General features: G+C 45.2%; 3 protein-coding genes across 5 annotated transcripts; all 3 read right to left on the bottom strand.

Moving 5' to 3' along the window:
- Positions 1-7,214: 7,214 nt before the first annotated feature.
- On the bottom strand, positions 7,215-78,175 carry LOC139275777 (ATPase MORC2-like). 3 transcript variants are annotated; one of them, XM_070892977.1, is made up of 11 exons: positions 78,025-78,175; positions 66,474-66,612; positions 55,526-55,594; positions 49,503-49,769; positions 35,283-35,405; positions 32,958-33,003; positions 28,147-28,276; positions 22,979-23,113; positions 22,214-22,307; positions 21,127-21,313; positions 7,362-7,434 (listed from the first exon to the last, which is right to left on the bottom strand). In XM_070892977.1, the coding sequence occupies exons 1-10, from the start codon at positions 78,048-78,050 to the stop codon at positions 21,128-21,130; spliced, it is 1,215 nt and encodes a 404-aa protein (XP_070749078.1). In that variant the 5' UTR covers positions 78,051-78,175; the 3' UTR covers positions 7,362-7,434; position 21,127. The 3 variants fall into 3 exon arrangements, with proteins under 3 accessions (XP_070749079.1, XP_070749078.1, XP_070749080.1); XM_070892979.1 differs by lacking the exon at positions 22,979-23,113; XM_070892978.1 differs by lacking the exons at positions 21,127-21,313; positions 22,214-22,307 and having other exon boundaries at positions 7,215-7,434.
- A 2,490-nt stretch (positions 78,176-80,665) lies between these two features.
- Positions 80,666-141,372, bottom strand: LOC139275778 (ATPase MORC2-like). The gene is made up of 16 exons (XM_070892980.1): positions 141,346-141,372; positions 132,717-132,864; positions 132,574-132,627; positions 123,043-123,077; positions 116,468-116,536; positions 108,952-109,042; positions 103,736-103,844; positions 99,828-99,987; positions 98,848-98,959; positions 97,151-97,273; positions 96,237-96,316; positions 94,403-94,479; positions 89,998-90,089; positions 85,557-85,700; positions 82,248-82,402; positions 80,666-81,015 (listed from the first exon to the last, which is right to left on the bottom strand). Exons 2-16 carry the CDS (start codon positions 132,779-132,781, stop codon positions 80,873-80,875), a joined length of 1,509 nt encoding a protein of 502 aa, XP_070749081.1. The 5' UTR covers positions 132,782-132,864; positions 141,346-141,372; the 3' UTR covers positions 80,666-80,872.
- A 4,069-nt stretch (positions 141,373-145,441) lies between these two features.
- LOC139276111 (suppressor of tumorigenicity 14 protein homolog) lies at positions 145,442-245,934 on the bottom strand. The gene is made up of 12 exons (XM_070893616.1): positions 245,549-245,934; positions 242,908-243,070; positions 230,044-230,210; positions 221,677-221,747; positions 199,959-200,134; positions 196,883-196,918; positions 185,693-185,918; positions 174,555-174,688; positions 168,681-168,778; positions 163,738-163,847; positions 154,007-154,125; positions 145,442-152,137 (listed from the first exon to the last, which is right to left on the bottom strand). Exons 1-12 carry the CDS (start codon positions 245,648-245,650, stop codon positions 152,124-152,126), a joined length of 1,416 nt encoding a protein of 471 aa, XP_070749717.1. The 5' UTR covers positions 245,651-245,934; the 3' UTR covers positions 145,442-152,123.
- Positions 245,935-254,263: the final 8,329 nt, after the last annotated feature.

The following is a 254,263-nucleotide window of genomic DNA, read 5'->3' as shown; positions in this document are numbered from 1 at the left end:
CTGGGATCCCTTTGGACTCCCAACAGGTGGGCCTTCTGGTGGTCAGGTGTCATGCAGGTTATAAAGGGTTAAATACATAACATCACTCCCCCGTGAAGTCAACAGTACACTTATTTACAAGGTGAGACGATCTGGGGCTCGGTACAAATGTGGGTGTGGGTGGGTTGGTCAGTTCTTCACTGCACTGTTGGGCAGCCGGCCATGCCGGGCTGCTGGGGATGATGAGTTTGGTTTTGTGGTCAACCATGATGTCAGTTGACACTTGTGTGTGAGTTGGAAGGTGAGTTGGTGGTGTCCTCTTCGGGTTGTTCGTAGCTGTTGGTGAACAGTAATTTGATTTGGTCCAAATGTTTTCTGTGCTTTTGTTCATTGGCCAATTTGACCTGAAACACCCTACTCTCCTCTTTGGCTGTGACCGTGCCAGCAAGCCATTTAGGACCATGTCCATAATTGAGCACAAACACAGGATCATTGATCTCAATATCGCGTGACAAATTTGCACAGTCATGGTACACACTTTGTTGATGTCACTTGCCCTCCACGTGATTATGGAGATCAGGGTGGACAAGAGAGAGCCTTGTTTTAAGCGCCCTTTTCATGAGCAGCTCGGCTGGGGAAACCCTGGTGAGTGAGTGGGGTCTGGTGCGGTAGCTGAGCAGCTCTCGGGACAACTGGGTCTGCAGGGAGCCTTCCGACACGTGTTTCAAGCTTTGCTTGATGGTCTGAACTGACCATTCTGCCTGGCCGTTGGATGCGGGCTTGAACGGGGCAGATGTGACGTGTTTGATCCCGTCGCGGGTCATGAATTCCTTGAATTCAGCACTGGTGAAGCACGGCCCATTGTCGCTGACTAGGACATTAGGCAAACTGTGCGTGGCAAACATGACTCGTAGGCTTTCAATGGTGGCCATGGACGCGCTTACAGACATTACTGCACATTCAATCCATTTTGAGTAAGCGTCCACGACAACCAAAAACATTTTGCCTAGAAATGGGCCCGCATAGTCTACATGGATCCTCGACCATGGTTTGGAGGGCCATGACCACAAACTTAGCGGTGCCTCTCTGGGTACATTGCTCAGCTGAGAGCAAGTGTTGCACTGGCGCTCGCAAGACTCTAAATCTGAGTCGATACCGGGCCACCACACATGGGATCTGGCTGTGGCTTTCATCATTACGATGCCTGGGTGGGTGCTGTATAGTTCACATATGAATGTGTCTCTGCCTTTCTTGGGCAAGACCACGCGATTGCCCCACAATAGACAGTCCGCCTGCAGGGACAACTCGTCTTTGCGTCTGTGGAACGGCTTAATCGCCTCCTGCATCTCCACTGGGACACTGGACCAGCTCCCATGGAGGACGCAGTTTTTTTACCAAGGACAGTAAAGGATCCTGGCTGGTCCAGGTCCTGATCTGGTGGGCCGTAACGGGGGACTTCTTGTTCTCGAATGCCTCCATGACCATGAGCAAGTCCGCTGGCTGTGCTACTTCCACCCCGGTGGTGGGCAATGGCAGCCGACTGAGAGCATCTGCGCAATTCTCTGCCCGGTCTGTGGCGGATTACATAGTTGTATGCCGACAACGTGAGCGCCCATCTTTGGATGCGGGCAGAGACATTGGTATTAATCCCTTTGCTCTCAGAGAACAGCGATATGAGCGGCTCGTAGTCAGTTTCAAGCTTGAGGCCAAATAAGTACTGGTGCATTTTTTTTACCCCGTAAACGCACGCCAGAGCCTCTTTTTGACCCACGCTGTAGGCCCTTTCGGCCTTGGACAAACTCCTGGACGCATAGGTGACCGGTTGCAAAATCCCCGATTCATTAGCCTGCTGTAATACACACCCGACCCCTTATGACGACGATTAGTGCTAGCATCACAAGCTAGCACTAATCGTTTACAAGGGTTATACAGGACAAGCAGTTTGTTAGAACACAACAGATTTCTGGCTTTCTTAAAGGCAGCCTCTTGTGAATTCCCCAATATGTCATCCTGGAAGACCATTGTACAAGGAACCGACTTTAGCAGTCTCTCCATGTTCCGCTGGAAGATCGCCGTGGGCGACCGAATCCCGAACGGGCACTGGTTGTAGATAAACAGACCTTTGTGCATGTTGATGCAGGTGAAACCTTTCAAAGACTCCGCCAGCTCCTGCGTCATGTAGGCCGAAGTCAGTTCCAGCTTGGTGAATGTCTTCCCTCCAGCCAGAGTCGCAAATAGGTCGTCTGCCTTGGGTAGTAGGTACTGGGCCTGCAGCGAAAAACGGTTAATCGTTACTTTATAGTCCCCGCAAATTCTAACCGTGCCATCCTCCGTGAGTACCGGGACAATCGGAATGGCCCAGTCGTTGAATTCCACCGGCGCGATGATGCCTTCACATTGCAGCCTGTCCAGCTCAATTTCCACTTTCTCATGCATCATGTACGGGGAGCCGCAGCGTCGAGTCGGGAGGCAGAGCGGGAGATCGCTGAGGCCTACAAAAGGCCCGTCAGTCCGGGGAGCAGCAGCATCGAGTCGGGAGGCGGAGCGGGATTTCGCTGAGGCCTACAAAAGGTCCGTCGGTCCGGGGAGCAGCAGCGTCGAGTCGGGAGGCGGAGCGGGAGATCGCTGAGGCCTACAAAAGGCCCGTCAGCCCGGGGAGCAGCAGCGTTGAGCCGGGAGGCGGAGCGGGAGATCGCTGAGGCCTACAAAAGGCCCATCAGTCTGGGGAGCAGCAGCGACGAGTCGGAAGACGGAGCGGGAGATCCTTGTCATCTAATACTCCCTAATCATGTACAACTATTCTTTCAAACTCCTAACTGCTAATCTTTGGCCCCCCATTCGCCACAATACTTCTGCACCCTTTGATCTGCTCAACTAGTCTTACACCCACCTTTAATTCCTTGTCCCCAGCAAAACTTTTACTATCGCTCATACCGGTCGTTCCCCGACAATGGCTGCCATCATTGCTCCCTCGAGTCAATGGCGCAGACTTGAACATATTTGGCTGGACCACATCAAACACTATAGGGTCTCACTCTGCTCTATTAAAACTGCCCACTACTCCAGGGTCGTCCTAGCGACCAAAGATAACCCCCATTTTCTTTTCTTCATTACCAACTTCTCTTTAAACCTTTCTCCTGTTCTCCCTCCACTCTCATCTCCAACAGTAAGTACAAACATCTTATATCACTATGATCGACTAATCTTTCAGCTGCCTCTGCTGTTCCCCCCATTCCTCATGCCCAAACTAAATCTCCTTCCTCCTACCCCTCCAGGTTCCCCCCTGCCCTAGAATCAAACTCAAATTTTTCTCAAGCTATTCTCTTCATGACCTCTGAGCTCATCGTGTCCACAAGACCATTTTCCTGCTCCCATTGCCATTAAATTGCTGACCACCCAACATCCCTTCCAGGCTCCCATACCAGCCAACATTGTAAATGATTCCTGGTGCCTCGAACTCCCCGCTGCCTCCCGACTCGACGCTGGGCATTTTGTTGGCCTCTCCGACTCTGCTCTGCCTCCTCGAATTCCCCGCTGCCTCCCGACTCGACGCTGGGCCTTTTGTAGGCCTCTCCAACGCTGCTCCACCTCCTCGAACTCCTCGTCGCCAATTATTACACGCATAATAAAGGGTGAGACTGAGTACTGCATGTAATAAGCAAGTGTGACCTGAGCTCCTTTAATAAGATTCAACAGCGCAGGTACCTCGTGGGTGGCTTGCTTATATACTGTGCTGCCAAGGGATGGTGGGATCCCTTTGGACTCCAACAGGTGGGCCCTCTGGTGGTCAGATGTCATGCAGGTTAGAAAGGGTTAAATACACAACACCCATCCCTTTAAATTTTTAAAGTGCAGATGTCAGGCCATGTACAAGGCTTCTGCAAAATGCAGGTGGAGGACTAATTAACAAACCAAAACCGTCCTGATGACCCAATCGGCGCCGTGACTGGGATTGACTAGTGAGGGGAGACCCGCCCTGCGGGATTCCTGCCAGCTCATCCGAGGTGGGAGCTGCCAGCTTTAGCACTCCCTGTGGGTCAGGAGTGCTCCCCCCATCCATGCTGCTCAAGGAAGCCTTCGACATCCCTCAACACCGATCTCAAAACTCCCTCACCTCCCGATTGCGAGCCAACCCCCTTCCTATCGGTTACCACCCACTCCCCCCAGCGCTCCTGTTCGTGCGCCTCCCCCGCACCCACTTCATGATCGCAATTGCTACCCAGAGCTAATGCTAGTACCGGGAACCATCCCCAAGAGTCCCCAGCTGCAGCCTCCTGCTGCCAGCCAGGCTGTCTGCCTGACCGTATTCTGGGCAGGGAACAGAGCACCAAGATATTAATGAAGTTCTGCCGTTAAGTTTGGCAGGGTTTCTATGTCCCAAAGAATTGCTTGATTCTCCGGCTGATCTTGGCTTCCCTACACCCTCCCCGGCTCTGTTAATATTGGAATCAGACTTCTGTCTCAATCAGCTGCATACTCACGTCGGATGCTTCCTTATCTTTACAAGTCCCTCTTCTCTTTCGAACACTCACACAAAGCAACCCAAATTCAAACCAAAGGCCACATATTAAAGGTTCAATTGAAAGAATTTGAGAACTTAAGTGCAATGCAATGAAAGCAAAAAAGCCCCAAAATAAAGTGTTCAAAGGATCAGACAGGACAGTTCAACAGTACTTCTGCTGATTGTGTCTCTACAGGAGTGTGCTATACTCCCAAGCTTTTCAGCCACCCAGTGATGATGTTGCATCAACGAAGCAAAACATTAGAATTTGCATTGCAGCAAGATTACAGTTCCAGCTACATGAATGAGCCTAATAAGATTTGTGCCATGTAACAGTACAAGTCGCCTGCTCTCCCAACACAGACCCAATGGCAAATCTGGGACCAGTTCAAATCTAGCTTCTGTCCTCAGTTTTCTGTCCCCTCTGCGCCAGATACATTCATTCATAGGCAGTCCCTCAAAATCGAGGAAGGACTTGCTTCCACTCTAAAAGTGAGTTCTCAGGTGACTGAACAGTCCAATACGAGAACTGCATTCTCTGTCACAGGTGGGACAGTCGTTGGAGGAAAGGGTGGGTAGGTGGGGAGTCTGGTTTGCTGCACGCTCCTTCCGCTGCCTGCGTTGGTTTTATGCATGTTCTCGGTGTCGAGGTGATCAGTGCCCTCCCGGATGCTCTTCCTCCACTTAGGGCGATCTTTGGCCAGGGACTCTCAGGTGTCAGTGGGGATGTTGCACTTAATCAAGGAGGCTTTGAGGGTGTCCGAGAAACGTTTCCTCTGCCCACCTGGGGCTCGTTTGCCGTGTAGGAGTTCTGAATAGAGCGCTTGCTTTAAGAGTCTTGGGCATGCGAACTATGTGTCCCGCCCAACGGAGCTGGTCGAGTGTGGTCAGTGCTTCGATGCTGGGGATGTTGGCCTGATCGAGAACACTGACGGTGCGTCTGTCCTTCCAGGGGATTTGCAAGATCTTGCGGAGACATTGTTGGTGGTATTTCTCCAGCGATTTGAGGTGTCTACTGTATAGGGTCCATGTCTCTGAACCATACAGGAGGGCGGGTATCATTACAGCCCTGTAGACCATAAGCTTGATGCCAAATTTGAGATCCTGGTCTTCAAACACTCTCTTCCTCAGGCAACCAAAGGCTGCACTCACACTGGAGGCGGCGTTGAACCTCGTTGTCAATGTCTGCCGAGGTATGGAAAGTGGTCCACATTGTTCAGGGCCGCACCGTGGATTTTGATAACTGGGGAGCTGTGCTGTGTGGTGGGGTCAGGTTGGTGGAGGACCTTTGTCTTACGGATGTTTAGTATAAGGCCCATGTTCAAATCTAGCTTCTGCCCCCAGTTTTCTGTCCCCTCTGTGCCAGATACACCTGCACTACTGCCACACAGGAGCAGAATTTCACTCCTTCACTTGATGTTGTTAGCCACATTGGTCTGTGTCTGGAAACTTTGTCTGTTAATGGTTTTGTGCAATTTCTATTTCTATTAGTAAAGTATTAATGGTTGAAATCATCTAAAGGCACTATTATTATTGAATCTCTTTTTGGAACAGCAGTTACTTTGCTCACAGAACTCTGAGAATGGGAGAAATTGAAAATATTCTACTTGATTGTTGACATTAGGTTGAAAGATTCTGATCCCAAAGTAATTTGCATGGTATGAATAAATGCATCCATTTCATGATGTAATTTTGATTGTTTTTTTTAATGCAAAAACTGGTTAAATAAAATAGTCTAAAAACAAAAACCAAAATACTCTAAACTACTTCATTTACAAGCATTGTTCTGGATATTCAGCCTGTGTTGAAACAATTGTTCAGGTAACTGAAGATGCAGTTGAGGAGACTTTTAAAGGTAAGAATGAATGTATCAGGATCATGGAAAATAATTCCAGAGTATAGGATCATGAAGTTCTGCTGTCAATGGTGGATCGGAAAAGGAGAGGGAGGGGGATTCAAAGTAGGATACATTTAAATGTAGTTCCAACTTGTCAAGCTTCTGAAGTGTTGCTGGTGCTATTTATGGAGGAATGTTTGACAGTGAGTGCTATACATTTTGCTTGAACAAAAAAGACCATTGGTTTATTTTGATAACAAAGGTTGAATCATAATTTTTTTTAAATTTCCCTCCATTGACATGGCAACCAATATTTGAAAATTTAACAATAAACAAGCTGTATGTACATATCTAGTAACAAATAACATCCGTTTGTTACTTTTGATTATTTAACCAAGAAAATAGTATACTTTTATAATTTAACAAAATTTACTTTTTAACCTTTGTTAGAACATTATTTGAAAAAAAACAAAGATGTTACATACAAGTACAATGAACTCTTCTGTTGCCAATCATCTGCAACCATAAATTGTTTAATTATCAATAAAGCTTGAGTCAAGATATTTTGAACCTCATATTTCAAAGTTGCAAGTATTCTTGGTTAATAAAATGACAGGTGCCTAAAAATGTGGACTAAAAGAATTCCAGTATTCAACATGATTCATATAAAGCTTTGTTATTCGAACACTAGTTAGGTCTTACATTTACATCATTAGAAACTTGAGCAATTGAAATATTCTGACATGCTAACAGCACATATCAATATTAAAATAACAAAAATAAGCTTAAAAAAATGCTGACCAGAAGGTCTCTTCAGTCATTTTTATGGTTCTCTAATATATAAAAAGAAAACTAAAGAAATGGCATGACATTACTGATAGAAACAATAAGGGATTTATTTTCTTCCATTTATTCCCGTCTTGATGCTCACATTTTTTCACTAAAATTAGCAAATGGAAGGAGATAATCTTAAATGTTAGTCCGCGGTAACTGTTTGCAAATTTGAAAATGTTTGTTATTTTTAATTACTGACAAATATGAAGACTCTGTTTCTTCTTCGTAAGTTTTAACTAGCTCTTCCAAATATTTAGTTATCTTCAGTATGCAGTATAATTGGCTGATGAAAAATAAGAACATTTGAAAAATTAATGCATGAAAAAAATACATTTTCAATTATATGGACATTGAAATTTGATGATAATATGTGTATCAATAATGCTTCATTATGCAATAGATTTATTTTTACATTGAATAAATTATGGGCCAGAAATTGCGATCGGAGGCTTCCTGCGGACAGATGCCTCCAACCGGAATTTTTTTTAATTTTTTACAAAAGTACCTGGTGGTCTCGGAGGAATGTACGCTTCCGAGGCCTAGATGCGCAGCCCAGCGCGGAAGCCTACGCATCCCAGGGTGGGCCTGGACCACCAATGGAAATGGAATATTCTCATTGATAGTAATGGTGAGTTCCGTTTATATGAGCTCCCATTACTATCCATGAGAAAATCTCCCAACACAGAAACACTAATGCATAAATAAAAAAACACCTCACATATTTAAAATTAATTGAAATTGAATCAAATTAAATGTTTTAGAATTTTTTTATTTTTTTAGAAATTTTATAAAATATGTTTTAATAGGGTTAAAAATAAACTTACTTTAATGGACAGGGTTTTTAAATATAAAAATTAGTGATATAATTTAATTTTTCTATCTTTTAAAACTCTTACACTGGTAAAAGCAGGCCTTACAACTGCTTTTACGAGGCATGAGTTTTAAGGACATTCGCTGGGCAGGAGTTGGGCAAATAGCCCAAATTTCCGCCTGCGAAGGCCTTTCTCCCGGGGATGCGTGCAACCTGTCAAAATAAATGACAGATCGCAAAGTGCTTCACGCACCTAAACCCGGAACTTGCAAGGATTCTTCGGGCGCGTACACACATCGTACGCACCTGGAGAGGCCGTAATTTACGGCCCATTATGTTTGAGAAATGGCAGCAATGGTTTGCCCAAATGACCCAGGTCATTTCCACTGGGATTTCCAGCCTTCTCTGCCAAGTTCAGATGACTGCCCAAGATATTTAAATTGGTCTCCTCTCCCTGACCCGACAAACTTTAATGGGGTCAACTTCAAAGGTCACAGCAAGCTGCTGTCAGGACTGCCAGGGTAAAGGTAGCTGATGAGCAACTGAATGCAGTTTCTGCAATAGCCATCCCCCCAAATAAGGAACATACGAATATACAAAATGCAGATCTTTCCTGAAGTGCAGTACCCAGAATTGGTCAAAATACTCCAGCTGTGGCCGAACCAGTATTTTAAGATTCATCATAACTTCTTTGCTTTTGTACTCTATGCCTCTATTTATAAAGCCAGAATCCCATATGCTTTTTTAACTGCTTTCTCAACCTGCCCTGCCACCTTCAACAATTTGTGTAGGTGATTTGGAAATAGTTGGATTGGTTGAAAGTGTGTCTGTGTCTGTGTGTGGGTCAATTTTATCTTTGTATTTTGGATGACTATTAGTCACGATAAGGAACAATCTCAAACATCTGAAATAGCGTTCCCCTGAACCAATATGTTCATATTAGAACATAAGAACCTAAGAAAATAAGAAGTAGGAGCAGGAGTAGGCCATTCGGCCCCTTGAGCCTGCTCCGCCATTCAATGCGATCATGGCTGATCTTCTACTTCAACTCCACTTTCCTGCACTATCCCCATATCCCTTGGTTCCCTTAATATCCAAAAATCTATCAATTTCTGTCTTGAAGATACTCTCAACGACTGAGCCTCCACAGCCCTCTGGGGTAGAGAATTACAAACATTCGCCATCCTCTGAGTGAAGACATTTCTCCTCATCTCAGTACGAGATGACCAACCCCTTATTCTGAAATTCTGACTCCTGATTCTGGATTGCTCAGCCAGAGGAAACATCTACTCTGCATCTACCCCATCAAGCTCTAAGACTTTCATATGTTTCAATGAGATCACCTCTCATTCTTCTAAACTCTAGAGAATATAGGCCTAGTCTACTCAATCTCTCGTCATAGGACAATCCCGCCCATCTGGACAATCATTCTGGTGAATGTTCATTGCACTCCCTCTATGGCAAGTATAACGTTCTTTAGGTAAGGAGACCAAAGCTGTACACAATACTCCAGGTGCGGTCTCACCAGGGCCCTATATAGAAACATAGAAAATAGGTGCAGGAGTAGGCCATTCAGCCCTTCGAGCCTGCACCGCCATTCAATAAGATCATGGCTGATCATTCCTTCAGTCCCCCTTTCCTGCTTTCTCTCCATACCCCTTGATCCCCTTAACCGTAAGGGCCATATCTAACTCCCTCTTGAATATATCCAGTGAACTGGCATCAACAACTCTCTGCGGCAGGGAATTCCACAGGTTAACAACTCTGAGTGAAGAAGTTTCTCCTCATCTCAGTCCTAAATGGCCTACTCCTTATCCTAAGACTATGTCCCCTGGTTCTGGACTTCCCCAACATCGGGAACATTCTTCCCGCATCTATCCTGTCCAGTCCTGTCAGAATCTTATACGTTTCTATGAGATCCCCTGTCATCCTTCTAAACTCCAGTGAATAAAGGCCCAGTTGATCCAGTCTCTCCTCATATGACAGCCCAGCCACCCCTGGAATCAGTCTGGTGAACCTTATTTGCACTCCCTCAATAGCAATAACGTCCTTCCTCAGACTAGGAGACCAAAACTGAACACAATATTCCAGGTGAGGCCTCACTAAGGCCCTGTACAGCTGCATTAAGATCTCCCTGCTTCTATACTCAAATCCCCTAGCTATGAAGGCCAACATACCATTTGCCTTCTTAACCGCCTGCTGTACCTGTATGCCCACTTTCAGTGACTGATGAACCATGACACCCAGGTCTCATTGCAGCTCCCCTTTTCCTAATCTGCCGCCATTTAGATAATATTCTGCCTTCGTGTTTTTGCCCCCAAAATGGATAACCTCACATTTATCCACATAATACTGCATCTGTCATGCATTTGCCCACTTACCTAACCTGTCCAAATCACCCTGCAGCCTCTTAGCGTCCTCCTCACAGCTCACACCGCCACCCAGTTTAGTGTCATCCGCAAACTTGGAGATATTACACTCTATTCCTTCATCTAAATTGTTAATGTACATTGTAAAGAGCTGGGGTCCCAGCACGGAGCCCTGTGGCACTCCACTAGTCACTGCCTGCCATTCTGAATAGGACCCGTTTATCCCGACTCTCTGCTTCCTGTCTGCCAACTAGTTCCCTATCCACGTCATTATATTACCCCCAATACCATGTGCTTTGATTTTGCACACCAATCTCTTGTGCGGGACCTTGTCAAAAGCCTTTTGAAAGTCCAAATACACCACATCTACTGGTTCTCCCTTGTCCACTCTGCTAGTTACATCCTCAAAAAATTCCAGAAGATTCGTCAAGCATGATTTCCCTTTCATAAATCCATGCTGACTTGGTCGGATCCTGTCACTGCTTTCCAAATGCGCTGCTATTTCATCCTTAATGACTGATTTCAACATTTTCCCCACTACTGATGTCAGGCTAAGCGGTCTATAATTATCAGTTTTCTTTCTCCCTCCTTTTTTGAAAAGTGGTGTTACATTAGCTACCCTCTAGTCCATAGGAACTGATCCAGAGTTGATCGACTGTTGGAAAATGATCACCAATGCATCCACTATTTCTAGGGCCAGTTCCTTGAGTACTCTGGGATGCAGACTATCAGGCCTCGGGGATTTCTCAGACTTTAATTGCTGTTATATGTCTTTACTCTTATACTCAAATCCTCTTGTAATAAAGGCCAACATACCACTTGCTTTCGTAATTGCCTGCATGTTAACTTTCAGTGATTTGTGTACAAGGATATCCAGGTCCATCTGAACACTAACATTTCCCTATCTCTCACCATTTAAAAAATACTCTGCTTTTCTATTTTTCCGACCAAAGTGGATAACTTCACATTTCTCAACATTATATTCCATTTACCATGTTCTTGTCCATTCACTTAGCTTGTCTTTATCCCCTTGAAGCCTCTTTGCATCCTCCTCACAACTTACATTTCCACCTAGCTTTGTATCATCAGCAAAATTGGATATATTACATTTGGTCCCCTCATCCAATTTATTGATTTAGATTGTGAATAACTGGGGCACAAGCACCAATTTTTGCAGCACCCTACTAATTACAGCCCGCCAATCCGAAAATGACCTGTTTATTCCTACTCTCTGTTTTCTGTCCATTAACCAATCCTCAATCCATGCTCATATATTACCCCAATCCCATGAGCCCTACCTCTTGAGTAGCACCTTATCGAATGCCTTCTGAAAATCCAAATACACCACAACCACTGGTTCCCCTTATCTATCCTATTAGTTACAACCGCAATAAACTCGAACAGATTTGTCAAACATGATTTCCCTTTCATAAATCCGGGTTGACTGCCCAATCCTATTATTGCTTTCTAAGTGCCCTGTTACCACATCCTTAATAATAGATTCTAGCATTTTCCCTGCTACTGATGTCAGGCTAACTGGTCTGTAGTTTCCTGTTTTCTCTCTCCCTCCTTTCTTTAATAGTGGGGTTAAATTAGCTACCTGCCAATCTGCGAGAACCATTCTAGAATCAATGGAATTTTGGAAGATGACAACCAAAGCATCCACTATCTCTATAGCCACATCTTTCAAAACCCTACGCCATCAGGTCCAGGGGATTTATCGGCTTGCAGTCCCATTAATTTCTCCAATACTATTTTTTTACTAATACTAATTTCTTCCAGTTCCTCATTCTCGCTAGATCCTTGGATCTCCACTATTTTCAGGAAGTGTTTTGTGTCTTCTTCTGTGAAGACAGCCACAAAATATTTGTTTAATTGCTCTGCCATTTCTATTTTCCCATTATAATTTCTCCTGTCTCAGCCTGTAAGGGACCTACATTTATTTTTGCTAATCTTTTCATTTTCACTTACCAAGAGAAGCTTTTACAGTCTGTTTTTATGTCTCTCGCTAGTTTACTCTCATATTCATTTATCCCTTTCATCATCAATTTCTTGGTCCTCCTTTGGTGAATTCTAAAATCTTCCTAATCCTCAGGTTTACTGCTCTTTTTGGCAACATTATAAGCCTCTACCTTTGATCCAGTACTATCTTTAACTTCTCTTATTAGCCACGATTGGATCACTTTTCCTGTGGGGTTTTTGTGCCTTAAAGGAATATATGGTTGTTGTAAATGATGTATTCATTCTTTAAATGCTACCCATTGCTCGTCTACCATCATACCTTTTAATGTAGTTTCCCAATCTACCTTAGCCAACTCTCCCCTCATACCTACGTAGTTTCCATTGTTTAGATTTAAGACCCTAGTTTCGGATTGAACTAAATTACTTTCAAACTCAATATAAAATTCTATCATATTATGGTCACTCTTTCCTCAAGGCCCCTTTAGTATATGGCTTTTAATTAATCCTTTCTCATTGTATAATACTAGATCTAAAATAGACTGTTCCCTAGTTGGTTCCTCAACATACATCTAGAAAACCATCTTGTATATATTCCATCAATTCGTCCTCCACACTATTACTGCATATTTGGCTAGCCCAGTCTATATGTAGATTGAAGTTCCCCATGATTACTGCATTACCCTTGTTACATGTACCTCTAATTTTCTGATTTATACTGTGCCCTACATTACCACTACTGTTTGGGGGCCTATAAACAACTCCCACCAGTATTTTCTGCTCCTTGCTTCACTCAAACTGATTCGACGTCTTGATTTTCCAAGCCAAGATCCTTTCTACTGTCTTTATCCCATCAGTTATTATGAGGGCTACCCCTCCTCCTTTTCCATTTTGCCTATCTATTCTAAAAGTTAAGCATCCTGGAATATTTACTTCCCAAGCTTGGTCACTTTGCAACCACATCTCCGTAATGGCTATTGGATCAAACCTATTAATTTCTATCTGCGCTATTAATTCATCTATTTTGTTGTGAATGCTTCACAGAGCCTGCCCAGGGTTGATTTTCCTGGGCAGGCGCTATTTACAGACAGTGAGTGCAGAGCACCAAAAGTTAATTAGAATGACATGCACTGCGCTTTAGGAAATACTGGACTGCCTGGTGATTCTAATGGAGAGAACAGACCTGAGGCACTGCTGGAGGTGCTCCATTGGGCCCAGGTCCAGGATGTTTATGAAGTAATTTGGGCTATAAACGGGTAAATACATTTATAGCCCCATGGAATAGCCAGATTATTTTTGTTGCAGGTAAAAGGCCAGGATTTTTATCTGGACAAATTTGGATGAAATGTGGTAATTTTCTAATTTAATTTATGTGTGGCAGAACCCTTCTGGTTCACTAATATCCTTTAGGTAAGGAAATCTGCTGTCCTTATCTGGTCTGGCCTACATGTGACTCCGGACCCACAGCAATGAGGTTGACTCTTAACTGTCCTCTGAAATGGCCTAGCAAGCCATTCAGTTGTAACAAACCACTACTTAAAACAATAAGAATAAAACTGGATGGACCACCCAGCATCGACCTTGGCACCGGCTTCGGAGCCAACAACGGCACACCCAGCCCAGTCGACCCTGCAAAGTCCTCCTCACTAACATCTGGGGACTTGTGCCAAAATTGGGAGAGATGTTCCATAGACTAGTCAAGCAACAGCCTGACATAGTCATACTCACACAATCATACCTTTCAGCCAATGTCCCAGATTCCTCCATCACCATCCCTTGGTATGTCCTGTCCCACCCACCGAGGTGGCGGCACAGTGGTTCCAGTCGGGACGGAGAGGCCTGAGAGTCCTCAACATTGACTCCGAACCTCATGAAGTCTCATGGCTTCAGGTTAAGCATGAGAAAGCTTGGAAGAAACACTGAGGGTAGCAAGGGCACAGAATGTACTCTGGGTGGAGGACTTCAATGTCCATCACTAAGTTGGCTTAGTAGCACCACTACTGACTGAGCTGGCTGAGTCCTGAAGGACATAGCTGCCAGACTGGGCCTGCGACAGGTGGTGAGAGAACCAACATGAGCTAAAAACCTACTTGACCTCGTCCTCACCAATCTACCTGTCGCAGATGCATCTGTCCATGACAGCATTGGTAGCAGTGATCACCGCAGAGTCATTGTGGAGACAAAGTCCCATCTTCGCACTGAAGACACTCTCCATCAAGTTGTGTGGGACTACCACCATGCTAAATGGGACAGATTCAGAACAGATCTAGCACCTCAAAACTGGACATCCATGAGGCACTGTGGGCCATCAGCAGCAGCAGAATTGTATTCCAACATAATCCCTAACCCCATGGCCCAACATATCCCTAACTCTATCATTACTACCTTGCCAGGGGACCAACACTGGTTCAATGAGGAGTGCAGAAGAGCATGCCAGGAGCAGCATCAGGCATACCTAAAAATGAGGTGCCAGCTTGGGGAAGCTTCAACACAGGACTACATAGAAACATAGAAAATAGGTGCAGGAGTAGGCCATTTGGCCTTCGAGCCTGCACTACCATTCATAAGAATTAGGAACAGGAGTAGGCCATCTAGCCCCTCGAGCCTGCTCTGCCATTCAACAAGATCATGGCTGATCTGGCCGTGGACTCAGCTCCACTTACCTGCCCGCTCCCCATAACCCTTAATTCCCTTATTGGTTAAAATAAGAACATAACATAGGAATTAATTCAATAAGATCATGGCTCATCATTCACCTCAGTACCCCTTTCTTGCTTTCTCTCCATACCCTTTGATCCCTTTAGCCGTCAGGGCCATATCCAACTCCCTCTTGAATATATCGAACGAACTGGCTTCAACAACTCTCAACGGTAGAGAATTCTCCAGGTTAACAACTCTCTGAGTGAAGAAGTTTCTCCTCATCTCGGTCCTAAATGGCTTACCCCTTATCCTTAGATTGTGACCCCTGGTTCTGGACTTCCCCAACATCGGGAACATTCTTCCTGCATCTAACCTGTCCAGTCCCGTCAGAATTTTATATGTTTCTATGAGATCCTCTCTCATTCTTCTAAACCCCAGTGAATACGAGCCCAGTCGATCCAGTCTCTCCTCATATATCAGTCCCGCCATCCCGGGAATCAGGCTGGTGAACCTTCGCTGCACTCCCTCAATAGCAAAAACGTCCTTGCTCAGATTAGGAGACCAAAACTGAACACAATATTCCAGGTGAGGCCTCACCAAGGCCCTGTACAACTGCAGTAAGACCTTCCTGCTCCTATACTCAGTCCCCTAGCTATGAAGACCAACATGCCATTTGCCTTCTTCACCGCCTGCTGTACCTGCATGCCAACTTTCAATGACTGATATACCATGACGCCTAGCTCTCGTTGCACCTCCCCTTTTCCTAATCTGCTGCCATTCAGATAATATTCTGCCTTCATGTTTTTGCATTTATCCACATAATACTGCATCTGCCATGCATTTGCCCACTCACCAAACCTGTCCAAGTCACCCTTCAGCCTCTTAGCTACCTCCTCACAGCTCACACCACCACCCAGTTTAGTGTCATCTGCAAACTTGGAGATATTACACTCAATTCCTTCATCTAAATCATTGCTGTATATTGTAAATAGCTGGGACCAGCACTGAGCCCTGCGGCACCCCACTAGTCACTGCCTGCCATTCTGAGAAGGACCTATTTATCCCAACTCTCTGCTTCCTGTCTGCCAACCAGTTCTCTATTCACATCAATACATTACCCCCAATACCATGTGCTGTAGTTTTGCACACTAATCTCTTGTGTGGGATCTTGTCAAAAGCCTTTTGAAAGTCCAAATACACCACATCCCCTGGTTCTCCCTTGTCCACTCTACTAGTTACATCCTCAAAAAATTCTAGAAGATTTGTCAAGCATGATTTCCCTTTCATAAATCCATGCTGACTTGGACCGATCCCGTCACTGCTTTCCAAATGCGCTGCTATTTCATCTTTAATAACTGATTCCAACATTTTCCCCACTACTGATGTCAGGCTAACCGGTCTATAATTCCCCATTTTCCCTCTCCCTCCTTTTTTAAAAAGTGGTGTTACATTAGCAAGAACTGATCCAGAGTCGATAGACTGTAGAAAATGATCACCAATGCATCACTATTTCTAGTGCCACTTCCTTAAGTACTCTGGGATGCAGACTATCAGGCCCTGGGGATTTATCGGCCTTCAATCCCATCAATTTCCCTTGCACAATTTCCTGACTAATAAGGATTTCCTTCAGTTCCTCCTTCTCGCTAGATCCTCGGTCCCCGAGTATTTCCGGAAGGTGATGTGTCTTCCTTTGTGAAGACAGAACTGAAGTATTTGTTCAATTGGTCTGCCATTTCTTTGTTCCCCATTATAAATTCACCTGATTCTGACTGCAAGGGACCTATGTTTATCTTCACTAATCTTTTTCTCTTCACATATCTATAGAAGCATTTGCAGTCAGTTTTTATGTTCCCAGCAAGCTTCCTCTCATATTCTGTTTTCCCCCTCCTAATTAAACCCTTTGTTCTATTCTGCTGAATTCTAAATTTCTCCCAGTCCTCAGGTTTGCTGCTTTTTCTGGCCAATTTATATGCCTCTTCCTTGGATTTAACACTATCTCTAATTTCCCTCGTTAGCCACGGTTGAGCCACCTTCCCCATTTTAATTTTACTCCAGACAGGGATGTAAATTTGTTGAAGTTCATCCATGTGATCTTTAAATGTTTGCCATTGCCTATCCACCATCAACCCTTTAAGTATCATTTGCCAGTCTATTCTAGCCAATTCACATCTCATACAATCGAAGTTACCTTTCCTTAAGTTCAGGACCCTAGTCTCTGAATTAACTGTGTTACTCTCCATCTTAATAAAGAATTCTACTGCATTATGGTCACTCTTCCCCAAGAGGCCTCGCTCAACAAGATTGCTAATTAGTCCTTTCTCATTACACATCACCCAGTCTAAGATGGCCAGCCCTCTAGTTGGTTTCTCGACATATTGGTCTTGAAAACCATCCCTAATACACTCCATGAAATCCTCCTCCACTCTATTGCTACCAGTTTGGTTAGCCCAATCTATATGTAGATTAAAGTCGCCCATGATAACTGCTGTACCTTTATTGCACGCATCCCTAATTTCTTGTTTGATGCTGTCCCCAACCTCACTATTACTGTTTGGTGGTCTGTACACAACTCCCACTAGAGTTTTCTGCCTTTTGGTATTCCGCAGCTCCACCCATACAGATTTCATATCATCCAAACTAATGTCCTTCCTTACTATTGCGTTAATTTCCTCTTTAACCAGCAAGGCTACCCCACCTCCTTTTCCTTTCTGTCTATCCTTCCTGAATGTTGCATGCCCCTGTTATGTGCATGTTAAGCAACGGAAGTAGTATGCTTTCAACAGAGCTAAGCAACGGATCAGATCAAAGCTCTGCAGTCCTGCCACATCCAGTCATGAATGGTGGTGGACCATTAAACAATTAATGGGAGGAGGTGGCAACATGAATATACCCATCCTTAATGTTGGCGGAGCCCACGTGCAAGTGCAAAAGACAAGGCTGAAGTGTTTGCAACCATCTTCAGCCAGAAGTACCGAGTGGATGATCCATATCGGCCTCATCCTGATATCTCCACCATCACAGAAACCAGTCTTCGGCCAATTCGATTCACTCCAGGTGATATCAGGACGCGGCTGAGCGCACTGGATACAGCAAAGTCTATGGGCTCTGACAACATCCCAGCTGTTGTGCTGAAGACTTGTGCTCCAGAACTAACCACACCTCTAGCCAAGCTGTTCCAGTACAGTTACAACACTGGCATCTACCAATGTGGAAAGCTGCCCAGGTATGTCCTGTACACAAAAGGCAAGACAAATCCAATCTGGCCAATTACCGCCCCATCAGTCTACTCTCAATCATCAGCAAAGTGATTGAAGGTGTCATCAACAGTGCTATCAAGAGGCACAACTTGCTCACAAATGCTCAGTTTAGGTTTGGCCAGAACCATTCAGCTCCAGACCTCATTACAGCCTTGGTCCAAACATGGACAAAAGAGCTGAATTCCAGAGGTGATGTGAGAGTGACTGCCCTCGACATCAAGGCAGCATTTGACTGAGAGTGGCATCAAGGAGCCCGAGTAAAACTGAAGTCAATGGGAATCAGGGGAAAACTCTCCATTAGCTGGAGTCATATCTAGCACAAAGGGAGATGGTTGTGGTTGTTGGAGGTCGATCATTCCAGTCCCAGGACTTCACTGCAAGAGTTCCTCAGGGCAGTGTCCTAGGCCCAACCATCTTCAGCTGCTTCATCAATGACCTTCCCTCCATCATAAGGTCAGAAGTGGGGAAAGTTCGATGATGATTGCACAGTGTTCAGTTCCATTCACAACTCCTCAGAAAATGAAGTATTCCATGCCTGCATGCAGCAAGATCTGGATGACTTTCTGGCTTGGGCTGATAAGTGGCAGGTTACATGCCAGGCAATGACTATCTCCAATAAGCGAGAGTCTAACCATGTCCCTTTGATATTCAACGGCATTACCATCACAAATGTCACACCAACATCCTGGGGGTTACCATTGACCAGAAAATTTAATTGGACCAGCCACATAAACACTGTGGCAACAAGAGTGGGTCAGAGGCTGGTATTCTGTGGCAAGTAACTCACCTCCTGATGCCCCAAAACCTTTCCACTATCTACAAGGCACAAGACAAAAGTGTGATGAAATACTCTCCACTTGCCTGGATGAGTACAGCTCCAACAACACTCAAGAAGTTCGACACCATCCAGGTCAAAGCAGCCCGCTTGACTGGCACCCTATCCACCACCTTGGCAGATGCAGTATAATGTTGGAAAGTGTGAGGTCATGCACTTTGGCAGAAAAAAAATCAAAGAGCAAGTTATTATTTAAATGGAGAAAGATTGCAAAGTGCCGCAGTACAGCGGGACCTGGGGGTACTTGTGCATGAAACACAAAAGGATAGTATGCAGGTACAGCAAGTGATCAGGAAGGCCAATGGGATCTTGGCCTTTATTGCAAAGGCGATGGAGTATAAAAGCAGGGAAGTCTTACTACAGCTATATAAGGTATTGGTGAGGTTACACCTGGAATACTGCGTGCAATTTTGGTTTCCATATTTACGAAAGGATATACTTGCTTTGGAGGCAGTTCAGAGAAGGTTCACTAGGTTGATTCCGGGGATGAGGGGGTTGACCTATGAGGAAAGGTTGAGTAGGTTGGGCCTCTATCATTGGAATTCAGAAGAATGAGAGGTGATCTTATTGAAACGTATAAAATTATGAGGGGGCTTGACAAGGTGGATGCAGAGGAGATGTTTCCACTGATGGGGGAGACTAGAATTAGAGGGCACGATCTTAGAATAAGGGGCCACCCATTTAAAACAGTGATGAGGAGAAATTTCTTCTCTGAGGGTTGCAAATCTGTGGAATTCGCTGCCTCAGAGAGCTGTGGAAGCTGGGACATTGTATAAATTTAAGACAGAAATCGACAGTTTCTTTAACGATAAGGGGATAAGGGGTTATGGGAAGTGGGCGGGGAAATGGAGCCGAGTCCATGATCAGATCAGCCATGATCTTATTGAATGGCGGAGCAGGCTAGAGGGGCCGTATGGCCTACTCCTGTTCCTATTTCTTATGTTCTTAAACATTCCCTCTCTCCATCACCGGCATACCTTGGCTGCATTGTGTACCATCGACAAGATGCACTGCAGCAACTCACCACGGCTTCTTCGACAACACGTCCCAAACCCGCAACCTCTACCACCTAGAAGGACAAGGGCAGCAGGCGCATGGCAGCACCATCACCTACAAGTTCCCCTCCAAGTTACACACCAACCTGACTTGGAAATATATTGCCTTTCCTTCATCATCGCTGGATCAAAATCCTGGAACTCCCTCCCCAACAGCACTGTGGGAGTACCTTCACCACAAGAACTGCAGCGGTTCAAGGTGGCAGCTCACCACCATTTTCTCAGGGGCAGTTAGGGATGGGCAATAAATGCTGGCCTTACCAGCGACGTCCACATCCCGGAACAAATTTTTTTTAAAGTTGTGATTTGCATGTCGGTGATCTTCGTGTTAATTTAAAGGTTCAGCCTCCTATGAATGAATTTGTGCTGCTGTTGCATGGCTGGGTTGGCAGTAGTACTCCAACCAATAGTCCAGGTACCCTTGCAATCTGCCTTGGAAGAAATTAATAAGAGGGCAGCACCATTGTGCCACGTAGTAGATGCAAGAGCATGGAAAACCACCCTTCCTTTCTCTCCATCCCGCCTTCGTTCAGCTGCCGAGGTCCTAAAGTTTCCTCCCTAAACCTTTCTGCCTCTCTACCTCTCTTTCCTCCTTTAAGACACTCATTAAAGCGAAATCTTTGACCAAGCATCTGCCTTAATATCTTCTTATGTGGCTCAGTGTCAAATTTTGTTTGATAAAGCTCCTGTGAAGTGCCTTGGGATGTTTTTATCATATTAAAGGTGCTATATAAATGCAAGTTGTTGTTGCAGTAATGTGGTTTGTGGTTTAACTGTAAGGCTTCTTATTTCATTCTGCCATGGAGCAGTTCTACAGTCAGGGGGTAGAAGAATTCCAACTTTCTGGTAGGAAAACAGTTGTTAGTTGCTCAGGAGAGGGTCAAGCAAGTGGCTTCAGCAGTTGTCAAGAAGGTTTTAGGTTGTTTCCCCTCATTTGCCTCCAAGTAAACTATATTTTTTTAAAAAGGCTGGGGGGGTGGGGGTCGGCAGTAGCATAGTTACTACTAATTTGAAAACTGTTAAATAGAAGTACACCACGGTTTACATACATTATGACTCTTGTTCAATAATTGCAGTGATCTTTTGATAGAGTTTCAATTTCTCTCTCGATTTTTTCAGCTTTGTTTCAGCCTGCTGTATTTCCTGTTCCATTTCCTGAGCTCTTGTAATCAAATTTTCACATGATGATTGGCATTGTTCCCTTAAACTTTTCTCATAATGGATAAAGTAGTGATCCTACATAAAAATAAGTGCACAATGATTAGCTAAATAAGAAGGAAACAATTTTAAGTTTGTAAATTTTAAAATTGATAAACTTAAGAATGCAAGGTCTACAACACTACTAGGGGAAGGGGGAGGTCAGGATCAAAGAAATTAGGAAGGGAAATTCGTGTTCTGAAAGGACAGCCTCCAATTACTATCTGTTTGGAGATATCCACTCACCGTTCAATTCTGAGGCTTTGTGAGAAATATGCCTATCAAACAAACAAAGTGGCTACCATTCTATTTTAATGATAAAAACTAAATGGAACAGAGCCACCACACATCCCTAACATGACCACTGACTTAAGAGGGGCAGAGCCAGGGACAATTCAGTGGGATGTGGTCGGTAGAAGTATGCCTTGTCAGACCAGGTGCATTTTGGCGACAGGGGTTGAAGTGAGGCCCACCTGGGCTTCAACCTGGACCCCTGAGGAAAAGCCAATTGAAAAAAAATATATTTCTCAATTTAGCCCACTTGTCAAGATGGCAGCTGAAAGCACCACAAAGTTGTTTCTGAAGAAGAAACTTGGCTTACCCTCCCACCCAAGACTGATACTCTCCACTGGACTTTCCAGCACTCCTAATATGATGAATGCACTGGATGAACCCCTGAGTGGTGTGGGGTCTGTTAATGGTAGGCTAATTAGGCAATCTCCCTTGACCCCAGAAAGATCTCCATGGCAGGCACTATCTCAGGTTAATTGCTAGGCTCATTGGTTCCCGGATTTGCTGGGCTGCAGCCTTTTTTATTCTGCACAAAAAGGGGTAGAGAAGCTAACATTTTACAATTATACAGTAAAGGTTAACAATGATTATGGTAAGATCTCTTTCACTGTAATATGTTATACTGCAAATGGCTAACAGTACACTTACCAAGGGGAAAGTAACAAGTTCTTCTGCTCTCATACAATTAAGTTTCTCCTTTGGTATATGGTAGTTTGGTGGTATAAAATGACTCAAGAGATTCCTTGACATCAATCAAAAAAAAATCCTTTGTTAGTTATATCATCCTACACCGATGCTTTATTTAAAATGCAACATTAGGGGTCACAGTCTCAAGATAAGGGGTCAGCCATTTACGACTGAGATGAGGAGAAATGTCTTCACTCAGAGGGTTACGAATCTTTGAAATTCTCTACCAGAGAGCTATGGATGCCTAGTCATTAAGTATATTCAGGACTCAGATCGATAGATTTTTGGGCACTAAGGGAATCAAGAGATATGGGGATAGGGCAGGAAAGTGGATTTGATGTAGAAAATCAGGCATGATCTGAATGAATGACGGAGCAGGCTCGAGGGGCCATATGGCCTACTCCTGCTCCTATTTTGTTATGTTCTTCATTCAAACATAGCACAGTTTAATGCTTTTCAACATAATATAAAAGTGCTATCAGTTGTATAGTGTGATTTTCAAAGTTTAAATTTCTAAGTTCTGAATTATGGTATAGTTTTTTTTGGCGACACTAGAGATATAAAACTCACTGATACTTGAAATGTTTTTTTCTGTTAAAGATGCTATATATATGCAAGTTTTTGATGCAGATGAAATATAATAGTAATCATGTCACATCTTCAAATTTCATCTATGACAGGCAACTTGAGCAATTTAAAATATTGGAACATTAAAAGAAAACCTACCGAAAGCAGATTACTATTCCTTCTACTGTTTCATTATTGATATCAGGCTTTGTAATATCCAAGTGTTCTGCAATACTGCAAGGAGCTGAGAGTGAACTACCAGCAGTGGTGTCCTGCACATTTTCATTCTGAAATCTGCGTAATAAAATTATCAATGCGACGCCAGCAAAATGGTGTGATTTGAATCTTCTTCAATAAGTATTCATTTATCTGATTATTCATGGTTTCATATTTCTCCATTTGCCGTATTATATTTTACAAGAAAACGGACTAAAAATAATTCAACCACCATTTTATGATGATGACAGTGCACAACATAGAATTTTAGAATGATTATAGCACAGAAGGATGCCTTTTGGCCCATCGAGCCCGTACTGGCTCTCTGCAAGAGCTGTTCAGCTAGTCCCACTTCCCTGCAAATATTTTTCCTTCAGGTACTTATCTGATTCCCTTTTGAAACCACGATTGAATCTGCCTCTACCGCCCTTTCAGGCAGTGCATTCCAGATCCTAACCACTCACTACGTAAAAATGTTTTGCCTCATGTCGTCTTTGGTTCCTTTGCCAAGCACCTTCAATCTGTGTCCTCTGGTTCTCGACCCTTCTGCCAATGGGAACAGTTTCTCTCTATCTACTCTGTCCAGATCCCTCATGATTTTGAATACCTCTATCAAATCTCCTCTCAACCTTCTCTGCTCTAAGGAGAACAACCCCAGCTTCTCAAGTCTACCCATGTAACTGAAGTCCATCATCCCTGGTACCATTCTTGTAAATCTTTTCTGCACCCTCTCCAAGGCCTTCACATCCTTCCGAAAGTGCGGTGCCCAGAATTGGACACAATACTCCAGTTGAGGATGAACTTTTATAAAGGTTCATCATAACTTCCTTGCCTCTATTTATGAAGCCCAGGATCCCCTTTGCTTTTTTAACTGCTTTCTCAACCTGTCCTGCCACCTTCAATGATTTGTGCACATATACTCCCAGGTGTCTCCCTTTAAACATAGAAACATAGAAAATAGGTGCAGGAGTAGGCCATTCGGCCCTTCTAGCCTGCACCGCCATTCAATGAGTTCATGGCTGAACATGCAACTTCAGTACCCCATTTCCTGCTTTCTCACCATACCCCTTGATCCCCCTAGTAGTAAGGACTTCATCTAACTCCTTTTTGAATAGATTTAGTGAATTGGCCTCAACAACTTTCTGTGGTAGAGAATTCCACAGGTTCACCACTCTCTGGGTGAAGAAATTCCTCCTCATCTCGGTCCTAAATGGCTTACCCCTTATCCTTAGACTGTGTCCCCTGGTTCTGGACTTCCCCAACATTGGGAACATTCTTCTTGCATCTAACCTGTCTAACCCCGTCAGAATTTTAAACATTTCTATGAGGTCCCCTCTCATTCTTCTGAACTCCAGTGAATACAAGCCCAGTTGATCCAGTCTTTCTTGATAGGTCAGTCCCGCCATCCCGGGAATCAGTTTGGTGAACCTTCGCTGCACTCCCTCAATAGCAAGAATGTCCTTTCTCAGGTTAGGAGACCAAAACTGTACACAATACTCCAGGTGTGGCCTCACCAAGGCCCTGTACAACTGTAGCAACACCTCCCTGTCCCTGTACTCAAATCCCCTCGCTATGAAGGCCAACATGCCATTTGCTTTCTTAACAGCCTGCTGTACCTGCATGCCAACCTTCAATGACTGATGTACCATGACACCCAGGTCTCTTTGCACCTCCCCTTTTCCTAATCTGTCACCATTCAGATAATAGTCTGTCTCTCTGTTTTTACCACCAAAGTGGATAACCTCACATTTATCCACATTATACTTCATCTGCCATGCATTTGCCCACTCACCGAACCTATCCAAGTCGCTCTGCAGCCTCATAGCATCCTCCTCGCAGCTCACACTGCCACCCAACTTAGTGTCATCCGCAAATTTGGAGATACTACATTTAATCCCCTCGTCTAAATCATTAATGTACAGTGTAAACAGCTGGGGCCCCAGCACAGAACCTTGCGGTACCCCACTAGTCACTGCCTGCCATTCTGAAAAGTCCCCATTTACTCCTACTCTTTGCTTCCTATTTGACAACCAGTTCTCAATCCATGTCAGCACACTACCCCCAATCCCATGTGCTTTAACTTTGCACATTAATCTCTTGTGTGGGACCTTGTCGAAAGCCTTCTGAAAGTCCAAATATACCACGTCAACTGGTTCTCCCTTGTCCACTCTACTGGAAACATCCTCAAAAAATTCCAGAAGATTTGTCAAGCATGATTTCCCTTTCACAAATCCATGCTGACTTGGACCTATCATATCACCTCTTTCCAAATGCACTGCTATGACATCCTTAATAATTGATTCCATCATTTTACCCACTACCGATGTCAGGCTGACCGGTCTATAATTCCCTGTTATCTCTCTCCCTCCTTTTTTAAAAAGTGGGGTTACATTGGCTACCCTCCACTCCATAGGAACTGATCCAGAGTCAATGGAATGTTAGAAAATGACTGTCAATGCATCCACTATTTCCAAGGCCACCTCCTTAAGTACTCTGGGATGCAGTCCATCAGCCCTGGGGATTTATCGGCCTTCAATCCCATCAATTTCACCAACACAATTTCCCGACTAATAAGGATTTCCCTCAGTTCCTCCTCCTTACTAGACCCTCTGACCCCTTTTATATCCGGAAGGTTGTTTGTGTCCTCCTTAGTGAATACTGAACCAAAGTACTTGTTCAATTGGTCTGCCATTTCTTTGTTCCCCGTTATGACTTCCCCTGATTCTGACTGCAGGGGACCTACGTTTGTCTTTACTAACCTTTTTCTCTTTACATATCTATAGAAACTTTTGCAATCCGTCTTAATGTTCCCTGCAAGCTTCTTCTCGTACTCCATTTTCCCTGCCCTAATCAAACCCTTTGTCCTCCTCTGCTGAGTTCTAAATTTCTCCCAGTCCCCGGGTTTGCTGCGATTTCTGGCCAATTTGTATGCCACTTCCTTGGCTTTAATACTATCCCTGATTTCCCTTGATAGCCATGGTTGAGCCACTTTCCCTTTTTTATTTTTACGCCAGACAGGAATGTACAATTGTTGTAGTTCATCCATGCGGTCTCTAAATGTCTGCCATTGCCCATCCACAATCAACCCCTTCAGTATCATTCGCCAATCTATCCTAGCCAATTCACGCCTCATACCTTCAAAGTTACCCTTTTTTAAGTTCTGGACCATGGTCTCTGAATTAACAGTTTCCTTCTCCATCCTAATGTAGAATTCCACCATATTATGGTCACTCTTCCCCAAGGGGCCTCGCACAACGAGATTGCTAATTAATCCTCTCTCATTACACAACACCCAGTCTAAGATGGCCTCCCCCCTAGTTGGTTCCTCGACATATTGGTCTAAAAAACCATCCCTTATGCACTCCAGGAAATCCTCCTCCACCGTATTGCTTCCAGTTTGGTTAGCCCAATCTATGTGCATATTAAAGTCACCCATTATAACTGCTGCACCTTTATTGCACGCACCCCTAATTTCATGTTTGATGCCCTCCCCAACATCACTACTACTGTTTGGAGGTCTGTACACAACTCCCACTAATGTTTTTTGCCCTTTGGTGTTCTGCAGCTCTACCCATATAGATTCCACATCATCCAAGCTAATGTCCTTCCAAACCATTGCCTCAATTTCCTCCCTAACCAGCAATGCTACCCCACCTCCCTTTCCTTTTATTCTATCTTTCCTGAATGTTGAATACCCCTGGATGTTGAGTTCCCAGCCCTGATCATCCTGGAGCCACGTCTCCATAATCCCAATCACATCATATTTGTTAACATCTATTTGCACAGTTAATTCATCCACTTTATTGCGGATACTCCTTGCATTAAGACACAAAGCCTTCAGGCTTGTTTTTTTAACACCCTTTGTCCTTTTAGAATTTTGCTGTACAATGGCCCTTTTTGTTCTTTGCCCTGGGTTTCTCTGCCCTCCACTTTTCCTCATCTCCTTTCTGTCTTTGCTTTTGCCTCCTTTTTGTTTCACTCTGTCTCCCTGCATTGGTTCCCATCCCCCTGCCATATTAGTTTAACTCCTCCCCAACAGCACTAGCAAACACTCCCCCTGGGACATTGGTTCCGGTCCTGCCCAGGTGCAGACCATCCGGTTTGTACTGGTCCCACCTCCCCCAGAACCGGTTCTAATGCCCCAGGAATTTTAATCCCTCCCTGCTGCACCACTGCTCAAGCCACGTATTCATCTGCGCTATCCTGCGATTCCTACTCTGACTATCACGTGGCACTGGTAGCAATCCCGAGATTACTACTTTTGAGGTCCTACTTTTTAAATTAGCTCCTAGCTCCTTAAATTCGTTTTGTAGGACCTCATCCCTTTTTTTACCTATGTCGTTGGTACCAATGTGCACCACGATAACTGGCTGATCTCCCTCCCTTTTTAGAATGTCCTGCACCCGCTCCGAGACATCCTTGACCCTTGCACCAGGGAGGCAACATACCATCCTGGAGTCTCGGTTGCGGCCGCAGAAACGCCTATCTATTCCCCTTACAATTGAATCCCCCCTATCACTATCGCTCTCCCACTCTTTTTCCTGCCCTCCTGACTTGTACCCTTTAGTTTATATTGCCTCTCCTCGTTCTTCCTACCAAAATGTATCAATTTACACTTTTCTGTGTTAAATTTAATCTACCACGTATCCACCCATTCCACCAGCTTCTTGAAGTCTATCACTATCCTCCTCACTTTTAACTATACTTCCAAGTTTTTGAGTCATCTGCAAATTTTGAAATTGTGCCCTGTACACCCCAAGTCTAAGTCATTAATATATATCAAGAAAAGCAGTGGTCCTAGTATTGACCCCTGGGGAACATATGCTCACAAACCCAGGTAAGATCATCCCAGTTTTTCCTGTGATCTTTCTCTTTGATATCACACATCCATTGAATGGGGGGGGGGGGGGGGGGGGAGGGGAGAATTAGATGTAAGGAAATACCAGTTCATTCAATTCATAGAAAATACTGAGTTCACTTTTGTACAAATAATAAACTTAAGGGTTTAAAAAAAGTAGTGGAGTGTATAGCTTCTGCTAAAAACCCAAGAACAGTAAAACCATCTCAATAGTTCCATTTAATTTCACTGAAAAACAAGACTATTAGCTCACCTTTCACTACCAAAAGTAACAATTACATTTTCCTTTACTTCCCAATGAAAACATGGTTGATATATGAATCCACCAGTATCTCCATCCTTCAAAGGTTCTTTCTTCACTAATGCTTGCATCATGTATTTGCCTGTAAATGAATGAGTTAATAGTGATTAATCACAATATGCAGGAGTTGGAAAAAAGTACTACAGCAGTCCCAAGTAGTGCAACAGGACCCACTGCGAATACAGATCAGAATTCTGCATTATTGACACCAACTAATATCTGCAATTAGTTCTAGTACACCTGCAGAATGCTCTTGACACAGCATGGAACAGTAGTCAGTCATAAACCAGTATAAAACAATCATTCCATCATAGGTGGTCCCTCGAAATCGAAGAAGACTTACTTCCACTCTAAAAGTGAGTTCTCAGGTGACTGAACAGTCCAATACGGAAATTACAGTCTCTGTCACAGGTGGGACAGACAGTTGTTGAAGGAAAGGGCGAGTGGGGAGTCTAGTTTGCTGCACGCTCCTTCCGCGGCCTGCGCTTCTTTTCTGCATGGTCTCGACGACAAGACTTCAGGTGCTCAGCGCCCTTCCGGATGCTCTTCCTCCACTTAGGGCGGTCTTTGGCCAGGGATTCCCAGGTGTCAGTGGGGATGTTGCACTTTATCAAGGAGGCTTTGAGGGTGTCCTTGAAATGTTTCCTCTGCCCACCTGGGGATCGCTTGCCGTGTAGTAGTTCCGAGTAGAGCGCTTGCTTTGGGAGTCTTTCGTTGGGCATGCGGACAATGTGTCCCGTCCAATGGAGCTGGTCGAGTGTGGTCAGTGCTTCGATGCTGGGGATGTTGGCCTGATCGAGAACACTGATATTGGTGCATCTATCCTCCCAGGGGATTTGTAGGATCTTGCGGAGACAACGTTGGTGGTATTTCTCCAGCGATTTGAGGTGTCTACTGTATATGGTTCACGTCTCTGAGCCATATAGGAGGGCAGGTATCACTACAGCCCTGTAGCTTGGTGCCAGATTTGAGGTCCAGGTCTTCGAACAATCTCTTCCTCAGACGGCCGAAGGCTGCGCTGGCACACTGGAGGCGGTGTTGGACCTTGTCGTCGATATCTGCCCTTGCTGATAGTAGGCTCCCGAGTAATGGAAAGTGGTCCATGTTGTCCAAGGCCGCGCTGTAGATGTTAATGATGGGGGTGCAGTGCTGTGTGACGGGGTCAGGTTGGTGGAGGACCTTTGTTTTATGGATGGTTAGTGTAAAGCCCATGCTTTCCTACACCTCAGTGAAGGTGTTGATGATGGCTTGGAGTTCAGCCTCTGAATGTGCGCAGACGCAAGTGTCATTCATGTACTGTAGTTCGATGACAGAGGGTGGGACGGTCTTGAACCTAGCCTGGAGGCGACAAAGTTTGAATAAGTTCCTACTGGTTCTATAGTTTAGTTCCACTCCAGCGGGGAGCTTGTTGAGCGTGAAATGGAGCAATGCAGCAAGGAAGATCGAGAAGAGGGTTGGCACGATGACGCAGCCTTGCTTGACCCCGATCCGGACATGGATTGGGTCTGTGGTGGATCTATTGGTCATGATCACGGCTTGCATAGCATCATGGAGTAGGCGGAGGATGGCGACAAACATTCGTCATGGGGTAGCCGAAACGGAGGAGGACGCTCCATAGTCCCTTCACAGTTAACAGTGTCAGTCATAAACCGGTAGTTCTTCAATTTCTTTGGGCTGGTCTAAATTCTGTAGGGCGTGTATTTGTTTTACACACTACCCTGATTTTTTGATCTCGAAACTTATAGGGGAAAAGGACAACACATGGCACAAAATTTAGGCTTAACCCCATGTCAGTTTTATTACACAGAAAAATTAACCAAAACTACAGAACTAGACCTGAGAGAAATCGACTAGAGACATACAATTGCTCTTCCTGGTTGTAGCTTGTAAGTTCGTGGTCTGGTCGTTGGTTCCATGGCCGGTTGGTGGTTCTTCTGGCCCTTCTCTTCAGTGCTGTTCCTTCCGTGTACGTTCTGTACTTCAGTACAACACTTCCGTTACCCTGCTGATGGGGACGTGTACCCTTCTTCTACGTCCGTCTATTCCTTCCATCTGTTCTTCTTACATGTCCTTCTGTGTGTTGAGCTGCTTCTAGCTCGCACATTTTTATCCATGTTTTGACTGATCTCCCGCCACTGCGGTTTCTGATAAACTGTTTGTATCGATACGTTGCTTTGTGGTGATCCTGGTTGACTGACTGCAATAATGGACTCTACTGTTCCCAGTTTGCACATGGAGTCTGCGAAACTCAAAATGACTCCCCATCTTAATACCTCGTGTCCCCAGAAATGTGCATCTGTGGTGATTCCTTTGTTGTCCGGTCTTTTTGCAGACTTGGCGTCTTCAGTGGGCTTGTTTTTCCCCATCCTTGGCCAATCAAGTCCAGGGCCACATGTAACAAATCCATTGTTGTTATGCATAAAGTCAGTTTTGGTTCCTGACCACAGAGTGTCCTTAATTGGGGTGAGTCACCACCTGCCTAAGGCTGGCACCTTTTTGCTCCCATTGTCCAATTTAATTCCAAAAGCTTGTATTAATCAATTTTTAGTTCATGGTCTCTTTGTGCTTTTCTGAGGTTTAGTAACCTTACACTTTACAGGTCCTGGCCTAGATTCTTTTTTGCATAGTTTCTGACCCCAACTAGTTATGGATATTAGTAGATCTACAAAACTTACTTTGGCATCACTAGCTTTCCTTTCCACTTTCCATTCTCGGTCTCCCACTTCACAAAATCTTCTCACTCCTTCACTTCTGCATTTGTCTGGAACTCTCCTCCTTAACGCTTGTTCCTCTCTCACCCCTCCTGCTTTACTCCCATTTCTGTCTCTTTCCCTTCCTCTTTTACTTCATTTCTCCTCCACCTTCATTTGTTTGTTTCTTTCTTTACTTCAACTCTTTTTCTTCATCCTTTCCCCTGCCATTCATCTTTCTCCCTTTGCTCCCATTTCTTCCATCTCCTTCTTTGTGCCCATTCTCTCTACTTTTTTCCTTTTTACTTCTCACCTGTTTGCCTCCACAATGCTTTATGCTGTTTGTTCCATCACAATAGGAACATTGAGAGGTAGGGAAGTAAATTGGGTGGAATGCAGCAATCAAATAGTGGACCCATAAACTTTCACGGTCAGACGACACAAAATAAAATATTTCAGTATTTTATATAATATATGCAACAAACTATTTCTTCCTCACAGCAGCATGACAAAAGTACTTTAGAAAAACAGGCACGAGAATATAAGAAATAGGAGCAGGAGTAGGCCGTTTGGCCCCTTGAGCCTGCTCCGCCATTCAATAAGATCATGGCTGATCTGATCATGGATTCAGCTCCACTTCCCTGCCCGCTCCCCATAACCCTTTACTCCCTTATCGCTCAAAAATCTGTCTATCTCCACCTTAAATATATTCAATGACCCAGCCTCCAGAGTTATCTGGGGCAGAGAATTCCATAGATTTACAACCCTCAGAGAAGAAATTTCACCTCATCTCAGTTTTAAATGGGCAGCCCCTTATTCTAAGACTATGTCCCCTAGTTTTAGTTTCCCCTATGAGTGGAAATATTCTCTCTGCATCCACCTTGTCGAGCCCCTCATTATCTTATAAGTTTCAATAAGATCACCTCTCATTCTTCTGAACTCCAATGTGTATATGCCCAACCTATTCAACCTATCCTCATAAGTCAACCCCCTCATCTCTGGAATCAACGTAGTGAACCTTCTCTGAACAGCCTCAAATGCAAATATATCCTTCCTTAAATACAGAGACCAAAACTATATGCAATAGTCTAGATGTGGCCTCACCAAAACTCTGTACAGTGTAGCAGAACTTCTCTGCTTTTATACTCTATCCCCCTTGCAATAAAGGCCAACATTCCATTTGCCTTCCTGATTACTTGCTGTACCTGCATACTCACTTTTTGTGTTTCAAGGACCCCCAGGTCCCTCTGTACTGCAGCACTTTGCAATTTTTCTCCATTTAAATTATAATTTGCTTTTCTATTATTTCTGCCAAAGTGGATAACCTCACATTTTCCCACATTACATTCCATGTGCCACATGGTGTTCAAGCCTGCCTTTCCTTACACTGAAAAATAAAACTCAACAGCCAAAAGGGTGTTTGCAAATAAAAAGCCACTGAAAACCCAGTGCGCCACAACTCCTGCTTTAAAACCCCCAATATGACGGCCAATCACTCCCAAAACTCCCAAGGTTCCTGCGACCTTCCCGAAAAACTTCCAATGTGCCTGCAAATCCCCCTAAAATCTCCAAGGTGCCTGTAACCACCCCGCCAAAACCCACAGGGTATCCCACAAATCCTTTGATGAAACCCACAGGTTACCTACAACTCTTTCTTGAAATCCACACGATCCTCACAAAGGATCCTGATTGGATAGCTTCAACTGTTACAATCAGGAATTACAAACTAGGCAATTTGTGCACTTTCTAGGATCAAACTCAGAATTATTCAGCAGGTAAGAAGGGAGGCAGAAGTCAAAATTACTAGATTGTGCCATGATTTAGTCATTCCCTTGAAATTCCTCCTTTATGGGATACCACCACTGGTGCTTATCAGAACACAGATTTGTTATTCAGCAAAACCCACCTGCAGTAAGGCTACTCTTGAATATCTGTCGTTCTAGTTTAAGAAAAGTGATATTACACAAATTGAGTAACCTTCTAAGAGTCAACCATATTTGTTATGCAAATTAGGCATTCAAAAAATTAGGATGATTCATAACAGAGTAAATATATACATAATAGTTGCCTTACTTTTTGATGATGTAGGATCCTTACTGTACACGTTATTAACTGGAACCTGCAAGTAAATATAATAAATTATAAAAACAAGGTAAAACTCCTGTCACTGTTTAGTTGGTTAAGTTAAAGAAGGATTTAATAAATGTAATTTGTTTATAGATCACTCTTCCCATTGTTTTGATATCTAGTGGATCTTCTGTTGTGATGCTTCCTGTGAGCCAGACGTTTTAGAAGAATGGAGCAAAGCATTATTTCTAGAGACATTGACAACATCATTGGGGTGGTCCTGGGATCTGGCAGTACTTCAATGGTGTCTCACAGTCCAGCAGTATTTTGAGATGAACTCCTCGGGTCTGGAAGCTCTGGAAAGGGGCTCCTAGGTACACTGGAGAGGGAGTTTCTAGGAATACGAGGACAGGTCTGGGATTACTGAAAGTCAGATCCTGGGACCTAGTGACATTAGGGAGCTGGTTCTCAAGGTCTGGAACCATTGAGGAGGTATTGGATTAGGGAGCATTGGGAAGTTTGTGAACATTGAGAGGGGATCATGGGGTCAAGAAATGGTCTGGGGGAGTCTGAGCAGGGAGATCCCGAGGTCCAGCAGGACTTGGGAGAGGGTTGTGGAACAAGATGGTCGCTGGAAAGGGCCTAGAAAATTGGGACCTAAACTGTGGTTGGCCCTTTTGAACCATTCTTATTTGCCTGCCCTCAAGTATTTAAGTGTAAATTTTGTACCAGTTAAAATTATTGGGCTGTCAATTTTCCCCCCTGCTGTCTTTCACATAACAGCTGTTTCTTTTAATGTGTTGCTTTTTGTTTTTCCGTGGATTGAAAAATAGAAAATTGTAAGCTATTTATATAAATTAAGGATGCTTTTATTTGTGCTGCCAAAATGGCTGTCTTGTCTCTGATTGGTCCTCCTTGGAAGATAAGCCACACCCTGAAGTTTCACTGGAATGTGTAACTGGACTCGCCCAGCCCAATTTCTGACTGACTTTGCAAATTGTAACTCAATCTATTTTGATTTCAGAAGCCAGAGATAATCCTTACCCCAGCGCAAGTGCTGCCTCCCCCAGCCGAAGTCCCTTACCCCAGCGCAAGTGCATGACCTTACCTCCCTGCCCACCATTGATGGGTCATTGTATGTGGGTCACGGATTGTTGGGATTGAAGTGAATAGTGACAGCGTCCTGACTTCTGGATTTCATCCACTCCAATGATATCCTTGTAACACACGCGCCGAGCTTTCCGAGAAATTGGGTGTAGGTGTAAAAGGGGTTGCAAGTACATGATCTGACTTCCCTGAGTTTCCTCTCTTTCCCTCCCCCACCCCCATCTCTCTCTCTCTCTCTCTCTCTCCCCCCTCTGTGTCTCTCTCTCTCTCCCGCCGCTGCCTGCAGGCTCTCGCTGCCGCCCGCAGGATCTGAGGAACAACGTGGTCGGACTGATTGTGGGGCCCCATTTCCGGTTCCGGGCGGGAGGCATCGGGGGTGGAGTGAAGAGCACGCAGGCGCAGAAGGTCAGAAAAAGGGCAGTACAAATAGTCAATCTGATAAATTAATTACTTGCCTGAAATAAAAGGTTTCAAAATTAAATCTCCATTTTATTTCTAAGTCTTTTGGAAAAAGCACAGAAAGGCTCAAATTCTCACAGGATGAGGTGACACACTCTCCTACCTTGCACAGATTGTATTTTGAAAAATTCTGCAAACTGCACATGGACAAAAAAGCAGCGAGATGATTGCAAGCTCTCTCAATTATGGGGTAAAAATGTCCAGTTAAAGCCCAGGAGTGAGGCAGGCTGAGACCTTCCAGTACATTTTAATTATGGCATTAAAAGAAAAAGAGAGAACTGAATAGATAAATTTCGTATTGTTGTGAAGTAATTTTTGTACTTTTAAAATTTTGTTTAAACCCAACCTCCTCCACAATGCCACCCGATGGCCACGAAATGGAACTACAGAGAACGTCACTAAATGTGGATACAACTGATGTTGTAAAGCCCAAAGGACATTTGAAAAGGAAAAATGACAGAACATGGGGGGGAGAAACTGAACATTATTACACCCGTTTTTTTGGGTGGAAAATCAACATTGGAGGGACCAACTTTGGGTCGTGATCTCCCACGTCGGATCTCCCATGAAAGTGTGCCGGGTGCCAAATTGGAAGCCGGCAACTTCTGTGTCTCCAGCATGCCCGCTATAGTTTAATAGCTACTTTGAAGACGTCAGAGCAAGATATCTCCTCAACAGGGCCTGTGAATGGTGTTGGGAGATGAGGCAAGCAAATTAGACAAACGTATTTTTGAATTGTTTCATCAATGCTTCAAATATACTTACTGCAATTATTTCTTCTTTTGTCTTCTTTGCGAATTCTCTCTGCGGAATTTCAACTTTAAAGTTGTGTGTGTTGACTTGTTCTTTCTGAAGAGCTTGCAAATGTTTCTTTATCGGTTGGGAAGCCTTGGAAAAACAATTGAAATTCATTCCAAATGGATGAGTAACAATTCACATTATATAGGAATTATAGAAAACCTTGTCTCAGGTAATCTGAATGTCCTTAATATTCTTGGGGGGGTTGGGGCAAAATTTACCCTTTTTATAGCCCCATTAGTGTCTCCAGGGGGCGCTAACGGGGCGCAATGATGTTTTCGCCCGGGGGAGGGGGGCCTCCGAGGAAATTGCTGTCATCACCGTGCGTGCCGACCACTCACCATCTCACGTCGACCCCTTTTGTGCCCTGTGGAGGAAATTGCCCCGCGGGCTGAGAGGCTGGCAGACATCTGCCCCCAGGGTGCCCCTTAAAGGCCTTTAGTGCCCCGGGCCACCATCTTTATTTGGCGGCTGACTCTTGCGTCGGCCCGACAATGGCGGCCCTCACGTCAACTGGGTCACCATTGTGCAGCCCGACAGTCCTTGTTGGGTGCCGGGCTGTTGGCCCGGCCCAGTCGATTGCCTCCCTGGTGGCCCAGTGGCGGCACCAAAGTACCTGCAGAGTGCGCAGCGGCCCTCCCCTTTAATTGAAGGGGAGGGGGCAATGCAACGTGTCAGCTCTACGCAGAGCGCCCGTGAAGCACTGGCCCACTCCGCACGGTGCTGGTGTCAGCGAGAGCGTCTCTCAAAGGAAGCAGAATGCCAGAGACAGTGGTCCCTGAGGGGCACAAGGCTCAGTTTCGCGTTGGGGGCGGGATTTCCGGGCCAGAAGGTTACCGCCCCCAATTGGGGCGAAGAGCAATGTTTGATGGTGTGAGACATGAATTGGCTAGGATAGACTGGCAAATGATACTAAAATGATTCTAGAAGATTTGTCAAGCATGATTTCCTTTTCATAAATCCATGCTGACTTGGAATGATCGTGTCACTGCTTTCCACATGCGCTGCTATTTCATCTTTAATAACTGATTCCAACATTTTCCTCACCACCGATGTCAGGCTAACCGGTACAAACGGGTCCTTTTCAGAATGGCAGGCAGTGACTAGTGGGGTACCGCAAGGTTCGGTGCTGGGCCTTCAGCTACTTACAATATACATTAATGATTTGGACGAAAGAATTGAATGTAGTATCTCCAAATTTGCAAATGACACTAAGCTGGGTGGCGGTGTGAGCTGTGAGGAGGAAGCTAAGAGGCTGCAAAGTTATTTTAAAAGTTAAAAGTTGATAAAGATTCCCAATTTGTTTAAAATGTTTCTAAGAGTTGGTAAAAAGTCTAAGATGTAAATCAATAATAGCTTATAAAAGTTTCCCAATTTAAAAAGTTTCTAAAGCTTAAAATTGGGAAACTTTTATAATCTATTATTGATTTACATCTTAGACATTTTAACAACTCTTAGAAACTTTTTAAACAAATTGGGAATCTTTAATAACTTTTAACTTTTAAAATTACTTTGGAAGTCACCTTCCTAATGCCTGCCCCCCAACCAAGCCTAGGGTCATCTACCATCAATGGCGCTACTCTGCGCCGAGATTGTGGCTAACACTTCGCCGTAGGCAATTAGGCTTACAGAGCTGTGCCTGGTCTCCAGTTGTCTTGGACCCCCTTGCCACTGGACCAAGGCCTTGTTCAGCTAAGCCCGTGTGTTTGCCGGTGTGCAGCGGCCAACCCACGTTAAAAGAACTCACGCACAGGCATCTTCCACTTCGACAGTATGAAGTTCGGAACCTAGAACGTCAGGACCCTCATGGACAATCCCAACAGCAACAGACTGGAACGCCGCACCGCCATAGTTGCCCGGGAACTCAGACGTTTGGACATTGACATCACCGCCCTAAGCGAGACCCGGCAGGCAGGGGAAGGCCAGTTGAAGGAACATGGTGGAGGTTACACCTTCTTCTGGAAAGGGAAACCAGAGGCAGTCAGTCGAGGAGGCGGGAGCTCGGAGCAGCGTGAGTCCGGGGTCGGCGAGAGGCCTATAAAGGCCAGCGGGAGTCGAGCAGTTCGAGCAGTCAGTCGAGGAGGCGGGAGCTCGGAGCAGCGCGAGTCCGGGGTCGGCGAGAGGCGTACCGGTGCAGCTACAGGGAGAAGGCAAAGATACAAAGGTGACGTCACAGCCTAGGGGGTAAGTGATTGGCTGGTGATTGGTGAGTAGTTTTTCTTTTTCTTCTCATATTGGTCAGTAACTTTTAACATTGTTATTACCAGTTTAAGTGTATCTAAGGGTTAAGACATGGCAGGAGAGCTCGGTCGGGTGTTATGCTCCTCCTGTACCATGTGGGAACGCAGGGACACTTCCGGTGTCCCTGACGACTACGTGTGCGGGAAGTGTGTCCACCTCCGGCTCCTGACGGTCCGCGTTGCAGAATTGGAGCTGAGGGTGGATTTACTCTGGAGCATCCACGATGCTGAGAATGACGTGAGTAGCACGTGTAGTGAGTTGGTCTTACCGCAGGGAAAGGGTCCACAGCCAGATAGGGAATGGAAGACCAGTAGGAAGAGTAGTGCAAGGAAGGTAGTGCAGGGGTCCCCTGTGGTCATCCCCCTGCAAAACAGATACACCGCTTTGGGTACTGTTGAGGGGAATGACTCATCAGGGGAGGGCAGCAGCAGCCAAGTTCATGGCACCGTGGCTGGCTCTGCTGCACAGGAGGGCAAGAAAAAGAGTGGGAGAGCGATAGTGATAGGGGATTCAATTGTGAGGGGAATAGATAGGCGTTTCTGCGGCCGCAACCGAGACTCCAGGATGGTATGTTGCCTCCCTGGTGCAAGGGTCAAGGATGTCTCGGAGCGGGTGCAGGACATTCTGAAATGGGAGGGAGAACAGCCAGTTGTCGTGGTGCACATTGGTACCAACGACATAGGTAAAAAAAGGGATGAGGTCCTACGAAACGAATTTAAGGAGCTAGGAGCTAAATTAAAAAGTAGGACCTCAAAAGTAGTAATCTCGGGATTGCTACCAGTGCCACGTGATAGTCAGAGTAGGAATCGCAGGATAGCGCAGATGAATACGTGGCTTGAGCAGTGGTGCAGCAGGGAGGGATTCAAATTCCTGGGGCATTGGAACCGGTTCTGGGGGAGGTGGGACCAGTACAAACTGGACGGTCTGCACCTGGGCAGGACCGGAACCAATGTCCTAGGAGGAGTGTTTGCTAGTGCTGTTGGGGAGGATTTAAACTAATATGGCAGGGGGATGGGAACCAATGCAGGGAGACAGAGGGAAACAAAAAGGAGACAAAAGCAAAAGACAGAAAGGAGATGAGGAAAAGTGGAGGGCAGAGAAACCCAAGGCAAAGAACAAAAAGAGCCACTGTACAGCAAAATTCTAAAAGGACAAAGGGTGTTAATAAAACAAGCCTGAAGGCTTTGTGTCTTAATGCAAGGAGTATCCGCAATAAGGTGGATGAATTAACTGTGCAAATAGATGTTAACAGATATGATGTGATTGGGATTACGGAGACGTGGCTCCAGGATGATCAGGGCTGGGAATCAACATCCAGGGGTATTCAACATTCAGGAAGGATAGAATAAAAGGAAAAGGAGGTGGGGTAGCATTGCTGGTTAAAGAGGAGATTAATGCAATAGTTAGGAAAGACATTAGCTTGGATGATGTGGAATCTATATGGGTAGAGCTGCAGAACAGCAAAGGGCAAAAAACGTTAGTAGGAGTTGTGTACAGACCTCCAAACAGTAATAGGGATGTTGGGGAGGGCATCAAACAGGAAATTAGGGGTGCATGCAATAAAGGTGTAGCAGTTATAATGGGTGACTTTAATATGCACATAGATTGGGCTAGCCAAACTGGAAGCAATACGGTGGAGGAGGATTTCCTGGAGTGCATAAGGGATGGTTTTCTAGACCAATATGTTGAGGAACCAACTAGGATGGAAAGGCCATCTTAGACTGGGTGTTGTGTAATGAGAGAGGATTAATTAGCAATCTCATTGTGCGAGGCCCCTTGGGGAAGAGTGACCATAATATGGTGGAATTCTGCATTAGGATGGAGAATGAAACAGTAATTTCAGAGACCATGGTCCAGAACTTAAAGAAGGGTAACTTTGAAGGTATGAGGCGTGAATTGGCTAGGATAGATTGGCGAATGATACTTAGGGGGTTGACTGTGGATGGGCAATGGCAGACATTTAGAGACCGCATGGATGAATTACAACAATTGTACATTCCTGTCTGGCGTAAAAATAAAAAAGGGAAGGTGGCTCAACCGTGGCTATCTAGGGAAATCAGGGATAGTATTAAAGCCAAGGAAGTGGCATACAAATTGGCCAGAAATCGCAGCGAACCTGGGGACTGGGAGAAATTTAGAACTCAGCAGAGGAGGACAAAGGGTTTGATTAGGGCAGGGAAAATGGAGTACGAGAAGAAGCTTGCAGGGAACATTAAGGCGGATTGCAAAAGTTTCTATAGGTATGTAAAGAGAAAAAGGTTGGTGAAGACAAACGTAGGTCCCCTGCAGTCAGAATCAGGGGAAGTCATAACGGGGAACAAAGAAATGGCAGACCAATTGAACAAGTACTTTGGTTCGGTATTCACTAAGGAGGATACAAACAACCTTCCGGATATAAAAGGGGTCAGAGGGTCTAGTAAGGAGGGGGAACTGAGGGAAATCTTTATTAGTCGGGAAATTGTGTTGGGAAAATTGATGGGATTGAAGGCCGATAAATCCCCAGGGCCTGATGGACTGCATCCTAGAGTACTTAAGGAGGTGGCCTTGGAAATAGCGGATGCATTGACAGTCATTTTCCAACATTCCATTGACTCTGGATCAGTTCCTATGGAGTGGAGGGTAGCCAATGTAACCCCACTTTTTAAAAAAGGAGGGAGAGAAAACAGGGAATTATAGACCGGTCAGCCTGACCTCAGTAGTGGGTAAAATGATGGAATCAATTATTAAGGATGTCATAGCAGTGCATCTGGAAAATGGTGACATGATAGGTCCAAGTCAGCATGGATTTGTGAAAGGGAAATCATGCTTGACAAATCTTCTGGAATTTTTTGAGGATGTTTCCAGTAAAGTGGACAAAGGAGAACCAGTTGATGTGGTATATTTGGACTTTCAGAAGGCTTTCGACAAGGTCCCACACAAGAGATTAATGTGCAAAGTTAAAGCACATGGGATTGGGGGTAGTGTGCTGACGTGGATTGAGAACTGGTTGTCAGACAGGAAGCAAAGAGTAGGAGTAAACGGGTACTTTTCAGAATGGCAGGCAGTGACTAGTGGAGTGCCGCAAGGTTCTGTGCTGGGGCCCCAGCTGTTTACATTGTACATTAATGATTTAGACGAGGGGATTAAATGCAGTATCTCCAAATTTGCGGATGATACTAAGTTGGGTGGCAGTGTGAGCTGCGAGGAGGATGCTATTCGGCTGCAGAGTGACTTGGATAAGTTAGGTGAGTGGGCAAATGCATGGCAGATGAAGTATAATGTGGATAAATGTGAGGTTATCCACTTTGGTGGTAAAAACAGAGAGACAGACTATTATCTGAATGGTGACAGATTAGGAAAAGAGAAGGTGCAACGAGACCTGGGTGTCATGGTACATCAGTCATTGAAGGTTAGCATGCAGGTACAGCAGGCGGTTAAGAAAGCAAATGGCATGTTGGCCTTCATAGCGAGGGGATTTGAATACAGGGGCAGGGAGGTGTTGCTACAGTTGTACAGGGCCTTGGTGAGGCCACACCTGGAGTATTGTGTACAGTTTTGGTCTCCTAACTTGAGGAAGGACATTCTTGCTATTGAGGGAGTGCAGCGAAGGTTCACCAGACTGATTCCCGGGATGGCGGAACTGACATATCAAGAAAGATTGGATCAACTGGGCTTGTATTCACTGGAGTTCAGAAGAATGAGAGGGGACCTCATAGAAAAGTTTAAAATTCTGACGGGTTTAGACGGGTTAGATGCAGGAAGAATGTTCCCAATGTTGGGGAAGTCCAGAACCAGGGGTCACAGTCTGAGGATAAGGGGTAAGCCATTTAGGACCGAGATGAGGAGAAACTTCTTCACCCAGAGAGTGGTGAACCTGTGGAATTCTCTACCACAGAAAGTAGTTGAGGCCAATTCACTAAATATATTCAAAAGGGAGTTAGATGAAGTCCTTACTACTCGGGGGATCAAGGGTTATGGCGAGAAAGCAGGAAGGGGGTACTGAAGTTTCATGTTCAGCCATGAACTCATTGAATGGCGGTGCAGGCTAGAAGGGCTGAATGGCCTGCTCCTGCACCTATTTTCTATGTTTCTATGTTTCTATGAATGCTGCCTTCATGGAGTCGGCTTTGCCGTCACGAATGAGCTGGTTGACCGCCTCAAAGACTCCCCCTGTAGGGTTAACGAACGCCTCATGATTCTTCGTATTACCCTATCCCAGAACCAATGCGCCACAGTCATCAGTGCGTACGCCCCAACACTCGATGCAATGGATGAGGCTAAAGAGAGTTTTTATTCCAAACTCGAGATATCCTTGTTCCGCGTCCCCACGGGCAACAAATTGATCCTCCTGGGTAATTTTAATGCTAGGGTCGGCAAAGTCACAGCCCTCTGGAGAGGTGTGATTGGCAGAGAGGGGATAGGGAAAGCCAACCCCAGTGGTATCCTACCCCTGACAAAATGTCTAGAACATAAACTCCTCATCACCAACACCCTGTTCTGCCAGAGGGACAAATACAAGGCATCCTGGCAACACCCTCGCTCCAAATACTGGCACCTGCTTGATTATGTCATCGTCCAAGCCAGCGATCGCAAGAATGTGCGCATCACCCGCACCATGACAGGAGCTGACGACTGCTGGACGGACCACCGCCTAATCCGATCCATCATCAACATTAACATTGCCCCAAAGCAGAGGGGACAGCAGAAGCAGTTCCGCAAAAAAGTTAATGCCGGGGCACTTAGAGACTCAGCTAAGAGAGCCCTATACAGCCAGCGCCTCATAGCCAATCTGGCGTGCCTTGATGACCTTGAGATGCTGAATGCCCACAGTGCTTGGTCTGCCCTCCAGGCCTCTATAACCAGTGCCTGTGAAGAGACACTTGGTCACTCAACCAGAAAACATCAGGACTGGTTTGATGAAAATGATCAGGAGATCGAAGCACTAATAGATCGCAAGCGCAAAGCATTTCTGAGCCTCAAGCAACAACCCAACTCGGGAGCTGCAAAACAACATTACAGACGGCTCAAGGCTCAGGTCCAACAAAAAACCCGGGACCTAAAGAACAGGTGGTGGATGGGGAAAGCACAGGAGGTACAACAACTGGCCAACAGACACGATATGCGAGGATTCTTCACTGCAGTCAAGGCCACCTAAAGTCCAAATTCCCAAGGCCCCACCCCACTCCTAGCCAAGAACAGGGAAACACTCATCAAGGACACCGAGGCTGCCAGGGCCCAATGGATGGAGCACTTTGAAGATCTCCTCAATCAATACTCTGCCTTTGACTCAAGTGTTCTCGACTTCCTCCCGCAGCATGCGACCCGCCACCAACTCAGTGAAACTCCAACGTTGCACGAGATAGGCAAAGCCATAAAACAGCTGAAGAATAACAAGGCTATGGGTGCGGATGAAATCCCTACTGAGGCACTAAAGTATGGCGGAGAGGCGCTGTTGGCGCAGATACATGACCTCATCTCTCTCATCTGGAGGGAGGAGCGCATGCCGGGAGATCTCAGAGATGCAGTGATTGTGACCATTTGTAAAAAGGGGCAAGTCCGATTGCGATAACTACAGAGGTATCTTCCTGCTATCAGCCACTGGGAAAGTTGTCGCTAGAGTTCTCCTCAATTGTCTTCTCCCTGTTGCCGAGGAGCTCCTCCTGGAATGACAATGCAGATTTCGTCCCCTATGGGGCACAACAGACATGATATCTTTGCGGCGTGACAGTTGCAGGAAAAATGCAGGGAGCAGCGCTAGCCCTTATACATGGCCTTTTTCGATCTTACAAAGGCCTTTGACACAGTCAACCGTGTGGGTCTATGGAGCGTCCTCCTCCATTTCGGATGCCCCCAAAAATTTGTCAACATCCTTCACCTGCTTCATGATGACCTGCAGGCTGTGATCCTTACCAACAGATCCAATTCACGTCCGGACTGGGGTCAAACAGGGCTGCGTCATCGCTCCAACGCTCTTCTCAACCTTCCTCGCCTCCATACTCCACCTCACAATCAACAAGCTCCCCACTGGAGTAAACTACAGAACCAATGGGAAGCTGCTTAACCTAGGCCACCGCCAGGCCAGGTCCAAGATCACCCCAACCTCTGTCGTTGAGCTGCAGTCTGCGGACGACACCTGCGTCTGCGCACATTCAGAGGCTGAACTCCAGGATATAGTCAATGCATTCACCGAGGTATATGAAAGCATGGGCCTTATGCTTAACATCCATAAGACAAAGGTCCTCCCACCAGCCTGTCTCCGCCGCACAGTACTGCCCTCCAATCATCAAGATTCATGGCGCAGCCCTCGATAACGTGGACCATTTCCCATATCTCGGGAGCCTCTTATCAACAAAGGCAGACATTGATGCGGAGATTCAACATCACCTCCAGTGCGCCAGTGCAGCCTTCGGCCGCCTGAGGAAAAGAGTGTTTGAAGTCCAGGCCCTCAAATCTACCACCAAGTTCATGCTCTACAGGGCTGTAGTAATACCCACTCTCCTTTATGGATCTGAGGCATGGCTGATGTATAGAAGGCACCTCAAGTCGCTGGAGATGTATCTCCAACGATGTCTTCACAAGATCCTGCAAATCCCCTGGGAGGACAGGCACACCAACATCAGTATCCTCGACCAGGCTAACATCCCCAGTATTAAAGCACTGACCACACTCGATAAGCTTCGCTGGGCAGGCCACATGGTTCGCATGCCAGATACAAGACAACCTAAGCAAATGCTTTATGCAGAGCTCCTTCATGGTAAACGAGCCAAAAGAGGACAGCGGAAACGTTATAAGGACACTGTCATGTATGTAACCTTCATGTAACTGTAACCTTCATGTAACAACACTGCATACTGTATACACCTAAGAAATGCACACCTTGACCACAGGGGGTGAACTTGTGGGAGACACTCCTCACCTGGTCATCCAAGTATATAAAGGGAGGTCCCACGCAGGGTCATCACTTCTTGGTCCTGTGAATAAAGGTTTGGGTCACAGAGTGACCTTGTCTGCAGAATGTGCCTCATGTGAATTTATAGTAGAGTGTAAGGACATTACATTTGGCGACGAGAAATGGGAATCAATGACTCACGAGGATGGCCACCGGTAGCACAGAGGAACAGTACTGTGTTGGTGAGGACTGGGAAGATTTCGTTGAGAGGCTCCAGCAGAGCTTTGTCACGAAGGACTGGTTGGGAGATGCAACGGCTGAAGGGCGCATCTACTGACCCAAGACGTATGCGCTGATGAAAGACCTGCTCGCACCCGAGAAGCCGGCGGACAAAACCTGTGAAGAGCTCAGTAAAATGATTAGTGAGCACCTCAAACCAGCGAGCAGTATACACATGGCCCAACACCGATTCTATACACACCGATGTCGGGAAGGACAGAGCATACCGGACTTCGTTGCGGACCTTCGGCGCTTGGCCAGCCTCTATAAGTTCACAGACGCCTGCAGGGGGGCGATGTTAAGGGATTTCTTTATTGAGGGCAGTACCCGCTTCCGAGAGCGGAGGATCTTTTTGCCATGCTGGCAGGCGGCAAGCTGTTCACCAAGTTGGACCTCACTTCAGCCTACATGACCCAGGAACTGGCCGAAGAATCCAAGCTACTGACCACCATCACCACACACAAGGGGCTGTTTGTCTACAATAGGTGTCCGTTTGGCATTCGATCAGTGACCGCTATCTTTCAAAGGAACATGGAAAGCCTGCTCAAATCCATCCCTGGAACAATCGTATTTCAGGACGACATCCTTATCACGGGTCAAGACACCGAGGAACACCTCCACAACCTGGAGGAGGTGCTACGCCGACTGGACCGGGTAGACCTGCGACTAAAGAAGTCCAAGTGTGTGTTTTTGGCCCCAGAGCTCGAGTTTTTGGGCAGGAGGGTTGCCGCAGACGGGATCCGGCCCACCGAATCCAAAACTGAGGTGATCCGTCGTGTGCCCAGGCCCAGCAACACATCGGAGTTGCGTTCATTTCTGGGACTCTTGAACTATTTCGGGAACTTTCTGCCGAACTTAAGCACATTGTTGGAGCCTCCACACATGCTCCTGCGTAAGGGTTGCGATTGGTTTTGGGGGGGCTGTCAGGAACGGGCTTTCAATCGGGCGCGGAACCTGCTTTGTTCTAATAAGCTGTTGACTCTGTACAACCCCGTAAGAAATTGGTTTTGACATGTGATGCATCATCCTATGGTGTTGGGTGCGTGTTGCAGCAGAGTAATAATGAGGGCCAACTCCAACCTGTGGCTTATGCTTCCAGGTCGCTCTCCCAAGCAGAACGGGGATATGGGATGGTTGAAAAAGAAGCACTCGCATGTGTCTACGGAGTGAAAAAGATGCACCAGTACCTTTTCGCCAGAAGGTTTGAGTTAGAAACGGACCACAAGACGTTAACATCCTTGTCGTCAGACAGCAAAGCTGTTAATGCCAATGCATCAGCTTGCATACAGCGATGGGCTCTCACGCTGGTTGCGAATGACTACACCATACGGCACCGGCCAGGCACCGAAAATTGCGCTGACGCGCTCAGCAGGCTTCCACTGACCACCACTGAGGGGGCAGCGGAGCAAAGCGCTGAGATGGTCATGGCTGTTGATGCCTTTGACAACGCAGGCTCCCCCATCACAGCCCGCCAGATCAAAATCTGGACCAACAGAGATCCCCTCCAATCCTTGATTAAGAAATGTGTCCTGACTGGGGATTGGGCGCCCGCACACGGAGCATGCCCCGAGGAGGTCAGACCATTTCACAGACGGATGGATGAGCTCTCCATCCAAGCTGACTGCCTACTATGGGGCAGCTGGGTAGTCATGCCCCAGAAGGGAAGGGAAGTATTCATCAGGGAACTCCACAGCGAGCACCCTGGCATTGTGCTAATGAAGGCAATTGCCCGGTCACATGTATGGTGGCCGGGAATTGACTCAGACCTGGAACACTGTGCTCGCAGGTGCACAACGTGTGCCCAGCTTGCTAATGCCCCCAGGGAGGCCCCACTCAGCCCGTGGCCCTGGCCCACCAGACCATGGTCACGCATTCATGTAGACATGCGGGCCCATTCATGGGAAAAATGTTCCTCATTGTCGCTGATGCGTACTCGAAATGGATCGAGTGCATCATATTGAATTCGTGCACGACATCCACCACTGTGGAGAGTCTGTGTGCGGTCTTTGCGACCCACAGCTTGCTGGACATCCTGGTTAGTGACAACGACCCGTGTTTCACTAGCTATGAATTCAGGGAGTTCATGTTGGGTAATGGCATCAAACATGTCAGGACAACACCGTTCAAGCCAGCTTCCAATGGCCAGGCGGAACGTGCGGTCCAAATCATAAAACAGGGCCTGCTCCGGATTCAAGGAGCCTCCCTTCAATGCTGCCTATCGCGCCTCCTGCTGGCCTATAGGCCCCGACCGCATTCGCTCACGGGAGTCCCGCCCGTGGAACTACTCATGAAACGTATACTTAAAACTCGGCTGTCCCTCATTCATCCAGACCTGTCAGACATTGTTGAGGGCAAGCGCCAGTCCCAAAATGAGTACCATGACCGTAACACAAAGGGGAGATTTATAGAAATCGATGACCCTGTATTTGTTCTTAATTACGCTTTGGGGCCCAAATGGCTTGAGGGTACTGTAATTGGCAAAGAGGGGAATAGGGTCATAGTAGTCAGACTTAACAATGGACAGATATGCCACAAGCATCTGGACCAAGTAAAAAAAAGGTTCAGCATGGACACTAAGGAACCTGAGGAAGATCACGAGATGTTGCCCACACCACCGCCAGTGAACGAGCAACAAGAACTTTCAGCAGCATGCACAGTCCCTGCGGCGAGCTCGGACAAGCCGGAATCACCACAGGGGACAGAGACGCATGCCAAAGATCAACAACCAGAGCCCCAACTGTGGCGCTCCACGAGAGAGCATCGACCGCCTGAAAGATTTAATCTTTGACCCCATAAGATGTTGGGGGTGGGGGGGGGGGGGGGAGGGAGGTGATGTCATGTATGTAACCTTCATGTAACTGTAACCTTCATGTAACACTGCATTCTGTATACACCTAAGAAATGCACACCTTGACCACAGGGGATGAACTTGTGGAAGACACTCCTCACCTGGTCATCCAGGTATATAAAGGGAGGTCCCACGCAGGGTCATCACTTCTTGGTCCTGTGAATAAAGGTTCGGGTCACAGAGTGACCTTGTCTGCAGAATGTGCCTCATGTGAATTTATAGTAGAGTGTAAGGACATTACAGACACCCTCGAAGCCTTCCTGGTAAAGTGCGACATCACTACTGACACCTGGGAGACCCTGGCCAAAGACCACCCGAGCTGGAGCAAGTGCATCTGGGATGGCGTTGAGAAAGAGCGCGAAGAGGCCAAGCGCATGCAGCGGAAGGAGCGCGCGGCAAATCAGCCCCACTGACCCCTTCACTTGACAAATGTCTGTCCCACCTGTAACAGGCTCTGTGGCTCTCGTATCGGACTGTTCAGCCATCAAAGAACTCACTTTGGGAGGTAAACAAGCTAGTCTTCCTCAATTCCGAGGGACTGCCTATGATGAAAAGGCTGCAGGGTGATTTGGACAGGTTAGGTGAGTGGGCAAATGCATGGCAGATGCAGTATAATGTAGATAAATGGGAGGTTATCCACTTTGGTGGCAAAAACAGGGAGGCAGAATATTGTCTGAATGGTGACAGATTATTAAAAGGGGAGGTGCAACGAGACCTCAGTGTCATGGTACATCAGTCATTGAAAGTTGGCATGCAGGTACAGCAGATGGTGAAGGCGGCAAATGGCATGTTGGCCTTCATAGCTAGAGGATTTAAGTATAGGAGCAGGGAGGTCTTACTTCAGTTGTACAGGGCCTTGGTGAGGCCACATCTTGAATATTGTGTACAGTTTTGGTCCCCTAATCTGAGGAAGGACATTCTTGCTATTGAGGGAGTGCAGCGAAGGTTAACCAGACTGATTCCCGGGATGGCAGGACTGACATATGAAGAAAGACTGGATCGACTAGGCTTATATTCACTGGAATTTAGAAGAATGAGAGGGGATCTCATAGAAACATGTAAAATTCTGACAGGATTGGACAGGTTAGATGCAGGAAGAATGTTCCCCTTGTTGGGGAAGTCCAGAACCAGGGGTCACAGAATAAAGATAAGGGATAAGCCATTTAGGACCGAGATGAGGAGAAACTTCTTCACTCAGAGAATTATGAACCTGTGGAATTCTCTACCACAGAAAGTTGTTAAGGCCAGTTCGTTAGATATATTTAAAAGGGAGTTAGATGTGGCCCTTACGGCTAAAGGGATCAAAGGGTATGGAGAGAAAACAGGAATGGGGTACTGAAGTTGCATGATCAGACATGATCATATTGAATGGTGGTGCAGGCTTGAAGGGCTGAATGGCCTACTCCTGCACCTATTTTCTATGTTTCTATTTTAATGCTCTATTTCCAAACCTGGATCCAATATTCATAGTCATTTTTGAATCAAGAACCTGTTTATTCTCTTTATGAATAGTTCAACAGCTGACAGTGTGTTCCACAACTAACAATTCTAAATTTGAAGAAGTTATAGCTTAAGTCACATCCATCTCAGGATTTTCCACGCTGAAAACTATGTACCGTGGTTCTTTTTGCGAGTTCATTATTTCAGTTACATTTTAAACTGTTGAATCATGTTATCCCCAATCCCCACTCCCGTATCTGCTTTTTACGAATGAATACACTGAACTCTGTTTTAAAGATTACATATAGAAAGACATATCTAAATTTTTATTTCATATGAACCCAACAATGAATATTAATGATTCTGACTTTAGCATGAATTCTTAGACCATTTTAAGTTTGTCCCAAAGGTGATTATAGACAACTTTGTCAGTATACATTTTAAGGTTCAAAATTGTACCACTAAAACTGTGATCATCTGCAATTAGACATCAGTGTAAAAGTTACATTACCATAAATAGTTTCTCAATAGAGTTTTCTTCAGTAGAATGCACTGAAGTGTAGGATTGCTTTTCCGAGCTAACAGCAGCAGGCCTGGATTTCCCATGGATTCTTACTGTTTTCCTATATCTTGATGGTTTGGGGTATTTGTTCCTAGACAAGGGAATCCTTTCTGAAGATACTGATCTTCTGTCAGGTCGGGCATAATAAGTTGGAATTCGTCTTTTTCGAGTGGATGAAGATAAAGGAAATGGAGTGGATTCTGATGCAGAAATATCCTAAACAAACAATAAAGATTCACATTACCTTCTATACCCAGGAGGAACTGATACTAGCTTTTACAGCAATAACGAAGAAATAGGCTTGGGTGAAAAAATTGGTATCTGGACCTATCGTCGCATTCGGCACAACTTTTAGAAAATCCGTGTGTGTTATAGATGATACATCACCATCCAATGATATTAATTACCTTAGATTTTGGCTCAAAGATTCAATGAACCCCAATCTGTATCAAACAGCACGATACATCCCACATGAACTCACGAAAATATACTACAGGTATTAAAATGTTTGTGTCTAAGAATGTATGATTGCAGAAAGTACATGACTATAGAGTGTTATAGCATTGCTGGTAGGCCCATGCTAATCATAAGAACATAAGTATTAGGAGCAGGAGTGGACCATACTGCCACACGAAGCTGCTCCATCATTCAATAAGAAAATGGCTGATCGTCAACCTCAACTCCACTTTTCTGTCCAATTCCCATATCCCTTGATTCCTCTGGAGTCCGAAAATCTATCTATCTCAGCCTTGAATATACTCAACAGTTCAGCATCTACAGCCCTTTGGGGCAGAGAATTCTAGAGAAGCACAACCCTCTCATCCCAGGAATCCATCTAGTTATCAGTCACAAAGGGAATGGAATGGAGAGGAAGAGGGAGGGAGGGAGGGATGAGGAAGAAAGGATGATTATTGTGTTCCTAACACAGATGAGACTGCACACAGGGAGGTTAAAGTAACAGTGACCTCAGTCTTTATTAAGACACTCCAGAGTGAGGAACAGGCCTTAGGGGCTGGCTTATATACAGTGCTCCCAAGGGATGCTGGGATCCCTTGGGACTTCACGCGATGCGCTCCCTGGTGGCAGAACATGGGAGTGCATGCTTTACAGATACACAACATCACTCCCCATCTCCCCCCCCCCCCGCCAAAGTCAAAGTGAAAACTATTTATAAGGTGAGGCGGTCGGGAGCCTTTCTTTCCCTGGTGGACCACCTCGGTACAAATGTCTCTTCTGGTATGTTGGCTGTGCCCTCACTGGCATGTTGGCCCTGCAGGGCTGCTGGGTGAGCCTGGCCTTGTTGGGCTGTTGAGTGTGATGGGTTCAATTTCCTGGTCCGGGGTGGTGTCGTTGATCCTTTAGGTGTGTTGTGGGCTCGAAAAAGGTGGTGTCTGCTGTGGGTTGTTCAGGGCAGTCTGTGAACGCAGCCTCGTTTGGTCCAGGTGCTTTCTGCAAATTTGTCCATTGTTTAGTTTGAATACAAACACCCTACTCCCTTCTTTAGCTATCAACGTGCCCGCAATCCACTTGGGACCATGTCCATAGTTTAGCACATACACAGGGTCATTCAGATCAATTTCCCGTGACACAGTGGCGCGACCATTGTTTACATTTTGTTGCTGCCGCCTGCTCTTTACTTGATCATGCAGGTTGGGGTGAACCAGCGAGAGTCTGGTTTTAAGTGTCCTTTTCATGAGTAGCTCAGCCGGGGGCACCCCTGTGAGTGAGTGGGGTCTTGTGCGGTAGCTGAACAGTACTCGGGACAGGTGGGTTTGGAGTGAGATTTTCTGTGACTCATTTAAGGCTCTGTTTGATTGTTTGTACTGCCCGCTCATTGGAGGCTGGTTTAAACAGGGCCGAGGTGGCGTGTTTGATCCCATTGCGAGTCATGAATTCTTTAAATTCGGCACTGGTGAAACATGGCCCGTTGTCACTGACCAGTATGTCAGGCAGGCCGTGGGTGGCAAACATGGCCCTCAGGCTTTCAATGGTGGCGGTGGCGGAGCTTCCCGACATTATTTCACATTCAATCCATTTTGAAAAAGCATCCACCACCACCAGGAACATTTTACCGAGAAACGGGCCCGCATAGTCGACATGCATCCTCGACCATGGTCTGGAGGACCAGGACCACAAACTTAGTGGTGCCTCTCTGGGCACATTGCTCAACTGAGCACACACGCTGCATTGCCGTACACAGGACTGTAAGTCAGAGTCGATACCGGGCCACCACACGTGGGATCTGGCTATTGCTTTCATCATTACTATACCTGAGTGTGTGCTGTGGAGGTCCGAGATGAACGTCTCCCTGCCCTTTTTGGGTAGCACTGCGTGGTTACCCCACAACAGGCAGTCTGCCTGAATGGACAGCTCGTCCTTTCGCCGATGGAATGGCTTGATTGGCTCTTGCATTTCAACGGGGATGCTGGCCCAGCTCCCATGCAGTACACAGTTTTTTACTAGGAACAGCAGAGGATCTTGGCTGGTCAAAGTGCTAATCTGGCGGGCCCTGACAGGTGATTTATCATTTTCAAACGCTTCCATGACCATCAACAAGTTTTCAGGCTTGGGAGCATCCGCACAGTTCTCGGTGCCTGGCCTATGGCAGATGGTATAGTTATATGCTGATAGTGCGAGTGCCCACCTTTGTATGCGGGCCGAGGCATTAGTATTTATCCCCTTGTTTTCAGCGAACAGGGATATGAGGGGCTTGTGATTTGAGGCCAAACAGATACTGATGCATTTTCTTTACCCCGAACACACACGCTAATGCCTCTTTCTCGATCAGGCTGTCGGCCCCCTCGACCTTAGACAAGCTCCTGGAAGCCTAGGCGACTGGTTGCAACTTCCCCGCAATGTTAGCTTGTTGTAATACACACCCGACTCCATACGATGACGCATCACATGCTAGCACAAGTCTTTTACACGGGTTATACAATAGAAACAGCTTGTTGGAACATGAAATATTTCCGGCTTTCTCAAAAGCAATTACTTGCGTTTTCTCCCCATACCCAGTTCTCCCCTTTACACAATAACACATGTAGGGGCTCTATGAGGGTGCTTAACCCTGGTAGGAAGTTAATGAAATAGTTGAGGAGTCCAGGAACGACCGCAGCTCCGTGACGTTCTGTGGCCTGGGTGCGTTCCTGATCGCCTCTGTGTTGGCGTCTGTGGGCCGAATGCCATCCGTCGCGATCTTTCTCCCCAAAAACTCCACTTCTGTTGCCATGAAGATGCATTTCGACCTCTTCAGCTGCAGCCCTACGCAATCCAGTCGCTGGAGGACCTCCTCCAGGTTTTGTAGGTGCTCAACGATGTCCCGACCCGTGACCAATATGTCGTCCTGAAAAACCACCATGCATGGTACCGACTTGAGTAGGCTCTCCATGTTTCTCTGGAAGATCGCTGCAGCCGACCGAATTCCAAACGGCTATCTGTTGTAAATGAACAGTCTCTTGTGCGTGTTGATGCAGGTGATACCCTTCGAAGATTCCTCCAGCTCCTGCGTCATGTAGGTCAAAGTCAGGTCGAGCTTGGTGAATGTTTTACCTACTGCCAGCGTCGCAAATAGGTCGTCTGCCTTAGGTAGCCGGTATTGGTCCTGTAGCGAGAAACGATTAATAGTTACTTTATAATCGCCGCAAATCCTGACCGTGCCATCACTTTTGAGTATTGGAACAATTGGGCTGGCCCACTCGCTGAATTCCACTGGGGAGATGATGCCCTCGCATTGCAGCCTGTCCAGCTTGATTTCCACTCTCTCACTCATCATGTGAAGTACTGCTCGTGCCTTGTGGTGAATGGGTCATCCCTCTGGGACCAAGTGGATCCACACCTTCGCCCCAGAAAAGTTTCCAATGCCTGGCTCAAAAAGGGAAGGAAATTTGTTAAGAACCTGGGTACATGAAGCCTCATCGACATGTGATAGTGCTCGGCTGTCATCCCTGTTCCAGTGGATTTTGCCCAGCTAGCTCCTTCCAAGCAGTGTGGGGCCATCGCCCCGGACAATCCAGAGTGGCAGTTCGTGCACTGTGCCCTCGTAGGTGACCTTGACCATGACGCTCTTTGGTGTACGTTCTCAGGTTCGTGTGGATGGAGCTCAAGGCTGGTCTGAGTGCCTTGTTGCACCACAGTCTCTTAAACATCTTTTTACTCATGATGGATTGGCTAGCGCCAGTGTCCAGTTCCATGGCTACGGGTAAGTCATTCAATCTTACATTTAGCATTATAGGTGGACATTTCGGCGAAAATGTGTGCACCCTGTGTACTTCAGCATCTGCCTCCTCTCTCTGAGGCTTGAAATTGCTTTGATCACCATGGACCGATCTTCCCCTGCCACATGGTGGTTAGCAGGTTTTGTAGAGCTTGCAACTCGTCTGCAAGCTCGTTGGAGGTGCCCCATTGTTCCACAGCTCTTGCAAACATACCCTTTGAAGCGGCATGAATAGGCTGAATGGAAGCCTCCACAACGCCAACAAGGTGTGAATTGCCTTGCATTCATCCTTTGTTGTGGACTCTGAGTCATCTGGGTCACCTGAGGCCTGCTGGCAGTTGCAGACTCGTGGTTTTTGCCCTGTACATTTCTGTTCACAAACACTGTTCCAGTTAATTTATGAACATTGCTAGCACTTGTGTGCTGAGAGATTTGTTTGGTGTTATCACTGGCGGACATAAACGCCTGTGCTATCGCAATGGCCTTACTGAGGGTCAGTGTCTCTACAGTCAAAAGTTTTCGTAGGATAGGCTCGTGGCCAATGCCGAGTACAAAAAAGTCTCTGAGCATTTGCTCCAGGTAGCCATCAAACTCACATTGTCTTGCAAGTCGCCTTAACTTGGCGACGTAGCTGACCACTTCCTGACCTTCAGATCGCTGGCACGTGTAGAACCGATACCTCGCCATCAGCACGGTCTCCCTCAGGTTAAGATGCTCCTAAACCAGTGTACACAGCTCCTCATATGACTTATCTGTGGGTTTCACCGGAGCCAGAAGATTCTTCATGAGGCTGTAGGTCGGTGCCCCGCAGACCGTGAGGAGGACCGCTCTCCTTTTTGCAGCGCTTCCTTCTCCGTCCAGCTTGTTGGCTACAAAGTACTGGTCTAGTCGTTCGACATAGGCTTCCCAGTCATCACCCTCCGAGAACTTCTCCAGGATGCCCACAGTTTGCTGCATCTTTGCGTTGGATTCGTATACTCGTCGGCAGTTATTGCGTTCCTAACACAGATGAGATTGCACACAGGGAGGTTAAAGTAACAGTGACCTCAGTCTTTATTAAGACACTCCAGAGTGAGGAACAGGCTTTAGGGGCCGGCTTATATACAGTGCTCCCAAGGGATGCTGGGATCCTTTGGGTCTTCAGGGGATCCGCTCCCTGGTGGCGGAACATGGAAGTGCATGCTTTACAGATACACAACAATGTTGAGGGAAGGGATGAGGCGCAGGGAACAGAAGGGAGGAGAAAGGAAGGAGAAACTGCAGGAAGCAGAAATCGACAGGAGTGAAACAACTAAGGGAGGTAAGGAAGCAAAGGGGAGCACTGACCAATACGTCTTGATCTTTGTCTGCCACTCGCTTTCAGACCACCCTTGAGCCTGCCCTACTGCGTAGTCCCAGGTTTTTACTCTGTAGCTTGCAAGCAATGCTGCAGGAGACATACTGGTCATGTTTAAAAAAATGCTGACACTTTTTAAGCAAAAAACGATTCTGGTTTCAATGCAGCGCATGTAATCAAATCCAAGTTTAGTGAAACACACTAGTATATTAGCTAAAATTTCTGAAAATTGCTCTTTATACATTATCGCAAGAACTATCACCAATTCAATAAATTATATACATCATCCATATATATATACGTATACAGAAATTTCCTCCAAAATATGAAAAGGAAAAAGCAGTATTAAAGTGAGTTTGCAGGAAATTGTTATAGCTAGGTATATAAATATTGCATTGAGGTTGTGTGCGTATTTAAAATTACCTTAGATAGAGACTTGTTGCTCAAGTCAGATGGCAATTTGTATGTTAGAGGCTTGATCGGAAACGTTTTCTGCAAATCAAACACATTTTATTTTAAATCATCTTGTAAAGCTTCTAAGGTAGTGAAAAAACATAGGTATTTACTGACAGTATGTAAGCTGTAGGAAACAGAACTATGTAGCAACAAAAAAAAAAGTGCATTTATTTCGTGACTTTAACATGGAAAATGTCCCAAAGCACTTTACAGAGGAGGAGAAAAAAATAAAATAGATAAAGCAAATAAAGGAACAGACAATGAGCGATGGTGCGAAATTCAGGAAAGGTGACTGAAATCTTGGTTGAAAGGATAGATTGCAAAAAGGTTTTTAAAAAGTGAAGAGAAAAGAGAAGTGAAGTGATGGAACATAGCAAGAGAATTCCAGAAAGTAGGAGCACAGTAATTGAAGGCACAGCCACCAGTGGTGGGATGGAGGATGAATGTGAAAAAGGTTAGAATCGCAGCACCAAAGGATATAGCAGTGGACATAAGGCTGGAGGAGGTTGCAGAGAAAGGATGGGCAGAGGCCATGGAGGAAGATGAAGATTTTAAATCAATGAGTAGATTTTCAACTTGCAGCCCGTGTGCAAAATGCCACCTGTTATAGACACTATAGAAATAAACATAATTTCCACTGATTTCAAGATGAAAGTGTCTAGGCAAATGGAGTGACAGAAATGGACCCTCAAAGGTTTTCTAGGCCAGAGTCAGAAATGCTTTAAATCAGTCCAGTTATGAAAATACAGGAGAAGATAAAGAAAAAAAAGGAGAAGATAAAGAAAAAAAAGGGGAAGCTTATGACAGATACCGGGAACTCAATGCTGCAGAAACACTCGAGGATTATAAAAAGTGCAGGGATGCAGGCATTTGACAAGGTGCCACATAAAAGGTTACTGCACAAGGTAAAAGTTCACGGGGTTGGGGGTAATATATTAGCATTGGTAGAGGATTGGCTAACTAACAGAACAGAGAGTCGGGATAAATGGTTCGTTCTCTGGTTGGCAACCAGTAACTAGTGGGGTGCCACAGGGATCAGTGCTGGGACCCCAACTATTTACAATCTATATGAACGACTTGGAAGAAGGGACTGAGTGTAACGTAGCCAAGTTTTCTGATGATACAAAGATGGGAGGAAAAGCAATGCGTGAGGAGGACACAAAAAATCTGCAAAAGGACATAGTGAGCTAAGTGAGTGGGCAAAAATTTGGCAGATGGAATATAATGTTGGAAAGTGTGAGGTCATGCACTTGGGCAGAAAAAAATCAAAGAGCAAGTTATTATTTAAATGGAGAAAGATTGCAAAGTGCCGCAATACAGCAGGATCTGGGGGTACTTGTGCATGAAACACAAAAGGATAGTATGCAGGTACAGGAAGGCCAATGATATCTTGGCCTTTATTGCAAAGGGGATGGAGTATAAAAGCAGGGAAGTCTTGCTACAGCTATACAAGGTTTTGGTGAGGCCACACCTGGAATACTGCGTGCAGTTTTGGTTTCCATATTTACGAAAGGATATACTTGCTTTGGAGGCAGTTCAGAGAAGGTTCACTCGGTTGATTCCGGCGATGAAGGGGTTGACTTATGAGGAAAGGTTGAGTAGGTTGGGCCTCTACTCATTGGAGTTCAGAAGAATGAGAGGTGATCTTATCGAAACATATAAGATTATGAGGGGGCTTGACAAGGTGGATGCAGAGAGGATGTTTCCACTGATGGGGGAGACTAGAATTAGAGGGCATGATCTTAGAATAAGGGGCCGCCCATTTAAAACAGAGATGAGGAGAAATTTCTTCTCTGAGGGTTATAGATCTGTGGAATTCGCTGCCTCAGAGAGCTGTGGAAGCTGGGACATTGAATAAATTTAAGACAGAAATAGACAGTTTCTTAAATGATAAGGGGATCAGGGGTTATGGAGAGCGGGCCCGGAAGTGGAGCTGAGTCCATGATCAGGTCAGCCATGATCTTATTGAATGGTGGAGCAGGCTCGAGGGGCCGTATGGCCTACTCCTGTTCTTATTTCTTATGTTCTTAGAAAAGATATCAGGAAAGCAAAGAGAGGTCATGAAAGAAAATCAGGGGAAACTCAAAGATGTTTTATAAATACATTACGAGCAAGAGGATAACTAGAGAAAGAGTGGGGCCTATTAAAGACCACAAAGGAAATCTATGTGTGGAAGCCGAAGATGTGGGTATGATTCTTAATGAATACTTTGCATCTGTTTTCACAAGAGTGGGGCGATGCAGACTTTGCAATGAGGGAGAAGTGTGAAATATTAGACGAGATAAACATAGTGAGAGAGGAAATATTAAGGGGCTTAGCAGCTTTGAAAGTGGTTAAATCCCCAGGCCTGGAGGAAATGTATCCCAGACTATTAAGAGAAGCAAAAGTTGAAATAGCAGAAGCTCTGACCATCATTTCCCCATCCTCTCTGGCTACAGGTGTGGTGCCAGAGGACTGGAGGACTGCTTATGTTGTACCTATGTTTAAAAAGGAGAAAGGGATAGACCGAGTAATTACAGGCCAGTTAGCCTAACCTCCGTGTTGGGAAAATTATTGGAAAAAATCCTGAGGGACAGGATAAATCTTCATTTGGAAAGACATAGATTAATCAAGGACAGTCAGCATGGATTTGTTAAGGGAAGATCATGTCTGGCTAACTTGATTGATTTTTTCGAGGAGGTAACAACAAGGGTCGATGAGCTTAGAGCTTATGATGTAGTGTATATGGATTTTAGCAAAGCTTTTGACAAGGTCCCACATGGCAGACTGGTCACAAAAATAATAGCCCATGGGATCCAGGGCAAAGTGGCAAGTTGGATCCAAAATTGGCTCAGAGGCAGGAAGCAAAGGGTAATAATGGTTGATGGGTGATTTTGTGACTGAAAGGCTGTATCCAGTAGCGTTCCGCAAGGCTCAGTGCTGGGTCCCCTGCTTATTGTAGTATATATCAATGACCTGGACTTGAATGTTGGGGGTATGATTAAGAAGTTTGCAGATGACACGAAAATAGGCTTTGTGGTTGATAATGAAGAAGAAAGCTGTGGACTGCAGGAAGATATCAATGTACTGGTCAGGTGGGCAGAACAGTGACAAATTGAATTCAATCCGGGTAAGTGTGAGGTAATGCATTTGGGGAGGTCTAACAAGGCAAGGGAATACACATTAAATGTGTATGTATTTAACCCTTTGTAACCTGCATGACACCTGACCACCAGAGGGCCCACCTGTTGGAGTCCCAAGCGATCCCAGCACCTCTTGGTAGCACAGTATATAAGCAGGCCACCCACAAAGTACCTGCACTCTGGAATCTTATTAAAGGAACTTAGGTCACACTTGCTCATTACACGCAGTACTCAGTTTCCACCTTTATTATGAGTGTACCAATTGGCAACGAGGTAACGAACATCCGCGCGAAAACGCAAAGAACAGTTGGCATCCTGGAGAAGTTCTCAGAAGGGGATGATTGAGAGGCCTTCGTGGAGAGACTCGACCAATACTTTGTGGCCAACGAGCTGGAAGGGGTCGAGAACGCTACCAAACTAAGGGCGATCCTCCAAACTGTCTGTGGGGCAACAACCTATGGCCTCATGAAGAATCTCCTGGCCCTGGCAAAACCAACAGAGAAATCCTACGAAGAATTGTGTACACTGGCCCGGGAGCACCTAAATCCTAAGGAAAGCGTTTTGAGGGCTAGATATTGGTTCTACACATGTCAACGATCGGAGGGCCAGGAAGTGGCGAGCTACATTGCTGAACTAAGGCGCCTCGCAGGACATTGTGAGTTTGAGGGATTCCTAGAACAAATGCTCAGAGACCTTTTTGGACATGAGACAATCCTTCGCAAACTGTTGACTGTAGAAACTCCGAATCTAAGTAAAGCCATAACGATAGCCCAGGCATTTATGTCCACCAGCGACAACACCAAACAGATTTAGCAGAATAAAGAAGTTTCGGCCATTACTGTGCATAAAGTAACGTCGGTCTCGAGCAGAAATATACATGGCAGAACGTACACGCCGGCTGCTGCTGCATGACCTCAGATAACCCAGAGTCCGCCATCAATTGTTAATGCGAGGCAGTTAACACCCTGTTGGTACTGCGGAGGTGATCATCGGCCCCATCAATGCTGCTTTAAGCACTATGCGTGCAATGGTTGCAGAACAATATGACACCTCCAACGAATGTGCAGGTGAGCTGCAAACCCTGCAAACCACCACGTTGCAAAGGAAGATCATTCTACTGTGGATCAGGCTAAATTGGAGAATCGTACTGAGGAGGCAGAAGTGTGCGGGGTACACACATTCACTACGAAATGCCCACCAATAATGTTGAAAGTTGAACTGAACGGTATTCCAGTATCTATGGAGCTGGATACGGGTGCAAGTCAGTCCATAATGAATAAAAAGGCCTTCGACAGGCTGTGGGGCAAAAAAGGCCCAAACTCAGCCCCATTCACACAAAACTAAGGACTTACACCAAGGAATTAATTGGCAGTGCAGAAGTCAAAGTCTCCTATGACGGAGCAGTACACGAACTCCCGCTGTGGATTATACCAGGGGATGGCTTCAAATTGTTAGGCAGAAGCTGTCTGGGAAAAATCAGCTGGAACTGGGACGACATCCGAGCGTTTTCGTCCGTCGACGACACCTCATATACCCAGGTTCTGAGCAAGTTCCCATCATTGTTCGAGCCAGGCATTGGAAGCTTCTCGGGGGCGTAAGTGCAGATCCATTTGGTCCCTGGTACGCGACCCATCCACCACAAGGCACAGGCGGTACTGTTCATGATGTGTGAAAAAGCAGAAATTGAGCTGGACAGGCTGCAATGTGAAGGCATCATCACGCTGGAATTCAACGACTGGGCCAGTCCGATTGTCCCGGTACTCAAGGAGGACGGCACGGTTAAAATTTGTGGGGACTATAAAGTAACGATAAACCGTTTCTCGCTGCAGGACCAGTACCCGATACACAAGGCAGATGATCTATTTGTGACCCTGGCTGGAGGAAAGACGTTCACCAAGCTGGACCTGACCTCGGCCTACATGACATAGGAGCTGGAGGAATCTTCGAAAGGCCTCACCTGCATCAACATGTACAAAGGTCTGTTTATCTATAACCGGTGCCCATTCGGGATTCGGTCGGCCGTGGCGATCGTCCAGCGGAACATGGAGAGCCTGCTAATGTCGGTTCCTTGCACAGTGGTCTTCCAGGACGACATATTGGTTACAGGTCGGGCCCCCATGGAGCACTTGAAGAATCTGGAGGAGGTTCTTAGTCGGTTGGATCGCATGGAGCTCAGGTTGAAACGCTTGAAATGTGTTTTCCTGGCACAGGACGTCGAGTTCTTGGGAAGGAGAATTGTAGCAGATGGCATCAGACACACCGATGACAAGATGGAGGCCATCAAGAACACGCCGCGACCACAGAACATGGAGCTGCGGTCGTTCCTGGGACTCCATAACTATTTCGGTAATTTCCTACTGGGTAAGCACCCTGCTAGAACCCCGACATGCGCTACTGCGCAAGAGAGATGACTGGGAATGGGGAATTTCACAAGTGGCTGCCTTTAAGAAAGCCAGAAATCTGTTGTGTTCAAACAATCTGCTTGTCCTGTACAACGATTAGTGCTAGCTTGCCATCGTCATATGGGGTCGGGTGTGTTACAACAGGCTAATGAATCGGGGATTTTGTAACCGGTTGCTTATGCATCCAGGAGTTTGTCCAAGGCCGAAAGGACCTACAGCATGATTGAAAAAGAGGCTCTAGCATACATCTACGGGGTAAAAAAAATGCACCAGTACTTATTTGGCCTCAAGTTTGAGCTTGAAACTGACCATAAGCTGCTCATATCGCTGTTCTCTGACAGCAGGGATTAATACCAATGCCTTTGCCCGCATCCAAAGATGGGCGCTCACGTTGTCGGCATACAACTATGTAATCCGTAACAGACCAGGCACAGAGAACTGCGCAGATGCTCTCAGTCAGCTGCCATTGCCTACCACCGGGGTGGAAATGGCACAGCCAGCGGACTTGCTCATGGTCATGGAGGCATTCGAGAACGAGAAGTCCCCCATTACGGCCCGCCAGATCAGGACATGGACCAGCCAGGATCCTTTACTGTCCTTGGTAAAAAAACTGTGTCCTCCATTGGAGCTGGTCCAGTGTCCCAGTGGAGATGCAGGAGGCGATTAAGCCGTTCCACAGACGCAAAGACGAGTTGTCCCTGCAGGTGGACTGTCTATTGTGGGGCAATCACGTGGTCTTGCCCAAGAAAGGCAGAGGCACATTCATATGTGAACTATACAGCACCCACCCAGGCATTGTAATGATGAAAGCCATAGCCAGATCCCATGTGTGGTGGCCCGGCATCAACTCAGATTTAGAGTCATGCGTGCGCCAATGCAACACTTGCTCTCAGCTGAGCAATGCATCCAGAGAGGCATCGCTAAGTTTGTGGTCGTGGCCCTCAAAACCGTGGTTGAGAATCCACGTAGACTATGCGGGCCCATTTTTAGGCAAAATGTTTTTAGTTGTCGTGGACGCTTACTCAAACTGGATTGAATGTGCAATAATGTCTGTAAGCAGGTCCACGGCCACCATTGAAAGCCTACGAGCCATATTTGCTACACACGGCTTGCTCGATGTCCTAGTGAGCGACAATGGGCCATGCTTCACCAGTGCTGAATTCAAGGAATTCATGACCCGCGACGGGATCAAACACATCATATCTGCCCCGTTCAAGCCCGCATCCAAGGGCCAGGTAGAACGGGCAGTTCAGACCATTAAGCAAAGCTTGAAACGTGAGTCAGAAGGCTCCCTGCAAACTCGATTGTCCAGAGTGCTGCTCAGCTACAGCACCAGACCCCACTCACTCACCGGTATTCCCCCAGCCGAGCTACTCATGAAAAGGGTGCTTAAAACAAGGCTCTTTCTTGTCCACCCTGATCTCCATGATCACGTGGAGGGCAAGCGGCATCAACAAAGTGTATACCACGACCGCGCAAATTTGTCACGCGATATTGAGATCAATGATCCTGTGTTTGTGCTCAATTATGGACATGGTCCCAAATTGCTCGCTGCACAGTCACAGCCAAAGAGGGGAGTAGGGAGTTTCAGGTCAAATTGGCCAATGAATAAACACTCAGAAAACATTTGGACCAAATCAAATTGCGGTTCACCAACAGCTACGAACAACCCGAAGAGGACACCACCAACTTTGACCTTTCAACTCACACACAAGTGGTAACTGACATCATGGTTGATCACGAAACCAAACTCATCATCCCCAGCAGCCCGGCAAGGTCGGCTGCCCATCAGCCCAGTTAAGAACTGACCAACCCACCCCCACCCGCATTTGTACCGAGACGATCGACAAGGGAGCATAAAGCCCCAGATCGTCTCACCTTGTAAATAAGTGTACTGTTGACTTCACGGGGGAGTGATGTTATGTATTTAACCCTTTATAACCTGCATGACACCTGACCACCAGAGAACCCACCTGTTGGGAGTCCCAAGGAATCCCAGCATCACTTAGAGCACAGTATATAAGCAGGTCACCCATGAGGTACCTGCACTCTGGAATCTTATTAAAGGAGCTAATGTCACACTTGCTCATTGCACACAGTACTCAGTTTCCACCTTTATTAAGAGTGCACCAAAATGGTACAACACTGAAAAGTGTAGAGGAACAAAGGGACCTTGGAGTACAGGTCCACAGATCGCTGAAGGTAGCAGGCTAGATAGATAAGGTGGTTAAGAAGGCATATGGAATACTTGCCTTTATTAGTCGAGGCTTGGAATATAAGAGCAAGGATGTTATGCTTGAACTGTATAAAACACTGGTTAGGCTGCAGCTGGAGTACTGTGTGCAGTTCTGGTCACCGCATTGCAGGAAAGATGTGATTGCACTGGAAAGGGTGCAGGGGAGATTTACAAAAATGTTACCTGGACTGGAGAATTTTGGCTATGAGGAAAGATTGGAAATGCTGCGTTTGTTTTCTTTGGAACAGAGGAGGCTGAGGGAAGACCTGATTGAGGTGTATAAAATTATGAGGGTCCTGGGGATAGAGTGGCTAGGAAGGACCTGTTTTCCTTGGCAGAGGTGTCAATAACCAGCGGGTGTAGATTTAAAGTAATTGGGGGGAGGTATTGGGGGGAGGTTTAGAGGAGATCTGAGGGGAAATTTCTTCACCCAGAGGGTGGTGGGGGTCTATAACTCACTTCCTGAAATGGTGATAGAGGCAGAAACCCTCACCACATTAAAAAAAATACTTGGATGTGCACTTAAAGTGCCGCAACCTACATGGCTATGGACCAAGAGCTGGAAAGTGAGATTACACTGGATAGATCTTGGTCGGTCGGCATGGACACAATGGGACGGAATGGCCTCCTTTTGTGCTGTAAATTTCTATGATTCTATGAAGAATATTAATTTCACTTTCTCGACATCTCTCTGGGCAGACCTGCCAGCTTATCCAGAGCAATACAATTCATTGGCACATCTTCCGTTCCCCCTCTTTAGGAGATGCCCAGGATATGCCCATACTGGCATAGGTGCCCCACTATTTTAGGTGAATGGCCTGACCTAGGAAACTCCAGTGGGGTTAGGGTCTCCTCCCACTGGTAATTCATAATTTCCACTCTGGCAGTTATAGCAACAGAGCAGGATTGTGAATACACATCTGTTACTGATTTGCTTTAAGCCTCTGCAAATTATCAATCATTATAGTACCGGAAGCCACGCCCAATGTTATAAAATTTAAAAGATTGTGCAAATGGGAAACTTAATTTTTTTTAATATCAGTTTGTTCAGTATTTTTTTCATCACCGATTTTCTTCACTCCCTCCTTCTTCTGAAGACAACAGCTCCTTACTGGGATACACCTCCATGGGCCCTGCCTGGATGGTTTATGGCACTTGCCCGACACGTTTGGGTCTTTACAAATGCTGAAAACACATAGCAGGTCAGTCAGCATCTGTAGAAAGAAGGCACTGACTTGCTGGGTGTTTCCAATCATTTTCTGTTTGTGTTTAGGATTTCTAGCATTTTCCAGGTTTTTAAACAAATGTGTGAGGCTTTACAATGGGTGCTGGCAGACAATTCAACTGAACGGATCACAGCCAACCCCGATCACTACATGTCCATACAGGTGCACTAATAGGGGAGGGTCAGTGGACAGCAATCAGGAATGAGAGCTCTGGTTGATTTTCCTCCCTCTCCCTGCAAATCAAGAAGCTGAGGGCCAATTGAAGTGCACTTATACGCTTTTAATCGACACTAACACCTTGGCTTCCCCTGCTTGCAAACATCGCACCACCACACCTACGCCACGAATATGCAGTCTCCAGAGATGACAACCACTACACCAGTAAAGACATGCTGATCCAGGCTGCCTTGAACAACCTACCACCAACCCGTCTAAAATCTAGAAGGCCTTTTGGACCGTCGCCGAAGCCCTTCAGCGATCTCCCCTCAGTCTTGATGACCGATGGTGAAATGCCTGGAAAAACTGCAACATACGGTGTGGATTCCTTATATAGGATCCACAGTACACCTGCAAGATCAAACCTTCCCCGCAAACAGTGGACAACTATCAACCGCCTCAGAATTGGTCATGGTAGATGCTGCCACCTTCTCCATGAGTGGAAGATTAAAGCATCCCCATTATATGACTGTGGAGATCCTATCAGACCCTGGAGCACATCATTGAGCACTGCCCTCAGAGAAAATTTGCAGCAGTCTACAAGATATCCACACTGTTACACCGGAAGCTTTGGCCTGGATATCCAGCTTGGATATTGACGTTTGATTTGCTTTGCTACTAACATACGAAAGAAGAAGTGCTCCTATTACTACCCGAGCTGACATCAGCTACCTCAGTGCTGACCTCTGCTGTTCCTAGTCTGCACGGTTCAGCTCCACACTGTACACACTTGTCAAGTTATTGATAGGAAAACTAGGGAGTATCGAAAAAGTGTTGTCTAAACAGGGAACACTGACAGAAATAAATACACACGTGAAAAATCCTCTTCGCTACATCAAGGCTTTTGCAATTGCCACAAGCCTTTTAGCAGATATATTGTGCATTTCACAGTTGGATTAGTGAATATTTTTATATTTATACTGGTTAAGTGCTCATGAGCTGCCCGAGAAGAGCTGGAAGATGTTTTTACAGTGGTAATTGAAACACTACAGTTAAGCCCCCAGCATCCTGATTTCCAAGACAGAGGAGGAAAATCCGCCAGAGCTTTCACTCCTGATGGCTGTCCACTAATCCCTCCTATTAGTGCAGCTTCTTGGCCATATAGTGAGAACATGATTGGACTTGGCTTTCAAAAAAAAACATTTTCACGAATGAAACCGCATTATCTAGAATTGCGCTCTTTAAAACTACATATTCCAGTAATTTTGTTAGCTCGTCATCGGTAATGGAGAGAAAAAACAAAGATCCTGTTGTGATTTGCACAGAAGGAAATACAGCCCTGAATGTTATCTTATATTATATACATCACAGACATCCCAAGATCACTGCAATATTATTTAACACAGATATCATTAGCTATGATGTGAGATATCTCATTTCTATTATTTTCTGGCAGCATCTGTGGAGAGAGAAACAGAGTTAACATTTCAAGTCAATTACCTTTTGTCAGAACCCAAAACGTTAACTCTGTTTCTCTGTCCACAGATGCTGCCTGACCTACTTAGTATTTCCAGCATTTTCTGATTTTATTTTAAGATTTCTAGCATCTGCAGTATTTTGCTTTTGTTCTATTATTTTCTGCTGCTCGGCTTTAAAAAATTAGAAATGGTCAATGACACAGGACAGGGCACAAAAAAAGAAATTCTTGGTTGTTCTGTAAAAATAATTAACACAAGAAACATCTTCAAACCATGGAGTGCAAGAAATACTTGCCTGAAATTGTAAGGCAGCCACTTTTTCCCGATGCTGCCGGATTGATTTTTCCAGTAGTTCCTGCCTTTCATCAGATAGTACTGATTCCCTTGTCAGAGTTCCTAATGGAATGTGGGGTAGCTGTTCTGGCAGATCGCAGCTAAAAAAAATTAACGATGGGCGAACACAATTAAAGTCAGCTTACACTGTTCTATTCAAACATAAATTCAATGGGAAAAATGTAGCATAAACACATATGAAGTGGATACTGGCTTTAAAATTACAAAGTGAAAATATTAGCACATGGACACTGTTTATATATGTGGACTTGTATTTACTCTGTACAGCCACCAGACAGCACATTCCCCGGAGTCCCAAGGGATCCCATAATCCCTTGGGAGCACAGGTATTTAAGAAGGCTTCACAGGTTGGAGAGGCACTCTGGAGACCTGCAATAAAAGACTAAGGTCACACGTTATTTTGAGCTCACAGTATTCAGTCTAATTCTTTCTCCATACACAACGACAAGATAGACAGCGAACCCAAAGATGCAGAGAACAGTGGGCATCCTGGAGAAATTTTCGGAGGGAGATGATTGGGAAACTTTTGTGGAGTGACTCGACCAATACTTCGTGACCAATGAGCTAGATGGGGAAGAGAGCGCTGCCAAACGAAGGGCGATCCTCCTCACCGTCTGTGGAGCACCAACGTATGGCCTCATGAAGAATCGGCTCTCTCCAGCGAAACCCACGGAGAAATCGTACGATGATTTGTGCACACTGGTCCGGGAGCATTTGAACCCGAAGGAAAGCGTTCTGATGACGAGGTACCAGTTCTACACCTACAAAAGGTCTGAAGGCCAGGAAGTGGTGAGTTATGTCGCCGAGCTAAGACGCCTTGCAGGACATTGCGAATTTGAAGGACATTTGGAGCACATGCTCAGAGACTTTTTCGTACTTGGCATTGGCCACGAAATCATACTTCGCAAACTTTTGACTGTAGAGACCCCAACCTTGAGTAAGGCCCAGTGACAATACGAAGCAAATCTCTCAGCACGCAAGTGCTGCTACAAGTACTGTGAACAAAGTGATGTTGTTTTCGATCCGTAACGTATAGGGCAGGTTACACATACCTGCAGCTAAATGTCCGCAGATGTCTCAGAGTCCACCATCAAGGGTGATGAATGCAAGGCCATTAACACCTTGTTGGCGCTGCGGGGGTGATCATCGTTTCCATTCAAAGGATACGTTTGCAAGGGCTGTGGAACAATGGGACACCTCCGAGTGTGCAGGCGAGCTGCTAAGCCTGTTAAATCTGCAAACCACCATGTTGCAGAGGAGGATCACGATGAAACAGAGCCTTAGATAGAGGAGGCAGAGGTACATGGGGTACACATATTCACCACGAATTGTCCCCAGATAATGCTGAATGTTGAACTAAATGGACTCCCGTTGTCAATGGAGCTGGACACGGGTGCAAGCCAGTCCATCATGGGAAAAAAGACTTTCAAAAGGTTGTGGTGCAACAAGGCCTCAAGGCCAGTCTTAACTCCAATTCGCACGAAACTAAGAACTTACATAAAAGAACTGATTCCTGCAATCGGCAGTGCTACCGTAAAGATCTCCTACGATGGAGTGGTGCACACACTACCACTCTGGGTGGTACCGGGTGATGGTCCCAAGCTGCTCGGCAGGAGATGGCTGGGAAAGATACGCTGGAACTGGGACGACGTCAGAGCGCTATCGCCCACTGATGACACTTCGTGTGCCCAGGTCTTAAACAAATTTCCTTCGCTGTTCGAAGCAGGCATCAAGAAACTCCAAGGAGCAAAAGTGCAGATCCACCTAATTCCGGGGGCATGACCCATCCATCACAAGGCGAGAGCAGTACCGTACATGATGAGAGAAAGGGTAGAGATCGAGCTGGACCGGCTGCAACGAGAGGGCATCATTTCACCGATCGAGTTCAGCGAGTGGGCCAATCCTATTGTCCCAGTCCTCAAGAGAGACGGCACCGTCAGAATCTGTGGCGATTAAAAAGTAACTATCAATCGTTTCTCCCTGCAGGACCAATACCCACTTCCAAAAGCAGACGACTTCTTTGCAACGCTGGCGGGAGAAAAGGCGTTCACGAAGCTGGATCTGACTTCAGCCGACATGACGCAGGAACTGGAGGAATCATCAAAGGCCCTCACCTGCATCAACATGCACAAAGGTCTTTTTGTTTATAACAGGTGCCCTTTTGGAATCCGATCAGCAGCGGCAATATTCCAGAGAAACATGGAAAGTTTACTGAAGTTGGTCCCCACCATGGTTTTCCAGGACGAAATCTTGGTCACAGGTCGGAACACAGTTGAGCATCTGCAGAACCTGGAGGAGGTTCTTAGTCGACTCAACCGCGTGGGGCTCAGGTTAAAACGCTCAAAGTGCGTTTTCCTGGGCGTCTGAAGTGGAGTTCTTGGGAAGGAGGATTGCGGCGGATGGCATCAGACCCACCAATGTGAAGATGGAGTCAATCGAGAACACACCGAGGCCACAGAACGTGACAGAGCTGCAGTCATTTCTGGGACTCTTGAACTACTTTGGTAACTTCTTACCGGATCTCACTACATATCTTACTACGAAAAGGGGGCAAATGGATTTCGGGCAAAAGGCAAGAAAATGCCTTTGTAAAAGCGGGAAAATTGTTATGCTCAAACAAATTGCTTGTGTTGTATGATCCATGTAAGCGTAAGCGTTTGGTACTAGCATGTGATGCGTCGTCATATGGCGTCGGGTGTGTATTGCAACAAGCTAATGATTTCGGGAAGCTGCAACCGGTTGCTTATGCATCCAGGAGTCTGTCTAAGGCTGAGAGAGCCTACAGCATGATTGAAAAAGAAGCGTTAACGTGTGTCTATGGGGTAAAGAAAATGCATCAATACTTGTTTGGGCTAAAATTCAAATTGTAACTGACCATAAGCCACTTATATCCCTGTTTTCCGAGAATAAAGGGATAAATACCAACGCATCGGCCCGCATCCAGAGATGAGCGCTCACGTTGTCCGCATACAACTACGCCATCCGCCACAGGCCAGGTACCGAAAACTGCGCCGATGCTCTCAGCAGGCTACCACTGTCCACCACGGGAGTGGAAATGCCGCAGCCCGCAGATCTAGCCATGGTTATGGAAGCAGTTGAGAGTGAGCAATCACCCGTCACTGCCTGGCAGATCAAAACCTGGACAAGCCAGGACCCCTTATTATCTCTAGTCAAAAGCTGTCTGCTTCACGGGAGCTGGTCCAGTGTCCCAGTGGAAATGCAGGAAGAGATAAAGCAGTTCCAGCGGCACAAAGATGAAATGTCTATACAGGCAGACTGCCTTCTGTGGGGCAATCGAGTAGTGGTCCCCAAGAAGGGCAGAGACACCTTCATCAATGACCTCCACAGTACCCATCCAGGCATCGTAATGATGAAAGCGATAGCCAGATCCCACGTGTGGTGGCCCGTTATCGATGCGGACTTAGAGTCCTGCATTCACAAATATAATACATGCTCGCAGTTAAGCAATGTACCCAGGGAGGCGCTGCTAAGTTTATGGTCTTGGCCCTCCAAACCGTGATCTAGGGTACACGTCGATTATGCTGGCCCGTTCTTGGGTAAAATATTCCTTGTGGTTGTAGACGCGTACTCCAAGTGGATTGAATGTGAGATAATGTCGGCTAGCACGTCCACTGCCACTACTGTAAGCCTGCGGGCCATGTTTGCCATTTAAACCGGTGTCCAATGGTCAGGCAGAGAGAGCAGTGCAAACCATCAAGCAAAGCTTGAAGAGGGTAACTGAAGGCTCACTGCAGACTCGCATATCCCGAGTGCTGCTTAGCTACCACGAGACCCAACTCACTCACTGGGATCCCATCTGCTGAACTGCTCATGAAAAGAGAACTTAAGACAAGGATCTCATTAGTTCACCCTGATCTACATGAACAGGTAGAGAGCAGGCGGTTTCAACAAAGTGCATACCATGATAGCGCAAATGTGTCATGCAAGATTGAAGTCAATGATCCTGTATTTGTATTAAATTATGGACAAGGTCCCAAGTGGCTTCCCGGTACTGTCATGGCCAAAGAGGGGAGCAGGGTGTTTCAGGTCAAACTTTCAAATGGACTAATTCACCGGAAACACTTGGACTAAATCAAACTCAGATTCACGGACTACCCTGAGCAACCCACCTTGGACCCTACCTTTTTTGATCCCCCAACACAAACACCAGTGGCAACCGACACCACGGTTGACCACAAAGCAGAACCCATCATCCACGGCAGCCCAGCAGGGCCCAAAACACCAGGCAGCCCAGCAAGGCCAGTTGCACAGCAGACCAGCGAGGGCCCAACAAATGATTCAACAACACCAGTTTTCACACGGAGACGATCAACCAGGGCAAGAAGGGCCCCAGATCGACCCACGTTGTAAATAGTTACACTATTGACTTTGTGGGGGGAATGTTGTTATATATGTGGACTTGTATTTACTCTGTACAGCCACCAGAGGGCTCATTCCCCAGAGTCCCAAGGGATCCCATAATCCCTTGGGAGCACAGGTATTTAACAAGGCTTCACAGGTTGGAGAGGCACTCTGGAGACCTGCAATAAAAGACTAAGGTCACACGTTACTTTGAGCTCCCAGTATTCAGTCTGACTCTTTCTCCATACACAACAGACACAACGCATTTTTATGAAATTTGCATGCTCACTATTTTAACAGAGTGTTAATGTTTTGCAGTTTTATGCCCATTGTGACGTAATATAATTCCTTTTTAGTGTTCCCCCATCTACACAGTATTCTCACCTGGTATGCCAGTTGGTGAGCTGCAGTCAAACTTCTGTTGATGTTATCACTACTGTCAAATTGTTGAGTGTGAGGTGGAGCATTGCAGCGAGGAAGATCGAGAAGAGGGTTGGCGTGATGACACAGCCCTGCTTGACCCTGGTTTTGACGTTGATTTGAGTCTGTGGTGGATCCCTTGATCAGGATCACAGCTTGTATACCATCGTGGAGCAGGCAGAGAATGGCGACAAACATTTGGGGACAGCCAAAACGGAGGAAGTCGCTCCTTCCGCTGCCTACGCTTGTTTTCTGCATGCTCTCGACGACAAGGCTCGAGGTGCTCAGTGCCCTCCCGGATGCTTTTCCTCCACTTAGGGTGGTCTTTGGCTAGGGACTCCCAGGTGTCGGTGGGGATGGTGCACTTTTTCAAGGAGGCTTTGAGGGTGCCCTTGAAATGTTTCCTCTACCCACCTAGGGCTCGCTTACAGTGTAGGAGTGTGGTCAGTGCTTCGATGGTGGAGATGTTGGCCTGATAGCGATACCCGCACTCCTATATGGCTCAGAGATGTGGACCATATGCAGTAGACACCTCAAATTGCTGGAGAAATACCACCGATGCCTCCGCAAGATCCTGCAAATCCCCTGGGAGAACAGACGCACCAATGTCAGTGTTCTCGATCAGACCAACAACCCCATCATCGAAGCCCTGACCACACTCGACCAGCTCCATTGGGCGGGCTACATTGTCCGCATGCCGGACAAGACTCCCAAAGTAAGTGCTATACTCGGAACTCCTACACGGCAAGCAAGCCTCAGGTGGGTAGAGGAAATGTTTCAAGGACACCCTCAAAGCCTCCTTGAAAAAGTGCATCATCCCCACCGACACCTGGGAGTCCCTGGCCAAAGACCGCCCTAAGTGGAGGAAGAGCATCCGGGAGGGCGCTGAGCACCTCGAGTCTCGTCACCGAGAGCATGCAGAAAACAAGCTCAGGCAGCGGAAGGAGCGTGCGACAAAGCAGACTCCCCGCCCACCCTTTCCTCCAAAGACTGTCTGTCCCACCTGTGACAGAGTCTGCAATTTTCATATTGGACTGTTCAGTCACCTGAGAACTCACGTTTGGAATGGAAGCAAGTCTTCCTCGATTTCGAGAGACTGCTGATGATGATGACTGTCAAATTTCCGAAGTGCTGGACATTGACTTGGAGTGATCCACAAGCCAGTTACCTTTTAAGAAAAATACTTAGCTGCTGTGGTTTAACCAAGCCAACCCAGCTAATTGGGACATAGTCATTAGGCTGTGTTTCCTGCTCAGCCCTAACTGGCTATCTCATATCCTTCTTGATATTTAACAAGCTCAAAATGCAATCCTGGCTATCGCACCATTTTCAATATTCACTGCTGTGAAGCCTCAAGTGTTCTGTCACATTCAATGGTTCTTATTTGACCATCTCAAGTCCCTCACTAACTCAGTTCTCATAGTCTTGGATTGAAATAGACTTCCTCTCATCCTGCATTCAATTCCTCATGATTAGCTGCATCAGATTTCTTGTTGCTCCCCTCTTTTACCTCAGGTTCCATACAACCTCTGAAGTATAACCATAACCAATCACTTGCTTATAGATCTAACTGACAAACTACTAAATATACCAGCAGTTTTAGTACGCATGAAGGGGAGGTTTTTGCACTATACAGCTGCCATTTTCAAGCACTGGAAACACTTGCACAAATACAGTTATGTGTTTTATAATGAAACATTAATGATGCAGTCATTAACCACCCAGCAGCAACACTGGATGTTTGTAATGCCAGTATGTTAAATTTAAATAGAGCTTCACAATGAGTGCATAGTTTTACAATGACAGAATTTGCTGGATTTTTTTTTAAAGTCCAGATTTCTGCCTGGAGTAGACAGAAACATTGCTGGAAACCATCCATAACGTTTCCCAGAGTAAATCTAATTTGAAGTTAAGTGGATTGCTGTGCCATAGTTACAGAACAATAACTTGTATTTGTATAGCGCCTTTCACAAAGTAAAGTATCCCAAGGCACTTCACGGGAGCGTTATCAAACAATTTTTGGCACCAGACAACATAAGGAGATATTAGCACAGATAGGTCGAAGAGGTAGGTTTTAAGTAGCATCTTAAAGGAAGAGAGAGGGGTGGAGAGATTTAAGGAGGGAGTTCTTGAGCTTGGAACATAGGCAGCTGAAAGCATGGCCACCAATAGTGGAGCAATTAAAGTCGGGATGCGTAAGAAGCAAGAATTGGAGAAGCGTAGATATCCCAGAGGATTGTAGGGCTGGAGGAGGTTACAGAGATAGGGAGAGGCCAGCCCATGGAGGGCTGTTAAAACAAGGATGAGAATTTTAAAATTAAGGCATTGCCAGACCCGGAGCCAATCTAGGTCAGTGAACACAGGGTAATGGGTAAATGGTACTTGGTGCGTGTTAGGAGACAGATAGCAGAGTTTTGGATGAGTTCAGGTTTGTGGAGGGTGGAAGATGTAATGTTGGCCAGGAGAGAATTGGATGAGTCAAGTCTCGAGCTCACAAAGGCATGGATGAGGGTTTCAGCAGCAGATGAGCAGAGGTGGCGATGTTGCGGAAGTGGAAGTAGGTGGTCTTGGTGATGGCGCGATATGTGGTCAGAAGCGCACTTCAGGATCAAATATGACACCAAAGTTGCAAACAGTCTGGCCACACAGCACTGCTCCCCAGTCATCAAGATCCACGGTGCAGCCCTGGACAACGTGGACCACTTTCCATACCTCGGGAGTTTATTATCAGCAAGGGCAGACATCGACGATGAGGTTCAACATTGCCTCCAGTGCATCAGCACAACATTCGGCTGCCTGAGGAAGAGAGTGTTAAAAGACCAGGCCCTCAAATCTGACACCAAGCTTATGATCTACAGGGCTGGAGTGATACCCGCCCTCCTGTATGGCTCAGCAATGTGGACCATATACAGTAGACACCCCAAATCGCTGGAGAAATACCACCAACGATGTCTCCGCAAGATCTTGCAAATCCCCTGGGAGGACAGATGCGCCAATGTTAGTGTTATATATGTAAACCTGTATTTACTCCGTACAGCCACCAGAGGGCTCATCACCCGGAGTCCCAAGGGAGCCCATAATCCTTTGGGAGTAAAGGTATTTAAGGAGGCTTCACAGGTTGGAGAGGCACTCTAGAGACCTGCAATAAAAGACTAAGGTCACACTTTACTTTGAGCTCACAGTGTTCAGTCTGGCTCTTTTTCCATACACAACAGTTAGTGACCTTGTTCAGGTCAACATCCCCAGCATCGAAGCACTGACCACACTCGCCCAGCTCCGTTGGGCGGGCCACATTGTTCGCATGCCTGACACAAAACTCCCAAAGCAAGCGCTATACTCAGAACTGCTACACGGCAAACGAGCCCAAAGTGGGCAGAGGAAACTCAAGGACACCCTCAAAGCCTCCTTGATAAAATGCAACATCCCCACCGACACCTGGGAGTCCCTGGCCAAAGACCGCCCTAAGTGGAGGAAGAGCATCTGGGAGGGCGCTGAGCACCTCGAGTCACGTTGCCAAGAGCATGCAGAAAACAAGCGCAGGCAGCAGAAGGAGCGTGCGGCAAACCAGACTCCCCACCCACCCCTTCCTTCAACGACCGTCTGTCCCACCTGTGATAGAGACTGTAATTCCCGTATTGGACTGTTCAGTCACCTACGAACTCACTTTTAGTGTGGAAGCAAGTCGAGGGACTGCCTATGATGATGCTGATTAGCCTCAGACCATGACCAGGGAGAAGGATGGAATCAGTGGCTTGGGGCCAACAGAGTTGGTGATGGGGACTGAAGACAATAGTCGGAATTTTCTTTGGGGAGGTGGGTGGGAAACCCGGGATGTCGAATTTAATTTTAATTTAATTGCCTCGGTTTCCCGCTTGCAGCCAGCCAGCTTGAGAGGCCGGCTGACTGCGGGTGGATAGACCTCAGATGCGAGGGGACGGTCCGTAGTCGGGAATCGGGGCTGGGTCTGGGGAGCGGGGAGGAAAAGAGAGGATTGGCAGGCGATGGGATGTGGTCGGAGGTTGGGAAACGGCAGGCAATGGCGGGTGGTCGGGGATCATCATGCAAGCGGGGGGATGGGGGATTGGATGATCAGGAGCCGGCCACCGAAGGAGGATCATCGCCACCACCACCACCACATCAACATTTTGGTGGGGGCGGTACGGAAATCGGAGGCCTCATGGGAGGTCTCTGATTGCTGTGGGGGGGTGGGTTAGGTAGGGGCCCTGGATCCAAGAGGTAGGTATAAATCCACTTACCCACCTGGATGCAGCAGTCCCTGCCTCTGTTTAACTTCCGTGTTTGTGTGAAACCCGTCCACAGGCAGTTAAACACAAAATGGATAGGAAGAAAGAGGCATCCAGTCTCATTACAATATTTAAATTAAGGTAATGCCCCCCCCCCGGGAGCGGGTTGGTCACCCATGCCCCCTATCCTGCTTCCGGCAACACCCAAAGTGGGCGGTCTGGAGGCAGGATCAGGTCAGGATTCACATTTTTAATAATTTAACTGCCCCCACACTCCAAACTCATCCGTTTTTTTAAAAATGTGAAAATTGCGGCCAATGGCTTCAGTCTTCCCAATATTTAGTTGGAGAAAATGTCTGCTCATCCAGTACTGGATGTCGGACAAGCAGTATGTCAATTCAGAGACAATGGCGGGGTCGAGAGAGATGGTGGTGAGGTACAGCTGGGTGTCGTCAGAGTACATATGGAACCTGACATTTTGTTTTCGGATGGTGTTGCCAAGGGGCAGCATGTAGATTAGAAATAGGAGCATGCACAGGGTAAATCCTGGGCTAACTGTCCCAGAAAAGTTCAGATAGATTTTATGATCTGTACATTTTCCAATTCCTTTTCAATTCCTTTGCACCATTCAGTAGTATTCACAGAAAATCATTCTTTAAATGTTACATCATAAAAATGTACATATATTTTTAAAGGTGCAAAGGAAAAACAAATTGAATATTTAAATTCTTAGCTGTCACAAAAAAAAACAAGCTTTCACTATTTCTGTAGACAAGCCTGGATCTTAGAGAACAATGTGCCAATTAATTTTCTGTATTTTATGTCGATATTAACTTCATTACTCAAGTGACATAACTCACTGCAGTAAAACTAAAAGACTTAAGCACAGCTGCCTAGTTAGCATTCAGCAGTATCACAGGGGCCACATCCACAACTCCAACATTGAACTCCCCAAGCTCAGCCAGAGACTGAGGGCCCAATTTTAGCCAGTAAGGAGCTATTAGGGCGCCATAAATCTTCAGGCCCATTTTGGCCGCTCCCCAGCCTCTCCCCGATGGTGGCACAGCGTGGCAACTCGATTCGGGGGCGGAGCCAGGTCCCGGCGCTTTTCAGCGCTGGGATCTCTGCACATGCACGCTAGAGTGTGCGCGCATGTGCAGTAGCTCCTTGCAGCCCGATGCTGTGTGTGAACAGCCGAAGCACGCCGTGCCTATCCCAAACCGAGTGGCCTATGGCACTCTCTGATATTGAAGGATTACAGACCGGTGCGAGCATTGACTTGGTGCAGAGCCAGGATGGCAAGGAGAATTCACAGGACAACGAAGAGGAGATCACTGACAGCCAAAACTGCCCAGTGTGTGAGGTCGTCTTCCCGCTCAACCTGGAGGACTTTGATTTCGAGCAGCACGTTGTGAAGCACTTTGTTTATGAGTGTCCAGTGTGCCAAAGGACCTTTCCAGAGAATAGACAAGCTGCGTATGAAGACCATGTGCAGTCCCATTTTATGACGGTCAACTGAGGGACAAGCAACAAACCAGTTTGAGTTCTACTTTATAAAGATGCCGCCGAGACCACTATTTCATCTCCCTCCCCACCTCCCGACCCAGCCCGCTGCCTTCCCCGGCCGATTTCAACTAAAGGTAGGATTTAATACAATTTTTTAATTGTTGTTCAATTGTTTACCCTATTTTTATGTAGTTATTTGAACTTTTATATTGAATGTTTGCTGCTTGGTACTTGGTGCAGGTCCTACCTGCGCCGATTTGTTAACTGCCCGCAAGGTTTTTCAGAGCTGGCCACATATGCTGACCTAAGTGGATTTGGAGTAACTTTTAGCTGGCCAAAATGGCATAAATGGCCAAAACTGGCATAAGTGTCTGGAAATGCCCCCTTTTGAAAAAAAAAACTAAAAAAAAAATCGTACCTAACTGACTTACTCTGGAGCAAATATTTTTGGGAAAATGGCATTTTTTAAACTTACGCGAGAAAAAACAACTTACTCCAAAAAAATTGATGCAAGTCATGGCCAAAATTGGGACCTAAGTGTTGCATAAAGTCATTCTATATACCGAGTGAGAAACAGGAAGCTAATCAATTTGAGCCTCTTCCACACACCTTCTGGTTCCCAGTGGCAAAGTGATATCTGAAAAGACCAGAGAGAAGCTACCTGTCTTCTAAGTACGTATCAATACAGATCGACAAGCTAAGGTGAAGAAAACCTCGATCTCTCAAAAAAAAATTATTATTCGTAAAGTTGATCTGAGTTGCCATTCTGAGCTCTTAAAAGTAAACACCATTAATTCAGGTAATAAACAGAACATTTCACATGACTGACATTGTTTTACTTGGGTAACACGGTCATAAATGTGCTGTAAATCTTTCACACTCAAGAAGGAGCACTTATTCTATAACAAGCCTTAAACTCATGAAGGATCCTACACTTTTAATAAAATGTCCCCAACTTACCTATTCTGTTGTGGATTTGGGTTCATGGAGCAGATCCAGATGTCAGGCAATACTCTGTCATTTACATCTAAGTTGGATGGTAGAGTTCTCCAACGTAGACAGAGATCTGACTCAAATAAAACAAAGCTTAAAAAAAATTACTGCTACAGAATATAGATGTTGTAAAACATAGCAAGTCCACATTAAATATAAACAAAACATTCATGGTCTAAAATATGTGGGCAGTGCAATCCCAAATTTCTGATTCGCCGATCAGTGCGTGTAGCTCCCTATTGGCTGAGCAGACTCCTAAACTCAACCCTGCATGGAAGCCACCAAACATTGTGAACAAAAAAACATCTCTTTCAATTTTTCTTACTTTACCCCTGCTTTCATGTAGATGCCAACTCAAACTAGGTGGCGGGTCACCAAAGCCTCAACAAATCATTTTAAATGCTAACCTGGACAGTGTGCTACTTGACAATGGGTCATTACAGTAAAGCCTAAAACAGTGTCTATACACACATAGGGCCCAAGTTTCGGGCCGCGCCGACCTGGACGCCCATTTATCGCGCCACAAAGTGCGCCTAAAAAAAACTTACCCATTCTCCGGCTCCCTGCATTTCCTCTGGAGCTGGGCATGGCGCAGCACAAGCTGTGGGGGGGCGAAGCCAAGTCCCTGCGCTGAAAACAGTACCGGAACCTCTGCACAGGCGCGCTACAGTGGGAGCGCATGTGCAGTAGCTCCAGGCGCCCAAAACTGTGGGAGGGGCCTGAAGCACGCAGCCCCTAGCCCTGGTCCAATGGCCTCACTGGGGCTGCGTAGATAAGGCTGCCTTCCATGCCCAGCTCCAGCTTCCTCCGGACCGGGACCCGACCCGACTTGACTCCCCCTCCTCACCCACCTCCCCACCCCGGTCTCCGCTCCCGGACTCCGCCACCTTCCCCCCGACCGACCTCCGCTCCCGACCTCGCCCCCCCCGACTGACCTCCGCTCCCGACCGACCTCCGCTCCCGACCGACCTCCGCGCGCCCCCCCCCCACGACCGACCTCCGCCCCCACCCACCCGACCGACCGACCTCCGCCCTCCTCCATGACCGACCCCCCTCCGCCCCGATCCCGACGCCACCTACCTGTCAATCCGGTAAGTCGAAGCTCGAAGTCTTGGGCCCAGCCCATTCAGCCTCCCTCTCCTTTCTTTCTTTCTTTCTTTCTTTCTTTCTTTCTTTCTCTCTCTCTCTCTTCCCCACTTCTCTCCTCTCCCCCCCTCCCTCCTCTCCCTCCCCTCTTTCCCCCCTCCTCTCCCCTCCCTCCCTTCCCCTCCCTCACTTCTCACCCCCCCTCCTCCCCCCTCTCCCTCACACCCCTCTCGCTGTCAGAAACACAGACACTGACAGACAGAGAGTGAGAGAGTGACACATAGACAGACAGAGAGATAGAGACACAGAGACACACGGGGGGGTGGGGGCCATCCCAGCACGCTGTTGGAGGACTCCCGGTGCTGTAGTCAGTAAGTAGAAAATGTTTTATTTATTGATGTATATTTTTTTTTAATTATTTTTTAGTAATTTTTTTTGATTGATTTATTGGTTGATTTATTGATGTATTTATCATTTATTATTAATGATGGCTCTTTTTGTAAAACTGAAGTGTTTAATGTTTGTAAACTTCCCTTTAAACCCCGCCCCCCCCCCCATTCTCTACGCTTGATTTGTAACCTACACCTGATTTTCTAAGTGTAGACAAGGTTTTTCTGAGCGTACAAAAATCTTCACTTACTCCATTCTAAGTTAGTTTGGAGTAAGTTTTCACTGCTTAAACTTTCAAAACGGGCGTAAGTGGCTGGACACGCCCCCTTTAAAAAAAAAATCTGTTCCAAACTGAAACTGTTCTAACTGACTCGAACTGGAGCAAACTAAATGCCGAGAATTGCAATTTCTAAGATACTCCATTCTAAACCAGTTGCTCCAAAAAAAACAGGAGCAACTCAGGCCGAAACTTGGCCCCATACTTCCTAAAGGTCACTGATAATGGTCAAGAACAGTAACACTGATCAATTTTCACCCCACTCGTCAGCACAGATCAGGATTTAAATCTCGTACCTTCACTGATTCTTTGGGGGGTGGGGGGGGCCAGGGGGGGAAGGGGAGGAGGATGGGTTGCATGAAAATGCCATTCTCCACATTGGCACCTTGCATTACTCACATGGCATTTATAAATGACAAATGAGGAAAAACAATTGCTTTCTCACAATTTAAATATAACATACCCAGATGTTACAAGAGCTTTCTTATGATATTGTATACAGTTTAATTTCTTTTAGCATTTCAATGAATTTTACACAATTTAAAAGTAAGCTGAGGTAAGTAGAGGGTCAGAAAAACCTTTGATTTAGCTCAGTGTTGTCTTCCCTAACAAATCAATTGCTTACAAAATGGTCACTTCCTGCGATTGTTTGAAGGATGGAAAAAGATGGACTGGGCCACATCAATAAAACTTGAACTTATGCCCTTTCATATAGGAGATTTGAGTTTAAATCAAGCCCAGAACACAATAACACAGATCATAGAGAATATACTAGCCTGACAGAACTAGTTTTTGGAGTGCTCGATAAGGATGCAAAGAGTGGAACAAGTCTTCCATTCTGTAGCTTGATGAGCACAGAATAAACAAATCTGAAAAGACAGTGGGGTCAAATTTCCTCTGCCAGTGGAAGAAGCATGGCAAGGTCCGTTTTCCAACCTCCTGTAGTTTGTGCCCATGACCCCATGGGGTCAGTGTTATTTAAATATTTTCAGGAAATTTTCCTTTAAAATAAGATGTTACTCAGTGAGTGCATCTCTCTCTAGTACATTTTTGCTTAGCAAATCAATGGTACTTGCCACACTGTACTGTAACATGAATCTCAACAGCACGTCTCCTCTTATACTGAAGTGCAGTTGAGGGCGACAAATCCCAGTTTGTTGACAGGTATCCGAACTCATTCCAGAATTTCACAATTCCCATTTGGGCTGAAAGCAAATGAATATGTCAGAGTTATAAGCTAAAATAAGCTTTTAAATTTGATTTACTATAAATAAGTACTATATAAACCGTACTGTAATTTAACACCGAGCCATTCCAATTTATATAGCACATTTGAGGTATCATAAACTATATTGGTCAGTGTGTTCACTGGTAAGGAACAGTTAAGGATTTGAAATTAACAGAAGGACATACAAAAAAAATTGAGTCATCCCTTAGTTGGAATTCAAAAGAATGAAAGGTGATCTTATCGAAACGTACAAGATTATGAGGGAGCTTGACAAGGTGGATGCAGAGGATGTCTCCACTAATAGTGGAGACTGGAACTAGGGGGCACAATCTTAGAATAAGGGGCCGCCCATTTAAAACGGAGATGAGGAGAAATTTCTTCTCTCAAAGGGTTGTAAATCTGTGGAATTCGCTGTCTCAAAGAGCTGTGGAAGCTGGGACATTGAATAAATTTAAGGCAGAGATAGACAGTTTCTTAAACGATAAGGGGATAAGGGGTTATGGGGAGTGGGCAGGGAAGTGGACCTGAGTCCATGATCGGATCAGCCATGATCGTATTAAATGGCGGAGCAGGCTTGAGGGGCTGTATGGCCTACTCCTGCTCCTATTTCTTATGTTCTTATGTAGTTATCCAAGCTTTCCTTATGAGAGTGATAAGCAACTTAGACCTGTAACTCTCCCGGAGGTCACATTTGTAAAGGGATTCAACCCCCCAAGAATCTTTTGACTGCTTCTGCAGAATATATGTAGATGCTATCATAGACATTATAGGGTGTTTGAATGTAGTGTGTGAAAAGCAGTTTAATAAATCTAGTTACCTGATACAGTGTCAACAATTTCCCACAGGACTCAATTTTTTTTATGTCCTTCTGTTAATTTCAAATCCTTAACTGTTCCTCTCAGTTTGGAAGACGAGTGGGATCCAACAGGAGTGAATGTGGCAGATAAGGAACTATTGAATAATCCTACTTTGGTGACTTGAAGATATTTCTAACAATATTACTCATTGCTCCTCTGAATATTGCTCTCTCTGCATTGACAGCAACCATAAATATTACAAAACCAAAAAGTTTTGTTCTGTGGGCAGAAAACCAACTGCACCCAATTAAGATCAGGTTTGTATGCATCCAAGTTTGTGGCTCAAACCTTTGTCTACATTTATGTGAACTGGCCATCTCATAACTTGCAATAAATAGCATTTTTTTCTTACCAATGCCAAGGTCCTTCCAGTACTGAAGCAGAAACTGCTCCATAACTCTTAGCAAACTGTGGTATTCCTTGGCATCTGCAAAATCTTGTTTATTATGAGTGGGCTCCATCATTACACTGGGTACATCAACAATACCCACAACACCACTACAAGATCTAAGAAAATAAATACAAAATAAATGACATGCCGAATACATCTTCTGCTGCACAATCAACATGCGAGATAAAAGAGTACAGAAAAACAGAAGAAATTTAAGATGCTGGTCCAACTTTGTCATTATTGCAACAACAAACTGTTTATAAATGTTCTCAGTTCATGTATTCCTTTTAAAAATCAGTTAGAAAGAATGGCCTAGAAATTGGTTTGTCCCCGAAAACGGGCACAGGGATCTTGATGCGCGATCAACCCGCATCTATTCAGAGAAAGCGGGCAGTTTGCAAACTTTGTGCAGCCTGCTCATTTTCATGATTACGGCATTCAGCCCAGTGCTGAATGCATTGCTGAGTGGCTGAATGTTCAGCAGAGGGGCCAAGTTCGTACGAGGCTAGCACCACTTAAAGCTACCCTGCAATATTTGAAGATGGTCTGCATCTCTTAAAGGTGAAATGCATGCTGTCTGCAGCAGGTCATTGAGCTGGCTGGGGAAGATTGAAGAACAAGTAATGATGGCACATAAGGGGAGACAGCAGGCACCAAGGTTCTCAGAAGCAGCACTAGAGGCCTTGGTGCAGGAGGTCGATAGGAGGAGAGAAGCCCTCCAGGCAACAGTCTAAAATGCAGTGGGAGAAGATAACCACTGTGGTGAACTCCAGCAGTGTGGCCCTGAGGACGTGGACATAATGCAGGAAGAAGATAAGAAACAGGAGCAGGAGTAGACCATTTGGACCCTCGCCTCTGCTCCGCCATTTAATAAGATTATGGCTGATCTGATCTTCGGCTCAGCTCCACTTCCCTGCCCCCTCCCCATGACCCTTTACTCCCTTATCGTTCAAACTCCCTTATCTCCACCTTAAATATATTCAATTTTATTCTTACAGGAAGAACTTCCTTTTATTCCTAAAAGGAAGGAGGTTAATGACCGCACACGATGGCAAGGTTAGTGAATTCATCTTTACATGTCATATCCCACCATCCTCACTACTAGCCCTTACATACTGCTCAATGCACTACACCCCCATCACTTACCTACCAACAATCTCTACCAAAACACAACTCATAGCTTCACCTCACCCTCACATACCAATACTGCTGCAAGCCTCACACCCACATCTCACAGCACACACTGCCAGCTTTTCAACCATGACAGGCACCTTACCCAAACACATTCCCCACCAACTCACTGTCACACTTCCCTTTCGCTTGCAGGAAAAGGTGGCTTTTAACCGGTGCTAGTAGCACCTAACTGGCAGGGGACAGGCTCACCTGCATAACCTCACCCCTGGAGCAGACGGTGTTGACCCTTCTTACGAGGGGAGGGCATCGCTGAGCTCGTGGCCAGCAGCAGGGCTGAAAGCATACAAGATGCTCATACATAATCCTCCTACTCACATCACACTTCCCCTTCATCCCACAATTTCTTCTGATTTACAAGCTGCACATGTTGTAAGCATGCACCTCTTGCTTTACCCCACCTCTTCATGACAACCCTATCCCTGTGCCTCTCATTTCAGAGACCCAAGTAATCCAACCTGTCCAGCCAGTAGTGCAAGAACAAGAGGGAGATGATGAAGAAGAAACAGTCACTCAATCTGACACTTGCAGCCACCTGCGCAGAGTTTAAAGGGTAGCTCGAGGTGGAATCTGCACGTAGTGAGTCACTGGGCACAAGTGTGCTGCAGCCAGGGCAGGGGAAAAGGGTAGCACAGGTGCCAGCTCCCCGGAGAGTGAAGCCGCACACAAATTCTGCTGCACAGGACCCAGATGAGGACTTCGATGAGGTATGCACAACAAAATTCTTGGCACATTGGCAGGCCTGCCAGAAAGCCTGAGTGCAATGTCAAGGAGCATGGAGGAGTACAGCACCAACCTTGCATAGGGCATTGCACAAAGCTTGGAGCCCATGTTTTCCAGCGCGGAAGGGGTGGGCAGATCCATTAGTGCAGACAAACAAATCTGAAGACAGTGGTAACCTTTGCAGTTGAGGTACATCTCAACATTTAGATGCAGTGCCCACAAAAGCCATGCGCGTGCAGTCGATGGTTCCCTGCACCATGGGGGAAGCCTGCTATCCTGGCAAAGCCACATGCTTGCTCAACTTGCTTCTCTCTGGTCAGAGAGAAGACAGTGATGTCTCCTCTCCTGGCATAAAGAGCATCTGTCACCTCTCTTATGCAGCAGTGGACGGTGAACTGTGATATGTTACAGATGTCACCTACTCCAGATCCAAAGAAATTCAGAGCCACGGTCACCTTCACAGCCACTGGCAGTGCTGTCCTTGCCTGGTGTAAGGCTTCAGGTATGGTTGCAAGAGGTGGCAAAGTTCTGTGAGCATCTCCTTTGTAAAGCACAGATGCCTGACACACTGCTCCTGGCTCAGGCTAAGGTAAGAGAATTACTCTCGGAAGACCTTAGGAGAGTAAGGCCTCCTGCTGAGAGCCTTTCTCGCCCTCCCTCTGTGAGCAGCTTGTTTTCTTCTTTACTGGCTCTACTCCATCTCCCTGTCATGCTGCAGACTAAGGGGGATGACCAACAGTGCACCCATAACTGGGAGCAAGTAGTCTGACCAGAACCCTTGAAATCAGAACCAAGGCATTCTACGCTTGCAGCACCACTCCATCACCTCATCAACTTTAACCAACTCTAGAAAACGCCAAACACTGCCACAAGCCTACATAGAGCCAGTAGTAGTAGTTAATCAGCAACTAACCTGGAAGTAGGTGATGATTCCTTTAAATATTGCTGGTAGAGGGTCCTTGCAGCTGCTGAATGCTTGTTCAGCTGTGCGAGGTTAACATGGGGCATTAGTTCCAGCGTTGAAGATGTAAATGGCAGCGCTGGTGTCTTGACTTCACAATCTGCCTATTCTACATACTTCTGGCACACGCTCCCAGCACCGTGCTAATGCCTTCACCAAGTTAGCGTCCGGCACGGCACGCACCAGAAATGTGCGTGGACGCAATTTTTGTTCAGAAAACAGCACTCATAGCGGAAAAAAAAAAATCAGGTGCTATGGAGCCGAATTTCTAGCCCAAGAACTACTATTAGCATCAGTTTTGTTTCACAGCTCTTAAATTTTTCTTACAATTGAACGCTCTGGTGATATCCTAGGAGAAATTGATTTTTTTTCTTTTACAGAATACTCCACCATACCTTAACACATGATCCAGCTGCAGTCCAATTCTCTTATACATTTTGATTAGGCGACTGTTGTTGTAAATAAACATTCCATCCAAGTTTCTCTTCTCAATGTTCACTCCAAAAATAATACTCAGATTATTTGGTTCTTTCAGTGCTCTACAAATGAGATGTTATATGTTTCATACATATATATTTTTTTAATATGTCACTTCACAACATAAAGTGCTCACACAGTCTTTGCAAATTACCAGTCCAATTAAGTTTTTGCATTCTCTTTATATAACTTCAAACTATCAGTGGCATTTTTGGAAACTGGTGCTTCCAAGACATTAGACACAAAATTCAGAATTACTTCTAGGAATACGCAATTGGAAAGAATGTTCTGTAGCATTAACTTAACCGTATTCAAGCATTTCACATTCAAAATATTACCATTAACATGGAAATATGGTGGCATAGTCCTCTTGCACTGCAATATGTTGAGGCAGTGTGACAGGGCATCTGTTTGTGAGTGCCACAATGCTGAAGGCTACAGGTATCTTTTCAGTCGGAAGGAGGGGAAACAGGTGGTAGAGGCAATTGCTAACCTGAATAAAATGATGTGTAAATGACTAAAGAAAGGTGAACAAAATAAGAGGGAATACAATAGAAAAAAATAAAAGGCACCAGGACAACACAACAGGTGTGAAAAGGGCCAAGATGGATGAACAATAAGAACTGACAAAGATATTAAATGCAAATAAGCAAAATGAACAAAAATATTAAAACAGATGTAAGGACGGTGGAAGGGTACAAGTGATTAGAACAACTGAGATGTGCATCCCAGGATTGACAGAAGATAAAGAAGCACATGAGCAGAAGAAGAACGGATCTTCTGAGAACAGGATATACAACATAGGCAACATGGTGGCTGTAAGTTGCAGGTAGGGAACAGCAGACATAAAGGGAATCTCTGCTCCAACTTACATTCCTTTGTGGGTTTAAAAATTTTTTTTGGTCCATTCATGGGATGTGGGTGTTGCTGGAAAGACCAGCATTTATCGGCCATCCCTAACTGCCCTTGAGAAGGTGCTGGTGAATCGCCTTCTTGAACCGCTGCAGTCATTTTGGTGAAGGTACTCCCATAGGGCTCTTTGCTAGGGAATTCCAGGATTTTGACCCAGCGACAATGAAGGAACAGCGATATATTTCCAAGTCAGGATAGTGTGCGATTTGGAGCGGAACTTGGAGGTGGTAGCCCCATGCGCCCGCTGCACTCATCCCTCTAAGTGGTGGAAGTCATGGGTTTGAGAGTTGCTGCCGAAGAAGCCTTGGTGAGTTTCTGCAGTGCATTTTGTAGATGGTACACTCTGCAGACATGGTGCGTCGGTGATGGAGGGAGTGAATGTTGAAGGTGGTGGATGGGGTGCCAATCAAGCGGGCTGCTTTGTCCTGGATGGTGTCGAGCTTCTTGAGTGTTGATGGAGCTGCACTGATCCAGGTAAGTGGAGTATTCTATCACACTCCTGACTTGTGCCTTGTAGATGGTGGAAAGGCTTTGGCAAGTCAGGTGGTGTGTCATTTCGCTGCAACATACCCAGCCTCTGACCTGCTCTTGTAGCCACAGTATTTGTGGCTGTTCCAGTTAAGTTTCTGGTCATTGATGACCCCCAGGAGGTTGATTTGGCGATGGTAATGCCATTGAGTGTCAAAGGGAGGTGGTTAGACTTTTTCTTATTGGAGATGGTCATTATGATGGAGGGAAGGTCATTGATGAAGCAGCTGAAGATGGTTGGGTCTAGGACACTGCCCTGAGGAACTCCTGCAGAATGTCCTGGGGCTGAAATGATTGGTCTCCAACAACCACAACAATCTTCCTTTGTGCTAGATATGACTCCAGCTAGTGGAGAGTTATCCCGATGCCCACTGACTTCAATTTTATTAGGGCCCCTTGATTCTACACTGAGTCAAATGCCTTGATAGCAAGGGTAGTCACCCTTACCTCAAGTCTAGAATTTAGCTCTTTTTGCTCATGTTTGAACCAAGGCTGTAATGAGATCTGGAGCCAAGTTCTGGTGGAACACAAACTGAGCCCGGTGTTCTTCAATACAGATGACGGTATTCTGGGGCACTGAAGAGGGCACTGGAAGAGGCATTAACATGGTAGCAGAGAATATTCTGTAGAAGGCTTTTGAAAACAGGGAAAGAAGTGGTAAGGTATTGATGCTGAGCAAGGGCATTCCAATGGACAAAACTTAGAGATTGAGGGAGAAGCTGCTAATGGTGAAGCAGGAGGCAAGAAATAGGCTGATGTTTGAAAATCAGAAGGTATATTTAGGGACATACAGCTGGAGAAGATTGCAGAGATGGGGAGCGGCAAGGTCATGGAGGAATTTGAAGGTGGGACCAAGGACCTTAAAAGTCAATCATTAATTCCAGATAAGCTGATTGAGTGAGGAAAATAGTGGGAAAGAAGAATGCATTTAGGATAACCGTTGAGGCAGAGCTCTGGCAAAGGATGTCTACATCGTGGCATCAACTTAGGGGGGCTGTAAGCAAGTGCAGGAGGATGAGAGTCTGGGGTGGCAGAGGAAAATGAGTTTGGTGCGGATATAGTGGCGAGTACAAAAAGGTGAGGAATGAGAGGCAGACAAAAGAAAATTGGTAGGGACTGTGGAAGCAAGGCCAGAAAATATGGTAGAAAAAGAAGGGAAGAGAGGCATAGGAGTTCAGGATCAAAGTGGCAACTAATTTGCCTATACAGGAGTAACAGAAGTCAACATATTGATTTGAAACAGCGAAGAGCCTCAGGTCTGTCACAATTACTTGCATTTTTTTTGTATTCAAAAGGGGAACAGATATTTCATCGAGAAGTTAACATTCTATCTGAATCCCTGAAAAAGGGCAACACCAAAAGGTTAGGCAACACCTCAATTTCAAAATTCTCATCCTTGTTTTCAAATCCCTCTCAACCCTCCCAATCTCTGTAATCTCCTTCAGCCGATATCCACCCCCCCTCCACCCCCACCCCCGAAATATCCGCGATCCTGAAATTCTGCACTCTTGAGCATCCCTGATTTAGAATCGCTCAACATTCAGTGGCCGTGCCTTCAGCTGCCTAGGCCCGAAGCTCTGGAACTCCCTCCCTAAACCTCTCTGATTCTTCTTCCTCCTTAAGATGCTCCTTAAAACCTACCTCCTCATCTGCCTTAATTTCTTACATGGCTCAGTGTCAAATTTTAGTCTTATAATACTCCTGTGCAGTGCCTTAGGACGATTTACTACATTAAAGGCGTGATATAAATGCAAGTTGTTGTTGTTGTTGGAACCGCTCCCTTCTGAGCCTAATATCCACGGAGCCACTGCCAGTGAATTGACCTGTTGAATGTGCAGAGCCTTATAGAGCTATTTCCACTAAATCAATGTAGTAATATGTATTCCTGTAAATAAAATGTGAACGAAATGTGCAATGACTGAACCAAAGATCGAATCCTATGTGAGACATTGAAGTTCTGTAATACCCATTTACTGCCACATGAGAATGAGAGAATGCTACTAATTCATTAGCTTATAGAAGACCTTTATTGTCAGAATTTATTGTCTCATAAAATAGTAGAGAACTAAATTTCATATGAGAAAACCTGAATATTTTGACAGATAGCCACTGGTTCTGTAATATTTGTAATCAGAGACTAGAAACAAATATTCCTTCTTTACTATTTAAAATTGTGATATATACAATTATTACAGTACATACAATGGAACATTCCTTGCAAGCCAATTTAAATGAGACTGCAACAAAAAATTGTGTCCAGGTCCTGATTGGAGTGGGTGCAAGCGATGGCTGGCCGAGGCCCGCAGTTTTAAGGTGTGATAGGGAGGAGCACGCCAGACTTTTTTCTAGTAAATAGGAAAGATTAAAGGTGCAACAAACTACTATATTTTTTATTTACTAGCAAACACTTGCTAAAATGACCTTTATTAAAATGAATCAGCTTCTGATCATCTTTAATTACTGGTATAGCATATTTACCTTAAACAAATGTCAATTCATCACACGGAGGAAGGATTTCCTGAGTAATGAAATTGGAAACCCATTCTTTATAAATGGGGTTCTGATTTAATTGCACACAATATATAGAGGAAATCTTCTCTCCTGGATGTGACGAAGTCAATCGCTTCAGTCTGACAAACATATCCAGGTGTTTGACGGACATATCAAAGGATAAATTAATACAATAGTTTTTGCATTGCTACATCTAAATTAAGTAGAAGGAATTAGGTGCACTTTCAGAATAAAATGGAGAACAATGCTGTTCTAAATTATGGTGCAAGGCATGTTCAAAATTCCATATTTTACACTATATAAACTCTGAAGTACTATGTTGCAGTTTTTCACAACATTCAAAGGATGGTAGGTAGTAATTTATTACATGCAAAGTGGACTTAAAACTAAATTACACAATACTATTACCTCAGCTTTTCTTGGTACAGTTTCTTCTTTCTGTATACAACTCTCTGTGACTCCGATAATTTGGTAGAAGCATCGGCAAGCTTAAACCTATTCTGGAAACGGAACATTTAAAATCAGTTAGAAACATAGAAACATAAAAATTTACATCGCACAAGGAGGCCATTTCGTCCCATCGTGTCCACACCGGCCGACAAAGAGCCGCACGGCCCTTGGTCAGCAACCCGAAAGGTTGCACATAAACCTATGAATAATGACGGAAAAGCAAAGAGCACCCAGCCCAACCAGTCTGCCACACACAACTGCGACACCCCTTATTCTGAAACATACTACACTCCATCCAAACCAGAGCCATGTGATCTCCAGGGCGAGGCCAAAACCAGGTAAAAATCCAGGCCAATTTAGGGAGAAAAAATCTGGGAAAATTCCTCTCCGACCCATCCAGACGATCAAAACTAGTCCAGATCATCACGCTGGCCATATTCTATTCCCTGCAGAACTTACCATTATATCTGCGCCATCCAACAAAAGGTCATCCAGTCTAATCCTAATTACCAGCTCTAGGTCTGTAACCTTGCAGGTTACTGCATTTCAAGTGCCCATCCAACCATCTCTTAAAAGTGGTGAGGGTTTCTGCATCCACCACTCTTCCAGGCAGCGAGTTCCAGATCCCCACAACCCTCTGCATAAAGAAGCCCCCCCTCAAATCCCCTCTAAACCTACCACCAACCACCTTAAAACTATGCACCCTCGTTATGGACCCCTCCACCAATGGAAATAGGCCCTTACTATCCATTATGTCCAGGCTCTTCAATATTTTGTACACCTCAATGAGGCCTCCTCTCAACCTCCTTTGTTCCAATGAGAACAAACTCTGCCTATCCAATCTATCCTCATAACTAAGATTCTCCATTCCAGGCAGCATCCTAGTAAATCTCCTCTGCACCCTTTCAAGTGCAATCACGTCCTTCCTATAATACGGCGACGAGAACTGCATGCAATACTCCAGCTCTGGCCTAACCAAAGTATTAACAATTTAAGCATAACCTCCCTGCTCTTATATTCTATGCCTCGGCCAATAAAGGCAAGCATTCCGTATGCCTTCTTAACTACCTTATCCACCTGGCCTGCTACTTTCAGGGATCTGTGGACAAGCACTCTAAGGTCCCGTTGTTCATCCATACTATTAAATGTCCTACTGCCTAATGTGTATACCCTTTCATTATTAGCCCTCCCAAAGTGCATCAACTCACACTTCTCTGAATTAAATTCCATTTGCCACTGCTCTGCCTACCTGACCAGTAGATTGATATCCTCCTGCAGCCCATGACTTTCCTCTTCATTATCAACCACACAGCCAATTTTAGTGTCGTCTGCAAACTTCTTAATCATACTCCCCATATTCAAATCTAAATCGTTGATCTATACCACAAAAAGCAAGGGACCCAGTACTGAACCCTGCGGAACCCCACTGGAAACATCCTTCCAGTCACAAAAACATCCATCAATCATTATCCTTTGCTTCCTACCTCCAAACCAATTTTGGATCCAACTTGCCACTTTGTTCTGTATCCCATGGGCTTTAACCTTCATGACCAGTCTACCATGCGGGACCTTATCAAAAGCCTTGCTAAAGTCCATATATACTACATCATATGCACTACCCTCATCGACCCTCTTGGTTACCTCCTCAAAAAATTCAATCAGTTTAGTCAAACACGATCTTCCCTTAAGAAATCCATGCTGACTGCCTCTAATTAATCCTTGCCTTTCCAAATGCAGATTTATCCTGTGTTTCAGGATTTTTTCCAATAGTTTTCACACCACTGAGCTTAGGCTGACAGGCCTGTACTTACTCGGCCTATCCCTTTCTCCCTTCTTAAACAAGGGTACTAAATTAGCAGTCCTCCAATCCTCTGGCACCATGCCCAGATCCAAAGAGGACTGGAAAATGAAGGTCAAGGCCTCTGCTAATTCCTCTTTTACTTCGCTCAACAGCCTGGGATGCATTTCATCCGGGCCTGGGGACTTATCTACTTTCAAAGCTGCTGAACCCGTTAATACCTCCTCTCTCACTATAATTTCATCCAGAATATCACACTCCTCCTCGATAGCAGTTTCTGCATTGCCCTTTCCTTTGTGAAAACAGATGCAAAGTATTCGTTAAGAACCCTCCAACATCTTCCGCCTCCACACAAAGATTACCCTCATGGTCTCTAACAAGCTCTACCCTTTCTTCAGTTACCCTCTGACTCTAAATATATTTATAGAACATCTTAGGGTTTTCCTTAATTTTACTGGCCAAGAATTTCTTGTGCTCTCTCTTAGCATTCCAGTAACCGTTTTAATTTTGTCTCTTAACTTTCTATATTCCTCCAAAGATTCTATAGTATTTAGCGGTTGGTATATGACATAAGCATCCCTTTTTTTCTTAATCCTCCCCTGTAAGTCCCTAGACATCCAGGGGGCTCTAGAATTGTTATTCCCACCCATTTTCTTTAAGGGCACATGTTTGGCCTGAGCCTTCCGGATCTCCTCCTTGAATGCCTCCCACTGTTCCGACACTGATTTACCCACAAGTAGCTTCCAGTCCACTATGCCCAAATCACTCCTTAACTTAGCAAAATTAGCTTTTCCTCAATTCGGAACTTTTATTCCAGGCCTATTCTTGTCCTTATCCATAATCAACTTGAATCTGACTGAATTATGGTCTCTGGCACCCAAGTACTCTCCCACTAATACCCCTTCAACCTGCCCAGCTTTATTCCCCCAACTAAATCCAAGCCCTCTCGTATTGGGTTTGCTAGATACTGACTAAAAACGTTCTCTTGAATGCATTTCAAGAATTCCACATCCTCTACACCCTTCACACTGAATTTGTCCCAATCAATATTTGGATAGTTAAAATCCCCTACTATTACTACCAGACTGATTCCCGGGATGGTGGGACTGACCTATCAAGAAAGACTGGATCAACTGGGCTTGTATTCACTGGAGTTCAGAAGAGTGAGAGGGGACCTCATAGAAACGTTTAAAATTCTGACGGGTTTGGACAGGTTGGATGCAGGAAGAATGTTCCCAATGTTGGGGAAGTCCAGAACCAGGGGTCACAGTCTAAGGATAAGGGGTAAGCCATTTAGGACCGAGATAAGGAGAAACTTCTTCACCCAGAGAGTGGTGAACCTGTGGAATTCTCTACCACAGGAAGTAGTTGAGGCCAATTCACTAAATATATTCAAAAGGGAGTTAGATGAAGTCCTTACTACTCGGGGGATCAAGGGGTATGGCGTGAAAGCAGGAAGTGGGTACTGAAGTTTCATGTTCAGCCATGAACTCATTGAATGGCGGTGCAGGCTGGAAGGGCTGAATGGCCTGCTCCTGCAACTATTTTCTATGTTTTCTATGTTTCTATGTACTTCACAGAAATTTGCCTACATATTTGCTCCTCTATCTCCCTCTCACTGTTTGGGGGTCTATAATAAATGCCCAACAGTGTGATCGCCCATTTTTTATTTTTCAATTCAACCTATATGGCCTCATTTGATGATCCCTCTAACATATCATCACTCCTCACTGCTGTAATAGTTTCTTTAATCAGTACCGCAACCTCCCCCCACTTTTTACCCCCTCTCTGTCTTGTCTAAAAATCCTGTAGTCAGGAATATTGATCTGCCAAACTTGACCCTCTTTCAGCCATGTTTCTGTAATGGCTATAATGTCATACTCCCAAGTATCTGCCTGTGCTCCTAACTCATCTGCCTTATTCGCTATATTCCTTGCATTAAAGTATATACCATTCAGCAAAATACCAGAAAGCAAAAGAAAAATTATCTTTATTGTTAGAAAGCTGTTGCTGTTGCAATGGCTCCCTTTCTGAATGTCTTTTTCAGATTGGATGCAAAATAATTCAACTTTATGTATGTGTTTTTTCTATCTGGAAGCTCATATCAAAAGCTTGACAAAGTATCCAATTTGTATGTGTTCAGAATTCAAATTTTCCTTTTGTTTGATTATCTTCAAAACTCAACATTTCAATTAAATGTTCGTGAGTTGACTGTGCACTTATCCTTCTTCATAGACATGCATATAACTGAAAAGACCATACTAATACAACTAGGATTGGAATATATTGTCTTTAAGGTAAATGTTCGTGATATTTTATCATCTGAGAGGTGGGAGGGCAAAGTCATTCTATCTAGTCTTAGTGTAATATATATTTTGCCTCTTGCATTTTATTTAGTGTGGGACATATCATAGACAGTCAAATGAAACCTATGGTCAATATATAATCAGCATCTTCATTTTATATAGAAAGGTACAAATGGAAGATGTAATATATGATTGCTACTGTGATAGACAAAAGTTTTACTTTCCAAAGAAAATTTATATCTAAAAAGTATTGGCTTACCTGTGCTTCCATGTTGTTCTCACAGGTCTTTTCTAACTCACCCACTTTGAATTTTGCTTCCTGCACCTTTTCCTCTGCTGCAAATATCAATTCAAAAAAAGTTTAAGATGCTTCTATCGTTGGCCAAATATCCAAAACATTTCTAATAATCAATTTTTACTCAGTAGTTTAACGATAATGTGTATATGCTGCTTTTAAATTAGGCCAATGTACTGGATTTTTCACTGCGAGTGTAATTCCAAATCTTCTGTGTTTTAGCAGTATCATTAGATAAAATGCACATAGTGTATTTACCACAAGAGAAAAATAACTGAAGCTTATTCAAGAAGGGGGCAGATACAGTAAACATCTGGTAAGTTCCAGCTACAAAAAAATTAAGGGACAGGTGTCACTGATTTTCCAATACGAATCTTACCTTACTATAATCAGTTTTAATACTGTTATGTAATTCTGCATCAATTAAAAAAGAACAAAAGGATCATAATGAACACAAATTGGATGTTACTGTTTGTAGGAATAAGCAGAACAACAAATAATATTAACAAAATTCAGGCAGGAAAGCACCCCCCCCCCCCCCCCACCCGATAGCTTACTGGGTAACTACGCCACATATTTTGATATTGTGCTATATGGACCATAAAGTTCAAATTTCAATTCCTGACCTCTGTTGAGCCTGGGCAAGGGAGGGTGAAAATTAGCCATAGCCTCTCATTCTCGATCAATATTAAGCAATTTGGCTGAAAATATGTGCACATGTGGATGTCAGATTAGGAAAGAATTGAATTCAGCTCTTATTCCCTACCCTCAAACCTCATAAATGATCAGCCTGCTAATGCATTCTCTAGATTCATACACAATAGTGGGTGCTTGGGTGAAGTACTGTAAAGCTTTTACTGGTGAAAACACATACAAGCATAAGTTACTGCTTTCAACACAGAAGAGTGGGAGAAAAAAAGGTTACCCAAGAGTAACCTCGTGGAATAAGTATAGTTAGGAGCAATAAGGATGTAATTGATCTTTCATTAGACTAATACAGTAGACACCTCAAAGTGCTGGAGAAGTACCACCAGCGCTGCCTAGGCAAGATCCTGCAAATCCACTGGGAGAATAGACGCACAACGTCAGTGTTCTCGATCAGGCCAACATTCCCAGCATCAAAGCACTGACCACACTCGACCAGCTCCGTTGGGCGGGCCATATCATTACATGCACGACACGAGACTCCCAAAGCAAGCGCACTACTCGGAACTCCTACACAGCAAGTGATCCTCAGGTGGACAGAGGAAATGTTTCAAGGACACCCTTAAAGCCTCCTTGATAAAGTGCAACATCCCCAGCGGCACCTGCGAAACCCTGGCCCAAGACCGCCCTAAGTGGAGAAAGAGCATCTGAGAGGGCGCTGAGCACCTCGAGTCTCATTGCCGAGAGCATGCAGAAATCAAGCGCAGACAGCGGAAGAAGCATGCGGCAAACCAGACTCCCCACCCACCCTTTCCTTCGACCACTGTCTGTCCCACCTGTGATAGAGACTGTAATTCCCGTATTGGATTGTTCAGTCACCTGAGAACTCACTTTTAGAGTGGAAGCAAGTCTTCCTCGATTTCGAGGAACTGCCTATAATGATGATGAGAATACAGCATAAATCAAAAAATAGTTTCTTTATAGGTCACTGTGATTTAACCTTGAAATTAAATTAAGTTTGGTGAACGTCACTCATTTGGTAGTGATTTACCCACTTGGCAGTCTTGGGTTCCCATTAAAATCAATGGAGCTAGTCTGTGATGTTTACTGATGTAATTATTCCTGAAAGAATCAATTAAGTGTTAATCCATACCTATTTCAACAGCAAGTTCTGCCTCCTTTACCTCTCTCAAAGCACGTACTTTGAACCTTTTGGAAATATAAGTGTATTTCCTATAGAGATAACAATGAATGTCAATTAAACATCCAGGTCACTTTTTCAATGTTAGTTACCCTTAATTTGTATTGATTGTTAGTTCCAGTAAAGGCCACTGTGATACATTTTTGACAAGAAAACATACTTCCCACCTTTACAACAGCAGCTCGTTCTGAATTTCACCGTGGACACATTTCGCCTGAAAATTATGTATATCTTACCGGTTTCTTATTTTTGTTAAAACATTTGTAATAATGGAATGTGTGTTCAATCTGCTACAGATTGAACCTCTCTTATCCGGGACTCCCTTATCCGACACCACCCCTCGTCCGGCACCATTCCTGGCCGCCGGGTGGCGCATGCACAAAACAGGGCTGGTCAAAATCCAACTCACCAATATAATCTTTCTCCTCGATTGGCTGCCTTCTCCTCATTACCCTGCTGGAACTCCTACTGCCTCAGTCCTTGGGCCAGCCACTCCTCCCCACAGTGCTCCCTCCGGAGGGTCGGGCCAACTCTTCTTGGCCCACTCGGGCCGCCGACCTCCTGCCCCTCACCGACCTCGGGTGACCTCCCCCCCACCCCCCTCTTAATTCATAAGCAAAATTTAGGAAACAAAGGGGAACATATTAGAAATTGAACAGTGAGAATTAAATATTAGTGGGAATTATTTTTTTCTTGGAGGCTGGAAGAATGTTTTGAATGGTTAGCAAATTGGAGCATCTTCACTGGCCATGGAACAAAGCAGCTCAAATTTCTCCTTGAAAAAAAATACTTAAGCTTTAGGATTTCAAAAGCTAAGCACAACTTTAAAGCTCTAAAATTATGCCACAAGTTAATTATTTTCTTACCTAGGTCTATACAAGGAAAATAGAGGTTTAGTGTGAACCTTCTCTCCCTGGATAAAAATCTTCATGCGAGGGTCAATGTATAATATTGCAGCATAGGCTCTAAAGGAATAGTGTTCTGGTTGGCTGAAACATGACATTGTTGATATCATTTTTTGATCTTTATAATCACAATATTGCAGAACACCATTAAGTAGAAATTCAGCATTATTTAAAATATCATGCAGTTCAGTATGTTACTTACAAATAAACCACTAAAAAGGGCATTAATTTATTTCTGCTGTGTTGTAAATATATACAAATATGCAGAATCTTAAATCGCCTGCCCTTACATTTTTGGAGGAAAATGCAAGGGCATTGATATATTCATATGTATTTTGCACCTTCAACATTATCCTCATTGTAATTTTGCAACCACCATTATTAGCTGTCTGTTCACCAATACAAGATACTGCCAAATCACCATGACCTTATAGCAGTGATATATTAAGAAGGCAAGAGGGGATCTCATAGAAACGTTTAAAATTCTGACGGGTTTAGACAGGTTAGATGCAGGAAGAATGTTCCCAATGTTGGGGAAGTCCAGAACCAGGGGTCACAGTCTAAGGATAAGGGGTAAGCCATTTAGGACCGAGATGAGGAGAAACTTCTTCACCAAGAAAGTGGTGAACCTGTGGAATTCTCTGCCACAGAAAGTTGTTGAGGCCAATTTACTAAATATATTCAAAAAGGAGTTAGATGTAGTCCTTACTACTAGGGGGATCAAGGGGTATGGCGAGAAAGCAGGAATGGGGTACTGAAGTTGCATGTTCAGCCATGAACTCATTGAATGGCGGTGCAGGCTCGAATGGCCTACCCCTGCACCTATTTTCTATATTTCTATGTTTCCATGTTTCTATGTAAGACCTGTTACAGATTATTTCAAACTTTAATTTATGTTCAGTGGCTAGAATCATCATAATGGGTACAAGCTAAACCTCAAATATCTGCCATAAAGGAGAATGTGCCCACATCACAATGGATACTGAGGGTCTCCAAATTAGCATTGATTGCTGTTCTGAATTTTGAGTGCTGTGCCTTTCCTAACTGCCTACCTCAGACCTCTCTATCAGCACACTTAGCAATTCTGGGTGCATTATACATTTATAATTGTCTATTGTTGTAGTCAATAATGATGGAAAACATGACATAGGTTGTCACTACATTATTACCACCTACTTTGAAAATACCCACCCATTTTGGGGCAGGCATATTCAATATCTACTGTCACTTCCAGTGGAAAATCTTGGCAGTGGTAAAAAAGTTCCCCAACCGATTCCGCCCCACCCTCACCCACTGTACTGCCTACTGCCTGAAATTGGCAGCAACAATGAGGAAAATCCAGGCTCATATGTCACTTGATACCAACAAAAATGTATACGATGCAAAGAATAGTTAATATTTATCATAACATTCAATTGATTTTCATGCTTCAGCTGACAGGCAAACACAGCAATCTTCACACTTTTGGTTGAAAACAATGAAGATCTCAACTAAATTACTATCTTATTGTCTACTCCCAGCCATCCTGAGACCTCTGTCGCAGAATCACAGGTAGCCATTATTCTGCATTTATGAACTGGCTGCTGATCTAACTCTATTCAAGTACAACATTTCAATGTTGACAAACTAGTATTTATAGTTTCCATTTTATAACTTACATTCCACTTGTCTTCATTCCTGTCAGTAGTATATCAGAATGATCTGTTTCAATATCCAGTTCTGGTTCTCCATCATCATTCAATTTTAAGTTGTAGATAATTACCAAAGTGCCTGTTAAGAAAATAAATTAATAAAAAGAATGAATTTTATTGTGAGGCAAAATGCAGAAGATGCCACAGACATGTTAGGGGAGTGGACAGATATACAGCAAAAGCAGTTCAATGTAGAAAAATGTGAAGTAGCAGTCATTGGAAAAAAGAACAGAATGGAAATATACCCTAAGCAGTAAAGTTCTTAATGAGATGGAAGAACAGAGGATGTTAGGTGTGCAAATACACAGATCTTTAAAAACTAGATGCAGATGGAAAAAACATTTAAAGATCAAATTTGATTCTGAATCATACATACGCAAAGGGCACTGAATAAAAATCAAGGTGATGTTTAATCTGCACATTAGTTAGGCTGCAGTTGGTGTAGCGTACAGTTTTGGGCATCCCATAATAGAAACCACATTGGAGTCATGTAAAATGTTCAATGGAAATTTATTAGGATGAAAATATACTAGATATACCAAATTGGAAAAAGGCTGTATTCACTGGAGCAGAGACGGTTAAGGAGAGAATCCAAGCGATTGTTCAAAATTATGGAAGTGTTTGAAACTTGTTTATTTTACTGTAATGGACAATGAGATTTTCGTTTCATAAGGGCTTCAAGAATGGTGTGAGTGGATTGTGAGGTAATAGAATAATTTTGCTGGGTTCACATCAAATCATAAGCCATAAACACAATCTCCAAGATTAGATTGATCCTGTGAATTAATGAAAGATCCTAGTTTGGTTTCAGATAGTGAACTTCAAAGGAGTTCACTGTTTTTCATATATAATAAATAAAAGATCCCAACTGAGAAATTTATACGACTTGTATGAACTTAGAAGAATAATTCAGTAGCCATTTATTTTATTGTATAGGATACTCTTACCACTTGCTCCTGTAATTTTATCAAACTGCTGCATCACATCAAACTCTGTTTTGAATGGTGAATATTTATAAATTAGTGCAATTTCAAGGGAGAATTTTTTTTCATCACTTATTATGGGTTCCTTCGTTGCAACATACCAGGATGGCACAGGCACGATCACCTAGGGAACCAAAGCAAAACTCATCTGTTAGGGAAATTTTTTAAATCACAAAATACTTCTATATTCTTGTGTAAATCTCATGCTAATCATTCCATCTGTTCCTTTCCCTTTTGATATGTCAAATCAGCATAAAATAGGCATCTAAAGCACCTCTTTATATGCTAACATTACATTTTTAGTGATTATTGTTGAGGACATGTGCAAATTCTATTTAGTTTAAAAAAAATAGCAAACAGATTTTGCATTTTTCTTTACAACAAAATTGTGCCAACAGTTCTATGTCATGAGGAAAGTTAGATGATTCAGTTGCAAGTTAGTCACCTTGTTGCACTGAATACCTTACAGGTCATCTGGGAAGATCGCAGATCTGCCAGATCCTGAATCCCAATGTTGCAGGCAAACATGCTCAGCACATTAGGAAAGCAAAAGCAGCATAAGACAGATATGTTTACTCACATTGTGTTAGGACTCTAGAGCTGAAATTACTGGAGCCTTATGGCATGCTCCCACCTCAACTCTGGTGGGAGTGTGCAAGAAGAGAGCAGAAATTGTTTGGGAGCTAGATACACGAGGTCCCAAAATATAGTGTTCGGACTCGGTCTTCCAAGGGGCCGAGTCTACGGCCATACCTTACAACACCAGTCCTACATTATAACCATGACTACACTTCAAAAGTACTTAATTGGCTGTAAAGCGCTTTGTGACGTCCGGTGGTCGTAAAAGGCGCTATATAAAGGCAAGTCTTTCTTTTTTCCCAAAGGTGGTGGAGGCAGGGCTTTCCACGGGCTATGCTTTCAAAGGTTTGGTGGAAGATTGAAGGCTGGTATGACCAGTGAGATCAGGAACACTGGATTCTGGAAGGATGCATGTGGGTCCCATGTGCGAGAGCTAGATCCTGAGCCATCTATCATTTTTAATGAAGATTAAGTACCGTTTTCATGCTTTCCCTGACTTCTGGGAGGGAATTTAACCACCAAGGACTGGTGGGTTGGGGGCGGGACAGAAGTAAAATATATTTAAATCTCAAACCAAACCCCAACCCACCCACTTCCGGTATTAAACGGACGGGTTGAGCGACTAATCCACTCTCAGGAGGCGGGTCCGTCAGTAAAAACATTTAAGGAAGCTGTATGCCTCCAATTTACTGGAATTTTTATTTATAAACCATGGAGGCAGTGTTTCCCAGGGTTTGAGAAACTCTCTAGGTAAGAGGGGAGAAGGGCCAGATGCATGAGGTAAGTGCATTTACAGCACAACCAGCACAACTTGTAGACCAGGAGGAACGAGAATGTTTCCTCCAAGCCCAAAATGCTAGCCTCTTTCACAGCCCACAATTGGCTGACCGCTTATCACACCCCCGCGATCTCTGACTCCCCCACCTGATTTCCAACTACCCCCACCCTTTTGCGATCTGACTGCCCCAATCTTTGACTCCCCCACACCCCGTTCAATTTCCGATTCTCCCCCCACCCCCACCCCCAACTCCCCAAATCCCACCCCAATATCTCCAATTTAAAGAAGGACCCTGCTAACTACAGGCCTTTGCTGCCTGCTGAGAACAGCAGGTGGGAAAGCAGGAAGCCACTTGGGGCATTTTACCTTAATTGTAATCCCGTTTCTTCCAGGCCGGTTGGGTTAAAATTGCCCTGGGAGTATCTTCAGCTGATCACGTGGTTGTTGAAACGCGTCAAATCTCTAGATCAATTTTTTCCCTCGCTGGTGTAAAACATCCACAAAGGCTTATAATATCAAATGATAAAAGTTTGCGAAGGATGTGCAGCAAGGTCCATTCTCTCCACTACTTGCAAAGTCTGTTATATTCTACATTTCCTGCAGTATTTATTTCAACTCAATTTGAAGCACAGCTTTATTCAAGTAAATGTGGCTGTCATCACAGTCTTTCATGTTCTGTTTCAGGAGCAGTAAGTTCTCATACCTTCATGTATTGTTATATGAAGTGTGTGAAACTTGAGCTCAATTAGACATTCCCTCATTCCTAATTGGGTTCTGAATGTAGACTAGGTCCCATGACTTGAAGATACTTAGAAGACAGCATTGTTAATAGTATTAATTTCACCCTGCAAGATCAGTGAGCTGCAGGTCCAGCTGTAAATGAGCCCTTTTTGATTTGGCCTAAGGATAGAATAGTTCTATAGGATTTGTAATTTTGTGTTCTTTTCACATTCTTCCTTGCTGAACATTGCATATGCAAGGTTAAAGTCAACTGGTTGCTGCTTCTACAAGTTATATGAAAACACATTATAATCAGACTAATTTTAACCCTCAAAAACAGGTGGGTTTGGGCCGGATGGGAGTTAAATCTTTAAAACCCGAACACAACCCGCCTACTTCCGGTTTTAATGGAGGTGGGACAGGCGACGAACCCTCTCTCAGGAGGCAAGTCCTTCATTTAAATATTTTAATGGGTCTGCGTGCCTAAGATTTTGCCTCTGCTCCAGCTTTAACACTGGTCGGCCAGGTTTCCCAGACCTTGGGAAACCCAGCAGCTGAAAGGAGGCGAGGACTGCCGAGTGCCTTTCCAGCACTGATTGTGGACGAAGAGGAGTAGGAATGTTTTCCTCATCCAAGTTACCCTGCTAACCTCCCCACCGATCAGACCCTCCCTTCACCCCTCCCCCCCCCCCACGAACTTTCCGACCCCTGACATAACTCTCTCGGACCCCTGATCCACGATATCTGCCCCCTACCCCACCCCACCAAGTCCACATCGGCCCTCGATCTCTCTGGGCATCTCATTTGATGTATCTCTACCTTCCACTGGACACACAATCTCTCCCTCTCTCCTTTACGTTGCCTGGCTGTGGATTGGCTTAGCCACCCAACAGCAAGCCAGCCTCTCAATCTGGCTGGCTGTGGCCGAGAAGCAGATCCTGACATTAAATTTGGCAGGACCTGAGGAAACCCATACTTTCTTTTGGATTTCCTAACCACTAAACCTTCCCTCCTTCTCCCCGGAAATATCAGGGCCATGTAGTTCAGGGGACCTTGGTCTGTATCATTTCACTGTTGGCACTGTACTTGGATGGGAATCCATTGAACAGTAGTGCCTGGATTATGTCACTATGCATGGTTAAACTATTCAGTTTGAATCTACTGACCTACAGGAAGTCCAGGCTTGGACCGCAAATAATGTCTGTGTTTTAATACTGTGAATGTTGGTAAATCTAATGTAGTTATGAGGGATACAGTTTTCCAATGTTCCTTTGTTTCAATATAATGAAACCAGTCAGATGGACTTTAATGGGCTTTTCTAATACTATGCATTATAATACTATGTTCCCATTTTCTCAAAGGATTTTGAATGATATCTTCATGACTGACTTTACACCAATCATCAGCGAGTTTATAGTTAGCAGAAAAATAAAGCTCCATAGTATTGGTACACCAAGTAAGAAGTGAGTGACCATATTTCAATGGTCAATCTAATGTTTAAAGGTGGCGCAAGAGCAATGTCTTTGTTGTTTTGACATTAAGATTGGTAAAGATTGTAACTACTGTAAACATACTGTTTCTTCGGAATACTATTCATTAACTGCTTAATATGTCAAAACATTTATCTTTTGGTTGGCCAAGTGTATGAAAGGTACTGTCATTTGAAGGTAGGTATTCTACTTGGTCTACACTCTCCTGCTCTCCCAGATCCAGGATGAATCACGGTACCGACAAAGCACTTATGGGGTCAAATTAAGAACAAAAACACGAGAAAATAAAATTCTTCCTCGCTCACCTCATCAATACCTTCTTTCTCATAAAATGTTCGAGACATAAGGATGCAAGTCATGGTGTTGTCTTTTTTGGTAAACAGAATGAAATCCATACCTATTCTCATTGACCCGCTATAAGAAACAAAAAAAAATTAGATCCAAAGGGGCAGTTGATTGTGACCCACACAGTTACAGTATTTACTTAATTTGTTCCTTTTCCTCCTTTTATTTTTATAATGCTCCCTCCCAGCCCGCCACCCCCACCCCCACTCTTATGTATTTTTTTCTCTCTCTCGCTCTCTGTTTCCCATGGCAGCTGGTAATTATTCTGCCATTCACACCCTATCTAAACTCACCTTTTTCTAACCTGCCATTACCATCTCAAGTTGGCTCATCATCCCTTTTGTCTCTGAAATCTCTCCTGTCTTCCATGCTATCACAGACCTTCCCTTTTGTTCTTTCCTCCCCTCTTCCTTTCAATGCTCCTCAGGAATCTATTAGTTTCGAATTTTCACCAGTTCTGATGACGGGTCATCGACCTGAAACGATAACTCTGTTTCTCTCCACAGATGCTGCCTGACCTGCTGAGATTTCCAGCATTTTCTGTTTTTATTACTTCATAAGATATAGACTACCACGAGTTAATGGAATAGCTATAACTTATTTATGCAGCATATTGTTAGTTTGCTGGTTCACAAACTTAGTAAAATCTGCAAAAATTGAATGGCCTTCACTATGTTAGCAGTGACAAGAAGATATGTCGGATGATGAGCAAATAACTGGCAAACACAGTTCAATTCAGAAAATTCTGGATGAAATAAATATAGTGAGAGAGGAAGTAGGTTTTAAAGTAGACAGGTCCCCAGGCCCAGATGAAATGCATCCCAGGCTGTTGAGCGAAGTAAAAGAGGAAATAGCAGAGGCCTTGACCATCATTTTCCAGTCCTCTTTGGATCTGGGCATGGTGCCAGAGGATTGGAGGACTGCTAATGTAGTACCCTTGTTTAAGAAGGGAGAAAGGGATAGGTTGAGTAATTACAGGCCTGTAAGCCTGACCTCGGTGGTGGGAAAATTATTGGAAAAAATTCTGAAAAACAGGATAAATCTACATTTGGAAAGGCAAGGATTAATTAGGGAATGCCAGCACAGATTTTTAAGGGAAGATCGTGTTTGACTAACCTTGAATTTTTTGAGGAGGTAACCAAGAGGGTCGATGAGGGTAGTGTGTACGATGTAGTATATATGGACTTTAGTAAGACTTTTGATAAGGTCCCGCATGGTAGACTGGTCATGAAGGTTAAAGCCCATGGGATACAGGACAAAGTGGCAAGTTGGATCCAAAATTGGCTTGGAGGTAGGAAGCAAAGGATAATGATTGATGGATGTTTTTGTGACTGGAAGGATGTTTACAGTGGGGTTCCACAGGCCTCAGTACTGGGTCCCTTGCTTTTTGTGGTATATAACAACGATTTAGATTTGAATATGGGGAGTATGATTAAGAAGTTTGCAGACGACACTAAAATTGGCTGTGTGGTTGATAATGAAGAGGAAAGTCATGGGCTGCAGGAGGATATCAATCTACTGGTCAGGTGGGCAGAGAAGTGTGAGGTGATGCACTTTGGGAGGGCTAATAAGGAAAGGGTATACACATTAAGCAGTAAGCCACTTAATAGTGTAGATGAATAAAAGGAACCTTGGAGTGCTTGTCCACAGATCCCTGAAAATAGCAGGCCAGGTGGATAAGGTGGTTAAGAAGGCATATGGAATGCCTGCCTTTATTGGCTGAGAATATAAGAGCAGGGCGGTTACGCTTAAATTGTATAATACTTTGGTTAGGCCACAGCTGGAGTACTGTGTGCAGTTCTGGTTGCCATATTATAGGAAGGATGTGATTGCACTAGAGAGGGCGCAGAGTAGATTTACTAGGATGCTGACTGGAATGGAGAAACTTAGTTATGAGAACAGATTGGATAGGCTGGGTTTGTTCTCTTTAGAACAGAGGAGGTTGAGAGGAGACCTCATTGAGGTATACAAAATATTGAGGCGCCTGGACATAGTGGATAGTACGGGTCTATTTCCATTGGTGGAGGGATTTATTATGAGGGGCATAGTTTTAAGATGGTTGTGGAAGGTTTAGAGGGGATTTGAGGGGAGATGGCTTTTTTACGCAGAGGGATGTGGGGATCTGGAACTCGCTGCCTGGAAGAGTGGTGGATGCAGAAACCCTCACCACTTTTATGAGATGATTGGATGGGCACTTAAAGTGCAGCAACCTGCAGGATTACGGACCCAGAGTTGGTAATTGGGATTAGACTGGATGACCTTTTGTTGGACGGTGCAGATATAATGGTAAGTACTACAGGGAATCGAATACGGCCAAGGTGATCTCCTGGACTAGTTTCGATCGCCTGGATGGGTCAGAGAGGAATTTTCCCAGATTTGTTCTCTCAAAATTGGCCTGGGTTTTTCTCTTGTTTTGCCTCTCCCAGGAGATCACATGGCTCCGGTTGGGGTGGAGTGTAGAATGTTTCAGTATAAGGGGTGTCACTGTTGTGTGGGGCCGACTGGTTGGGCTGGGTGCTCTTTGCCTTTCCGTCATTGTTCATAGGTTTATATGTAACCTTTAGGGCTGCTGACCAAGGGCTGTGCGGCTTTCTGTCGGCTGGCGTGGACACGATGGGCCGAAATGGCCTCCTGCGCAGTAAATTTCTATTATTCTATGTTTCTATACATAAATCCTTAAAAGTGCTAGACAGATTAAAAAAGGGATTTTGAAGTTTATATCAGGAGTTACTGAAAACAAAAGTAGAGGACATGATGATTAAACAAAATGATGGTTAGGTCACATCGGGAATAGTGTGCGCAAATTTGTGCTCCTCACTATTGGAAAGATATAATGGTCTTGGGAAAAAGTGTGACAAAGGTGAGGGGCCCGAGTTATCATCATCATAGGCAGTCCCTCAAGATCGAGGAAGATTTGTTTCCACTCAAAGTGAGTTCTCAGGTCCAACGCGGGAATTACAGTCTCTAACAGATGGGGCAGACAGAGGTTGTGGGAAAGGGTAGGTGGGGAGCCTGGTTTGCCACACGCTTCTTCCGCTGTCTGCACTTGGTTTCTGCATGCGCCCTCCCGGATGCTCTTCCTCCACTTTGGGCGGTCTTGGGCCAGGGATTCTCAGGTGCCGGTAGGGATGTTACACTACTTCAAGGAGGCTTTGAGGGTGTCCTTGAAGTGTTTCCTCTGCCCACCTGGGGCTCATTTGCCGTGTTGGAGTTCCGAGTAGAGCACTTACTTAGGGAGTCTTGTGTCGGGCATGCATACGATGTGGCCCACCCAATGGAGCTGGTCGAGTTATAAGGAACGGTTAAAGCAACAAAGGTTGCATTCTCTCAAATTGAGAAGATTGAGGGGGGATTTGATAGAGGTGTTCCAAATGGTGAAAGGAATAAACAAGGTAAACATAGTTAGATTGGCCCCAAGTTTCCACATGATTTGCTCCTGATTTTTAGGAGCAACTGGTGGAGAACGGAGTATCTTAGAAATCGGAATTCTCCACATTTAAGTTTTTTGCAGTTCTAGTCAGGTAGAACAGTTTCACTTTCGAAACAGAATGTTTTTTTCAAAAGGGGGCGTGTCCGGCCACTGACGCCTGATTTGAAAGTTTCCACAGTGAAAACGTACTCCAAACTAACTTAGAATGGAGCAAGTGAAGATTTTTGTAGGCTTGAAAAAACCTTGTCTACACATTAAAAAATCAGGCGCAGGTTACAAAGTAGGCGTCGGGAACGAGGTGGGGGGGGGAGGGGGGGGGGAAGGGAAGTCATTAAATTCTACAATAAATCCTTAGTTATACTTATACAAATATTATACAAATAAATCTAACCTGAATAAAAATTTATAAGCAAAGAAAAGATTAAATAAACCATGTTCCTACCTGTGTGAAAGTGCTTCAGGCAGGCCTTTCAGGCAGCGGTTTGCCGTCGGGACTGACTGACGGCGGGTGGGGGGGGGGGCGGAGGCAGGGAGAAAGCTGCAAGAAGCCTCAGTGTTTGAGGCAGCCGTTTGCCGTCAGGCCTGACGGACGGCAGGGGGAGAAAGCTGCAAGAAGCCTCAGTGCTGATCATGGAAGGGCAATGTGGTTTTATTAAAAAATGTTAAAAATTGAACAGCTACAAAGAATTTGAATAGTCTCAAACAAGTGCATGTGTCCCGTTTATCACAGTCTATCTTTAATTACAGAATACACTCCCTCACCCTCACACACAGAAATATCAAGAAAATTAAAATACAAGCCTTTGCAAGGGTTCAATAAACAAATTTTCACTTTTTCTGCAGCACTTTTTAAAATGGCCGAGTGCCAATGTTTCCTTCAGACTGCGCGTGCGCGAACGCTCCAACGCGCACGCGCAGGGTTGCCGGCACGAAAAAAACTCATTAAAATTGGACCCGCCCCCTCCTACTTACAAAATCGGCGCGAGTGGTAGGCTCCGCCCCCTGGGCGCCGCGCCAAGCAGACATCGAGCTGCAAAGCGCTCGAGAATAGCGCGGTTTTTTTCAGGCGCCGTTTTCGGCGCGATAAACGGGCGCCCAGCTCGGAGGGGCGTCTGTTTTGCCGCATGTGGAAACTTGGGGCCATAATTTCTATTCGTAGATATATTGAAGACTTGCAGTAGCAGAGCTAGTGGGGGTGGGGGAGGGGGAATCATTGAGTTCAACCAAAATGGCTTTGGCAGACTGCTTCCATTTTGCTCCCAGGAACCTCTGTCACCCATCTTTGGCTTCCAGGTTTGTCCTGTAAGCTTGTGCGTTTCCCAGCTTGGCCTTCGAACTAAATATGTTGGCGTTCCCAGTTCCTAACTTGTGCTTCTTCCTACAAAGTCAGACAAATCTCAGGTTTAAAACCATTTTATTTAGGATTTTACCCAACCCATTTAATCTCCGGAGGAAAGCTTCTGCAAATATTTGCCTTTTCCTCTTCCAAAGATAAATCAGCAAAAACTCCAGGATGTTGATCCAACCATACAACCTGTTTGTACAAACAATATTGTACATCCTAGACCAGATACCTTCTTTTATATGACACTTCCAGATCCAACAGCTCAGAATCATTTTCCAAAGAGCAGAACAAAACTGAAAAATATGACACTGACTACATTTTCTTCACCTTAAAACTCAATCTCAAAGAGCTGAACTATTTTATTCTGCAAGACTAAAGATAAACTTGTTTCTGAAACTCACGACTTCAATCCATTTCCATACTGTCCAATGAGTCGGGTACCCGCGATCCTCTTTATAGATTTTCCTAAATGAATAATGTCAGCTGCTTTATCTGTGAAATGCAGAACACGTGTTATAATCCTATTTTCATATGTTTACTGTCCTATACAAAAAACAGTTGGCATGTTGCTAGAGAACTCATTTCATTGTTATTTAAGCAGCTGGCATGCTTGACTAATAACAATCATAGTACTTTGTTGAATGATAGAGTTTTGTGCTCTTCAAGGTGAATAATATACTGGAAAGTGAAACATTTTCTACTTTTATGCCCAAAGTTAGCATTAAGTACTTCCAAAGTCACAGAGGATTGAACTTTCCCTGCATTGCACAAACAATAGTACTGTTGTTCAGCATGGCAGTCTTAATATTGTTGATGATAATAGCACAAAGAATCATTGAATGTTAATAAGTTTCTTCTCTTAATTTTCAAATGTAACTCCATTATTTAAAAAAAAGGGGTTGTGGGGAAGGGAGAAACCAAGTAACTATAGACCTGCCAGTTTAACATTTGTTGTGGGGAAGTTACTGGAATCTATCAGAGACAAGTATGAGTTGATCTATGAGAAGCAGTATGAATTTTTGAATGGTAGGTCATGATTAATCTAGTTGAATTTTTTGAGGTCACTAGTATGATGGATAGTGGGGAGTGCCTATGGATATTGTCTATATGGACTTCGAGAAGCCACTTGACAAGGTTCCACACAAGAAATTGTTAGCAGCAATTAAAGAGCACGGAATTGGAGGCATGGATCGACAATTGGTTTGAAGGTAGGAAACAGAGAGTAGGGATAAATGGAACGTTCTCTGATTGGCGGGATGTGACAAGTGGTGTTTCCCAAGGGTCTATTCTGGGGCCTCAGCTTTTCACCATACATATTGTTGTCTTGGATGAAGGAAGAGATTTGTATATCCAATTTTACAAATGACAATCTTAGAATCCACAGTAAGTTTAGTAGATGGGAGCAGGAAATTACAAAAGGGACATAAACAGACTAAGGGAGTGGGAAAAACTATGGCAGATGGAGTTCAAGCTCCCCACACATTTGCAAAGTGTGAGGTGATCCGCTTTAGATCTGAGAGGAGCAATGGGACTTGGGTGTTCATGTACACAAATCACTAGTCACTAATGGACAGGTACAAAATGTAATCATAAAGCTTTATGGAATGTTAGCTTTATCTCGAGGGGGTTAGAATACAAAAGTGAGAAAGTGATACTTCAGTCGTACAAAGCCTTGGTCGGACCCCACCTGGAATACTGCGTTCAGTTTTTGGCACCACTCCTAAGGAAAGATATGTTGGCCTTGGAGAGAGTACTATATAGATTCACCAGAATGACAACAGGGGTTAAAACGTTAAATTATTCAGACAGGTTGCAAAAACTTGGTTTGTATTCCCTTGAGTTTCATGGGTTAAGGGATAATCTAATCAAGATATTTAAATAGATAAGGGCTTCCCATAGGGTAGATAACAGAGAAACCATTTTCTCTGGGTGGGGAATCCAGAACAAGGGGACAAAATCTTAAAATTAGAGCTAGGCCATTTGGAATGAAATCAGGAAGCACTTTTTCACACAAAGGATAGTGGGAATCTGGAACTCTCTCCTCCAAAAGGCTGTGGATACTGAGTCAATTAAAAATTTCAAGACTGAGATTGACAGATTTTTATTCGATCAGATTAACAAGGGATATGATCAAAAGCAGGTAAATGGAATGGAGGTACAGATCCGCTATGATCTAATTGATTGGTGGAACATGCTTCAGGTGTTGAATGGTCAACTCCTGTTCCTATGTTCCTAACTGTCAGCTGTAAGAAGTTATTGCTAGGTTTTCAGGGTGAGACTAGTTCGCCAGGGTTCTGAGAAGAGATTAAGTAATATGGCCTTCTATTTTCTTATCACGTACAGTACTCCTCCAATTTTTTAAGTTCCTCAATAACTGCTTAGAAATTCCCTTTCACAAAAAAATGGAAGGATACCTGTGAGGCAAAAATTAGGTATTTTCTCCAGTTATGATTTTGTGTGGCTGTTCCTTTAAATTCAGTCAAAATACACAAGCAGATTTTTAAAATAAAATGACTGCAGTTCACATGGCCAGTACTAAGCTTATTTCAATAGAACGTTGCAAGTTTTGGTAGTTACAAGCTGGAAGGAGGAATAATTCAAACTTAAACAATGCTGTGTGAGCGGCTCAGTTTGTATCTGACCGTCAGTTCCGTTTTAAATTTGCGGAATGAGATACTCAAAATTCAGAAGTTCTCAGTAACTGGTTTCTGGGCCATGAGAAGATCAAATCTGTCTAAATCAATAGTGTTTGAGGTTCAGAGAATGAACTGGTCAGTTTAAAACTCCTGAAAGAGAAAAAAAACATTGAATTTCCAAGAAACAGTTTACATTAATCAGGCTCCCATAGTAGTAAGAAATTCAAGGAAATTAGATGCTGTATCATTTAACAGTCGTTTACAAAGGGTTATCTTAGTCCTCAGAGTTGCAATCTTATTATTTGTTCATTCAAGGAATTAAATGGAAAAATGTCTACTGTAATTATAATTATATTTTGTGTTACTCATTTCCTTGTTTTATCTTTTGAAAAATAATTTAATTTGATATTTTAAACCTAAATCAAAATCTGATATGAAGCTTTACTGCTTTTGAAGATTAGAGTAGGATCTTATGAAGGCATATATTAAGTCCAGTAACCAAAAGCAATTACTGAACAGACTGTTTGTTTCTGTGGTATACTACTGAAAGTTTATCTAGCTCTCAAGGCAAAGATAAATACTCTGAAAGGTATGGGGAGTCAGGGCTCAACTATGAGAGTGATCAAACATATATGAGCCAAAATAATCTAGGGCAAGGAGGTTAGGAAAGGCCCAAAGACACAACGGCCTGTTTTCTCCATAACTAATGACACACTATTACTTTGAAACATATAATTTTTGATAGTGATTTTGTTAAGTTAATTAATTATAGAAAAAGACCTATTATGTTTTTTGTTAAGTGGAATTCTATCCTTGTCTTTCATTTTAACTGACAGTAAGTACTCTATGTGGCGTTTTACTTTCCTTTTTGTGAATGTTATATTTATGTTTGATGAGAAACAAAAGATATTTCTACAGTAATTTAAAAATAAATTCTACAAAAATTAGATCCATAAAGTATTCGGTTAAGACAAATAGAAGCACTGCTGAAAATATCCTACTGATAAAATATCTTGCCACTTTCACAAACAGTTCCAAGTAAACTGGTCCTAGGTTTGAAACCAAACAACAAGAAACAATTAAGTATTTTGGAAGTTCGCTGACCTGACTCAACAATTCTCAATATGTGCCCATTTTGTATGTTAACCCAGAGGAGTCAGTCTAGACCTTTTGGTTCACTGGTCTAAGATGAACATACATTGGACCCGAACTTGGTCAGAGTACCACCCACAGCTGCAGAGGTACCGGCCAAATAAAAAAAAAAAGATTCCTCACGTACTGCCCACCTGCTGCCCAGGTCCCGCCCAGCAGGAGTTTCCTCCATGAAGTATGGCGGCGCAACTTCCTGCCATCTGCCCATGCCAGAGGCTCCAAAAATGGGATTTTCCTTGAGCACGATCCTCTAAGATCGTGCTCCCACCCGCCAGAACGATCGCTGGCAAAAAGGTGGTCTGAGCTGGCTGCAAATCGTGCGGCAGGGAGAATCGCGCAGTGTTCCAGTGCTGCATATCTCGGGTAGCATCCATATGCTGCACCATCAGAGGCTCAGAATGAGTTCTCAGATCAACCTTAAACTGCACAGAATGACTTCACAGATGTAAATGAAAAGTACTCCGTTGCAGGGCAGGTGTGGCAAGGAAGTGGCAATGAGTTCTGAAACACACTAAAGGCTCCATGGAGATGCACTATAAGGGTTTTTAGACCATTGCAGGCAGAACAGAGTTATTGACAATGTTATGTATGCAATAGCTTGTAACTAGCATTCTACCACCACCAGAGGGCACATCTGTTGGAGTCCCAAGGGATCCCATCATCCCTTGGGAGCACTGCATATAAGCAGGCCTCCCATGCTGCGCCAGCACTCTGGAGTCAGAATAAAGAGACTAAGGTCACACTTACTCAAGTCTACAGTACTCAGTCACATTGCTTTATTTGAGACATGACAGACAGAATGTGAGTGCACAGATGATATGAGCTTATGTCAAAGTATATAGGCAATATTGGCATGGAAATTCCGATGTTCTGGGCCGGTACGAAGTTTCTACAGACCCGAGAAGGCATCAGAAAAGGCGGTTTTCAGCGTGCAATACTTTTACAGGCACAAGTGTTTAAAACACACAAAAATTGTAAAATAAAATTATAAACACATAGGTTATTGTTAAAAACCTCCCCACTACGGTAAGTTTATTTTTAACCATAATTAAAAAAACTTTTTTTTTTTGAATTGGGAATATTTTTTATTTTTATAAGACATAATAACTTTAATTTCAATTAATTTTAAATATGTGTGGTCTGTTTTTTATTTTTTATTATTTTGTGTGATTGGTTTTGTTCCCATTAATAGCACTGAGCACTCATAGATATATGTGTCTCAGTGTTATTAATGGGAACCTGTGAACCACCTACCTGATTAGCTGAGCAGTCACACATGACTGCATATTCTGCGTCGGAACCCTCTGGGCGGGAGCACGCTTCGCAACGCGGGAGGAGAAGGCCTCCCCATCAAAAATCAGGGTGTCTCCTAGATCACCAGGTAAATTCGTAAAAAATCTCTAGCGAGGAGGCAATTGCTTGTGGGAAGACCCCCAGAGGAATTTCTGGGCCAATGAAATCATGTAATGCTGCATCAGGTGGCAGGATGTGTGATAGCGAGAACAGCATGAGCTCAAGTATATAAGGTGGAAAAAGATATATAATGAACTGCAAGGTCACTGAGGAACATGTCATATCAGAGGTGGGACTCCGCGATGTTGGACCTAAGAAAATGTGGGCTGAAATGCAAGCCTTAATGTGTGCCCTCCAAGTTGTGCAACTGTCTCTCACTCAATGGCAGCCTTCCTGCATTGATTACCCTTACTTGCTGTAGCGCAATCGCCTGATGACAGGACGCATTAAAGAATCGCATCATATGTGGACGGCACCGCACTAATGAGCCGCGACATACTGGCAGTACGCTGCTCAGCAAAGGTGTCAATGCTGGCAGCTATCCCAGCCATGGCCTGCAGCAGATTCAAGCTAGGTCGGCGCTTGTCCTCGATAGCTGGACCATTTCCTGAATTGCTGCAAGCCGCCCTGCATCCTCATCGGATTGTTGCATCATCCTGGGTGGTTGCGGCTTGGCGGCTTTTCCGGCACGGCCTCTACGCCTCCCACCACATGTTCCTGCTTTGTCCGATTCGAATCCCAAAAAGTCAGACCTCAACACCAATGTTGGCCGAACAGGTGGCACACAGGTCAGGAGGCTGGAGTCCTCCTCTTGCAGCTCCTCGAACTTAAGTGGTTCGAAGGCTGGCACTTCTCCTTCCTAGTCTTCGTATCTCTGGGTGGCGGAGGTGGATGATCTTGGGGAGGGGGGGGGAGTTGTAGAGGAAGGAGCTGGTGTGTTGGGCTGCTGAAAATGTCGAGGTGGAAGGCGTTGGTGTCACACACTGTCCTTGTGTGTCAGAGGTGGATGGGGTGCATTGCTCGGTGTTGTCCGAATCAACATCTGCAAGTAGAGGACAACATTTAAGTGTATAGCTGGGGGGGGGGGGGGGGGTTGTTCAAGCTGACATGTGATCCGTAACATTTTACATTCTTACTTCAAGGACTTCCATCGCTACTTGAGCACACCATTAATGGCCGACACACCATGCGTTAAAAGGCATTTGACTTCACATTGCATGACCTTGCATGACATGAGCGTAACGCCGACCGGAGATTAGTATAAGTTTACCATGCTCTAGCATGGGATTGCAGCACCCTTTGTGGTGGCATGGGAGTGGTCACCCACCAACGCAAAGGCCAGCTCCTCTAGGCTGGTCAACTCAATGATATCTGGTGGGCCCCCTCCCGTGCCACTCAGGCTTGATGCGTTGGCTGATGTTTTCTTCTGCAGAAAGAAAAGTTGCAGCCTTTGCCCGTTTTGCTCATGCAACACACAGAGACACACACACACACACACACACAACCTTTTAGAGTAGTACAGGAGTGCAACAATAAATGTTTACTCACTTTTGCTGATGCAACCACATCGTTCTATTGTTTCTGACACTGGTCTCCATCCCACACAATGTTGCCCACTGAGCACATGACCTCACCAATCTCCCTCCAAATGCATCTATATTGGGGTGGTGGAGGCTTGCCACGACCATCCCAGGTGAGGTCTTTAGAACGGCGCTCCACCTCAGATACAAGTTCCTCCAGCTCCACCTCATTAAGCCAGGGAGCTCTCTGGGCGTCCCTCTATCAGACTTCTTGGAATCTTTTTTTGCGCTCATTATAACTTTCCTAGATGGATGGCGAATGAAGATTTTGTTTCTCTCTCTCCAAATATAACCTCTCTGCAACTGGCAGATGCAAGTGAGTGCATAGCTTTTATGAGCATGTGTAGCTGTGCCATCAGCCCCAATCGCGGCAAAAATGATGTCATCGCCCAAAGAACCTACCAAAAAAAAATATCGCAAATCTCACGCAAGCGCAGTGCACAGCCTCTGATGTTTGCAAAGTCGAGAGGTCTGCACCTACCACCACCCGCTCGCGCCCGCCAATTCCCACTGCCTGCCACTGCCGCCGACAGAACCGCAGCGAAACTCCCACCTGACTGACCCCAGCGGCAGCAGGCGGAAAAAACTGAAGTACCGCCCGGGTACCGCCGAGAAATAGGTGGGCCTCAGCTCTGACCAAATTTGGACCCATGGAAAATACTAATGCCGATTTCAAAGTCACTTGTGCAGGTAACTAGAATTTTACCATTATATCATCAGTTAGAATTTCAAGTTCATGCAATGGTTGTTTTGTTGCATGCATCTTCATTTAATTAGTTATATAGTTTTTATAGCTCTTATCCTTTCAGTTAGCAGCTTCAACTTTTTTCTTATTTCTCTGTTATTCCATGAGTGCAGCTTCTCCATTTCCATGTCTCTATTCCTTTCCCACAGCCTAATTACTTTAGCATATGGAATCCTCAATTTCTAAGAACCATTATCAAGTCAGGCTGATGTTTAAATTGGGGGAGGGGTACTAAGTATCAATGTTAAGACAGCTTTCCCAAGGCATAGGTTTGTCTGAAATTTGTTAATGCTTTTAAGCTGCACATGGTTTAAAAAAAACTATGGTGTGATTTTCCTCAGGGGCATTCCAAATTGCAACAGAAGATTGGTGGAAACCCTGTTTACATGGTGCATTCAGGGTTTCCACGATCGAAGCTACAGTAGCCAATCGGAACCCCCCCCCCCCCCCACCCCAAGCAAATTTCTAGCACTACAGATAACACTGATATAGTCATTCTGAATGTACTTACTAGGATCCATGCCACTACCATCATCCAGAAAACACAGCATAACTCCCCCTTTCCATTCTTCATTAATCTCTGAAACAAGAATGATCAAAATGGTATCAATTTTACTCAAAGTTTTGGCTTCCACATTTCCCGAGATGAAAATTGTTGAAAAAGAAATCTGAATAAATAAAGTTAGCATGAATCGGAAGACTGTTGATAACTCACTTGAATCCAAAATGATAGTGAACACAACTTTGATATAACAGCATAAATCTTGTATTGTGCATTTATGACACCAGCACTTCTGAAATCTGGAAAATTTTTGTTGAAGTATATACACACACACACTTGTATATATTTCCTGTTGGTTATCATTCAATCTCACTGATTATATCATCAGCAACATCATTGTGACCTTATAGCATGGATGTCATTGTGCATTGGAAAATGCAATGACACCTACCAGCTGTTAAAAAAACACAATTCAAAACAAAAAAGAATAAAACCACCTTACTGGACTCCACAGAATATAATAATGAAAGAGATAATAAGTATAAGGTAATCATTCTACTTCTAGATTCAGGTGAGTTATAAACTGTTTACGTTTCAAATACTGCTGTCTTTTGATCATTCCTAGCTATTAATACACCATAAATTATAGCGAAGGATAAACAATGAACACCTATCCCCTTGCATTGTTTATTTGCTGGTTCATATAAAAGTTGCCTAGTGCTTAAGTGTCTCAGGTTGTTGAGGTCAGCATAATTTAAGCAACAAAGTAAGAAACTTCTATGGAGGCAGATCTGGACAGCCCCCACCCCTTCACCATAATATTCGCCCAAAATTAAAAAAAACAATGCACTGACTTATGACATTGAGTCTCACCAACAGGCAGGCTGTGAAAAAAGAGAGAAAAAAACAAAATCTGAGAACAGAGAAAGAGTGTACTCATTCTATTTTAATACCACACAAAGAGGTGTAGCATCGACTCTCTTTTCACGATAATGCTAGCAGAGCTTGTTTTTGTTGTCCTGTCATATTGTTGTGAATTTGGGGTAGGTAGAGCTCCATGCATTCCATGCTCAAACAGAGACACAAAGCACTGCTCATCACCAACTGTGTCATCTTTAATGACTATATATAGATGATGAGCTAGTCATGAATAAATGGGAGGCAAGATGCAGATCCACCTGAATTTGTTTTAAATTTTAAAATGCTTTCCATTTTTTGGTGGTGCTTTGCACAGGTTAGTTTGATACTTTGCCGAAACCTATATTTACCAGTCAAGTCAGTTCGTTCCAGGTGGCTTTTCTAACAAAGCACTAAGGCATATTTGTCGACTTTATATTACACTGTTGAGTGGCCACGTGGATGTTGCACCATCATGTGCAGTTAAAAAGCAATATAACCTGTGAAATACATGTATTAGACCCCTTCCAATAGCTTTGAGCTTAGAAGTAGGTTACTATGTTAGAGATTGGGGCTTACACCTGTCCTGACTTGGTACAGTGTCAAAAATAAGTGTTTTACAGTTTTGACCATCTGATCCTGATTGGCTGGTTAGAGATTGAATGGTGTAGTTAATGTAAGTTCTAATGTGTTGGTAAACAAACCAATGACAACCAATGGCCAGCATTTATTACCCATCTCTAATTGTCCTCAAAAAGATGGTGGTGAGCCACCTTCTTGAACCACTGCAGTCCGTGTGGTGAAGGTACTCCCATGGTGCTGTTATGGAGGGAGTTTCAGGGTTTTGACCCAGCAACGATGATATACTTCGAAGTCAGGATGGTGTGCAACTTGGAGGGGAACTTGCAGGTGATGGTGTTCTCATGCGCCTGCTGCCTGCCCTAGTCCTTCTAGGTGGTAAAGGTCGTGGGTTTGGGAGGTGCTGCCGAAGAAGCTTTGGCGAGTTGCTGCAGTGCATCTTGTAGATGGTACGCACTGTAGCCATGGTACGCTGGTGGTGGAGGGAGTGAATGTTTAAGTGCTGGATGGGGTGCAAATCAGCAGGCTGCTTTGTCCTGGATGGAGTGGAGCTTCTTGTGTGTTGTTGGAGCTACACTCATCCAAGCAAGTATTCCATCACTCTGCTGACTTATAGATGGTGTATTTGGACTTTCAAAAGGCTTTCGACAAGGTCCCACACAAGAGATTAATGTGCAAAGTTAAAGCACATGGGATTGGGGGTAGTGTGCTGACGTGGATTGAGAACTGGTTGGCAGGCAGGAAGCAAAGAGCAGGAGTAAATGGGTACTTTTCAGAATGGCAGGCAGTGACTAGTGGGGTACCGCAAGGTTCTGTGCTGGGGCCCCAGCTGTTTACACTGTACATTAATGATTTAGACGAGGGGATTAAATGTAGTATCTCCAAATTTGCGGATGACACTAAGTTGGGTGGCAGTGTGAGCTGCGAGGAGGATGCTATGAGGCTGCAGAGTGACTTGGATAGGTTAGGTGAGTGGGCAAATGCATGGCAGATGAAGTATAATGTGGATAAATGTGAGGTTATCCACTTTGGTGGTAAAAACAGAGAGACAGACTATTATCTGAATGGTGACAGATTAGGAAAAGGGGAGGCGCAACGAGACCTAGGTGCCATGGTACATTAGTCATTGAAGGTTGGCATGCAGGTACAGCAGGCGGTTAAGAAAGCGAATGGCATGTTGGCCTTCATAGTGAGGGGATTTGAGTACAGGGGCAAGGAGGTGTTACTACAGTTGTACAGGGCCTTGGTGAGGCCACACCTGGAGTATTGTGTACAGTTTTGGTCTCCTAACTTGAGGAAGGACATTCTTGCTATTGAGGGAGTGCAGCAAAGGTTCACCAGACTGATTCCCGGGATGGCGGGACTGACATATCAAAAAAGACTGGATCAACTGGGCTTGTATTCACTGGAGTTCAGAAGAATGAGAGGGGATCTCATAGAAACGTTTAAAATTCTGACGGGTTTAGACAGGTTAGATGCAGGAAGAATGTTCCCAATGTTGGGGAAGTCCAGAACCAGGGGTCACAGTCTAAGGATAAGGGCTAAGCCATTTAGGACCGAGATGAGGAGAAACTTCTTCACCCAGAGAGTGGTGAACCTGTGGAATTCTCTACCACAGAAAGTTGTTGAGGCCAATTCACTAAATATATTCAAAAAGGAGTTAGATGTAGTCCTTACTACTAGGGGGATCAAGGGGTATGGCGAGAAAGCAGGAATGGGGTACTGAAGTTGCATGTTCAGCCATTAACTCATTGAATGGCGGTGCAGGCTCGAAGGGCCAAATGGCCTACTCCTGCACCTATTTTCTATGTTTCTATGTTTCTAAAGCTTTGGGCAGTCAGGAGGTGAGACACTCACCACAGAATACTCAGCCTCTGACCTGCACAGTATTTATGTGGCTGATGCAGTTAAGTTTCTGGTCAATGGTGACCTCCAGGATGTTGATGGTGGGGGATTCGGTGATGGTAATGCCGTTGAATGTCAAGGGGCAGTGGTTAGACTCTCGCTTGTTGGAGATAGTCATTGCCTGGCACTTGTGTGGCACGAATGTTACTTGCCACTTATCAGCCCAAACCTGAATGTCGTCCATGTCTTGCTGCATGCCGGCATGGACTGCTTCATTATCTGAGGAGTTGCGAATGGCACTGAACACTGTTCATTCATCAGCGAACATCACCACTTCTGACCTTATGATGGAGGGAAGGTCATTGATGAAGCAGCTGAAGATGGTTGGGCGTAGGACACTACCCTGAGGAACTCCTGCTGACAATACAAAGATGGGAGGAAAAGCAATGTGTGAGGAGGACACAAAAAATCTGCAAAAGGACATAGACAGGGTAAGTGATTGGGCAAAAAATTGGCAGATGGAGTATAATGTTAGAAAGTGTGAGGTCATGCACTTTGGCAGAAAAAAATCAAGGAGAAAGATTGCAAAGTGCTGCAGTACAGCGGGACCTGGGGGTACTTGTTCATATAACACAAAAGGTTTGTATGCAGCTACAGCAAGTGATCAGGAAGGCCAATGGAATCTTGGCCTTTATTGTAAAGGGGATGGAATATAAAAGCAGGGAAGTCTTGCTACAGTTATACAGAATATTGGTGAGGCCATACCTGGAATACTGCGTGCAGTTTTGGTTTCCATATTTACGAAAGGATATACTTGCTTTAGAGGCAGTTCAGAGAAGGTTCACTAGGCTGATTCTGGAGATGAGGGGGTTGACTTATGAGGAAAGGTTGAGTAGGTTGGGTCTCTACTCATTGGAATTCAGAAGATTGAGAGGTGATCTCATCAAAACTTATAGGATTATGAGGGGGCTTAACAAGATGGATGCAGATAGGATGTTTCTACTGATGGGGGAGATTAGAACTAGGGGGCATAATCTTAGAATAAGGGGCCGCCCATTTAAAACTGAAATGAGGAGACATTTTTTTTCTCAGAGGGTTGTAAATCTGTGAAATTTGTTGCCTCAGAGAGCTGTGGAAGCTGGGATAGTGAATGAATTTAAGACAGAGATAGACAGTTTCTTAACCGATAAGGGAATAAGGGGTTATGGGGAGCAGGCAGGGAAGTGGACCTGAATCAATGATCGGATCAGCCAAGATCGTATAAAATGGTGCAGTAGGCTCGAGGGGGTGTATGGCCTACTCCTTCTCCTGTTTCTTATGTCCTGGGGCTGTGATGATTGACCTCCAACCATCACAACTATCTTCCTTTGTACTAGGTATGAATACAGCCAGCGGAGAATTTCCCTAATTCCCTTTGACTTCAGTTTTACTAGGGTTCCTTGATGTCACACTTGGTCAAATGCTGCCTTGATGTCAAGAGCAGTCACTCTCACCTCACCTCAATGAGATTATGTTTTCAGAAGGAAAACCATACTACCTTGAAAAGGTAAATTAAAATCAGGAAATGTAAACCAAAGTTTAATGCCATTTTCAGACAGGTGGTATTTGTGTTTTCCCCTCAAAAACGGTTGGGCTGATTGGAGTGATGTTTAAGATGGCTACCCATGTAGTCATTTTAATTGTGAACATATGGTTTCTAGCTCCTTCTCCGCAATGCTACTGTTTGATATTGTATTTTCCTCCCATTGATTTGGATAAGGCAGGCATGCAAAACTCACCGAACAGATTACGGGGAAGAAATTGGTCATTGTTGCTCCGGTTTTGGGGTAAAAATTTGCATCAGGGTGATCAATTTTGGGTCACGATTTCTCACACGCGATATCTCCCAAGAGATGGACAAAGGTGTTAAATATGCAAATCAGGGTTTTAACACCCATTTTAGGACACCACTCTAAGTGAATCATTAATTGGGCTTCACAAAAATAATGTGGGCCCCGACCATCAAGCTGCATAGGGATGTCGGATTGGTGTCCGCAGCCCATCAGTTTTATGGAGATGAGACCCAATTTCGAGCGAGCCTCAGGCCTATGTCATCGGGTGCCTGTTGCAGGTGCAATGCCTATTTCACACCAGTTTCAGGTACTACACAAATTTCTTGCCCTATGTGTTTATTATTTTAATACCAGATTCTGCATATCTTCCACGTTAAAGCTGCATTGTATAACTGCATACACATCATGCTGCACAAGTCCAGCTTCAGCTAAACTTTGCTTTCATCTGCCATACAGATAGCTCTGTTCTACCAGCTTCAGAGAATCTAACACACAGGATCCTTAGAGCACATTACATATATATGAAGGAGTAAATTGCTGAGGCACTAAGAAATAAATATTTTAGGGCTCTATTGAGTGTGGTGTTTTGTCATTTTTAAAAAGGGAGACAGAGACAATTACAGAACAGCTAGTTTAATGACTGTGGTGGGGAAATATTTAGAGCCTCCAATTAAGAGGGGATAGAAAACTAGAATAAAATTGGTTAGAAGGAAGAAAATGGAGAGCCAGAGTAAAGCGCAGTTTGTCCAAAGTGTTTGGAAGTGGGTAGTGGTGTTCCACATTCTATAGTTTTGGGGCCACTTCTGTTCACTCTGTGTATCAGTGATTTGGATATAGGCCTAGTAGAGTGAGTGGTGTCAACATTTGCAGATGATTCTAAAATAGGAGCTATAGTTAGTTACATAGAAGACCAAAGGAAGCTACAAAGGGATATCAATAAGATGGCAGAATAGGCTTAAAAAAGTGGCAGATCTAATTCAATGTCACTAACTGTGAAGTGATACATTTTGGTAAAATGTTAACAGCAATAATCATACTCTGAATGGAAGTAGTCTCCATGCCATGGAAGGCCAGAGATTAGGGGGCACAGGTCCACAGGACATTAAAGACAGCAGCTTCGGTTCATAAGGCTGTAAACAAAAAGCTAACAGAATGGTATTATACAAGAAGTACAGAATATAAAAGAAAAAATATAACAATAAGCCTATATTAAAACCTTAATGAGACCCCAGTTAGAATACTGAGGTAATTCGGAGGAGATGCCAGGAATGGTTCAATTAAGTAATTAATTTCCTGTTTTATCTAAATAGAATTAGCAAAGTCATATTGCAAGTATCTAATCTAACAGAAGGACACTGATTTCACCAGTGGATTGTTAGTACAAATTTCACTACCTAATTCGGTTACTGTGTGTTTGATATTATGACTCACCGGTATAAATACTCAATAGCATTGCTTTGGCATCTCTGCAAACACACAAAAATGGTTTATTATATTTTTCAAATTTTCTTCAAAAAGCAATCTAAGGTAATAATTAAACTGAAGATTGCTTTCAATCATAAAATATTATAGAAATGGATAAGAACATAAGATTGTGCAGCTAAGAAAAGACCATCGGGTCCCTAAAGTCTATGAGGATGAAACTTTGCCCATAGCGCAAAATGGACTCATAGTGAATAGCAGCAATTCCATTGTGGAATTGAATACTCGGGCGGGGTGTAAAACGGGCTGCTGATTCGCTATGAACCCATTTTGTGCTATTGTTGGGAGACCAATTTTACCCCAATATAACATTTAACTTTCTCAAGAAAGTTTCTCTCAGCCCCCAATATAAACCAAGCAAAACTCCAATATACCTATCCATCTAAAATGCTAATCAGAATGATAATGGGATAATTATACCAACCAAGATTTGTAAGATTATCTGCTTTACACGACTGTCAATTTACTTTTATAAAGTAATACTGCAAGCCACTAAATTTTAAAACTTTTAATTATTCCAGTTTACTACCAGCTGCATTTCCAGTAAGTTCCATTTGGAGGTGCCAACGAGCTGGTAGAAGTAACTATTCTCAGCAGAATTACCGTCACCCACCTCATCTTTCTATTAGACACTTCCCGCCGTCTGGTCTTAATACTTACCTCACAACTTCAGACTAACCACAGCTACCATTTTCTCTCAGTAAAAAACAGTAGGGGTGTTGCTAATATAGGATGGGCATACCAGCGCTTTCGGGGATGGAGATGGAGTGGGTTGGTGCTTGGGAAGGGGATCCTCTATCGGTACACTGCCAGTGGGATGGTCTGCATCTCTGCGTTGACCTGCCTTTTTCTTCCTTCCACCAGACAGGAGGGCCACTGGCACCTGCTCCGCTTTTCAGGTTTTCATGCCGCCCTCTCCAACTTAGCAATCCTGCTTTAACTATTCATACATCCTCTGGGTCTCAGTTGTCTTTTATTTCTCGGATTTGTCTCATAATTTTCCTCCTTTTTTCTTATGCTATTATCACTTCTGTCTTTTAAACATCTCCCATTCTCCCCGAATCACTTTACAGCTCATTGTTTTTCTTTACTTGCCATAAAAGGTGTTCATCTGTAATATCTTCCAGATTCCAGAAGAGTTATGGCTGAAATGTCAACATTTTCCTTTTATTACAGATGCTTTCCGACATGCCATGTGTTACCAGCATTTTGTTTTTGTTTAAGATTTCCAGCATCTACAGTATTTAATTTTTCACTAGCTGTCGGTATTACAACTCAGATTTTAAACAATTGTACTATTCAACCAATTTATTTTACGTATTCTTTACAGTACTTAGTATGCTATCATTTCAAAAATATAAAAATAGCTTCAAAAAAATTACAAGAACTCAAAATGCCCAGGGCTGAATTTTCCGCTAATTTGCGCCCCGTTTCGCACCTTGGTGGGGCGGAAAAAGGTGTTTCTGGACTTATCGCCCCGCCCTCCGTTTTGACAGTCAGGACGACGTCAATCATCGTGTAAGGCTACGCTAGCGCCCCGGGTGGAACTTTCGGGCATTACGCCCGATTTGGCGTCTGCCCCAAGACCCGAACAAAAAAAACAGACGGTCCCAGGGTGCAGCAGGTGCAATCGACGCCATAATTAAAGGGAGACTGGAGAATCTTACATCGCAGTTGTCAGTGACTGTCACGGTTGCACGCAGAAAGCTGCATTAGTGGACACTTTAAAGTGGCACTTTTATGTGAGTTAACTCTTTGTTTTCAAGGTCAGCAAGAGAGTTCAATGGGGACAATGCTGGTTAGGCGGCAAATCATGCTGGTTGCTATTGGCAGGCGGCTTCAAGCTGCAAGAAGGCTTATTGTCCATGGTTTGCAACGGAATCGAAGAAGTGGAAGACGTTTGGGGAGGACGCCGTACCCCCCACGGGTTTAGAGAACATCGCTCATACCTACGCATTTCTGACGCATAACGCGTTCGAAGGCTGAGTTTCAGAAAAGAAGTGCTGACAGAGATATGCCAGCTCCTATAGGAAGACCGACAGCCTACCAGCGGCACCAGGACTGCGCTGCCCATCAAGGTGAAAGTGACTGCAGTGCTGGCATTCTATGCCTCCGGCTCCTTCCAGGCAGCAGCAGGGGACATATGCTGCATCTCGCAGCATGTCACACATTGCTGCATTCAGCAGGTGACAAGGGTACTGTATGCACAGGACGGACTTCATAAAGTTCCCAACAGGAAGCACTAGAATGAGAGGGTTATAGATGTTGCATGATTTGTAGGCTTCCCCAAGGTTCAGGGTACACACATCGCCCTGCGAGTACCAACACAGAATGCAGAGGTCTTCCGAAACAGAAAGGGATTCTACTCCCTAAACTTTCAGCTGGTCTACGACCACACTCAGCGCATCCTCACAGTCAATGCCCACTATCCAGGGAGCACACACGATGCTTTCATCTTACGTGAGAGCAGTGTCTCACGAATGCTTCAGCGAGAAAGACAAAGTCAGAGCTGGCTGATTGGGGACAAAGGATATTGCTTGGCCACCTGGCTCATGACCTCCCCCCCCCTCCGGAAACCTGCCACAGAAGCCGAGCAGCACTATAATGACAGCCATGCAGCCACTCCTCTGGAGGCAGCCTACAATACGCCCCACAGCAGGTTTCTGAGTTCACTGTCATGTGCTGCATGCTACACAACTTAGCCATCGTGAGGGGACAGGCATTACCAATGGGGATTGCAGGACCACCTCAGGAGAAGGAGGAGGATGAAGACGAGGAAGAGGTGCCTGGCGAGGAAGCCATACAGCAAACACCATGACCACAGGGGAGACAGCTTGGAGAAGTGGCCGCTGCAAGAACCTTATGTAGGCAGCTCACCATTGACCGGTTTGCTTGACTGGGGAACGGGAGATTTGAGCATTGCCTTGCCACTCTATGTCACCCTCCTGCCTAATGTATAAATCACTGGTGTCTTGTGTCCCATTTGCACAATGTCAAAGATCAAATAACAATTTTTATCAACATGCAACACTCTCAATATCCTCCGCCACCCCACCCCTCCCCTCCCACAGAATCATACTTAACTGAATGGTTGACCACTTATTAATGACACATTATCGCTTCCTGCAATTCACAAAATGTTAGGAAAATAACTGCTTCCTGCAGTGCACAAAATGTAAATAAAAGAATAACTGCATCCTGCAGTGCGGTCAACCGTTTATTAAGTTCTTCAGGGGATGATGCAGGTGCATGGTTGGGGAGTGAGTGGTGGGATCCGGAATGCGGTCATCCTGAGGAATGACACCACCTCCCGTTTCCCTGGAGCCACTCACTCTCCAACGGGGCTGGGCTTTAGCAACTGGAGCACGGTGTGTCCCCACACCTTGCTGGCCTGCTTTGGCACCATCACTGCCCTGTTGGACAGTGGGGAACGCAGTGTGTATGGATGCAGACATGGACTGCATCACCTACCCAAGCTCAAGCAAAGTCTGAGTCTGCAGCACGATCAATGGCATGTGCCACACACCCTGGAACCCCACGGTCAGAGCTGGAGGCCACCAGCCTCTGTGTGTGGGCAATGATGGCCTCGCTGGACTCACGACTCGCAACGTCAATCTGTGATGCTGCCATCGCAACAGTCACAGTGAGCTTGTCAATGCTCGCTGGGATCCGTCCCAATAAGGTCACGGTGCATCACTGCGCTCTCCCTGGACATTTCTACTGGGTCCACTTCAAGGTCTGCCTGTCTGTTAGCAGACGGATTTTGCTGACTCACCCTCCGGAGACCCTGCAGGATTCCTCCCCGGCACTGGTTTACTATGTGCCACAGGGGCCAGGAGCCTCCAATTCGTCAAACCCTGCCAATTCTACGTCATCCCCTGAAGAGCTTAATCCAGAGGGTGCGACTGGTGGGCTCGGATGCTCTGCCGGATCAGTGCTCTCCATTGCCTCATCCTTGCCTGAAGTGGAGGCCTCCCTCGAGGTATGGGGTGCCTCTGGTTGGTCATCTGGAAGTAGAACACAACAGATGAGAGGTTAGCAGCAGGGAGGGCAGGGTGGCATGAGGAAAGTGGCATAACACAGGTTCATTTGAAGGCCGCTGCAACTCCATTCTATCTTGCTGTGCAGTGGATTCAGTAGCGCGATCCATGTACATACCCTCACTTTCCGAAGGGGGCTCAGCATCGCCCCCGGCAACTGTCTGACCAGGTACTCCGATGAGGGCGGTAAGAATAAAAGTGTTTAGTAATGATAACACTGATTCTGTGATATATTTTTTTAAAATGTTAAAAGTGTAGATTATATGGAAAGGCTGCAGATTGAAGTGACAAAATGGATACCTTCCCCAAGTCCATGTGTTCTCTGGCTGGGCAGAGCTCAAGGAACAAACAAAGCATGGCTTTGAAACTCACGAAACTAGAAAAGGTTGGAAAGCCATTAACCTAACCAAGGAATGCTACCAGTCCTCCAAACAGACACATGTATGAGAAGCTAATAGGGAACTGCCCTGGAACCAAGACCTAATCCTGGGGCTTTCTGAGAAACAATGGGCTTAAGGAATATAAAAACAAGCGAAAAGCTTGCTAGCTGTCGTCTCTTCTACTAACCACACGGCAAAGCAGGAAACCTTCCTCTACACAAGATAAATCCAGAAGCAGGCCGTGTGCTTTGCCAGAGGGAAGTAAAGTGTACCTTTTTACAAATCATTATTGTAACATCACTGTATCTGTTGTAACTAAGTAGAACCACAGGAGACTATGAAGGTAAGAGAGCAGAGTTGGCTAAAGTAGACTGGGAAAATAGATTAAAGTGTAGGACGGTTGATGAACAGTGGTGTACATTTAAGGAGATATTTCACAACTCAAGAAAAATATATTGCAGTGAGGAGGAAAGGGTGTAAGAGAAAGGAGAGCCATCCGTGGCTAACTAAAGAAATAAAGGACAGTATCCAATTAAAAACAAGGGCATACAAAGTGGCCAAAACTAGTGGGAGGACAGAAGACTGGGAAGCTTTTAAAAGCCAGCAAAGAATGACTAAAAAAATGATTAAGAAAGGGAAGGTAGACTATGAAAATAAATTAGCACAAAATATAAAAACAGATAGCAAGAGTTTCTATAGGTATATAAAAAGGAAAAGAGTAGCTAAAGTAAATGTTGGTCCCTTAGAGGACGAGATAGGGCAATTGTAATGGGGAACATGGAGATGGCAGAAACTCTGAACAACTATTTTGTATCAGTCTTTACGGTAGAGGACACAAACCATATTCCAACAGTGGATAGTAAAGGAGCTATGGGGGGGGGGGGGGGGGGAGGAACTTAACACAATCACAAAGGAGGTGGTACTCAGTAAGATCATGGGACGAAAGGCAGATAAATCCCCTGGACCTGATGGCTTGCATCCTAGGGTCTTAAAGAGAAGTAGCGGCAGGGACTGTGGATGCATTGGTTGTAATTTACCAAAATTCCCTGGATTTTGGGGAGGTCCCAGCAGATTGGAAAACTGCAAATGTAACGCCCCTATTTAAAAAAGGAGGCAGACAAAAAGCAGGAATCTATAGACCAGTTAGACTAACATCTGTGGTTGGGAAAATGTGGGAGTCCATTATTAAAGAAGCAGTGGCAGGACATTTGGAAAAGCATAATTCAGTTAGGCAGAGTCAGCATGGATTTATGAAGGGGAAGTCATGTTTGACAAATTTCTGGAATTCTTTGAGGATGTAATGAACAGGGTGGATGAAGGGGAACCAGTGGATGTGGTGTATTTGGACTTCCAGAAGGCATTTGACAAGGTGCCACATAAAAGGTTACTGCACAAGATAAAAGTTCACAGGGTTGGGGGTAATATATTAGCATGGATAGAGGATTGGCTAATGAACAGAAAACAGAGAGTCAGGATAAATAGTTCATTCTCTGGTTGGCAACCAGTAACTAGTGGGGTGCCGCAAGGATCAGTGTTGGGACCTCAACTATTTACAATCTACATTAACGACTTGGAAGAAGGGACTGAGTGTAACGTAGCCAAGTTTGCCGACAATACAAAGATGGGGGGAAAAGCAATGTGTGAGGAGGACACAAAAAATCTGCAAGAGGACATAGACAGACTAATGGGCAAAAATTTGGCAGATGGAGTACGATGTTGGAAAGTGTGAGGTCATGCACTTTGGCAGACAAAATCAAAGAGCAAATTATTATTTAAATGGAGAAAGATTGCAAAGTGCTGCAGTACAGCAAGACCTGGGGGTACTTGTGCATGAAACACAAATGGATAGTGTGCAGGTACAGCAAGTGATCAGGAAGGCCAATGGAATCTTGGCCTTTATTGCAAAGGGGATGGAGTATAAAAGCAGGGAAGTCTTGCTACAGCTATACAGGGTATTGGTGAGGCTACACCTGGAATACTGCGTGCAGTTTTAGTTTCCATATTTACGAAAGGATATACTTGCTTTGGAGGCACATCAGAGATGTTCACTAGATTGATTCCGGGGATGAGTGGGTTGACTTATGAGGAAAGGTTGAGAAGGTTGGGCCTCTACTCATTGGAATTCAAAAGAATGGAGAGGTGATCTTATTGAAATGTGTAAGAAAATGAAGGGGCTTGACAAGGTGGATGCAGAGAGGATGTTTCCACTGATGGGAGAGACTAGAACTAGAGGGCATGATCTTAGAATAAGGGGCCGCCCATTTAAAACTGAGATGAGGAGAATTTTCTTCTCTCAGAGGGTTGTAAATCTGTGGAATTCGTTGCCTCAGTGAGCTGTGAAAGCTGGAACATTGAATAAATTTAAGACAGAAATAGACAGTTTCTCAAACGATAAGGGGTTATGGGAAGTGGGCAGGGAAGTGGAGCTGAGTTCATGATCAGATCAGCCATGATCTTATTGAATGACAGAGCAGGCCGTATGGCCTACTCCTGTTCCTATTTCTTATGTTCTTATGATAGCTGACGACTGCTGATAGACGTGCATATGTGTATGTTTAATAAACATTCCAAATTGTTTTAAAAAGAATCGGTCTTGCTGTCAATTTAATGCCAGAGATGTCGAAATCTTACAGGGCAGAGAGACCCTCTCCTCCACATCGGTGTGTGGTAATGTTTGAGGCAGACCTCCGCCTGTCCGCAGCTGCTCCCTCCAGTTATGGGAGTGCTTTGACTGCAGAGAGAAACAGGAAGGGTTAAAAATGGGTCTCTCTGCTCTTGGGCCACATATGCCTTTCACAGTAGAATAGGTGATGGATAATGTTGTTTCGGCCTCATTTTAATCTGTTGCGATGTGCCAGTATGTATTCGCTGGTTGGAGGCTTCTATCATGGGAGATATCAGTGATCTTTCAGAAAACGATAGGAGCAGGTGGAGTTCACTTGACAGGGAAGATTTTATTGCAAGAAATAAGCTGCATAGATCATTTAAATCCAATGGTTGCCGATGTAAGTCTTCATCTTTGTTTTGCATAGTGATAGGCATCCCAATGAGTGCTGAGAGGGACCAGATAAATGAAAGACTTCACATAGTGTCTGAGATTAATGTTACAAGTAATGGAGGCATGCATAGATACAAATGGTACTCACCCCGACGGCCCTCCTGAGGTCGTTGATTTTTTTTCAGCTCTGTGTGCCAGTCCTGGGCACAGTGTCAGCAGCAGACACCTCCTGTGTTATCTCCCTCCATATTCGTTTGAACACTGGAGGGCGTGGTCTGGCTCCCCCTGCAAGATGCAGTACGCCCATCTCCTCTCCACCGTACTGACTAACACCTCACTAGCCTCCCGGCTGAAGCACATGGCACGCTACCTCACCTCCTGATCCTCCATCTCAGCTAAAGTGGGCCGGGTTAAATGCGCATGCGCCCAAGTAGTTGCCGTGCTCTGCATTTGCGACCGGAAAAGAAAGCAAGAGCGAAAAATAAAATTCCCAATGTGCATGCGCAAAATGGCTGCCTCCTTCACCATCGAAAGTTTCAGCTCCGGCACACAAAGTCAGGCAATGTTCCTCCAGATGACTTCTTGGTTGAAAATAGATGACGAGGGCACAAACTATTTCTAGGCACAAACGTTTACACTCCGCCCCAATTTGCACCCCAAAATGGTAAAAGCCGAAAAACCAGCTCCTAGGGTCTATACCATGCCTAGAAATGCAGCCCACTGTTCTGCTGCCATTTTGACTAACATAACTGGAATGAAGAAAGAAGGCCATGAGTATGCAAGATTTTCAGACAGATATCACCAGTATACATCTGAGTTGCATACAAGTGGGATTAGCTGCATATATGCCTGTAATGCAAACCCTTCTGCTTTTTACGAATATAAAATGATAGCATGTGACAAAATAGTTGGTTCCTGTACATGTGATAGTGTTTCTCAACAGCTACAGGATACCGATCCAGCAATTTAGAATGAGTCAGTATTTTCTTTTAAATGTGGCTCTGAAATGACCTCATGACTAGTACCGCAAGAATAAAATATCCCATTTAGCACCTTGAAATTATTTCATTTGAATTCTTAATAATATTGATTAATGTTACAATTCCAGACATTTGCACAAATAGAATATAAACAATCCAGTGTGGGAGGCAGGCAAACCCTCCTTGGGAGGGGTTCTGAATGCCTTTGATGGTTGGCATTTGAGTCAAGTCTGCACCATAAAGACTATGGTTGAGAAATTGCTTGGGTTGTGATCCCAGCAGTTACTCCAGGGTTGCGCCAACTGTGCCCTCCAGCACTGACCCATGCCTGCCCACCCATGGAGTTGGCTAGCACCCCCTGCCCCCCCCCCGCCAACACCTGATCCCAGCCATTATTGCTCAGCCCCTTAGCAACGGCTGCTTGCCTGGCCTGGACAGTACTGGTAGGGCCCATATAGGCCCTTGTGAAGGCCAATATACATCCAGTCACTCGGCAAACCAGCTGCCATTGCAATGCTGGATCCTAACTGAGCTACAGGAGCAGGTTATAGAGTCCCCGCCCCTACCTTCCACCCATCATTTTCTTCAAAAGGAGCGGGTGGAAGTTCAGCCCTTTACATGGCATTGAGAAAACTCCCAGAAACAACCGAGACTTAGCAATTTCCTGGTTTTCCACTGGTCTCCCACAAGACTTATGGCTGAAGACCAGAACCCCCATGGAATTTCAGGGCCTGTAATCTCTGGTGCGACAATGGTAATGAAATCCTCTGAGTTTATAATAACTGCAAGATTTCAAAATCATATGTGAAATCAAAAGATAAATTTGCATTTGACTATCACTAGGGATACCTCAAAAGTTACTTGTTCAAAATTGCAAACTTTTCTCCTTAGTCCAAAAAGAAATTCATATTTTCTATTAAATTAGTTTTTTTAATCTCTTTATTGATTACAACAAAGAACTAAAAAATGACACGGAACTATGGTTTTATTTAGCTAACAAACATTTTAGCTGCACTTTTAAAAAAAAAACAATTGCATTATTCACCTTGATAGGCTCTTACCAGTAATATTTATTACTGTACCTTGCATTATCCACCAATTCTGCCAATGCTCCAAACAGGAATTCATGAGTGGTTCTATAAATTAAAAAAAAACATAAGAGTCTGTGTTTTTCTTTTTCTTGGTCATAAATGTAAATACATATAAATTGTTCAGTTATACTTACGAGTTTGCATGAAGATAGTCACAGGTAAGCTGAGCTCTGGCTAACTCATGGTACTTGTCTGCCATTTTTATCCCACTTTCTCCTCCTTTCACCAAACCTTCCAAGTTATGGCAAAGTTGCAGTACTCCAAACTCCTACCAGCTCTATTCTGTAAACAGATCAGGAACTTGAGATCAAACATAAACAAAAGGAGGTCCAAAATAAGCTTGCAGATTTTTTTTCCCATTTTAAACCAGAAACTTTTAAAAGTGCCAAGTGATCAATCCAATTCAGCCTTCTGCCAAGATCACAGCAACTGTCAATTCAGTTCTCTCAATTTGTCATTAAGAAATGGTTGAGTGCACTGGTCGCAGTGAAGGCTATTAGTCCTATCAACATCCTGGCTGCATTGAAGAAGACATGTGCACCAGAACTAGGAGCTCCTCCAGCTAAGCTATTTCACTGCTGCAATGACACTGGGATGTGACCAACAATGTGGAAAGTTGCCCAACTGTGTCCTATCCACAAAGATCAGGGCAAATCTAATCTGGTTGATGGGCATCTGGGGGTACTTGTGCATGAAACACAAAAGGGTAATGATATATATGTGGGCTTGTATTTACTCTGTACAGCCACCAGAGGGCTCATCGTCTGGTGTCCCAAGGGATCTCATATTTAAGGAGGCTTCACAGGTTGGAGGGGCACTCTGGAGACCTGCAATAAAAGACTAAGGTCACATTTACTTTAAGCTCACAGTGTTCAGTCTGACTCGTTCTCCATACACAACAACTGGCGACGAGATACAGATAGCGAACCTAAAGATGCAGAGAACAGTGGGCATCCTGGAGAAATTTTCGGAGGGAGATGATTGGGAAACTTTTGTGGAGCGACTCGACCAATAATTCGTGGTCAAGCTAGATGGGGAAGAGAGCGCTGCCAAACGAAGGGTGATCCTCCTCACCGTCTGTGGGACATCAACGTATGGCCTCATGAAGAATCTGCTCACTCCAGTGAAACCCACAGAGAAATCATATTGGTCCAAGAGCATTTGAACCAGAAGGAAAGCATTCTGATGGTGAGGTACTGGTTCTACACCTACAAAAGGTCTGAAGGCCAGGAAGTGGCGAGTTATGTCGCCGAGCTAAGACACCTTGCAGGACATTGCAAATTTGAAGGACATTTGGAGCACATGCTCAGAGACTTTTTCGTATTTGGCATTGGCCACGAAACCATACTTCGCAAAGTTTTGACTGTAGAGATCCCAACCTTGAGTATGGCCATTGCGATAGCCCAGGCGTTCATTGCCATCAGTGACAATACGAAGCAAATCTCTTAGCACACAAGTGCTGCTACAAGTAGTGTGAACAAAGTAATGTTTTCGAATCGTAACGTACAGGGCAGGTCACACATATCTGCAGTTGCACGTCTGCAGATGACTGAGTCCACCATCAAGGGTGATGAATGTAAGGCCATTAACACCTTGTTGGCACTACGGGGGTGATCATCGTTTCCATTCATGCTGATTCAAAGAGTATGTTTGCAAGGGCTGTGGAACAATGGGACACCTCCAACAAGTGTGCAGGCGAGCTGCTAACCCTGTTAAACCTGCAAACCACCATGTTGCAGAGGAGGACAGATCTACGGAGGATCATGACGAATCAGAGCCTCAGATAGAGGAGGCAATGGTACATGGGGTACATCTATTCACCATAAATTGTCCTCCGATAATGCTGTATGTTGAACTAAATGGACTCCCGGTGTCAATGGAGCTGGACACGGGCATGAGCCAGTCCATCATGGGCAAAATGACTTTCAAAAGGTTGTGGTGCAACAAGGCCTCAAGGCCAGTCTTAACTCCAGTTCGCACGAAACTAAGAACTTACACTAAAGAACTGATTTGTATAATCGGCAGTGCTACCGTAAAGGTCTCCTACGATGGAGCGGTGCACAAGTTAGCACTCTGGGTGGTTTCGGGCGATGGTCCCACGCTGCTCGGCAGGAGCTGGCTGGGAAAGATACGGTAGAAACTGGGACGACGTCTGAGCGCTATCACCTGCTGACGAAACTTCGTGTGCCCAGGTCTTAAACAAATTTCCTTCGCTGTTCATAGAAACATAGAAACATAGAAAATAGGTGCAGGAGTAGGACATTCGGCCCTTCTAGCCTGCACCGCCATTCAATGAGTTCATGGCTGAACATTCAACTTCAGTACCCCATTCCTGCTTTCTCGCCATACCCCTTGATCCCCCTAGCAGTAAGGACCTCATCTAACTCCTTTTTGAATATATTTAGTGAATTGGCCTCAACAACTTTCTGTGGTAGAGAATTCCACAGGTTCACCACTCTCTGGGTGAAGAAGTTCCTCCGCATCTCGGTCCTAAATGGCTTACCCCTTATCCTTAGACTGTGACCCCTGGTTCTGGACTTCCCCAACATTGGGAACATTCTTCCTGCATCTAACCTGTCTAACCCCGTCAGAATTTTATATGTTTCTATGAGGTCCCCTCTCATTCTTCTGAACTCCAGTGAATACAAGCCCAGTTGATCCAGTCTTTCTTGATAGGTCAGTCCCGCCATCCCGGGAATCAGTCTGGTGAACCTTCGCTGCACTCCCTCAATAGCAAGAATGTCCTTCCTCAGGTTAGGAGACCAAAACTGTGCACAATACTCCAGGTGTGGCCTCACCAAGGCCCTGTACAATTGTAGTAACACCTCCCTGCCCCTGTACTCAAATCCCCTTGCTATGAAGGCCAACATGCCATTTGCTTTCTTAACCGCCTGCTGCACCTGCATGCCAACCTTCAATGACTGATGTACCATGACACCCAGGTCTCTTTGCACCTCCCCTTTTCCTAATCTGTCACCATTCAGATAATAGTCTGTCTCTCTGTTTTTACCACCAAAGTGGATAACCTCACATTTATCCACATTATACTTCATCTGCCATGCATTTGCCCACTCACCTAACCTATCCAAGTCGCTCTGCAGCCTCACAGCATCCTCCTCGCAGCTCACACTGCCACCCAACTTAGTGTCATCCGCAAATTTGGAGATACTACATTTAATCCCCTCATCTAAATCATTAATGTACAGTGTAAACAGCTGGGGCCCCAGCACAGAACCTTGCGGTACCCCACTAGTCACTGCCTGCCATTCTGAAAAGTACCCATTTACTCCTACTCTTTGCTTCCTGTCTGACAACCAGTTCTCAATCCATGTCAGTACACTACCCCCAATCCCATGTGCTCTAACTTTGCACATCAATCTCTTGTGTGGGACCTTGTCGAACGCCTTCTGAAAGTCCAAATATACCACATCAACTGGTTCTCCCTTATCCACTCTACTGGAAACATCCTCAAAAAATTCCAGAAGATTTGTCAAGCATGATTTCCCTTTCACAAATCCATGCTGACTTGGACCTATCATGTCACCTCTTTCCAAATGCACTGCTATGACATCCTTAATAATTGATTCCATCATTTTACCCACTACCGATGTCAGGCTGACCGGTCTATAATTCCCTGTTTTCTCTCTCCCTCCTTTTTTAAAAAGTGGGGTTACATTGGCTACCCTCCACTCCATAGGAACTGATCCAGAGTCAATGGAATGTTGGAAAATGACTGTCAACGCATCCACTATTTCCAAGGCCACCTCCTTAAGTACTCTGGGATGCAGTCCATCAGGCCCTGGGGATTTATCGGCCTTCAATCCCATCAATTTCCCCAACACAATTTCCCGGCTAATAAGGATTTCCCTCAGTTCCTCCTCCTTACTAGACCCCCCGACCCCTTTTATAACCGGAAGGTTGTTCGTGTCCTCCTTCGTGAATACCGAACCAAAGTACTTGTTCAATTGGTCCGCCATTTCTTTGTTCCCAGTTATGACTTCCCCTGATTCTGACTGCAGGGGACCTACATTTGTCTTTACTAACCTTTTTCTCTTTACATATCTATAGAAACTTTTGCAATCCGTCTTAATGTTCCCTGCAAGCTTCTTCTCATACTCCATTTTCCCTGCCCTAATCAAACCCTTTGTCCTCCTCTGCTGAGTTCTAAATTTCTCCCAGTCCCCAGGTTCGCTGCTATTTCTGGCCAATTTGTATGCCACTTCCTTGGCTTTAATACTATCCCTGATTTCCCTTGATAGCCACGGTTGAGCCACCTTCCCTTTTTTATTTCTATGCCAGACAGGAATGTACAATTGTTGTAATTCATCCATACGGTCTCTAAATGTCTGCCATTGCCCATCCACTGTCAACCCCTTAAGTATCATTCGCCAATCCATCTCAGCCAATTCACGCCTCATACCTTCAAAGTTAGCCTTCTTTAAGTTCAGGCATCAAGAAATTCCAAGGAGCAAAAGTGCAGATCCACCTAATTCCGGGGGCACAACCCATCCATCACAAGGCGAGAGCAGTACCGTACATGATGAGAGAAAGAATAGAGATCGAGCTAGACTGGCTGCAAAGAGAGGGCATCATTTCACCATTCGAGTTCAGCGAGTGGGACAGTCCTATTGTCCCAGTCTTCAAGGGAGACGGCACCGTCAGAATCTGTGGCAATTACAAAGTAACTATCAATCGTTTCTCCCTGCAGGACCAATACCCACTACCAAAGCCAGACGACCTCTTTGCAACGCTGGTGGGAGGAAAGACGTTCACGAAGCTGGATCTGACTTCAGCCTACATGACGCAGGAACTGGAGGAATCATCGAAGGCATTAACACGCACAAAGGTCTTTTTGTTTACAACTGATGCCCGTTTGGAATCCGATCAGCGGCGGCGATATTCCAGAGAAACATGGAAGGTTTACTGAAGTCGGTCCTGCGCACCGTGGTCTTCCAGGACGACATTTTGGTCACAGGTCGGAACACAGTCGAGCACCTGCAGAACCTGGAGGACGTTCTTTGTCGACTCAACTGCGTGGAGCTCAGGTTAAAACGCTCATTTTCCTGGCGCCTGAAGTGGAGTTCCTGGGAAGGAGGATTGCGACGGACGGCATCAGGCCCACCAACGCAAAAACGGAGGCAATCGAGAATGCACCGAGGCCACAGAACTTGACGGAGCTGCGGTCGTTTCTGGGACTCTTGAACTACTTTGGTAACTTCTTACTGGGTCTCAGCACCCTGCTGGAACCACTACATATCTTACTATGAAAAGGGGGCGAATGGGTTTGGGGCAAAAGCCAAGAAACTGCCTTTGTAAAAGCGAGAAAATTGTTATGCTCAAACAAGTGCTTGAGTTGTATGATCCATGTAAGCGTTTGGTCCCAACATGTGATGCATCATCATATGGCGTCGGGTGTGTATTGCAACAAGCTAATGATTTCGGGAAACTGCAACCGGTTGCTTATGCATCCAGGAGTCTGTCTAAGGCTGAGGGCCGAAAGCATGATTGAAAAAGAAGCGTTAGCGTGTGTCTATGAGGTAAAGAAAATGCATCAATACCTGTTTGGGCTAAAATTCGAATTGGAAACTGACCATAAGCCACTGATATCCCTGTTTTCCGAGAGTAAAGGGATAAATACCAATGCATCGGCCCGCATCCAGAGATGGGCGCTCACATTGTCCGCATACATCCACCACAGGCCAGGCACAGAAAACTGCACTGATGCTCTCAGTCGGCTGCCATTGCACACCAACGGGGGTGGAAATGGTGCAGCCTGCAGATCAAGTCATGGTTTTGGAAGCATTTGAGAGTAAGCAATCACCAGTCACTGCCTGGCAGATCAAAACCTGGACAAGCCAGGACCCCTTATTATTCCTAGTCAAAAGCTGTGTGCTTCACGGGAGCTGGTCCAGTGTCCCAGTGGAAATGCAGGAAGAGATCAAACCGTTCCAGCGGCGCAAAGCTGAAATGTCTATACAGGCAGACTGCCTTCTGTGGGGCAATCGAATAGTGGTCCCCAAGAAGGGCAGAGACATCTTCATCAATGACCTCCACAGCACCCACCCAGGCATCGTAATGATGAAAGTGATAGCCAGATCCCATGTGTGGTGGCCCGGTATCGATGCTGACTTCGGGTCCTGCGTTCACAGATGTAATACATGCTCGCAGTTAAGCAATATACCCAGCGAGGCGCTGCTAAGTTTATGGTCTTGGCCCTCCAAATCGTGGTCTAGGGTACATGTCGACTATGCAGGCCCGTTCTTGGGTAAAATGTTCCTTGTGGTTGTAGACGCGTACTCTAAGTGGATTGAATCTGAGATAATGTCGGCTAGCACGTCCGCTGCCACTACTGAAAGCCTGCGGGCCATGTTTGCCACTCATGGTTTACCGATGTCCTGGTGAGAAACAACGGGCCATGTTTTACCAGTGCTGAGTTCAAACAATTCATGACCCATAACGGGATCAAATATGTCACATCTGCCCCGTTTAAACCAACGTCCAATGGTGAGGTAGAGAATGCAGTGCAAACCATCAGGCAAGGCTTGAAGAGGGTAACTGAAGGCTCACTGCAGACTCGCCTATCCCGAGTCTTGCTTAGGTACCGCACGAGACCCCACTCACTCACTGGGATCCCATCTGCTGAACTGCTCATGAAGAGCACTTAAGACAAGGCTCTCGTTAGTTCACCCTGATCTACATGAACAGGCAGCTTCAACAAAGTGCATACAATGATAGCGCAAATGTGTCACGCGAGATTGAAATCAATGATCCTGTATTTGTATTAAATTATGGACAAGGTCCAAAGTGGCTTCCCAGCACTGTCGTGTACAAAGAGAGGAGCAGGGTGTTTCGGGTCAAACTTTCAAATGGACTCATTCACCGGAAACGCTTGGACCAAATCAAACTCAGATTCACAGACTATCCTGAGCAACCCACCTTGGACCGTACCTTTTTTGATTCCCCAACATACACACCAGTGGCAACCGGCACCATGGTTGATCATGAAGCAGAACCCATCATCCACAGCAGCCCTGCAGGGCCCAACACACCAGACAGCCCAGCAAGGTCAGCTGCACAGCAGCCCAGCAAGGGCGCAACAAATAATTCAGCAACACCAGCTTTCACACCGAGACGATCAACCAGGGCAAGAAGGGCCCCAGATCGACTCACATTGTAAATAGTTACACTATTGACTTTGTGGAGCGGCACGGGGAACGGCGGGGGAGTGTTGTTATATATGTGGACTTGTTTTTACTCTGTACAGCCACCAGAGGGCTCATCCCCTGGAGTCCCAAGGGAATCCAATAATCCCTTGGTATTTAAGGAGGCTTCACAGGTTGGAGAGGCTCTGGAGACCTGCAATAAAAGACTACGGTCACACTTTACTTTGAGCTCAGTGTTCAGTCTGACTCGTTCTCCATATTTAAGAGGTAGCATGCAGGTACAGCAAGTGATCAGGAAGGCCAATGGTATCTTGGCATTTATTACAAAGGGAATGGAGTATAAAAGCAGGGAAGTCTTGCTACAACTATACAAGGTATTGGTGAGGCCACACCTGGAATACCGCATGCAGTTTTGGTTTCCGTATTTACGAAAGGATATTCTTGCTTTGGAGGCAGTTTAGAGAAGGTTCACTAGGTAGAATCCAGGGATGAAGGGGTTGACTTATGAGGAAAGGTTGAGTAGGTTGGGCCTCTACTCATTGGAATTGAGAAGAATGACAGCTGATCTTATCAAAATGTATAAGATTATGAGGGGGCTTGACAAGGCGGATGCAGAGAGGATGTTTCCACTGATGGGGGAGACTAGAACTAGAGAGCATGATCTTAGAATTAAGGGCCACCCATTTGGAACTGAGATGAGGAGGAATTTCTTCTCTGAGGGTTGTAAATCTGTGGAATTCTCTGCCTCAGAGAGCTGTGGAGGCTGGGTCATTGAATATATTTAAGGCGGAGATACAGATTTTTCAGCGATAAGGGAAAAGGTTATGGGAAGTGGGTGGGGAAATGGAGCTGAGTCCATGATCAGATCAGCCATAATCTTATTGAATAGCAGAGCAAGCTCGAGGGGCCAAATGGCCTGCTCCTATTTCTTATGTTCTTAAGAGCAGCACCGTCACCTCCAAGTCACATACCAACCTCACATGGACAAATATCACCACATCTTCAATGCTTCTGGCAAAAAATCCTGGAATTGCCAAATGAATTCCATTTTCAGCTTTTACTAATAACACTAGAGATTTTGTTTGATTTTAAATAGTTTTGTACCTTATCTGTAAAAATACAGGGTGATTTCAAATGAACAATTTAGACTAATGAAATGTGTAGAAATGCACTATAGTTATTTACTTTTAATATCACGTTCTTTATTTACCTCGGTCAGAGCTGTGACTATCAGTTTGTTGGGCGGGGTGCGACATGTGTTCCTACAGCCACCTAAGCCAGCGCAAACAAAAAACCCGCAGCCCTCCCCCTGCAACAGAATCTGGGAGAAATCAGGGATAATCCGAAATGAATTAGATATTTCTAAACAATGGTTGCAGGACGTTCCAAAAAACGATTAAAAAAAACTGTCCCAAACAGGCCGAAAATAAAAATCTAGAACAAAAAAAAAGCCTCTTTCACAGGCACATTTCCCCAAAATAAATCCTGGGGGCGAGGGGAGTATACCATGTCGCAATTGAAGTAGCTTTAGCTGAGGCGCCGCAGCGCGGATTACTGGGACAGGTTGCGCACTGGACCGCCGACCACGCTCGGTTCTTACCTGCAGCTCTGGGCTGAGACTCCTGGCTCCCACACGTGCCCCCGCCCCTCCCCCCCCCTTAGCACGTGGCTGTGAGAAGCTCACGAGGTGCGCGAGCGCAGGTGAGGACCATAGACGCCGTGCACTCACCTCCCATACCAGGGGAGCTGTGACTTGCTGATGGTGTTCTCATGTTCTTGCTGCTGTTGTGCTTCTCGGTGTTAGAATTCATGGATATTACATTGAAGTGAACAGTTCATCGCCTGCCTTACCTTCATCCATAAATTCAATTTAAACAATTAACAGAATCGGTGGCTCATTTTGTTTCATCGGGGTTTTTTCTTCAATTACATTTCATTTATCGGGAGTCCTGTAAGGAAAAAACAATCCCCAACATCTATTTTCACATGAGACTTACTAATTTTGAACCAGTGCCCTGTAATCCTCTGCCCATTGTGCAAGTGGCATGCTCTGCTTGTATCTACAGCACTGTAAAGAGGTGGATCATCTTGCCCTTTAATCTTTTCTCCAATTAAAACAAATTGAGCACTGCAAGCTTCCTCATAATTTAGAGTTCTAAACCCCATTTATACACCTCATTCAAACGATCCATATATTTTGTATCCAGGGTCCCTAAAATGGCGCACAATGTTCCAAATGTCACCTCATGATCATGAGGTTAGACAACTTTTCCTTGAGGGAAAAGAGCCTTTTTGACAATAGCCTAAATATGCCTGATTTCAGAAACTAAGCACAAGATTAATGATGTCGTCCCTAAATGCTTCAATTGCTGATAATCTTTATTAAAATCTGAAAATGGTAGAAATATAAATAGGTCCATCAGCATTCCTATAAAGCAGAACCACTCATCAAATATTACTGGTGCTCTCTATGTAAGGCATTCACCTAATGTAATCCTCTTCATTGTGTATATATTTGCTGATTCCTGTTTCAACATTTATTTATATTAAAATCTGCTTTTTTTTAAAAACAAAATTGACTCACGGTCTCAAGTATAATGTCACCTGACTTTTGTTAGACCACATAAACAGAATATAAGGGATACCATACAGACCAGAAAGTGTTACAAGGCAGAAACAGATAAAGGCATTCTTTTGACATTTTAACATTCTCTGGTGATGAATGGTTAAACCAGTTGTGCATCATTAACGTTGAAACTGCATCCCTTGGATTTAAGGGAGAGCAACTGGTGGTTGTACCAAGGGGTACGATCAGGGTGGGAGAGACTAAGGGTTTTACTGGGGACAATGGCATCAAAGTTGGAGGTGAGGGAACGATTGAGCAGATTAGTAGCTGAAGAAGTATCATAGCGAATGGAGGGCCAAAACTAGACAATTGGGAGTCTGAAAGTAACGTTGGAAGTGACTTGAAGAGAGTTCTTTCCAGAGCTGGATGCAAAAGGAAGTGAGTTCGAAGGGGAAAGTCAGTGGCAAGGGAGACGAGGAAGTTATCGGAGATAGCCTTGAATGTGATTGAGAGAAATGGGGGAGTTTTAACCTCACAAAAAGGTTGCGATTTCTCCACAATCGGCGGAATCGATGCGGCCAGGTAGGTGGCATGTTGAAAGCCCGCTCCCGACTCAAACCCACTCTCTCGCCAGAATCTTCCCATGATTGGGCTTGTTAAGCCCGTTCTGCGGGCTTCCCGGCCAATTAAGAGGAAGCCGGTCTGATGACGTCAATTGATGACGTGTGATCAGTCGGTTTCCTTAAAGGGAGCATGCTCACAGTGGTTTTTACAGTACTTCTGTCAGTGTCATGCAGCATTGAAGAGCTGCAAACACTGAGAAGCACTGCACAGAGATGCACGACTGCACCCAGGCTCTCCCATGTTGCCCTCCAGATGCTTATGGAGGGAGTTACAGTAGGTAGGGAGGTCCTCTTCCCTTCCCATGGGCGGAAGGGATCTCCCCAGGACAGCAACGCAGCCTGGATGCAGATTGCACAGGAGGGCACAAGCAGGGATGTCGTCAGGAGGAGCTGGCTACAGTGGCGCAAACCCTTCAATGATCTGAGCAGATCACGAAATGTTACAGCAAAGCCACACTCAACCTCATCCTGCTGTGCCACTCATTACATCCCCATCACTCTGCCTTCACTACTCTACCCTGCACATCCTTACTCACACCAACTTACCTTGCACTTCCACCCATCCCTCTCTCTCTCTCTATCTATATTATCAGTTCCCCATTTCACTAGCCACCCCTCACACTCACCCTCATCCTTGTCCAAGCTTGCCAACTAATAACACACAACGGCAGACACTTGGGTCCTTTAGCTAATGGTCATGTATAGTTAATGTTAATGTATTGTCAAACATTGAAATCTTTATTTTCAGGACTTGGTGTTCTTGGACAGAAATTTGAGCACCTTTGAAAGTGGCTTAATGAGTTGTAGTGAACAGTGAGACATACCCCCACAATGGTGATGAGTGTGAAAGGAATGCTTTATAAAGCTGGTGTGGGGTGGTGCCAACCTGTCGCATCATATATTGGTCAGGGTGTACAGCATGAAGTGAAGTAAAAGTGGCCATGGTGAGGCCATCACTGACCTCCTGGGCAGCATTGTGGTCGGGTGCTGATGTCCTGTGTACTGAGAAGAAGGTTGGTGTTGTTGGTAGTGATGCTGGTGTGTTTAATGATGTTGGTGTTGGGGCTGATCGTGATGGGATTCTGAGGACCAAGGTGAGATTTTTTTCAAGAGCACCGATGCTGCTGGAATAGATGGCAGGTGAGGTTGAGTTGACAGACGCGCCCTGTCAATGGTCAGAGAGGCTGCTCCAAGGAGTGAATGGAGAGTTCACTGCAAACCACTTCCAAAGTCCTAGAGGTCACAAATCTTTTCCAAAACCTGAAGTTTCAGCTTCTGAGATTGGAAAGTCTACAGCTGTGAAATGGTAGCTTTTACACCACTGCTGCAGCTGTCAACTAGTCAAAGCAATAGAGAGTCAGTGAGAACCCGACTCCACTTACCTGGCGTGAAACCCAAGGGGCGGCAAAGTAGTCAAAAGGTTGGTAAGATTGAAAGTGCCTGCTTTTAAGCCTCTTAACTAGCATTTAAGTGCTTTTTAATGATGTTAATTACCTGTCCCGCCACTTGCTGTCGGGTCGGCTATCCGAATGCCAACCTTACAGTTGAGAAACTCACATGGAGACGGGTTCAGAGCAGAATATCAACCCGCTGTCAATCAAAGTCATTTGGACAGCGGGCCCGCCTCCAAACCCACACTCGCAGGGATGGGAAGATTCCGGCTAACGGGTGGGTTGGTGTCGCGTGAGTGGTTTAAATGTTAAAAATTTGAATTCTGACTCCAATCCACCCACTTTCGGTTTTAATTGAGTGGGGCCGGGGTGCGGACAGTCAACCCAGGAGGCGGGTTCACACTTTGAATATGTTAATGAGGCTGGAAGGCTCAGATTTAACCCACTATGTCGGGTTCCCAGATTTTGGGATTCCCAGCAGCTGCATCGAGGTGAGGACAGCCTCGGGGAGCACTGCTTGTCGGCCAGGAGAAGCAGGAGTGATTCCTCCCTGCATCTCAAGCTGCGCCGCCATCGCACCCCGCATACAAACCACACCCGCCATGGGTTTGGGGATCAGGCTTCCCCCGCCCCGATCGAACCATCCACCCAGGTAAGGGATCAACTCCGTCCTTGGGGTTGCAGGCTCTTTTCCAGCATTCCCCGCCCAACTGGAGGCCAGCCTGTCAATCAGGCTGACTTCTGGGTGGGAACCTGTATGTGACGTCACATGCAGCTGTGCAGTAAAACTCCACAATGTGTTTCCCGTACTCTACCAGCCTCCCGCTCCCACTGGCTCCAAACCTAAAAATTCCAGCCAATGTGACTAGAGAGATGGCGATGGCTGTGAATAAGGGAAGGAGATTAATTTCATAGATTGCTCTCTTGAACATTACACTATCCTGTAGTGTACTGTTCTCTTTCACATTTTCTGCTATTTCAGCATGCTATAAGAAACAAATATGTCTGTGTTGATGTTAGTGAAGTTGTCTGTGCCCGGTTAGTTAAAACAACACAGTATTAGTAAAACAGTAATTTAATGAAAAAATATTGATCTTTCAATTCAGAATATCTCATAAATACATATTTTTTTACCAAAATATACAATATTACTGGGGAAAAATACAAAAGAAAACTATAATGACCTCCATAACTAAAGTCAGTCAGCCATGAAAAATTTAAGATCTATAAAAATTACAGTATATACAAATTATTAATAGAACTAAATAGATTTTCGCTTATTATATAAACATTTCATAATAAAACAAGCAGCAGTTTCCTTTTTTTTAAAAAAACAAAAGAAGGTATCTTGGACAAGAAGAATCAATTACTAAGGGCGAGACTTTCCTGAGAGACCCTCAATGCCAGATTGCCCGTCCAGAAAAACCGCTAAAGTTTGGTAAGTAATGCTGGCGAAAATTGCCACTTTAAAATTAAAACTAATGAGAAAATGGATCTTGTACCATTATTCTTCGTGGTTTTCTCGGCGGTTAAAGGGGAAACTAAGTAAAACAGGCCTTTTTTTCCCCAATTAGTCCGAAGCTGCAGTTGGGCCTGGGGGGGGGAAAACTTAAAAAAAAAATGTCACTAAAAAGTAAAAAAACATTCCCAAGACACTTTTACATCTAATCGCAGTTTTAAAATGAAAAAAAAAGAACCTTTAACTTACCTTTCTTTGCACCTACCCCACTGTTTAAGCAGCTTTCACAGGGTGGTTCCCTCGGCGATCTGGACAGATAAAACTTACGCCCTGGTGATTTTCTCGGCGGTGCATGTTGCCGGTTTGGTCCCGGCAGGCGATTTCAAATTTGGGCGATGCCATTGAAAAACTAAAGGGGAAACTTTCGCCGGGCGGAAAAACAGCTGTACCGCCGAGAAAATCAACGTGAACCCGCCGAAAATTAAAGGAAAGTTTAGCCCCAAACCGTTAAAAAAAATTCTTATGATAAAATTATATTTTTTAAACAATTTAACTAAGTTTAAACATTGCATTTGCCACAGAGGTAGGCACCTTAATCAAGATTTTTTGATGCTTCTTGCTTCAACTAAACAAGGGAGGCATGTCTTCATTGTATAAAAATCACTTTTGTTATTAAATATGAACATTTCAGGGACAGAATTTTCTCCCATTGCTTTGAACAGGAATCAGCATAAAAATGTGCAGAGATGAATCTTACAAAAAAACATTGAATCAGGCCAAAAGGTACCTTATAAAAGTTAGGCCTCAAAATTACTGGGGAGCTTGGTGGGAGGGGGAAAGCTGGGGCAACATGCACCTTGCCTACAACCATAACCACGGAGTGCAGCGGTTCAAGGCAGCAGCTCACCATCTTTTCAATGGGATGGGCAATAAATGCTGGCATTGCCAGCAACATCCACAACTCAGGATTGAATAAAAAAAAAGATCCCATTCAAAATTACAGGATCAGGGTTATTTAAATGTTTCTGTTACAACTGGGGTGTCAGTCCCAGAAAGAGGGCAAGGATTTTGGTGTGGAACCTTGCCTCTGTGTTAGCTAGCCCAGAGAGCTCTGGGAGCTAATTGATTACATAATCTACACCAGCTTTTGAATTTTTTAATTCCTGCTCCCACAGCCCTAACAATGCTGGATGCCAGGAACACACGCAGATGTCCTTGGCGTCCAATGTCGCTAAGGGTATAAATGAGGAAATTACATCACATGACCTATTTTCTTCATTTATGATATCATAGTATGCCAAGCATATGTGTCTAAATTATTCACCTGCCCCAAAAGTACCAGGGGCTGGATTTTCCATTATTTTTGCATGCATAACACCCACTTAACGCCCATTTTAACGCTGAAATGACGTGTAATTCCTAGATATTGCCCATTTAGCCACAAAATGGAAACTGACACCCATTTCTTGGTCACTTATCGCCAAGCGTTACTTTCCACATGTGCAGAATGCTGAGAAAAAAATACCGCCCGCCCACTTTTTTGGGGTGGAATCATCAGAATGGGCGATCCCACGCCCATAATATCGCCCAGCGTTACTTTCGGCACAGAATTAACACCGAGATTTAATAATATTGCCCGGCCACTGTTTTTTGTCGTAAAGATCATATTTGCCGGAACTAACGCCCAGTATATCATCCATTCTTACTATCGGTACCTCGCACACATCTCGCCCAAAATATCGTTCGCCAAAAAAAAGTCGGGAAAAAGTGGAACTAACCGGAACTAGTCACAGCAGTATGGACGCCATGTTCAAAATCATATGTCGCATCATTTAAAAGACTGCTCTGCTTCAACCTCGCGGGAGTTCGGATGTACTCTGGAGGTCTTTGGAGGTGATGTGAACATCTGAACAAACATCTGAACATACTGTGGACAATTGGAATGTAATAGGTGTCTTTGTGGGAACATTCATTCTTTGTGACCAATTGGTGGAAAACAGATAGCTATTGGAATGGGGCCTGTCCTTTCTCACCCTCTCTTGATGACCACTTATATGCTGCAGACTCGAGATGGCAGAAGGTACGCTCGACAGCATCACGTGCCCAATATAAGACGTGTCAGACTGTTGAGGAGGATGAGATGTTACACTCCCTGCAAGTACAGGGAGAAGCAGTCTTACCTCAACTTGCCCGACACCACCTGCCTTTCAGAGACGTGAGTTTCCACAAAGAGATTATCAGTGAGATATGCCAGCTCATCAGGGGAGATCTGCAGCCTGCCAGCACCATCAGGACTACACTGTCCGTCGAGGTCAAAGTCACCACGGCACTGTCGTTCTATGCCTTGAGTTCTTTTCAGGCCTCAGCTGGCGACATTTGCGGTATGTCTCAGCATGCCACACATCGCTGCATTAGGCAGGTCACTGAAGCCTTTTACGCACGCAGGATGGACTTTATCTGCTTCCCTATGACCAGGGAGGCTCAGACTGAGAGGGCTTTAGGATTCTACTGAATTGCTAACTTCCCCAAGGTGCAGGGAGCAATAGACTGTACGCACATTGCAATGCGGGCATCTTTTCAGGATGCAGAGGTTTTCAGGAACCGCAAGGGATTCCACTCCCTGAATGTGCAACTCGTTGTCGACCACCAGCAAATTATTATGGCAGTGAATACTAAATTTCCGGGAACCATCCATGATGCTCACATCCTGCGTCAGAGCACTGTATCTGACTTGTTTAACAAACAGCCACAAGGTCAATGCTGGATGTTTGGTGACAAAGGATATGGCTTCGCCACCTGGCTGATGACACCCCTGCATGACACCCACACCGAAGCCAAGAAGCAATATGATGAGAGCTGCAGAGCCACTCGCAATATTGTGGAGAAAACCATTGGAGTGCTTAAGCAGCGCTTTAGATGCCTGGACCACTCAGGAGGTGAGCTCCAATACCACCTTGAGCAGGTAGCTCAATTCGTGGTGGTGTGCTCCATGCTGCACAAATGGACTATCAGGAGGGGACAAGATATTGCCAGAAGGGTCTGAAGGTCCACCTCAGGAGAGAGAGGAAGAGGAGGACGAGGAGGTGGACACTGACCTCAGGCCACACAATCAGGCTGATGCTGAAGCCATGCCCCCGCCCCCTGTAGATCGCAGGAAAGGGCCCGTGGTGGCATCATAGCTGCAAGATTCTTACGTCAGGAGCTCGTAAATGAGCGCTTTGCCTGAAGGAACGTTGGTGGTATTTACAAGGCTGACACACTGCTGGGTGTGCAGGTCATACATCAATGGTGGGCATCACCTTGGTGACAGTTAAAGTTTAAGTTGATTGAGGTTAAGTGTTATTATACCCTTTGATGTTAAGGAATCACCAGTGTGTAACGGTGCAGCTATCTGAGCCAATGCGCAACAAGGTTATGTTAAATAAAAAAGATTTAAATCGACCATTTGTCTGAAATTATCAGTATTTCAGTAAAAACCAACCCTTCCCCTCCCTTCTCATCCCCACCTCTACCCCTTCCCCTCCTGATTCCAAGCCGCCTGGCCGAGGAGTTCCTCAGGCGCTGCTTCACTGGGGAGGGCGGGTGTGGGGGGGGTGACGGTTGAACCGCTGCTTGGACGGATACGGGAGAGGACGGTCCCAAGTTGGGAACGTGCTCCAAGCCAGAAGCAAGATGTTGCTCCTGGCTCTCATGTGTCATTGACAATGGGGGTGCAGCACCTTGGGGTACAGTGCCACGCTCCGGAACCACTGGGAGCCCTCTGCCCCAGTGTTCCTGGCTAGCAGCTCCACGGCCTCTTCCATCCCTTCCATGTTATATATTATTTGTTGAACAAAAACTCAGTGCCATCTATGTTCTGGATGCTTAGTGGGCTTTTTGCTGCTAGTGAATCTCCCTCGTGCCTCCCACAGCAGCCAAATAAGCACACACCACACCCACACACGCTTTCAGTCCCTCTCTGCTCCTTCTCTCTCTGTCTCCTCTTCTGCATATGTAATGAAGACATGTGACCTCCTGAATTGCGGGAAACGAGTGTTGCCATGCCATTGCTAAGGACGGCGACACTTTATGGCAGAAGGTCAGAGAGATTTAATGCTAACGCCCATTTCAGATCGCTCCTGGTAAAGCCCAATTTTTAAAATGAAGACTAGGGGCATTGAAAATGGGCAAAGAGCCTGTGATCTGAAAACCCATTTTTAACGCCCACGCCGGAAATCATGCCCATTTTTGGGCGATCTGCCCAAAAATGTAAAATCTAGCCCCAGGAACTTTGATGTGCTGAAAGGGGGCAGAACCATGGCAGTTAAAAATTCCAATCTCCCCAAAGCAGTGCATCCAAAATCCATGCCTTTTGGCCCCAGGAATTTCAAGGCTTTCATTTTTATTCTTGTGATTCTGTAGAGTATTTCTAGGGTGAGAGGTGAAAGAGGGACTGTGTTATATTTATTGTGATAATACATAATGAGACAACATCACATAGCTGCTGTGATCACTCCTTGAAAAAAAAGTTATTTCAAGAGAAGGGTATGATGCCTCTTTTACAGAATTGGGTGGGTGGTTTGAGATCTTGAGGAGTAATAATCTAGAGGCAACATGAATAATATGGCAGAAGCTAAATGCAGCAGTCGGAATCATTGTGCTCAAGCTTCAGCCTGAGTTGCTCCTATTTTTTTGGAGCAACTAGTTTAGAATGGAGCATCTTAGAAATTGCAAATTCTCGGCATTTAGTTTGCTCCAGTTCTAGTGAGTTAGAATAGTTTCATTTTAGAACAGATTTTTTTTTCAAAAGGGGGCTTGTCCAACCACTTACGCCTGTTTTGCAAGTTTAGGCAGCGAAAACTTACTCCAAACTAACAGAATGGAGTAAGTGTAGATTTTTGTACGCTCAGAAAAACCTTGCCTACACTTATAAATCAGGCGTAGGAAACGAGAGATATGGGGGTGGGAGGGAAGTTTACAAACATTAAACACTTCACTTTTACAAACAAAGAGCCATCATCAATGATAAATAAATCAATAAATCAATCAAAAAAAATTAATAAAAAATAAAACAAATAATAAAAAAATCAATAAATAAAAAATTAAGTTTCTACTTGCCTACTGCTGCACCAGGAGCCCTCCAACAGCATGCTGGGACGACCCCCCCCACCCCCCACCCCCGGTGTCTCTCTCTCTCTCTCTGTCTCTGACAGTGTCTCTGTGTTTCTGACAGCGAGTGGTGGGGGAAGAGAAGGGGAGGGGGGAGGGGGGGGAGAGAAGGGGGAGGGAGGGAGGGAGGAGGGGGGAGGGGGACCTGAACGGGAGGGAGTTGGGGGGGGAGGAGCTGAATGGGAGGGAGGGGCGGCTGAACGGGAGGGAGGGGGGGGGGTGGTGGGGAGTGTTGAACAGGCCCCACCAACGACGTGGAAGCTGGGCCGCCACGGAGGACTTCAGACGGGACCTGCCCCCAGCGAGATGGCGGGCAGGCGGGCCCCGTCGACGACGTGGGGGAGAGGAGGGGGGGGGGGAAAGAGGAGGGGGAAGAGCTGAATGGGAAGGGGAAGAGCTGAACGGGAGGGGGAGGGGGGGAGCTGAACGGGAGGAAAGCCAGAGTCCCGATCTTCAATGCCCGGCGAACCCATTCGGCCAGGGCTAGGGGCGCCGTTCTTCGGGCCCCTCCCACACAGCCTGCACAGATTGGGGCTGCGAGGAGCTACTGCACATGCACGCACACTCTAGTGCACATGTGCAGAGGTCCCAGCACTGTTTTCAGCACCGGGACCTGGCTCCGCCCCCTACGCATTCTGCTGCGCTGCGCCAAGGGCCTGGATCGACCGGACTGCGAGGAGAATACCAAGGTAAATAATAGGCACGTTTCTGTTCTAAAAAGTCGGCGCACCTCCTGGGCCTATTAAGTGAATTGGGTCAAGAAGCACATATTGGATCAGGAATGGCATTGCTTATTGAATTTCCAGAAGCAGGATAATCTAAAAGCTATAGTAATAATTATTGAAGCTCATTGTTCTTAAAAAGATATTTTTCTAATTGATATATTTGGTAGCTTAACAACAGGATTTGGGACAACTGTAAAATGCTCATATATGTCTCATGAAAACCAACTTAGTGGATGCTGGAAGCAAGGTTTGGAGAAAATCGTGCTGAGGTACCAATTGATAAGTAAACAATTCCCCTGCCCAATGCACACTCTAGAAACCTTGGTCTTGCAAGTAGTGATCAGTAATGCTCTGAAACTTGCTTGTTGATCTGTGACAACGTTATTAATAGGGTAAGCACTGTATGTATCCCAAGTACTTTGGGTGGAATCCTCCTAATCCATCAGTTTCATCCGTGCTACTTGGTTCATGCCAAATCACCTGTCAGAATAAACAAACAGATTTTTATGAGCACATGGACTTTATAGCATAATTATTCCCCTAGTATTTAATAATTCTTTACAAAAGAAAAACTCAGTTGGTTTTAAATTTAGAATGATATGGCCATGGATGTGAGTGCTATCACTGGTTCTAGTTAACGTATTACTGGCTTGGTGGGCCAAATGATCTTAGTTATAGGTTTCTATCTTGTGACCTTGATAAAAACCATCCTGACCCAAATCGATTCCCTTAAGACTGGTCTTAATATAAACCAGAGACCAAAGGTCACTTCTTTTTAAAACAAAAGTGAATCATAGGCCGTTTACTATCGCACTCCCTTCTAGCTCCAATAATGCAAAAGTCACGTGATTACATTTACTTCAAAAAACAAAAATCACTTGAGCATTTGGAAAATGAGGACAGAGGGAGGCTAAGGCAGAATTTAAAAAGAGAGGTGTTTTCAAAAAGGGAGGAGGAGAAAGCTTAGATTTCACTCAATGAACCATCAATAAACAACCGCGGAATCATCAATAAACCACTTCAAAAATAATCAGCTTTAGATCTTGCAACTCGAGCCCATAGAGATTTCAACACAGATATAGGCCATCCAGCAACAATTCCATGTTGTTGCTTATCCTCCACTTGAGCATTAACGATATTAGCTGACATGGCAATAAGAAAGGGGAATTGAGAGGTCAGCATTTGAGTGAAGTGGTGAATCTCATTGCTTCCTGATTTCTGCGATGGAGTCCACCAGTAATAGCGTAGGCAGAGGCCCCCTACCACCTCTTACAGGATGGGCGAGAGGGGCAAGGTGGTTAAAAATGTTTAAAATGGGAAACTCGACCACAAGCCGCTTCCAACACGCCCACTTGCAATTTTAACAGAGCCGGGTTGGGGGTGGGTGACTAAGCTGCTTTGCAGAGGCAGGTCCCTAACTTATATATTTTAATGAGGCTGCATGCCTCAAATTTTAGCTGTGTTTTAAATTTAATGGTTTTCCCAGGGCTCAGGAAATACGATAGTTGAAGGGAGGCGGGAACGGCTGGATCCAACAGGCAAGTGCCTTTCCAGCGTTACTTATGAGCCAGGAGAAGCGGGAGTGCTTCCCCTGGCACCCCTAAACTAACCTGTTTTCTACTCCATGCAATCGGATTCCCATAATCGCCCCCACCACCCCCCCCATGCACAATCAGAACCCCCTTCATCCACAGCCTCCCCCAACCGATCTTTACATATTAAATTCGGCAGGACCTCAAAGAAACCCGTAAATCTGGGTTTCCCGGCCGCCATACCTGCCCCCTCCACACCGTGTCAGCTCTCTGACCCTGGTTTGTCATGAAAATTTCTTTAAAAAAAAAAGTAAACTTTTGTAATACAACATCTGCAATCAATCTCTCTCTAAGGTCAATAGCACAGGCTTCCCAGGTTATAAGCTATAAATCCCCCTCTACTGCCACAGCAATGCTGGATGCCAGGGACAAGTAGGCATCCCTGGCATCCAAATTTGCTAAAGGTCAAATGACAAGAAATACATAGGATGACATATTTCCATCCTTTGAATATCACAACCAATATGCTGCCCTTATATGATAGATGTCTGAATGTCAGCCATCACTTCCAGCTAGAAATTCAGTGGACATGAAAATGGGCAGGTATGCCACATTCCCATCCCCTTTTCCATGCCACCTGTCCCAGTTCCAGACACAAATCAGCAGCAGACCCTGGAGAAGGCTTTTCACTTCAGGTCAGCTAAATGCTTCTTTAATTTGATCTCGGTCGTAATAAATGTATGTTGACTTTGGTCTCTGGGATTGATGATGCGCCATAGTTCTAACAAATGAAAATATTCTGAACTAAAATTCTTACCTTCAGTGACTATGTAGTCAGCAGCAAAGCCTTTTGTGTACATTTTATTTGAATAAAACTTTATTTGTAAACTGGAATTATGACTGTAATAATTAAATGTCTTGTGTTCTCCACAGAATCTATGGAAGAAATCAGAAGATAAATACCATTAACTCGGCAAAGTTGATAGAGTATCTTGTTGCATTACCTCACTAACATTCTTTAAATCCAGTGATTTATGCCACCATTGATAATAAAGAAATTTCAGGTAATTTTTCCTTATATTGAAATTTGATTTTAAAATGTGTATTTTGAAAATAATTTATTTTTACTTATTCCTTTGCGTAGTAAAAGCAGAATAGTCACAACTGTCCCCATGTTAATCAACATCTAAACATGGATGATTAAGTATGTTCTCATTTATTAAAACTCCTTTAAATCATGGCAGTTCTTATAAGTTAAAAGTTTGTATCCGAAGCAAGGGTAGAGTGGTGGAAACTGCCATTGGTTGGCCTTTAGCCTACTTACAGATCCAGTTACCATGATGCTGTATAATTACAATAGTGACTTTCTGCAACATCGGGAACAGCTTCACTACTGCAAAAATAGCCCCAATTTTCACCCAGAGCGGGCAGGGTGAGCAGCTATCCTCCATGATGTTGCCAGCATGATGCCAGCCGATTATTACTCTCGGGTTTGATTTTAATATGATTGACAGGCTGTCCACCTGATTGCATTGGGAAATGGGAAACCTGCCCATTTCCCAGCGGGCCTCCCAATTCCTATTTAAAACAGGAATGTACCTCTTAAAACAAAGTTGCGTTCTCTTCTGGAAGATTTCATTGGAACAGTGTGGAGACAATTATCTTGGCAGTAGTAAGTTGCAGGGCTGCCTCTAGTTTTTCAGGTCACTTCCTGGTGGTCCTGGTGGAGGAGGCCAGGGCAAGGAGGGACATATTGGTCTCCAGCACCCACACGAGCAGAAGCAGGTTGACTATCCAATAGGCCTGGATAGAGGTAGCTCAGCGAGCCAGTGCCAGCAGCATTACTCTTAGATTCTGGCTTCAGTGTAGGAAGAGGTTAAATGACCTCATAAGAACAGGAACGGTGAGTACAGTACATGCTACATCTCTCTCGACAACACCTGCCAGCACCCCTTTCACTCCCTTCTCCACCATTCTTAACAATTCCGTCCCTTCCATCATATTCTTCAACATCCAATTACAAGGTCTCACTGCTACACACTGACACCATTCTCTTTTCACATCCTAGAATTTGCACAATCAGTAACTTCACCCAGCACTCCTTCCTCACTTCGCATTCCACGCACTTGGCTTTACATTCATCACCTGCCCATCCTCATTCAACTTGCTGCTTCTTCATCTCTCAGCAGACTTACTATATGCAAATGCTTTATACACCTTCACTTAACTTTTCAACACCCACTCCCTAGCTCTCCCCCACTCTTTCTGCAGAAAAAAAACAGTACATGATGCCGGGTGAGAGCGTAACATCATATCCTTCACCTAAGGGGCATTATGTTGATGAAAAATAGAAGTTGGACAAGGTTGATCATTAGGGTCATATCATAGGCAGTCCCTCAAAATTGAGGAAGACTTGCTTCCACTCTAAAAATGAGTTCTCAGGTGACTGAACAGTCCAATACGGGAATTACAGTCTCTGTCACAGGTGGGACAGAAAGTTGTCGAAGGGAAAGGGTGGGTGGGAAGTCTGGTTTGCCGCATTCTCTTTCCGCTGCTTGCGCTTGCTTTCTGCATGCTCTCGGCGACGAGACTCAAGGTGCTCAGTGCCCTCCTGGATGCTCTTCCTCCACTTAGGGCGGTCTTTGGCCAGGGACTCCCAGGTGTCGGTGGGGATGTTGCATTTTATCAAGGACGCTTTGAGGGTGTCCTTGAAACGTTTCCTCTGCTCACCTGGGGCTCGCTTGCCGTGTAGGAGTTCTAAGTAGAGCGCTTGCTTTGGGAGTCTTGCGTCAGGCATGCGGACAATTTGGCCCGCCCAATGGAGCTGGTCGAGTGTGGTCAATGCTTCGATGCTGGGGATGTTGCCTGATCGAGAATACTAACGTTGGTTTGTCTGTCCTCCCAGGGGATTTGCAGGATCTTGCAGAGACATTGTTGGTACTCCAGAGGTAACTACGATTTTTGGTTGCCCAGAGAAGGTGGTGGTTGGCCTACTAGCAACAATTGTTTTTACAACTCAGTGGCTAGCTAAGTCACTTCAGCGGGCATCAACCACATACTATGGGATGTTATAAGAGAAGTGAAACTGATTTCCTGAATCTGGAAGTTTTAATGCTCATTTTTTTTTTCCTGCTGTCAACCCACAAATTATTGAATTTCACAACTTGCCATGGTGAAATTTTATCTTATGATCTTTGGGTTGCTGGTCAAGAACCATAACCACTACATTGCTCTGTAGAATATTTTCAGTCTGAACTGACAGTTTGCTACTGTCTCCATTTCAGTACTGTCGATAACATTTAATCAGCTACTTAACTAGCTACATTGATATACAAGATTTCATTCAAAAGTGAATTGTATAAATACTTGAAGGGAATCAAATTGCATGGGCTATGGGGATAGAGAAGAGGATTGGGACTAATTGGACTGCTTTACCAAAGAGCCGGCACAGGCACAATGGGCTCAGTGGCCTCCTTCTGTGCTGTATCTTCTATGATTCTAAATGGCTTCCACTACAGTTGTTTTTGAAATAAAATGGGATTACAATCTTTGGCGTCTAGAAAATTGTCAATATGCAGCAATAAAGTGAATACAATTTTCTCCATTGGAACACTCTTCTATACAATGTTATTTTGATTTTATTGTTTGATCCCAATTCTTTAATCTTCTGATACAATAGACCACATCAGATGATCAAATTAATAAATGCAATTGAACAGCTAATAGTGATATTCATATATCTTATTTATAGGGCATCCCACCAATAATATATATAACTAGGGCCTGATTTGTTGCAGTTTGACATCCCACAACAGATCCTGTGATTTTCACCTCAGAGTGCAGTTTCCCCTGTCACGTTTCCCCCTCACTGGGCCTTTAACTATAATCAGCGGCATGTTTTAAAGTGCAGGTGTTCTGCCTTTCTCGGGTCACCCAGTAAAAGAAGGTACTCACTTGCTTATTGTGACAGCTGGTCTTACAGGCCAGCACAGTAGCAGCTCAGTGCCACGGTTTAAAATTACAGTCTAAATTAAAGGGCCGAGTGCTTGCTGACCAAAGACCAGCTGTAACAGTAACCAGCTGCTCTTACAGAATCAACATGTGCTTTCTGTGGGGCAATCCCCTGAACACTGAAGAAGTGTTCAAAGCTACCATGAGGTAGCTTTTTGGATCCAGAACTCAACTGGATGATAACAGAACAACAGTTAGCAATACAGAAGTAAAAGTGAACCATTGACACACTGCAGGAGAAAGTTTGAAAGCAGGTAACTCTTCCTCAGGAAGCACCGTTGGTAAAGAAGAAAGATAAAATCCGTCTGTAACTGGAATATTTATGGACATGTTTGCCTGCAATCTAACACCCAAGGAGCAGCTGAATATGGGGAAAGCTTGTGTTGAATCTGTAAATTATTTACAGTTGCAGCTGGTCTTTTTGTCAGCAAGCAATCACCTCACAGGCACTTAAATTCAGACTCTGCAATTTTAAACAGTACAAGTCAGCAGAGCATTTTCCAACTATAAGACCAGCTATTACAGTAACAACCAACTGTTCCCCTGCAGAAACTGATGGGCATTGACTTCCCCACCTGCAAGAAAAGTACTTTCTGAAACTAGCTATGATTTTATACTTTCGCCCTAGAACTAGCCAGCAAATTACAAAACTTTGGTGTGTGTTATCATTGACCTTAATTACAACCTTTAAGTATGAGAAGCTGATGGGAGATGTTTTCTGTTGTTATTTAATGACAATAGAGATGGACATTAAAACTGATGGAAAACTGGGAGATATTAAAGTACCAGCTTTTTTTATCTTTTTATGTTCTATTCTCTGAGGGACATAGACATGAATGGATATGGCAGACAACAGGTTTAGCCATTCACCGCCAGATCTGGCTGAACCACATAAAGCACTATCGGGTCCTGCTCTCATCTGCCAAAATCGCTCACTATTCCATTCCAGAATCATTCTGGAATGTAAAGATAAACTCCGGCTTCTATTCTCTACTACTAACCGTCTTTTTAAACCCTTCTCCTCAGTCTTCACCCTCACCTCCGAGAATAAATGTGAGGAGCTCATGGACTTCTTTGCCTTTAAGATTGAGACCATCTGTTGGCTGCCTCTGCCTCTTCCCTTCCTTCCCCTAGCCCACCGGGGAATCTTCCTCCAAGGAAGCCCCCTGCCCAGCCCTGACCTCACATCGTCCTCCAGTTTCTCTACGATCTTGCCTCATGACCTTTCCGAGCTCATCCTGTCCATGAGACCCACTTCCTGCTCCCTTGACCATATTCCCATCAAACTGCTGATCACCAAACTTCCTGTTCTGACTCCCCTGTTAGCTGACATTGTTAATGGTTCGCTCTCCTCGGGTACTGTCTCCCTCTCCGTCAAATCTGCCGTAATCACCCCTTTCCTCAAAAAAACAACCCACGATCTCTTTGTCCTTGCAAACTACCGCCCCATCTCCAACCTTCCTTTCCTCTCCAAATTCCTTGAACGTATTGACGCCTCCCAAATCCGTGCCCATCTTTCCCGCAATTTCATGTTTGAATCCCTCCAATCCGGATTCCGCGCCTGCCACGATACCGAAATAGCTCTCATCAAAGTCACATTACATCCTTTGTAACTGTGAAAAAGGCAAACTATCCCTCCTCATCCTTCTTAAGTTTTTTGCAGCCTTTGACACGGTTGACCACTCTATCCTTCTCCAACGCCTCTCCACTGGCTACTGCACTTGCCTGGTTCTATTCTTTTCTATCTAATCGTAGCCAGAGAATCACCTACAATGGCTTCTCTTCCCACTCCTGCATCTTTACCTCTGGTGTCCCCCAAGGATCTATCCTTGGCCCTCTCCTATTTCTCATCTACATGCTGCCCCTTGGTGACATGTACGCTGATGACACCCAGCTCTACCTCAATACCACTTTTCTCGACCCCTCCACCGACTCTAAATTGTCAGATTGCTTGTCCGACATACAGTTCTGGATGAGCAGAAATTTACTCCAATTGAATATTGGGAGGACCGAAGCCATTGTTTTTGGTGCCCGTCACAAACTCCATTCCCTAGACACTGACTCCATCCCTCTCCCCAACTTCTATCTGAGGCCGAACCAGATTGTTTGCAACCTTGTCATATTTGACCCCAAAATGAGCTTTCGACCATATAGCCGCAGCATTACAAAGTCCGTCTATTTCCACCTCCACAACATCGCCCGTCTCTGCCCTTACATCAGTTCATCCGCTGCTGAAACCTGTGTCCTAATGCACCAAGTCCCGCTCACCCATCATGATAGGCAGTCCGTCGAAATCGAGGAAGACTTGCTTCCACTCTAAAAGCGAGTTCTCAGGTGACTGTACAGTCCAATACGGGAATTACAGTCTCTGTCACAGGTGGGACAGTCAGTCATTGAAGGAAAGGGTGGGTGGGGAGTCTGATTTTCCGCACTCTCCTTCCGCTGCCTGCGCTTGCTCTCTGCATGCTCTCGACGATGAGCCTCGAATTGCTCAGCGTCCTCCCGGATGTTCTTCCTCTATTAGGGTGGTCTTTGGCTAGGGACTCTCAGGTGTCGGTGGGGATGTTGCACTTTATTAAGGAGGCTTTGAGGGTGTCCTTGAAACATTTCCTCTGCCCACCTGGGGCTTGCCTGCTGTGTAGGAGTTCCGAGTAACGCGCTTGCTTTGGGAGTCTTGTGTCGGGCATGCGAACAATGTGGCTAGCCCAACCGAGCTGGTCAAGTGTGGTCAGTGCTTCGATGCTGAGCATATTGGCCTGATCGAGGACACTGACGTTGGTGCGTCTATCCTCCCAGAGGATTTGCATGATCTTGCGGAGACATTGTTGGTGGTATTTCTTCAGCGATTTGAGGTATCTACTCGCTGACCTACATTGGTTTACGGTTAAGCAACGCCTAGATTTCAAAATTCTCATCCTTATTTTCAAATCCCTCCATGGCGTCGACCCTTCCTATCTGTATAATCTCCCCCAGCCCCACAACATCCCCACCCCCCCCACCAAAAGATGTCTGCGCTCCTCTAATTCTGCCCTCTTGAGCATCCCTAATTATAATCACTCAACCATTGATGGCCGTGCCTTCTGTTGCCTAGGCCCCAAGCTCTGGAACTCCCTGCCTAAACCTCACAGCCTTTCTACCTCTTTCCTTCTTCAAGACGCTCCTTAAAACATACCTCTTTGAACAAGTTTTTGGTCACCTGCCCTAATTTTTACTTATGCGGCTCGGTGTCAAATTTTTATTGCATACTACTCCTGTGAAGCACCTTGGGACTTTTCACTACATTAAAGGTGCTATATAAATACAAGTTGTTGTTATTATCTACCACCTAAAAAGGGGAGTGAAATTGATAATTTTTAATGAAAAAATGGTGTTTATTAAGAGTGTTAAATGAGGTCCTGGACAAACCTCCAGCATTTATCATTGGGGAAATCATAGAATCATCGTATTTACTGCACATAAGGAGGCCATTCAGCCCATCATGTCTGCGCCAAAATGAAAGTAACCATGTTGGAATTAATTCATTCAGCGATAAAGCCAGCTAAACTCTGGTCGAATATCTGTTCAATGTGGATTTTACTACAATTGTAAGATTAGTTGGTTCAGTATTGCCATTGGTGAAAATCAGGTTGCCAGGTAGTGCAGGCTCCATCAGAGACTAAGGGGCCGAAATTCACGCATGCTAGAAAGCTGGCATACCTATGATTTTTTATCTGGTTTTTCCACTGGGAGCATCAGGCGGCTGTCCGTTTGATTTTCAGGACTGAGAAAAATTTTTAACATTGGACCAGAAGTTGGTCATAATGGGGGCAGAGGTATGGCAGTAAGGCATGCTGAGGCGCGGAAGTTGGGGCGGGATCGCTGTCACTCAGCGGCGGAGTGATGGTGATGTCACGATGCATGTGCGTCACCACGCTCTCTCCCCTCTGTTAAAGGGGAGAGAATCAGGGATTTTTGAACTTCGTCCACTGGCCCACCAGGGAAGATTTCGGCCGGGCTGCTTGCTGGTGGCCCAGCCGAACCCATGGGCAATATTTTGCCAGTCGATCGGGAAGTCGGCCGGCATCAATAAAAACAGGGCACATAGTCAAGAGAAGGTGTCCCAACAGAAAAAGCTGTCAGGGGCACCACGCGGCGGGGAACAATTTTTTTTACTTGAATTTGGGTCGGAGTATTCTGGGGATGCGGGAGAGTGGCGGTACGCGTTTTGATGACACGCTTGCGGCAGTCGGCAGCAGCGGGGCGGAAGTGGGGACAGGCCGAAAAATCCCCGAGCTGAATTTGGGTCGGGGCGGCCAATAGACTGGAATGCAGCAGCAACTCGATTCCACCGAATGGTCGCTGCAAAACGGCAGTAACGGGCCATTAGGGACCCTGAATTTCAGCCCATAAGGATCCATCCCAGCAAATAGCAATGGGATTTTAAAAACCCAAATATACTGTGTCCACTGGCGGTTCATACTGCATTTAGGGCACTTTAAACAGATGGGCAATAAACAGATTGAAATCCCAATGTGCTACTCAGCTGTATAATTTATTTTCTCTCATGGGAAACAATGTTTCACAGTTTGGATGTTTAAATAAATTGAAAGCACAAAGACGATCAAAGGTGATCAAGAAATTAATTTAAATGTAATTTTCAATACGAACCACAAGAGCGGGCAATGCACACAATTTAATCCAATTTCAAAATTCAGATGCAGAATTCATTTAAAAACTAACACTTTGGTTCTAATGCTATAAATCCATGTTTAAAAACCTGGAAAAGGCTGAGCCAGTGAATCAGAATGTACAGATTTGTTGCTGTGCTTAATATCCTACAGTTCCCTATTCTCTGAAGGCGTATTAATGATCTGGATTGTTATTTAATTAATTGCATGTCTGTTAAGCTACACAATTAATATTATTGCAGCTGAGTCCTGACTGGTCAGGTTTCTGCCAGTAAAAAAACAAAGACTTGCATTTATATAGCACCTTTCACGACCCCAGAACGTTCCAGAAGCACTTAACAGCCAATGAAGTACCTTTGAAGTGTAGTTAATGTTGCAATGTAGGAAACACAGCAGCCAATTTGGGTACAGAAAGCTCTCACAAACAGAACTGGAGTCTGTTTTAGGTGTTGCTTGAGAGATAGATGTTGCTCAGGACAGCAGGAGAACTCCCCTGCTCTTCTTTGAAATAATGCCTTGGAATCTTCTACCTATAGGGCAGATGTCTCATCCAGAAGACGGCAATTCCAACAGTGCAGCACTCCCTTAGTATTGTACTGGACACTGGTCTGTGCACAGCTTGATGCAGCCGCACACAAAGGTGGCCATCAGGATGAGGGCACGTTCGGAACATCCTTTCCTCCACTGTCAGCCTAGGTTATGTGCTCAAGTCTCAGGAGCAGGACTTGAACCCAGAACTTTCTGACTCAGAGGCGAGTCTGCTACCCACTAAGCCAGAGCTGACAGTGTAGAGCAAGCTACCCCAGCAGAAAACTGAATAGTTGGCACTTCAAGTTATTGCCATCAAAATAAACAAAAAACCGTAAGGTTGAGACAATGGGCTGAATCTCGTCAGGGGCAGGCTGCATGGTTGGGGAGGGGTGGGGGTAGTTTCTAAAACCTGGAAGTCTGGGTTTCCCTGCGTATTTTTGTAACAGCAGTTTCCCTGTCACAGAGACAGGCTTGGCTTCCAATCGAGCGGGGTGCACTCTAGAGAGGCTGCAGTTGAGGGGTCCAATCCCTGACCCGTGTATGGGTGGGGGAGGCGGGGGGGGGAAGAGCTTGGGGGACCTATGGGAAGCACTTACTTTCTCTCCGAAGCTGTCCTCGCCTCTCTTCAGCCACCAGGTTACCCTGGGAAACCCGGCCAGCCAGGGTGAAATATGCAAAGAGAGTTAAATCAGAGGCTGCCAGCAACCCGCCTCCTGGAGTGGGTTGGATGCCCGCCCCTTACCCTACCTCCATTAAATCGGGAAATGTGTGGGTTGGAGGTGGAGAAAACATGATTTTATATTTTCTTAAATTCAGTAGGTTGACTAGCAACATTTTAATTCCCATGTGAAAATTTTGAAATGAAATACCAAGTCACATTATTATAGCAGATTGTATTCAATACCAAAATTCACCTTGCCAAAAACATGGTGTTGGAAACTGATGGCTTTTATCTGCCACCATTACATTTTGCAATTTTCATACAACAACTGAAATATAAATTGTACAGGTTTCTTAGGTTTCTGAGATTTTTGGATACAGCAATAGTGGAGAAATGTGATGCTTCGGAATGTACAAAGAGAAATTCTAGTAATTTTATGGAAAAGGTTTGATCCTGATTATAACTCACTCCTTGGCTCAATATGTCTAGACTGTATAAAATTTGCACTTCAAGGTTTTACATCTTGTGTTAATCACTATCTTTAACCTGACTTTCTATGTTTTATGTAACATAAGATTTTAATTAGCTGGCTAACATACTCATCAATTTGGATTGCAATAATACATTATAAAGAGTTTAAAGAACTACAAGAGTGACACAGTTGCATATTCTGCTCACCTTTTACCATCAATCTCTACATAGTCTGTCACGCACAATTTTCCAGTCCTTGGAGGTCCACTCAGCTTGAAATTTTTGAAAGAAATGATGGGTCTAAGATGTTCTTGAACCTAGAGCATTGAGGAAAAAAAAACACCAGGGTTTTTATTCTGTCAGATCCTCTGTTCTACATAAACAATAAACTGACTAAGTAAAACAATATGGCTGGAGTTTTTCCATCAAAAAACGGGTAGGTTTGGAGCACGGGGACAGTTAAATTGTTAAAAATGTGAATCCAGACCTAATCCCACCTCCAATGCGACCACTTCCGGTTTTACCGAAGGTGGGATGGGGGCAGTGCAGGGGGCGGGCAGCAAATCCGCTGCCAGGGAAGCTTCTATTTTCCCCGTCCATTTTGTGTATAACTGCCTGCGGAGAGGTTTTGCACAATTCCCTGCCTAACCCACCCCCCGCGATCGGAGACCCCACCTAATAGGACTCCGACTGCATTCCCAAGCCTAGCGCCACCCCATTCCCCGGCCTTCCCCGCCACCCCCCAATGATGATGATGAGGCTGGCCATGATCCTCCGGTGGCTGGCCATCATCCTACAAGACCGCACCCCCCCCCCACTCCGCCAATCCTCCCTTCCCCTCCCCCGATCCCTGGCCAAACTCCACCCCCCCGCAATCCCCGATTCCCCCCCAAACGCCTGCCGATCCCGCAACCAACCCCCCTCCTCTCTCCCCCTCCCGATTACTGACTCCCCTCCCACCGAACCCGACCCCTTATCGCTCGCTACTGAGGCCTACACACCCGCAGCCAGCAAGCTGCCCCGAACAAAATTCTGACCTATGTCTTGACTCCCAAGAAAAATGATTTGGACCAGTTTCACCTCGGTCTCAGTGGAGATGTGCCAACAACACAAACATGTCCTTGTCTTGTCACAGAGGTGGTAATGGCCCAATAAGGGAAAATAAACAACTATGAAACATAGAAATAAAGAAAGGCTTGCATCAATTCCCTGGATTCTGGCAGATTGGAAAACTGCAAATGTAACGCCCCTATTTAAAAAAAAAAGGTAGAAAAAAAAGCAGGAAACTATAGACCAGTTAGCCTAACATCTGTGGTTGGGAAAATGTTGGAGTCCATTATTAAAGAAGCAGTAGCAGGACATTTAGAAAAGCAAAATGCGGTCAGGCAGAGTCAGCATGGATTTTTGAAGGGGAAGTCATGTTTGACAAATTTGTTGGAGTTCTTTGAGGATGTAACGGACAGGTTGGATGAAGGGGAACCAGTGGATGTGGTGTATTTGGACTTCCAGAAGGCATTTGACAAGGTGCCAGATAAAAGTTTACTGCACAAGGGTTGGGGGTAATATATTAGCATGGATAGAGGATTGGCAAACTAACAGAGAACAGAGAGTCAGGATAAATGGTTCATTCTCTGGTTGGCAACCAGTAACTAGTGGGGTGCCGCAGGGATCAGTGCTGGGACCCCAACTATTTACAATCTATATTAACGACTTGGAAGAAGGGACTGAGTGTAACGTAGCCAAGTTTTCTGACGATACAAAGATGGGAGGAAAAGCAACGTGTGAGGAGGGCACAAAAAATCTGCAAAAGGACATAGACAGGCTAAGTGAGTGGGCAAAAATTTGGCAGATGGAGTATAATGTTCGAAAGTGTGAGGTCATGCACTTAGACAGAAAAAAATCAAAGAGCAAGTTATTATTTAAATGGAGAAAGATTGCAAAGTGCCGCAGTACAGCGGGACCTGGGGATACTTGTGCATGAAACACAAAAGGATAGTGTGCAGGTACAGCAAGTGATCAGGAAGGCCAATGGTATCTTGGCCTTTATTGCAAAGGGGGTGGAGTATAAAAGTGGGGAAGTCTTACTATATAAGGTATTGGTGAGGCCACACCTGGAATAATGTGTGCAGTTTTGGTTTCCATATTTAGAAAGGATTGGAGGCAGTTCAGAGAAGATTCCGGGGATGAGGGGGTTGACTTATGAGGAAAAGCTGAGTAGGTTGGACCTCTACTCATTGGAATTCAGAAGAATGAGAGGTGATCTTATCGAAACGTATAAGATTATGAGAGGGATTGACAAGGCGGATGCAGAGAGGATGTTTCCACTGATGGGGGAGACTAGAACTAGAGGGCATGATCTTAGAATAAGGGGCTGCCCATTTAAAACAGAGATGAGGAAACATTTCTTCTTTCAGAGGATTGTAAATCTCTGGAATTCGCTGCCTCAGAGAGCTGTGGAAGCAGGGACATTGAATAAATTTAAGACAGAAATAGACAGTTTCTTAAACGATAAGGGGATAAGGGGTCATGGGGAGTGGGCGGGAAAGTGGAGCTGAATCCATGATCAGATGAGCCATGATCTTATTGAATGGCTGAGCAGGCTCGAGGGGCCGTATGGCCTACTCCTGTATAGAAACATAGAAACATAGAAAATAGGTGCAGGAGTAGGCCATTCGGCCCCTCTAGCCTGCACCGCCATTCAATGAGTTCATGGCTGAACATGCAACTTCAGTACCCCATTCCTGCTTTCTCACCATACCCCTTGATCCCCCTAGTAGTAAGAACTTCATCTAACTCCTTTTTGAATATATTTAGTGAATTGGCCTCAACAACTTTCTGTGGTAGAGAATTCCACAGGTTCACCACTCTCTGGGTGAAGAAGTTTCTCCTCATCTCGGTCCTAAATGGCTTACCCCTTATCCTTAGAGTGTGTCCCCTGGTTCTGGACTTCCCCAACATTGGGAACATTCTTCCTGCATCTAATCTGTCTAACCCCGTCAGAATTTTAAACGTTTCTATGAGGTCCCCTCTCATTCTTCTGAACTCCAGTGAATACAAGCCCAGTTAATCCAGTCTTTCTTGATAGGTCAGTCCCGCCATCCCGGGAATCAGTCTGGTGAACCTTCGCTGCACTCCCTCAATAGCAAGAATGTCCTTCCTCAGGTTAGGAGACCAAAACTGTACACAATACTCCAGGTGTGGCCTCACCAAGGCCCTGTACAACTGTAGAACACCTCCCTGCCCCTGTACTCAAATCCCCTCGCTATGAAGGCCAACATGCCATTTGCTTTCTTAACCGCCTGCTGTACCTGCATGCCAACCTTCAATGACTGATGTACCATAACACCCAGGTCTCTTTGCACCTCCCCTTTTCCTAATCTGTCACCATTCAGATAATAGTCTGTCTCTCTGTTTTTACCACCAAAGTGGATAACCTCACATTTATCCACATTATACTTCATCTGCCATGCATTTGCCCACTCACCTAACCTATCCAAGTCACTCTGCAGCCTCATAGCCTCTTTCTTATTTCTTATGTTCTATTTCTTATGTTCTTTTATAGTTCCTATCACCTCTCAGAGCACTTACATACAATGAACTAATTTGAAATACAACAATAACAACAACTTATATCTATATCGCCCCTTTAATATAGTGAAACGTCCCAAGGCACTACACAGGAGTATTATGAGATTAAAATTTTGACACCGAGCCGCATAAGTGGTAATTTGCGCAGGTGACCAGAAGCTTGGTCAAAGAGGTATGTTTTAAGGAGCGTCTTGATACAATGACTATTGTTATGTAGACAAATGTAGCAACAATTTTGAACAAGATTGCATAAAAAGCAATTTATAAATACCCATTTTTTGAGTTGATGGTTGAGCGAGAGAGATACTAGCTAACACACTGGGAGAACCTCTCGTTCAAGTAGTTCCACTGGATCTTCAATGTCCACCTGAACCACTGGAAGATGCAGACCTCAGTTTAATATCACACAATTATCCAACAATGCACCCTCAACACTGTATGCCAGAGTCTGCCCAGACTCTGAAGCTAGGTGGATACCCATTGTCAAATCAATGTGAGGAAGCTAACTAATAGACTTAGCCCATCTGATATCGGAAAGTAAGATGCTTTCACTGGAGACAAAGTTTAAAAAAAGTTACATTTCCCAATACTGTCCCTTTTCATTAGTAAGTGGTTCAGTTGGTAGCATTTTCAACTCAGAATCGGCAGATTATGAGATCGCACCCAATCCAGGACATGAGCACATAATCTAGGCGTGACTTCAGTGCAACATTGGAGCAGTGCTGCATTGTTAGAGGTGCAGCCTATCAGTTGATCATAAATTGAGGCCGTGTTTTTCTATTCTGTTTGATGGGACCCATGGCACTATTTGAAGAATAGCAGGGAGTTCTCCCAGTGTACTGCCAACGTTTCTCTCTCATTCAACATCATAAAAGAAATTACCTGGTTATTCATTCATTTGCTGTTTGTAGGACTTTATGTACAAATTGGCTCCCAGGCTTTCCTACATAACAACAGTGATTGTGCTTCAAAAAATAAATCATTGGTTCTAACATGCTGCAGGACAGCCTGAGGATGTGTTAATGTGTTATATAAATACAAATTATTTTTCCCTTTTTTCTTTATCGGTCATTCATCTCACTTCCTGTTTTGGGATTTTGAGGTGGGTAAATTGGCTACTGCATTTGCCACACCAATTGCCTACATAACAAGATGATTACACTTTAAAAGTAATTCATTGCTTTGGGACATTAAGAGGACATAAGGCACTGTAGAAAATACATGTTCTTTTTGGACTGAACAAACATACAAAAAAGGATGTTATACACCTCGCAGGGTAAAGCTTATACCACAGGCATTTTTAGAACAGCTGTTACTTTTTTCTGTATAGAAAAGAATGTGGGAACTGCTTCCAGCTTTCCATTTATGTGAGTTTGTCCGCAATATAGAATCATAAGAACTGATGGTTGAGTATTTTGTCTCTTTTTCTTTCTTCCCATGCTTAACGGGACAGACTATAAATCCCATAGCATTCTGTGCCTGTAGAACAACAGAACCCTACAATTGGGAAAATCGAACTTTGGTTCTCAAAATATTTAGGAGCCAGTGTCCTCACTAATTACCTTCAAATTCCACGTACAATTGATTTCTTCTTGATGGTCATTAGAATAACTGGGTGATGTGAAGCTTCCATTTGTTCCAACAAGGACACCGCCACATTCTGTAAAAGGAAGAAAACAGATACTTTTATCAGCAGTGGTTTTATTATGCTATTCATTTAGCTCTGCACTGGTGACAGGAAGCCCTGCCTCTATAAAGACTTGGTTTACAGCAATTATAACAGAGACCACTGGCAGTGATGTAGGTCCTTCAAAGTCAGCTGTAGATGTAGGTAGCTGAGCTTCTGTACTCCCTGCAGCTCCCACCTATGATGTTCTGCACCTGCGGGAGTCCAATAATCTGAGAAATCCCAGAGCTTTCTTCTTGCCTGTTAGTCTCTGTAGGGAAGCTCATGATCTGTTGTCAATTCACAACAGTTCGTTAGTGACCTGCTACATGACCATATAAACAGCAAATTGACTGACATTGGTGATTTCACCGGAAGCAGTTTGGAAGGAGCCAGAGGCTTTAAAATTTAAGCCATGGCGATCTTCACTGTCACAGGCAGTGCAGTGCATGCCTTGGTGTTAGGCTCCAATACTTGCTCAAACAAGTAGCATGGATAAGTGACTGCCTCCCTGCAGAAACACATCTGCCATAAACACTATTCCTCTGTGAGATTCTAGTATCATGTTTTGTTCCTGAATACCCACATGCTGTAATGTCTCCTGCCTCATTGTTTCCTTCACCCCTTCTTGCAGTCTATGCAGATCTTTGCTGCCTTCCTTGCTGCTGCTCCAAGGGTAAGCCCAGCAGCGTTCTCCTTTTCAGCAATTGAGAGCATGTAATTCCTGTCTAACAGTTCCTGCCCTCCACAAACTCACTCTGCAAAGGTATCTCACAGACAACCACTTGTCAAAACTGCAGAAGACTTGTCCCAGAAGCACCCTAGAAGCCTAAAATGATTAACCAGACACTCACCTTAATGGAGATAACAATCTCTTTAAATACCGTTTGTGCAAACTACTTGCCCACTATTTCCACCATGATTTGCTGGGTGGGATACGGAAGTGATGTTTCAAGCAAGCACAGACACCAGTTTAACAAGAATCCTGATTCAGGAGTAGAATGGCTGGTGAAATGGGTAACAAGTTGATGGAACAATTAATCTGTACACTATAGACTGCATGCCCGCAGCCCTGCATCTTGTCCAGCATAAATCAGCATTGTTTATCAACAGGAATAGCTTCAACAGGCTGTGAATTATGCAGGTCTGTGCTTGATTTCTTGGCAGTGGTAATGCCGCTTTCATATTGTGCTAGTTCTCAAAACTCCCTCTGTTTCACCCGGACCATTGGTGGCAGACTGGCTTCTGACAGACAAGGGCTATTTCTTCACCACCCGTCTTATGATTCATCTAAGGAATCCAGGCACACATGCAGTGTACCGTTATAATGAGAGCCATACAGTAACAAAGGTCCTGATTGAGAAATCCATTAGCATCCTGAAACAACAGTTCCTCTATCTGGATAGTTCAGGAGGAGTACTTCAGTACAGTCCAAACCAAATATCAAGATTAATTACAGTCTGCTGCATGTTCCCAATATTGGGAGAATGAGGAGATGAAATATAAACTAAATGGTACAATTTAAAGTGGTTGCAAGAACAGAGAGTCTTGGGGGCTTATGTACAGAAACCTTTGCAGGTGGCAGGTCAAGTAGATAAGGCTGTTAAAAAAGCAGGATCCTTGGCTTTATAAATAAAGACATTGAGTACAAAAGCAAGGAAGCTTAGCTAAACCTTTATAAATCACTGGTTAAGCATCAGGTAGTCCAATTCTGGGCACCATACTTTAGGAAGGATGTCAAGGCTTTGGAGAGGGTACAAAGGAAATTGACTTGAATGGTACTAGGTTTGAGAGACTTCAGTGGCATGGCGGGACTAGAGAAGGTTAGAACAGAGAAGGTTAAGGGGAACCTTAATAGAGGCAATCAAAATAATGAAGGGTTTTGATAGAGTATATAGGGAGAAACTGTTCAGAGTGGCAGAAGGGTTGATAACCAGAGAACACAGATTTAAGGTAATTAGGAAACGAGCCAGAGGTGAGATAAGGAGAATTTATTTTACGCGGCACATTATGATGATCTGGAATACACTGCCTGAACGGGTAGTGGAAGCAGATTCAATAGTAACTTTCAAAAGGGATTTGGATAAATACTTGAAGGATAGAAAATTACAAAGCTAGGGGGAAGAGCAGGGAAGTGGGACTAATCAGATAGCTCTTTCAAGGAGCCAGCACAGGCACGATGGGCTGAATGGCCTCCTTCTGTGCTGTACGATTCTATGATACAAAGGGGAGTTGCCTTGGTGCTTCTTGAGGAGTGGAACAGGATGGTGAAGAAGGGGAAGAGAAACTGGAGGATACAGAGGCCCAGCAGTGCTGTGAGCTGCCAGAGCTGTAAAGCAGCATATTATTGAGGAGAGATTCTCCTGAACTACCTCCCCTTCAACACTACCTCCTTCCATCTGACAGTCCCGACACCGACCATAACAACGCCCTCTAAAAGTATAAGTTCATTACTAAAATTATGAAGACCAACAGCTCTACCAAAACAAAACCTATTACTTCACTACTCCAAAAGACTATGGTCTTGATTTGACAAGTGGTTACATGACTGATGCCTATCTACAAATCACCTTTGTGCAAATCTTACTGCCTGTCTTGCGTGGTTGTTTAGCATGGATTTCAAAAGGGAACGTCTTGCTTGACCAACGTCATTGAGTTTTTTGAAGAGGTAACAGAGAGAGTGGACAATGGTAATGCAGTAGATGTAATTTATCTAGATTTTCCAAAAGTCCTTCGATAAGGTACCCCCATAATAGACCGATGAATAAGGTCAGAGAATGCGGAGTCAGGGAATGTGGGAGAATGGATAGCTAGCTGGGTTCAAGACAGAATGCAGAGAGTAGGGGTAAAGGGTAGCTATTCACAGTTGTAGAAGGTGGGTAATGGTGTTCCACAAGGATTAGTGCTGGGACCACTGTTGTTCACAATTTACATTAACAATTTAAACTTTGGAACCAAAATACAATTTCTAAATTATCGGATGACATTAAATTGCGGTGGGGGGGAGGGGGGGAATAGTCAATAATGAGGAGGACTGCAACAAATTACAGGAGGACATTAATAAACTTGCAGAATGGGCATATAATTGGCAAATTAAGTTCGACACAGATAAATATGATGTACAGGGTATTGCATTTCGGTAGGAAGACTAGGGAGGTCACTTATTACTTGGAGGGTGCGAGTCTAGGTGCTGTAGAGGAACAAAGGGATCTCGGAGTACAAATACACAAATCACTAAAAATTGTGACACAGGTTAGCAAGGTCATTTATAGAGGGATAGAATTAAAATGTAGGGAAGTTATGCTGAACCTTTATCAAACCTTGGTTAGACCACCCTTAAAGTTCTGCATACAGTTCGGGCCGTCATATTATAAAAAGGATATAGAGGCACTGGAGAGGGTGCAGAGAAGATTTACAAGGATGATACCAGAAATGAGAGGGTATACCTATCAGGAAAGGATGAACAGGCTGGGTCTCTTTTCTCTTGAAAAAAAGGTTGAGTGGTGACCCAATAAAGGTCTTTAAAATTATGAAAGGTTTTGATGGAGTAGATACAGAGAAAATGTTTCCACTTATGGAGAAGAGGCCATCAATATAAAATAGTCACCAAGAAATAAAATAGGGAATTCAGCAGAAACTTCTTTACCTAAAGAGTGGTGGGAATGTGGAACTCGCTACCACAGGGAGTGGTTGAGGCAAATAGTATAGATGCATTTAAGGGGAGGCTACACAAGCATGTGAGGGAGAAGGGAATAGAGGGCTACGCTGATAGATTTAGATGAGGAAAGAAGGGAGGAGGCTCAAGTGGAGCATAAATGCCGGCATGGACTGGTTGGGCCGAATGGCCCGTTTCTGTGCTGTATATCCTATGTAATCCAATGTTTACGTATTCTAATGAGGTGGTTCCCCAGTGGTTACAGTTTGGGAAGTGGAAAGCTAATGAACACCCACCGAGGGCACCTCAGATAGTTGTGATTGGTGACCTCATGAAGCTCTGGCCATTCAGGACCCGGCTGCAGATTGCTGGGACCCAGCTACTACCAGAACAGTCTGGCCCAGCTGGCTGTCTGGCACCAGCAAGTGCACTGGTTGAGTGGCTGGTGAGGAAGTAGACATGCTGTCATCCTGAGCGAGTGCAGCAGGTCCTCTCCCGTGGGGCCAATGTCATTCTCAGGGAGAACATTCTCTGTGTGAGAACAGAGCTCAGGTACACTGGGAGGCTCAACGCCTGTATCCACACTGTCCTTCGGGCTTTATAAATCACAGCCAAGATGGCAGCAGTCTGAGCTTTCATCGAAGCTGTCACCAAAGGCTCCATTGCTGTTGGGCCCCTATAGCGCTGACACAACTGACTATAGTTGACAGCATGATCGCGATGATGTCTGAAAGACAGCATACATGTTGTAGCTGGACTCCACCATGCTCTCCAACTTTGCGTGCAAGCTTGCAGGCAGGTAGCGCAGTGCACTTGGAATGTCTGTGTGCATTGCCAGCAACCTTCTTAAGTATAGCGGGCCTATGATGTCCTCATCTGTACCCTCTGGAGCAGGGCTAGGATGCATCTTATTTTCCCTGCCCTTGCTCCGGTGCACTTGTGCTGAGTGCAGCTCCAAGTGAAGACCCCTCTAGGCTACCCTCTGAACTATGGAGGATATCAGTCTCTGAGCTGGTATCTACGAGTGTAAGGTTGAATGATGCTTCCTTTACTGTGGGGCTGCCCTCTTCTTCTGCTCCCTCAGGGATGTGTGGAGATTGAGTCTAAAATGAAAAGGATCAAGGGTTAGCATTTAATGGCATGGGTTAGCTGGACAAATGAGTGCCTTCTGAAAGCAGCAGCAATTTGTCATGCGTAGTGTGTAAGAGTGAGATTTAAGTGAGAAGGGAAGATGGTTTAGCGCTCACCAGGACTGATTCTCCAGCTTCTGCAGATGCCACACCCCTGACACGCCCCATGCCTATATTGTCCATTCCCGGTTCTTTAATTGGGGACAGCACATGGATGAAGCCCTCCTCTTGTGACTAACTGCTTCCTATTATTGTGCACTAGCTTCACTTAGAATAGCGGGAATTTTGAGGATTTGAGAACGTGCATATCAGGGTAGAAAAGTTTTGGCGATGTGTGAAATATGGCAGAGGTGTGAGAAGATGAAGTAATAGTGAGGAGAGTAGCAGGTGCAGCGTGCTGCAGTCAGAGCACAAGCTGGTGGAGTGAGGTATGCTGCAGTGATTGCAGGAGCGTGCTGGTAATCGGGGGAGGGAAGGGTTGTGAATGCTGGGGCAACTGGAATGCAAGGCTTAGCAGAGAGTAATGAGAGATACGAGTTAGGAGACTTACCTTAGCTATCCTTGTGAGGCCATTGAACTTATTCCTGGATTGCAGCCATGTCCTAGGGAGGTGGGGGGATGGGGGGGGGGGGCGGAATCAATACTTCTGGCACTGACCCGCTTTGCAACCTCTGACCACTCGTGTTGGATTGTCAGAAAGCTTGCCTGGGTATCTTCCTACTGCCTGGTGGATAGAAGATGACCCTCCTCCTGTCGCCCTTCACCAATACCTCCAACGCAGCATAAGAAAAATGGGGTTTCTTGCTGCTTCTCTTGTGCCTGCCTCTGTCCACAATTCTCAGTGAAAGTTGCCTGCAGTCAAACCTCTGAGGTTTAAAATGCTCAGGGTGCATTAAAATAGCAGCAGCAAAGTGTGAAACCAATGATGTGAAACCTAAAGAAATGCATTTTCTGTGGAAAGAAAACATCCTTTTACTTTCCTTACCTGTCATTGGTACCTGAAGAAATGTAATTGAATATTGTGAAAGATTACACCCTCCTGTTGGGTTAAAGGTCACTAACAGCATGTTCCCAGAAACAATGATCTCACTCATAATGGATGGACCAATTTGACTGAACCTGCAAACAGAAAGGTTGAATGTTAACATTTAGCTTTTTGAAGTATTAATTTTTTTCTGCACTAATTTGTACATTAAGAAATAAAAATAACTTTTTACAACTTCTGGAGTTTGCATGGTGATGGTGTGGGAGTAGGTCAGAACAAATTCTGAAGTTGAAAATCCATAATCCAATGTATTATGGGATGCATTCATCTTACGCAAGAAACAGTTGGAAATGCCATCCGGTATGATTCTAATTTTATGGTGAAATGTGGGGTGTTTTTAATAATAAAGCATGGGCCTTTTGGGGTCCAACACAATGCTGTTACTAGGACTACGAGATTGATTTCTGGGATGAGAGGGCTGTCTTATGATGAGAGATTGTGTAGAATGGAGTTTAGAAGAATGAGAGGTGATCTCATTGAAACAAGATTCTGAAGGGGATTGACATGCTGAGAGGTTGTTTCCCCTGGCTGGAACTAGGGGGCACAGTCTCAGGATAAAGGGTCGGCCATTTAAAAAATGAGGAGGAATTTTTTCACTCAGAGAGTTGTGAATCTTTGGAATTCTCTGCCCCAGAGGGCTGTGGATGCTGAGCCTCCAGGCTGATATAGATAGATATTTGGAGTCTGGGGGAATGAAGGGATATGGAGATTGGGCGGGAAAGTGGAGATGATGTCTACAATCAACCATGATCTTATTAAATAGTGGAGCAGGCTTGAGGGGCCATATGGTGTGCTCTTGCTCCTATGTTTTATGTTCTTATGACTAAAATGGCATGTCATGCAATAGTGCAGTTATACTCCAGTATTCCGTAGAGATCGGCAGTTTCATATTGGAAGATGTCATACATTGTGTGCCCTATTTCAAACACAAATTTCTAAACTGTATTATCAACAGGGGGGTCATTTTTACCTTTGCTGCTTGGCTGATAAGCTGGCAGAGGGGATCGCTCACCTGTTGTAAAACCGGCCCGACTTTCACCCCATTGAAACAAACGCTGCCCCTCAGCAAGATTCACACTCTGTCCCCTCCCACCACCCTCAGCAAGAATTGTGCCCTCCCCTAAAGCGGAGCAAGTTGCAGCACCTCCCATCTACCCTGCTGAGCAAGGATCAAAACCCCTCTTCCCCCGCCCCCCGCCCCCCACCCCCCCAACCTCCAGTAAGCAAGAATCGCAGACAGCCCCTGCTGAACAAAATGAAACAGCTGGCAGCTGGATAAGAGTCAAATCCTCTGCTACTTCAGCTAATAGATTTACCTGCTGGGGTTACCTTTACCACATGGGCTGCAGTAGTTCAAAAAAGTGGCTCAACTCCATCTTCTCTCAAGGGCAATTAGAGATGGGCAATAAATGCTGGCCCTGCCAGCTACACCCACATTCCAGGAACAAAAAAAGAAAAAGATGACCTTTGCACTGTAGCACGAGACAATCTTTGAAAATGCCAGAAGAATGATGTATGATCTGCAAAGGAGCAGCACAAACATCTGGTGCAACCCCTCCACCACGCAGTAGAAATCTCCACCTCCACCTCCACCTCCACCCCCTCCCCCCCCCCACCTCACTCGATGAAACCAGCACTCCCCCTCCATGGAAAGGAAATTAGGAGCGAACCCCACTCTCCTTCTCAACCCAGTATATATGGTGCCCGAACATCCCCACACCCCCCCCCCCCAACCGGGATTGTACAAAAAAGCCACAGCCAACCTCTCTCCCTCACAAAGCATCAAATATGGGCAGAACTCAAGTAAGCCAGTCACTGCACTGCTTAAACCAGGTTAGCAACCCAGCAGGTAAGTCTATTAGTTGAAGCAGCAGAGGATTTGGATCCAAAATTGGCTCAGTGGCAGGAAGCAAAGGGTAATGGTCGACCGGTGATTTTTGACTGGAAGGTAAATTGGCTGTGTGGTTGATAGTGAGGAAGAAAGCTGTAGACTGCAGAAAGATATCAATGGACTGGTCAGAAAAGTGACAAATGGAATTGAATCTGGATAAGTGTGAAGTAATGCATTTAGGGAGGGCTAACAAGCCAAGCAAATACATGGTCGGATACTGAGAAGTGTAGAGGAACAGAGGGACCTTGGAGTGCATGTCCACAGAAGCCGGAAGGTAGCAGGACAGGTAGATAAGGTGGTTAAAAAGGCATACGGAAATACTTTCCTTTATTAACCGAGGCATAGAATATAAGAGTAGGGAGGTTATGCTTGAACTGTATAAAACACTAATTAGGCCTCAGCCTCTGGTCACCACATTACAGAAAGATGTGATGGCACTCGAGAGGGTACAGAGGAGATTTACGAGGATGTTGCCTGGACTGGAGAATTTTAGTTAAGAGGAAAGATTGGATTGGCTGGGGTTGTTTTCTTTGGAATAGAGGAGGCTGAGTGGAGACTTGATTGAGGTGTATAAAATTATGAGGGGCCTAGAGTGGATAGGAAGGACCTATTTCCCTTAGCAGAGAGGTCAATAACCAGGAGGAATATATTTAAAGTAATTGGTAGAAGGATTAGAGGGGAGTTGAGGAGAACTTTTTTCACCCAGTGGGTGGCGGGGGATCTGGAACCCACTGCCTGAAAGAATGCTAGAGGCAGAAACCCTCATCGCATGAAGTGCCGTAATTTACAAGGCTATAGACCAAGAGCTGGAAAATGGGATTAGATGAGATAGCTCTTTTTCGGATAGCACAGAAATGCCTCCTCCTGTGTCGTAAATGTCTATAATTCTTTCTATGATAGGAGTTGACCCTGATCCACGCAACCCACAGCGTCACATGATCGATATGAGTTTTTGAAATGTTTCCATGAACAGAAGTGACTCATCGAGATTCAGCTCCAACTGGGGTCGTGGAAAGTTTATAGAGATTATCAGAGGAAAGTCCCCGTTTCCTCTGCTGAAGTAGGAAGTGCAACAGTAGCGAGTGACATAAAATGAAACAATGGTGGTGAGACTTTCAGTAACTTAGTGGGGGCAGAAATGAATGACAATTCCAGGCTCCTCAACAATTTGTATTCCCTACAGAGAGCAGCCTAATATTTCGCCTATAGCATTCATTGATTCTTTTCAGTAAAATGATTCAAAATTAATGTCTTCCAATGGGCTGCTAGTGGTACGTAGACAATTGCTTGTTAGCAGCCTTTTCTAAACACATTATAATGCACAAAAATTTGGTTTTGACTTCAGTATTTTTATTCTATGTTTACATTAATAGTTCCCCCTATTTTAATCAATGGTGGCAAGCCATAGGACATTGCTTGAAGATCAAAAGCTACAATTGATCCCTGGAACAATTAATGTCTAATAAGAGGATAAATGTTCAGCCTATAATTAGAAGTGAAAGTACTAGCTAGTATGTTGGGATTCTGATACTTCATTAATCTAAGGTTACCATGGACACGAACACGGCTGTTTGAGGTGATTGACACTTATAAAAGGTCCAATCAATGGCCCCAATATTTAGTGTGGCAGGGTTTCGGAGCGGGGGGAGGTATCATGGGTGGAAACTTGGAAGTGCAGGTTTTCCCGAACACCATGGAGTTTTATCTACACGCCATATGTGATTTTGTTTCCCAGGTTCCTTGCCCGAAAGCCAGCCTGATTGATACGCTTACCTGCCTGTTGGGCGAGGAGGGCTCCAGAAAATGTTGCAGCCAAGGAGCAGATAGATTAAGTGATGGTGGGGGGAGGAAGAGATCGTTGGGGGTTGGGTAGAGTGTGGTTGGAGGGTTCGGGTTGATTGTGGTGGGAGTCGGGAGTGAGTGTCGGGGCGATTGCGGAATGGGGGGGGGTTTGTGGTAGGTTAGGGGTCTTCGCTGTGGGTCAAAGTGATTGGGGGGTCGGAGATGATTTTGCAAGGGGATTGGGGTGGTTGTCGGAGGGGAGGGGGAGAGTCGAGGTGATCGCGGGGGGGGGGGGAGATTGGGGTGATCGCAACGGGTGTGGGGGGTGGAGGTTGGGGATCGGGGTAATCGGGGGGGGGGGGTGTGGTCAACGTGATTGCCAGAGGGGGAGGGGGGGATCAGAGTGACCGCAAAGGTGTTACAATGATCGCGGGGGGTGGGAGGGGGTCGGTGTGATCATGGGGGAGGTCGGGGTGATTGCAGGCGGAGGGTCGGGGTTGGATGCGGGTGGGATGGCCAAAGTGATTGTGGGAGGGAGGGAGGGCAGCGTGATGTTCGTGATGCGGGAGGGGGGGTGGATGGCAGGGGGCGGGATGTGATACGAGAAACTGAGCCTGCACCACTTAAATTTAAAACTGTGGTAAAATCTGAGACAGGCAGCTGCATTATCATATTTAAATTACAGACCCACATCTGTAAAGCAGGTTAGTCACCCACCTCCCCTAAACCGCCTCCGTTAAAACAGGAAGTGGTTGAGTTGAAGGCGTGTTGGTTTCCAGTTTCTGCTTTTTGAAATTTTAACACCCCCTGCCCAATGTTCCCGTTAATTTATTTTGGGTATGCGGTAGGGGCTGCACGACCCATTCAAAATACCGCACATGCGAGAGCTGCAGGCCTCACTCTGACCATGCAGCTTAAAGGGAACATTGGCCCCGTTCCCCATCCCACCTGTCCTGGGGGTTTAATTTACCCCGATAGAATACAAAATCAAAGAAGTTATGCTAAACATTTGTAAATCACTGGTTAGGCCCCAGCTGGAGTATTGTGTCCAATTATGGGCACCATACTTTAGGAAGGATGTCTAGGCCTTAGAGGTAAGGTGCAGAGAAGATTTATTCGAATGGTTACAGGGATGCAGGACTTCAGAAGCTGGGGTTGTTCTCCTTAAAGTAGAGACTGTGCCGGTTCTTTGAAAGAGCTATCCAATTAATTCTGCACCCCTGCTCTTTCCCCTTAGCCCTAAAAATGTTTCCCCTCCAATTGGCTTTTGAAAGTTATTATTAAATCTGCTTCTACCATCCTTTCAGCCAGTGCTCCAAATCATAACAACTTACTGCATTAAAAAAAATCTCCTCATTTCGATTATGGCTCTTTTGCCAATTATCTTAAATCTGTATCCTTTGGCTTCCAAACTTTTTGCCACTGGAAACAGTTTCTCCTTATTTATTCTATCAAAACCCTTCATTGTTTTGAACACCTCTATCAAATCTCCTCTTAACCTTCTCTGCTCTAATGAGAACAATCCAGTTTCTCCAGTCGCTCCACATAACTGAAGTCCTATATCTCTGATACCATTCTAATAAATCTCCTCTATATCCTTTCCAAGACCTTGACATCGTTCCTAAATGTGGTGCCCAGAATTGGCTAAAATTCTCCAGCTGGGCCTAGCTAGTGTTTAATAAAGGTTTAGCATAATTTCTGTGCTTTTGTATTCTATGGAGGTTAAATTGGCTAACCCCCAAAAACAGGTATGGGGATTGCATTGCAGGCAGAACATTAAATTCATGCTTGCTGCTGTTTTAAATGATTTCTACGTGCAGCCATCACTACCCACGCTGTTCATTGGCCGCACACAATTGGCAGGAGGCCAGATATCGCGAGTGGTTAGCGTTACTAAAAAGGCAGCCTTAGCCTCTTAAAGGGGAGGTGCTTTGTGATGCAAGAAGTGGTGGGAGTTTTTTGAAAGTTGAATCTGGGCTATGATACTTTGAGAGAGCGAGCACCAAGGTTTTCTGACAATGCACTGAAGGTCTTGGTGCAAGATGTGGAAAGGAGAGTTATCCTGTATCCACAAGGGGCAGAAGGCCCTCCAGATATATGCTCAGGAGGCAGTAGGAAGAAGCAACATGGAGGTCAATGCCAGGAGTCTTGCTCAAAGAACAGGGACACAGTACCGGAAGAAGTTTAACGACCTGACATGAGTTGTCAAGGTGAGTGAGTTCATCTTCAAATGGCATATCTTACCAACTGCATCGCAACCTCATTCACTGCTCAATGCACTACACCTCCATCATCCAACTACCAACAATCTCTAGCAATCTATACTCAACCCTTCAATTCATATGCTTTACCTCACCCTTACACACTTAGCACTGTTGCAAGCTTCACACCCATAACTCACAGCTCACGCACACTAGCAGCTATTCAACCATGACAGCCATATCAAATACATTCCTTGTCCTACTTTGAGGTTGCAGCTGTGGCTGTAGCCATTGTCAAATTTCAGTCATGACCTCTTTTATGAATCAAAGATGTCTCATATATTGGTCCTCATCAAAGTTGAAGTAAGAGAATTGCTCCCTAAAGACCCTGGGCAGATATGGAATCCTGCTGAGAGCCTTTCTCCTCCTCCTCCTCCTCCTCCTCTTCTCTCTTCTAGCAGCTTGTTCTGCTCTGCGTGGCCTCTCTTCATTCTCCAATCATGCTCAATTTCCAGTGGAAGGCCTACCAGGCTACCCATGTCTGGAAGCAACTTGTTTCAGCACAAGCTTTTAAATGAACGGTAAAGTACTTCAGTACCTGCCAGACCACTCTCTGTAGACTATTCAAACTTTAGCCAAGTATAGCGAAGCTTCAAAAACATGTACAATTGCACCAGTTGCTCTGCTGTTAGCCTCGCGAAATTGGCAACTCGCCCTCAGCCTCCCTGTGAGTTTCATGAAATTACTGCATTTGCGCATTAATTGCCGATTAAACTTGTCACAGAAAGTTAGGGCTGCTATCTTTTTAAGTATCTTTTTAAGGAGGACATTCATGTCCCTGCAATGCCACTCAACCTCTCCAGCCTAGAAAGGGAATAATTTAAACTGTGGAGTCTCATTCCTACAGGGAGTAAATTGCTGTTGGAGATTTTTGTAAATTTTAAATCTAATTTTTTTTTTTACTTTCCTTTCTGTCTTTTTTCGCTCTCTTAATCCAATTTTACGTTCCCTCTCTTTATTTCTTTTTCTGTACCTGGTTTGACTTTAATTAATCCCATTTCCTTCTCCATTGTTCCTCTCTTTCTTTCTCAATCCTTAAATCTCATTGGTTAAGGAGAGAGTATGTTGGTCTCATCATTCACCAAGGTCCCAGATGCCTTCACTGCGCATTACCAGCTCACATTTCCACCATCTTGTAGGGAAAGACTTTTGAGCTGAAGGGCGAAGAGAATAATTAATGGGGCACACTGTAAGATGCCCCGTTCCAGCAAAATCTGGGCTGTCGTCATTTTGGAGGCTGGATGAGTCTCTTGCTTGTCAGGAATGGGAGGCTCCAACTATTCCAGCACAGCGCACGTCATAAACACTGAGCTGCCGCATCGTGGCACACAACAGACACATGACTTAGTGTACAGATTTTACAGCCTGGTCCTCCCTGCACATGTGGCGGGTATATCATATATTCTCTGAAATCTCAGCACAGATGGTAGAATAAATTTTCTGTAATAATAAAGTTTTTTTCCTTTAGAGGTGTAAATCCAAACAAGTCAAATTTTTGGCATTCCCGCTGCATTACCGGATATGTGGTGGGACAGGACTTTTCACAAGAACACAAGAATTAGGAACAGGGGTAGGCCATCTAGCCCCTCGAGCCTGCTCCGCCATTCAACAAGATCATGGCTGATCTGGCCGTGGACTCAGCTCCACTTACCCGCCCGCTCCCCGTAACCCTTACTACCCTTATTGGTTAAAAATCTATCTATCTGTGACTTGAATACATTCAATGAGCTAGCCTCAACTGCTTCCTTGGGCAGAGAATTCCACAGATTCACAACCCTCTTGGAAAATAAATTCCTTCTCAACTCGGTTTTAAATTGGCTCCCCCGTATTTTGAGGCTGTGCCCCCTAGTTCTAGTCTCCCCGACCAGTGGAAACAACCTCTCTGCCTCTATCTTGTCTATCCCTTTCATTATTTTAAATGTTTCTATAAGATCGCCCCTCATCCTTCTGAACTCCAACGAGTAAAGACCCAGTCTACTCAATCTATCATCATAAGGTAACCCCCTCATCTCTGGAATCAGCCTAGTGAATCGTCTCTGTACCCCCTCCAAAGCTAGCATATCCTTCCTTAAGTAAGGTGACCAAAACTGCACGCAGTACTCCAGATGCGGCCTTTCCAATACTGTATACAGTTGCAGCAGGACCTCCCTGCTTTTGTACTCCATCCCTCTCACAATGAAGGCCAACATTCCATTCGCCTTCCTGATTACCTGCTGCACCTGCAAACTAACTTTTTGAGATTCATGCACAAGGACCTCCAGGTCCCTCTGCACCTCAGCATGTTGTAATTTCTCCCCATTCAAATAATATTACCTTTTACTGTTTTTTTTCCCAAGGTGGATGACCTCACACATTTCCGACATTGTATTCCATCTGCCAAACCTTAGCCCATTCACTTAACCTATCTAAATCTCTTTGCAGCCTCTCTGTGTCCTCTACACAACCTGCTTTCCCACTAATCTTTGTGTCATCTGCAAATTTTGTTACACTACACTCTGTCCCCTCTTCCAGGTCATCTATGTATATTGTAAACAGTTGTGGTCCCAGCACCGATCCCTGTGGCACACCACTAACCACCGATTTCCAACCCGAAAAGGATCCAATTTTCCCGACTCTCTGCTTTCTGTTCGCCAGCCAATTCTCTATCCATGCTAATACATTTCCTCTGACTCCGCATACCTCTATCTTCTGCAGTAACCTTTTGTGTGGCACCTTATCGAATGCCTTTTGGAAATCTAAATACACCACATCCATCGGTACACCTCTATCCACCATGCTCATTATATCCTCAAAGAATTCCAGTAAATTAGTTAAACATGATTTCCCCTTCATGAATCCATGCTGCGTCTGCTTGCTTGCACTATTCCTATCTAGATGTCCCGCTATTTCTTCCTTAATGATAGTTTCAAGCATTTTCCCCACTACAAATGTTAAACTAACCGGCCTATAGTTACCTGCCTTTTGTCTGCCCCCTTTTTTAAACAGAGGTGTTACATTAGCTGCTTTCCAATCCGCTGGTACCTCCCCAGAGTCCAGAGAATTTTGGTAGATTATAACGAATGCATCTGCTATAACTTCTGCCATCTCTTTTAATACCCTGGGATACATTTCATCAGGACCAGGGGACTTGTCTACCTTGAGTCCCATTAGCCTGTCCAGCACTACCCACCTAGTGATAGTGATTGTCTCAAGGTCCTCCCTTCCCACATTCCTATGACCAGCAATTTTTGGTATGGTTTTTGTGTCTTCCACTGTGAAGACCGAAGCAAAATAATTGTTTAAGGTCTCAGCCATTTCCACATTTCCCATTATTAAATCTCCCTTCTCATCTTCTAAGGGACCAACATTTACTTTATTCACTCTTTTCCATTTTATATATCTGTAAAAGCTTTAGCTATCTGTTTTTATGTTTTGCGCAAGTTTACCTTCGTAATCTAGCTTTCCTTTCTTTATTGCTTTTTTAGTCATTCTTTGCTGTTGTTTAAAATTTTCCCAATCTTCTAGTTTCCCACTAATCTTGGCCACCTTATATGCATTGGTCTTTGATTTGATACTCTCCTTTATTTCCTTGGTTATCCACAGCTGGTTATCCCTTCTCTTACCACCCTTCTTTTTCACTGGAATATATTTTTGTTGCGCACTATGAAAGAGCTCCTTAAAAGTTCTCCACTGTTCCTCAATTGTGCCACCGTTTAGTCTGTGTTTCCAGTCTACTTTAGCCAACTCTGGCCTCATCCCACTGTAGTCCCCTTTGTGTAAGCATAGTATGCTCGTTTCTGACACAACTTCCTCACCCTCAATCTGTATTACAAATTCAACCATACTGTGATCACTCATTCCGAGAAGATATTTTACTAGGAGATCGTTTATTTTTCCTGTCTCATTACACAGGACCAGATCTAAGATAGCTTGCTCCCTTGTAGGTTCTGTAACATACTGTTCTAAGAAACAATCCCGCATGCATTCTATGAATTCCTCCTCCAGGCTACCCCGTGCGATTTGAGTTGACCAATCGATATGTAGGTTAAAATCTCCCATGATTACTGCCGTTCCTTTTTCACATGCCTCCATTATTCCCTTGATTATTGCCCGCCCCACTGTGAAGTTATTATTTGGGGGCCTATAAACTACGCCCACCAGTGACTTTTTCCCCTTACTATCTCTAATCTCCACCCACAATGATTCAACATTTTGTTCATTAGAGCCAATATCGTCTCTCACAACTGCCCTGATATCATTCTTTATTAACAGAGCTACCCCACCTCCTTTCCCTTCTTGTCTATCTTTCCGAATCATCAGATACCCCTGTATGTTTAATTCCCAGTCTTGGCCACCCTGCAACCATGTTTCTGTAATGGCCACCAAATCATACCTATTTGTAATGATTTGTGCCGTCAACTCATTTACTTTATTTCGAATGCTGCGTGCGTTTAGGTAGAGTGTTTTAATACTAGTTTTTAAACCATGATTTTTAGTTTTGACCCCTCCTGCAGCCCTTTTATATTCAGTGGCCCCTTTTTGTTTTTTGCCTTTGGTTTCTCAGTCCTTTTGACCGACTTCATCTCAAAACATTCATCACGTCCCAAATTGTGATGATGGGATCATTTTAATAAATCGGGACAGGTGGGCTGCCTCTGTTGAAGCACAACAGAGGTTCCCACCCCAAATACCCTGGGAACAGTGCGGTGTGGTGCTGCTCTAGTGGGGAAAACAGAGGCCTTTATTGGGTGGAAGGTGACTTACATTTTTTTTTTTTTAATTTCCTTGAAGGGGAAGAATAACTATCAATTGGAGGTAATAAATCTCCTCTGAGACTGATTACGTTAGCTCTGTGAGTTCTTTACAGCCTTCAGTTGGTTCACAATATAGCTATACTAGGCCCAACATGTTGGCTGGAATTCTTGGGGTAGAATAGCTATGGCCATAGACTTTAATAGAATATCTAGTTAGAATGGGGAGTTTTTTTTAAAATGGAAGCTTTCTTAAAACTGAGAGTTTTTAAAATTAATTGTACAGTAATCATTTAGTTTTATATTAAAATAGACAACCATGATATATGGGATAAATATCATAGTCTGCAAAACAAAGAATACACAACTATTTTCAAATTCATCTATTGCAAAGTTTCTCTGAATGACACGTACTTACTAACAGTTTGTTTAGAGTCTGGGAACCAAGTATTATATGTCGCCACATCCATGCCACTGCAGACAGATCCTTCATCTTTAGTTGAAATTGTAGCTTTGATGGAGCGACCACTCTCTCCCTGCACCAGCCAATAGTTACTGGTGTTTTTGTTGCAGTTCATTAATCTCAGTGAATCAAACGTCTGTTCTTTGCTCAATAACAGAACACGAAATACACATTGACCTAAAACGAAACAAACAAATCCAAAGGAATTAGAATACTCATTTCACCTATTTTTGTATGTAAACCAACTGAATCTTTTTAACTAGACACTTTACAACCAGAACCAAGGAACACAATTTCCTCAGAACTGCACTCATGCACAAAAATGGTGTTTCCGCTGCATTTCCAGCAAATTTACGGTGGCGGAACAAGAGCAGCTCTGAGGAAATTCCTGGCTTAAGTTGCTTAACAACAACAAAACTTGCATTTATATAATGCCTTTAACATAGAAAAATGTGCCGTAGCATTTCACAAAGGCATAATCAGGCAAAAATGGATGCGAGCTAAAGAAGGAGATATTAAGTGCTGTGACCAAGGGTTTGCTCAAAAAGATGGGTTTTGAGGAGGGTCTTAAAGGAGAGGGATGGAGAGGTTTCGGGAGGAAATTCTGGATCTTGAGGCACAATTGTCAGCGGTGGAACAAAGGGAGGGGGGATGCACAAGAGGCCAGAGTCAGAGGTACAGAGAATTCTTGAGGGGGGTGGAGGGGGGGGCAGTTGTATGTTTGGAGAAGGTTTGGGAGATTGGGAGAAGGCTGTGAAATTATTTAAACACAAGGGTGAGAATTTTATATTGGAGGACCAGGAGCCAATATAGGACAGCAAGGACAAGGATGATAGATGAGTGCGACTTGGTGCAGGATAGGAAACAGGCAGCAGGGAGCAGAGTTTCCTGAGTTAACGTTTACGGAGGGTTAACAATAGGAAGCCGACCTGGAGAGTAATGGAATATTCAAATCTGAAGTTAACTGTCTTAGATGTGCTGAATCAGAGGTGGGAAATATTAGAGAGATGGAAGTAGGCAGTCTTTGTGATAGAGACTATGGGGTTGGAAGCTCATTTTAAGATTCAATAAGACTCTGAGGTTGCCAACAGTCCGGTTCATCTTGTGACAGTGGCAGTGGAGGGGGTGGAATTGGTTTGTGATGAAATTGCAGCTCATCCAAGACTGTATGGCTGACAAGCAGCCAGACAGCACAGAGGCAGTGAAGGGGTCGAGAGAGTTGTTGGAGAGGTAGAACTGGGTGCCACATATGAGGGATCTGACCCCATGTCTTTGTATAATGAGGCCAAGGGGCAGCATGTTGATTTGAAAGAGGAGGGGGGCAAATATAGTTCCTTAGGTGTGGGGTGGGAGGAAAACACCACAAAAACAGATTATTTAGTCATTATCACATTGCTGTTTGTGGAACCTTGCTGTGTGAAAATTGGCTGCCCAGTTTCCTACATTACAACAACGACTACACTTCAAAAGTACTTCATTGGCTGTAAAGTGGCTGAGGTCATGAAAGGTGCTATATAAATCAATATGCTACTCCTTGGCCTTATTATACAAAGACATGGGGTCAGATCCCTCATATGTAGCACCCAGTTCTACCTCTCCAACAACTCTCTCGACCCCTTCACTGCCTCTGTGCTGACTTAATTTAAAGGCCAATACTGAAGATGCTCTGGCTATGATTTGATAGGTAAGAGTGGAACCAACAAAGAGCAGTTCCACTGAGCTGGATAACAGAGAAGAGGCATTGGAGGGAGATGGTGGGTGTGGTTGACCATGACAAAGGCTACAGCTAAGGAGGACGAGGAGGGAAAATGTACCAATGTTGCAGAGGATAACATTTGTGCCTCATTTCAGTGCTGTTATATGGGTAGAAACTTAATTGGAGAGATTCCAACAGAGAGTTGAGCGAAATATGGGCAATCTTTTGACGGAGAAGTGTGAGCCCGATAGCACTTGATGCAGTTCAGTCAGATCTGGAGAATGATGTTGATGGATGGTTAAACCAGTTGTGTGCCAGATCCGGTCACGTCTGCACCCTTTGGCCTTGAAACTGAAGACTTGTCACTTTAAAATTGCAGGTGGCACCTCTATTTTAAAATTGTCTCTCAAGGAATTGTTTTTTCTTCATTTGACCTGATCTGAGACACTTGGCAAGTATGTCCCTTTTTACCTCTGCTTTTTGATGTAGCAACTGAACCACTGACTATCAATATTCATGCCCCTTTAGATATTCGAGACCTTGGAATGTGCCGAACATAAAATGTCCTTTTATGTGGTGATCTTTTATATATTTCTAATCCTCAGCTCTCCTTCCCACAGGCTGCAGTATATTGGGCATTATGACATTTACAAAACAGGTATAAGATTAATTATATCAGGAACGTGGGTAACATTCCCCTCCCTGGTCATTGTCTCAAGTTAACTCAGACTGTTCGCAACCTTGACATCCTACTCAACCCTGTTCTGAGCTTCTGACCCCATAACCTTTGCCATCACATAGACCACCTATTTTTGGTAGAACAGAGAAGAGTATGGAGTGATTTTATGTTTTGAGGATTGATTTTATGTTGGGGGTTAGCACAGAATAAGCACCTTTGCTGTTTTGACTTTTTGAGAAGAATAACATTTGTAGTTACTGTAAATACTATTTGCACTGATTGTTATTTATCTGCCTGTTTAATGTTAAATACATGTAACTGTTGTTTTATAACCTGAGTCATGGTCTGAAGGAGAACTATTCTTTAAGGAAAGCTTTAAAAAGGCTCAGAAGGCATCTCAGCCCATTAGCGGCCTATGCCAGGGCTGAAAGGGCAGGTGACTAAGAAGTGACAAATAAAATGAAGGGAAAGGAAACCCAAGGTGCAGGCATGAGTCTGCAGTAGTAACAGTGATGTAGTAACCCGACCCCCATTTTTTGGCTACTGAAGTGCATGTGGTGCTGCATGAGATGCTTTTGAAGAACATGGACGCTGATGTCAACCCACAGCACCAGTGATTAAAGAAAGACTTGCATTTATATAGTGCCTTTCATGACCACCGGACGTTTCAAAGTGCTTTACAGCCAATGAAGTATTTTTGGAGTGTAGTCACTGTTGTAATATGGGAAGCGAGGTAGTCAATTTGCGTAGAAGCAAGTTCCCACAAACAGCAATGTGATAATGACCAGATAATCTATTTTTTTTGTGATGTTGATTGAGGGATAAATATTGGTTAGGACACCGGGGATAACACCCCTGCTCTTCTTCGAAATAGTGCCATGGGATCTGTTATGTCCACTTGCAAGACAAGACGGTTTAATGTCTCATCCGAAAGACGGCATCTCCGACAGTGCAGCGCTCCCTCAGCACTGCACTGGAGTGTCAGCCTAGATTTTTTTGTGCTCAGCTCACTGATGTGGGACTTGAACCCACAACCTTCTGACTCAGAGCCGAGAGTGCGACCCACTGAGCAACAGCTGACACAAGACTGTAGTGCAGTGTGTCTTGAGATGGAGCTGAGATTCAGGCCACAGCTGACCATTACTGGTACTGAACATAGTAGCTTCTAGTGTCATTGCAGCAGATGGCATAGCTTCACATCTGGCTCCCTACTAACCTGGACCCTGCATAGATAGTTCCCCATTGTTATTGACAGGGCCTGCAGATATGGTTGGTAGCATCTTGGCAGGTGTGCCCAATCTGGGTACATTGCCCGTTGATCACCCAGACATACTTTCTTTCATGCAGTGCCACCAAGCATGACATACTGCAATTGGTGAGCTTCCAAGGAAGCAGCCAGTATTATGCAGAGTCATTTACATATGTAGTTTCAGCTGTTTAGCTTCCTTTTGGAACAGGAGCCTCTGCATGCACTAAATGTCTGCCCAAATGAGGTCAATCTGTCTTCAGATATGGATGTGAGGGTCTCGGTAGGTGGGCACAGAGTATCTTTTGTGCACCCTGATCTGCCTGGCATCTCTCTGTAGGTCCTCTTCTTCTCCCAAAACCTTGGTTAGGAGGAGTCCCATTAGGGAACCCATTGGTGCCAATAATGATGCTGGGGGAAAAACCTTGAACAATTGGCACAAAGAAGCTGTGTGCCAACAGAAGAAAATGTTCAAAACCAGTCAAGAAATGACAAATAGTAAAGATTCAAGTCACTTAATCTATATCCTTTAAATCAACTACTGCCATAGCTGATTCCCTAGCAACACTGGACACCCTCTTCACATTGGCATTAAGAATTTATGTAGATGTGCCATAAATTAAATGAAGCATCCATTTGTTTTCTTCCACTGCTCATCATCTTCATAATTTTATCAGGATGGAACTCACACCCTTTTATTCACTACCTAGTACCGATTTATTCTAGAACAATGATGGCCAGCGTGGAAAAAAATAGACTTGCATTTATATAGCGCCTTTCAGGACCATCGAACGTCCCAAAGGGCTTTACAGCCAATGAAGTACTTTTTGAAGTGTAGGAATTCAGTGTAGGAATTAAGGTCTCCCTTTATTGTGAAAAAGGAAGGGAAGGGATGAGCTGCACTAGTAACACTGTTTTCATTGTCTTGATGATGCTTAATGTTCCGTCTACTTTCCTTTCCCCCCCCCCCCCCCGCCCCCCATCTCACTGTACTGTGTCTGCCTCAAGCACTGCCCTGGTTGTATTTATTCCTTCTCCCCATCTCCATATTATTATTTTCACATTTTCTTCTAATTTTTAGGCTTGAAATCCACTTGTCTATCACACAATATTCATTTCCCATTATGAAGCATTTAACATCACACACAAGGTCCTTCCTAGGGTAAATTGCATGACATGTGGTACTGCCCCATCCCCAGCCATTTTAGCCGTGAAGAGGTTTCATATGGAAATTCGTGGCCTAATCCTTGTTGAAACTCTCATCGCAATACTTTTTAAACTTAGTCTAAATTATATTTCAATGTTCCTGTTGATTGCCTAAAGCTTGACTGTTACCAGCTTGTATTTACGTTAAGTTTATTATTGCAATATTGCCATTCTGCTGTATACTGCATGATTCGGACTTTTTATTTCCTTATTTGTAGTTTTACTGGGCTTTTCCATTTCATGTTGTAGTTATGCAATCAAAAGCACTAAAATAAAATATATTTAAATGCCTCTTTTACTGGGTAAGAATAAAAGCCATACTACTTCTTCAATAAGAATGTCACATACATACGATTTACATGACACTGCATGCTGCCAAAGAAATGAAAAGTCACGCAATGATCACTTTTCCATGACAAGAGTACGAGGTGAATTCAGTATTCCAATGCTCCCAGTATTGAGCTGCACTTGAAGGGAATGCAGCTCAGAGATAGGACTACAATATAACAGACTTAATTCTCTAACACATGCTCCCTCCGAGCATGGCTTGATGTTGGGCAATGCGCGAGTGCTGAACTTAGCAAAACATCTCCTCTTAGGTGTTATTGAACAACAAAGATGTTATTACAAATTACAAATTGATTTTCAGTATTCTGCTCAAGATATAACTTCCTGAAAACAACTCAACATAAATTCTGCTCATACCTTCCCTCAGTGGTTCGGTCATGGCATGGTGTGGTATGGATGTTCTCACCACTTAGCTCTAGATAACCCTGAAAGCCAGTATCACAATGGATAGGATGATCCTGGATAAATAACCAGCACAACACATTCCAGTGCTTTGCTGGTAACTGTGTATTTAGCTGCTTAAATTCCAGCAGTATCTCTGTTCACAGTTGGGAGTCTATATGCCTTGGTTCTTGCCAATTTGTGGCTCAGAGCTGTGGACTTAGGTATGTGGGGGAAGCCCCTATGGGAAAAGAGTACACATTTTACATCAGGCAAACAGAAATTCTAGGGGCTAGAACCTCCACTTTTGAGCTTATCGCCCAAAAATGGGCGTTATTTCCGGCGTGGGCGGTAAAGATGGGTTTTCAGATTGCCGGCTTCTCACCCATTCTCAAAACACCCTGTTTACATTTTTGAAAATGGGCGTTACCATGAGTGATATCAAATGGGCGGTAGCGTTAAATTTTTTTGACCTTCTGCCGTAAAGTGTGGCCGTCCTTAGCAACGGCATGGCAATGCTCGATGCCCACAATTCAGGAGGTCAAGGTTCACCATGACATGCGCAGAAGAGGAGACAGAGAGCGAGGGAGCTCAGAGGGACTGAAGGTGTGGCTGGGTGTGGTGAGCTGCTTTGGGAGGAAGGAGGGAAACTTTAGAGCTTCACAGCAAGTAGGCAAACAAAAAGTAGCTGTTACCAGCCACATATTTGACCGAATTTGCCCCTATAATGGAGGCAGAGGAGGAGGCATCACAGCACGGTGTGGAGACTGACGCTGGAGAGAGCAGTGAGGTGGGAGAGGGGCACATTGGAGGTCGCAAAAAAGCCAGGAGGTTCTTGGACAAGGCAAATGCCTCCCTCCTGCAGGAGGTCGAATCAAGCTGGGGTGATTTGACACAGGGAGGACGTGGGAAGCCCACCCAAAGGCCTACCTGAGGATATGGACCAAGATAGCAGAGGTGGTCTCGTTGGCGACTAACGAGGTGCGTGAGGGCAACCAATGCCGCAAACAATGGAATGATCTTGTGGGATCCGCAAGAGTAAGTATTACATTGATTTACATGTACTTATGTATCTATATAATTTGATTTGTAGCAGTCATGAGTGACTATCAGCAGATGTGAGGTCTTGCACTTTGACCTGGAATGTTTTACTCAAAACCTGCAGTCATGGTATACGTCTTTAGGTAAAGAATGATAATAATCATAATAATCATGATTACATCTGTCGGTTATGTGTTGTATCAGTGTCTGTGACAGTACCTAGCAATGATATCCCACAATGATCTCATGCTATGTTGTCCTGTCACCTTTTACAGAAGAAGCTATCGACGATGAGGTTCATGCAGAGGCGAACGGGTGGGGGCCACCAGTCCCCAGGGACATCACTCACATGGAGGAGTGAGTGCTCGCACTCGTGGGGAAGCAGCCACAGACAGCCACGGACACATCTGCAGATCCTGAAGTGATGCCACGTGAGTAAAGCTTACACCATTGCGTGATGTAAAGTCAATAGATGCCACACCAACTCATATCCGGCCAATCATATATGATAGATGACTTCTAAAAGTGCCATAGAAATAATGCTGGCCAAATGAAAATCATTGCAATCCACAATGTGTTGATGGTCATGAAATGTGATGGCTGCGATGATTTTGAGAGTGGTGGTGCTTTTGTCGTGCATATGCTGTGTGTAGCGCTGGACTCACCTTGTCACCCTAGCAGACCCCCACCGTCCCTTCTCCTCTAACAACCTCATTTGTGTTTTGCAGCTCAGCCAGCAGTGCGGCCCCAGAGGCCAGAAGGTGGGGCATGGAGCAAGAGTTGGCGGATGACCCTACTACATCTGGTGCTGAGGAGCTCCGATTGTCGCCCGTCAATCCGCTAGGTCTGTTTTCGATGGATGACAGCCCGGACTTCGAAGAACCTGCATCACCAAGCTCCAGAACCCATTCCACCCCAAGGCCAACTATTGGTCCTCCGGTCATTCCTGCCTCCACTCTGGAGGTGACGGCCCCAAGCACCTCTCCACAGACACCCCATTTGTCCCCAGGACGGCGCCAACCCCGCGGAGGCCTCGTGGATGCAGCAGGTGATGCTGTGTTATATCTCCATCTGGGCATATGCAATTTGTTGCAATGTATGGGGGCTGGGGAGCACACTCCTGCTTTGCCTTTGTATTCTGTGTTGCTGGACATGTTGACCATGTGATTTATGTCAATGGTGGAAAAAGTGGGATGTGGGCAGGGGTTGGGTTAATTATGATTTCAGACCAATGTTGCTATTAAACTTTTGTTATTGAACATAACCTTGTTGCGCATTGTCTCAGATAGCTGGACCATTACACACTGGTGATTCCTTACCTTAAAGAGTTAAATACAACTTAACATTAATCAATGTAAACATTAATTGGCACCAGGCTGATGGGCACCATTGATGTCTGAGCTGCACACACACACAGCAGTGTGTCAGCGTTGTCACTCACATCAGCGCTCTTTCAGGCAAATCTTTCCAATATTAGCTCCTCACGTAAGAGTGGGATTTAACAAATGCCAGCCACACCGCTGGCGTCCGTCCCAGTTAGTTCCACTTTTTGTGGGCGGTTTTTTGAGCGGGCGATATTCTGGGCGATATGTGTGCGAGGTGGTGAAATTGACAGTGGGCGATCTCCATGGCTGCTAGTTTGGGTAAATACGCTCTTTACGACAAAAAACAGTCGGCGGGCGTTATTATTGAATCTCGACATTAAGTCCGTGAGGAAAGTAACGCTGGGCGTTGAAATCGCCCATTCTGCTGACTCCGCCTCAAAAAAGTGGACGGGTGGTAATATTTTTTCTCGGCGTTAAGCCCATTGGGAAAATTACACTCGGCGATAAGTCTCCTAAACAAGCCCGTTAGTTTCCATTTTGTGCGATATCTGGGTGTTATATGTCATTTCAGTGGTTAAATGGGTGTTAAGTGGGCATTAAGTAGGCAAAAAAAGTGGAGGTTCTAGCCCCAACTGTGTGGATTTCTCAGTAGGTGATTTGACGGCTCTTAAACATGGTCATGGATTTCTGTCTGTGACACAGAAAATTCTTCAAAAACATTTTCTCACGCCATACAAACCTAATGATTAGGTTCCAACACAATTTACAGTGAACTGAAACTGCACAAATTGATAAATATATCAACAACAATCTGCATTTTTTCACTAAGCAGATAGCTTCAACGATAAAGGCTATGCTGGAAAACAAAGGTTGGAGATTGATATCTATTTGCTCTGGAGAAAAACAATTAGTCGGTATCATTATTTATTTTACTTTATGAGTAGATGCGTCCCTCCAAGAACACAGTGAAGAAAAGACATAGCAATGTTAGTGACATATGAATATCACAGAATAGTAACTCATTAAGAATAATTTAATTACAGAATCCAGGTATCACAAGCTGTGAGAACAAAGCTAATGATGTTGAATTACTGCCTGCAATCGTCTGTCACCCAGCACTTTTTAAATTATAGATGGAATTTTAAATTCTGTCACCGCTCCTTTTCTACCACTGCCATTGGATGGTGAAACAACATAACACCGAACCTTACTGAGTATTGCGATGCAGATCTTGCGGAATATCAGTTTTTTGGGGCATGTTGAATAACAAAGGAATTCACCACCTTCTGTATGTATTTTTGAATGTTTAAATAGCATAACAAAGCAGTGTTAATTTAAGATGCTGAGCAATGAATTTCTTCATGGCATTAAACGGTCTGTAAATTGACCGAAATGTGCAGTAGGAAAATATTTCATTCACAACAAGATATTTCAAATTAATGAGTACAAAATCTAAACATGATCATAACATATTTTGTCTGTATATATTTTCTTATGCCTGCATCTTCTGCATGGTTATGGTTAGCAGGAAATAATCATGGCTCATGCACACAGATTACTCCGATTCACTCATTTAACTGTGCAGGCAAATTTTCTCTGCTCTTTTTTTGTCCTGTCTCTGCACGCAGCCTTCCCACCACTGGCTCAGGACCTGCCCCCCACTCCACTCCATCCTAGAGCGTCTTACCTCAACCTAGGGCCTAACCTCCGCACTGCCACTCCGATCACTGATCCCAGGCATTTATACAGGAGCTCCTCAAGGTCTGCTCCCACGGCCAGCCACTCCACATCTCAATTTGGTACCTGATATCACCTTCAGTCTTGCTCCAGGTATGGGCAACAATAACAACTTGTATTTATATAGAGCCTTTAATGTAATAAAACATCCCAAGGCACTTCACAGGAGCTTTATCAGACAAAATTTGACACCGAGCCACATAAGGAGATATTAGGACAGGTGAAAGAGGTAGGTTTTAAGAAGTATCTTAGAGGAAGAGAGGGAGGTTTTTTTTTGGGGGGGGGGGCGTGGTGCTGTTGGTGGTGAGGGTGTATTTCAAGGGTCAGAAAACCCTATGCAAATATAACTGAATTATATTGAAGGCTCAAACAATCTTTTACACCACCACACCAAGGTTTCTGCCTACCTTCCGCCAAAGTTACAGTGGGAGATCAGGAGACCCGCAGAAATTCGAGCTGATTAAATCGGCCAGGCCATTATCCATGGGTTATCGTGGAATTATAGGCCTTGATATTAACTCGGAGATGTGTTGGGACCCATGGGGCGGAGGGAGGGGGGAAGAGATCCAATATCGGTGGGAAACCCTGTTGAAAATTCAGCGTGTCCATCAATGGCTTTGTAACACAGCCAGTTCATTATCACTTTACTTCTCGGTTTGCCACCTGGTGAGCAGCAGCAGGTGTGATGAGAATCTGCATGATATGATCTCAACTCCAGTAATTAAAGGGCCAATCCAAAGATGGAATTTGGAGGAGCTGGATTTTGAAACAACAAAAGAGGTAGACTAAGAATATCTTTGAGACATGCAAAGGCTATGTCTTGCTTCAATGACACCTCCCTTGACCTGCTGGAGGCTGTGAGGAGCCGGAGAGAGATATCCATCGAATTGAGCAATCTGCCTCTGCCGAGGAGGTTTTGTGCAAGCAGCTCCAGTTAAATGTGAAAGTCAGCAGGTTGGAGCCGGCTTCTCAATGTGTTCGCATTTTTGTTGGTTTTAACCCCCCACCTGCACCCAAACCCTCCAGGTTGAAATTCCCAACAATGCAATCATACAGCACAGAAGTAGGCCATGAGCCCATAGTGTCTGTGCCGGTTCTTGAAGAGCTATCCAATTAGTCCCACACCCGTTCTTTCCCCTTGGCACTGTAGATGTCTAATTCCCCTATGACTGAATCAGCTTCCATCACATCACCCTTTTAGCCAGTGTATTCCAGATCATTATAACTCACTGCGTAAAAAAAAAAATTACCTCATCTCCCCCCTGTTTTTTTTGCCAATTATCTTACTTGAGTTAAGAAAAATCCATACATTACAATCACTGAACTTCAAAAACAAAAATTCAAAATGCGAAGTGCTTTAAGATGAAAAGTGTAATATAAATGCAAGTATTATTCTAAACTAACATCTTATGTTCCAACCAAGTTTGAATCTGGTTGATTACTGCTCTGCTTTACTAACTCTAATACAATTGAGCTACTTACCAGTTTTCAAGCTTCGAACATATCTTTCATTAGCAACTGTAAAAAATTCAAAATAAACTCAGTCAATACTTAAAAGATATTCAGTGACACTCTGAAGCATCACTATATTGGCCACATGACCCCTTGTTCCACCTCTATGAAGACACCAAGAAAAGTAATATATGGGTAACTAGAAGGATCAATAACAAATACACCTACGTAAATTACAAAAGCAAAATTAAATATTTTATGATTGCGGCAGATTTGCTGTCAACAATACAGTTATTGGTTCATATATTATGGTTATAAATAATGCTTTCTAGGTGTTTTGTTTTGATTTGATTTGTGGCTGTTCTTTTATCAGCATACAAGCTACACTAGGTTTAGAATAGTGTCTATTCTTTAATTAACATACGCTTTATATGCAAGTGAGATCTGAGTCACAGGATAGATAGAGATGAAGATTATTTGGCCTATCTTCTCTCATTTATCTAGAAAGGCCTTACAGTCTCCCCATCACAGCATCCAAAATTATGACCACAAATTCACCTGAACAAGGCACAGTATTACATCTTAAAGGGACATACCAAGTTACCAAGTTCTTATACTTTAGCAGCATTTTTTGGGCCACTTTAAATCCTACATTCTACAGGTAAGGAGACCACATTCTAAACCACTATCTTACAATGTGGTTTACCAGTGTTTTAATCAGCTTGGTTTAACATAGAAACATAGAAAATAGGTGCAGGAGTAGGCCATTCGGTCCTTCGAGCCTGCACCGCCATTCAATGAGTTCATGGCTGAACATGCAACTTCAGTACCCCATTCCTGCTTTCTCGCCATAACCCTTGATCCCCCTAGTAGTAAGGACTATATCTAACTCCTTTTTGAATATATTTAGTGAATTGGCCTCAACAACTTTCTGTGGTAGAGAATTCCACAGGTTCACCACTCTCTGGGTGAAGAAGTTTCTCCTTATCTCGGTCCTAAATGGCTTACCCCTTATCCTTAGACTGTGACCCCTGGTTCTGGACTTCCCCAACATTGGGAACATTCTTCCTGCATCTAACCTGTCTAAACCCGTCAAAATTTTAAACGTTTCTGTGAGATCCCCTCTCAGTCTTCTGAACTCCAGTGAATACAAGCCCAGTTGATCCAGTCTTTATTGATATGTCAGTCCCGCCATCCCGGGAATCAGTCTGGTGAACCTTCGCTGCACTCCCTCAATAGCAAGAATGTCCTTCCTCAAGTTTGGAGACCAAAACTGTACACAATACTCCAGGTGTGGCTTCACCAAGACTCTGTACAACTGTAGTAACACCTCCCTGCCCCTGTACTCAAATCCCCCCACTATGAAGCCAACATGCCATTTGCTTTCTTAACCGTCTGCTGTACCTGCATGCCAATCTTCAATGACTGATGTACCATGACACGCAGGTCTCGTTGCACCTCCCCTTTTCCTAATCTGTCACCATTCAGATAATAGCCTGTCTCTCTGTTTTTACCACCAAAGTGGATGACCTCACATTTATCCACATTATACTTCATCTGCCATGCATTTGCCCACTCACCTAACCTATCCAAGTCACTCTACAGCCTCATAGCATCCTCCTCGCAGTTCACACTGCCACCCAACTTAGTGCCATCCGCAAATTTGGAGATATTACATTTAATCCCCTCGTCTAAATCATTAATGTACAATGTAAACAGCTGGGGTCCCAGCAAAGTACCTTGCGGTACCCCACTAGTCACTGCCTGCCATTCTGAAAAGTACCCATTTACTCCTACTCTTTGCTTCCTGTCTGTCAACCAGTTCTCAATCCATGTCAGCACACTACCCCCAATCCCATGTGCTTTAACTTTGCACATTGATCTCTTGTGTGGGACCTTGTCGAAAGGCTTCTGAAAGTCCAAATACACCACATCAATTGGTTCTCCCTTCTCCACTCTACTGGAAACATCCTCAAAAAATTCCATATTTGTCAAGCAGGATTTCCTTTTCACAAATCCATGCTGACTTGGACCTATCATGTCACCTCTTTCCAAATGCGCCGCTATGACATCCTTAATAATTGATTCCATCATTTTAGCCACTACCGATGTCAGGCTAATTCCCTGTTTTCTCTCTCCTCCTTTTTTAAAGTGGGGTTACATTGGCTACCCTCCACTCCATAGGAACTGATCCAGAGTCTATGGAATGTTGGAAAATGACTGTCAATGCAGCCGCTATTTCCAAGGCCACCTCCTTAAGTACTCTGGGATGCAGTCCATCAGGCCCTGGGGATTTATCGGCCCTCAATCCCATCAATTTCCCCAACACAATTTCCCGACTAATAAGGATTTCCCTCAGTTCCTCCTTCTTACTAGACCCTCTGACCCCTTTTATATCTGGAAGGTTGTTTGCGTCCTCCTTAGTAAATACCGAACCAAAGTACTTGTTCAATTGGTCTGCCATTTCTTTCTTCCACTGATTCTGACTGCAGCGGACCTACGTTTGTCTTTACTGACCTTTTTCTCTTTACATATCTATAGAAGCTTTTGCAGTCTGTCTTAATGTTCCCTGCAGCTTCCTCTTGTACTCTATTTTCCCTGCCCTCATCAAACCCTTTGTCCTCCTCTGCTGAGTTCTAAATTTCTCCCAGTCCCCGGGTTCGCTGCTATTTCTGGCCAATTTGTATGCCACTTCCTTGGCTTTAATACTATCCCTGATTTCCCTTGATAGCCACAGTTGAGCCACCTTCCCTTTTTTATTTTTATGCCAGACAGGGATGTACAATTGTTGTAGTTCATTCATGCGGTCTCTAAATGTCTTCCATTGCCCATCCACAGTCAATCCCTTAAGTATCATTCGCCAATCTATCCTAGCCAATTCACGCCCCATACCTTCAATGTTACCCTTCTTTAAGTTCTGGCCATGGTCTCTGAATTAACTGTTTCATTCTCCATCCTAATGTAGAATTCCACCATATTATGGTCACTCTTCCCCAAGGGGCCTCGCACAACGAGATTGCTAATTTAGCATAAAAGTAATCAACATATAGGTTTTCCTCTGTTATCTTTGGTCTGATTTATACAGAGTATAACTAAAAGAGCTTACCCTGTAGTGTGACAGAAGATGGTTCAATGTCCATTTTCTCTCTTGTTCTGTCAGTAGAGAGATGCTGCCGTAACACATTCATCAACATTTCTGCACTTAGTGTATATTTAATCAAAAGGTCATGGTCTTTTGGTAATGCAAATTGCAACCAGTAATAGGCAGTAACACTGCCATTGCTGTAAATAAAAATATCATCAGTAAGAAAAGCAGTTCATTCTCCTTCATCAATCAAAGTTTACAAGGTTTAAAAAAAGCAGCTAGTAGTGAATGACTTGGCGTACTAATGATTTATTAGTTTCCCCGACTCAGTTCATTTACAGAGTGACTAGCTGAAACATCGGGACCAGCAAAGGTCTCAGGTTTAATCTCTGATCGGAGTCATATGACTTCAGCAAGGGTGGTAGTAGGGGTCCTCCTGGGTTAGGAAGGGAAGACCAACCAGGGCTCCTGCTTCTGATTGCCATCAACAACTTCTAACTGATGGCGCACACGTGTGAACATCAGGTGAGGACTGAGTCAGACCTGTCCTCATGAAAAATAGTCTGCTAGTACGTACAATCAAATAAACACATAGATAGAGGCTGTGTGGGAAAGATACTGTAGGGGGGCTGCATCTAAGGAATTGTACCCCAGCAACGAGTCAATGGTTTCAAGAGAGGAAGGAAGGGGATAAAATTGGCAAGAATGAGCTACTAATGATTTGTTAACCTACAGCCAAAAAGAGTGGCGAATACATTCACATAGCATTAAGAATTTAAGAATTAATAATGGATATCTTTCAGCTTAGGAAATGATTGGTCACTTCATGATGGCAAGGGTGACATCAGGAACTTACTACAAGGGAATTATAGAGAAACTGTTCATTCTAAAACACACTATCGACATTCTGTGAAACAAAGGGCTAATATTAGAATTTGAGAAAGCTGAAACTAGGGCAAAGGACTTGTACATTATTTTATTCATTTGAGCTTCCAATAATCGCACGTACTATTGCAGCTGAGGTCTTTGTAGAAGTTGTAAATGTCCAGCTTATAGAATAGTGGAATAATTAATGTGCTCTGGATCTTGCAAGACTAACAAGAAAGGAAGTCTTGAAAGACAATTGATATCAGAGCCCCACTGTCCAGGCCATGACCCGGGCACTAGCAAAAAGGAAAAGTGTGGCGATTGAAGTCCTGTCGATCAGCAAACTAATTTACACTGGCATTTATAGTTATTGACACATGCATGTCCAGTTGTATGACAACTTAGAAAGGATCCATGTAACAGAATTGTTCATCTTGGATTGGCCACAAATGCTTAAAATCCTTAAATAGGATTGAATTAGTAAAAATAAAAGAGTGTACTCTGCCTACTCATAAAAGAAATAAAGACTTGCATTTAGATAGCGCCTATCATGACCGCAGGACATCCCAAAGAAATTTACAGCCAATTCAGTACTTTTGAAGTGTAAACACTGTTGTAATGCAGGATACCTGGCAGCCAATTTGCACACAGCAAGCTCCCACAAAGAGCAATGTGATAATGACCAATAATCTTTTTTTTTAGGGTTAAATATTGACCAGTGAAATAGTGTCATGGGATCTTTTACATCCACCTGAGAGAGCAGACGGAGCCTCGATTTAATGACCCATCTGAATAGACGACACCTCCAACAGTATTGCACTCCCTCAATACTGCAATGGAGTGTCAGCCTAGATTTTTGTGCTCAAGTCTCTGGAATAGGACTTGAACCCACAACCTTCTGACAGGGGCGAGAGGGCTAACAACCGAGCCAGAGCTGACAAATATAGTATTTAATAGTTTCTAGAAGTTATAAAACAAACTTAAAATAGTTCTGCAAAGAACAGAACAAGTGTAAAGAGTAAAAATTGGAAGGTTAGGAAAGAAAATATACTCAAACAGAAGTAAAACTAGTGAAGTTTCTCACTGCTGTTTTAATAGCTTAAGGGGGAGAAATTGGGCTACTTTGCACCTCCCATTTGCGCTAATGGGGCACAAATGTGTGTGTGACCGGGCGCGGCGCTGTTAACAACACCCGCTAAATGTGGGAGTTTAGCGGCGGTGCTACAGCGTTGCACCCCGATCTCTTGCGCCCGGAGATCATGACCTCATCGTCATGCGAATCGCCCCTTAGCGCCCAGGCCCTTAAATTGGGTTTCGCCCTTGCAGCTGCACCAGGCAATGACAGCGACAGCTTCAGGGGACGCGTACCGCGCAGCCGGCCGCTACCGGGCCAAAAATTAAAGGGGAGGTGGCTGACTACTGAAAAAAAACCTCACCTTTGCGTTGCCGTTCCGAATGCTGTTTATTTGCCGGGTCGGGGCATCGATTGCTCAGCCCGACATTCTGCTCGAGTGCCGGGCTGATCGCGCAGCACACCCGCTCCCTGGTGGTCCAGGTAAGTGGCTTCTTCTTTGTCAGAGTATGAAGCTTGGGCCCTTCCCTTTAATTGAGGGACGAGCCCCTCGGTTGTGGCAGCGCCACGCGGCTCAATGCGTAGCACTGTTGAGGCGTACACCCCGTTACTGCCCCAGGAAGGATCTTCCGGGGGCGGTAACCCAAGAGAGAGGCGAGACTTCTGCACCTGGCCCCAAGTCTTGCACCTGTCGAGTGTTACTGCCCCCAAACGGGGCGATACTGAATTTCTAGGCCTATGTCTCTGAACCCAGAGAGTAATGTAACATTATTACAATAGAATGTGATGAAGTACATCTAGGTTAGTTAAACTAGGTTAAGAAGGTGACCACAGCCGTTACCAGAGGAGAAGTCGTGTATGCCAGAGGAAGGCACGCCTGCCTTTCACTACAGTAGCCACTGACAAGTCCAGGGCAACTTACACTGCCCATTTAAAAATATTAAAATTTGGTATTTCATGGAACTGTACACAATTTATGGGATGTGTCACAAGCTTACAATCCCACCCAGATATGGGGAGCCCTGGCAACAGTGCTGGTGAACAAACAGATGACTATTCGTGATAGTGATCAGCATGCAGACTTTGCTCTTCACTGTTTAATTGAGTCCAGCAATATATTTTTAGGCCAATATGTAAAGATTAGTTAGTTTTTTCCATGCAGATAGTCCAGCATAAACTTTCTGTCTTTGTCACAGTTTAGAACCAAATGGCAAGTGACAAGTTTAAACAAGTTAATTGGCCTGGTCCTCATGTTGAACTCTCCCTCGCCCTCTCTGCACCCGCTCTGTGATGATTGCGCAAATAGAAGTAGTGATGCATGAGATGATCACAAGGATTCCACAGCGCCAGCCCAGTAGGTAAACATTGCAGCATATCTGCAAGGAAGTACTGCAAAGTTCACTGTTACTTGATGTGCTGGCCCTAAGTTCCATGGTAGCAGCAAGTATCCTTTCAGCAGCTGGCACAGCTCTGCATTGGGCTCTCTGCTAACTTCACCCAGTGCAGATAATTTCCCACTGTCATGGTCACATAGTTGTGCCAGGGCCTGTAAATATGATTAGTGCTATCTTGGTGGGTGCGAACAATTAAAGTATACTGTCATTCGATTACCCTGACGGGCATTGAATGCTCTTCAAAGCATGATGTAGAGTGATTGGGAATTTTCCACGGTATCCAACATTACACTCATTCACATATCGTAGTTGTGCCAGCAGATTTGCTGTCCTAGTTTTGTTTGGGAGGAGCTTTTGTATACACAAATTGTCCACCAAAGTGAGTTCTGGCCCACTCTGTCTGAAGATGTAATTGTTCGAGTTCCTTTATGTTGGCAAAAAACATCTCTTGCACAGCCTGACCTAATTGGCAACACTCCATAGATTCTCTTTCCTTTCTTCCTAGAAAAAAATACAAGTGCTCAAGTAATGATTACCTTGAATCGGCATAGTTTCATTTGACCTATCACCATCAAATCAATCACTTCCACAGTTGATTCCCCAGCAACTCTAAATGCCCACCATTACACTGGCGGCAGTTCAGGGAGCAGCCACAGCATCGCGAGAGCGGGAGGATAAAGGGCGGCGGCGGCAGTTGGAGCAGCATCAGTTCAGGGAGCGGCCCAGCTTGTGCAGGGGCAGGAGGTAAACAGAGAAGTAAGAAGGAATCGAAGTGTGACGTCACAGCCAAGGGGGTAAGCGATTGGCTGGTTGGTGAGTATTTGATCTTTTTCTTTTTCTTATCAGTAAGAAACCTTTAGGTTAATTTAAGGGTTAAGTCATGGCAGGAGAACCCAGACCCATGTCATGCTCCTCCTGTACTATGTGGGAAATCAGGGACGCTTCCAGTGTCCCGGACTACTACATGTGCAAGAAGTATACCCAGTTGCAGCTCCTGACAGACCACATTGTGGCACAGGAGCTGCGGATGGATTCACTCTGGAGCACCCGCGATGCTGAGGATGCCGTGAATAACATGTTTAGTGAGTTGGTCACACTGCACGTAAAGATTTCAAAGGAAGATAGGGAGTAGGTGACCATCAGGCAGAGCAGTGGAAGGAAGGTAGTGCAGGGGTCCTCTGCGATCATCTCCCTCCAAAACAGATATACCACTTTGGATACTGTTGGGGGAGATGACTCATCAGGGGAAGGCAGCAGCAGCCAAGTCCATGGCACCAGGGCTGGCTCTGCTGCACAGGAGGGCAGGAAAAAGAGTGGAAGAGCTACAGTGATCAGGGATTCGATTGTAAGGGGAATAGATAGGCGTTTCTGCGGCTGCAAAGGAGACTCCAGGATGGTATGTTGCCTCCCTGGTGCAAGGGTCAAGGATGTCTCAGAGCAGCTGCAGTGCATTCCGGAGGGGGAGGGTGAACAGCCAGCTATTGTGGTCCATATATGTACCAACGATATAGGTAAAAAATGGGATGAGATCCTACAAGCTGAATTTATGGAGCTAGGAGCTAAATTAAAAAGTAGGACCTCAAAGGTAGTAATCTCAGGACTGCTACCATTGCCACATGCTAGTCAGAGTAGAAACATAGAAATATAGAAATTAGGTGCAGGAGCAGGCCATTCGGCCCCACGAGCCTGCACCACCTTTCAATATCATGGCTGATCATTCAACCTCAGTACCCTTTTCGTGCTTTCTCTCCATACCCCTTGATCCCTTTGAATGTAAGGGTCATATCTAACTCCCTTCTGAATATATCTAACGAACTGGCCTCAACAACTTTCTGCGGTAGAGAATTCCACAGGTTAACAATTCTCTGAGTGAAGAAGTTTCTCCTCATCTCAGTCCTAAATGGATTACCCCTTATTCTTAGAATGTGACCCCTGGTTCTGGAACTCCCCGGCAACGGGAACATTCTTCCTGCCTCTAACCTTGTCCAATCCCGTCAGAATTTTATATGTTTCTGTGAGATCCCCTCTCATTCTTCTAAACTCCAGTGGATACAAGCCCAGTTGATCCAGTCTCTCCTCATATTTCAGTCCCGCCATCCCGGGAATCAATCTGGTGAACCTTCGCTGTACTTCCTCAATACCAAGAACGTCCTTCCTCAGATTAGGAGACTAAAACTGAATATTCCAGGTGTGGCCTCACCAAGGCCCTGTCCAAATGCAGTAAGACCTCCCTGCTCCTATACTCAAATCCCCTAGCTATGAAGGCCAACATGCCATTTGCCTTCTTCACCGCCTGCTGTACCTGCATGCCAAATATCAATGACTGATGTACCATGACACTAAGGTTCTGTTGCACCTCCCCTTTTCCTACTCTGCCACCATTCAGTTAATATTCTGTCTTCCTGTTTTTGCCACCAAAGTGGATAACCTCACATTTATCCACATTATACAGCATCTGCCATGCATTTGCCCACTCACCTAACCTGTCCAAGTCACCCTGCAGCCTCTTAACATCCTCCTCACAGCTCAGACCACCACCCAGCTTAATGTCATCTGCAAACTTGGAGATATTACATTCAATTCCTTCATCTAAATCATTGATGCATATTGTAAATAGTTTGGGTCCCAGCACTGAACCCTGCGGCACCCCACTGGTCACTGTCTGCCATTCTGAAAAGGACCCGTTTATTCCGACTCTCTGCTTCCTGTCTGCCAACCAGTTCTCTATCCACGTCAAAACATTATCCCCAATACCATGTGTTTTAATTTTGCACACTAATCACTTGTGTGGGACCTTGTCAAAAGCTTCTTGAAAGTCCAGACACACCACATCCACTGGTTCTCCCTTGTCCACTCTACTAGTTACATCCTCAAAGAATTATAGAAGATTTGTCAAGCATGATTTCCCCTTCATAAATCCATGCTGACTTGGACCGATCCTGTCACTGCTTTCCAAATGCGCTGCTATTTCATCTTTAATAATTGATTCCAACATTTTCCCCACCACCGATGTCAGGCTAACCGGTCTATAATTTTCTGTTTTCTCTCTCCCTCCTTTCTTTAAAAGTGGTGTTACATTAGCTACACTGCAGTCCATAGGAACTGATCCAGAGTCAATAGAATGTTGTAAAATCACCACCAAAGCATCAACTATTTTTAGGGCCACTTCCTTAAGTACTCTGGGATGCAGCCTATCAGACCCTGGGGATTTATCGGCCCTCTATCCCATCAATTTCCCTAGCACAATTTCCTGCAGTTCCTCCTTTTCGCTAGACCCTCGAACCCCTAGTATTTCCCGAAGGTTATTTGTATCTTCCTTAGTGAAGACAGATCCAAAGTATTTGTTCAATTGTTTGTTCCCCATTTTTTTGCTCCCCATTATAAATTCACCTGATTCTGACTGCAAAGGACCTACGTTGGTCTTCACTAATCTTTTTCTCTTCATATATTTATAGAAACTTTTGCAGTCAGTTCTTATGTTCCCGGCAAGCTTCCTCTCATACTCTACTTTCCCCCTCCTAATTAGACCCTTTGTTCTCCTCTACTGAATTCTAAATTTCTCCCAGTCCGCAGGTTTGCTGTTTTTTCTGGCCAATTTATATGCCTCTTCCTTGGATTTAACACTATCTCTAATTTCCCTTGTTAGCCACGGTTGAGCTATCTTTCGTGTTTTATTTTTACTCCAGACAGGGATGTACAATTGTTGAAGTTCATCCATGTAATCTATAAATGTCTGCCATTGCCTATCCACTGTCAACCTTTTAAGTATCATTTGCCAGTCTATCCTAGCCAATTCACGTCTCATACCATCGAAGTTACCTTTCTTTAAGTTCAGGACACTAGTCTCTGAATTAACACTGTCACTCTCCATCTTAATAAAGAATTCTACCATATTATGATCACGTTTCCCCAGGGGGACTTGCACAACAAGATTGCAAATTAGTCCTCTCTCATTACACAACACACAGTCTAGGATGGCCAGCTCTCTAGTTGGTTCCTCGACATATTGGTCTAGAAAGCCATCCCTAATACACTCCAGGAAATCCTCCTCCACCACATTGCTACCAGCTTGGTTAGCCCAATCTATATGTAGATTAAAGTCACCCATGATAACTGCTGTATCTTTATTCTATGCATCCCTAATTTCTTGTTTGATGCCATCCCCAACCTCACTACTACTGTTAGGAATTGCAGAATAGCTCAGATGAATACGTGGCTTGAGGAATGGTGCAAGGGGGAGGCATTCAAATTCCTGGGACATTGGAACCGGTTCTGGGGGAGGTAGGACCAGTACAAACCAGACGGTCTGCACCTGGGCAGGACCGGAACCAAGGTCCTCGGGGGAGTGTTTGCTAGTGCTGTTGGGGAGGATTTTAACTAAAATGGCAGGGGTTTGGAATCTATGCAGGGAGACAGAGGGAAGTAAAAAAGGGGCAGAAGCAAAAGGTAGGAAGGAGAAAAGCAAAATTGGACGGCAGAGAAAACAAGGGCAAAAATTAAAAAGGGCCACATTACAACAGAATTCTAAAAGGACAAAGAATGTTAAAAAAACAAGCCTGAAGGCTCTGAGGAGCATTCGTAATAAGGTGGATGAATTAACTGCACAGATAGATGTTAACGGATATGATGCAATTGGGATTACGGAGACATGGCTCGAGGATAACATAGAAACATAGAAAATAGGTGCAGGAGTACGCCATTCAGCCCTTCGAGCCTGCACCACCATTCAATAAGATCATGGCTGATCATTGACCTCAGTACCCCTTTCCTGCTTTCTCTCCATACCCCTTGATCCCTTTAGCAGTAAGGGCCATATCTAACTCTCTCTTGAATATATCCAATGAACTGGCATCAACAACTTACTGAGGTAGAGAATTCCACAGGTTAACAACTCTCTGAGTGAAGAAGTTTCTCCTCATCTCAGTCCTAAATGGCTTGCCCCTTATCCTTAGACTGTGTTCCCTGGTTCTGGACTTCCCCAACATCGGGAACATTCTTCCTGCATCTAACCTGTCCAGTCCTGTCAGAATTTTATATGTTTCTGTGAGATCCCCTCTCATCCTTCTAAACTCCAGTGAATAAAGGCCCAGTCGATGCAGTCTCTCCTCATATATCAGTCCAGCCATCCCAGGAATCAGTCTGGTGAACCTTTGCTGCACTCTCTCAATAGCAAGAACGTCCTTCCTCAGATTAGAAACTGAACACAATATTCCAGGTGAGGCCACAGCAAGGCCCTGTACAACTGCAGTAAGACCTCCCTGCTCCTATATTCGATCCCCTAGCTACGAAGGCCAACATACCATTTGCCTTCTTCACCACCTGCTGTACCTGCATGCCAACTTTCAATGACTGATGAACCATGACACCCAGGTCTCGTTGCACCTCCCCTTTTCCGAATCGGTCGCCATTCAGATAATATTCTGCCTTCGTGTTTTTGCCCCCAAAGTGGATAACCTCATATTTATCCACATTGTACTGCATCTACCATGCATTTGCCCACTCACCTAACCTGTCCAAATCACCCTGCAGCCTCTGAGCGTCCACCTCACAGCTCACACTGCCACCCAGTTTAGTGTCATCTGCAAACTTGGAGATATTACACTCAATTCCTTCATCCAAATCAATAATGTATATTGTAAATAGCTGGGGTCCCAACACGGAGCCCTGCTGCACCCAACGAGTCACTGCCTGCCATTCGGAAAAGGACCCGTTTATCCCGACTCTCTGCTTCCTGTCTGCCAACCAGTTCTCTATCCACGTCAGTACATTACCCCCAATACAATGTGCTTGAATTTTGCACACCAATCTCTTGTGTGGGACCCATCAAAAGCAGTTATCATGGGCGACTTTAATCTACATATAGATTGGGCTAACCAATCTGGTAACAATATGGTGAGGAGGATTTCCTGGAATGTATCAGGGATGGTTTTCTGGACCAATATGTCAAGGAATCAACTAGAGGGCTGACCATCCTAGACTGGGTGATGTGTAATGAGAAAGGACTAATTACAATGTGGGTAATCAATGCTGGGAACTCAATATCCAGGGGTATTCAATATTCAGGAAGGATAAACAGGAAGGAAAAGGAGGTGGGGTAGCATTACTGGTTAAAGAGGAGATTAACGCAATAGTAAGGAAGGACATTAGCGTGGAGAATGTGGAATCTATATGGGTAGAGCTGTGAAATACCAAAAGGGCAGAAAACGTTAGTGGGAATTGTGTACAGACCACCAGACAGTAGTAGGGTGGTTGGGGATGGCATCAAACAGGAAATTAGGGACGCGTGCAATAAAGGTACAGCAGTTATCATGGGTGACTTTAATCTACATATAGATTGGGCTAACCAAACAGGTAGCAATACTGTGGAGGAGTATTTCCTGGAGTGTATAAGGGATGATTTTCTACACCAATATGTCGAGGAATCAACTAGAGAGCAGGCCATCCTCGGCTGGGTGATGTGTAAGGAGAAAGACTAATTAGCAATCTTGTTGTGTGAGGTCCCTTGGGGAAGAGTGACCATAATATGGTAGAATTCTTTATTAAGATGGAGAGTGATATAGTTAATTCAGAGACAAGTGTCCTGAACTTAAAGAAAGGAAACTTCGATGGTATGCGACATGAATTGGCTAGGAAAGACTGGCGAATGATACTTAAAGGGTTGACGGTGGATAGGCAGACATTTAAAGATCACATGGATGAACTACAATTGTACACCCTGTGTGGAGTAAAAATAAAAAAGGGAAGGTGGCACAGCCGTGGCTAACAAGGGAAATTGGGGATAGTGTTAAATCCAAGGAAGAGGCTTATAAATTGGCCAAAAAAAGCAGCAAACCTGAGGACGGGGAGAAATTGGGCTGCTTCTTGGTTGTAGAGAGCACAACGCATCGGAGAGGCGGGAGCTGCAGGGAGTCCGTTGGACGTCGGAGGCCTACAAAAGGCCCAATGCGTTGGAGAGGCGTGAGTGCGAGCAGCAGGGAGTCCGGGGATGTCGGAGTCCTACAAAAGGCCCAACGCGTTGGAGAGGCGGGAGTGCGAGCAGCAGGGAGTCCGGGGATGTCGGAGTCCTACAAAAGGCCCAACGCGTTGGAGAGGCGGGAGTGCGAGCAGCAGGGAGTCTGGGGACGTCGGAGGCCTACAAAAGGCCCAACGCATCGGAGAGGCCAGCCGGTGCAGCTGCAGGAAGAGAAGGCAAAAAAGAAGTAGAAAGAAATCGAAAGATGACGTCACAGCCAAGGGGGTAAGTGATTGGCTGGTGATTGGTAAGTAGTTTTTCTTTTTCTTTTCTTTATCAGTAAGTAACCTTTAGCATTGTTGTTGCCAAATTAAGTTAATCTAGGGGTTAAGTCATGACAGGAGAGCTCGGACACGTGTTATGCTCCTATGTGGGAAGTCAAGGACACTTCCAGTGTCCCTGACGACTACGTGTGCGGGAAGTGTGTCCGGCTGCAGCTCCTGACGGACCACATTGCGGTGCTGAGGCTGCGGGTGGGTTCACTCTGGAGCATGCACGATGCTGAGACTGACATGAATAGCACGTTTAGTGAGTTGGTCTTACCGCAGGAAAAGGGTACACAGTCAGATAGGGAATGGGTGACCAACAGGAAGAGTAGTGCAAGGAAGGTAGTGCAGGGGTCCCCTGCGGTCATCCCACTGCAAAACAGATACACCGCTTTGAGTAATGTTGAGGGGGATGACTCATCAGGGGAGGGTAGCAGCAGCCAGGTTCATGGCACCGTGGGTGGCTCTGTTGCACAGGAGGGCAGGAAAAAGAGTGGGAGAGCTATAGTGATAGGGGATTCAATTGTAAGGGGAATAGATAGACGTTTCTGCAGCCGCAACCGAGACTCCAGGATGGTATGTTGCCTCCCTGATGCAAGGGTCAAGGATGTCTCGGAGCGGGTGCAGGGCATTCTGAAAAGGGAGGGTGAACAGCCAGTTGTAGTGGTGCATATAGGTACCAATGATATAGGTAAAAAAAAGGGATGAGAGGGATGAGGTCCTGTAAGATGAATTTAGGGAGCTAGGAGCTAAATTAAAAAGTAGGACCTCAAAAGTAGTAATCTCAGGATTGCTACCAGTGCCACGTGCTCGTCAGAGTAGGAATCGCAGGATAGCTCAGATGAATACGTGGCTTGAGGAGTGGTGCAGAAGGGATGGATTCAAATTCCTGGGCCATTGGAACCGATTCTGGGGGAGGTGGGACCAGTACAAAGCAGACGGTCTGCACCTGGGCAGGACCGGAACCAATGTCCTAGGGGAAGTGTTTGCTAGTGCTGTTGGGGAGCAGTTAAACTAATATGGCAGGGGGATGGGAACCTATGCAGGGAGACAGAGGGAAGTAGAATGGGGGCAGAAGCAAAAGATAGAAAGGAAAAAAGTAAAAGTGGAGGGCAGAGAAACCTAAGGCAAAAAGCAAAAAGGGCCATATTGCAGCAAAATTCTAAAGGGGCAAAGTGTGTTAGAAAGACAAGCCTGAAGGCTCTGTGCCTCAATGCGAGGAGTATTCGGAATAAGATGGACGAATTAACTGTGCAGATAGCAGTTAACGGGTATGATGTAATTGGCATCACGGAGACATGGCTCCAGGGTGACCAAAGCTGGGGACTCAATGTCCAGGTGTATTCAACATTTAGGAAGGACAGGCAGAAAGGAAAAGGAGGCGGGGTGGCATTGCTGGTTAAGAAGGAAATTAATGCAATAGTAAGAAAGGACATTAGCTTGGATGATGTGGAATCAGTATGGGTGGAGCTGCGGAATACCAAGGGGCAGAAAACGCTATTGAGAGTGGTGTACAGACCACCAAACAGTAGTAGTAAGGTTGGGGACAGCATCAAACAAGAAATTAGGGATGCATGCAATAAAGGTACAGCAGTTATCATGGGTGATTTTAATCTACATATTGATTGGACTAACCAAACTGGTAGCAATGTGGTGGAGGAGGATTTCCTGGAGTGTATTAGGGATGGTTTTCTAGACCAATATGTCGAGGAACCAACTAGGGAGCTGGCCATCTTAGACTGGGTGATGAGTAATGAGAAAGGACTAATTAGCAATCTTGTTGTGCGAGACCCCTTGGGGAAGAGTGAGCATAAAATGGTAGAATTCTTTATTAAGATGGAGAGTGACACAGTTAATTCAGAAACTAGGATCCTGAACTTAAGGAAATGTAACTTCGATGGTTTGAGGCGTGAATTGGCCAGAATAGACTGGCAAATGATACTTAAAGGGTTGAAGGTGAATAAGCAATGGCAAACATTTAAAGATCACATGGATGGACTCCAGCAATTGTACATCCCTGTCTGGAGTAAAATAAAATGGGGAAGGTAGCTCAACCGTGGCTAACAAGGGAAATTAAGGAAAGTGTTAAGTCCAAGGAAGAGACATATAAATTGGCCAGAAAAAGCAGCAGACCCGAGGACTGGGAGAAATTTATAATTCAGCAGAGGAGGACAAAGGGTTTAATTAAGAGGGGGAAAATAGAGTACAAGAAGAAGCTTTCTGGGAACATAAAAACTGAGTGCAAAAGCTTCTATAGATATGTGAAGAGAAAAAGATTAGTGAAGACAAACGTAGGTCCCTTGCAATCAAAATCAGGTGAATTCATAATGGGAAGAAAATGGCAGACCAATTGAACAAAAACTTTGGTTCTATCTTCATTAAGACATGAATAACCTCCCGAAAATACAAGAGGACCGAGGGTCTAGCGAGAAGGGGGTACTGAGGGAAATCCTTTTTAGTCAGGAAATGGTGGTAGGGAAATTGAAGGGACTGAAGGCCGATAAATCTCCAGGGCCTGATATTCTGCATCCTTTAGTACTTAAGGAAGTGGCCCAAGAAATAGTTGATGCATTGGTGGTCATTTTCCAACATTCCATGGACTCAGGATCAGTTCCTATGGATTGGAGCGTAGCTAATGTATCCCCACTTTTTAAAAAAGGATAGAGAAAATAGGGAATTATAGACCAGTTAGCCTAACATCGGTGGTGGAAAAATGCTGGAGTCAATTATTAAAGATATAATAGCAGTGCATTTGGAAAGCAGTTACTAGATCGGTCCAAGTCAGCATGGATTTATGAAAGGGAAGTCATGCTTGACAAATCTTCTCGAATTTTTTGAGGATGTAACTAGTAGAGTGGATAAGGGAGAACCAGTGGATGTGGTGTATTTGGACTTTCAAAAGGCTTTTGACAAGGTCCCACACAAGAGATTAGTGTGCAAAATTAAGGCACATGGGATTGGGGGTAATGTATTGACATAGATAGAGAACTCGTTGGCAGACAGGAAGCAAAGAATGGGAATAAACGGGTCCTTTTCAGAATGGTGGGCAGTGACTAGTGGGGTGCCGCAGGCTTCAGTGTTGGGACCCCAGCTATTTGCAATATACATTAATGATTTAGACCAAGGAATTGAATGTAATATCTCCAATTTTGCAGATGACACTAAGCTGGGTGGCAGGGCGAGCTGCGAGCAGGATGCAAAAAGGCTGCAGGGGGACTTGGACAGGTTAGATGAATGGGCAAATGCATGGCAGATGCAGTATAATGTGGATAAATGTGAGGTTATCTACTTTGGTGGCAAAAACAGGAAGGCAGATTATTATCTGAATGGTGACAGATTAGGAAAAGGGGAGGTGCAACGAGACCTGGGTGTCATGGCACATCAGTCATTGAAGGTAGGCATGCGGGTACAGCAGGCAGCGAAGAAGGCAAATGGTATGTTGGCCTTCATAGCAAGAGGATTTGAGTATAGGAGCAGAGAGGTCTTGCTGCAGTTGTACAGGGCCTTGGTGAGACCACACCTTGAATATTGTGTGCCGTTTTGGTCTCCTAATCTGAGGAAGGACGTGGTTGCTATTGAGGGAGTGCAGCGAAGGTTCACCAGACTGTTTCCCGGGATGGCAGAACTGACTGAGGAAAGACTGGATCGGCTAGGCTTATACTCACTGGAATTTAGAAGAATGATAGGGGATCTCATAGAAATGGGACTGGACAGGTTAGATGCAGGAAGAATGTTCCCGATGTTGGGGAAGTCCAGAACCAGGGGACACAGTCTGAGGATAAGGGGTAAGCTATATAGGACCGAGATGAGGAGAAACTTTTTCATCCAGAGAATTGTGAACCTGTGGAATTCTCTGCCACAGAAAGTTGTGGAGTCCAGTTCGTTGGATATATTCAAAAGGGAGTTAGATGTGGCCCTTATGGCTAAAGGGATCACGGGGTATGGAGAGAAGGCAGGGGCGGGGTACTGAGGTGAATGATCAGCCATGATCATATTGAATGGCGGTGCAGGCTCGAAGGGCCGAATGGCCTACTCCTGCACCTATTTTCTATGTTTCTATGTTTCTATGGTGTCCTTTAGAAACTATGGGGGGTAAATTCGGGGCGTTTGCACCTCCCGTTAATGTCCCGCACTAACGGGGCGCAAACGACTTTTCGCACAAGCGTGGATACGCTAACGAATTCTGTGAAATTCTGCAATAACTGTCAGCGCCTCGCTCTGCTGCACCGGCGATGACTATGTCGTCACCGTGTTCAGCGACCCATTTTTGCCCCGGAGTGAAATTTCAGTAGCGCCCAAGCTGCGCTGGACGATGCCAGTGACAGTTTCATGGGGCGTGCACCAGGTTGTAGGTGGTTCGCAGGGCAAAAGTTAAAGGGGAGATGGCGCTTTGAAAAAAAAAATCGTCCGACTTGATGTTGGATCGCGCGGTCCATGCCACGATCTTGCAGCCCGGCATTCCGCTTGAGTGCCGGGCTGATGCCACGGCACTCCTGGTGATCCAGGTAGGGACCTGCAGACTCGGCAGCTTGGCCCTCCCCTTTAATGAAGAGGAGGGCCCTGTCTACGCGGCAGTGCTACACGTTCCAGTGCGTAGCACTGTGCCCCTCACTGATTCTTTATGCCCCGCTCTCGCCCCACAGAGCAAGTGAAACCCGTTATTTTGCGCTCCACTTGCTCTCGGGGGCAGTAACACAAATTTAGGTCGCGGAGCAAGACTTCCGCGCTTGGCGCAGGAAATCCCGCCGCCCGACCGTTACTGCCCCCAAACGGGGTGCTGCACAATTTCCCCCCCCCCCCCCCCGCCCCCGAAGTTTTGCACTACTAAACGGCAAGAAATGACACTTGGGATATCCCCAGCCCTACATGAATAGTTAAATGAAGCCCCCACCTGTTGGAAAACTGTGCTTTGTACATTGATCTACACCACACCCCAAGTACTAATACTGCAGCACAATGGGACCGAGCTCGAACAGGATGGAACTATTACCCATTTTCTGCAAGTTACCGCCCAGTTACACCACTGCGCCAGATAGCCAGCAGCAAAAAATCGAGGTTCATTTCACTTAACAATGTGGTGTCTGATGGTTCTCGCTTCAAGTTATCAGATCTTGCCTAACAACATATGCAAGACGATTGACGTCAAGGGGAAGTTACATCTCTCAAGAGACCTATGAAAAATTCACAGTGAGCCAACTCAATTACAACATGTTTTAAATGTCAATTAAAATGAAAACAATGTCAGCATCCATTATTCAATACGAGAGCTAACTTTCCAGGCGGGGTATGATCTGCAGAGCAGGTTAATCTGAAATCATAAGCCAAAGGAATGCCCTGAATTTAGGCAGTGAGAAAGTTCTGAAGAATGTGCAGTTGAAAATTGCTGTGAAAGAATTGAGGTAAGGGAGCAGCGGAAGCGGGGACAGCTGTTTACACAGCACAGTCAGTGGGCAGCAGGAGCCTGTGGTCAGAGACAGACAGTGGTAGGAGTGAAAACAAACGGGTGTCCCAGGCCAGTTGGTATGCAGCCAGAAACCAAGATCAGGGATTGGGAGAGCAGGACTCAGTTTTGGTAGGCTTTTAACTTTTTGTCTGAGGTATCATGAGTGAGTGAAAGTGTAGCTTGGGCAATGAGTTCAGGAAAGCAGTAAACTTGTACTTACACTTAGTGAAAACATAACATTTTACTGCATTACAGAGCGAGGAGCCAGAGGGGATCCAGAGGGAAATTGAGGGAGTGAAATACAAGATGACAAAGGATGGCTACAGATGGAGCACAGAGGAGAGGTGCTGCCAGTCATTCCACTCTGCACTACTGTGTCCACTTTGCAGCCAAATCCTCCTAATTCCCCAAGGATTATCCTGGAGGGCAAGGACAAGAGTTGGACGAATGAAAGGTGCGGGAGGGGACATCGGACTGAAGGAGATTGCAGATTTAAAGAAAAAACTTATTTTCTCAAACCACTTTACACAGCCCTTCTACCCCCACCTCCAATACCAAATGTGAAGAGCTGATGGATTTATTTCTCTTTGCTGCTTCCTGTTCCTCTTCTCCCAACCTGCACTCAAACTTCCACACCTGATCCTCCACCCACCCTACCTCTGATTGTCATGTATGTAACCTTTATGTAACACCACTGCAATAGTGTATATATGTAAGAAATGCACACCTTGACCACAGGGGGTGAACTTGTGGGAGACACTCCTCACCTGGTCATCCAGGTATATAAAGGGAGGTCCCAAGCAGTGTCTTCACTTCTGGGTCCTGTGAATAAAGGTACAGGTCACAGAGTGACCTTGTCCACAGAATGTGCCTCGTGTGGATTTGTGGTATTGTGTAAGGACTTTACAATGATCACCTGTCATTCTGCAGTTTTTCTCATCTCCCTACCCTCTCCAAACTCATCACTTAAAGAAATCTACCCATAATCCTTCAATTCTCAGCCACTCAACTCCTATCTACTCAACTTGTGTACACCACGTGCTCGACAGAGACTCTGCCACTGAGTGGGGCCAGCAGCTAGGGGAAGGCCAGAACGTCGTTGCTGGAGTGAAGGTCAGGATGTCGCCGGAGAGTTGGAGGCCCGAACGTCACCAGAGGGAAGGCTCATGGAGGCGAGGACAGAAGATAGGGCCCAAACCTGTGATTGAAGCTGGTCGGAGGCTCACTGCCATTGAGATCACCGGGGATGGGTTGGGGCAGCTGAGTCGGCCAGTGGGAAGCAAGAGTCCAGTTGAAGGGCCTTCGGTAGTAGGGAGGTCGATTTGGAAGGTAAGTCGAGATTGGGGGATGGGGTGGGCAGTGGGCCCTTGTGGCATGGGTTTTAGGGGTAGGAAAGATACTTTGGGGTTGAAGTTAGGGCTGGGGGGGTGGCTTAGACAGTGGGAGGGGAAGGTTGAGGGAGAGAGAGGTGAAGGATGGCAGCAGATGGCCAGAGGAAGGTTTGCTTGGGGAGAGCTCCCTCAGGAGCTGCTATCCCATCCGCCATCTTGCCCTTCAACAGGCCACATTATTCGCATGCCCGACACAAGACTCCCAAAGCAAACGCTCTGCTCAGAACTCCTACATGGCAGGCAAACCCCAGGTGGGCAGAGGAAGCATTTCAAGGACACCCTCAAAGCCTCCTTGACAAGGTGCAACATCCCCACCAACACCTGGGAGCACCTGTCTAAAGAAGCCCTAAGGGGAGGAAGAACATCCGGGAGGGCGCTGAGCACCTTGAGTCCCGTCGCCGAGAGCACGCAGAAAATAAGCGCAGGCCGCGGAAGGAGCATGTGGCAAATCAGGCTCGCCACACACCCTTTCCTCCAACGACTGTCTGTCCCACCTGCGACAAAGACTGTAATTCTAGTATTGGACTGTTCAGCCACCTGAGAACTCACTTTTGGAGTGGAAGCAAGTCTTATTGATTTCGAGGGACTGCCTATGATGATGATGATGATGATGATCTACTCAACTATGCCTCTTGGCCCCATGCTCCCTTTGTTCAGGCACCATTTCTCTCCTGTACAAAACTACCATCATTACCCTGCCTCAAAAAAATGCTCTCAACTGATCCGTGTTTTCAAACCATGGCCTCAATTTAACATCCTATTCATCTTTAAAGTTCTCAAATATATCATCACCTCCCAGCTCCATGCCAAGCTCTCTAAACCCCGCGTTTTGAATCCATGCTCTCACACACTGGCTCCCTGTCCACCAAATTGAATTTAAAATCCTTGATCTCGTCTCCAAATGCCTCCATGGCCTTACCCCTAAAATCCTACCTCTAAAATCTCCTTCAGCCCTGCGTCCCCTCCTGCACCCTTTGGTCTTCCAACTCTTGTGCATTCCCTCCTCCCTTTGCCCCACCACCCACACAAGGCCTTCAGCTGCCTTAACCAGTCTCTTTATAAACCCTACCCTAAAACCGACCTCACTCCCCACTTTTAAAAAGCATTCCCAAAACCCAGCTCATCAACTAACCTTTCCCAACTGTCCCAGCATGACTCACTGTCTGCTCCTTTATCGCTTTTATTTATTTATCTTTTACTTGTCCCTTTGTAAAACCACTTTGAGATGTTTTCTTTCTTAACAATGTATAAATACAAATTATTCAAACCATGAGTAGATAGAAAATCACCAGCAAAGGTCTCAATTTTTCCTTACTATTTTCCCTCTGCTTTTATCTTTTCTCAATTTAATTTCACCTTTTTTCCATATTTTTCTTGGGATTTATTTTAATGGTCCATTCAATAATATTTTGTTGTCACTGCTGTCAGTATGTACTATACAAGTTTCCTTTAGTTGTATATTTTATTTGCCTCTCCATTCTTTTGTGTGTTTCATTTTACTGCATCTTTATTCTGTACAGTGACCGCGTGCTCTTTTTTGGATGCAAGACTGCTGTGCAATATAGCACGTAACAGTGCTGATGTGAAACTGAATTATTTTATACTGTCGATTGGATTCTGTGGTAGTGCAGCATCAGATGAAGTACTGTGTAAACAACTATTTGGAAACTACAAACCACAAAAAAATTTCTGCTCGGCAGCTGTGGAAGGTCTGTAAAAACAATTAAGTGCAAAATTGCTTTAGTTGGCCAGTTTTTGCTGAGCACTGATCTGCTGATGGCCAGAAATGATGGTAGCAATATTCCCTTTAACTGCATAACTGCTCACCATCTCTTAATTAGAAAAAACATGCATGCGCTGAATTTTGAACGGGCTGTGCGGCCCCCCACCAAAAATTAGAGGAAACAGTGGATGGCAGATCCTCTCTCCTTCAGCCATCGTCCCCAGAATCACAGAGAAATGCCTGTTTAGATGGGTCTTGCCACCTCATTAACTTTACAGACCTGCTATCAAAGTCAGGGTTAGCTTCAGCATTAAAACAGATGGGTCAGTCATTTTTGATCTAAACCAGAATAATGCTTCCTTGATACAACAATCTGTTATGACTTTTATCGTTAACAAATATTTATGACAGATTCTTTGGGTCCATGCAAATTAGGGGTTACATATTTTAACACGAGCACATTTTGTGGCTGGATGACATTGCAGTACTTAATTTTCAATAGTTCTGCATTAAAATATTTTTAGAATGTTTATATTCTAGTTGACTGACAACAGTCATGGTTTAAATTGAAAATGAGCAAATTCTGCTTAAATACTGTATTGCAAGCCTGATTAAGAAGAGGTCAACAAATTTTCCTTTTACTTGAACAGAACAGTCATCAGCTTACAAGAATTTAACTTCCTTTTTTCCCTTTCAAAAGCATGCTCTCAGATTTCCCAGTAGCTGAATGCCTGAAGGTAAGATACAGAGGTATGGAGACCAGGAATGTCTCAAGTTCCAGCACGTCTTATCCCTAAATGCGGGGACAAGAGAACTAGGAAGGGTTTTAACTCCTGATTGATAGTCAGTGATTCTGTTGAAAGTATATATGTGTAGACATTGGCTTAGAGAGGATTAGGGTTGGCTGAAGGCAGGATCTGGCTTGGCTTTGGTGCCCCCTACATTGAATGACCCATTAACTCCCAAACTTCATGCTCATCACTGAAGAATAACCTGTGGTATTGGGGGACTGATACACCCTGTGAAACCTATGAACTCCAGCATAGTAGAGGAGGAGTAAAGGAAGGAAATCAGAGGGAAATATTGGATGGATGAGGGGTTGTGGGAGGACACATAAGAAACATTCGGCAAAACTTTCAACTGACTCTGGGAAGGGGCGAGCTGCTGGTGGGTGAGGGGGCATAAAATGGATGGTAGTGGGATTGGCATCTTGTTATACACGCCACACGATTTTTATTTCTATTGACTTCAATGGAAAGAAAACTTGGATGGTGTATATCGGGCGGCCGATTGACCACAGCCAGTTTTATGCCCCGCCACAGTTGAAAGATTTGCCCATTATTTTAAACTAAAATGTATTTGTTAAAAGCTATTATAAGGTTAGGATTAACATCATCGTCTGCAGTATATAGTTCTAAAAGAGAAAAAGCAAGAGCAAGAAAGAATACAAAGTCCAAATTCACTACTTTTGCAAGAATTAAAAGCTTCTGATTCATACTTGTAATAGAACTTATACAACATTCATAGATTTACCAAAATCTCAGTTTACAAAAATTGTTTAGGGCTCCAACCTCCTTCATTAACAAAAAAACATCATAACTTGCTCCTCACTAAAATATTCTGTCAGCGACTTAGCCATATATATGCATTGTACACAAGTCCAGACACGTGTTTCGAAATGTGCATACCAGTGATTGCATGTATGTTATCTTGGGGAGCAATCCTTGTGGGTCGGGAGGAGCAGGAATGCTCCCCAAGCTCACCCACCAGCAGGTCGCCCCTTCCCAGAGTCAGGGATCGGACGGACCCTGGACTTTCAGGTTTCCCGTGGTGTACCGGCACCCACCCCCCTTCCCCCTTCCCCCTTCTGGGGCGGGTCGGAAACTGGAAAATTCAGCTCTGAGAGTCAGTGGCATTGAATTGTCGGAGGAGCGGCGGGAGATCGTGGCAGAGATGCGGCAAATGTTTGTGGCGGAGAAGTGATGAGAGATCATGGAAGAGGTGCGGCAAATGAGGGTACGGGGCCCAGAAGAGCCGAGGGCCCAGGGGCAGCACGGGCCAGTCCACACTGCGATGTGTGTGTGCATTAGGTCCGTGAAGCAGAGCAGGACTTCAGTCGTCTTGGTTAATCCTTGCCACTGGATAAAGGCCTAGCTCTGTCAAGCCAGTGTGGTGGCTGATGTGCAACGGTCACCACATGTTAAAAAAATCCACGCACAGGCATCTTCCACCCCTTCAATTGGAGTTCAGGACAGGAATATCGGCTCCTTCACTGAAACATCTGTCAACTCGTGTGGAAGCAAGTCATCCCCATTCAAGGGACCGCCTATGATGATGTATTATCTTCACATTATTCACTTGCTACTATTGAAAGTATAGCAGGACTACACACTGTCTAATTGAAAACATTACAAGCTCACGACCATATTACAATCACACAAATAGACAGACACAAGAATAGATGGCTGGTTGCCTGGTTTTGCTTACTAGGGTTATGAACACACTTATATTGAAGGCAATTAGGTTAAATAACTGACTAGAAGCCATTTGTGTCAACACATTTCGCCTTACCTAAATGAGAATATACCACTGTCCACAAAATAATATCCAAGAGCAGGAGAGGTGCTATATAGTTGGCACAGCTGAAAAAAGAAACATTTTTGTTATTAAGCATTGTGAGCCACAAATCCAAATGGAAATAGCAAAACTTAAAATTGCAGTTTTTGTAAGACGATTCATGACAAGATGTAAAAGGAACAATTCATACTCTATGCCTGGCTGACATGAAAATTCATGAGGTAAAGTCACTAAAATGTAACCATCATCATAAGTAGGATTATAAATCAAATCCCACAGCTTCGTTTAGTAGTAGAATGTGATGGAACCGCCCCACCATTCTCAATTATGTCACTATCTCCATGAAATATAAAAGTATTCAGTGGAGCCAACATGATTACGTGTGATAGAATATCTGAAACAGACATTCAAATTTGCAATACAGGCAATCAGAGGTGTCTTAAAACCAAGAATTTTAGGTCCTTCACCTTATCGAGAATGCACAATCACACTATTTCACCACAATACAGTTAATTATAAGCTATGTCAATCCTATAGGTCAATAAAACAGTTAAGGTTTTAAGTCACAAGACACTTTGATAATCCAATCATTCTGCTTAGAACTGAAAGATGCCTTACTGTTTTGATAGTGGTTCTACTCTAAACAAAGCCCACTAATCACATAGAATCATATAGCACAGAAGGAGGCCATTGGCCCATCATGCCTGTGCTGACTCTCTGAAAGAGCTGGCAATTAATACAACCCCCCTGTATTTTCCCCATAGCCCTGCAAAATTTTCCTTGGATGAATAATTAATGATACTGCATGCTGGATATCTGGAACAGATTCCAAGCAAGAACAGTTGAGATATTGGGCCGGATTTTCAACTTTCAGGTTTTTTTCGGCGAAAACGTAGCAATAAGTGAAACTTACCATTTTTGCTGCACTACTGTTTTTAGGCCGAACTTTCGGTAAGAGGGGCATTGCACGAGGATTCACGGCGCAAAAACACGAGTTTTGCCAAATTTAGTTCGGGGCCGGGAGCATGCTAGCGAGGTCTTGGGAGGGGGAGAAAAAAATTCCAAAAAACATTTACAAGACCCTTATCTATCGAATCGCTGAAAAGAAATTAAAAAATAAAAACTTTAACTTACCTTTTTTTCAGGTTTTCATACTTACCGCTGCTGGCAGGGCTGTACCGACAGGTTTGACTTGTCGGTATTCAGGGCGTGGCGTACGGGTCGGGAGAGAGCCGAAACTACGACGGTAACGCAATCCGGAGCGTTGCATGTTGGCGCTCCTCTCCCGATGGTATGTCCCATCGCCGCTGCAAATGAGCCAAGCATCCCCCCCAGGCTTTGCGGCCAGTTTTTCACCGCGGAGGGTCAAATCACGACGAAAACCCGGTCGCAAACGTCTCAAAAATCCGGCCCTGTGTCATTTAACCACTTCAAAAAAAGATGAATATCTGATTGAGTGTGGGAATAAAGGTTACAAGGATAGTTATAGACAGAGATGATCAAACACCCCACAGAACATGATGGTTCCTGTATGATGTCCAGGGGTTTGCCTGGATTGTTATCTGTGAAAAATGGGGCTAAAGATAAACATTTTGGAGTTTTGCTCAATTATCTTTAAGGAACATAATAATCGATAAGAACACCCTGTATTTATTCAGCATCTTTAACTTACAAAATATACCACAACATTCACTGCTGAGGAGAAACTGATACTGAGCAACAGTAGAGGGATGACAAAAATCAAGGTTGAATAGAAAGGTTTTAAAGAAGCTATTAAAGGTAGGAAGAGAAGTAGCAAGGAAGAGAGGTTTAGGGAGAGAGTTGCAAAGAGTAAAGCTGAGACAACTGAAGGTTCTGCAACCAATGGTGAATCAGAAAAGAAGGGTTAATGCATGGAAGGCCAGAGTCAGAGGACGGTACAGGCTAGGACATTGGACAGATGCAAGTGGGTGACACCACAGAGTGATCTGTGAAAGATAACAAGGATTCTGAATTTGATGTGCTATGGGGACAGAGAGCCAAGAGTGATAAACAAACAGGACAGATTCCAGGCAATAGACTTTTGGACAGGTTGGGGTTTGTTTAGGGTAGAGCTAGGGAGCTGGTGAGGAAGATGTCAGAGGAGCCGCATTGTAGGTAGCAAGAGTGTGCACAAAGATTTCAGTAGTGGTGGGTGTGAAGTAAGGACAGACGCAGGTGATAGTCCAGAGGTGGTAGTAAGTTGCCTTCGTAACTGTTAGGGTGTTTGGTGTCCTGGACTAAACAGGACACTGAGTTTATGGACGTGCTTATTTGTACTGCCAAAATGGCCACCATGCTTCACTTTTTGCCTACGATTGGTCCCCTTGGAGGATAAGCCACACACTGAAGTTTCACTGGAATATATAACTGGAACTGCCCATCCCAAGGTCTCATTGACTTTGCAATTTGTAACTCGATTCACTTTGACTTCCTGAAGCGACAGAGGGCAGAGCTCCCCAAAAGAAAGCAAGAGCTAGCCGAAGTACCTTACCCCCAGTCCAAGTGCATTTCTCCCCCAGCCAAAGTGCCTTACCCCAGTCCAAGTGCATGCCTCCCCCAGCCGAAGTGCCTTATCCCAGTCCAAGTACATCCTCCCCCCCCACCCCCCATAGATGGGGCAGATATTGTGTACGGATTGTTAACAGGTTTATTGGGTATGAAGTGAATAGTGACAGTGTTGTGACTTCTGGATATCATCCATTCCAAAGATATCCCTTGGAAGGGATTGGAAGAACGTGATCTGTCTTCTCCCCCACCCATGTAACTCTCCCACCCCCACCCCAGCCTCTCTCTCTCCCCAGCCGCGCTCTCTCTCCCTCTCTCCCCCCAGCCTCTCTCTCTCTCTCTTCCCCCCCTCAGCCTCCCTCTCTCTTCCACCCCCCCACCCAGCCTCCCTCCCTCTTTCTCTCTCTACCCCCAGCCTCCCTCTTTCTCTCTCTACCCCCAGCCTCCCTCTCTCTTTCTCCCCCCGAAGCCACACTCTTTCTCCCTCCCCAGGCTCTCTCTCTCTCTCTCCCTCCCTCCCTCCCAGCCTCTCTCTCCCCTCCCCCTCCCAGCCTCTCTCTCTCTCTCTTTCTCTCTCTCTCTCTCCCCCCAGCCACGCTCTCTCTCCCTCCAGCCGTGCTCCCTCTCCATTTCTCTCCCCCAGCCTCCCTCTCTCTCTCTCTGCCTCTCTCTCTCTCTCTCCCTCCCTCTCTCCCCAGCCTCTCTCTCTTTCTCTCCTCCCCCCCAGCCTCTCTCTCTCTCTCTCTCTCTCTCTCTCTCTTTCTCTCTTCCCCCCCCCCAGCCTCTCCCTCTCTCCCCCCCAGCCTCTCCCTCTCTTCCCCCCCCCCAGCCTCTCCCTCTCTTCCCCCCCCAGCCTCTCCCTCTCTCACCCCCCCCCCAGCCTCTCATTCTCTCCCCCCCCAGCCTCTCCCTCTCTCTCCCCCCCCAGCCTCCCTCTCTCTCTCCCCCCCCAGCCTCCCTCTCCCCTCCCCCTCCCAGCCTCCCTCTCTCTCTCTCTCCCCTCCCCCTCCCAGCCTCTCTCTCCCCTCCCCCTCCCAGCCTCTCTCTTTCTCTCTCTCTCTCTCTCTCCCCCCAGCCGCGCTCTCTCTCCCTCCAGCCGTGCTTTCTCTCCATTTCTCTCCCCAGCCTCTCTCTCTTTCTCTCCCCCCCCCCAGCCTCTCTCTCTCTCTCTCTCTCTTTCTCTCTTTCCCCCCCCCAGCCTCTCCTTCTCTCCCCCCCCCAGCCTCTCCCCTCTTCCCCCCCCCAGCCTCTCCCTCTCTCACCCCCCCCCCAGCCTCTCATTCTCTCCCCCCCCCAGCCTCTCCCTCTCTCTCCCCCCCCCCAGCCACCCTCTCTCTCCCCCCCCAGCCTCCCTCTCTCTCTCTCTCCCCTCCCCCTCCCAGCCTCCCTCTCTCTCTCTCTCTCCCCTCCCCCTCCCAGCCTCTCTCTCCCCTCCCCCTCCCAGCCTCTCTCTCTCTCTCTTTCTCTCTCTCTCTCTCTCTCCCCCCAGCCGCGCTCTCTCTCCCTCCAGCCGTGCTCTCTCTCCATTTCTCTCCCCAGCCTCTCTCTCTTTCTCTCCCCCCCCCAGCCTCTCTCTCTCTCTCTCTCTCTCTCTCTCTTTCTCTCTTTCCCCCCCCCCAGCCTCTCCCTCTCTCCCCCCCCCAGCCTCTCCCTCTCTTCCCCCCCCCCAGCCTCTCCCTCTCTCACCCCCCAGCCTCTCCCTCTCTCTCCCCCCCCAGCCTCCCTCTCTCTCTCTCCCCCCCAGCTTCCCTCTCTCTCTACCCTCCCCCAGCCTCCCTCTCTCTCTCCCCCCCAGCCTCCCTCTCTCTCTCCCCCCCCAGCCTCCCTCTCTCTCCCCCCCCAGCCTCCCTCTCTCTCTCTCTCCCCCCCCAGCCTCCCTCTCTCTCTCCCCCCCCAGCCTCCCTCTCTCTCTCCCCCCCCAGCCTCCCTCTCTCTCTCCCCCCGCAGCCTCCCTCTCTCTCTCCCCCCGCAGCCTCCCTCTCTCTCTCCCCCCCCAGCCTCCCTCTCTCTCTCCCCCCCAGCCTCCCTCTCTCTCTCCCCCCCAGCCTCCCTCTCTCTCTCCCCCCCCAGCCTCCCTCTCTCTCCCCCCCCAGCCTCCCTCTCTCTCTCTCTCCCCCCCCAGCCTCCCTCTCTCTCTCCCCCCCCAGCCTCCCTCTCTCTCTCCCCCCCCAGCCTCCCTCTCTCTCTCCCCCCGCAGCCTCCCTCTCTCTCTCCCCCCGCAGCCTCCCTCTCTCTCTCCCCCCCCAGCCTCCCTCTCTCTCTCCCCCCCAGCCTCCCTCCCTCTCTCCCCCCCAGCCTCTCTCTCTCTCCCCCCCCCAGCCTCTCTCACTCTTCCCCCCTCCAGCCTCTCTCTCCCCCCCATCCCCAGCCTCTCTCTCTCTCTCTCTCTCTCTCTCTCTCTCTCTCTCTCTCTCTTCCCCCCCCAGCCTCACTCTCTCTCTCCCACCTCCCTCTCTCTCTCTCCCACCCCCCACCCTCTCTCTCTCCCACCCCCCACCCTCTCTCTCTCCCACCCCCCCCAACCCTCTCTCTCTCCCACCCCCCCCACCCTCTCTCTCCCACCCCCCCACCCTCTCTCTCTCCCACCCCCCACCCTCTCTCTCTCCCACCCCCCCCAACCCTCTCTCTCTCCCACCCCCCCCAACCCTCTCTCTCTCCCACCCCCCCCAACCCTCTCTCTCTCCCACCCCCCCCACCCTCTCTCTCTCCCACCCCCCCCACCCTCTCTCTCTCCCACCCCCCCCACCCTCTCTCTCCCACCCCCCCACCCTCTCTCTCTCCCACCCCCTCTCTCTCTCCCACCCCCTCTCTCTCTCCCACCCCCCCACCCCTCAGCCTCTCTTTCTGTCCCCCTCAGCCTCTCTCTCCCCCCACACCCCCTAGCCTCTCTCTCTCTTTCTCTCTCCCCTCCCAGCCTCTCTTTCTCGCCCCAGCCTCTCTCTCCCTCTCTCTCTCTCTCTCTCTCTCCACCCCCCACCCAGCCTCTCTTTCTCTCTCGCTCTCTCCCCCAGCCCCTCTCTCTCACTCTCGGCCACAAGCCGGCCGGGGGTGGGCGGGTGGGGGACGGGGTGTGGAAAGAGAGACGGAGCCTTAGGTCCTGCTTCTCGGCACCACATGGAGGGAATGATTCGGCTGGGGTGGGGGCCGGTGGGGGGGGGGGTCGGAGCTTGACAGGGGCGGGATTTGTTGCATGTCTATCAAAAAAAGTGCAGTACGGGCATGGGGGTGTGGGGGGGACAGCTTGACAGACACCTGTCTGTCAAAAAAAATGCAGTACAAATAGTTACATCGTGAGTTTATACATCATCTGGTCACATAGCTGGATGAAAGATGGAATAAGGGACATTTATTATGTGTGAGCCGAATTAGACGACTTTGATCTTCTTAATGTTCAATTGGATGATGTTCTGGCTCATTTGGAACATCATGTTGGACAAACAACACAGAGATGGTTGTGGAATTGAGGGTGCCAGTGGAAAGATAGAGCTGGAATCATTAACGTACACATGTAAACTGATTAAAAACCTGCCGATGACATTCCTAAGGGGCAATATGTAAACTGGGAAAGGAAACGACCAAGGATGGGACCTTTGGTACTCTAGAGGTGACCATGAGAAAGCATTGCTTGAGATCTGCTGGCTGCATTGGAACACGTGGAACCAGACAAGAGTAATTCCATGGAGATGGGTCATAGAGGAGAGGAAGTGGAGGAGTGGAAGAGTATGGAGTGATTGACCAAGTGGAATGTCAAGAAAATGTAAAGGAGTAGAAGGAGGGATGAAGCACTGCCAAAGAGGCCGCTGATGACTTTGGCCAGGGTGCCCTCAATGCCATGGTCAGCGTAAAAAAAAAAGACCGAAGGAATTTAAAAAGGCAATTGTGGAACAGGTAAGGATGGAACTGGGTGATATTGACCACCCAGGAGATTAGAGAAGAAAGGGAGGTTAAAGATGGGACAACAGTTGGAAAGGATAGAGGGGTTGAGGTGAGCTTTGTGAGGAGGGGGTGGTGATGGTAGTTTTGATGGGGAGAAGAATGATGCCTGTGTAAAGGGAGCCATTAACAATATCAGCAAGCATTGAGGAAAGGAGTGGTTAGGGGTTGAGTGGGACATCTAAATGGTTCACCAAGCTGTGTTTAAACTAGCCGAACTGCTAGTGGGTTATAGCCTTGCACTTCATCCGATAGCTTTATAATTCATCATCATCATAAGCAGTCCCTCGGAATCGAGGAAGACTTGCTTCCAGTCTTAACATGAGTTCTTAGGTGGCTGAACAGTCCAATACGAGAAGAACAGACTCTGTCACAGCTGGGGCAGATAGTCGTTGAGGGAAGGGGTGGGTGGGACTGGTTTGCTGCACGCTCTTTCCACTGTTTTCTGCAAGCTCAGCGCCCTCTCGGATGCACTTCCTCCACTTTGGGTGGTCTCTGACCAGGGACTCCCAGGTGTCAGTGGGGATGTTGCACTTTATTTGGGAGGCTTTGAGGGTGTCCTTGTAACATTTCCTCTGACCGCCTTTGGCTCGTTTGCCGTGAAGGCATTCCGAGTAGAGCGCTTGCTTTGGGAGTCTCATGTCTGGCATGTGAACAGTGTGGCCTGCCCAGTGGAGCTGATCAAGTGTGGTCAGTGCTTCAATGTTGGGGATGTTGGCCTGGCCGAGGACGCTGATGTTGGTGCATCTGTCCTCCCAGGGGATTTTCAGGATCTTGCGGAGACATCGTTGATGGTATTGAGGTATCTACGGTACATGGTCTATGTCTCTGAGCCATACAGGAGGGCGAGTATTACTACAGCCCTGTAGACCATGAGATTGGTGGCAGTTTTGAAGATCTGGTCTTCAAACACTCTTTTCCTCAGACGGCCGAAGACTGCACTGACGCACTGGAGGCGGTGTTGAGTCTCGTCGTCAATGCCTGCTCTTGTTGATAATAGATTCCTGAGGTATGACAGATGGTCCACGTTGTCCAGGGCCGCGCCGTGGATCTTGATAACTGCGGGACAGTGCTGTGCGGCGAGGACAGGCTGGTGGAGGACCTCTGTCTTACGGATGTTTAGCGTAAGGCCCATGCTTTCGTACGCCTCAGTAAAAATGTCGACTTTGTCCTGGAGTTCAGCCTCTGTATGTGCACAGACGCAGGCGTCGTCCGCATACTGTAGCTCGACGACAGAGGTTGGGGTGGTCTTGGACCTGGCCTGGAGATGGCGAAGGTTAAACAGGTTCCCACTGGTTCTGTAGTTTAGTTCCACTCCAGGAACCATTAACAATATCAGCAAGCATTGAGGAAAGGAAAGGTAGTTGAGTGGTTAGGGGTTGAGTGGGCCATCTAAAATGGTTCTCCAAGCTGCGTTTAAACTAGCCGAACTGCTAGTGGGTTATAGCCTTGCACTTCATCCGATAACTTTATAATTAGAGGGTGAACAAGAAGCAAAATATTACAGAAACTTTTATTGCATGCATTTTTAATTGAACAATTGGGCCAACTTTCAGACAGGTGCTACATAAAATATAGGTATATTTCAAGGGGATCAACTAGATGATAAAGCAATAAAGGTTTATAACACGACAAATTACCTATTTTCTGTTAAAATTAGTATAACAAAGCATTTCAGATTATTAAAGGCAATCTGTAGTTTTACTAAAAATATATATATATATATAAATTAAATATTCAACCATAATCAAAATTACAGAATATATAACTTTCCCAGTAAATGTTCACTCAGAACATTCGCAGAAAGGTAACAAGCAAATACCAAAAAAAACACAAACTGCTGCATCTGCCTCTTCCTATATTTTCAAACTTATAAAACTTTAGTATTTCTAAATTCCTTACCATAATCTTCAAATCCTTTGACAAGGATGAGTATTTTTTTGATTGAGGCATCATTAGTTCAGGTATAAATGAATGTTTGGATATTTTCATACTTCCGATATAGTACCGAGAAGTTCCATAAATTTTGAGGTTTGGATGAATAAAGTCATCATCAATTGAAGTGGCTCCTTCAAAACAGGAAGAAAGGTTGTTATCAAGTATCAGCTCAGAACGTACATTTAAGAGATTAATTTTAGTTAAAAGATTAAAATGGCCAGTTTTAAAATCAAAAAGCAATTGATTACCAAATGCTCAGACTCAGTAGTACATTTTACATTAAATCTGGTTCTGCATGGCAACAATACCAGATTCACTTATGTGCAATAAACTTTTATTTATTCATAAAACGAATATTTTGATTAGACACCAGTTCATCAGCACAATCTAAATCTGGGCATTCAAATTTCATAAGGTGGTGCATCTCAGTGTGAGTGCCGAGATACGACAGCCCAGGACCTCTGCTGCTGTCCCTTCCAAGGTCAGGAGGAGGTCATGTAGGATTTACATGACTTTGGTGGGATAGGGGTGTAACTCGGGTGGCCCATCCCCACCAAAGAGGCTGGAAATGCCCAGGGCTGGGTGAGGGGAGGTGCCAGCTCCCTCATCATGGAAAACAATGTAGGGTCCCCTGTCGGTTTTAAAACTGGTGAAAAAATGGTTGATTAAATCCTCAGGAGAGCAGACCACAATTCTGGTAGCCCCCACTGGGTAGGCCTCCATCTGCTTGTTTCTTGCCTCATATTCCCACCAGGCATACCACAGGAAAAGCTGAGGCATGAGTATTGCACAATTTGGAGCCTTCGCTCCTCTTACATTGATGGCCCTATAAAGTCATCCCAGACCAGTGAAAGCCTGCACGACAGCTACATTTTGAAGCACTAAATCACTTCTGGTCTTGCCCAAATGGAATGACATCGATGTTGTAGGAATAACCATAACAAAATCATTATGACTGTTAACTTTTTTCAACAATGTTGGCACCATAAACAACAATAATAACTTGTATTTATATAACGCCTTTAACATAGTAAAACATCCCAAGGCACTTCTCTTTTTCTTAGGCAGTCCCTCAGAGTCGAGGATAACTTGCTTCCACATTGAAAATGAGTTCTCAGGTGACTGATGAGTCCAATGCAGGACTTACAGTCTCTGCCACAGGTGGGGCAGACAGTGGTTGAAGGAACAGGTGGGTGGGGTGCTTGGTTTGCCGTGCGCTCCTTCCGCTGTCTACGCTTGGCTTCAACTTGCTCCCAGTGATGAGACTTGAGGTGTTTGGTGCCTTCCCGGATGCTTCTCCTCCAATTTAAGCGGACTTGGGCCAGGGATTCCCAGATGTCGGTGGGGATGCTGCACTTTTTCAAGGAGGCTTTGAAGGTGTCCTTGAAGCGTTTCCTCTGCCCACCTGGGACCCGCTTGCCGAGTCGGAGCTTCGAGTAGAGCACTTGTTTCGGGAGTCTTGTATTGGGCATGCAGACAATGTGGCCCGTCCAATGGAGCTGATCGAGCGTGGTCAGTGCTTCGATGCTGGGGATGTTGGCCTGAGCGAGCACAGATATTTGTGCGCTATCCTGCCAATGGATTTGCAGGATCTTGCGGAGGCAGCATTGGTGGTACTTCTCCAGTGCTTTGAGGTGCCTGCTGTACATAGTCTATGTCTCTGAGTCATATAGGAAGGCGGGTATCACGACTGCTCCGTAGACCATGAGATTGGTGCCGGGTTTGAGGTCCTGGTCTTCAAACACTCTCTTCCTCAGGCGACCGAAGGCTGCACTGGCACACTGGAGGCAGTGCTGGACTTCGTCATCTACGTCTGCCCTTGTTGACAATAGGCTCCCGAGGTATGGAAAATGGTCCACGTTATCTAAGGCCCCATCATGAATTCTGATGATCGGGGGCAGTACTGTGTGGCGGGGGCAGGTTGGTGGAGGACCTTACGGATGTTAAATGTAAGGCACATGCTCTCGTATGCTTCGGTGAAGGTATTGGCGATGGTTTGGAGTTCAGCCTCCGAGTGTGCGCAGACGCAAGCGCCTGTAATTCTATGACAGATGGAACGACCTTGGTTCTGGACTGGAGGCGACGAAGGTTGAAGAATTTCCCGTTTGTTTTGTAGAATAGTCCCACTCCAGCGGGGAGCTTGCTGAGGGCGAGATGGAGCATTGCTGCAAGGAAGATTGAGAAGAATGTTGGTGCGATGACACAGCCTTGCTTGACTCCGGTCCGAATGTGAATTGGATCTGTGATGGATCCGTTGAGACCACCTACGTGACCCCGCCATATTGCCCCCCAGTCATCAAGAACCACGGCGCGGCCCTGGACAATGTGGACCACCTTCCATACCTCGTGAGCCTGTTATCAGCAAGGGCAGACATCGACGACGACATTCAACACCGCCTCCAGTGCGCCAGCGCAGCCTTCATTGGGTGGACCACATCGTCCACATGCCCGACACAAGACTCCCAAAGCAAGCGCTCTACTCAGAACTCCTACACCGCAAGTGAGCCATGGTGGGCAGAGGAAATGTTTCAAGGACACCCTCAAAGCCTCCTTGATAAAATGCAACACCCCATTGACACCTGGGAGTCCCTGGCCAAAGACCGCCCTAAATGGAGGAAGAGCACCTCAAGTCCCATCGCCGAGAGCATGCAAAAAGCAAGCGCAGACAGCGGAAGGAGCGTGTGGCAAACCAGACTCCCCACCCACCCTTTCCTTCAACGACTGTCTGTCCCACCTGTGACAGAGACTGTAATTCCCGTATTGGACTGTACAGTCACATAAGAACTCACTTTTAGAGTGGAAGCAAGTCTTTCACGATTTCGAGGGACTATGATATGATATGGGATCTGTTGCATGTCATCATGAAGCAGGCAGGGAATTGTGACAAACTTTCGAGGGCAGCCGTATCTGAGGAGGACACTCCATAATCCCTCACGGTTGACGGTGTCGAAGGCCTTTGTTAGGTAAAGGAAAGCCATATACAAGGGTTGGTGTTGTTCCCTGCATTTCTCTTGGATTTGCCGTGCAGTGAAGATCATGTCCATTGTGCCCCTTAGTGGGCGGAATCCGCATTGCGACTCTGGGAGGAGCTCTTCAGCCACAGGCAGAAGGCGATTGAGGAGGATTCTTGTAATGACTTTCCCTGTGGCCGAATGCAGGGAATCTCCTCTGTAGTTACCACAATCGGACTTGTCACCTTTCTTGAAGATGGTCACGATTATGGCATCTCTGAGATGTCCTGGCATGCTCTTCTCCTGCCAGATAAGAGAAATGAGGTCATGTACTCATGCCAATAGTGCTTCTCCGCCATGTTTTAGTGCCTCAGCGGGGATTCCTTCTGCTTCTGAGGCCTTGGTGTTCTTCAGTTGTCGGATGACCTTTACCACCTCATGTCAGGCTGGGGTCGTGCTGAGATGGTGGCGGGTAGCATGCTGCAAAATGGAGTCTAGGACACTCACGTCAAAGATAGAGTCTCGGTTGAGGAGATCTTTGAAATGCTCTTTCTACGGGCACTGACTGCCTCTTTGTCCTTGATGAGTACCTCTCCATCCTTGGCCAGCAGTGGGGTAGGACCTTGGCTGCTTGGACCGGAGGTGACCTTGACTGTGCTAAAGAATCCACGCACGTCGAGGTTGTCAGCTAGTAGCTGGATTTCCTGCGCTTTCTCCACCCACCATTTGTTCTTTAGGTCATGAGTTTTTTGTTGGACCTCGGCCTTCAGACGCCTGTAGAGCTGCTTTCTTGTTCTTGGGTTGTGTTGCTGCTTCCATGCTCTCGGATTGTGTTGCTGCTTCCAGTTCAAGAATGCTTTGTGCTTAGAACATAAGAACATGAGAAATAGGAGCAGGAGTAGGCCATACGGCCCCTTGAGCCTGCTCCACCATTTAATAAGATCATGGCTGATCTGATCATGGACTCAGCTCCACTTCCCCACCCGCTCCCCATAACCCCTTATCCCCTTATCGTTTAAGAAACTGTCTATTTCTGTCTTAAATTTATTCAATGTCCCAGCTTCCACAGCTCTCTGAGGCAGCGAATTCCACAGATTAGCAACCCTCAGAAGAAATTTCTCCTTGCCTCTGTTTTACATGGGCGGCCCCTTATTCTAAGATCATGCCCTCTAGTTCTAGTCTCCCCCATCAGTGGAAACATCCTCTCTGCATCCAACTTGCCAAGCCCCCTCCTAATCGTATATGTTTCGATAAGATCACCTCTCATTCTTCTGAATTCCAATGAGTAGAGGCCCAACCTTTTCTCATAAGTCAACCCCCTCATCCCCGGAATCAACCTTGTGAACCTTCTCTGAACTGCCTCCAAAGCAAGTATATCCTTTCGTAAATATGGAAACCAAAACTGCACACAGTATTCCAGATGTGGCCTCACCAATACCTTATATAAAGCTGTAGTAAGACTTCCCTGCTTTTATACTCCATCCCCTTTGCAATAAAGACCAAGATACCATTGGCCTTCCTGATCACTTGCTGTACCTGTCTACTATCCTTTTGTGTTTCATGTCCAAGTACCCCCAGGTCCCGCTGTACTGCGGCACTTTGCAATCTTTCTCCATTTAAATAATAACTTGCTCTTTGATTTTTTTCTGCCAAAGTTCATAAGCTCACACTTTCCAACATTATACTCCATCTGCCAAATTTTTGCCCACTCACTTAGCCTGTCTATGTCCTTTTGCAGATTTTATGTGTCCTCCTCAGACATTACTTTTTCTCCCACCTTTGTATCATCAGCAAACTTGGCTACGTTACACTCAAGTCCCTTCATCCAAGTCATTAATATAGATTGTAAATAGTTACGCTAAACATCAGCAAGACAAAGGTCCTCCACCAGCCTGTCCTCACCACACAGCACTGTCCCCCAGTTATCAAGATCCACGACGCGGCCCTGGACATCGTGGACCACTTCCCATATCTCGAGAACCTCCTATCAACAAGAGCAGGCATTGACGACGAGATCCAACACCGCCTCCAGTGTGCTAGTGCAGCCTTCGGTCACCTGAGGAAAAGAGTGTTTGAAGACCAGGCCCTCAAATCTGCCACCAAGCTCATGGTCTACAGGACTGTAGTAATACCCGCCTGCTGTATAGCTCAGAAACATGGACCATGTACAGTTGACACCTCAAGTCGCTGGAGAAATACCACCAACAATGTCTCTGCAAGATCCTACAAATCCCTAGGAGAACAGACGCACCAACATTAGCGTCCTCCACCAGGCCAACATCCCCAGCATGAAGCACTGACCTCACTTGATCAGCTCCGCTGGGCAGGCCACATAGTTCGCATGCCAGACATATCCAGACATGGATATGCCAGACTTAATCTACATATTGATTGGGCTAACCAAACTGGTAGCAATGCAGTGGAGGAGGATTTCCTGGTGTATTAGGGATGGTTTTCTGGACCAATATGTCGAGGAACCAATTAGAGAGCTGGCCATCCTAGACTGGGTGATGTGTAATGAGAAGGGACTAATTAGCAATCTTGTTTTGCGAGGCTCCTTGCGGAAGAGTGACCATAATATGGTAGAATTCTTTATTAAGATGGAGAGTGGCACAGTTAATTCGGAAACTAGGGTCCTGAACTTAAGGAAAGGTAACTTCGATGGTATGAGGCGTAAATTGGCTAGGATAGACTGGTAAAGGATACTTAAAGGGTTGACAGTGGATAAGCAATGACAAACATTTAAAGATCACACGGATGAACTTCAGCTATTGTACATCCCTGTCTGGAGTAAAAATAAAACGGAGAAGGTGACTCAACTGTGGCTAAGAAGGGAAATTAAGGATAGTGTTAAAACCAAGGAAGAGGCATATAAATTGGTTAGAAAAAGCAACAAACCTGAGGACTGGCAGAAATTTAGAATTCAACAGAGGAGGACTAAGGGTTTAATTAAGAGGGAGAAAATAGAGTATGAGAGGAAGCTTGCAGGGAACTTAAAAGCTGACTGCAAAAGCTTCTATAAATATGTAAAGAGAAAAATATTAGTGAAGACAAACGTAGATCCCTTGCAGTCAGATTCAGGTGAATTTATAATGGGGAATAAAGAAATGGCAGACAAATTGAACAAATACTTCGGTTCTGTCTTCACGAAGGAAGACACAAATAACCTTCCGAATGTACTTGGTGAGAAGGAGGAACTGAAGGATATCCTTATTAGGCAGGAAATTGTGTTAAGGAAATTGATGGGATTGAAGGCCGATAAATCCCCGGGGCCTGATAATCTGCATCCCAGAGTACTTAAGGAAGTGGCCCAAGAAATAGTGGATGCATTGGTGATCATTTTCCAACAGTCTATCGACTCTGGATCAGTTCCTATGGACTGGAGGGTAGCTAATGTAACACCACTTTTTAAAAAGGGTAATTATAGACTGGTTAGCGAGACATCAGTAATGGGGAAAATGTTGGAATCAATCATTAAGGATGAAATAGCAGTGCATTTGGAAAGCAGTGACAGGATCGGTCCAAGCCAGCATGGATTTATGAAAGGGAAATCATGCTTGACGAATCTTCTGGAATTTTTTGAGGCTGTAACTAGCAGAGTGGACAAGGGAGAACCAGTGGATATGGTGTATTTGGACTTTCAAAAGGCTTTTGACAAGGTCCCGCACAAGAGATTGGTGTGCAAAATCAAAGCGCATGGTATTGGGGGTAATGTCCTGATGTGGATAGAGAACTGGTTGGCAGACAGGAAGCAGAGAGTCGGGATAAATGGGTCCTTTTCAGAATGGCAGGCAGTGACTAGTGGAGTGCCGCAGGGCTCAGTGCTGGGACCCCAGCTCTTTACAATATACATTAACGATTTAGATGAAGGAATTGAGTGTTATATCTCCAAGTTTGCAGATGACACTAAACTGGGTGGCGGTGTGAGCTGTGAGGAGGACGGTAAGAGGCTGCAGGGTGACTTGGACAGGTTAGGTGAGTGGGCAAATGCATGGCAGATGCAGTATAATGTGGATAAATGTGAGGTTATCCATTTTGGGGGAAAAACAAGAAGGCAGAATATTATCTGAATGGCGGCAGATTAGGAAAAGGGAAGGTGCAACGAGATTTGGGTGTCATGGTTCATCAGTCATTGAAGGTTGGCATGCAGGTACAGCAGGCGGAGAAGAAGGCAAATGGTATGTTGGCCTTCATAGCTAGGGGATTTGAGTATAGGAGCAGGGAGTCTTACTGCAGTTGTACAGGGCCTTAGTGAGGCCTCACCTGGAATATTGTGTTCAGTTTTGGTCTCCTAATCTGAGGAAGGACGTTCTTGCTATTGAGGGAGTGCAGCGATGGTTCACCAGATTGATTCCAGGGATGGCTGGACTGTCATATGAGGAGAGACTGGATCAACTGCGCCTTTTATTCACTCGAGTTTAGAAGGATGAGAGGGGATCTCATAGAAATGTATAAGATTCTGACGGGACTGGACAGGTTAGATGCGGGAAGAATTTTCCCGTTGTTGGGGAAGTCCAGAAGCAGGGGACATAGTCTTAGGATAAGAAGCAGGCCATTTAGGACTGAGATGAGGAGAAACTTCTTCACTCAGAGAGTTGTTAACCTGTGGAATTCCCTGCCGCAGAGAGTTGTTGATGCCAATTCATTGGATATATTCAAGAGGGAGTTAGATATAGCCCTTATGGCTAAAGGGATCAAGGGGTATGGAGAGAAAGCAGGAAAGGGGTACTGAGGGAATGATCAGCCATGATCTTATCGAATGGCATTGCAGGCTCAAAGGGCCGAATGACCTACTCCTGCACCTATTTTCTATGTTTCTATGTTTCAGACTCGAGACTCCCAAAGCAAGCACTCTACTTGGAACTCCTTCATGGCAAATGAGCCAAAGGTGGGCAGCGGAAACGTTACAAGGACACCCTCAAAGCCTCCCTGATAAAGTGCAACATCCCCACTGACACCTGGGAGACCCTGGCCAAAGACCATCCTAAATGCAGGAAGTGCATCCGGGAGGGCGCTGAGCACCTCGAGTCCCGTTACCGAGAGCGTGCAGAAATCAAGCGCTGGCAGTGGAAAGAGCATGCGGCAAACCAGTCCCACCCATCCCTTCCCTCAACGACCATCTGCCCCACCTGTGACAGAGACTGGTTCTCGTATTGGACTGTACAGCCACCTAAGAATTCATGTTAAGAGTGAAAACAAGTCTTCCTCGATACTGAGGGCCTGCCTATGATGATGATGATGATGAAATAGTCAAGTCTAGAGGTAACAAAGGCATGGATGAGGGTTTCAGCAGCAGATGAAGCAAAATGATACTGAAACCGTGTGTGAACACTAGAGTCAGTGTTGAGCGAAGGGGAATGATAAAAGGGTGCTTCTTCCTCTCAGTGTTATGGTCAATAGTAATGTGCAACTTGCTAAATGCAAATGCAAATTCAAATATAGATTATAATCTGAAGTTGGATTTATTTGTGTAACTTTCATTTTTTTTTATATCAGGGCTAGAATTTAAGTGATTGGTAAGATTGCTTGAATGTACTTAAGTCACTGCCCCAATTTCAACGGTCTGCCTGGTTTCCACTGGACCTATTTTGTCTTAAATAAATTGCATTATATTGAAACTGTAGCTTGGCAATTAATAGTCCTGTCAGCGTTTCTTTTGAGGTGCTTTGAACTGATCTAGGTCTAGAACATGTTCTAAAATATTCTGGTTACAAGTACAATTTTAGGAGAAGAAGTCAAAGAAGTCACTCTCTCTCCTGCGACAGTTGGAACTAGTGCTCCTGTCCTGTCCTGTGACTCCTGTCTGGTGACAGTTTGAACTGGTGCTTTCCACTCTCCCATCCTGTGACAGTTTGAACTGGTGCTCTCTACTCTCTCTCCTGTGACAGTTGGAACTGGTGCTCCTGTCCTGTCCTGTGACTCCTGTCTGGTGACAGTTTGAACTGGTGCTCTCCACTCTCCCATCCTGTGACAGTTGGAACTGGTGCTCTCCACTCTCTCTCCTGTGACAGTTTGAACTGGTGCTCTCCACTCTCCCATCCTGTGACAGTTTGAACTGGTGCTCTCTACTCTCTCTCCTGTGACAGTTGGAACTGGTGCTCTCCACTCTCCCAGCCTGTGACAGTTGGAACTGGTGCTCTCCACTCTCCTGTTGGTGTAGGAGGGAAGGCTTTAGTTTCCTGAACAATTGGGACCGCTTTTGGGGTAGGTGGGACCTGTACAAGTCGGACAGGTTACACCTCAACAGAGACGGGACCAATGTTCTCGCGGGTGGTTTTGATAGTACGGTTGGGAGGGCTTTAAACTAGCTTGGCAGGGGGATGGGAACCCAGGAGAGGGCTCTGAGCGAGTTAGGGTGGGTGAGAGCTCAGATGAACAGAACCCCAAGAAAGAATGCAAAAGGCAGGAGGCAACAGAGCAGAGTAGCACTGGGTTAAGTGTAAACCACAAGGTGATAGGAAGGGACAATATGTATGAATATAAAGGGGCTGCAGGAGGGGTCAAAACTAGAAATCATGGTTTAAAAACTAGTATTAAAACACTTTACCTAAACGCACGCAGCATTCGATACATAGTAAATGAGTTGACAGCATAAATCATTACAAATGGGTATGATTTGGTGGCCATTACAGAAACGTGGTTGCAGGATGGCCAAGACTGGGAATTAAACATACAGGGGTATCTGACAAGTCAGAAAGATAGACAAGAGGGGAAGGGAGGTGGGGTAGCTCTGTTAATGAAGGATGATATCAGGGCAGTTGTGAGAGACGATATTGGCTCTAATGAACAAAATGTTGAATCATTGGGTGGAGATTAGAGATAGTAAGGGGAAAAAAAAGTCACTGGTGGGCGTAGGTTATAGGCCTCCAAATAATAACTTCATGGTGGGGCGGACAATAATAAGGGGAATAATGGAGGCACGTGAAAAAGGAACGGCAGTAATCATGGGGGATTTTAACCTACATATCGATTGGTCAAATTAAATCGCACGGGGTAGCCTTGAGGAAGAATTCGTAGAATGCATACGGGATTGTTTCTTAGAACAGTATGTTACAGAACCTACAAGGGAGCAAGCTATCTTAGATCTGGTCCTGTGTAATGAGACAGGAATAATAAACGATCTCCAAGTAAAAGATCCTCTCGGAATGAGTGATCACAGTATGGTTGAATTTGTAATACAGATTGAGGGTGAGGAAGTAGTGTCTCAAACAAGCATACTATGCTTAAACAAAGGGGACTACAGTGGGATGAGGGCAGAATTGGCTAAAGTTGACTGGGAACACAGATTAAACGGTGGCAAAATTGAGGATCAGTGGAGGACTTTTAAGGAGCTCTTTCATAGTGCTCAACAAAAATATATTCCAGTGAAAAAGAAGGGCGGTAAGAGAAGGGATAACCAGCCGTGGATAACCAAGGAAATAAAGGAGAGTATCAAATTAAAAACCAATGCGTATAAGGTGGCCAAGATTAGTGGGAAACTAGAAGATTGGGAAAATTTTAAACGACAGCAAAGAATGACTAAGAAAGCAATAAAGAAAGGAAAGATAGATTACGAAAGTAAACTTGCGCAAAACATAAAAACAGATAGTAAAAGCTTTTACCGATATATAAAACGGAAAAGAGTGACCAAAGTAAATGTTGGTCCCTTAGAAGATGAGAAGGAGGATTTAATAATGGGAAATGTGGAAATGGCTGAGACCTTAAACAATTATTTTGCTTCAGTCTTCACAGTGGAAGACACAAAAACCATGCCAAAAATTGCTGGTCATAGGAATGTGGGAAGGGAGGACCTGAGATAATCACTATCACTAGGCGGGTAGTGCTGGACAGGCTAATGGGACTCAAGGTAGACAAGTCCCCTGGTCCTGATGAAATGCATCCCAGGGTATTTAAAAGAGATGGCGGAAGTTATAGCAGATGTATTCGTTATAATCTACCAAAATTCTCTGGACTCTGGGGAGGTACCAGTGGATTGGAAAGCAGCTAATGTAACGCCTCTGTTTAAAAAAGGGGGCAGACAAAAGGCAGGTAACTATAGGCCGGTTAGTTTAACATCTGTAGTGGGGAAAATGCTTGAAGCTATCATTAAGGAAGAAATAGCGGGACATCTAGATAGGAATAGTGCAACCAAGCAGACGCAGCATGGATTCATGAAGGGGAAATCATGTTTAACTAATTTACTGAAGTTCTTTGAGGATATAACGAGCATGATGGATGTGGTGTATTTAGATTTCCAAAAGGCATTCGATAAGGTGCCATACAAAAGGTTACTGCAGAAGATAAAGGTGCGCGGAGTCAGAGGAAATGTATTAGCATGGATAGAGAATTGGCTGGCTGGCAGAAAGCAGAAAGTCGGGATAAATGGGTCCTTTTCGGGTTGGAAATGTGCCGCAGGGATCGGTGCTGGGACCACAACTGTTTACAATATACATAGATGACCTGGAAGAGGGGACAGAGTGTAGTGTAACAAAATTTGCAGATGACACAAAGATTAGTGGGAAAGCAGGTTGTGTAGAGAACACAGAGAGGCTGCAGAGAGATTTAGATAGGTTAAGTGAATGGGCTAAGGTTTGGCAGATGGAATACAATGTCAGAAAATGTGAGGTTATCACCTTGGGAAAAAAAACAGTAAAAGGGAATATTATTTGAATGGGGAGAATTTACAACATGCTGCGGTGCAGAGGGACCTAGGGGTCCTTGTGCATGAATCCCAAAAAGTTAGTTTGCAGGTGCAGCAGGTAATCAGGAAGGCAAATGGAATGTTGGCCTTCATTGCGAGAGGGATGGAGTAAAAAAGCAAGGAGGTCCTGCTGCAACTGTACAGGGTATTGGTAAGGCCGCACCTGGAGTACTGCGTGCAGTTTTGGTCACCTTACTTAAGGAAGGATATACTAACTTTGGAAGGGGTACAGAGACGATTCACTCGGCTGATTCCGGAGATGAGGGGGTTACCTTATGATGATAGATTGAGTAGACTGGATCTTTACTCGTTGGAGTTCAGAAGGATGAGGGGTGATCTTATAGAAACATTTAAAATAATGAAAGGGATAGACAGGATAGAGGCAGAGAGGTTGCTTCCATTGGTCGGGGAGACTAGAACTAGGGGGCACAGCCTCAAAATACGAGGGAGCCAATTTAAAACCGAATTGAGAAGGAATTTCTTCTCCTAGAGGTTTGTGAATCTGTGGAATTCTCTGCCCAAGGAAGCAGTTGAGGTTAGCTCATTGAATATATTCAAATCACAGATAGATAGATTTTTAACCAATAAGGGAATTAAGGGTTATGGGGAGCAGGCGGGTAAGTGGAGCTGAGTCCACGGCCAGATCAGCCATGATCTTGTTGAATGGCGGAGCAGGCTCAAGGGGCTAGATGACCTACTCCTGTTCCTAATTCTTGTGTTCTTATGTTCTTATGTCCTTATTAATGTTGGGGAAGTCCAGAGCCAGGGGTCACAGTCTAAGGATAAGGGGTAAGCCATTTAGGACCGAGATGAGGAGAGACTTCTTCACCCAGAGAGTGGTGAACCTGTGGAATTCTCTGCCACAGAAAGTTGTTGAGGCCAATTCACTAAATATATTCAAAAAATGAGTTAGATGTAGTCCTTACTACTAGGGGGATCAAGGGGTATGGTGAGAAAGCAGGAATGGGGTACTGAAGTTGCATGTTCAGCCATGAACTCATTGAATGGTGGTGCAGGCTCGAAGGGCCGAATGGCCTATTTTCTATGTTTCTATGAAATATGAGGGTTGAATCCTATGGATAGAAAGTCATGGGCTGTGTCCACAAAATTTCCAGCAATGAGTGCTGCATCAGCATGGAGATCAGTACAATAAAAAGTTAATGTGTGATTTCATAAAAATACAAAGATTTTACTTACGTATGCCACAAATTACAATGATGATGAGAAGGGCTATTAATATTGCAATGGCTAACACAATGAGCATCCACATCTTACACTTCCAGCAGATGGTTCTATTGCAGGCATCTCTATTACATGTATCTTTGAAACACTGATATTTCCCTTGACTGTTCGTTTCTCTCTGCAGAAAGAATTAAAAATTAAATCCAGATGATTAAGCAATTTTATGGAAATCTTTTCCCAACACAGAAAAATAGGTGCAGGAGTAGGCCACTCGGCCCTTCGAGCCTGCACCGCCATTCAATAAGATCATGGCTGATCATTCCTTCAGTACCCCTTTCCTGCTTTCTCTCCATACCCCTTGATCCCCTTAACCGTAAGAGCCATATCGAACTCCCTCTTGAATATATCCAGTGAACTGGCAACAACTACTCTCTGCGGCAGGGAATTCCACAGGTTAACAATTCTCTGAGTGAAGAAGTTTCTCCTCATCTCAGTCCTAAATGGCCTACCTCTTATCCTAAGACTATGTCCCCTGGTTCTGGACTTCCCCAACATCAGAAACATTCTTCCCGCATCTAACCTGTCCAGTCCCGTCAGAATCTTATATGTTTCTATGAGATCCCCTCTCATCCTTCTAAACTCTCGCGAATAAAGGCCCAGTTGATCCAGTCTCTCCTCATATGACAGTCCAGCCATCCCTGGAATCAGCCTGGTGAACCTTCGCTGCACTCCCTCAATAGCAAGAACGTCCTTCCTCAGACTAGGAGACCAAAACTGAACACAATATTCCAGGTGAGGCCTCACGAAGGCCCTGTACAACTGCCATAAGACCTCCCTGCTTCTATATTCATATCCCCTAGCTATGAAGGCCAACATACCATTTGCCTTCTTTACCCCCTGCTGTACCTGTGTGCCCACTTTCAGTGACTGATGAACCATGACACCCAGGTCTCGTTGCACCTCCCCTTTTCCTAGTCTGCTGCCATTCAGATAATATTCTGCCTTCGTGTTTTTGCCCCCAAAATGGATAACCTCACATTTATCCACATTATACTGCATCTGCCATGCATTTGCCCACTCACCTAACCTGTCCAAGTCACCCTGCAGCCTCTTAGCATCCTCCTCACAGCTCACTCCGCCACCCAGTTTAGTGTCATCTGCAAACTTGGAGATATTACACACTATTCCTTCATCCAAATCATTAATGTATATTGTAAAGAGCTGGGGTCCCAGCACTGAGCCCTGCAGCACTCCACTAGTCACTGCCTGCCATTCTGAAAAGGTAATATGATCCAAGCCCCACTCTATTGGCTCTCCTCCCTCTGTCTCTCACTTCCCACCCTCGTCCTCCCCTGTCTAATTCTATTAGCTCCTTCACCACCTTTTGCCCTTTAAACATTTAGATCGCGGGTAAAGATCTCATGCCACTATTTGGAGGTTGGGGGAGTTCTCCTGGTGTCCTGGCAAACATTTCATCATCATTGGCAGTCCTTCGGAATCGAGGATGACTTGCTTCCACTCTATGAGTCCTTGGGTGGCTGAACAGTCCAGTACGAGAACCATCGTCCCTGTCACAGGTGGGACAGAGGAAAAGGGTGTGTGGGACCGGTTTGTCACACGCTCTTTCCACTGCCTGCACTTGGTTTCTGCGTTCTCTCGGCAATGAGACTCGAGGTGCTCAGCGCCCTCCTGGATGCACTTCCTCTACTTAGGGCGGTCTTTGGCCAGGGACTCCTAGGTGTCAGTGGGGATGTTGCACTTTATCAGGGAGGCTTTGAGGGTGTCCTTGCAACGTTTCTGCTGCCCACCTTTGGCTCATTTGCCGCGAAGGAATTCCGAGTACAGCGCTTGCTTTGGGGGTCTCGTATCTGGCATGCAAATAATGCGGCCTGTCCAGCGGAGCTGATCAAGTGTGGTCAGTGCTTCAATGCTGGCAATGTTGGCCTGGTCAAAGATGCTAACGTTGGTGCGTCTGTCCTCCCAGGGGATTTTCAGGATCTTGCGGAGACATCGTTGATGGTATCTCTCCAGCGACTTGAGGTGTCTACTGTACATGATCAATGTCTCTGAGCCATACAGGAGGGCGGGTATTACTACAGCCCTGTAGACCATGAGCTTGGTGGCAGAAGCGGCCGAAGGCTGTACTGGTGCACTGGAGGCGGTGTTGAATCTTGTCGTCAATGTCTGGTCTTGCTGAAAAGAGGCTCCCGAAGCATTTATCCCTCAACCAACACCCCCTCATAGTGACTTTGCTGTACGCAAATTGGTCTCAGCATTAGCCTACATAACAACAACCAGTACCGTTCAGAATAATTCATTGGTTGAGACGCGTTTTGGGATGTCCGGAAGACGTGAAAGGTGCTACAGAAATGCAAGTTCTTTTCAGATTTTAGCGTCATTGAATTCAGTCCTATAATTTGTCGCCTGACTCGCTAGTCCAGTATCGTGAGGCACTACACTACAGCAACCGTCAAATTTCCCCAAAGAACGTAGCAGACTGCAATTAGAATGTAAGAGAAAATAAGTCAATTACGAAAGTACAAATGAAAGGAGATGTAAGCGATGGAATCCACGGAAAGCTGCTCATCCTAAGAGCGAGCGAGTGAATTGGAGTTTACAATCTCCCTGGAACAGTTGCCCAAGTATTGCAGCTCACCTGGTCGATCTGGTTAAGGAGCGTCTGGTTCTGTGTGCTGTTGTCTGCTCGCTCGGAGCTGCTTGAAACCAGGGTCATTCTTATCCCGCCTCGGTCTGCCATGTTGTAATCGAACTCTTTCGAAGGAAAAACTAAGCACGCTTGGTTTCACTTTTCGATGTTAAACTTCCCAGAGCCTTTCGGTTTCCTAAACCCGGAAGTGTCGGGTTCAGGTGATGTCCAGGCTAAAGTTGGGGGAAACTTTTCGCAAGTTAGTGAGTGAACGAGAAAAAAACTAAAGTTAAACTAGTTATTAGGTATAAGGATAATTAACAGAAGAATAATGACCCTTGATGTTCTCCGAGTTATACTTAAGGTCGGTATGCGCTTCTCACTCCTGCTCTCGGGCGGGGTAGTTGCGGAATGAAGTCGAATGGTCACACCTCCTTCATGCGTGTAAAGAAACTGGATTGCTGCCAGTTTACTTAATGCAAGGGATAAACCTATAGGTTGGAGTTATACACGTTGAAATCATATTTAGAAAGAGTTAAGACCCAAGGTTGTTCCGCCGTTTGTGCTCTTAACTGTAAACCAACCATTGTAGGAGGTAGAGAATCCTCCTTGGGAGAGGCTTGTGCTGGGTGTTGCTAGCAACACTTGAATCTCCTTGAGGGCAGGCTGAGCTGTCAGCCTGTTTATACAGACCTTGTAGGAAAATTGGAATTTGAAATCTGTGTTGGGAGTTTTATTGTAATGTCTAATTAAGCATTTTCATTCTAACTAAACTAATTGCAAATTAAAAAGATCAGACAATTGTTAGGCGACTAACATGAATAAAGTACAAAAGCAAAATTCTGTGGATGTTGGAAATCTGAAATAAAACCAGAAAATGCTGGAAATACTCTACAGATCAGGCGGCATCTGTGGGGAGAGAAACCCAGTTAACGTTTTAGGTCGATGACTTTTCTTCAGAACTGGAAGAGTTAGAGATGCAACAGGTTTTAAGCAAGTACAGAGGCAGTATAGTATAGTACAGTATGGATGAAATGTAAGATACTGAAGGAACGCAGTAATCTTAAGGACAGACATGTGAGCAGAATGGAGAAATATTCATATGGTAACAAATAACTTTTTCTTATTTCATAATAACTCAAGTTGCTACTAAAGATTTAAAAAGGAGGATGTCTTTGGAAATAGCAAGAGACCACAAGAAGCATTTAAAGAAGTTGTCGACGAATTAACCCCTTGACCTCCCAGCAGAAAGATCTGATTAGCTTTGCTTTTGTTGTACTTCCGGCTAAGGTTGTATGTCACTTCATCTGGAAAATTGTTGTGTCTTAATGTCAATAAAACCAATTCTGAAGTCTCAGTTGAGTTTTATCTTTTTTACGAGCTCATCCTGTCCATGAGACCCACTTACTGCTCCCTTGATCCTATTCCCACCAAACTACTGACCACCCAACTTCCTTTTCTGGCTCCCATGTTAGCTGACATTGTTAATGGTTCTCTCTCCTCAGATACAGTCCCCCTCTCCCTCAAATCTGTCATCATCACCCCTCTCAAAAAAACAACCTTCAACCCATCCGTCCTTGCAAACTACTGTCCCATCTCTATCCTCCCTTTGCTCTCCAAAGTCATTAAATGTGTTGTCCATTCCCAAATCCGTGCCCATCTTTCCTGCAATTCATGTTTGAATCCCTCTAATCTGGTTTCCGCACCTGCAACAGTACCGATACAGCTCTCATCAAAGTCACACATGACATCTTTTGTGACTGTGACAAAGGCAAACTATCCCTCCTCGCCCTTCTTGACATGTCTACAGTCTTTGACATGGTTAACCACTTTATCCTTCTCCATGCCTCTCCACCGTTGTCCAACTGGGTGGGACTGCACTTGCCTGGTTCCATTCTTATCTATCTAATCATAGCCAAATAATCACCTGCAATGGCTTCTCTTCTCACCCCCACATCATTACCTCTGGTGTCCCCCAGGGATCTATCCTTCGGCCCCTCCTATTTCTCATCTACATGTTGCTCCTTGGTGACATCATCCGAAAACACGCCGTCAGTTTCCACATGTATGCTGAGGACACCCAGCTCACCCTCACTACCACTTCTCTCGACCCCTGCTCGGTTTCTAAATCGTAAGACTGCTTGTCCGACAACCAGTTCTGGATGAGAAGAAATTTTCCCCAATTGAATATTGGGAAGACTGATGCTACTGTTTTTGGTCACTGCTGCAAACTCCATTCCCTCGCCACTGACTCCATCCCTCTCCCCAACTTCTGTCTGAGGTTGAATCAGACTATTTGCAACCTCGGTGTCATATTTGACCCTGAAATAAGCTGATGACCACATATCCACAACATAACTAAGACCGCCTATTTCCACCTCCGTAACGTCGCCTGTCTCTGCCCTTGCCTCAGCTCATCTGCTGCTGAAGTCCTCATCCATGTCTTTGTTACCTCTAGACTTGACTATTCCAATGCACTCCTGACTGGCCTCCAACATTCTAAACTAGAGGTGATCCAAAACTCGGCAGCCCGTGTCCTAACTAGCGCCAAGTCCTGCTCACCCATCACCCCTGTGCTCACTGACCTACATAGGGTTCCGGTTAAACAATGCCTCGATTTTGAAATTCTCATCCTAGTTTTCAAATCCCTCCGTGGCCTCACCCCTCCCTATCTCTGTAATCTCCTGCAGCCCCACAACCCCACGAGATGGCTGTGCTCCTCTAATTCTGCCCTCTTGAGCATCACTAATTATAATCACTCAACCATTGGTAGCCGTGCCTTCTGTTGCCTAGGCTCCAAGCTCTGGAACTCCCTGCCTAAGCCTCTCCGCCTCTCTACCTCTCTTTCCTCCTTCAAGATGCTTCTTAAAACCTACCTCTTTGACCAAGCTTTTGGTCACCTGCCCTAATTTCTCCTTATGCGGCTCGGTATCAAATTTTTAAATCTCATAATACTTCTGTGAAGCACCTTGGGACATTTCAGTACGTTAAAGATGCTATATAAATACAAGTTATTGTTGTTGTTGAGTCTACTAAACTCTAAACTCACCTCCAGATATATAAAGGCCTGAACAAGACAGAATTTGACGTATTGGTAACAGTAAAGATAATACGATTGTCAATGTATTGCAATAATTATAGTAATACAAAAGCAAAATACTGTGGATGCTGGAAATCTAAAATAAAAACAGAAAATACTGGAAATACTCAGCAGGTCAGGCAGAATCTGTGGAAAGCAAAACAGTTAAGTTTCAGGTTTCAGATTTACAACAACTGGCTTCATTTCAACATAGTATAATTTTGTTTCAGCAGATCTGACGTCAACTTAATATGAAGCAACTTAATTTCAGAATGAGGAAATCATACTATTTGTCATGCCATAGTTTCAGAATTGCTGTATTTGGTAAAGTTAGGCATTCAGTGAAGTAGCTGTTGTGTGCTTTCTGTTTGTCTTTAGCTTGAATGATAATATAAAAGGTTTACAACCTCTCCGATATGGTAGCATTTTAACTGTTCTGTTGAAACTGTACTGTTAACCTGTGTACTAGCTTCAACCTGTTTTTGGTGAGTTGTCGATAATCTTTCCCAAATTGATGGCAGATTTCTAGCTAGCATTTTGTGCAGACATTTGGTGACAAAATAGGTTTTTCGCCTTTGGTTTTTATCATAGAAACATAGAAACATAGAAAATAGGTGCAGGAGTAGGCCATCCGGCCCTTCGAGCCTGCACCACCATTCAATAAGATCATGGCTGATCATTCCTTCAGTACCCGTTCCTGCTTTCTCTCCATACCCCTTGATCCCTTTAGCCACAAGGGCCATATGTAACTCCCTCTTGAATATATCCAATGAACTGGCATCAACGAGACTCTGTGGCAGGGAATTCCACAGGTTAACAACTCTCTGAGTGAAGAAGTTCCTCCTCATCTCAATCCAAAATGGCTTATCCCTTATCCTAAGACTATGTCTCCTGGTTCTGGACTTCCCCAACATCGGGAACATTCTTCCTGCACCTAACCTGTCCAGTCCCGTCAGAATTTTATATGTTTCTATGAGATCCCTTCTCATCCTTCTAAACTCCAGTGAATATAGGCTACCAGTCGATCCAGTCTCTTCTCATATGTCAGTCCAGCTATCCCAGGAATCAGTCTGGTGAACCTCCGCTGCACTCCCTCAATAGCCAGAACGTCCTTCCTCAGACTAGGAGACCAAAACTGAACACAATATTCCAGGTGAGGCCTCACTAAGGCCCTGTACAACTGCAGTAAGACTTCCCTGCTCCTATACTCAAATCCCATTGCTATGAAGGCCAACATACCATTTGCCTTCTTCACCACCTGCAAGCCAACCTTCAATGACTGATGTACCATGACACCCAAGTCTCGTTGCACCTCCCCGTTTCCTAATCTGCCACCATTCAAATAATATTCTGCCTTCGTGCTTTTGCTCCCAAAGTGGATAACCTCACATTTATCCACATTATACTGCATCTGCCATGTATTTGCCCACTCGCCTAACCTGCCCAAATCACCCTGCAGCCTCTTAGCGTCCTCCTCACAGCTCACACCGCCACCCAGTTTAGTGTCATCTGCAAACTTGGAGATATTACAATCAATTCCATCATCCAAATCATTAATATATATTGTAAAGAGCTGGGGTTCCAGCACTGAGCCCTGCGGCATTCCACTAGTCACTGCCTGCCATTCTGAAAAGGACCCGTTAATCCCAACTCTCTGCTTCCTGTCTGCCAACCAGTTTTCTATCCACGTCAGTACATTACCCCCAATACCATGTGCTTTGATTTTGCACACCAATCTCTTGTGTGGGACATTGTCAAAAGCCTTTTGAAAGTCCAAATACAACACATTCACTGGTTCTCCCCTGTCTACTCTACTAGTTACACCCTCAAAAAATTCCAGAAGATTTGTCAAGCATGATTTCCCCTTCATAAATCCATGCTGACTATCATATTTTAAAATCATGATTAATGAAAGTCTAACTAGCAGCTTCTTCATCTTTAAGCACAAAATGGAGAACCCTGAATCTCTGTGAAAAACAGAGGTTGTTTGTTTATGAATTAGCAAATAAAGGTTCTTTTTAATAGGGGGCCAACAGATTAACATTGTAAACTATGTATCATTCATCGGCCTTGTCATGTTTTTACCTTCACATAACTGTAACCTTTATGTAACAACACTGTATACTGTATACACCTGAGAAATGCACACCTTGACCACAGGGACTGAACTTGTGGGAGACACTCCTCACCTGGTCATCCGGGTATATAAAGGGAGGTCCCACGCAGGGTCATCACTTCTTGGTCCTGTGAATAAAGGTACAGGTCACAGAGTGACCTTGTCTCCAGTATGTGCCTCGTGTTGATTTGCCGTAGTGTGTAAGGACACAACATTTGGCGACGAGAAATGGGAATCAACGACTCAAGAGAATGGCCACCGGTAGCACAGAGGAACGGTACTGTGTTGGTGAGGACTGAGACGATTTCGTTGAGAGGCTCCAGCAGAGCTTTGTCACGAAGGACTGGCTGGGAGCGGCAGCGGCTGACAAGCGAAGAGCACAGCTACTGACCAGCTGTGGACCTAAGACGTACGCGCCGATGAAAGACCTGCTCGCATCCGAGAAGCCGGCGGACAAGACCTCAGAGGAGCTCAGCAAACTGATCGGTGAGCACCTCAAACCGGCGAGTAGTATACACATGGCCTGACACCGATTCTATACGCACCGACGTCAGGAAGGGCAGAGCATTACGGACTTTGTTGCAAACCTTCGGTGCTTGGCCAGCCTCTGTAAGTTCACAGATGCCTGCAGAGGGGAGATGTTACGGGATTTCTTCATTGAGGGCATTGGTCATGCTGGGAAGCTAATTGAGACCAAGGACTTGATCTTGGAAGCAGCGGCATTGATGGCTCAAACCTTCATGGCGGGGGAGGAGGAAACCAAGATCATATACGCGTGCAACTCTGCTTCCAACGAGGCGATGGAGCAGGGAGTTAATATGGTAAACGCGACTCAGAACCCCACAGGCAGGCAAGGGCAATTCGACACCAACCAGGCAGTAACAGACTCTAGGGTGGGTCCCCAACAGAGACAATGCCAGGTTGAATGGACATTTATACCGTCACAAGGGACAATACGTCCCGGGATGGGACCATTGACACCCACAAACAGAGTGCTCAAGAGTAATCAAAGAGACAATCAGAGAGGGATGCCTGGTAACAACTCTTTTGTTCACAACAATCTCAGCTCATGCTGGAGGTGCGGGGGCAAACATGCTGTGAAGACCTGCCGGTTTCAACAATTCATCTGCAGAAATTGTAACTTGAGTGGACATTTAGCCAGGACGTGCAGGAAGCCCGCAGCGAGGCTGGTTTACGAAGTGGATGAATCACAAGAGGGGTCTGCAAGGCAGGAGTATGCCTGGGACACAGCAATGGATGCTGAAGTTCAGCAGGTTCAGGCGGCAAACATCCATAGCTCATACACAAAAACGCCACCTATGATGATGAGAGTACTGTTAAACAGCATCCCGGTACGCATGGAGCTGGACACAGGAGCCAGTCAGTCACTTATGAATGTCCAACAATTCGAGAAACTGTGGCCACTCAGAGCTAGCAGACCCAAACTAGAACGCATTGACATGCAATTACGGACGTACACCAAAGAGATCATCCCAGTGCTAGGCAGTGCAATGTTGGTGGTCACACATAATGGATCTCAGAACCGAATGCCACTCTGGATTGTCCCGGGAAATGGTCCCGCGCTTTTGGGGAGGAGCTGGCTAGCCGAGATGAGCTGGAAATGGGGGGGACGTGCACGCCATTTCATCTGTGGAGCGAAATTCATGCTCACAGGTCCTACAAAAGTTCGAGTTATTATTTCAACCTGGTGTCGGGTCTTTTAAAGGCACCAAAGTAAGGGTACGCATCACCCCGGACGCCACACCAGTGCACCACAAGGCCAGAGCTGTGCCGTATGTGAAGAAGGAGAAAATTGAGAGTGAGTTGGACAGGTTGCTAAGAGAGGGCATTATTTTGCCCGTTGAATTCAGTGACTGGGCAAGCCCCATCGTCCCTGTTCTAAAAACGGATGGCTCGGTCAGGATCTGTGGCGACTACAAGGCCACCATCAACCGACTGTTCCTTCAGGACCAATACCCGCTTCCGAGAGCGGAGGATCTTTTTGCCACGCTGGCAGGCAGCAAGCTGTTCACCAAGTTGGACCTCACTTCGGCCTACATGACCCAGGAACTGGCCGATGAATCCAAGCTACTGACCACCATCACCACGCATAAGGGGCTGTTTGTCTACAACAGGTGACCGTTTGGCATTCGATCAGCGGCCGCTATCTTTCAGAGGAACATGGAAAGCCTACTCAAATCCTTCCCTGGAACAATCGTATTTCAGGATTTATCACGGGTCGCAACACTGAGGAACACCTCCACAACCTGGAGGAGGTGCTACACCGACTGGACCGGGTAGGCAAGCGACTAAAGAAGTCCAAGTGTGTGTTTTTGGCCCCAGAGGTCGAGTTTTTGGACAGGAGGTTTGCCGCAGATGGGATCCGGCCCACCGAATCCAAGACGGAGGCGATCCGTCGCGTGCCCAGGCCCGGCAACACATCAGAGTTGCGTTCATTTCTGGGACTCTAGAACTATTTCGGGAACTTTCTGCCAAACTTAAGTACATTGTTGGAGCCGCTGCACGTGCTCCTGCATAAGAGTTGCGATTGGTTTTGGGGGGACTGTCAGGAATGGGCTTTCAATCGGGCATGGAACCTGCTTTGTTCTAATAAGTTATTGACCCTGTACGATCCCTGTAAGAAATTGGTTTTGACATGCGATGCATCATCCTATGGGGTTGGGTGCGTGTTGCAGCAGAGTAATGATGAGGGCCAACTCCAACCTGTGGCTTATGCCTCCAGGTTGTTCTCCCAAGCAGAAATGGGGTATGGGATGGTTGAAAAGGAAGCACTCGCATGTGTCTACGGAGTGAAAAAGATGCACCAGTACCTTTTTGGCAGAAGGTTCGAGTTAGAAACGGACCACAAGCCGTTAACATCCCTGTTGTCTGACAGCAAAGCTGTCAATGCCAATGCGTCAGCTCGCATACAGCGATGGGCTCTCATGCTGGCTGCGTATGACTACACCATACGGCACCGGCCAGGCACCGAAAATTGCGCTGACGCGCTCAGCAGGCTTCCACTGGCCACCACTGAGGGGGCAGCGGAGCAAAGCGCGGAGATGGTCATGGCTGTCAATGCCTTTGACTGCGCAGGCTCCCCCATCACAGCCCACCAGATCAAAACCTGGACAAACAGAGATCCCCTCCTATCTCTGATTAAGAAAAGTGTCCTGACTGGGGATTGGGTGCCCGCACACGGAGCATGCCCTGAAGTGGTCAGACCGTTTCACAGGCGGATGGATGAACTCTCCATCCAAGCTGACTGCCTACTATGGGGCAGCCGGGTAGTCATGCCCCAGAGGGGTAGGGAAGCATTCATCAGGGAACTCCACAGCGAGCACCCAGGCATCGTGCTAATGAAGGCCATTGCCTGGTCACATGTATGGTGGCCGGGAATTGATGCAGACTTGGAACACTGTGTTCACAGATGCACGACGTGTGTCCAGCTGGGCAATGCCCCCAGGGAGGCCCCACCAAGCCATGGTCACGTATTCATGTAGGCTATGCGGGCCCATTCATGGCTTGC

The sequence above is a fragment of the Pristiophorus japonicus genome, chromosome 11 (genome assembly GCF_044704955.1).
Source record: "Pristiophorus japonicus isolate sPriJap1 chromosome 11, sPriJap1.hap1, whole genome shotgun sequence".
Lineage (NCBI taxonomy): Eukaryota > Metazoa > Chordata > Chondrichthyes > Pristiophoridae > Pristiophorus > Pristiophorus japonicus.
Note: the sequence above shows the minus strand (reverse complement) of the source record. Positions and strands in the feature narration are given on the sequence as shown.

Excerpts from the sequence above, each read along its gene's own strand:
- LOC139276111 (XM_070893616.1), bottom strand. The coding sequence starts at position 245,650 with ATGGCAGACCGAGGCGGGATAAGAATGACCCTGGTTTCAAGCAGCTCC. Across the intron at positions 200,135-221,676 it reads AGTGGTATATTCTCATTTAG|CAATGGCAGTGTTACTGCCT; the intron begins GTAAGGCGAAAT and ends TTTTATTTACAG. Across the intron at positions 196,919-199,958 it reads ATCTTCTGTCACACTACAGG|TTGCTAATGAAAGATATGTT; the intron begins GTAAGCTCTTTT and ends AATTTTTTACAG.
- LOC139275777 (XM_070892977.1), bottom strand. The coding sequence starts at position 78,050 with ATGAACCCAAATCCACAACAGAATAG. Across the intron at positions 55,595-66,473 it reads TGGCTGCCTTACAATTTCAG|AAAACGTTTCCGATCAAGCC; the intron begins GCAAGTATTTCT and ends TTTGATTTGCAG. Across the intron at positions 28,277-32,957 it reads GGATCCTACATCATCAAAAA|GCAAATACATGATGCAAGCA; the intron begins GTAAGGCAACTA and ends ATTCATTTACAG.
- LOC139275778 (XM_070892980.1), bottom strand. The coding sequence starts at position 132,781 with ATGGCAGACAAGTACCATGAGTTAGCCAGAGCTCAGCTTACCTGTGAC. Across the intron at positions 103,845-108,951 it reads TATGGAAATGGATTGAAGTC|CGGGTCAATGAGAATAGGTA; the intron begins GTGAGTTTCAGA and ends TGTTTCTTATAG. Across the intron at positions 97,274-98,847 it reads GGAATGAAGACAAGTGGAAT|CCAACCAGAACACTATTCCT; the intron begins GTAAGTTATAAA and ends GTCATGTTTCAG.